The sequence below is a fragment of the Martes martes genome (assembly GCF_963455335.1).
Source record: "Martes martes genome assembly, chromosome: 2".
NCBI lineage: Eukaryota > Metazoa > Chordata > Mammalia > Carnivora > Mustelidae > Martes > Martes martes.
Window position 1 is genome coordinate 114997868 of NC_137889.1, and position 288358 is coordinate 115286225.

The following is a 288358-nucleotide window of genomic DNA, read 5'->3' on the forward strand; positions in this document are numbered from 1 at the left end:
TGTTCTTTGGGTATTGAGTTTGATAAGCTCTTTATAGATTTTGGACACTAGCCCTTTATCTGATATGTCGTTTGCAAATATCTTCTCCCATTCTGTCAGTTGTCTTTTGGTTTTGTTCACTGTTTCCTTTGCTGTGCAAAAGCTTTTGATCTTGATTAAATCCCAATAGTTCATTTTTGCCCTTGCTTCTGTTGCCTTTGGCGATGTTCCTAGGAAGAAGTTGCTGCAGTTGAGGTCAAAGAGGTTGCTGCCTGCATTCTCCTCAAGGATTTTGATAGATTCCTTTCTCACATTGAGGTCCTTCATCCATTTTGAGTCTATTTTCATGTGTGGTGTAAGGAAATAATCCAATTTCATTTTTATGCATGTGGCTGTCCAATTTTCCCAGCACCATTTGTTGAAGAGGCTGTCTTTTTTCCATTGGATATTCTTTCCTGCTTTGTCTAAGATTAGTTGACCATAGCGTTGAGGGTCTATTTCTGGGCTCTCTATTCTGTTCCATTAGTCTATATGTCTGTTTTTGTGCCAGTACCATACTGTCATGATGATGATAGCTTTGTAATAGAGCTTGAAGTCTGGAATTGTGATGCCACCGACTTTGGCTTTCTTTTTCAATATTCCTTTGGCTATTTGAGGTCTTTTCTGGTTCCATATAAATTTAAGGATTATTTGTTCTATTTCTTAAAAAAAAAAATGGATGGGATTTTGATAGGGATTGCATTAAATGTGTAGATTGCTTTAGGTAGAATAGACATTTTCACAATATTTGTTCTTTCAATCCATGAGCATGGAACATTTTTCCATTTCTTTGTGTCTTCCTCAATTTCTTTCATGAGTACTTTATAGTTTTCTGAGTATAGATTCTTTGCCTCTTTGGTTAGATTTATTCTTAGGTATCTTACGGTTTTCGGTGCGATTGTAAATGGGACTGACTCCTCAATTTCTCTTTCTTCTGTCTTGTTGTTAGTGTAAAGAAATGTGACTGATTTCTGTGCATTGACTTTATATCCTGACACTTTTCTGAATTCCTGTATAAGTTCTAGCAGTTTTGGAGTGGAACTTTTTGGGTTTTCCACATATAGTATCATATCATCTCCAAAGAGTGATAGTTTGACTTCTTCTTTGCCGATTTGGATGCCTTTAATTTCTTTTTGTTGTCTGATTGCTGAGGCTAGGACTTCTAGTACTATGTTGAACAGCAGTGGTGATAACGGACATCCCTGCCGTGTTCCTGACCTTAGCGGAAAAGCTTTCAGTTTTTCTCCATTGAGAATGATATTTGCAGTGGGTTTTTCATAGATGGCTTTGATAATATTGAGGCATGTGCCTTCTATCCCTACACTTTGAAGAGTTTTAATCAGGAAGGGATGCTGCACTTTGTCAAACGCTTTTTCAGCATCTATTGAGAGTATCATATGGTTCTTACTCTTTCTTTTATTAATGTATTGTATCACATTGATGGATTTGCGGATGTTGAACCAACCTTGCAGCCCTGGAATAAATCCCACTTGGTCGTGGTGAATAATCCTTTTAATGTACTGTTGGATCCTATTGGCCAGTATTTTGGTGAGAATTTTCGCATCTGTGTTCATCAAAGATATTGGTCTGTAATTCTCTTTTTTGGTGGGATCCTTGTCTGGTTTGGGGATCAAGGTGATGCTGGCCTCATAGAATGAGTTTGGAAGTTTTCCTTCCCTTTCTATTTTTTGGAACAGTTTCAGGAGAATAGGAATTAATTCTTCTTTAAATGTTTGGTAGAATTCCCCTGGGAAGCCGTCTGGTCCTGGTCTTTTGTTTGTTTGGAGATTTTTGATGACTGTTTCAATCTCCTTACTGGTTATGGGTCTGTTCAAGTTATCTATTTCTTCCTGGTTCAGTTGTGGTGGTTTATACGTCTCTAGAAATGTATCCATTTCTTCCAGATTGTCAAATTTGTTGGCATAGAGTTGCTCGTAGTATGTTCTTATAATTGTTTGTATTTCTTTGGTGTTGGTTGTGATCTCTCCTCTTTCATTCATGATTTTATTTATTTGGGTCCTTTCTCTTTTCTTTTTGATAAGTCTGGCCAGGGGCTTATCAATCTTATTAATTCTTCCAAAGAACCAGCTCCTAGTTTTGTTGATTTGTTCTATTGTTTTTTTAGTTTCTATTTCATTGATTTCTGCTCTGATCTTTATGATTTCTCTTCTCCTGCTGGGTTTAGGTTTTCTTTGTTGTTCTCTCTCTAGCTCTTTTAGGTGTAGGGTTAGGTTGTGTATTTGAGATCTTTCTTGTTTCTTGAGAAAGGCTTCCACCACGATATATTTTCCTCTCAGGACTGCCTTTGTTGTGTCGCACAGATTTTGAACCGTTGTGTTTTCATTATCATTTGTTTCCATGAATTTTTTCAATTCTTTAATTTCCTGGTTGACCCATTCATTTTTTAGAAGGATGCTGTTTAGTCTCCATGTATTTGCGTTCTTTCCAAATTTCCTCTTGTGATTGAGTTCTAGTTTCTGAGCATTGTGGTCTGAAAATATGCAGGGAATGATCTCAATCTTTTGGTACCGATTGAGACCTGATTTATGACCCAGGATGTGGTCTATTCTGGAGAATGTTCCATGTGCACTAGAGAAGAATGTATATTCAGTTGCTTTGGGATGGAATGTTCTGAATACATCTGTGATGTCCATCTGGTCCACTGTGTCATTTAAGGCCTTTATTTCCTTATTGATCTTTTGCTTAGATGATCTGTCCATTTCAGTGAGGGGAGTGTTAAAGTCCCCTGCTATTATTGTATTACTGTCGATGTATTTCTTTGATTTTGTTATTAATTGGTTTATATAGTTGGCTGCTCCCATGTTCGGGGCATAGATATTTAAGATTGTTAGATCTTCTTGTTGGACAGACCCTTTGAGTATGATAGAGTGTCCTTCCTCATCTCTTATTATAGTCTTTGGCATAAAATCTAATTGATCTGATATAAGGATTGCCACCCCACCTTTCTTCTGGTGTCTATTAGCATGGTACATTGTTTTCCATCCCCTCAATTTAAATCTGGAGGTGTCTTCGGGTCTAAAATGAGTTTCTTGTAGGCAGCATATTGATGGGTTTTGTTTCTTTATCCATTCTGATACCCTGTGTCTTTTGATTGGGGCATTTAGCCCATTAACATTCAGGGTAACTGTTGAGAGATATGAATTTATTGCCATTGTATTGCCTGTAAGGTGACTGTTACTGTATATTGTCTCTGTTTCTTTCTGATCTACTACTTGTAGGCTCTCTGTTTGCTTAGAGGACCCCTTTCAATATTTCCTGTAGAGCTGGTTTGGTGTTTGCCAATTATTTCAGCTTTTGTTTGTCCTGGAATCTCTTTATCTCTCCTTCTATTTTCAATGATAGCCTAGCCGGATATAGTATTCTTGGCTGCATGTTTTTCTCATTTAGTGGTCTGAATATATCATGCCAGTTCTTTCTGGCCTGCCAGGTCTCTGTGGATAGGTCTGCTGCCAATCTAATGTTTTCACCCTTGTATGTAACAGACTTCTTTTCCCGGGCTGCTTTCAGGATTTTCTCTTTGTTGCTAAGACTTGTAAATTTTACTATCAGGTGACGAGGTGTGGACCTATTTTTATTGATTTTGAGGGGCGTTCTTAGCATCTCCTGGATTTTGATATTTGTTCCCTTTACCATATTAGGGAAATTCTCTCCAATAATTGTTTCCAATATACCTTCTGCTCCCCTCTTTCTTCTTCTTCTGGAATCCCAATTATTCTAATGTTGTTTCATCTTATGGTGTCGCTTATCTCTCGAATTCTCTCCTCGTGGTCCAGTATTTGTTTGTCTCTCTTTTGCTCAGCTTCTTTATTCTCTGTCATTTGGTCTTCTATGTCACTAATTCTTTGCTCTGCCTCATTTATCCTAGCAGTGAGAGCTTCCATTTTTTATTGCACCTCATTAAGAGCTTTTTTGATTTCAACTTGGTTAGATTTTAGTTCTTTTATTTCTCCAGAAAGGGCTTTTATCTCTCCGGAGAGGGTTTCTCTAATATCTTCTATGCCTTCTTCGAGCCCGGCTAGAACCTTGAGAATCGTCATTCTGAACTCTAGATCTGTCATGTTACCAATGTCCGTATTGATTAGGTCTCCAGCCTTTGGTACGGCCTCTTGTTCTTTTTTTTGAGGTTAGTTTTTCTGCCTTGTCATTTTGTCCAGGTAGGATTTGCTTTCTCCTGCTGTGGAATTCTGCTGTTCTTGGTGACTGAAGTTGGTTTTGGATGGGTTTCTTGTTGATCTTCTGGGGGAGGGGCCTGTTGTAGTGATTCTCAAGTGTCTTTGCCGCAGGCGGAATTGCACCGCCCTTGCCAGGGGCCGGGCTAAGTAATCCACTCGGGTTTGCTTTCAGGAGCTTTTGTTCCCTGAGTGCTTTCCGTAGAGTTCCGGAGGACGGGAATGAAGATGGCAGCCTCCCAATCTCTCGGCTCGGAGGAGCTGAGAGCTTGGGGTTCCACTCCTCAGTGCGCCCTCAGAGCAAAGCGCCCAACCGCCCCGCCTCTCTGGCCTGCGGTCGCACCTTGAGGAAAGCAGTCAATTGCTGGAGTTGGAGAAAAGCGCCCGGTCGCTTCCGTCTCTGCAGCCTCCAGCCGCACTCCGAGCCCACCCAGCCTGTGACCCACACAAGATAACCCCGGGCTTAGAGCTCGCTCCTCGGCTTTGTCGCTGTAGCCGGCTTCCCCGCTCTAATACCTGCGAGCTCTGCGGCACTCAGACACCCCTAGTCCTTCTGTGACCCCGCGGGACCTGGGGTTACTCTGACCCCGCCTGGGTTTCCCCCCAGTTTAGCCTCTGGAGCGATGTTTCCCAGTGGAGCCCACTTTTAAAAGTCCCGATTTTGTGCTCCGTTGCTCCGCTGCTTGCCAGGAGCTGGCCCCTCCCCCCGGGGTCTATCTTCCCATCGCTTTGGATTCACTTCTCCGCAGGTCCTACCTTTCAGAAAGTGATCAATTTTCTGTTTCTAGAATTGTTGCTCTTCTTCTCTTCGATTTCCCATTGGATTTGTAGGTGTTCACAATGGTTAGATAAGCTGTCTAGCTGATCTCCCGCTACCCGATGTCGTCTCAACCTGCTACTTCTCCGCCATCTTGACTCTTCCCCATATGATCAATTTTAAATATGTCTAAATCTTCAATGGATTTGATTGAAGGATTCTGGAATAATTTATATCTTTATTTTCTAAAAAAAGAAAAAAGAAAAGAAAAATAACCTCTGCTATTATCTACATCACAAACACACAAAATTAATAATAAACTATTGACCTACATGTAAAGGCTAAAATTATAAAACTTCTAGAAAATGCACAGATAAAAAACTACCTGTGATTTTTAGATATGTAAAGATTTCTTAGATGCAACAAAATTACATGAACCATGAAAAAAGTTGATGACTTGAAGCTTTCAAAAATAAGAACTTCTGTTCTTTAAAAGACTAATATAAAAATAAATGGCAAGCCAGACTAAGGACAAATATTCTCAAATCTATTATCTGACAAAGTACTTTTATCTGGAATATTTAAAAACTATTACAAACCAAAAATAAGAAAATGATCCAGTGAAAATGGTTTAAGAAAGATATTCAGATGGTTGATATGGACATGAAAAGGTCACCAGAACCATTAATTACCTGAGATTGTAAGTTAGAATCAGAGATACCACTACACTCCTGATAGAATGAAAATATCAATGTTAATGAACAAGTAGAGTAATTTTTTTTTTTTTTTGGTACACTAAGGAGAATTTAAATAATATGAGAAGTTTAGAAAAACTTTGATATTCTCTTATAAAATTAGACATACATTTATTATTTTGAGAAACCCTGCTTTGAGGTATTTAATTTATAAAAATTAAAGCACATGACCCCAAAAGAGCTCTTACACAAATACATATTCATAGCATATTTTTTAGAATAATCCTAAACTGGAACAAATTGTGGTATATCCAAACACTGAAGCACTACTTAGCAACTAAAAGGGAAACACCCAATTATATGAATTTCATTCATTTGTCATTGTATGATTTATAAGATTCCCTGTATGTGTAATCCTAGAAAATATAAATCTAATATACAGTGATAAGAACCAAATCAGTGGCTCTCTGTGGTGGGGAGCATGACAGGAAACTGCAGAAGGGAACATTTTTTGTTGATGGATAAGTCTTGTGTCTTGATTGGATTGGTGATTATTAAATGTATATATTTTGAAAGTGCTTCCACTGTAGACTAATTTTTTTGCAATTTCTTTGTAAATCATATTTAAATAAATTTGATTTTAAATATGAAATAAAAGAAAAATCTAAGATGTTATCGTGGTTCTGGAATTAACTGAATGGCCTTGGATAAATTACCTTATTTCTCTGAGTTAATCATAAGCTATTAAAGGAGATTTGGTTAATTATTGATAAGGCTGGTGCAGCATCAATTTAAAAATTATCATATGTATTATATGTAATACAATGCCAGACAAGGTAAGATATATAATACTAGACAAAGTAAGATAGTAATAAAGACCTTATTCTTTAGAAAAGAAAAACAGTAACAGAAGAGAAATGATTTAAAAAGCATAAAGTAGAATGTTATTACTGAGAGCTGGGGGCAAGGGAAAATCAGAAGACATTGTTCAATGGGTATAAAGTTTTAGTAAGTGAATGAATACATTTTAGAGGTCTGTCATATAATATAGTACCCATAGTTAATAATACTCCACTGAGTACTTAAAACATTTGTTAAGAGTGTGGATCTCACGTTAAGTGTTCTTACCAGAGTCACACACAAAACACACAAATAAACACAAAGGGGCACTAGGAAACTCTTGGAGGTGATAGATATATTTATTACCTATATTGCAGTGATAGTTTCATGGGTGTATGTATATGACCAAACTCATCAAACTGTATACATTAAATAGGTGCAGATTTTTGTAAATCAATCATGCTTCAATAAAGCTGTCCTTTAAAAAGGGAAAAGAGAGATTATTTGTCTGAGTTATATGCTTAAAATTGAAAAAAAAAATCGTGAGAAATTAAGGTAATAAATTCACAGAGATAAATTTCCAAATCTTTGGATTAAAGGTTGTGGCTCCAACTTGAAATCTATACATGAATAGTATTTCTGGAAAAAGAGGAAGAAAAAAACATGTTTTGTTGACTCGAGGTCATTTGATGGCTACAGTAATTAAGCCACCTTCATGAAAATTACTGTAGACATATGCTCTGGAATGTAGATTTTACCTAATAATAGTATTTTTGTCACTACAAAAATATAAACATAAACTCTAAACATAAACATAGGTATGATTATAGAATTACAATTAATGTAACTTATCATATTACTTTATATTCAAATTTCATAATTTGCTGAGCAATTGTCCCAATAATGGTGAACTATTTTTCAATCAAAATGTTTACTTAAAAAATCAAAAGGAAAATATCTGATGACTTCACATAGTTATGCATGTTATTTGCTTCTCTGCCTACCTTTAAATATACACAAGTACCAGAAATTAGATGATTGCAATGTATCTTTAGTTTAAATCTTTCAAATCTTTGAGTATTAATAAATTAAACTGGTAAGAACATATTTTCTAAGTTACTGTCTTTTCCATTTTGGACTGTCTTTGATGCACACTGATTTTCTGAAGAAAACTATTGCCACATGTTTAATGAACTTCCTTCTGGTAATCTTACACTTTCTTTTCTTACAACTTCTTTCCTGCTTTCATTTGTCACTAACTGTTAATCATAACTTTTGAGCCACAACAAGACCTGTGTACTACCTCTCTATTTTTCTCTGTTATTTTGACATGGGTTATTAGGTCTGTCACTTAGACAATGAGAAAAATAATAGCTGTTAAATTTATTGTACTTGGAAGTCATTTTTTATACTACTTTCAGCAATGTCTATTAAAAGTTTGACCAATGTCTGTTGGGTAGAAATAATAAATTCTTCATGGGAAAATAATTGAACCTTTACAGAGAGAACACAAATATGAAATACATTATCATTAATCTCTTTCTCATTTCCAAAGTTCACAATCATTTGGGAGATATTTGTTAGAATGATGTATGTGTTTAATTTCATCCAAATTAGCCTAAAGAAGTTTGAAATCCTTACAATACTCAGAGAATTTAATCCTGCAAAGGAGTTGTGATATCAAATAGCCTTGTGCTTTATAGAATGAAAATATTTTAATTATTTGATTTATATTATTGATGTAGAGCTACCTAATTCCCTTCTGGCTGTGTATATCTTCATTATGTCATTGGAAACACTGAGCACCTTGCTTCTCCATCACTTTGGCAGTTCCATCAGCTTCCTGTAATATATATTTCCAGTCAGGCAGCCACTGGAGATCAATGAGTGAAATAACAAGGACTTCTTAGGATTGTAAACCTGTTCTCTTGAGGATCATTACTACATTTCTTTCCTGTAACAAAAAAATTATAACTACCACGGCTGTGACTGAATAAGTCAGGCAAATCCCATACTTCAAGTCTTGAACTAAACAGTTTACACAACTTTTACATGACCAAATTCTATGTCCTACCAAAGCTTTGCCTCTTAAACAAAAGCCTATGTCAAAACAAATTTGTACATTTTAATTATAAGCATTTTCATCTCACTTTCTTTGATTACTCACTTACTTAAGAAAGTCCAGGTGTAGGGGGGTGCCTCTGTGGCTCAGTAGGTTAAATATCTGACTCTTGATTGTGGCTCAAGTCATGATCTCAGGGTCCTGAGATTGAGCCTCATGTAGGAATCCACAGTCAGGGGGAATCTGGTTAAGGTCTTCTCTCTCCCTCTGCCTCTCTCTCTCTCTCTCTCTCTTTCTTAAATAAATAAGTAAATAAATAGATTATTTAATAAAGCATATACATTCTTAAGTCTCAGAGTTCTCCTTGTGGCAGAGGAAACTAGCTGTTGAGTAAAGATATATGCCCCCTTCCCTAGTAAAGAGTTTTGTCTCAAACTGTTGAACCAATCAAGTACTATATGTCCTACTCCTTGTTTCTAAGTACGATATCTTTGCAATTGAAAAAGTAATGTCAGAAATGTCAATTTTCTATCTTAAGATGGTAAGATGTGCATTTATCTTCTTCACGCTATTTCCTTTGTGCCCACTACTGTTGGTGAAAAATATGGAAGCAACAGGTTAAATATATTTTAAATTCTGAAAAAGTCCATGCCCAAATAATCATGAAATACAGTCCATAAGACTTCCCATTCCTGCTACAAATAAGGAACAACTGTTTTTAATTTTAGTTAAAGGAGAAATAAATTTAATAAATATATTAAGATACAAAAAGTTGGGGATTTTCCTTTATTTTTCTTCTTAATTCTGTGTAAACTTTCTTTTATTTTTTAAAGTTTTTAAATTACACTTAGTTAACATACAGTGTGATATTAGTTTCAGGTGTAAAAATCGCCTGACTCAACACTTATATACAATAACTGGTGCATATCACAAATGCCCTTCTTAGTCCTCATCACTTATTTAACTCATCCTTCCACCCACCTCCTTTCTAGTAACAATCAGTTCATTGTCTATATTTCAAAGTCTGTTTCTTGGTTTGCCTCTCTCTGTTTTTGCCTGTGATCATTTGTTTCTTAAATTCCATATGAGTGAAATCATATGGTATTTGTAAACAGTTGAGAATTTTCAATGTCTCATTTTAACTTAACAAATACACTACCAAACTATTTATTGCAAGTGCATTACTATTGTTCTTTTTGTTTTATTAAATAGAGAGTAAGTTAAGGTAACAGTCATATCTTTGATGACCCAAGTAGAAGACCTGCATTAATTCTTTCCTCTATTTGCTAAACTCAATAGAGAACATCTCATTAAATCAGATTCCATTAATACATAAATCTAATTATTTGGAAAGTTTGGGTTGACAATTAATTTTTGAAAATTTGCAAAATTTCATTTTTCAAAGGAATTGTTTGCTAGGTGAACAAATATTGTAAAATAGCATAGGTGGATGTTAACCTAGCCAAAAAAGCAAGATATTTGGAGAACTTTAACAAAATATATCATAGAGAATATGGAGAAGTTAAATTTCAATGTAGCAGAGTTTAGTTTTGAGTTTAAACTTCTATTATTGGCTATATAACAAGAGCCAGTCACTTTATTTCTGTCTTTTGTTATTTGAAAAAGAAATTCATTAACTCTGTCTTCCTATGACATAGTGTTATGAAAATTAATAGGATAATTTATTTAAAGTGCTTAGTAAAGTGACTGGTATATATTAATAGTCCATAAATAATATTGTCACATTTTATTATTAACAATAATAATTTATATGCAAATAAATAATATAATTTAAAAATTATGTATCCACCTAAAGTGGTCAACTTACTTTTTGGAAATAATTCATAAGTAGTTCAAATTTTTAAGTATTTGGAAGTAGCAAACTTTATCTCTTTAAATTTGCCAAAGCCAACTTTCCTGAAATAGTTTTCCTCATTATCATTTTACTAAAATTCAACATGTTTGTGAATTTACATTTATCTGTATGGTAAATGTATGAATGCACATGCATGTATTTTTTTTATATTTACTTCCATTTAAAATAAATTCTTTGGAGGAGTTAGCAAACAATAGAGAGAATATACTAAAGTTGATAAAATATAATATTTGTATAATATTTCTTGTTATCTGCAAGGAGATATACTGATGTTAATGTTAATTATCATTTTAGGTAATTGATTAATCTTGAAGGATGGGTGAGGAAGTTATATTAGAGGTAGAAGTTCCTTTGGGAAATAGTCATCTGTAGTAAACATTGAGGTAAATAATTCGAGATGTAGACATGTGTATGTAAGTTTAGATTTATCATATTTAATACAATACTAAAGAAATAACATAGAAATAACCTAAGCAAAATATATATTGCATTCAGAAATTTAATCAAATATATAGGCATTATAAATATATCTGCAGCATTTTCATGAAAAAAACTGCTTTGAAGATGTTGTCTCTTTGGAAGTACTAATGATATCTCCTTGTTGTTCTTTAATTTCCACATGATTCTATGAGTAAGGAAAAAACAATGATTCATAATTTGAAGGTAACTTTTTCTTCCTACCCTTCATTTATAATGGAAGTTCTCCTTGTGCTTCAAGAGTGAATATTAGAAAATGGAGAACAAAAAGTAATTTGTTAACCCAGACATATTTAATATAATGAATAAATTAATACTGATCAATGTATTTCTTCTTATAGGCATTCATTTAGAATATTTCTAGTGCTATTTATTAAAATGAATTTCTTTTCCCCAATAAATTTGCCTTAGAATTTCTGTTTAAATACATCGGCCATATATGTGTTGTTCTAGTTTCTCCTCTTCATTCTTCCATTTAATCTATACTGAATGTTTTATATAGCTCAAATTTTTCTCTCGATTGGTGGGTTGGTTATATACTTTTTATTACTTTTAAATTTATGTTAACAATGAAAATCAGTATTCTTGAATTACTGGTAAAGATACAAGGACTTTCTAACATTTTAACTATTTTCTTTTTGTTTTTAATTAATTTATTTTAATAAACATATAATGTATTTTTATCCCCAGGGGTACATGTCTGTGAATCGCCAGATTTACACATTTCACAGCACTCATCATAGCACATACCCTCCCCAATGTCCATATCCCCACCACCCTCTCCCATTCCCCCTCCCCCCAGCAACCCTCAGTCTGTTTTTTGAGATTGAGTCTTTTATGGTTTGTCTCCTCCCAATCCCATCTTCTTACATTTATTCTTTTCCTACCTCCCCCCAACCCCCCCCACACTGCATCTCCACTTCCTCATATCAAAGAGATCATATGACAGTTGTCTTTCTCCGACTGACTTATTTCACTAAGCATAATACCCTCTTGTTCCATCCATGTCATCGCAAATGGCAAGCTTTATTTCTTTTTATGGCTGCATAGTATTCCATTGTGTATATATAACACTTCTTCTTTATCCATTCATCTGTTGATGGACATCTAGGTTCTTTCCATAGTTTGGCTATTGTAGACATTGCTGCTATAAACATTTAGGTGCATGTGCCCCTTCAGAGCACCACGTTTGTATCTTTAGGATAGATACCCAGTAGTGCAATTGCTGGGTCGTAGGGTAGCTCTATTTTCATTTTTGAGGAACATCCACACTGTTTTCCAGAGTGGTTGCACCAGCTTGCATTCCCACCAACCGTGTAGGAGAGTTCCCCTCTCTCCGCATTGTCGCCAGCATCTGTCATTTCCTGACCTGTTAATTTTAGCCATTCTGACTGGTGTGAAGTGATATCTCATTGTGGTTTTGATTTGTATTTCCCTGAGGCTAAGTGATGTGGAGCACTTTTTCATGTGTCTGTTGGCCATCTGGAAGTCTTCTATGCAGAAATGTCTGTTCAAGTCGTCTGCCCATTTCTTGATTGGATTATTTGTTCCTTGGGTGTTGAGTTTGCTAAGTTCTTCATAGATTTTGGACACTAGCCCTTTATCTAGTATGTCGTTTGCAAATATCTTCTCCCATTCTGTCAGTTGTCTTTTGGTTTTGTTAACTGTTTCCTTTGCTTTGCAAAAGCTTTTGATCTTGATGAAACCCCCAAAGTTCATTTTTGCCCTTGCTTCTGTTGCCTTTGGCGATGTTCCTAGGAAGAAGTTGCTGTGGTTGAGGTAAAAGAGGTTGCTGCCTGCGTTCTCCTCAAGGATTTTGATGGATTCCTTTCTCACATTGAGGTCCTTCATCCATTTTGAGTCTATTTTCATGTGTGGTGTAAGGAAATAGTCCAATTTCATTTTTATGCATGTGGCTGTCCAATTTTCCCAGCACCATTTGTTAAAGAGGCTGCCTTTTTTTCCATTGGACATTCCTTCCTGCTTTGTCTAAGATTAGTTGACCATAGAGTTGAGGGTCTATTTCTGGGCTATCTATTCCATTCCATTGATCTATGTGTCTGTTTTTGTGCTAGTACCATACTGTCTTGATGATGACAGCTTTGTAATAGAGCTTGAAGTCTGGAATTGTGATGCCACCAACTTTGGCTTTCTTTTTCAATATTCCTTTGGCTATTCGAGGTCTTTTCTGGTTCCATATAAATTTTAGATTATTTGTTCTATTTCTTTAAAAAAAATGGATGGGATTTTGATAGGGATTGCATTAAATGTGTAGATTGCGTTAGGAAGAATAGACATTTTCACAATATTTGTTCTTCCAATCCATGAGCATGGAATATTTTTCCATTTCTTTGTGTCTTCCTCAATTTCTTTCATGAGTACTTTATAGTTTTCTGATTATAGATTCTTTGCCTCTTTGGTTAGATTTATTCCTACGTATCTTATGGTTTTGGGTGCAATTGTGAATGGGACTGAGTCCTCAATTTCTCTTTCTTCTGTCTTGTTGTTAGTGTAAAGAAATGCGACTGATTTCTGTGCATTGACTTTATATCCTGACACTTTACTGAATTCCTGTATAAGTTCTAGCAGTTTTGGAGTGGAGCCTTTTGGGTTTTCCACATATAGTATCATATCATCTCCAAAGAGTGATAGTTTGACTTCTTCTTTGCCGATTTGGATGCATTTAATTTCTTTTTGTTGTCTGATTGCTGAGGCTAGGACTTCTAGTACTATGTTGAACAGCAGTCGTGATAACGGACATCCCTGCCATGTTCCTGACCTTAACAGAAAAGCTTTCAGTTTTTCTCCATTGAGAATGATATTTGCGGTGGGTTTTTCATAGATGGCTTTGATAATATTGAGGTATGTGCCCTCTATCCCTACACTTTGAAGAGTTTTAATCAGGAAGGGATGCTGCACTTTGTCAAACGCTTTTTCAGCATCTATTGAGAGTATCATATGGTTCTTATTCTTTTTTTTTTTTTTTATTAATGTATTGTATCACATTGATGGATTTGCGGATGTTGAACCAACCTTGCAGCCCTGGAATAAATCCCACTTGGTCGTGGTGAATAATCCTTTTAATGTACTGTTGGATCCTATTGGCCTGTATTTTGGTAAGAATTTTTGCATCTGTGTTCATCAAGGATATCGGTCTGTAATTCTCTTTTTTGATGGGATCCTTGTCTGGTTTTGGGATCAAGGTGATGCTGGCCTCATAAAATGAGTTTGGAAGTTTTCCTTTCATTTCTATTTTCTGGAATAGTTTCAGGAGAATAGGAATTAATTCTTCTTTAAATGTTTGATAGAATTCCCCTGGGAAGTCGTCTGGTCCTCGACTTTTGTTTGTTTGGAGATTTTTGATGACTGTTTCAATCTCCTTACTGGTTATAGGTCTGTTCAGGTTTTCTATTTCTTCCTGGTTCAGTTGTGGTAGTTTATATGTCTCTAGAAATGCATCCATTTCTTCCAGATTGTCAAATTTGTTGGCATAGAGTTGCTCATAGTATGTTCTTATAATTGTTTATATTTCTTTGGTGTTGGTTGTGATCTCACCTCTTTCATTCATGATTTTTTTTTTTTATTTGGGTCCTTTCTCTCTCTCTCTCTCTTTTTTTTTTTTTGATAAGTCTGGCCAGGGGTTTGTCAATCATATTAATTTTTTCAAAGAACCAGCTCCTAGTTTCGTTGATTTGTTTTATTGTTTTTTTAGTTTCTATTTCATTGATTTCTGCTCTGATCTTTATGATTTCTCTTCTCCTGCTGGGTTTAGGTTTTCTTTGTTGTTCTCTCTCTAGCTCTTTTAGGTGTAGGGTTAGGTTGTGTATTTGAGATCTTTCTTGTTTCTTGAGAAAGGCTTCCACCACGATATATTTTCCTCTCAGGACTGCCTTTGTTGTGTCGCACAGATTTTGAACCGTTGTGTTTTCATTATCATTTGTTTCCATGAATTTTTTCAATTCTTCTTTAATTTCCTGGTTGACCCATTCATTTTTTAGAAGGATGCTGTTTAGTCTCCATGTATTTGCGTTCTTTCCAAATTTCCTCTTGTGATTGAGTTCTAGCTTCAGAGCATTGTGGTCTGAAATTATGCAGGGAATGATCTCAATCTTTTGGTACCAGTTGAGATCTGATTTATGACCCAGGATGTGGTCTATTCTGGAGAATGTTCCATGTGCACTAGAGAAGAATGTATATTCTGTTGCTTTGGGATGAAAAGTTCTGAGTATATCTGTGATGTCCATCTGGTCCACTGTGTCATTTAAAGCCTTTATTTCCTTGTTGATCTTTTGCTTAGATGATCTGTCCATTTCAGTGAGGGGAGTGTTAAAGTCCCCTGCTATTATTGTATTACTGTCGATGTATTTCTTTGATTTTGTTATTAATTGGTTTATATAGTTGGCTGCTCCCATGTTCGGGGCATAGATATTTAAGATTGTTAGATCTTCTTGTTGGACAGACCCTTTGAGTATGATATAGTGTCCTTCCTCATCTCTTATTATAGTCTTTGGCATAAAATCTAATTGATCTAAGGATTGGCACCCCAGCTTTCTTCTGATGTCCGTTAGCATGGTACATTGTTTTCCATCCCCTCAATTTAAATCTGGAGGTGTCTTCGGGTCTAAAATGAGTTTCTTGTAGGCAGCATATTGAAGAGTTTTTTTTTTTTTTTATCCATTCTGATACCTTGTGTCTTTTGATTGGGGCATTTAGCCCATTAACATTCAGGGTAACTATCGAGAGATATGAATTTATCGCCATTGTATTGCCTGTAAGGTGACTGTTACTGTATATTGTCTCTGTTTCTTTCTGATCTACTACTTGTAGGATCTCTCTTTGCTTAGAGGACCCCTCTCAATATTTCCTGTAGAGCTGGTTTGGTGTAAGCAAATTCTTTCAGATTTTGTTTGTCCTGGAAGCTCTTTATCTCTCCTTCTAATTTCAATGATAGCCTAGCTGGGTATAGTATTCTTGGCTGCATGTTTTTCTCATTTAGTGCTCTGAATATATCATGCCAGTTCTTTCTGGCCTGCCAGGTCTCTATGGATAGGTCCACTGCCAATCTAATATTTTTAGCATAGTCTGTTACAGATTTCTTTTCCTGGGCTGCTTTCAGGATTTTCTCTTTGTCGCTAAGACTTGTAAATTTTACTATCAGGTGACAAGGTGTGGAATCTATTTTCATTGATTTTGAGGGGCGTTCTTATCATCTCCTGGATTTTGATGTTTGTTCCCTTTACCATATTAGGGAAATTCTCTCCAATAATTGTCTCCAATATACCTTCTGCTCCCCTCTTTCTTCTTCTTCTGGAATCCCAATTATTCTAATATTGTGTCGTCTTATGGTGTCAATTATTTCTCGAATTCTCTCCTCGTGGTTCAGTATTTGTTTGTCTCTCTTTTGCTCAACTTCTTTATTCTCTGTCATCTGGTCTTCTATGTCACTAATTCTTTCTTCTGCCTCATTTATCCTAGCAGTGAGAGCTTCCATTTTTTATTGCACCTCATTAAGAGCTTTTTTGATTTCAACTTGGTTAGATTTTAGTTCTTTTATTTCTCCAGAAAGGGCTTTTATCTCTCCAGAGAGGGTTTCTCTAATATCTTCTATGCCTTTTTTGAGTCTGGCTAGAACCTTGAGAATCGTCATTCTGAACTCTAGATCTGTCATATTACCAATGTCCATATTGATTAGGTCCCAAGCCTTCGGTACTGCCTCTTGTTCTTTTTTTTTGTGGTGAGTTTTTCTGCCTTGTCATTTTGTCCAGATAAGATTTGCTTTCTCCTCCTATAGAATTCCACTGTTCTTGATGAGTGAAATTGGTCTTGGCTGGGTTTCTTGTTGATCTTCTGGGGGAGGGGCCTGTTGTAGTGATTCTCAAGTTTCTTTGCTGCAGGCAGAATTGCACCGCCCTTGCCAGGGGCTGGGCTAAGTAATCCACTCGGGTTTGCTTTCGGGATCTTTTGTTCTCTGAGCACTTTCCATAGAGTTCCGGAGGATGGGAATGAAGATGGCAGCCTCCCAATCTCCGGCTCAGTGGAGCCAAGAGCTTGGGTCCCCCTCCTCAGTGCACCCTCAGAGAAAAGTGCCCTACTGCCCCGCCTCCCTGGCCTACGGTTGCACCAGGAGGAAAGCAGTCAATTGCTGGCACTTGGAGAAAAGCGCCTGATCGCTTCCATCTCCGTCGCCTCCGGCCACGCTCCGAGCCCACCCAGACTGTGACCAGCAGAAGGTAACCCCGGGCTAGAGCTCACTCCTCGGCTTTGTCGCTGTAGCCAGCTTCCCCGCTCTAATACCTGCGAGCTCTGTGGCACTCAGACACCCCCGGTCCTTTTGTGACCCCACGGGACCTGGGGTTACCCTGACCCCGCCTGGGCTTCCCCCGGTTTAGCCTCTGGAGCGATGTCCCTGCATGGAGCAGACTTTTAAAAGTCTTGATTTTGTGCTCCGTTGCTCTGCCTCTTGCCGGGAGCCGGCCCCTCCCCCCGCAGTCTATCTTCCCGTCGCTTTGGATTCACTTCTCCGCAGGTCTTACCTTTCAGAAAGTGGTTGATTTTCTGTTTCTAGAATTGTTGCTCTTCTTCTCTTCGATTTCCCATTGGATTTGTAGGTGTTCACAATGGTTAGATAAGCTATCTAGCTGATCTCCTGCTACCCAATGTCATCTCAGCCTGCTACTTCTCTGCCATCTTGACTCCTCTCTCCCATTTTAACTATTTTCTGCTCATCTGACTAGCATGCTATTGTTGCTGAGTATTTGAAATCTGTATATTTTAAAACCCATAAGATATTGTTTTATATATCAGTATTAATATAGACGTACCTTCATAGTTAGTCTTTCTGTTTATTTTAATCCCTTCATCCAAGATGAGTTTACTTTTGAGTTTATTTTCCATTTTTCTGAAGAATTCTTTGATATTTTGCAGTTCTAACACTGTTCTTCTGGTAAAATTCTTTCAGTATTGTTTCATTCTTAAAGATGCTATCTAGGGACACAAAATTACAATTCAGCATGAACTTTCTTTCAGTTCTTTAAAAATAATATCCTATTGCCTTTTGTTCTGCATTTTTTTTTAAGATTTTATTTATTTATTTGACAGAGAGAGAGAGATCACAAGTAGGCAGAGAGGCAAACAGAGAGGGAGGGAAGCAGGCTCCCTGCTGAGCAGAGAGCCCGATGTGGGGCTCGATCCCAGGACCCTGAGATCATGACCTGAGCTGAAGGCAGAGGCCTTAACTCACTGAGCCACCCAGGCGCTCCTGTTCTGCATTTTTTTAGATATATTTTTTTCATCTGTTGTCTTTTTGAAGGTAACCTGCCTTTTTTCCTTGGATGTCTGGAGATTTTAGTCTTTACTTTGATTTTTTAAAGTTTTACTATGATGTTCCTTGCTCTTAATTTATTTATATTCTCATGGTTCATGGGTTTCCTCTTTTTAGCTTTATCATTAACATCAAAAAATTCTCAAATATTTTTCTACAGCAGTAATTCCTTCATCTCTTTCTTAAATGTTTAAAAAATATTCTAGGTTGTCATTTTATCATCTCTGTCTTTTAATAGGAACACATGTTGCATTTAGTTGATACATCTTGATATTCACTTTTATTCTATAAACTTGACCTCTCTAGCACTGAGGAGCTCCTGGAATCTTTTCTCAGTTTTAAATATCACATTTCTTGCTTTCCTCTGTGTTCCTTGGATTGTCTGCTTACTCACAAGCAAGTATTGGAGTCAGTTATCATTTTAAGAATTTATACTGGGATTTCAGGATTCATCTCTCCTATCCCAATTCCTGCCATTCTGATAATTCAAACACCAATATATCTCATTAGTTTATTATCTTTACTGTGTCAATGTCAATATCCTGGCTGTGATATTGAACTATAGTTTGCAAGGTGCTATCATTCCAGGAAACAAGGTAAAGAGTACATAAGCTCTCTCTGTATCACATCTTGCAACTGTAAGTGGATTTATAAATATTACAGATAAAAACAAACAAAATTAATTAAAACTATTTAGAGGAGGGGCACATCAGTGGTTCAGTTGGTTAAACATCTGCCTTCAATTCAGGTCATGATCTCAGGGGCCTGGGATCCGCCCTCCACATTGGACTCTCTGCTTAGCCAGTATCCTCCTTCTCCCTTTTCCTCTGTCTACTGCTCTGCCTACTTTTGGTCTCTCTGTCTCTGTCAAATAAGTAAAATCTTAAATATATATATATATATATAGAGAGAGAGAGAGAGAGAGGAAAGAGTCCATGCCAGAACTAAAAATCCAAAATATACTCAGACTAGGTTCAATCATTTTCATTAAAAAGAGAAAGCCCTAGATTATTCTGACATGTAATAAATTGATGAACCACTGAACAATATTGATGAAAAAATATTTATTTTGAACTTACCAGTTTTCACAAGTATATAAGCATAATATGTAAGTAAAGAACTCCTTACATAGTTTTTATTTTTCTCTATTCAGAACCCATATATATGCAGACCCAGTGATCACAATGATCCCTATAGGATTTGCATATGGCCCGGAGTATTCTTGGCAGATACTGTTCAAAATGAAGCCAATGTGAATAAAGACTTCAGAGAAGTAGATAGAGGGGAGGAAATCCTAGACCCATGTATTATCATGTGAACTCTGCATAGATCCTCTCCTAAACACTGAAGGCACCAGTGAAGGGTAGAGATACATTAGGGTGTGTTATTTAACTTAATAATAGGAAAAGAAGAAGAGTAAGAGTAAGAAGAAGAAGAAGAACAACAACAACAACAAAAAGAAGAAGGAAGAGGAGGAAAAAAGGGAGGGGGAGGAGGAGGAAGAGGAGGAGACTGAGGAGGAGAAGGAAAAGAAGGAGGAGGAAAAGGAGGAGGGGAAGAAGGAAAGGAAGAAAAGAAAAAGAAAGGAAGAGAAGGGACAGGAAAATAAAAAGGGAAAGAAGCTGGATTTCATACCAGTTGTCTATGAAGGATTTCCTATTTCTTTTATTAGTTTTTGACAAGAGAAGAGTTTTGTCCTATTATGTTGGAGTAAATAATACTCATCTACTCAAAGTTGTATGTAAGAGAGACATTGAGGACATAATCTTCCTCCACAGGACAGCTGAATAAAATTCAATTAGAATGAAAATTAACTGGAAGGTAATAAGAGCAGTATGTAAAATCCAAGCATGCATTAAAATATATGAGAGTGGGATTCTAACAGAATTCACCTATAGAAGTTAAACATGGCTAACAGGAATGAAAAAAAAAAAAAGAGGGGTACAGAACAAAAAAAAAATTCAAGAACACAACACAAAATAATCAGGTTTTACATTTTAAATAACAGACAAAAAGTTTTTTTGGAGAATAATCACATAATAAAGATATTTCTATATAGGAGACAATTTTGTATGTATCTGCATTAATCAATAAAATTTGTACATAATAAACTTCAAAACAGAAAAAAAGCTGTTAGAAATTTGGTATTTGTCAAATAAATTAGGTATAAAAGAAAAAAAGGATACAAAAAAAGAAAAAAGATTATATTATTTATAAGAAAAATCTCAAATAATAAGTCACATAATTAGATAATATACCTTTAAATCAATTTGGAACCTGTGAAAGGACTGCTTCATATTAGATAATATTGAAAGTAACAATTAATTGCTAAGTATAAAACTTGCCGGGGTGCCTGGGTGCCTCAGTGGGTTAAAACCTCTGTCTTCAGCTCAGGTCGTGATCCCAAGGTCCTGGGTTCGAGCCCCACATCAGGCTCTCTGCTCAGCGGGGAGCCTGCTTCCCCCTCTCTCTCTGCCTGCCTCTCTGCCTACTTGTGATCTCTGTCTGTCAAATAAATAAATAAAATCTTAAAAAAAAAAAACTTGCCAAGTTTTCTCATAACATAATAGGCATAACTAAACAACAGAAATATTAAAATAAACTTTATTTTTAAATAACCCAAAGTTTTAAAAACAAGCAAGTTTATGATATAGCCAGTAACTGAAAATCCTTAAACTCAAAGAAAAGCCAAGTTTGTGATAAACAGTATTATGAAAATAATTACAGTATGAAAATACTTATCAGAACTAAGATAATTTAGGTTTTTTTCCCCCTTTTATGAGGCTAAATTCACAGGCTTAAGCACTTTTGTTATTAAAAATAAATGGAATACTGATGGAAATCTTTAGGTAGTTATGCTTTCCAAATATACTGTTGCATTTTTTTAAAAGATTTTATTTATTTATATGACAGACAGAGATCACAAGTAGGCAGAGAGGCAGGCAAAGAGAGAGGAGGAAGCAGGCTCAAAGCAGGCTGCTGAGCAGAGAGCCTGATGCAGGGCTCGATCCCAGGACCCTGAGATCATTACCTGAGCCGAAGACAGAAGCTTTAACCCACTGAGCCACCCAGGCACCCCTATACTATTGCATTTTTGGGTGCCTGTTAGCATAGGGAAAGAAAATTTTATGTTTATTCACCTCATGCTAGACTTGACCCCATGCTAGACTGTGGGTTGGGGTATTAAGACAAATGGACTAATTCTCCCCATCACATTTTTTAGGGTCACTCCTGGATTCTACATAAGAAGTATGACTATTTAGTTATTCTGAGTCTTTTGGATATGATGAAGAAGAAATTGAACAGGCTGATTCTCCCAGTCAGGTCACCATGCACAACTTATTCTCAGAAGATGCTTTTAGAATTGTCTAGACTGCAAACAAACATTTCTGCAACTTTACTCTGAGTGTATTACTTTTCCACACAGACTCTGCCAGATCTCATAAAATGTCAATGGCCTCCTTAAGCTGAAAATCAGATCAAATTATTTTCACAGTTGGTAAACTGTGAATATTATACAAACAAATCACCCTCCCACCCCCAACACACATGACACCAAATCTTCAGACTTGTCATGGCTTAAGACTCAGCAGTCTTCAGAATTTTTCTCATGTGCAACATTCAGATAACTTGCCATATATATATATATATACACACACACACACACACACACACCCTCTGTACTATATATATATACACACCCTATATACCGTATATACATATCCTATATACCTATATATATATATACACACACATATATATATACCCTATATACTATATATACACACACACTCCCTGTATACCGTGTATCTATATACCCTATATACTCTCTCTCTCTATATATATATATATATCCTATATACTACATATATTTTTATATATATGCACTGGTATGTGCATATATATATATATATATGCACTGGTAAGTGTACAAATATGGCAAGTTATCTGAATGTTGCACATGAGAAAAATGCTGTATATAAATAAATATGTATAATATATATACATATATTATATATGTATATATTATCATATTATATATATATAATCATATACCATATATATTTTTTTTTTCCTGGTGGTCAAAGGAACATGTGATAGTAAATTTATTTTACTTCTTTTTTTGTTGTTGTTTAACAAATTTTATTTAAATTCTAGTTAGTTAAACAGTACGTTTATCTTTGTTTTTAGATTATTTATTTATTTACTTGAGACAGAGAGAGAGACAAAGAGAGCACACAAGGAGGAGCAGAGGGAGAGGGACAAGCAGGACCACAAAGCCTGTTGCAGGGCTCGATCCCAGGACCCTGAGATCATGACCTGAACCAAAACCAAGAGTTGGACATTGAACCAAATGAGCCACCCCGGTGCCCCAGATAGTAAGTTTAGATGGTTAATATTTCACCAATATCATAAGCCAACCAGTTAAACTGAATTTTCCAGCCTCCTGGCAATTTATACATAGCCATGTGACTGTGTTTTCTGTTCAATGTGATATAAAACTTATTAAAACACGTGACATGTAAATTTCTATTCTCTTTTATTTTCATCCAGGAGCAGATGAGAAAAGCTATCTTGAGTTGACCAAGCCACACACTAGAAGGATCTAGTACTTCATGAATTATGATTCATAATGGATGAATTTATTATTCTTTATGAATTAGTAATTAGAAGAATGCTGCCTTTTGATCAGAAACACTGTTTTAGAGTTTACAAAAGACAATAATAAAATTCTAGCATTCTGTTTAGTTGGAACAAGCATAACTTTCTATTTGTAAGTTACATTTAGCATCACCATGACTATCACACTGGACCCAATCTAATTACAATTATGAAGCCATTATTTTGACATATATAATTATAGATCACACAAATAAATGTTGATGGCTAATTGTTGATGGCTGATGCAAATTAAAATGAAGAACTAGTTAGACATAGGAGAAGAAATTTTTGCACATACTTAACCTAAAAATACAAAAATATTGAGAAAATAGTCTTTATAATAGGCTAATAAATAAGCTGTTAGAAAATTCCAGTTGAATCTAGAAATGATTTTAAATAAGTTAAAGGAGGAACTATTTTCCCAAACATACAGTTTTACAGCAAAATTTCAGCTTTGTATCTGCCAAATGTTAAAAAAAAAAAAAAAAACAGAAAACAGAAAAGAAAGCACAAAAGAAAGCAATCTAAAATTAATAAAAACATAATGGCGTAGTTTCACTAATTTTTTGGTCATTTTTCTAAATTGTTCCTCTTTCAATTCATTTAACAGTTTTATCTATTGTCATTTTATTAGGAATGTGTGTATAAGTACGTGTGCATATTTTCTTCTCTGTAACATCTTCAAAAAACAGGGAGCATAGCTAGATGTATTTATATACAGCTTGACAAATACTTCTCTAAGGATCATTCACATCGATTTGTGGACCTTTCTCACCCATAACAAAATGAATAGTTGTTTCTGATTTCCCTAGTTCTGAAGAGAATAAGAATGACATTGCCTGAAAATTATCAAGTACATTTCATGGAAACTGGAAGAAATAGCAAGACCTTAAAAAGTAAAACTGAAAACATCTAGAATTGATATGTTCAAAATCCAAAAAATCACTAGTTTGATACTTGAGCCTCTTCAAATATTGAAACAGAGCAATACATTGAAGCCAGGCAATTGCTAGCAAAAATAATATACATGTTGGCATTTTACAGTATTTATGGTAACCCATGTTATTTTCTCTTTCAGTGGAGTTATATGATGGCAGAAGCAGTCATCGTCATCATCATCATCATCAACATCAAAAAAATAAAAAATAAAAGAATCTGAAATGATAGCAGGAGGCAGAAACTTAACTGAGTTACCCAGGTGCCCCCAGCCAAGGTATATTTTTAAATAACTGCAATGGGGGCATCTGGGTGGCTCAGTCAGTTAAGTATCTGCCTTTAGTTCAGGTCATGATCTCAGGGTCTTGGGATCCAGCTAGGTGATGGGGTTCCTTGCTCAGTAGGGAGTCTGATTCTTCCTCTCCCTCTCTGCCTCTCCACCCCCCCCACCTCCTGCTTGTGCTCTCTTTATCACTCTCTCTCTCTTTCCCACAAATAAATAAGTAAAATTAAAACAAACAAACAAACAAAAACCCTGCAATTGTTTCACTGCACACTTTGTGGCATATTTCAGTTCGGCTAGTATTCAATAAATTAGGCTTCTCTACAAACAGCAAGACCTGACAAAAGGATACCTAATCTAGGAATAACATATGGCAGGGTTCACCAAGTTTCTGTAAAATTTAGATATAGCCAGAATGAAATGTAAAAGTAATAATTAGCATCTTGCTATCTTTATGAATCAAAACGTAACTGAATGTACAAGTACATAATTAAGGTGGCATAGTATTTTTTTCTTTCATAAGCATTTATCTGTAAGCTTACTTACAGTATGTAAGGGAAGAGATGACCTTAATGAAACGGGCTTAAAAACACTTCAAATTTGAGTAGAGAAAAGCTTTTGCTGATTGCTCCCTTTTTAAATTCTTTCTTGGAATTTTTAATTCTCTTTGCGAACACCAAATTTATAAAGATATATTACTCACTTTTAAATTCTGACTCAGGGAGGAATGAAAATTCTTTAGAATGACTAAAACTGACTGGTTCAGATATACATACACATGCATGCAGAAATTAGGGTAGAATAATGGAAATCAATATGAATATTTAAAATTAAAAGGCATAGGGGCGCCTGGGTGGCTCAGTGGGTTAAGCCTCTGCCTTCGGCTCAGGTCATGATCACAGGGTCCTGGGATCGAGCCCCACATCGGGCTCTCTGCTCAGTGGGGAGCCTGCTTCCCCCTCTTTCTCTGCCTGCCTCTCTGCCTACTTGTGATCTCTCTCTCTCTGTGTCAAATAAATAAATAAAATCTTAAAAAAAATTTTTTTAAATTAAAAGGCATAAAATATGCTCTGGTATTTAAGACTTACCACAGCATATTTGGAAACTTGGTAGGTCCACCAGTTAAATGCAATCCTACATACCTATTATCTTTGTTTCCATCTCCAAAAGCATGTTGTTTGGGGCTGTATTTTTTCCGGTTTTGTTCTTTCTCACACTGCTCTATAATGTTGAACCCTAAATGCATCATTCAACTGCTAACAACCCCAGAACCCACAACATGGAAAATGGGGCCACCATTCAATCATAAATAAATATGCCTGCACTCATAGTCTCTTCATAAATTTTCTTCTAACCATCTTGGGTTTCACTAAAACTTGGATTTCCTTCAAAGACTGCTTCTTTCTTAGCCTTCACTGTGCCTTAAAACATCCTTAAACAATATTGGCATTTTTCTCTTAAGTTTGAGAACACCTCCTCTGAGGTGTTCAGGGACATAAACATCTTTACTGTAATACAAAATACGTGTGTGATATTTCAATACCATGTAATCATCATTTTATTCCATGTTATTAATCCCCTCACATTCCCATCTTAGATCTGTAGTTAATCACTTGATCTACTTTTTGGAAATTTGCATTTACTTCTCCTTTCTGTGTTTCTATGTAACATTTGCAATTTGGATCACCTCTACAATTGCAATTACCCAGGCACCTGAGAAGCATTAGAAAGAAAGCGTACACGTTGATGATTTTCAGCCACTAACACGTCATTGATCACTGGATATTTTGAGGCCAGCTTTTTCTCTCATTTCTCACTTGATGAACATTCAAACTTTAGATTTCTCCCTGAACTTCTTTCCCAAACTTAACTCTCTTTCTTACCAGCACTGGTAATTTCCTTATTTCTAAAATAGTAAAAATTTCTCAGACATTGTCTTCCCTAGTTTTTGTGCACTGGTAACTGTTCCTTCATGAACTATTCTTGGCATGGGTCTCTTAGTTCACTTTTTTTTTCTTTCTCCTTCTAATTTTTTACTTTCTTTCTTTCTTCTTTTCTTCCTTTGCCAAACCTCTTTGTCTGTCTTTTTTTTTTCTTTTTATACTTTGAGCGAACTACTTCACAACCTCACTCTAAATACTTCTAGTGCAAAATGTTGGAAGTGCTTAAAAAGTAAAAAAGAGGAGGATAAAGTGTACTTCAGGCTAGTAACAAAAGCAGCTATCATGCTAAAAAACAAAGGAAAAAAAGGGAAATAGTTTTGTTACCAGAGTCCAGGATACTATTTTCTAATGCAAACTAAAAATATGTGGAGATAGTATGTCAATCAGAAGGTGGAGCCATCAGTGAAATAATCTATGATCTGAGATGGATAAAATGGAAGAAATATTCTGGCTTCTCCATCTGCTGATCTTGATCTAGTGCTTTCCCCTGGCTGAATGTAACCAGAGCCAGTGAGCAAGTGCACCTGGAAATATGGAAGACGTAAGCCTTCTGTGATACAAACTAGAGTAAGGAAAGGCAAAAGATGGATGAGAGAAAAATCACACAAGTGACTGTGACATGGCTCTTCCTGGTTTCAGGGTATTCTCACAGGCTGCTGTCTTCATCTTGGAATGTTCTTTCCATGTATGTTGTGACTGTGTCTATGTAGACTTCCCTGGTGCCACCAGAGAGTCAGTCTTTCCTCTCTCCTCTATATTTCTAATATTTTGGTGTTTAATATGGCATTGCAACACAAATGTATATTTTATTTAATAACTTGAGTTATTGTTTACTTTTTTTTACTTTTTTTTTTTATATTTCTTACTATCTAAGTTCTGGATTTTTTATTCAAGGTACATTTGCTGAATGACTAAAAATCTCTATTTCCAACTATCAGTTTCTGGAATTATAAATTCTAGTAAAACCAGCAATAAATAAATAAAAATTAAATGTGCTGGGTATTATATGCAACTGTCAAATTGTTAAACACTACATATGAGATTAATGATGCACTATATGTTGGTCAATTGAATTGAAATTTAAATTCAATCGAAATTTTTTTTTTAAAAATACCCCCAAAAAGAGTCAAAATGTAAAAAAAAAAAAAAAAAAAAAAAAAACCCACACACACAAAAAAACCATATTGATCTTTATAACTACACTCAGGTACAGGATATGTAAATATAACTTTATCAACCTCTCAACACATAGATTCTCATGCTGCAAGAGAATCTCCTCATTTTCCATTCCACAGTTATCAATTTTACTCCTTCTATTTAAAATAACTTTCAGGGGCGCCTGGGTGGCTCAGTGGGTTAAAGCCTCTGCCTTCAGCTCAGGTCATGATTCCAGGGTCCTGGAATCGAGCCCCGCATTGGGCTCTCTGCTCAGCAGGGAACCTTCTTCCTCCTGTCTCTCTGCCTGCCTCTCTGCCTACTTGTGATCTTTGTCTGTCAAATAAATAAACAAAATATTTAAATAAAAACATTAAAAAAATAAAAAAAATCACTTTCAAACTTTTAAAATGCAATATTTCATTCTTTAAATGCTCCTGTTCAGCCTTGATATATTGTCCTAGAAACACATTTCACAACCTAAGAGAGACAGTGAATGGGTTAAAAGGCTAGATACTGGGGGCTAGTAGAGTAAATTCATATTCTGACTTCAACTCTTACTTACTGAGTAACTGTGAGGACATTATTAGTCTCCCATGTTTCCGTTTTCTCATTTTAAAAGTGAGGAGGTTAATATTAACATATGATTCTTATGAAAACTAACAGAATTAAGATAGGTTAAATATTTTTTTTAAAATCTTGGCTAAATATTTTAATATTCTTAACTAGTAATCAGATGAGTACTCATAAATTTTAATGACTTAATTCAAATAATTTTCTTCCCACAACTAAAAAGAAAATATTTTTTTAGAGGAAAAATTCTTTTTTTTTTTTTTTTTTTTTTTTTTTTTTTAAAGATTTTATTTATTTATTTGTCAGAGAGAGAGAGAGAGTGAGCACAGGCAGACAGAGTGGCAGAGGGAGAAGCAGGCTCCCTGCAGAGCAAGGAGCCCGATGTGGGACTCGATCCCAGGACGCTGGGATCATGACCTGAGCCGAAGGCAGCCGCTTAACCAACTGAGCCACCCAGGCGTCCCTAGAGGAAAAATTCTTTTAAAGCCCATTATATGAGTGCATAATACAAAAGATTATAAATAGAAATAACAATACACATTCAATGGACAAACGCAATCAGTGTAGTTAATGTTATTAAAAACTGAATTTATAGGAATAAGTGAGGCTTCATTTCACCCTCTTTCATTTAACTGTGTAGTTAGATACCTAAAAACATACCAGAGACTGTTGTCTGTTAGAGAAGAGAGAAGAGTGAAGTGAAGTTCACGTAAATATTATTTGATCATAAAAATGCAGTCCTTCTGAATTTGTAAGACACCACTGTCATTTTAAATGATTAGTATTCTTATTTTTTAGAAACAGACTAATTATTTAGTTTGTGTATAATTATTGATTATTGAATTTTAAGAATTTCAATAGAAAAACAATATGAAAGTAAGGTAGTCTATCAAAATTTTAGCACTTAAGACCTACTGATCAAGTCAGATATAATAATAAATAAGTAATAATGCTAGAAAATATGCTGATCTTTTTTTAAAGATTTTATTTATTTGACAGACAGAGATCAGAAGTAGGCAGAGAAGCAAGCAGAGAGAGGGGAGAAGCAGGGTCTCTGCTGAGCAGAGAGCCCAATGCGGGGCTCGATCCCAGGACCCTGAGATCATGACCTGAGCCGAAGGCAGAGGCTTTAACCCACTGAGCCACCCAGGCACCCCTGATGTGTGTTTCTTAATACCTGATTCCTAATTTGTAGTTCTCTTCTCCCCTCCAGAAATTCTACCTGATTCCCTAACTTCAGATTCACACTTCATCTAGTGTCTTGTCTACCCAAATATGCAGAAGAAATTCCATTCTTAACTTATGTTCTCTAGCCAGCTCCATAATTAATTCTAGCAGCCTAATCCTGGAGTTTTGGATCTTAACTAGAAAGCAGATTCCTTTTTTTTTTTTAAATTCATGTACAAGAGCCCATGTTCATGAGCCCCTTTAAGATTGGGACTATCTTGTCTTTCTCCTTCATGAGGTTGGAAATCATTATTTATGACCCTAGGATGAGTTGGCAGAAAATTCTACCTACTAACAGACAGCTCTGATCAGATTGCCACATTTTGTGTAACCTAAAAGGCTATCATCAAACAACATCTGCCTATCATATTTATTGCTGGGGTTGAATTGTGTCCCCAAAAAGACATTTTGAGGTCATAGTCCCCAGTACCTGTGAATTTGAACTTGTTTGGAAATAAGGTCCTCTATATATAAAATCATGTGAAGATGAGGTCATTAGGATGGGTTTTGAAACCCAGTGTGACTTCTGTCCTTATAAATCAAGGGAATTTTAGACACAGAGACACATAGAATACCACAAAAAGCTCTGAATAACCAAAACAATCTTCTTCTGGGGAAGAAGAACAAATCTGGAGGTTTCATGCTCCCTAATTTCAAACTATATTGCAAAGCTATAGTAATTAAAGCAGTATGATATAAAATAAGAAATAAACACACAGATTACTAGAACAGAAGAGACAGCCTAGAAATAAATCCATATTTAAAGGATTATTTATGACAAAGGAGAAAACAATATACAATAGTGAAAAGACACTCTCTTCAATAAATGGTGTTGGGAAAACTGGACAACTACACAAAATTAATGAAACTGTATAGCTACCTGTAACAAATACAAAAATTAACTTTAAATGAATTAAAGATTTGAATGCAAGAGCTGAAACTATAACAACCCTAAGAGAAAACATAGGTGGTAAGCTCTGTGACATAGGTTTTGGTGATAAATTTTTGAATCAGATATTAAAAGCAAAAGCAACAAAAGGAAAAACAAATAAATGAGACTACATCAAACTACAAAGCTTCTGTATACCAAAGGAAGCAATCAACAAAATGAAAAGGTAACTTACTAATGTGAGAAAATATTTGCAAATTATTTATCTAATAAGGGGTTAATACCCAAATATGTAAAGAACGCATATAACCCAATTCAAAAAAAAAAAAGAGAATCCAAACAATCTGATTTAAAAATGGGTGAGGATCTGAATAGACATTTTTTTCAAAAGAAGATGTATAGATGGTCAACAGGTATATGAAAAAATGCTCAATATCATTAATCAGCAGGGAAGTGCAAATCAAAATCACAAGGAGATACTACCTTACACCCATTAGAATGACGATTATAAAAAAAGACAAGAAATAAGTGTTGGTGAGGATGTGGAAGAAAGGGAATACTTATGCACTGCTGGTGTGAATGTAAATTTGTGCATCTACTATGAAAAATAGTATAGCCTCAAAAAAATTTAAATAGAAAGGCAGTATGATCCATCAATTTCACTTATGAGTATTTATCCAAAGAAAACAACAGTAAAAAAATTACTCAAAAACTTATACATACCTCCATTTTTACTGCAGCATTATTTATTATAGCCAAGAAATGGAAACAACCTAAGTGTCAGTCAATGGATTAGTGGATAAGGAAGATGTGGCATGTACACACACACACACACACACACACACAAATACTATTCAGTCATTAAAAAATTAATGAAATTTTGTCATTTGTGACATGAATGGCTGGACCTCAAGGGCTTATTATGCTACATGAAATAAGTCAGGAAAAGACAAACAGTGTATGAATGTGGAAACTAAAAAAAAAAAAAAAAGTTAAAATAAAATAAATATAAATTTAAAAATTTACTTAAAATTTATTTAAAATAAAAACAAAGGAAACAAGCAAAATCCCAAACTTACTGACAAAGAGACTAGATTGGGGGTTGGGAAAAATGGATAAAAGGAGCCAAAGAGTAAAAAGAAAAAAAAAATAAGAAAAAAGAGTGATGCTTACATGTATCTTGTTTTGTAAGAGAAAATATTAAATAGACTCATTATTCCATAAAATTGTACAATAAGATAGTGAGTTGTGAGAAAGAATTTATTTGGGAAAGTGACAAACTGACTTTTAAAAATAATTTCAGTTGCATAACCAGAAAATATTTTATCTGTACTCATTTAAAAAATGGTGAATTATGTTCAAGATAAAATCTATAAACTTATACAGCAGAAACTTAAACTTTCTTTTTTTCATTTTCACTAATTGAAGAATTATGTCTCTCCTTTGGAGGAGAATATACCATAGTATAACAAATTTTTTGTTGGCATTTTTTTCAAAGGTGTAATCCTAAATTCTTCCTTGAAAAAGAGTGCAGTTCCTACGGGTCCATTTTATAACATTGGCAAGAATTATTTGGTGGTAAATACTCAAAAAACAGTAATACTATTATGTACTTTTTTTTTTAAGGAAAAAAAAGAGTAAAGATTTCACTTCTCTATAACAGAACCTACTTTAGTGTCTATATAGTAATAGAGCTACCAGAAGGAATGCCAATGATACCTGTGACAAAAGTGACATTCATGGATTGATGCATTCTGTATAAAGGGATTTGTGAGAAAGGTATGTTAGGAATATTAAACCATTTTTCTTGTCAGAAATAAATGCAGCAGTTTTCTCTGCCCTTGCCAACATTTTGTACCCTTTAGTTCTCAAGACATAAATCTTTTATTGTCATACATCAAAAAAAAATTAAAAATCTTGAAAAATATTTCAATCAATGTATACATTACACAGGGTAAAATAGAGATTGGTAATTGATTTTCCATGAAACCACATAACCCACTCCACCCAATTAAGCTCTAAACTCTACTTTTAGATGCACCCTATAAGAACTACCTTCCACTTCAGATTTGACCAAAAGCTGGGCTGGCTCCATATCACTTACTTTCAGAATGACTTGCTAAAATGAAACTAATTTGAACATCAGAGAGTGGTTTGCATAATTTGCAAACGGAATATTAACATTACAGAAACAAATGTTATCCAGTATATGAATAAATAAGAACATATCTCTATTTCCATTTTAGTATTATAGAGAAATCAAATGAGCTGCCCACGGTCAATGTTAATGATGATTTCAAATACATTGATTTTATAGACAGAGTCATAATTTTTATTATAAAAGGTAAATAGAAACAGAGCATTTATGACTGTTTCCCCTAACAGTATGCTAGTATATGCTATTTCTTTTTAGATGACCCACCACTCTACAAATGCATTAATCACTTTTCTTTTTGCTTAAGTTTTTATTTTAATTCCAGTTAAGGTACAGTGTTAAATTAGGTTCAGGTGTACAATGTAGAGATTCTACAATTCCACACATCACCTGAGGCTCTGTCATAAGTGAACTCCTTAATCCCATCATATATTTAACCCATCTCTTCACCCATATCCCTCTGGTAACCACTGGTTTGTTCTCTAAAATTAAGAGTGTGTTTCTTGATTTACCTCTCTCTTTTACCCCCTCTGCTCATTTTTCATTCTTAAATTCCACATAGAGTGAAATTATACTGTATTTATCTTTCTCTGACTGATTTATTTTGCTTAGCATAATACATTCTACCTCTGTCTATGCAGTTGCAAATGACAAGATTTCACTCTTTTTAATGGCTGAGTAATATTCCAATACACACACACACACACGCACACACACACACACCATCTTCCTTTATCCATTCATCAACTGATGGACATTTGGGCTCTTTCCATAATTTGACTGTTGTTAATAATGTTGCTATAAACATTGAGATTCATGTGCACATTCAAGTCAGTATTTTTGTATCCTTTTGAAAGGCCAATATTTAGTAATGCAATTGCCAGGTTATAGGGTAGTTCTATTTTTAACTTTTTGAGGAGTTTCTATACTGTTTTCCAGGGTGACTGTACCAATTTGCACTAACACCAACAGTGTAAATGAGTTCCCCATTCTCTGCATCCTTACCAACACCTGTTATTTCCTGTGTTGTTAATTTTAGTTTTTCTGAAAGGTGTACAGTGGTACCTTCTTGTGGTTTTGATTTATATTTCCCTGAGGATGAGTGATGTTGGACATCTTTTCATGTCTCTGTTAACCACCTGTATGTTTTCTTTGGAAAAAATGTGTATTCATGTCTTTTGCACATTTCTTAATTGGATCGTTTGTTTCTGGGTGTTGAGTTTGCTAAGTTCTTTATAAATTTTCAGTACTAATCCTTTATCAGATATGTCATTTACAAGTATCTTCTCCCATTCCAAAGGCAGCACTTTAGTTTTGTATTTCCTTCACTGTGTAGAAGCTTTTTTTGTTTGTTTGTTTGTTTGTTTTTGATATAGCCCCAGTAGTTTATTTCTGCTTTTATTTCCCTTCCCTCAGGAGACAACCCTTAGAAAGGAGTTGCTATGTTTGATATCAAAGGGGTTATAGCTTGTGTTCTTTTCTAGGATTTTTATAGCTTCAGATCTTTCATTTAGGTCCTTACTCCATTTTGAATTTGTGTTTGTGTATGGTGTAAGAAAGTGGTCTAATTTCATTATTTGGCATGCTGCTGTCCAATTTTCCCAATACCATTTGTTGAAGAGACTGTCTTTTCCCCTTAAATATTCTTTCCCGCTTTCTAGAAGATTAATTGACCATTTAGTTGTGAGTTTATTTCTGGATTTTCTATTTTGTTTCATTGATGGATGTGTAAATTTTTGTGCCAGTACCATCTGTTTTGATGACTACAACTTTGTAATATAACTTGAAGTCCAGAATTGTGTGATGTCTCCAGCTTGGTTCTTCCTTTTCAACATTGCATTAGCTATTTGAGGTCTTTTGTGGTTCCATACAAATTTTAGAATTATTTGTTCTAGTTCTATGAAAAAGGTTATTGGTACTTTGAAAGGGATTGCACTAAATGTGTAGATTGCTTTGGGCATTGTACACTTTTTAACAAGATTTGCTCTTCAAATCTATGAGCATGGAATGTCTTTCTATTTCTTTGTGTCATTTTCAATTTCTTTCATCAGTGTTTTATGGTTTTCAGAGGACTTCTTTGGTTAGGTTTATTCTAGGTATCTTATTATTTTTGGTGCTCTTGTAACATCACTCACTTTTCATTCAAAAATGGAAAATTGGATTTTACACTCGCCACCAAATAAAGCTGCCATAATCTAGCTTCAGTTGTGTGTATTACTGGATATCTGGAATTATTTTGAGGTGAAAGTATAGTACCTAGGTTTTGCAGACAGACAAGCTCAGTAACAATGAAATTAGGTGCATACTCTGGAATGATCTTTTTGCTTGAGTTCTGATTTAAGCAGGTGATATGGGCAAGGAGCAAGGACACACAGTTAATTAGATGAATGTGGGAAATAATGTAAGACCCATGCACTATAGGTGTTGAAATTAAATGTCAAAACCATAATTTTAATTTCAGTTTTGGTAAGTGGTATCAAGCATAATATTAAGTTGCACCTTCTACCTTCTTGTGAGTTTTATAAACCTTATGAGATGTCCATTCAGAATAGGATATTTTTCTTCCTCCCCAGATTTATGCTATAGTCTTTTCATTAATTTGTGATGTGTGTTTATGTGTTCATGTTTGGGTATTATGTATCTCATGTTGGTAACAAAAACAAAACAAACAAATAAACGAACAAAAGGAAACATGTTAATAATTAATTTCATCCAGTTATGGGGAGGGACAAGATGACGGAGAAGTAGGAGACTCTGTTTCAACCAGTCCCTTAAAGTGAGCTAAATATCTACCAGAACACTCTGAACACCCATGAAATCAGTCTGAGATGTAAGATTATATACTTCTAGATCTCTATGGGGACAGAAGAACAATACTGGAGGGGTAAAACGGAGTGGGAATGTTCAGACTGATATCAGAGGATAAACAGAAGGGGGAGGGAGCCACCAGAAGCAACCCACTGGAAAGTAATATCCCAATATGAAAATGCCCTGTGATTGGGGACTACCATTAACTTGGAGTCTGGTTAAAAGAACTCAAAAAGAGCAAAAGATCTTAAAGGGCAACTGGTGGAACCAGGTGGTCATGGGCACGGGCCTAAGCCCATGGTAGCAGGATGGTCACCATTGGTGACAACCCATGCCAGAGAGAGTCCAGTGGGGTCTCCAGTCCGTGGTCCCTGAGCCTACCACTTTCTGCTGCTTGCACCAGTGCTCGGGCTGTGTGCACTCCCACCTGCACCTGAGAGAGCACTCAGCCTGCTCTCAGACCCTGACCTGTGCAGCTGTGGGGTCTGAGTGCAACCAGCCCATGCCTGAGAGAACCTGGCTGAGACTCCAGTCACGATCCCTACCCCCTGCAGCTTTTTGTGACCTGCCCTGCCGCCAGGTGTCAGTGCACCAGGTGTGGGCCTGGACTCCAGATAGCAATCCCAGCAACAGCAGCCACTGGAATCGGACTCCCCAGACTAATATCACTCACAGTTTTAGTGGCACGGGGTTGCAGAGACAAGCGGGGGCCTCGGGTGGCCACTGGGATGGTGGCTGGGGGTGCACACTGCCCGTGGGAGGTTGCAGTGTTCAGCAGAGTTTGCAGGGCAGAGTCTGTGTGTTCTGGACCACCCAGAGGGGAGCAGACTGAGGCTTCTCTCTGAGGCAGAGGTCTGGGTGCAGACAGTTTACTTTCCACTAAACCTCCAAAAAGACACAAAAAGCCACCAAAGAACAAAAACATCCAGGGAGCGAAAGCCTGAAAAACTGGTTTCCACATAGCCCAGCCCCTTGATAACCTGCAGAGCTACTCAACCCAAGCAAGACTGACTGAAAAAGAGCACTGTCAGGCCCCTCCCCCAGATAACAAGACAAAAGAACAAGAGGACAACCACCACAGAGTCCCCATAAACCTGTAAAACCCCATCAGGGGAGAACAGTATATTAAGCTCCCAGTATTGTCCCAAAACCTGTATATTTCATAGCTACAACTTTTATTTTTTTCTTTCTTTGTTTCTTTGTTTGTTTCTTTCTCTTTCTTCCTTCCTTCCTTTCTTTCTTTTTTAAGATTTTTATTTATTTATTTGAGAGAGACACAGTGAGAGAGAGCATGAGAGGGGAGAAGCTCAGAGGGAGAAGCGGACTCCCCATGAAGCTGGGAACCTGATCTGGGACTCCATCCCAGGACTGCAGGATCATGACCTGAGCTGAAGGCAGTTGCTTAACCAAGAAAGCCACCCAGGTGCCTTTTTTTTTTTTTTTTAATTCATTCTCACTATTCTATTTACCATTACAATGAGAGTTTTAATGCAACATCTTCCATAATAACCTTTTAACTTGAAAGTTGTTCATACATATACATGCCTCTCTCTTTCTCTCTCTTTTTATATACATACAGGTAAACACTTCAAGATAATCCTTTTTCCTTATTCAATGCTACCCCTATAGATAAACCAGTTTTAATTTCCCTGTATCTCTGGAAAGTCGACTCCTTTAACAAAGATAACAAGATATACCCAGGAAGAACTGAAATAACTTTCCTCACCCACATTGAGTGTTTATAACCACCTTGCTTAAGAATGTTTGGATCAATCAGGAAATCAAAGAAGAATTTAAACAATTCATGGAGACCAGTAAGAATGAAGGAATGAGAATTGCACTACTGGGTATTTGCCTCAAAGATACAGATGTAGTGAAAAGTAGGGTCATCTGTACCCCAATGTTCATAGCAGCAATGGCCATAATCATCAAACTGTAGAAAGAACCAAGATGCCCTTCAACAGACGAATGGATAAGAAAGATGTGGTCCATATATACAATGGAGTATTATGACTCCATCAGAAAGGATGAATACCCAACTTTTGTATTAACATGGATGGGACTGGAAGAGATTATGCTGAGTGAAATAAGTCAAGCAGAGAAACTCAATTATTATATGGTTTCACTTACTTGTGGAGCATAAGGAATAACATGGAGGACATTAGGAGAAGGAAAGGAAAAATGAATTGGGGGAAATCAGAGAGGGAGACAAACCATGAGAGACTGTGGACTCTGAGAAACAAACTGAGGGTTTTGGAATGGAGGGCCTGGGCGGATGGGTGAGCCTGCTGATGAGTATTAAGGAGGGCATGTATTGCATGGAGCACTGGGTGTGGTGCATAAACAATGAATCCTGGAACACTGAAAAATAAAATATAATAAAAAAAAAGATTTAAAAAATTCATCCAGTTAATCAATAAATAAAAATGATTTAATGATTTAAACCTATGTTAATAATTTATAATGTTTTTACTTCTTCAATCTCAACTTTTAAAGCAGTCAGCCAAATAAATAGAAATTTCTGCTACTCACTTGTGAGGATTTTTTTTTCTATTTATTTAATTGGAAAATTTTCAAATATTTAATAATACTTTGTGATGAATTGGGCTTAATGGGTGGGTAATTTCTACACTCTGTCACCTGTTATGTCCATCTATAATTAGCCAATGTAAAATCTTTCTAACATATAAATAAAATACAATATTAATCCTGTTTAACTCCACATTTACTTCCAAACACTGCCCATCTCTCCTTCGTTTCATTATAGTATAATGTAGAAACTATAATTTTCCTATAAGACATCCTTTCTTTTTCCTTTTTTTAAAGATTTTATTTACTTATTTGAGAGAGATGGGAGAGAGAGCACAGAGAGATTATGAGAGGGAGCATACTTATCACTGAGCAGAGAACCCCATGCAGTGTTTGATCCCAGGACACTGAGATCATGGTCGAGCTGAAGGCAGAGCTTAAGCAACTGAGCCACTCAGGCACCCTAAGACATTTCTATTTATGTATCTATTAACAATCAACAAAACACAGTCTGCTTTTATCACCAACTTTAATTAATAAATACATATACATAATAAAAATATAATACATATTAGATATATATTTCTATTAAGCTATTTCTTTTTTACTAATGTAGATTAATGAAGATTTACTCACTCACATATTCATTAGACTTTGCAATAGCTACTTGCGCTTGTACTGTATGAAACATTTTTCTCTCCCTTACTGATGTCAATTACTGAAGGCAAAGTTCAATTTTTTGGTATCCTACGGTATTTTAAAGGTCCTGCAAATAATGAAAAACCAAGCAACTCTTGTAGTACCTGGGGGCTCAATGGTTTAAGCCTCTGCCTTCTGCTCAGGTCATGGTCTGAGGGTCTTAGACTCAAGCCCTGCATCAGGCTCTCTGCTCAGCAGGGAGCCTGCTTCCCCATCTCTCTCTGCCTGCCTCCCCCTCTCTCTCTGCCTGCCTCTCTGCCTAATTGTGATTCTCTCTCTTTGTGTCAAATAAAAAAATAATTAAAAAAAAAAAGCAAGCAACATTCATTATTTTAACTTAATTATAGTCATAATAACCAAATTTCATAAATTCATGGCTTATTCTGAGAATATAACCTTACTTTGGATATAATTTCTGCATTTTATTTGCACTAAAGTTGGATAGTACTCTAAATTAGTTTGTAGGTTCGCTTAATCACGTGAATAAAAATTATGAGCCTCTGAAATATTTTGTCAGATTGTTTTCATGTTCATTTAAAAATTTATTGCTTGAACTTTAAAAAAATAATCATTAGACTGGTTTATCACCAAGTTAAAAAAAAAATGTAAGCAGGCTTGTTATATTCAGAATGCAATCCTAATGAGGCAAACTAAGCATGTTCTTCATCTGAGAGTACAAGTAGAGTTCACTAACCACCCACCTCATTAAGTTTGATATGTCATCAATATGGGAAGTTGAATGCTGGTTGTAAAACAAACATAAAGTGAAAATTGCCGAGTGAAGTCAATCTCATGTTTAACTCAAGGCTGTATTTCTTACTTTGCTTATATTTTATGATAAAGTGTTTGCACAATGTTATGTTTCAGTAAGAGTTAATTGAATCTACTGATTACAGCTTTTTGCACATTTCAAGCTAATTTAATTCTAAATAAAAATTATTAGTGCTCTTGCAAACACATACACAAATAATCAAAATATTTTTCAAAATAATAAAAAATGAACATACCATTTACCATTTGAAATGAAAATCTAATTTGTCAATTCCAAATAGAAATGAGCTGTGGATGACATTAACTATGTCAATCTTATTAATAATAACACCAAAAATATAAGAACTATTATACATAAATAATGAGGAATTGCTAGAAATAGTTACATTTTAATCTTCCGTTTCTTCATAGCAATCATTCCAAAATGAAAAAGGAATCAAGAGTTAACTGGTTAAATAATTAAGAAAAAAACAAAACAAACAAACAAACAAAAAACCCCAGAAGTTTAGGGAACTACTATGTTCAAATATGTCATTTAATTATTTATATTTTCTCACTTATTATTTGGAAATTTCTCACACTTTATATGTGATGAAACTAGCTCAAATAGATCAAATCTCTTTATCAAAATTAAAATAGGTAGAATTATTTCTTATCTTTAGTCTACTATAGCCTTAAAGATTATATATAATACTAAAAAATTAGCAAGATATAACATTATTATGATAAAAGCAATTGATTTTCATATGCTACCATATTTAATACTCAAAATATACTGTTATACCTTTTTACAAATGAGAAATCTATAAATTAGAGTTTTAAGAAAGTTTTTATGTTCCTTCTTAATGAAGCTGAAACTCTGATCCTCTGATCTTTTTATTTCAAATCTCCTATTCTTTCCTCTGCTTCTCAACTAGAATAGTTTACTAAATGACAAAGTTCAATGTCAAGTAAATAAAGTCTAAAATAAGACTCCTTAAGCTACTTTCACTAAATGATACATTAAAGTGAGATATTTACTATGATGCTGGTGATGGCCAGGTTTGAGCTTAGAAAACACTAATAGAATAAGTGAAAAATATCTACGTCTATACTTCATAAAAAGATAATGAAGGATTGTCCCAGAATTACTTCAAAATATTAGAATAATAGCATCAGTAAATAGTGTCAATAATAGTGTCAGTGCTGGGTCACTCAGTAGGAACAATATTCTCTGTACTTTATATAAACTTGACATTCCTACAAATCTACAGATATAAAGGGGGGACAGACCTACCAGTCTTTTAATTGGGCAGATCTTTCACTCTGGGAAAGCTGCAAAAAACCCTCAAATATCACATGCATCCCTGTGAGATATCTGAAGGCCAACATGACACCATATCCATATTCTCACATTCTCCTATCTTTATCTGGTTTATAACTTAGCATATTTTGCAACTGTTTGAAGAGTGAGCCCAAGGAAAGCAACATCAAACAAAGAGACAAATCATTATTCTCATCAATCTTTCAATCGTAGAACAGATTTTATCCTAGTGCTGTGATCTACCCAAAACTATTGGGTACAGCTAAAGTATGTTTAGAGAAACATTTAGACATTTAAACATTTAGAGAAATATTCAGAAACTTAACTAAGTATATTAAAAAGATGGTGAAAATAAACTGAATAATTACACAGTTCAGAAAGTTAGAAAGTTAGATAGGAATTAGGACATTGATTTAGGAGGTAACAGAAGAATGTGTATGTATATATATGTGTATATATACATGTATATATATAACTTTTATATAATATATATATATATTTACAAAAATGAAGTAGAAAACAAAATGAAACTACAGAATGAATGGAAGAGCTGATTTTCTTTCATATAAAATAGAAAAAAAATCAACATTTAGCTAATGTAGTTAAGAAAAAAAATGCAGTAGGGGCATCTGGGTGGCTCAGTGGATTAAAGCTTCTGCCTTTGGCTCACGTCATGATCCCGGGGTCCTGGGATCAAGCCCTGCATCTGGCTCTTTGCTCAGCGGGGAGCCTGCTTCCTCCCTTCTCTCTGCCTGCCTCTCAGCCTACTTGTGATCTCTGTCTGTCAAATAAATGAATAAAATCTTAAAAAAAAAAAAAAAGAAAAGAAAAAAATGCAGTAGTTTAAAAGGAAATTAGAATGAAATAATATTCATAAACCCTAATAAAATAAAAAATATTACAAAAGAATATTATTAATTCTCCTGAGGCTTCTCTAAATTACAATCTTTTTTTTATATTTTTTTATTTTTTTTATTTATTTGACAGACAGAGATCACAAGTAGGTAGAGAGGCAGGCAGAGAGGGAGAGAGGAGGAAGCAGGCTCCCCGCCAAGCAGGGAGCCCGATGCGGGGCTCAATCCCAGGACCCTGAGATCATGACCTGAGCCGAAGGCAGAGGCTTTAAACCACTGAGCCACCCAGGCGCCCCTCCAACTTACAATCTTAATTTCTTAAAGAAAGCACACCCTATGAAGTATTCAAATAGAGAAGAATGAAACAAAATTTTCACAGGCAAGTTGTTTTTGAAATGTAAACTAAACAGTGTCAAATACCCAAAATATTTTTAAAATTTGGGGTACACAATTACCAGGCTTTTTCTTGGAAAATCTTTAAGAGTACTGTGTCAGTTCAGATTCTGCCTACTCTATGTCATTTTTCTTGAACAATAAGGATATTTATCATCTCAAGTCAGATTTCACAATGTTTTCTACTCTGTCATCCTCTCAATGTCAGCTATGTCCTTTTATAAATACCTTCAGTATCTCCAGATACTCCATCAAGACAAGACAATGCTGAGATTCAGAAAAGGATCACTCTCATTCCTATTATTCACTAAGATGGAAGAGTTTCTTAGTGGCCTCACAACACAAGATCTCTCATTACTCCTTGGCTAGAATTAGGTGATAGTCACACATGTAAAATATCAGTTGCCAAAAACTTGGTATCAAACAATGAAATAAGACAAAGAATAAAAATATAAAATGTTAAAGACAAAAACAAAAAAAAAATCAAAATATTTCACTACAGCTATACTAAAAAAAAAAAAAAAAGCCAGTCCTAATTCATAAATGCTCACATGAAGCTCCAAAAAATATGAATAAATAAATCTAATTAAAAATAAATTAGGATTAATTTCAATTACACATGTACTTCAACTCTTTACCATAATCTCTTTACAGAGATCCTGCCATCAAGAGTCTATGGAATAATCACAAAAATTGTTCCTACATTAGGAAATAAAGAAAAAAAATCAAAAAGTAGAAATGATAAGTTTATCTGATCTGGCTGTAATGAAACTATATATCTATTAAAAAGATAGAAAAATACTAGTATTAGGAATATTTCAAAAACACTGTTAACTCTTGGATCAAAAGAGAAATGAAATTCAACAACTAAATTAATTTATTCTATCTACAGTAGTTAATATATGCAAGGCACATATATTGTATGTGCAAGGCACTGAGCATACAATGATGACCACACAGATAATGTTTGTCAGCTGCTCAATTAAACCTGCACTCCAATGGAATAGATCCACAATGGGGAGAGGGAATAACAGAGGGTGATGTTTTATTTATTTTTTTCTTTTTATTTTGAGATTTTATTTAAATTCAAGTTGGTTCACACATAGTATAGCATTAGTTTTAGTGGTAGAATTTACTGACTCAAGAGGGTGATGTTTAGATAAGGTGGTAACATAAGCCTTTTTTGGAAAGAAAATTTTTAAGCACTACATAAAATGTGAGAGTAAATCATGTGGATATCAGGGAAAAAGTATTCCAGATAAGGGAATAGTAAGTGTAAAACCCTCAAATGGTTATGGAATTAGTAAGTTTGAGGAATTGCAAAAAAGATAGTTCTATGATGGATACAGAATAATAAGGAGCAGAATTGTAGGGATAGAGGTGTAAAAAAGCACCCAGGTGGCATATATATGGCTTTATGAATTTCTGTGTATATATAATAAATGTAATATATTATACATAATATAATTTTATTATAAATATAATATGATATAATTTTATTACAGATTTTATTATAGAAAGTATCATTTGTATGCATAACTAGAAAGAATAGTATATTGAATCCACATGTACTCAGCACTTACTTTAAAAAATTAACAACACTTTGCTTAGCTTCATTCATATATTTATCTCTAACCACCATTTTTTGAGAAAGAGTCACAAGACAATTTCAGTTATGCTGTGCAGTTTTTAGTGCACTATCTCTTTAAGCACATGATGAATATGTGGTTATTCCACATTATGTCATGTTTAGATTGACTAGAGAGTCTTTATTGAATTAATCTAGTCCCTCAATTATAACATTTCCAGTTGGGACATAATTTCTGGAAATAGAAACAGCATTGCCTCATGCATTAGATTGGGATCAGAATAAAGAAGCCATGAAGACAACAAGAACTTGGAATTAAATGCTATTGATTAAATGGTTGTACCTTTTACTGTAATAGGCAGCACAGGAGAGAAATAGACATTGAGATAAATCACGATTTTATTCATAAATGTAGGTCATTTTTGATGTCTCTTAACATCTAAGCCATGATATGAATCTAAAATTCAGAGGAAAGGTTAGGAATGGTGATATAAATTTTAGGGACCATTATATTGGAGATAGATTATTAAGCCAAGTGACTAAAGAAAACAACCTTAGTAGTATTTTAAAAAGAAAAGGAAAGAAAAAAGAAAAACCTGTAACACTTAATCATTTCTTGGTAGGAAAATTAGAAATATATAAGACTTGCAAGAAATAGTCCTTGAGGTGAGAGGAAATCCAGGAGGGTGTGATGCATCAAAAAACAAGAAAGTAAATATAGGAAGGAGAGAGCAATCAGCTGAGTCAAACATTGCCTTAATCATGTTAGATTAGGAAGAAGGCTTGATATTTGGATTTGGTAATGTAGAGTTCATTACTGACCTTAACAACAGGAATTCTCTTTGGAGAGAGAGGAACTTTTTTGGAATGTTTTTCCACAGAGCACTTGGAGAAAAGAAAGTAAAGGTGGAAGATATAGGCAACAATATTGAGATTTCCATAGTGAAAAAAAAAAAAAAAGTCAGAACTTGAAGATTCTTGTGCCGTCAAGGGAAATTTTTAAATTTATTTGTTTTGTTTAAGATGACATTTATTTTGTTGTATTTTTTGTATTTTTATGTTAATTAAGTGGGTCTGGGAAACAGGAGAAAACAGACAACGTAGAAGATAGAAAAAATGGTTACAAGAAAAATGGTCTAATTTGGTTCAGAGTTTGCAACTCTGGTAAATAGAAAGAATGATAGACTTTACATAAGCTCAGGAAATATTCACCCTTTTTAGCAGAGGCAGATGAAAAGTAAATTTTGTGATCAATAAATATGGGACTTCACTTTATAGTTCCTTAATTAGCTCATAAAAATATAAGTAGTGGGTGAGAATGGGAAGAAAATAAGAGGTATTATATCATCATTTTTGAGAATAGTAAAATGAATTGATGAATGAATATATTGGAAATAACAAGAAAGATATAGTGTCCACTAAGGTTAGAATAACGTATTTAAAAAAAGACTATACAGTGTGACTCTGTGATTGGGTACATCCATATTCACCTGCTCAGTTCCACATATGGAGAGACAGCTAAATATAAATAGACTGGAGTTTTGAAAGAAATAAATTATAGTGGGAGAAGGAGAAGATATAGGTAGGTATGCAATTAGAGGTTAGTTTTGAATCATTGTGGAGGAAAGTAGTACATAAGAGAAAAAATAATGAAAAAAGTTATAAATTGAATTAATTAAAAATCCTTACAATCAGCTTGCTTACAAATAAAATATTTCATATATTTTGAAATATTACCTATCATTCTTCTGACCCTATTTCACACACACATTCACACACACACACAGAGATCTTTGCCCTGAATTTGATGATTATGGTTCCAGAGCATATCTTTTTATGTTAAGTACACACACTCATGCATAAACGTGTATGTGTATAAATATATATATACATATATATGTATACATATTTTTAAACATTTACAAAAATTATTGTATAAGTTTTTTTGTATCCTTCTGTAACTGCTTAATTTCGAGTTCATATATGTGATAATTTGGGTTTTTGTTACTTTAGTTAGCATTTGTAACTTTGATATTGTGATGAATTATTTTTTATTCAGCCTATCATATTAGCCATAATTATATTGACCAAAATATTATTTTTGAAATTCATACTTATGTATCCAGTCCTAATTTAAATGATATCTCCTTCTTAGAAGTCTTCCCAGATTGTTCAATCAAGACTTTTGGTTACTATGTGCCCCTATTGTGGGTAGTTATTGTCTCTCTTTTCCAGAATTTATGGTATCCTTTGTGTGGTAATATCTATGTATATGTTGCATACAGAGTGTGTGTGTGTGTGTGTGTATTCATAAAAAAAAATTTAAAGTTTATATTTCATCTTATTATTTAAACATTTTTATTCAAATACAATTGACACACAAAGTTACATTAGTTTTATGTGTACAACATGGTGATTCAACTTCTCTATGTGATATGCTGAATGCGCACCACAATGCAGCTACCACCTGTCACCATACACCACTATTACAGTATCATTGATTCTATTCCCTGTACTGTGCTTTTTATTCTCATAGCTTACTCATTCACTGAAAGCCTGTATTTCCCTTTCCCCTCCACCCATTTTTTTTCCATCTGCCAGCCACCTTCCCTCTGGAAACCATGTTTCCAATTTGTTCTCTATATTTATAGGCCTGATTCTGGGTTTTGTCTCTTCATTCGTTTGGCTTTTAAGGTTCTATATATGAATGGAATCATATGGTATTTCTTCCTCAGTCTGACTTATTTCACTTTAGCATAATACCCTTTAGGTCCACCCATGTTTTCACAAATGGTAAAATTTCTGTCTTTTTACAGCTAAATAATATTCCACTGTACGTATATGTCACATTTTTGTCATCCATTTTTTAAAAGATTTTATTTATTTATCTGAGAGAAAGATGAGAAGGTATAAGCAGGGGGAGTGGCAGAGAGAGAGGGAGAAGCAGATTCTCCATTAAGCAGGGAACCCAACGGGGGACTCAGTCCAAGGCCCCTGGCATCATGAGCACATCTTGGCTATTGTGAATAATGCTTCAGAGAATATGGAAGTGTAGCTATCTCTCCAAAGTTACTACTTTTTGTTTCTTCAGCTAAATACCCATGAGTGGGATTGCTGAATGATATGATAGTTCTATTTTAATTCTAATTTTCTTCACATCCTTATCAGCACGTGTTTCTTGTCTTTTTGAGACTAGTCATCCTAATAAGTATGAGACAATTTCTCACTGTTTTGGCTTACATTTCTCTAATGATTAGTGATGTGGAGCATCTTTCATATAGCTGTTTGCTATTTGTTCTCTTCTTTGGAAAAAATGTCTATTCAACCTCTTTGTTCATCTTTAAAATTGGATAATTTTTGTGTTTTTTTTCCTATTGTGAGTTATGAGTTCATATATACTTTCTTTTCTTTTTAATTTTTTATGAGTTCCAGATTTATTTTAGATATTAACTTCTTGTTAAAGGGTTTTCAAATATTTTCTGTCATTCCATAGGTTGCCTTTTCATTTTGTTAATTGTTCTATTCTCCAATTCTCCATTACAGAATATTTGATGTAGTTCCACTTATTTTTGCTTGTGATTTTGGTGTCATTTCCACAATGTCTTTGTCCAATCAATGTCAAGGAAGTTTTCCCCTATATTTGTTTTTGTTGTTGTTGTTGTTGTTTTCTTTCTAGGACTTTTACAGTTTCAGAGTTTACATTTAAGTCTTTTTAACCATTCTTTATTTAATTTTTGTAAAAAAATCTTATTACTCCAATATCGACTTTTAATATGCTGTCCACTAAACTGTATTTAGCTTCTTAACTATAAAAGTTAAAAGAAGAGCTAGATTAAATGGAACCAGAATTGTATGAGAAACTAAAAACTGAGATGTTTAGTTAATAAGTAAAGAGAAGGAAAGTATGCAAGGAAGTACTTACTAGTGGAAAAAGATTTTAAAAATCAAGAGAAGCTGCCTAGAGTACATAAACTTTAGAGAAAAAAAAATTCCTAATTTGTTTGCACTGCTATAACAAAATACCCACAGATTGGGTGGCTTGCAAACGACAAATATTTATTTCTTACAGATCTGGGAAATGGAAGTCTGAGGTCAGGGTACCAGATGTTTCTAATGAAAACTCTCTTCCCTGTTTTAGACTGCTGAGCTGTATCCTGGCATGGCAGAAGGGCTGAGTGAGCTCTCTATATCCTCATTTATGAGAGCACTAATTTCACTCAAGAGAGTTCCATTCTCATGACCTAGCCACCTCTCCGAAAGCTCACCTCTTAAGTTCACATTGGACATTAGGCTTAAGATATGAATTTTGCGTAATATCAAAATTCATTCTACAACAGAAATGAAGGAGACTTTTTAAAATTTTTTTTTTCCCTCAGTCATGTTCTTTTTGAACACCTTAAATTTATGTTGTGTTCATATGCTAAGATAATTCCTGGGAAGTTAAGAGCACTAAGACTGATTTTATTTACATAGAGTTTCTTTCCCTTGGGTTCACACACAATCTGAGAAAAAGAAGGGACTCCAGTCATTCATACATTTACCTATTCATTTATTCTTTCATTACTCCAATACTTACTGAGCACTTAATTTGTGCATGGGTATTTAATTAACAAAACAGTAAAAGATGCCTATCCTCAAAAAACTTACATTCTATTAGGAGATAGAAAAGCATGATGAAAATGTCAGTTATGTAGTAAGTTAGAAATTTTTCCCAATGTTGTCACCTTCCCTCTTCAACAGATGGTTGCTCCTGAGTGTGAATTCCTTCTGTTTAAAATTTCCAAAGCATATTTAACACAGATTAACACACTTTCTAAAACAGTATGCAAACTCTGTTAATTCTTCAATTCTATTATTGCCTTCCACATATACAAACCTGAAAAATTTGAGAAAATATTTTACAAAAGTTTCTATTAATATTCTGGAAATAAAGTAAATTTAGATTTTATTTTATCCTCCTCCAAATTTTGGTTATATGTAAAAGTAACTCAGTTGTACCTTACAGAAATTTGACCTTTGGCATGTATGGGAGCTTGTTAAGCAGTTTCTGGAAACCTGTTGGCATATCTGATGTTGGAGCTTGAAGCCAAAGAACAGAAGGCAGTCAGGAAAGGAAGATGGATGGAAGGTGAAAAGAGGAAAAATAAACTGACACCCACAAACATGAGCTGCAGCCCAAGACTACAGACAGAAATCTGTGTCAGCTTTTAATTGTTTCTGACCTTGATAGAAGGCAAGGGGCCCTTCATTATGAAGGGCAATACATATACATGACACCGGATTCAGAAAAGCTGAAGGAGGATGCAAGGGAATATGGAACAGTTGTATGCTCAAGTGCCATTTCAGAAAACAATTTTTAGGAAGTATACAATGGCTGCTCTTTTACTTTTGCCCTTTAAATTTCCAGCAGAATCTCTCAAGGCCCAGGCTAACTGGAAGTAAATTGTTAAACATCCTGGGAAATGTAGTTTGGCTTCTCCAAGTTGACACATTGCAAAGCCATCACAAATACCATTGATGATTTTCTCTATTTTTACAGAGAAACTGGTTTTTGTACCAATATCCCAGGCTATGTCTATAAATTGATATTAAAAAAAGTAGACAATAATTTTTTTTAATTTGTTTTTGCCATACAGATAATTCACATGCATCAATGACTACTTCAGTTTTAAATGCATTGTTTGATTATTATAGATGCAATATTTCTTGAATTGTGTCAATCAAAAACTCATATTCTAATTTTTTTTAAAGATTTTATTTATTTATTTGACAGACAGAGAGATCACAAGTAGGCAGAGAGGCAGGCAGAGAAAGGGGGGGAAGCAGGATCCCCACTGAGCAGAGAACCCGATGCGGGGCTCGATCCCAGGACCCTGAGATCATGACCTGAGCCGAAGGCAGAGGCTTAACCTCCTGAGCCACCCAGACGCCCCTAAAATTTTAATTATAATTACAGAAACATGAAATTATAATTTCCTGAAATAAAGCTTATGTTTTTATATACCCTAATGCTAGCTCCACAGTGCTAAATGTACTCCAGCTTTTCTATTTTCTGTCTCACTTGGTTAACAATCCACAGAGTGAGACTCCTAAGGGACCCTTCTTGGAATTCTTGTTTCCTAGCTCACTGGACCTGATATCTAAGATATTAAGGACCGGATAGCCAATGCTTGTAAATTACAGAGTTGAGTTGTCTGTTTAATAACTCAAGCCAAAGCCAAATATTTTCCTTTTTCTGACAGTGCCACCATTTCCTAGAGATCTGTGCTTTCTCCTTTGGATAAAATTTATCAGGCCAGTCATGTAGTTCAAACTAGGCCAATCCTAGTGATATAATAATTTAAAAAATAATGATGAAGACAACAATTGCATTATTTTTAATTAATAGTAGTCAATATGAGATCAATAATATTACTTAATATGTACATAATGCTTCATAAAGACGAGGCCTGCATATTCCCCAAGCATATGTATTAACTAATGCTCTGTAAATAGTTTATTTTCACCCATCAGTATTAGAATTGTATCTGACAATGAGGGGTCAGTGCTGTAACAAAATCAGAGATGGCACAATAAATGAGCCTGAAAGAATAAATCCAAAGTAGCATAAAATGTTGCTTTTGACATAAACAGAAAACAATCAATATCAGTCCAATCTGGCCAAGAAGTTGAAAACTAATGTTCTTTCACAAATTTAAGCTTTTGCCATATGCTATTTTTTTGTAGTCATAGAATTTGACAGTTGTTTATAGTTACAAACATTAACAATAGAATGTAGAAAAAATACACCCAGAAACTATTTTTTATTGGACCATATTTAGAGAAAAAGAAATTGAATGCAATGACCTTGTAGAAAAGCAGTTTGCAAAGCACGATTCATACACTCTTGTGGGGATCCCACAATGCTTTCAGGAGTTCCCTGACATCGAAACTAACTTCATAATAATACTAGAATGTTATTTGCTTTTTTTCCCACTGTGTTTATGTGTACACTGAAGTTGCAAACTCAATGATGAGTAGAACTCGTGGTGCCTTAGCATGAATGAAGACAGTGACACCAACCACTTCTAGTAATCAATGTGTTTTTCATCAGCAAGTGCTCACTGTAAACAAACAAGCAAACAAACAAAAAAGAGTTATCATGTTCAATGAAGATATAAAAATATTAAATATTATCAATAGTAAGTGTGCATTTTTAATATTATGGGTGAAAATACCTGCAGTGAAAATAGGCAAAAACTGTGTAATATATCTAAGGACAATTGTTGCCTTCAGTGAAAGTATCTGTGTGATTGTTGATTTGAGAACTGAACTAATCAATTTTTTCAAACAAACCACAATTATGTTGAAAGAATGACCAAAAGAGACGGTGGCTATACATCTGTAGGTATCTAGCAGATGTTTTCTCAAAAACAAACTAATTTAGCCTGACACTTAAGAAAGATACTTGAAATTTGTGCTTAAGAGCAAATATTAGAATTTGTAAAAACTTGTTTCTACCACCCTGAGCTTGACAATTTCTAGTGCTTAAATACCTTTCTCATAAGAATATTAGTAAATACAATTATTTTTATGCTTTCTAATAAAATGTGTCAACATTCAGAAATGTTTTTCATAATCCAAAGAATCAATACTTTTCAAATGATCAATATATTACGTTAACAAATCATGCATGGTTAAAATGTCCACTCAAAAATGCATGTATGTCCAGTGGATTTTAACGTCACACACTCCAAAACTCCTGATGTTTCAGAGTCTACACTGAAACTGACTTTTAAGAACTAGCTACATGCTATGTTTTGTTGTAGCATCAAAGAAAAATACTTACAATTACCTGGAAAATATATACATTAAAAATATTGATTCAATTTCCTCACTCAATTCTTGCATTGAAAAATATTTTTTCAGGTGCCTGGGTGGATCAATGGGTTAAGCCTCTGCCTTGGGCTCAGGTCATGATCTCAGGGTCCTGGGATCGAGCCCCATATCAGACTCTCTGCTCAGCGAGGAGCCTGCTTCCCCCTCTCTGTCTCTGCCTGCCTCTCTGCCTACTTGTGATCTCTCTGTCAAATAAATAAATAAAATCTTTTTAAAAAAATTTTTTACAAAAATATGTCAATAGTAACAGGTGCATTATTATTTTTAGAATATTTAATTTTGATTTATATATAATTCTTTATAAGACAGTATTTAACCTCATACTGCATACACATAGAAGCTCTTTTCAGTCCTCAACATTTTTTAAAGATTTATTTACTTATTTTAGAGAGAGAGTGTGCAGGGAGAAGGGCAGAAGGAAAAGGAGAAAGAGTATTAAGCAGACTCCATAGTAGCTCAGAGCATAGCTCAGAGCTTTATCTCACAACCCTGAGATCATGACCTGAGCAGAAAATCAAGGGTTGGGTGCTTAACCAACTGCACCACCCAGGCATCCCTGTTCTCAACATTTTTCTTTTAAGTTTAAAATGTTTTGAAGCCTAAAAACTTTGAAAACCACAGTTCTAGAGAGTAGAAATATATGATATATACACTTTCTATGTTAGTAAGCTTTTATTGGATCATCCATTAATTTTCTAAAACAAATATTTATTGAACAACTAAAGTGCAATAGACATTTTGGTAGGTGCTGGAGTTATGGAAGTAAAACAAATAGACCACTTTGTTGCTTTTATGGGTCATCTATGGTGTTGCTCTTTTGTCCCCCCTCTAAGTGACAGTAACCCTTACCTTATCTTCCGCTAATGTCTTATTTACTCTATTCTCTTACCTTAGTGTTTTGGAAATGTAAATAAAGAGCCTTGAAAACATTTTGAATTAAAAAAAAAAATAAAGAAATCCTGAAATAGAAATTAGTTTTATCCCATAGCCATAATAGTTAAACAAAGACAGTTCAATCCTGACAAACTTTTTTTTATTAATTCAACTCTGATTTAATCACATTTTCAACAGTGTTTTTGCAAATGTTCCCAGGTTTCTCTAGTTTCTATCCACACATACCTTTCCAAAAGATCTACTCTAATCAGAGTAAAACCTGACTTGTGAGGAAATAGTCTGTCTTGGAAATAAATATTAGAGAATTGGTCCATGAGAAAAATGCATTTTTAAAGAAGTGAATGCATTCTGAAAAGCAAATCTAGAACCCTTCAATGGGAGACTAAAAATATAAAATAGAGAAACTGGAAAAAAAGAATCAGAAGACTGGAGAATACCTAAGACCTAGAAAACTGAGAACACAGTATAGAACCCATTAAAGAATAAAGAGTTACAGTTGTTTCGTTTGTTTGTTTTGTTTTGTTTTCTTCAGAGCCATGAAGTTGTTCAGGCAGCAGTACTGAAGTAAAAACTGATTGGTGTTTATAGACCATTTCATAGTCTGGTGTGGTTTAGCTAAGTGTTTTAGCTTAGTTTCAATAGTGGAGGAAAAAAAAAAGAATAATCAAAACTGTGGTTTTAGTTTCGTTTCAATAGTGGAGAAAGAAAATACAAAAGAAGAATCAAAACAGTGTGGTTTAACTATTCAAAACCATTTGAGATATCCTAAAGGAAAAGAGGAAAATGTAACTCCCAAGTACTCTATATTAACTTTTTTCTGGCAGTTACATTAGTATTGCCCTGCTGAAATGATGGTCCACTATTTCACTGGCCACCACAGTTCCAGAGCTCCACTTGCTTAACAGAAGTCATGTATCCCGTATTAGTCTTCTCTTTCTTTCCAAAGTCTATTTCTTTCAACCTACATTTGTAGGTATGGGAGAAGGCAAAGAGTTTTATTACTTAGCACACAATAGACAGCATAAACTTCATGTTCAATCAGTTCCCTTTGCCTCCAAGTCCCAGAAGGGTAACATAGCCATGCCCAATTGCATGCTATGCTAACAGTGGGTTTGTGGCACAGATAAGGAAATTCAAACTTGGGAAACTCCAAGTTTTAAAAGTGGGCTGCTAGCGAATCTTTCCAACTCCTGCTCAGAGGGAGACATTACCTTTATTTCCTTCCCCTACAGCAACAAACCTGTCTTCTGCTCCAGAATGGAGCACATGCTCTGTAATTTCACATTGTCTGCTACAGAAACATCCTTGAGAAGGTAGAGGGGAAGAAAATTAAAGACAAGACTTGCAGAACCCTGAGAAACCCATTAAAAATTGTACCCCAACAGTCTCAGGAGGTAACACTTAGCCAAACTCCTGAATGGCAAGAAGGATCCAGCCACTGGATTAATTAATTAGGGGAAAGCATCATGAGACAATGAGTGCAACCACTACAAAGATTCAAAGTAGAAAAAAAGAATGTGGAGTTTTAAGGGAAAGAAAGGGCATCATAAGCCATGGGTGAGGTCTAATAAATGAGTCCAGAGAAAGGCAGGAGTTAGATTACATAGATCAGGGGTTCTCAGACTTTAATGTACACAAAAATTGCATGGAGGATGGATGCTGTTAAAAATCAGATTCCAATTAAGCAGATCTGAGACAGGGTCTGAAATTCTGCATTTTTATCTTTTTCTTTCTCTCTCTCTCTCTCTTTTTTTTTTTTTTTTAAGATTTATTTATTTAGTTTGGAGAGAGAGAGAGAAAGCACAACCAAAAGGTACAGAGGGAGAGAGACTCTCAAGCAGACTCTGCTGAGCCCAGAGTCTGACAACATGGGGCTGGCTGGATCTCAAGACCCTGAGAAAAGATTGGAACTGCATCAGATGCTTAAACGACTGCACCATCCAGTTATCCCTGAAATTCTGCATTTCTGAAATGCTCCCAGAAGATGCCTGCCAATGTTGTAGATCTGAATAGCAAAAATGTAGAACATTTTGCAATGTTCAGATGAAAAATAATGGTGTTTGAATACATTACGGTATTAACAGAGGTAGCGACAATTGGGTTGAATCAGCATGCATCAGAAAATAGTGATGCTGACTGAATGGATACAGAGAGCAAAATAAAAAAAGAAGGTTCTGAGCACCCCATGCTGGTGTATGTGTCAAGGGACGCCATAGCACCAAAGGAATGCTTTGACACCAGCTGGTTGTCATACGATTCAACTGAATTATGATACTCTCCACCCTGAGATGGCACTGGATCTTACAGGTTAAGGTCTTGGTCCTACTAGATGGCTTCCTCCCTACTTTTGGATGCCAATTGCAAGGCCATGTTTTCATCTGCACTGCTGAAAACCCTCTCCCTGGGTTTGATTAATTTTCTAGAGTGGCTCACAGAACTCACAGAAATATTTATTTATTGGACTATTGGTTTATTATACAAGGATATAACCCAGAAACAATTGAAGAAATGAATAGGGGAGGGCCTTGGGAAAGGGCAAGGAGTTTCCTGGCCCCTTGCAGTATACCATTTTCCCCACATCTTCATATATCACCAAACTGAAAGCTCTCTGAATCTTGACTTTTTGAGTTTGTATGGAGACTTCATCACCCAGGTGAGACTGATTAAATTATTAGCTGAATTAGACTGATTAAATTATTAGCTGAACTCAATCTCCAGCCCCTCTTCTCTGCCTGGAGATATGTGTTGGGAGAGAGGAAGACTCAAAGTTCCACCTCTGAGCATGTGGTTGGCTTCTCTGGCAACCAGACCCCATCCTTAGGTGTGAACCAAAAGTTGCCTCAGTAAGAGAAAAGATAATTGTATTGCTCTTATCATTTAGGACATTTCAATGGTTTTAGGAGCTCTGTGTCAGAGATGGAGACAAAGACCTAATATATATTTCTTATCATAAATTATAATATTACAAAATGCATAACAAAAATTCCTAATTTTTTTGTTGTTGTTCACAAACTAGATTACAACATAGTTCTTCAGAAACAGGAAAGATAGGGGGAAAAAGCAGCTTCTGTATATGCACGTGGCGGTGGGAAATAAGTACCCTATTTTAAGAATAAGTTTGAACTGACAAGATATGCAAGTGCATATCTCAAGTAATTAATAAGATAGCATAGAACTCTGAAGTGATAGGGAGAGGTTATTAACATAAAGCTGTTATATAAAACAGAGCATTAGTGAAATTACCTAGGGAATTGAGGAATAAAGGGAGACTAATATCAAATTTAGGAGTGGCAGAAGTGTAGATAACAGTTGAGAGGGTTTTTTCTTTAACTTTTGTTCGGAAAGATACCTATTAGAAAGAGGTAGTTTAAAGAAGATATTGGGCAAAGGAAAACTTTCTTTTGTTGCATGATAGAAAACCATAGAGTATGTTGACATATGAGGGGATGAATTAAGTAGCATGAGTGAAATTGATACCCTACAGGCTATTGCAGAAGAAAGTACAGAATTAGCAGAAAGGAATGGGCACAAGAACTTGAAAGCAGAAGCAAACTGTCCATTGTAACAAGAGGGAGGACAAAATTTGTTTGCTGTCAGTGAGATGAAACATTGGCTTCTTATAATTTTTCTTCTCTTATTGAAGCATAAGATAATACCATTGTTTGAGGAGAAGAGTAGGGGATGTGTGTAGAATAGTTGGGGAAAGAGGAAATGTGAACCAGTAGCTTTGGAGAGTGAGGAAGCAAACCCATAAGGGAAATGTGGAGCATAAATGGACAATGATGTTTGCTGATTTGACATTTCTGGTCATTAAGCTAAAGTAAGCTTAGGGGCACCTGGGTGACTTAGTTAAGTTTCTAATTCTTGATTTTTGGCTTAAGTCACAATCTCAGGGTCTTGAGATGGAGCCTGTGTCAGGCTGTGTGCTGGGCATGGAGCCTACCTAAGATTCTCTCTCCCTCTTCTTCTGCCCCTCCCCCACTTGTACTTATTCTCTCTCTCTTTCTTTCTCTCTTAAAAATAAATAAATAAATAAATAAATAATAAAAAATAAACAAAGTAAGCTTGGTTAACATTCCATGCTGTTGTGTTTCCCTAGGTGTTTTCTACTTACAAGTATACCAGGAGGAGAAAGTCAGCTGGGTTTTCTCCAGGGATAAGACTGTTAGAGAAAAAAGCAAAGGAATTAAAACGCTCACAAGATTTACTTTCGGTAATGGGTCAATGGATTGTGGATTCTAAAATGGTAAAGATGGAAGTTAGAATTTAGAGGGATTGGATTTACTGAGGATAAGAATTAAAGAAGTTCAAATCAATGGAAACTTAAGTAGCTTATACATATATACATATTTTTTGACAGCCTGGCCATAATAAATAACACTTGTTCTTTACCAGGAAAAGCTAATGGTACTTCTTACCTATTTCTGCCAAGGTTTATTTTACAGTAAGGGTTTATTTTTTCTTGTATAAGTTAGAACTCATTAAAGTCATGAAGTTATAATGAAAAATTAGCATTTAATCCAAAGAGTATGTGAAACCTATGGATTGGATTGATATTGCTTTCACATCCCAGCAAGAGAGGACCAGCATTTGGAGGGCACTTTTCACAAGCACAAATAGTAAGATACATTTTTGAAAGAATACACAGGAGCTGCATTCAGAGTCTCGCACTCAGCACTTCACAGAGCACCATTTGTAAAATCTAAACACCCACCTTAGTAATAACACATTTCAGGTCATAAGGAAACAGTCCTCCATATAGGACAAGAGCCATATGACCTCAAGATAAAATACAACTGCCATCGGGGTGCCGTGAAATTTGCATATTGTATTCCTGCCAATGTTCAAGATAGATATTGATACAGAATGAATGTTGGATTTGAGTGATGGATGCGCTTAGATAAGAGGAAAGACAAATTAATTAACCTGTCAAATCCTTCTTCTCAGACAGCAAAAATGCAATAGATTCTTTCATAATTAGGTATTGATTCTCGGTAGTTCTAAACATCTGTTTTCTTGCTTATCTTGATGTTTCCATTTATGAGTTGTGATAGAGAAACTCATGAATTAGAAATGATTTTCACAACAGTGACAAATAGTTGATATACATTTATAATATGAAACAATTCAACTTCCTCTTGAAATTGTATATGTGCTGTAAACATAACATTCATGAAGTGTATCCCTATTGTTTATAATGTAACCAGATAAATTTACAGCATAGAATTAGAAGTAGTTTTTCTTTCTAACATCTTTAATTGCATTTAATTGATTTTATAAGATAAAATAGCTTTATGGAAAATTTTTCCATTTTAATTTTGTTATCCTGTTTTTTTTATTTTTAACTGATAGTTTTAATAATTTAACAGGTAGATGGCAAGAAAAACTACAAATAAAATATATTTCATTGTATATATTTCATTTACTTTAATTTACATTTTATAAATATGTATTTAAAGTTGAAATAATGAACACATGTTATTTTTTAAAAGATTTTTATTTATTTATCTGACAGAGAGAGAGCAGGAGAGTACAGGCAGGGCAAGCGGCAGAGGGAGAGAGAGAGAAGCAGGTCCCCCACTGAGCAGGGAGCCGATGCAGGGCTGTGTCTTAGGACCCTGAGATCATGACCTGAGCTGAAGGCAGTCGCTTAACTGACTGAGCCATGCAGGTGCCCCCACACATGTTATTTTTAAAACTACCTGTCATTATAACTAAGTCATGAAAGAATTATTATTCTTTTTTTTTTTTTAAGAATTATTCTTCTGATAGTAAGAAAATATGAAAGTGCAACTCAAGGGGTGGGGGGAAGCCTCAATGAAGATATGAGACAATCTTTAAAGAGCAAGAGACCCATGGGGCACCTGAGTGGCTCAGTGGGTTAAAAGCCTCTGCCTTCGGCTCAGGTCACCATCTCAGGGTCCTGGGATGGATCCCCACTCGGGGCTCTCTGCTTGGCGGGGAGCCTGCTTCCCTTCCTCTCTCTCTGCCTGCCTCTCTGCCTACTTGTGATCTCTTTTCTGTCAAATAAATAAATAAAAACTTAAAAAAAAAAAAGAGCAAGAGACCCACATAAAATTTGTGATCCAAATTAATAATCAAGGGCACAAGAATATATGTGAGCTTCAATGTGGACTTGTGCTCTAGGTCCTGAAAATGTTAGGGGGCAGCCTGAGGAAAATGAGTTCAATTTTCCTCAGAATGTTGATGGGGTCAGTTCTCCACAGGAAGACCACCTGTTTCCTATGGCCCCAGAGCTGCCTGCTCAACCAATTAGGATTCCAGAGCTGAATGCATAAGATGATCAAAGGGTTTTTAATATTAAAAATATAAACCCAGAAAATAGCATTTCTAAATTTTTGCCAAAGTCAGTGACTGTTATATATATATTGAATGACAGATATTAAAATTTCATGGAGAAAACTGTGGTTTGGGAAGAGAAAGAGCAGAAAATAAATTTAACAGAGAAGACTGGGTCCCTAACACAGAAACCTCCAAATGATAAGCTGATGCAATGCACTTGGAGAATCCTAATTTTTTTTTTTTTTTTTTTTTTTTTTTTTGACAGAGAGAGATCACAAGCAAACAGAGAGGCAGGCAGAGAGAGAGAGGAGGAAGCAGGCTCCCTGCTGAGCAGAGAGCCCAATGCAGGACTTGATCCCAGGACCCTGAGATCACATCCTGAGCCAAAGGCAGAGGCTTAACCCACTGAGCCACCCAGGCGCCCGAGAATCCTAATCTTAACCCTAATCCAAACCAACCTTAACATTTTTTTTTTCATAATTTTTTTTTTTTTAAAGATTTATTTATTTATCAGAGAGAGAGAGAGAGGAGCGAGAGTGAGCACAAGCAGACAGAGTGGCAGGCAGAGGGAGAAGCAGGCTCCCTGCTGAGCAGAGAGCCCAATGCAGGACTTGATCCCAGGACCCTGAGATCACATCCTGAGCCAAAGGCAGAGGCTTAACCCACTGAGCCACCCAGGCGCCCGAGAATCCTAATCTTAACCCTAATCCAAACCAACCTTAACATTTTAAGATTTTTGTTGAGATCACCAAACATCAAAAAGACAAACCACACACACACACACACACACACACACACACACACACACACAGATGCTCCTCTACAGCCAATTAATTGCATTTGAAAGTAGAATCTGGGAGGTTCTTGAGGTTTGAGGTTGGCAACTGCTGTCATAAGCATGGTACATTGAGGGTTAGAGTTAGGGAATAAAATAATTTTGAAGGTTTATGAACAAGAGAAGGAAATGATCAAATGTGTCCTTTAGGAGCATTATTCTGGCAAATGTATGTAGGACAAATCAGAACTAGAGCAGTTGTGAATAAGAAAGAGTTTTCAAGTAACTATGAGAGTCCTCAAGGTAATTACAAGCTGCACAAGAATTGAGGCAGGGATGTGGGCAGATGAGATCACATTTAGCAGAAGGGACAGGATACGCTAGGTTATTTATGGAGCTGAGAGTGAAAAGGTGAATTACCACTCCAGGTTGTGAACAAGAATAATTAAAAATGATGATCTGATTAAGTCAAGTGTCAAAAATAGCGCAAACAACATTGACAGTAAACAATGATTTTATTTCTCCAACATGTTTTTTTTTATTTTTTAATTTCTTTTCAGCGTAACAGTATTCATTGTTTTCGCACCACACCCAGTGCTCCATACAATACGTGCCCTCCCTAATACCCACCACCTGGTTCCCCCAACCTCCCACCCCCCGCCCCTTCAAAACCCTCAGGTTGTTTTTCAGAGTCCATAGTCTCTCATGGTTCACCTCCCCTTCCAATTTCCCTCAACTCCCTTCTCCTCTCCATCTCCCCTTGTCCTCCATGTTATTTGTTATGCTCCACAAATAAGTGAAACCATATGATAATTGACTCTCTCTGCTTGACTTATTTCACTCAGCATAATCTCTTCCAGTCCTGTCCATGTTGCTACAAAAGTTGGGTATCCATCCTTTCTGATGGAGGCATAATACTACATAGTGTATATGGACCACATCTTCCTTATCCACTCGTCTGTTGAAGGGCATCTTGGTTCTTTCCACAGTTTGGCGACTGTGGCCATGGCTGCTATAAACATTGGGGTACAGATGGCCCTTCTTTTCACTACATCTGTATCTTTGGGGTAAATACCCAGCAGTGCAATTGCAGGGTCATAGGGAAGCTCTATTTTTAATTTCCTGAGGAATCTCCACACTGTTCTCCAAAGTGGCTGCACCAGTTTGCATTCCCACCAACAGTGTAAGAGGGTTCCCCTTTCTCCACATCCTCTCCAACACACGTTGTTTCCTGTCTTGCTAATTTTGGCCATTCTAACTGGTGTAAGGTGGTATCTCAATGTGGTTTTGATTTGAATCTCCCTGATGGCTAGTGATGATGAACATTTTTTCATGTGTCTGATAGCCATTTGTATGTCTTCATTGGAGAAGTGTCTGTTCATGTCTTCTGCCCATTTTTTAATATGACTGTCTGTGTGTGTTGAGTTTGAGGAGCTAGGAACTACAGAACACTCATGAAAGAAATTGAAGAAGACACAAAAAGATGGAAGACCATTCCATACTCTTGAATCGGAAGAATAAACATTGTTAAAATGTCTATACTGCCTAGAGCAATCTATACTTTTAATGCCATTCCGATCAAAATTCCACCAGTATTTTTCAAAGAGCTGGAGCAAATAATCCTAAAATTTGTATGGAATCAAAAGAGACCCCGAATCGCTAAGGAAATGTTGAAAAACAAAAATAAAACTGGCAACATCACATTATCTGATTTCAAGCTTTACTACAAAGCTGTGATCACCAAGACAGCATGGAACTGGCATAAAAACAGACACATAGACCAGTGGAACAGAGTAGAGAGCCCAGATATGGACCCTCAACTCTATGGTCAAATAATCTTCGACAAAACAGGAAAAAATATCCAGTGGAAAAAAGACAGTCTCTTCAATAAATGGTGCTGGGAAAACTGGACAGCTATATGTAGAAGAATGAAACTCGACCATTCTCTTACACCGTACACAAAGATAAACTTGAAATGGATAAAAGACCTCAATGTGAGACAGGAATCCATCAGAATCCTGGAGGAGAACATAGGCAGTAACCTCTTCGATATCAGCCACAGCAACTTCTTTCAAGATATGTCTCCAAAGGCAAAGGAAACAAAGGCAAAGATGAACTTTTGGGACTTCATCAAGATCAAAAGCTTCTGCACAGCAAAGGAACAGTCAACAAAAGAAGGAGGCAACCCACAGAATGGGAGAAGATATTTGCAAATGACAGTACAGACAAAAGGTTGATATCTAGGATCTATAAAGAACTCTCCAACATGTTTTGTTTGAGATGTCATGGATCCCGTTGAGGAATGACACCAAGCTAACTGTTACAAATGTAACTCTTAACCTGGTAAGAAAGATAGACTCAATATAGAGTTTGACAATGCTGAGTATGAAGAAGGTAATTTGCATCCAAAATAGAAAACAGAAATGAGGGGCACGTGGGTGGCTCAGTTGGTTAAGGTCAGGATCCCAGAGTCCTAGGATCAAGCCCCACATTGGGTTCCCTGCTCAGCTGGGAACCTGCTTCTCCCTCTCTCTGCTGCTCCCCAAGCTTGTGCATGCTCTCTCTCCATGTCAAATATAAATGAAATCTTAAAAAAAAACAGAAATTAATAACAAACAGAAAATAATATACTCTTGTAATAACTGAAATGGTTATTAAGGTAATTGGATAATTTATTTTTACTTTCAGACAAAAATCTGTGTGTGTGAGTGTGTGCCTCCATGAGCACTTGTTATTCTGTTTTGTTTTTCTGGAAGAATTTAGTACTAGTAAAAACACCGTGAAAGGGGCTTATAATAAGGATGATTTATTTTTCAAAAAGGCATTCCAAAAATTTGCATCCTGACCAACTCCTTGTTGGGATTATTTTATAAATGTATTTCTAACCTGTTTATTTGTTGATGTCCATGACCAAACCATCTCCTGACATTTAGTGTCTTCCTTAAGTTATTGAACTTTTATCCAGTTTTAATTTTAATTATGAATATATATGCATATATTATACATACTTACATATACACACATATTTGGTACATATTTCTTATAATCAAATCTATCAGTATTTTCTTTTATGCTGTTTTAAGTTTATTTATAACATTTATATTTCAAGTGTCTACACTTGCCTTCTTGAATAAAAAAAATAATTACCCTTAGCTGAATTTTAATGACATTTCTCTATTTTTTTTATTCTTTTTCTATATGAACTGGGTAGTTCACCTAGAGTTAAATTTGGTGTTTGGCATGAGATAAGGACCAAAATTTCTTCCTTGCATCTACCTTCATTATATTATTATTTCAGAGTGTAAACTGCTCTATTAAACTTCCTCTAATATATCAAATTTCAAAAACATACTTAAATGCCTACCATCATGCCTATTTAATTGTGTAGTATAGAAATGGGCAAGAAAAAGGAGAACGGAGAAGGAAAAGAAATTTAAAATTTTAGTCTAGGGGCATCTGGGTGACTCAATTGGTTAAACATCTGCCTTGGTCATGATTCCAGGGTCTTGGGATCAAGCCCCACATGGAGCCCCGTGGCAGGCACCTGGCTCAGCAGAGCATTTATTTCTCCCTCTCCCTCAGCCCCTCCATCCCCTTATGCATGTGCCCTCGCTCCCTAAAATAAATAAATCTTTTTAAAAAAATACTGGGTGGATTTTATTATTTCTTCTTAGAAAACTCTCTTAAAATACTGCAGTAAGTTATTGTATTTCTGGACAAGCAAAATAACATTTATTATAATTTATGTCATGATTTGCCCTCTTTTCTAAGTCTTGGAAACCTTTAACACTTAACTTTGTTCCATTTAAAATTAACAATCTCATGAGCCAATGTTCTACTGATGATACCCCAAACCTAAACAAGCTCCATATATGAAGACAAATCTTTTTTTATTTTTCCTTCCTTTTGATTATAATTTGTCACGTCTGCCGAAATAAGTGTTTGAGATGCTATAGACTGTATCTGGAAAGATATGAAATGATGCCACTTCTAACAATGCTACTCTTCAGTTAAAACACCTCCTCAGCACGCAAAGGAATCAATTCCCAAGTGACAACACTACCTCTTGAGGCTCCGTCCCTCTTTTGTTATCGATTGTATTGACAGTTGGTAATTTCTACTTTGAGACAATCTCTCTTCCTATTTAGTCAATCATATCTTGTATTGACCTTACACTGTGAGGATGCAGTGAATAACAAACTCCCCTGGGGTCTGACAGATGGTTTTGTATTTGGCTTTGCTGTCAGCAGGGAACCTCAGCAGGCGCAAAACTAAGGACCAAAGTGAAGAGGAAATGTTACCTGGATTAAGAGGCTAGTGACCATTTGCAGACAATAAGAATGCTAAATCCTGGATTTAAACAGGAATGCATTCTCAGCTGAAAGCTAGATTTTCAAGACTAAGCATGAAAAGAAAGGTTAAATACGTGTATTGCTGATTTTAGCTGCCAGGCTGACCCATGTGTAATTCAAAAAGACAACCTTAATTCTAAATGCGATTTTTAATGTGGAAGATCTTACAAATAAACCGTAAGATCTTATTTTAATATATAAAACAACCTGTTACTGTCCGTATATTTTTGAAGTATATATCACCAATACTATTATCCATTATCACATATTCAACACTGAATAAAGCAATGTATTGTTAATATGCAGTCAAGTGGTTATAGATTATAAACATTGAAATTAGATTCTAAAGTAATATTTAACAATAAAGGATACATTTATAAGCAACAAATATATGTCTTCATATTGATGTGGCTATTTCAGCCACAAATGTGAATTAAATTTTCAGACAAATGGCATTAAGTCTTTTTGGTTTAATATTCCATTCTGACTTCAACTACTTCTCAGTCATTTCGTTCTATGTGAATTATGACAAAAATAATTTAATTTATTCCCAGGTTCCTCATTCTTTTCTCTCCAATTCATCCTTTATGTCTCCATCATGTTTCCTCCATAATACAGATCTGATTTTGCCAGTTACCTTCTTAAATGACCACATGGTCCCAACTGCCTAGAAAACAGAGATCAAGTTCCTCAGCAAATAATTTAAGACCCTCCAAAGTTTGATTCTAATTAATTTGTTTCTAGTAGTATGGTCAATCCTTACCTCAAACATTACACTTAAAGTGCTCCTAGACCCCCTGAAAATCCTATGCGTTTTCACATCTCTGGTTATTGCTCATGCTGTTGCTGGATCCTTCTCACCTTGCTCAACCTGAAGATGTTCTATTTCTGAATCAAGTGTCCATTCAAACATTACACCCAACATGAAGACTTCTCTAGTCCTAGCATTTAGAATCAAACTTCCTCTGCTGCACTTTGAAATGATGCATTTTTAGTCTCTGTATTTCTGCTCGTTTTGTTTTGTTTTTGTTGTCCCCCTCACTCGTAGGGATGCAGGTTTCCATACACAAAGGATTTCACAGACAAATGAAAACACTATATTATGATATTCTTTAGGAGAACATTTTAGTCTTATTTCCTGTTCTCTCCCCAGAAAAAAAGCATAGTTCTCAACCATGTTTCTTGAGGTGTATTTGTTTACTTTACTGGTTTTTTAACACTTTCATTGAAATACAGTCAACATACAATGTTATATTAGTTTCAGGTGTACAACATGTTGATTCAAAATTTCTATACATTACTCAGTTCTCACAGATGTAGTCACTATCTAACATAGAACAAACTGATTCTTGTCAGAGGGGAGATGAGTGGGGGGACAGGCGAAATAGGTGAAGGGGATTAAGATGCATAAACTTAAGTTATAAATTAAGTTATAAATTAAGTAAGTCGAGGAGATGAAAAGTACAGCATAAAGAACATAGTAAATAATATTTTAATAATATTACATGGTAACTGAGGTATATATTTTTGAATTATTTGAATAGAGAAGAGAAGATGGAGGATAGACACGCAGACACAATAGTCACAGAGCTACAGAAGCCATTTTATACTTCAGTTTCTTTCCTATTCACTTGTGATATGCTTATCATGAAAGTAGTATGAAATTTTAAAAGTAGGACTCATTACAATACAAGAATTTTAAATTAACTATATCAATGACTTTGGTGTTTGATTTAATAAAACCACATAACTTTAGATAAAAAATGAATCTTTTCCACACTCAGAAATATAAACTTCACTTTGTGATATGAAAAAGAAGGTATTTATTTCTGCATCTTTATTTGTCTCTAGCATCTTTAAAAAAATAACTCCACAATATTTTGGAAAGTATTATCTATACTATGTGGTCAGCCAAATGGCATCATTGCTATTTGAACGATAGACCCATAAAAAGTCAAGCACAGGGGCTCCTGGGTGGTTCAGTGGGTTAAAGCCTCTGCCTTCAGCTCAGATCATGATCTCAGGGTCCAGGGACTAAGCCCCACATCGGGCGCTCTGCTCAGCAGGAAGCCTGCTCCCCCCCTCTCTCTGTCTGTCTGCCTCTCTGCCTACTTGTGATCTCTGTCTGTCAAATAAATAAATAAAATCTTTAAAAAAAAAAAAAGTTAAGCACATCTCAGTCCAGTGAGACAAGGCAGCATTCTAATCTTAATAAAGATTTACATTGTCAGATATTTTAAAATTTAAAGGAGGAATGGAAGCAAGCAACAGCTTTTTCAATTTAAATGCCATTGCAGACATATCGCAATTCAATTTTTTTGGAGTAATTCATTGGGCAACTGTATTTTTCCATTAATTAATTAATTAAATAATTAATTAATTATTTGGGGGACAGTATAGTTGACATACAATGTTACATTCGTTTCACGTGTGCAACATTGTGATTCAACTTCTCCACACATTATGCTCTGCTCACCACGGATGTAACTACTCTCTGTCACCATACAAAGCTATTACAATATCATTGACTGTATTTCTTATGATATTCCTTCTATACCTCTGATTGATTCACTTCCTAACTGGAAGCCTGTATCTCCTCTTCTTCCCTTGGTTTGTTTTTTGTTTGTTTTTAACAAAGTGATGTAAAAAATGTGTTATAAATTCAATTTGAAGTCATGCTTACTAATTCTATAATTTCTGGAATTTCTGCCTCCATTTCCATTGCCCAATTTTCCTCCAGTTATCATTCATATTTTTCCCTTTTTTCCATTTCTTGTAGTTTTTGATTGGATGCTGGACAGTGTGAATGTCATCTGATTGAGTGGTAGGTTTTGTTGTCTTCCTTTAAAGAGATTGGACTTGTTTTGGGTAGACATTTAAGTTCCTCATGAATTAGTCAGGTTTTAGAGGTTTACAAGCACTATTAATGTAGATCTCATCGAACTTTCACCATAGAGCCAGATTAACCCTACTGTTAAGGTGGTGGCCCTGCTTGAGTCTCTCTTAAATGTCACAATATTTCAGTGAGAACTCTCTATGCTTGATAGAATTTGACAGTCTGCTAGCCATCTAGGAGCCCTTGGAAACTTGCTGCTTCATCACCTTTCATTCTTTGCTTGCCCTCTGCAATTTCACCCCATGCTTGTGTGACGTATCATATTCCAGAGGACACTACAGGTTTCTTGGAGACTTTCTTGGCCTAATTTCCTCCACTCCAGTGCTCCTTCCCAGATTTCCCCTAACTCAGCATCCCTGAACTCCTAACTCATCCCTTCAATCTGCAAAATCATTCTGCTCTGCTTGGCTTCATCTTTGTGCACCATGATTTAGAAAGGACAGTCATAGGGCTGATTCTATTTTTTTACTGTTTATGTTGGGATCACAGTCCAGCTCTGCCTTTTGTCCTTTTCCTGAATAGTGTGGTTTTATATATCTCATCCATCTTTCTGTGTGTTTACTGTGGGAGTGTGTAGTACAGTTTTAGTCAGTCACTCACCACTGAAAGAAGAATTTCCCCTCTTGAATTAAAATAATCATCAATTTCACAAGCATAGAACTGGATGTGTAATAGGAATGTATAAAATAAATCTGTTAAATCGTATTTATTAAATGCAAATTGGTTAAAATAAATAATAATTTTCCTTAAAAATATTGTCATATACATGTTATTCTTTGTCAAATAAGGGTAGATAAAATTGATAATGAGTAAACCTTGTATTAGAGAACATTACAATGCCCAGCAGATGTCAATAATTGCAGAGATTTGGCATTTTCATTTATTTTATGGGACTGATAAAGTTAATGTAAAATCTAAATCTAGCATTTCAATTTGAGAATACATTTAAAAGGAAATCTAAATTTAAAAATAAAAAATGTTTATGCTATAGAGCAGCACTGATTGTGCAGGATCAGAAAGGAAAAGACGATATGGTAAAGATTTTCTACTTGAAAAACCATATTGAGTAAATGGTGCTTTTTGAAAAGTCTAGATAATTTTAAAGCACTTCTAAACATTTTGTCTTCCTTTATGAATAAAATAACACTGCACTGTATGAATAAATCTTTGTGCTTTTCATTTTGATGTGTGACTTTCAGAAGAAAATTGTATTATGCTTGCACATGTGGCATCCTCAGACTTGTCAAAAATAATGCCAAAAACATACAAACAAAAGTTCAGAAATTACATTAGTATTTTATAAATACTTTGTGTGGTCCAAATGGTTACAATAACCCAGTATCGTGTTTTCTGTGATGGTAAGCAGAGTGACAAATTCTCTATTTTTTTTTAAAGATTTTATTTATTTATTTGAGAGAGAGAGAGAGAGAGAGAGCATGAGAAGGGAGAAGGTCAGAGGGAGAAGCAGACTCCCCGTGGAGCTGGGAGCCCGATGCGGGACTCGATCCCAGGATTCCAGGATCATGACCTGAGCTGAAGGCAGTTGCTTAACCAACTGAGCCATGCAGGCACCCATAGATTCTCTATTTAAGGTAGACAATCTAGTTCTAGAACATTGTCTAGTTCCAATAAACTGGACAGTTTCAAAAGGCACGCTCTTTTCTCTAACTAAGGCATCATACTTGAGTTCCCCTAGACAACTCTCAGTAAATTTGACTTTTTCCTAAGTCTTGCTGCCCTAATTTTGTACCTCTATTTAAAATTCATCACTGATTTAATTAACCTCAAATACCACTCATAATCCAGCTGTCAGAGCCAAGAACTGAAAAGCAGCTGGGAATAGAAAATAAAGCAGAGCAGACAGTGCAGCAGAGCATTCAAAGGAGTGGAATGATGAATGGGGAATACCTCCAGGAATAGAGATTTATTGTAAGAGAACAATGGTTTGGTCTTTTACCTAACTCAGAAGCACTTTGCATGATCAAATTCCACATGTAATTGTTTGGATGCTCTGGGAAGTGCAGGCACACTGTCCGCTGTTCACAGCAAGTTGTTCAGTGTCTCATAGATAATTAGGCAAGTTGGACAGCATTGTGGTTCAGCACATATTATGCAGACACATGATGATAATAAGGCAATTTGTATGTAAGCTTCATCTTTTAAATCATGTACAATTTATTTTTTTCCTGAAAGAATACCCCAACCTTTAAATCATAACTTAATCACTAATTATTATGGTTTCATGAAGCACAGAAGAATGAAAAAATTGCCCCAGGTTCAAAGACAAATTTAAAGATGGACTGAATTTTGATTAGTAAGACCATTAGCATTTTCAAAAAAAAAATCTTTGTAATATTTGGATTCAGGAAATGATATGTAAAGCCATATTAATTAACCATAAGCATGAGATTCTTAGTGGTGAGAACAGCAACAAAAAAGTCAATTCTGCACCCCACAGCAAAATGGTTTATCAAACAACTAATCCTAGAAAATAAAGATACTAAGGGGTACCTGGGTGGTTCAGTCACTTAAGTGTCTGCCTTCAGCTCAGGTCATGATCCCAGGGTTTTGGGATCCAGTCAGGAATGGAACTCCCTGCTCAGCTGGGAGTCTCCTTTTCTCTCTCTTTGCCCCTCTCTCCTCATTCCTTCATGCCTGTGTGCTGGTGTCCATGGTCTCTCTCTCTCTCTCTCAAATAAATAAATAAATAAATACAAATTTCAAAAAATATATTGACTACACAACAGTATTTTGTTGGGTAATTATTTTCTAATAGGAGAATTTTTTTTCCTAAAATGTTATGTTGCTGTTCTCATGACACATTTTTAGATATGGTTGACTTCCAGAAGCAACAATGTAACACAATAGTTCAGAGCACCTATTCTATCATTTACTTGCTGACCTCCAAGAAATTACCTACATATGTGCTTCTGTTTCCTGTTCTGAAAAATATGTAAATTATAATAGTACTAATGCATAGGGTTTTCTGGAAAAGTTAGTTAACATATATAAAATGTTTAGAAAAGGTGAAGAGTAAGCATTATTGAGTGTGCACTGTAATTATTATTGTTGTTATTAGCTATGCCTTTGTTTTTGTTACTGTTGTTCTCATTCCAGTGGAGAGTAAACAGGGCTAGATCCTGCTTTATCTGACTTATTAATGGAAATAATGAATTACAAAACTTTTATTACTATTACTAATTTATTAATTATAAATTTGTAGTAGGAACAGTATTTTCACAGATGTTACTTTATTTACACCTTCCAGATTCCCTCTAAAATAGCCACAATAGTACAATGGTACAAACAAATTTGTACTAAGTATTTTACAGACCTTAGAAAACTTTGCTTACTCAAATTCTCCCAATAACCTGTGATATGTGTAACATATTCTTCTTAATTTTCAAGTGTGGTGTCTGGGTTTAATAAAATTAAGTAAACTGAATAAAATCATATAGAATCATGACTCCAAACCACCATCGTCTTCAGTTAGTGAACAGTAAATCTTTAGACTACACTGAGGTCCTGCTCTTCAGCAGATGAAAACACTGGGTTGGTCTTTCTTGACCATAGAAAAGATAATGAAAAAGAAAATAATGAAAAATTAGCAATTTAAAAACTGGAATATATAATCCAATGTATCTTTCTTAGTTTGATTTAATTATCTTTGTTAAAGTGCCATATATATTTTTTAAAACTTTTTTTTCCTAGATTATGGAAAGGTTAAAAGATTGCATGAAAAACTCCTAGTTGAAGTTGGAATTGTTACCAGTTATGGCCATTGCTCATTTAGTAAAAATTACTTGGCCCCACATTTCACAGAAGTCACACAAGAACTAAAGGTGACTTTTCATGACAAATCACTCTTGGATTTATAGTGGAGAAAATGAATAGTGTTTCCCATGTTAGCATTCTCTATGATATGTTCCCAGATGTTGTGTATATGAATACTGAATAAAAAAGTCCCTCCTCTGAGTGTTTTATTTTGGAAGATTTCTTTCCAGTATTACACAAGGTTCTTATGTAAACACCACGTAGCTAAGTATTAGCGTCTTAGCTTTTGCCGGTTCTTAGTGTGTTCAGCATTCCATGAAGCAGCCAGACACAGACTGAGTTTTGAAAACAGAGGGAACTTTGGGCTCTAGTAATGACCATTGAACATGCAAAACAAAGTAAGTATGGGATCCCAAGATTCATTTAAAGAAGAGGTTTTCATTCACAGGAGAAAATATTAAATGTACTTGCATAAAGTGAAACAGAAAAATTAAGTAAGAGGCTGGTTAGAAAGCATCCAATCAGCACTGGGCATTTATGATACATCAAAGATCATTATTAAAAAGACTTCAAGTCATTCAATATGAATTTCAAATTCCTCTTGCATTCAACAAGTTTCTGTGTTCAGGGACCAAGCCTTCTCCTATGCTTTTAGAAAGCCAAGTTTATCCTTATTAACTCAATACATAACAAAGAAAAAATTTGCTATTGGGAGGATATTAAAGGATATTTATAACTTTTATACATACAATTCTTACATTAAGCTATTATTTTTAAGACCAGCAGACTACTACTAAAACACTACGGTAAGAAATCTACACAATTTTTTTTTTTTTCAAAAATATACTCTAATGACTTAGAACCATATTATGTTAATGATTTCTCCTGGGCATAGACTGGAAGTCACATGAAATAAGGATGCTTGAGAATAAGGAAATTAAAATAGACAAAAGTTATTTATAGCTACCAATTTGAATATTCATGTTCACTTAGTTTATGAAATATTAAGTACATCTTACTTTATTAATATCTACATTATTTAAACAGTTTTAAAATGGTATTATCTGAGTAACTAGCTGTTATAAACCATATTTGGAAACACTTGCAAGAACTAAAGAGATTGGATGTAAGTATACTACAAAGAATGCATGATGACTACCAAGGCTTGCCCAAATTGATGGACAAGAGCCCAGAGGTTAGAGAAAAGCACAGAAATAAACTGCCATTTTCAGCACATAATATGCTAGAAGCATACATTTCTTCAATGTAAAGTTTCTTCCCCCTCCTACCACATCCATTTAACTCTTAGGAAAGAAAGCATTCTGCACAGCCCATACTTCAAAGAGTAGGAAATTAATACCACTGCCTCTTTCCATTACCCTGAGAACAGCATACCTGCCGAAGCTGTTTGGAATTCTTCCACATGAGATATTTGTGTCTTTTCCACTATTTATATATTCAAACATTTAATTATATCAGTATGGTCTGATAAGTATGGACTCATAAGTATTATTATTATTATTTTTTTTTTATACCTTGGGTTATAATCCTCTACTACTTTGTTTCTTGCTCAAATTGTTCCAGGATTGGCCACCGGGGGCTCTTTCAGTTGGTTCCCATCTCCCCTTGACACACAGTCATCATTGTGAATTGGGATGTTCTTTTTATTTTTTAGGGCTTCCTTGCTTTTCTGGTGCTATAGGATGCTTCAGATTTATCTTGTATATTTCCTGCACCAGTATATGTTAATCCTTTCATAATAATTTATTCCCTTCCATAAAACTAACTTAATATCTACTGCAATACAAAAACTAACCCATTTACTTTGATGGAAGTTGTATGACCTGGTGATAGACTGTCCCTGTATAAAGTTAGAGGTCTGTCCTCCTAACCCTTTTGGGCCCTAATACTTTGACTCTAATATCTTTATTAAACAGTATCCAAAAAAAGATCAGAAAATTATTTCCCCACTTTCAGAAGAACAGTAAGTCTTTGCAGATGAAGTTCAATTCAATTCCTGAAATATTTATGGGAAGACTAGTATACTCCTGACATGGAGATACAGTGATAAATAATATGCCTAGTGGCAGTTTGTAGTCAAGTGACATCTTCCACTTAAGAATCAGCCATATTGCAATATTCAGAACCTACCTAGAAAAGCCCAGTCAAGTGATGTCAGAAAGCCAAATACAGAGTGTGCATTTACTTCTGTAAGTGCTCCTATGGGAATGTAGGGGTGAGTGGCTCTGGAACAAATATCGTATAACCTGATTTAGGCAGAGCCTTGACTAGTTGTTTAGAAGAATGAAGTTAATGTGCTGGGCAATGCTGCCGTGGGAGTCCACAGCTGCAGTGTGGCCCAGAGAGGCAGTTTTAAGGGCAGTGGGATAGCCAGAGCTCCCCAGCCATGCAGAGCAATCAGTAGAGTGAATGAAAGGGTAGGGGTAGAAACGGCACAAACCCTTGCTCCAGGGGAACATTATGTACAGACCTATATAGCCAAGTGGAAATGGCAGAAGAAAGAAATTCTCAGATTTCTTCAGGAGTACATATAAGATACTAGAGGGAGAAAGGAAACAAACAAACAAACAAAAAAAATGACAATTCTTAAAGTCGCACGGTGGAGAGTCAAAACATTAATAAATTTTCTGTGGGAATGATATAGCTTCAAGTTGATGAGGCCTGAGGAGAACAACAAAGGCAACTGATGCACTCAGGTTTGTCACATGGAAACCATTTTGAAAAATACAGAAAAGGCATATAATTAACCTAAATGATTCAATGTATAATTGCTTTAAAACAATTGTTGACATGAAAGTACTGCAAAATATACATGGAGTTACAGATATCCATACACTTTTTATATGAAATATCAAGAAAGCTGTCTGAATTAATCCTGGTGTTCCTTGATGGGAACATCTTTTTATTATATTACTTTATTAACTTGCTACCAGATGATTCTTATGGGAGTAACTAAACCTTTCAATAGTTCCCTCATTGGAGTCACTCTTTGGAATTTAATATTATGAAAGCAGTGTAGTTGATCCCAGTTTTTAATCTTTGGAGAGAAGAAACTGTCCCTGGGTCAAGGGAGGTGTTAAACAGTAATTGGTTTTGGCAGGAAAATCTATATCAGTATGCCATAGCCTTCTCCACTGGGGTGCTGATATCAGGATGACCTCCAGCTAATTCAGCAGCATTTCAAATGTGCAGGGCTGCTGGCCAGCAAAGTGCATCTTGTGAAGTTCCTACAGATTGGTTTTGCTTCCTGGGGAAATACTACTTATTCACATCTGTTTTCAAGGTTGTTAAGAAAGAAAACACTTTCCCCATGCCTACATGAGCCACTGTGAGATATGGCTTTCTTTAGCAGATGATATTACTTCATTTTTTTTTAATATTGACATTAACTGTTGAATAAGGTTTTTTTCTTAATTATGCCCCAAAGGGGGATAATTGGCACAAATCTGGAATTGTTTTACACAAAATGGCAACTTCAATATTGACTGAAACCTAACTTAAACTAATTGCTCTAAGTTCAAAGCACTAAAACAGCAAGGGGGGGGGAAAGTTGCCTCTTTAGTTGGCTTTATGTATTTGTGCTTTTAAAAGTGATTTTACAGTATTGGAAAATTCATAAGCTGTGTCTCTATAATCACATAAATTTCATTATTAAAAGCTTTTCTTTCACTGTGTTTATGAACTAAAAATATCACCATCTCAGCATAGTTATTAAGAGAGTTTTAAATCACTAAAATTATTAGTTTTCCCATTTGATCTTTAATTTATAGTCAATATATGTTCACTTCATAGCCTAAAATGATTGGAAAAAAAAAAAAAGAAAGAAAAAAGAAATTCACATGCAATGTAAAGCTTTGCTGAAGGAATAATCCACACCATAAAGATTTATGAGATGGAATTATTCACAAACAATTAAAAAACAATTCCTTTATTTTCACAGCAACTTTCATTATAACTATGCTTTATCAAAAATAAAATTATAGGGCGCCTGGGTGGGTCAGTTGGCTAAGCAACTGCCTTCAGCTCAGGTCATGATCCTGGAGCCCCAGGATGGAGTCCCGCATCAGGCTCCTATCTCCACGGGGAGTCTGCTTCTCCCTCTGACCTTCTCGCCTCTCATGCTCTCTTTCACTGTCTCTCTCTCTCTCAAATAAATAAATAAATAAATAAAGTTATATTTTTTTGATTAGAAATTTTTTATGCTTGGGGATAACAGAAAATACCCGTTAAATTTAAGTGGTATTATTATAATGGTAAAACCTGGGCATTTTATTCAGTTTCCCTAAGTCATCATAATACCACTCATTCCCCCAATATATCAGAGATTCATGCATATTCAAGCTACTTTTGATACCTACTCTTACCCTCTGCATATAGCTATCATTAAAATCACCATATTGTTTTAAACTATACATTTATCTGTCTCATTGCCTCATTACATTGTAAACTATTCAACACTAGAGGCTTTATGTTTCCAACATTCAGTAAGAGTGCAGAACACATGAGGGAAATTCAGAATGCATTGAATAACCAAAGTAAATGAACATCTTTATTCCTAAAATGCCTGCTTGTTTTTCAAATTGGATATCTGATTCTCATTTATTGTGAAAAGGCCAAAAAAGTCCAAACCAAGAAAGGGGTCTTAATTGAAGGCCTTTTTTTTTTTTTTAAAGAAACATATAATTATTAGAATCTGTGCTCCAATGACTTCTTACAAAAATTATTCCCAGTATTACGTATTTGGTATTAAGCAAATGACTTATTGTTCATTATTTTTCATGATTTTATATCTTCCAGAGCCAATATTAGACCATAAACTGCCTGAGGGCAGCAATTTAACACCTCATTAAATATCCAACATTTGTATAGCATGTAGTGTGTTGCTTGATTAAAAATAGGACTCAAGGGGCACCTGGGTGGCTCAGTGGGTTAAGGCCTCTGCCTTCCGCTCAGGTCATGATCACAGAGTCCTGGGATCAAGCCCCACATCGGGCTCTCTGCTTAGCAGGGAGCCTGCTTCCTCCTCTCTCTCTCTCTCTCTGCCTACTTGTGATCTCTGTCTGTCAAATAAATACATAAAATCTTAAAAAAAAATAGGACTCAAATCATATATTCTTATTAACTATGCCTGCTATAAGAGAGTAAATTCAACTCAGTGAATATTGAGTATTTGTTGAAGGCAACACTATGCTCAGCCTTGCCTATAAAGGTTAAAAAGACAGTTTCTTTCTTCACTGTTTATAATCTGCTGGAGAAATACAATAGTTATCACATGGTGATAAGCAATGTGATTGGGGAAATTAAACCATGGTGTGAACTAAAGAATAATGTTAAATTGCATACTTTAAACAGTTGATAAGAGTTTTCTAGACAAAGAAATGCATGGAAAACTTTTTGGCAAAAGAATGACATGATCAAATTTATATTAAGTAGAAAATCACTGGCAGTATTTAGAGAATGGTTCCATGAGAGTCAGACAGAATTTAGTCAAATATAAGGCTGTTTCATAGAACTTCACTAAAGAATTATGGTTGTTGGTAGTTAAGTAGTATCACTAAGAATGGAGAAAGCAGGACAGATTCAGCCACTATTAACAAGAAAGTTTTAATTGGACTTGGTCTTTCTATATATATATATATGGCTAGAGAGAAATTATATACATATACATTCTTAGAGATTTCTTACCATTGTGTCTTCAATTATCATCTACGTCTGTATTGTGATGACTTCCCCAAAAGAAGAATCTGCATCTAAGATCTTCTTCCCCATCTCAAAACATACATACCAAGAGTTCCTGCATTTTACTTATTTTCCTTTCTTTTTTTTTTCTCCCTTTCTTCACAGCTTTAACAGATTTCTAGCTACCTGCATTTTAATAACTTAAGGGCAACTCAAATTTAATATATCCAAAACTCAAAACAAATTTATCCCATGAATTTCTTCTGTTTTGATCTCAGAAAATATCACTGTCTCCAAAGTTGCTAAAGCAGAAAGCTGAATGGTGATAGATCCTCAACATATTTTTTCCTAACTATGCATATGTAGAAGGACCAAAGCTTATTAAATAAGACTATCTTGTTACTATTGCCTGAAACTGTCATGTTATCTCCATTCTTGGTGATATTACTTTACTACAAATAACCATAATTATTTTGTAAAGTTCTATGAAATAGTCGTGTATTTGATCAATTTTTGTCTGACCCTTACCAAACCATCCCTAGGTAAAAGCCTAAGGAAAAAAAAAAACAGAAAAACCAACCAGTTCTTGCCAAAGAAACTTATTTTCCCTGTGTATAAGAAATACCATTCCAAGGTAAGAATGGGAAACATTAAGTACCTTTCACTAAAAAAAATATCTTTCACCAAAATCTCTACAAAACTTTATAAATCATGTGCTCAAAATAGCTAAAGCAAAATTGTGTGGTCTACAGTATTTAGACCTCTAAAACATTCAAATAATTTAAAAGAAATTTAAGAGATTAGCACCAATTCCATTGAAGATGATAAAGTTTATATATGCAGCCTTGCAAGGTAACAGAGCTGATTCTATACAGCTTCTATATGAATTACATTGGATACAGAAATTACCTTATTAAACATAATTTCAAAACATATTCTAAATGTTTATCCAATTTAAAATACTTATTTTAAAAATATAGCTCCAAAATGTATATTTACTTGTGTTAACTACATTTTTTTAATATATTTCATATGGTAAGAAGCAGTAGATTTTATGGAATGAGATAGCTATATTTAAAGCTATTGCAAATAAGTGTAGAACAAATGGCTAGAAAAATTTAAAGTGTTTTATATGTATTTAGTAAAATAATTAGCTTTTGTGAGCAAATTCAATTTACATAATTAAATGTATATATTCATGTCTCATAGAAAAATGTATAGCAACCATTAAGAAACTTTGTCTTAAGTAGACCTTTATTGAAAATGAAAATACTTGTTGTTTTCTCTTAAGTCTGTGAGAGCTGCAATTTGCCAATCTTGGATTGAGAAAAGAAATGCATATACTTGTTCTACATGGGCCCAATCAACCTTTTTTTTTTTTTTTTTGTTTCCTCTTTTGGTTTCACTTATTATTATTTTTTTTTTAATTTAGTTTAATTTTTTTCAGTGTTCCAAGGTTCATTGTGTATGCACCACACCCAGTGCTCCATGCAATATGTGCCCTCCTTAATACTCACCACCCGCTCTCCTTCCTTCCAAAACCCTCAGTTTGTTTCTCAGAGTCCACAGTCTCTCATGGTTTGTCTCCCCCTCCTATTTACTTCAACTGACTTTTCTTTTCTTCTCCTAACATCCTCCATGTTATTCCTTATGCTCCACAAGTAAGTGAAACCATGTGATAATTGACTTTCTCCGATTAACCTTAATCTCTGTTAAAATACCAGATCACATCAGGACTGTTGTCTCATGAGTTCCTCTGCCTGGAATTCCAAATAAACAGACATTTCTCCCTTACCTCTTCCTGTTGATTTTCAAATATTGCCTTCTCTATGAAACTTTCCCTGATCACCTCAACTTAAAATTTCAGCTCCACTTTCATTTCTTAGTTCTGTCTACACTGCTCTCTTCTCTTATTTTTCTATATACTAGTAACCAACTGGTAATGATATATATTTTCTTCTTTATTTGATCACTATCTATCCTAGTATCTACCACATACTCTAGTATGTGATCCCCCTAGATTACAGATTTTATTGACTGGTTTGCTCACTGTTAAATCCTTAGAGTTCAGACAATGTTTTGTTGAGTGGGAAATACCCAATACATGCATATTTGTTGAAAAAAATTATTATTTTTATTTCTAGGACTCAAGTTTACCGATTGCAAAAGAGAGTTAAATTATTGTGTGTATATATATATATAATATATATATATATATATAGTGTGCATTGAAATGAGAAATGCTAGTAAACATATTTATATTTCATATTTATTGTGTTATCTTTAGTCTTTTAAACATAGTTATATACCAATAAGTCAGTCTTTGTTTCATGAGGAACTTTTTGAGAACAAATATTGTTCCCTGCAATCATTAATAGATTTTCTGAAATAAATAATATCTCCTCAAAATACTTTCTATTCAAAATGCCCTATGAGATAAAAATCATTTAGGGTGGTGATCAAGGATATAGACTTTGAAACAGAAAGCTTCAGGTTAAAACCTTATCTATAAAGCCTTGGGAAATATACTTTATCTCCCTCTACCTCAGTGCCCACATCTGCAAAATAAGAATAATATAAATCACTAGTTCATATGACTGCTATGGGATTTTAATGCATCAATGCCCGTAAAAGCTATAGAACAAAGCCTGGCAATGAGTCTATAAATACATACACACATGTGCATGCATACACACACACACACACACACACACACACACTTTAGGGTAAACAACACTGTGGTTTTTCTTTTGAAGGATATTTTTTAAATGTCCCCTCTATCTTCCCTCCTCCCAAAATTTTATACATTTGCTTTCTAGGACAAATGTGTTAATTTGAATCATGTATCAAATCACATATGAACATAGAAGTGTGAAAAAGTAAGTGGATGGATCCAAAAGAGACTGTATGATGCTGGACATTTAATTTAATCTAAATGTATATGTGGAAATGGTATAATGCTTAAAAAAAACCAAAATATATTGTAAAAGCAGAAGCTATTGGTTTCAAATCCCTGTTTTCCTTCCTGTGTCTCCTTGAGAAACTTACTTACCTGTACTCAACAATAAAAGGCAGACAATTATGCCTGTCTGAAATAACTAAGAAAGGTTGCTGCAGGGATCACATGCATTGCTAAGAATGAAAAGCAGTTTATGATGGTGGCAGCTGACATGATTTTCGCTCCAGGGCTTGCTATTGGATTTCAAATATGAAGAGGGTCATGATGTATAGCACTGCCCCATGTACTGGGAATGATTTTGGATCTAAGGTGAGGGTGCCATCTACATTCACTGACAACTGTATGTGGTTTACAAGACACACATCTAAAACAGAAGGACACAGATATGAAGAAAGTCAAGAATGGAAAAAGTTATACCATAAAAATTCTTAACAAACACAACAAAAAAATGACTGGAGCTATGTGAATATCTAACAAAATACATTTTAGGGGAAAAATGATACTAAAATTGTACTTATTTTACGATGACCATAATTATTTTAGAAGAAAAATTTTATGATTTTAAGTTAGCTTGCACCTAAAACCATAGCTGCAAAGTTTCTTCAAAAGTATGGTTCTGTTATTCCAAGCAAGAGAGATAAGCTCTAACTCAAGTAGGAGGAAAATGTTGGAAAACTGATTAGCTCATAAAGATGACAGAGTTTGGGAAATTAGGAAAACAGAAACAAAGTGAAATTAAGCTCTAAATACCATAATCAATATTATAATTCAAGGAACAGTCAGGTTGCAGTGTTATAGAGGACAAACCTGGAGCAGATGGACCAACAGTGCTGCTGGATACAACTGCTGGCACCACTGGATGCCCTCAACATTCCTGTAGGATCTGCTCTGGTCAGTGAATCATATATCCTCCTTCCCTGTCATCTGAAAATGGAGTCCATGAATCTTAGTTACCAATTCCTTTCTGGCTAGAAATAGTTCGTAGATAGATACCAAATAGATAAATAGACAATAGGTTATAGATAAAATTTATCACAATGGGTATTCAATGAGAACATTTCCAAACAAAAAGAAATATAAAAATAAAAATTTTCACTTGCAAATAACAGAACAAAAACTTCCAGTATAACTACATCATAAGGCTAAAACATACAATTTTTCATTGCAATTACTTCTCTGATATATTTCAGCTTCTCTTTTAATGCCTGCCTCTGGAAAGGATTTCTGACTTATTGATTCATCCACAGAGAAAGTGACTAAAATATCCTTAAATAATTAAAAGCTGAAATCCAATTCCCGAAAATTAATAGGTTGACTCGTATTTCTCCCACTTTTATTGAACCACATTTGATACGGAGTTCTGTGATCCTTTGGCCTAAAGGAATCATAACACGGTAGCTGGCAATTTGACAGGACAGAATACTAGCTGACAACCACTCCTCAAACAAGCATAGACTGTGTTTCCAGTGCTAAGTAGAACTTGACATTTAATTTAAAAGATATTTTAACATAGATTCATAAACACACACACACACACACACACACACACACACACACAGAGGCTATAGTTATATAATCAATGTTATTTTACCTGAACCCAAAACTCCTGATGTCCAGAAGGCAGACTTTTTAAAGAAACATATTATGGCTTTACATCCTTGAATCCTAACAGGCTTAGAAATAACATACTGAGACTAATTTAGTATTCGCTTGTCTCGTTGGTACAGAAAATTATGACAATTAATTAAAATAAAAGAGGAAATTGCTATAAATACAGAATTCCTACTGCTATATTTATTTGCCAAGTTGGATAAAAGTATGCATGAATGTATGCATGTGTGCATGACTGTATAATAACACACACTTATATACAAAATCATAAGTATATCACAAAAGCATTACATTATTTAATTAGTAAGAAGGAAGATGTTGATTTGCTCATGAGCATTATTTAGAGAAATAGAACTAGCATTATGCTTGATTTTACAGAATGAGAAACACATACATAAATTCTTAATGAAACATATTTAATGACAAGCACCTGGGTGGCTCAGTTGGTAAAGCGACTGCTTTCGGCTCAGGTCGTGATCCTGAAGTCCTGGTATCAAGCCCCCCATCAGGCTACCTGCTCGGCGGGGAGTCTGCTTCTCCCTCTGACTTCTCTCCTCTCATGCTCTCTCTCTCTCATTCTCTCCCTCTCTCCCAAATAAATAAATAAAATATTTTTTTAAAAAAGAAACATATTTAATGACAAATAAAATCAGATACAGTATCACTGTTATGAATCAGATAAAATATTGACACAACTTAATAGTGTCAACTTGATTAAAATAGCAATTTTCAGTGTATTTTTAGTGTATTGTTTTTCAGTATTATATCTTCTTAGGAAATTATGAAGAAAAATACGCTTTTTAATTATCTCTTCAAATCCATCGCTTCTCGGCCTTTTTTCTAAGATCAGGTGTAATTATCTCTTCAAATTCAAATTAATTAATAGTAGAAACTATCCTAAAGTTAGAGTCATTAACTGAAACCTTTATTACACCTCTACAATGTGAGAACAGCTCACAAAGACTCCTCTGTGTAAGAAGGAACCTAAACATTTTATAGGATAAATTGAAGAAGGTCAATAAAGTTTGGCTTTGTTCTATTCCAAAAATTGTTCACTACTGGAAATTTGCAGGGTATGGAAAAACTGAGATTGTGTTAATCACAAAATTGGATGCAAGATAATTAAGACTGGGGCTGTAATTTAGCCTATAATGCGTAATGAATATTTGTTGAAAAAGTGAATGAATAACCACTGGTTAGCCATTTGGGTTTATCAAGAGGATAGGGAGAAAAAGGTAAAAGCTGAGGCCTCAGTAGAGTCACTGGAAATTTTTCATCATTTTGAAAAATCAAAATTTCTTACCAAACGCAGCTCAAATATTTCTTTCCTTCCATATTTTTAATTTCAGTAAACCTTCATGATGCACTCAACATTCAAGTATTGGTTAAATTTCTATACACTAACAATGAACATTCTGAAAAGGAAATAAAAAAATCATTTTTTATATCATCAAAAATATATAACAGTTAAGAATAAATGTAACCAAGGAGGTGAAATATCTCAACACTGGAAAGTGTAAAGCATTAATTAAAAAAAAAAAAATTGAACAAAACACTAGTGAGAGGAAAAATATTTTCTGTTCATAGATTGAAAGCATTAGTAGTATCAAAACATCCATTCTACCCAGAGCAATCTACAGAGTCAGTGCAATCCCTATCAAAATTCCAATGACATTTTTCACAAAGGTAGCCAAACCATCCTAAAATTTATATGGAACCACAAAAGACTCTGAACAGCCAAAACAATCTTATGCAAGAATAAAAAAATCTGGAGCTTCATGTTTTCTGGTTTCAAGTTGTATTACAAAGTTAGAGTAATCAAAAAAGTATAGTACTGACATAGAAATGAACACACACACACACACAAAAAAGAAAGAAATGAACATGTAAACAAATGGGACAAAATAATGAGCCCCAACATAAACCCACACATATGTGGCCAAATAATATTTGAAAAAAGTGCCAAGAATACAAAATGGGGAAAGGATAGACTCCTAATAAATATATTAGGAAAACTGGAAAACCACTTGCAAAAGACTGAAATCTAGCCCTTATCTTATACCTTATATAAAAATCAACTTAAAATAGATTAAATATTTAAATGTAAAACTTTAAATCATAAAACTCCTAGATGAAAAAATAAAGAAAAGCTTCTTGACATTGGTCTTGGCAATGAACTTCATGACACCAAAAGCACAAAAATAAACAACTAGGACAGCTCCAAACTAAAAAGCCTGTATAGCAAAAGAAACAATCAACAAAATGAGGAAACAGCCTATAAAATAGGAGAAAATATTTATAAATTATATATCTGATAAAGGGCCAATATTGAAAATAAATAAGGAATTCCTGCAATTCAATAATAAAAAATAAAATAATAATAAAAATGGACATTTGGATATCTTCAAAGAAGGCATACAAATGACCAATAGCTATATGAAAATATGCTCATAATTACTAATAACTAGAGCAATGCAAATCAAAACCACAATGAGGTATCACCTCAGACTTGCTAGAAGGCTATTACTAAAAAGCCAAAAGTTAAGAAGTGTTGGAGAGGATGTAGAGCAAAAGCAACTTGAGTATACTATTAGTGGAAATGTAAATTGGTGCAGCCATCTTGGAAAATAGTACAGAAGGTCCTTAAAAAATAACAAATAGAACTATCATATTTTCCAGCAATCCCACTTCTGAGTATTTATTCAAAAGAATTGTAACCAGATTTCAAAAAGATACTCACACTCTCATGCTCACTGCAGCATGATTCACAATAGCCAGGATACAGAAAATAAACAAACAAATAAATAAATATCCATTGACAGATAAATAGATAAAGAATATTTGGTAGATATGTACAGTGGAATAGTATTCAACCTTACAAAAGAAGGAACATCATTATAGTAGGTGAAATATCTAGACACAGAAAGACAAATACTGCATAACTTTACTTGTATGTGAAATCTAAAACAGTCAAACTCACAGAAGCAAAATAAAGTGTTGGTTTCCAGGGGGCTCCAGCAAGGGGGAATCAGGAGATGATGGTCAAAGACTACAAAGTTTTAGTTAAACAAGACAAATAAGTTCTTGAGATCTACCATAGGACACAGTACCTATAGCTAACAATACTTTGTCGTATACTTAACATTTGCTAAGCAGGTTTTAAATGTCTTTTTTCTAGAAAAAGATGGTTAAATGTCTTACCACACACGCAAAAAAAATGATGATAATAATAAAAAGGGGGCAGGAGGAAACTATTCGATGTGATGAATATGTTTACGGACTTGATGGTGGCAAAGGATAGCAGAATATGCCACCCTGAACGACGACTGTATGAGTTCAGAACATGCCACACCAGAACACGACACTTTAGTATACTGACTCTTTTGAGCTGTGGCACTTGAAAAACAGCAAAGGCAGGAAAACATGTTCTCTGAACCCTGCTTATCTGCCTAATGACAGGTTTTCCAAAAGAAACCCAATTCTTATAAATCCCTTCCTTGGGAATTCCATCAACCAGGGAAAATTAGCCCTTATCACATGAGAGGAGACTAAACATTGACAGCACCTCTCAGACAAACTACCACAAACCATCTTACCTCCCATCTGTCCCTCTCAGGGTTCATTCATCTTCCCTAGAAACCATTTACTCTTCCCTAAGACATCAACCCAACTTCCTTTCCCTATTAAAATGGTATTGAATCCTGATTTTTATGCCCCTTCATGGAAGTTACTAATTTTTCTCTGAGTATTTCCCAATATACATGAGTCATACATGATAATAAACTGCTGTTTGTTTTTCTCTTGTTAATCTTTTACTTCATAAGTTTCCACTAAAAACTCAGAAGGGTAGAGGGAGAATTATTTTTCCTCCTCTAGAGTAGTGATGATTTCACTGTTCCTTATTTATTCTCAAACTCATTGATTTTTACACATGAAATTTGTGTAGCTTTTCACATATCAATCATACCTCAATAAAATATTTAAGAGATTATAACATTGTAATGGGTTTTAAGGGCTTTTACATTGTGTGAACTTAAATATGCATTCCAGATAGAATAAAAAAATTACTTTTTGACCAAGATATGACTTTAAAATTTTGTATTTGTGTTTAAAAGAAAAAAATAAGGAGCTATAAACACTTATGCTCCATTTCTGGAAACTGAGGCTGATCCTTATCACACTCAGTAAACAGTCTAAGGGCCAAGAGCAAACCTGAATCATTAATATAATCCCCTTCAGCCCTCCCAACCATAATTTATAACATAGCATTTTGCACATAAGTGATTGTTCTGTAAATATTTATAAGTAAATTATTAAAATGTAAAGAAGAGTAAGTATGTGAGATCTTGGGCAGAAGGTCAAAATGGGTATATAGCAAATTTGAAGAAGAGATAGCCACTCACAGATTACTAGGAAAGTCCATGGCATTGTAGTAAGAACAGATGGACACATATTTTTTCCCCCAGTAGAAAGGAGACCAAGAATAAGTTTTCTTATTGTGGTATCACAGAAACTCACATATACATATTCATATGTTAAAACTATGCATTTATTATTTCACACATGATAAAATAATTCTACATGTATTATTAATTTTGATGACTATAATAATCTTATGTAGCAGGACAGGTAGCCACTCCTTATATATTCAAATCCTGTTAATATCATTTCTTCAAAGAAGCCTTTTCTTTTTTGGCTTTACATTACAAATAAGATTTTTCCCTCCCTTTGTGTAACTTTATAATATACTACAAAGACTTTTATTATAGTAATTTTAACATTTTATTTAAATTAGTTTATTATTACATGCTCTAACACTGTATATCTCTTGGATATAGAAGATCGGCCTTAAAGTATTTTTTAACATGACTGGTTCACTTCATGTTGAATAAATGATGCAATGTTTGCTAAATAAATGAATGAAGACGGAAATTAGTTTTTCTGCTGTGAAGTTAAAGCAATAATTTCAGCTTATAGGGGCGCCTGGGTGGCTCCGTGGGTTAAAGCCTCTGCCTTCGGCTCAGGTTATGATCTCAGGGTCCTTGGATCAAGCCCCACATCAGGCTCTCTGCTCAGCAGGAAGCCTGCTTCCCCCTCTCTTTCTGCCTCCCTCTCTGCCTACTTGTGATCTCTGTCTGTCAAATAAATAAATAAAAATCTTTTAAAAAATAATAATTTCAGCTTATAGTTAGCAGAATAGGTATGGTCATCCAAAAAAATTGGAAGGTTTAAATAGAATGCTCTACATTTATAAAAATAAATTAAGGGAAAGCAAAAGAGACAAGTATAACAAAGAACATGTGCAATTTCTGCTAGTGTGGATTAGATAGTATGTCTCTATTAATACTTCTTTACACAGGCTATATATGGTTTGCCTTCAGTAAAACACAAGAAATTTTGTTTTAGACCTAGTGATAGAGAAGAGATTTGGGTTAAAGACAGACTTTGACCAAAAGGGTGATAAAAGTGGTAATGTGTATGTTTCCTTTGACTCACCATAAATAACATTTGAGCAGCTTAGAATGAGGAATGAGGGCTCCACACTCTCTGAGCTTCATAAGGAAGACAAGATGAGCCTTAATGCAGGGTGTTCAGCTAACCGTCTCTGACAACAGCTTGTCAAGAAGCCCTTCTCCAGTGACAACTCCGTATCATTCTGACCCTCCAAGGATGGAAAGTCTCCAGAACTTTGAGAAGTGGCTTTCCTGATGACATTTCAGAATGGCAAGTAGCTGCAGTAAAATGTCTATAAGCACCCAGGGAAGCAGGTGTGGGAAAGTAGAAGAAGCTGAAGTAAGACAGCAATACCAGAGTAACACAGCTTGAGGACTGCAGTTCATAAATTCACAAATAGGTGTGTGTGTGAAGAGCTCCTCTGAGACACCAGAAATAAGTACAGGACACTAAAGGGGAGAGCTTGCTCACACCATTACACAGGTCAGGGCCATCAAACCAACAGTCATTTGAGTGAACAAGTAATGGAATTGCCAGGCAATTTTGAAGACCCAACTGAAATTGGAAACCATAAATCTGCCCCACCTGGCAGAGTTATGTAGTTCTCTCCAGCAAAGCTTAGGAGAGGGAAAAAGCTTTTGATAAGAGAGATCCAGTTTGGGAGTATGTTTAAATGAAAGCATCAGAGAGCAGAACAAAAAGAGAATTGAAGATACATGTGACCCAAATGGCCAGTAATGATATGAATTTAGCTAGAAAAATAAAGTCGAGAAGCAAATGATAATCTAAAAATATATTGAGGAACTTAAAGACTGACATGAATGAAAAAAAAAAAAGTATTTAGTGGAGGTAAGTGTTTGTTATCAGATAGAGCAATTTTAAATAAATAGTTTAGAATGCAGTTCAGCTTGGGGAGATAAATCATGACTGTGGCCTGAGGCATGGTTTACTGAAGAAAAATACAGTGAAAATTACTGCCTCAGAACAGATTAAGATTAAGTGAGGAAACTAAAGTTACTCGGGATAAACTGAGAATGGAAATAGAATAAAACAATGTGCCAATGTTACTTTGCCCTCGGAAGACCAGGTTCTATCTGCATGTGGAAGAGTTATTGACTAAGAGAAACTACCCCTGACTATTCTAAAACAATTCCAAAATCGCCTTCATTAAATCAGTAAATTTTTTTATGCACTACAGTGTGGTATAATTGTGTATGTCATGGGCTACCTTCAGGGCAGTACAGATACCTGGGATCCCTTCAGGCCTTGGGTTATTGGCAGGATATGCTGCTTTCACTGGGAGGCAAGGGAATGCAGAGAATGGGGAGGATCAGTGAGATGGAAGAGCTACCTTTGATCTGTTCACTTCACTAGTTGGAAATCAGCTGGTCCACATTACTGCCAGCTGGGACACATGACATAGTCATGTCCTATAAGAAAAACACTCTTGTGTGTCTGCTTTACTATCAATACTTCACTTCTGGTCACAAGTATGTCTGCTTTCCCCCACACAAAGCAAATCTGTGACACCAGGTCACAGTTCTACTACAATCTACTTCAGTTCTGGCACTCTACCTTGAGTTAGCCTCAGAATCCATAAATTATGGGCTCAGTCCCATGAGACTGTTCTCTTCTCCAGGTTCATACACCAATCCCAAGTCCAAGTTGTTACCTATGCTTCTGACTGCTGGCTATAAATCAAAGGTTCCCACAGCCCTCCCTCCAGGTACCATTAATTTGCTAGAGCAGCCCAGAGAGCTCAGAAAAATAATTTACTTACTAGATTACTAGTTCATTATAAATGGATAAAATTCAGGAACAGCCTGATATAAAATATGCATAGAGTAAGGTATGTGGAGAGGAGCACAGAGCACCTCCACATGTTCATCAAACCCAAGAGCTCTCTGAGCTGTCCTTCTGGGTTTTTATGAAGACTTCATCATGTAGGCATGATTGATTAACTCACTGACATTTTTTTTTAATTTTTAAATTAACATATATTGTATTATTTGTTTCAGGGGTACAGGTCTGTGAATTATCAGTCTTAACACAATTCACAGCACTCACCATAGCACATACCTGTGGAGGCCAAGAAAAACAAGGCTGGGGTGCCTGGGTGGCTCAGTGGGTTAAAGCCGCTGCCTTCGGCTCAGGTCATGATCCCAGCGTCCTGGGATCGAGCCCCGCATCGGGCTCTCTGCTCAGCAGGGAGCCTGCTTCCTCACTTCTCTCTCTGCCTGCCTCTCTGCCTACTTGTGATGTGTCAAATAAGTAAATAAAATCTTTAAAAAAAAAAAAAAAACAAAAAAAAAACAAGGCTGTACCCACCTCAAGTCTAGCCCTAACATCACCCTCCCCTCCATAAAACTGAAGGAGGCTGAGGCTGAGGCGGAAGAAAATGGAAACAAAGTGAAACCTAAATCTCACTAACAAGAATGCTTGATAGGAGAAATGTGACATTCCACCAGGAAACTCCCAATTGTCGTCATGTTAGTGCCTCATCAGAGGGAGAAACAGCCTTGACTTGATAATAACCAGGCCTCCAATATCCTGACAGTCTTCTTTACCCTGATAGCCCTTCTGAACATCCCCTTTGTCCTCACTTACTGCTGAGCCAGCAGTCGTGGCCCAATTATCTACTGCCAAGTCCATCCCCACTCTGCCTTTAAAAACTCTGACTGTAATCCGGTTCAGAGTCCAAGTCCCTACTCCGCTGTGTCGGGTATACTTGGGCCCAAGCTTAAGCTTGTCAAATAAGCTCTCATGTGATTGCATTGGTGTTGGCTCCTTGGTGGTCTCTCAGACAAGAAAACTTGGGCATAACAATACCCTCCCCATGTCCAACACCCCGCCACCCCATCACTACCCACTACCTCCCACGCCCTCCCTCCAGCAACCCTCAGTTTGTTTCCTGAGATTGAGTCTCTTATGATTTTTCTCCCTCCCAGGTCCCATCTTGTTTCATTTTTTCCTTCCCTTCACAATCCCCTCCCCAGCCCTGCCTCTCAGATTCCTCATATCACTCACTGGCATTTGTGATAGAAGTCAATCTCCAGTCCCTTTTCTCTTCCCAGGGGTGAGGGGAGTAGGTGGGACTAAAAGTTCCACCTCTCTAATCTCTGGTTGTTGCCCTTAAAACCAGCACCCATCCTTAGGAGCTTTCTAAGAGTCACTTCATTAACATTAACTCATAAAAAGGACTTGTTATGAATAACAAAAGATTCTTATTTTAATTACCAACAATGATTTAAGCCCATTAAATACAATAAATTCATTTGAAATTATGGCCCTGCTGATTTTATTTTAATATGCATATACCAGACACAATTATTATTTCTGCCTTCTAAGTCAACAGATCATTAGGAATTCCCCATGAGTCCAAGATATTCATGGTTAAGCATTCAATTTCTACCATGGCCTAAGAGCAGGTCAGAGGTTGTTGCTAAAAATCAAACAATTAATTAAAGAAGAGCGCATGTTTTTTTTTCTTCTAAACCTTAGAGGTCGACAGTATAATATTTGTATTAAGATTTTCCAGAGGCTCCATAGAAAATTCCTATTTCACACAGACAATTTGAATAAATCTGGTTGAATGTGGACATACGGCCCATGTGTCATAGTTCCTTAAGGCATTATGGGATTCCTGTAGACCTTATCTTGTTGCAGGGTGTATTCACAAATGGAAGTACTGTGGCCTATTTGGTAAATGGGTCAGAATAGTACACTCAAATGGGCCATATTTTTGCCTTCAATATCCAAAAAATTTTACCGAGTTTATGCAGTAGCTTGTCTTGTCTCATCATGTTCTAGACCACCAGATTCCCGGAGGTTTCACTAAGGTAACTGTCTTCTGAATTTTCCAGCATTTATCTTCTACTTTCTGGTTCATATGTATCTTGACAAGGCATCTACTTGCAAGGTTTTACTCATCAGGATCAATTAGCTTAATGTCATGAGTATTATAGACAAGACTAGTTTTACGTGAAATGCCAGTGTGATGTTCTGTGAAATGTTCAGATGATGGGAATCTGAAAATCTTTGTAAGGGAGAGATCAGGAGAACTGACTGTGAAGACATACTGCTATTTGCCAGGTAAAAGTAAATGGCTTTCAGTACACTTCATATAGAGAGAAATCACTTACTAGTCCCATAGTTGAATGATATAGCTGTGAGGGTCCATGCTATATTTATATCTGGAACTGTAGCTTTAACTAGAGTCACAATATAAGTAGATTACAGTAATTCATAGCCATTTTTCAAGATCAGTCCTTTTCCTATACCAGCCAAAGAGGCAAGTTAAATAGGAATATGATAATCATGACCACCTCTTAAATCTTTCAGATCATTAAAGGTGGCATTCATCTCTGCAATACCCTGAGGAATGACATATTGTTCTAATAGATTGAGGGAATCAAAACAAAGCTCCATTTAATCTCTTTGCCACTATATGCTCTTATTATGACTGGTTAACTATCATGGCATTTTGATTATCTAGAATTAGTGTCATTTCAGAGCTACTGCCAATCTACAATGTCTGCCCTTTTGGGCTATTTTGCCTTATTGATTTCTAACATACCTTGATAAGTGACTTTAAGTCCCTTTAGAAAACACTAAGAGAAAGAAAGTTTTTGGCTAAATAACAGAATATTTTCAGAGGGAAAAAGGGGGCCCCTATTTTATTCATAAGCCTCTGAATTTGTGAACTGTCTCATATCTAGGAATACTTTGAAGAGCAACTCTATTATCATTAAAAACTAAAAATTCTGTTCAAAAGTTAAAAAGCTTTTCTGCTTATGAAAATCAAGTAAGATTTTAGTAGAAGGCCCATACATTTCATTTCTATAGCTAATATGATATAAAGGTCAATGACAAAGGTCTCTGATGGTAAAAACATTCTCATCATGACTGAATATTTGTCAATTATGTAACTAGGCTCACTTTGTCACTGGCATACATCCCAGGATCCTGCTCCCATTGAATTCAGAAACACTAGTTTAATGACACAATTACCACAATCATTTTGTCATGAAGACAATCTCACAGAGCTCTCAAGGATGTTAGAGCTCCTTTTACTAAGGTATTTTTCACACATTACTGGTTTGGGAGTACCCATAGTAAAAGTATATGTGAGCAGCTCTTACATAAGAAATCCACACTGATCCTCCTCCTCCTCCTCCTCCTCCTCCTCCTCCTCCTCCTCCTCCTCCTCCTCCTCCTCCTCCTTCTTCTTCTTCTTCTTCTTCTTCTTCTTCTTCTTCTTCTTCTTCTTTTAATTTAATTTTATTTTTTCAGTATTCCAAAATTCATTGTTTATGTACCACACCCAGTGCTCCATGTGATACATGCCCTCCTTAATACTCACCACCAGGCTCTCCCAACCTCCCACTCTCAGTTTGTTTCTCAGGGCCCACAGTCTGTCATAGTTCATCTCCCCTTCCAATCTCCCCAAACTCACTTCTCCACTGTGTCTCCCAATGTCCTCCATGTCATTCCTTATGCTCCACAAGTAAATGAAACCATATGACAGTTGATTCTCTCTGCTTGACTTATTTCACTCAGCATAATCTCCTCCAGTCTCCTCTATGTTGATACAAAAGTTGGATATTCATCCTTTCTGATGGAGACATAATATTCCATTGTATATATGGATGCTTTCTTCTTTATCCATTCATCTGTTGAAGGGCATCTTGGCTCTTTCCACGTTTGGCTATTGTGGTTAATGAACATTGGGGTACAGATGGCCCTTCTGTTCACTACATCTGTATCTTCAGGGTAAATACCCAGTAGTGTAAATGCAGGGTCATAGGGAAGCTTTTTTTAAAATTTCTTAAGGAATATCCATGCTGTTTTCCAAAGTGGCAGCACCAACTTGCATTCCCGCCAACAATGTAAGAGGGTTCCCCTTCCTCCACATCCTCTGCAACACATGTTGTTTACTGTCTTGTTAATGTTGGCCATTCTAACTGGCATAAGGTGGTATCTCAATATGGTTTTGATTTGAATCTCCCTGATGGCTAATGATGTTGAACATTTTTTCATATGTCTGTTAGCCATTTGTATGTCTTCTTTGGAGAAGTGTCTATTCATGTCTTTTGCCTTTTTTTTTTTTTTCTTTTTGACATGATTATCTATTTTGTGTGTGTTGAGTCTTGGATATCAGCCCTTTGTCTGTAGTGTCATTCACAAATATCTTCTCCCATTCCGTGGGTTTCCTCTTTGTTTTGTTGACCATTTCCTTTGCTGTGCAGAAACTTCTGATCTTGATGAAGGCCCAAAAGTTCATTTTCACTTTTGTTTCCTTTGCCTTTGGAGATGTGTCTTGAAAGAAGTTTCTGTGGCAGATGTCAAAGAGGTTATTGCCTATGTTCTCCTCTAGAACTTTGATAGATTCCTGCCTCACACTGATCCTTCTATCTATATCTGTAGCTATCTATCTTTGCAACATTTAAAAAAAAAAAAAAGAAGATTTTTGAAATTTAGTGTTTAATTTTCATCTGGTGGCATCTATCTTTGTGTCCGCTTTCAGACACAAAACCAAGGAAACCAAAAGGGACACTATCAACTTGCTTAAGTTGATACATTAAATATGGAATTTCTGTTACTGTACCATAGACACATAGCAAATAAGCTATGTAAATTACCACTATCTTGAAATTATTTTAGTGTGTATGCAACTTTCTACAGGCCAAATTTTGCATTTGACTCCTTGGGGGATGCAGGACTCTGTCTACTTTAGAAGCAATGAAAAGTGGTGGGAGTAGCTTCTGAAGAGCAATCCCATGCATAGCATGGGAGGAAATTTAGGAAATGAAAACAAGCAGTTTAGATGGAGGGTGAAGTACTCTTTTTACTGACAAAGAAGCTCATAGATTTTAAACATTCAAGATCCTAAGCTTCATTTGCATATTTTGAATAAATGTATCATAGTGAAGTGCCTTGGAGGCTATATGTACAGATTAAGAAGTGATTGATTGTGTAGCAGGAATAAACTGGGGGGTTACAACATCTGCTCATGCAACTTGCTTGTGCTTCTAGTACTTGCTTAACTTCAAAATTATAGGAACGTTTCCCGTAGTGATTGAATATTTTTTAAATTCAAGTATACTTAATCTATAGCATTGTATTAACTTCAGGTGTACAATACAGTGATTTAATAATCTATATATAACTCAGTGCTCACCATGATAAGTATACTCTTAATCTCCTTCACCGATTCCACCACCCACCTCCCTTTTGGCAACCACTAATTTGTTCTCTGTATTTAAGATTCTGTTTTTGTTTGTTTGTTTGTTTGTTTTCAGTTTGTCTCTTTTTTCTTCATTCATTTGTTTTGTTTTGTTGAATTCCACATATGAAATCTTGGTGAAATTTGATTCAAATTGAATAAAGTCACATGGCATTTTCTTTTTTGTCTATTTTATTTCACTTAGAGTTATGCCCTCTATGTCTATCTATGCTGTTGCAAATGGCAAGATTTCATTCTTATTTATGCTAAGCAGTATTCCATTATATATATACATATATATATATATATAATGGAATATATATAGCACAACCATAAATACACACCATGTTGTCTTTGATAAAAATAAGCTTATAGCAGCCATCAGCTCAAGGTTGTAATTATGTGTATATATATGAGTATTCTTTATCAGAATACCCAAATTTTGTTATACAATATCAGAAGAAAGGAAAGAGTTTTCTTATCTCCAGAATTATCATGAGCAAAATTTGAAGGGAAAGGGGAAGGTAGCTGGACTCCTAGGAAGTAAAAACATTCTCTATTTATCAAGTGGGAAGATGATGCCAAGACTCACTGATTAAGTACATTCTTATATCCTTTAAGCTTTCTTAGACTAGTTATTATTGTTATTTTGGCTTAGCAGAGTAAATAAAAAGGGAGAAACACACACAAGTACACACACACACAAGAACTCAGCCTTTCTGTATGTCATGTACCCTGAGTGGACAAATTGGAATGAATTTGAGGAGTGGTACAAAATTGGATTTTTGTTACATAATATGGGAAGTTCATACCTGTATTTCAATTTTTTTTTTTCTGAAGAGTATGTCTTATTGATAAACTGCTATTATTTGAGTTTCATTTAAATAGCGATATTGTAAAATAGTTTTAATATTCAAAAGAAAACCATTTTCCCCCTAAAATTGTCTAATATGAACAAATTATGTCAGTTTCTATAAAATAGAATAATTTATAACTTTTTTATAAATAAGGATACTTTGAAAGTGTGTCATTTGTTTATTTTGAACAGGTTCTATTATGTGCTGTCAGCAACTCAAAACTCTAAGAATAAAATACACAGATATATAATGGGAACATCTGCTAATACACCAGCTAGCAGACAAAATAATTGCAAAATCAATGTGAGATGGGCTCAATCACTGAGATCAGAAGATATGATGTGTTTTTAAGGAATTAATTTTATTTGATTAGTTTTATCAGATCAAGATGTCTTTAAATGTATAATATAACTCCTAAATAAGGGAGCAAGGGAGCTTTTTGTTTGTTTGTTTTATGTTCACAATACAAGTTGACAAGTTATCTTATGAACATTTAACTGTATCCCATTTATGAGTGTGTGTGTGTGTGTGTGTGTGTGTGTGTGTGTGTGTATCTCCCTGATATTTCCAGAGAAGTAGCAAAGATAGTTATGCTCATTTGGGTCTAGTTGATACAAGGTCAGAAAATGTTGATTTAGGGATGCCTTGGTAGCTCAGTCATTAAGCGTCTGCCTTTGCCTCAAGTCTCCGTCCCAGGGTCCTGGCACTGAGTGGGCATCAGGCTCCTTGCTCAGCAGGAAGCCTGCTTCTACTTCTGCCTGCTGTTCCCCCAGCTTGTGCGCTCTCCCTCTCTCTCTGACAAGTAAAAAAATTGATTTAAATTATAAATGTATTTTTAATTACTAATGGTTTTCACACATTATTTATTTTATCTCCATCAGGGATGATTTTTCAGTGGTTAAGCATTTTATCTCCTTTCTGAATGACTCTATTTAATTTTTGTGAATTATATTTCCTCTACTATTTCAAGTATATTTTTATATTTTGTTTTTGTCTCAGAGAATTGTCTAAAACTAAACTAATTGACAAAAAATGTTAGGAACTTGTTCTTCTTAACATTTATATTTATATTAATATATTTATATTAATGTTTCCAGTATCATTTAAGATATTTTGGAACTATTTAAGAAACAATTTACATTTTCTTATGTATTTTTATTTTAAGATAAAATTTACATTCCATTAATTATTTTTACATTATGTATTTAAACATGTTTTTAGCATTTTCTATGCATTTTTTATCCTACAATTATGGGGCTTTTTTGAGTACTGTTTTATGTATAATTTCTAACACTCCATTTCACTAGTGCTACAATTTAAAACAATTTTTGCCTTTTAAGAATTGAAGCTATAGAGAGAAATATATGTTATCTCAGCAACATGTTTAGTTGCAGATAATTGAACCTATTCCTAAGAAAGAACATGTATAAACTTTGAAAGCACCTCTATCCCCAGAGTTTACCAAAAAAAAGGCTTATAAAAGGATGAGAAATACTTAAGATTGCATGAAATTTGCAAAATCATCTCTCAAGGTAAAAATTATAAAAAACTTGAAACCTGTGTTTTTGAAGTGTCACTTTTGATCAAATTACTATTTTGAACAATTTATCTTTATGATCAATGTAGCAAATCAACTAGTGTTTTCACAATTATTTTACCTATATTTAAATACAGTAGTTCTGTATTTGCTAATGGCAGTTCTGAATTACAGTCACCAGGAAATAAAATGCTGTGCATGGTGACTACTCATAAAATTACTTTTTTTCTTATACATTAGGTATGTGGTGCAGCAGTACCTCAGAATACATATCAATATAATTTATACAATATACACTTTTATCAAATTCAAAAGTTTAATTTCCCGTGAACAGGAAAGATAGAAAAAACTAATATTCATTTCCCTGTTTTAGCAAAAGAAATAATTATATCCATGTTTACTGAATTTTTTATTTATCTTAAAACCTCTTCTTTCTTTTTAAATACTGAAGTTTTAAAAAAATACCCCCAAATTATGAATTAACTTTCTGGTAATTATTTGCTCACCTCATCATATAAAGCACAACTTACTATAATATTTACAAAAATAGTATGCCAAGTAGTAACTTTAAAAAGACAGTATTTCTAGTACAACTGTTTGATAAATTTTCTTGCTCACTTATCCCACATGGATATGCAGAGCCTTAAGGGGGCTTTGCAATACAATAATACTGAATAAAGACCATTTTTCCTCCTATCAGCAAACTCTCTTTCTCCTCTTTCTTCCTCATTTCTTCTTCCCCCTTCTTTCCCTCCTACTCCCCATAAGCTGAGTTTTAGTACTTCAATGATAAAAACATATTTAGAAATACTTTATGTCTTAAGAATATACTTGCATAACAAAGCAAAATCTTAGTATAAATAGTTTCAAATTCTAAGAGCTTACATTGTCATTTCCATTGTTTAAATAGTATCAACTTCAAAGGAAGTTCCTTTATAATCATTCTATTAATATCATTTGGTAATAAATGCTACCATTAAGTGGTAATATGAAAATTATTAAAATGAATTCTTGAAACCATATTTAGAAAGTAAAAGAAACAGGGGCACTTGGGTAGCTCAGTGGTTAAGCATCTGCCTTAGGCTCAGGTCATGATCTCAGTGTTCTGGGATCCAGCTCTGGATCAGGGTCCCTGGTCATCAGGGGTTCTGCTCATCCTTGTCCCTCTGCCTCTCCCCCTGTTCATGTTCTTTCTCTTTGTCTCAAATAAATAAATAAAACATTTTAGAAAAGAAAGTAAAAGAAACAAAAATTAGAACAGACTAAAAACTCTTTGAAGAAATGATACTTCTTTTATTTATTTATTTATTTGACAGAGAGAGAGTGAGAGATCACAAGCAGGCAGGCGGAGAGAGAGGGGGAAGCAGGCTCCCCACTGAGCAGGAAGCCTGATGCAGGGCTTGATCCCAGGACCCTGAGATCATGACCTGAGCAGAAGGGAGAGGCTTAACCCTCTGAGCCACCCAGGCACCCCAGAAACAATACTTCTAAGTAAAGAATGCAAGACAAATTATAAAGACAACTAAAACTTGTGAATACCAAATCAGACTAATTTAGCACTTGACTCATTCACTGTGATTAATGCTTTGGTTGAATGGTCAGTGACTTGAAAGGAACATGGTTGGACAATTGGTGATAAGGAAATTTGGAGAATAAATATGTATATATTCCTCTCTGGATGGGCAAAAATGAACACATTTGGGTCTGAGGTGAACGTTTATCAAAGATTCACCTCAGCAGAGGAGCAGATAAAAATTAAATGGATCCAACTGTTAGATGGATACTGGTCAGCTTCTTTACCCCAATATCATTCAAGGGCTCATAAACAAAGTGGCTATAGCGGCAAGGGTGAAGGTTATACGCAGGTTCCACAATATGGACTTCCATTCACCAAGGCTGATCTAGCTACAGTCAAAGCTGAATGCTCAATCGGCCAGAAGCAAACAGCAACACATATGGCACCATTGCCTAAGATAATCAGCCTGGAGGCAGGTTGATTAAATTAGACCACTCCAAGCCTGGAAGGGGTAGCATTCCCCCCCCCCCCCCCGGAATAGACACTTGTCTAGATGTGAATTTGGCTTCCCTACATGGAATGCTTCCACCAAAACTGCCATGTGGATTTAACAGAATGCCTTTTCCATTATCATGGTATTCCACACAGCATTGAATCTGATCAAAGAATTTACTTCACAGAAAGAACTACAACAATGGACCCATGCTCATGGAATTCACTGGCTTACCATGTCCTCCACCATTCTGAAATTGCTGTTTTGTTTGTTTGTTTTTGTTTTTGTTTTTTAATATTTTATTTACTCATTTGAGAGAGAGATACAGAGAGAGAGAGAGAGAATGAGCAGGGGGAGAGGCAGCGGGAGAGGGAAAAGCAGCCTCTTCACTGAGCCAGAAGCCCAATGTGGGGCTCGATCCCAGGATCCCCAGATCATGACCTGAGCCAAAGATGATGTTTAACTATCTGAGCCACCCAGGCACTCAGGTTAGATAGAAATGGCTGGTTAGATAGAACAGTGGAATGGCTTTTGAAGACTCAATTACAGCCTCAGCTTGGTGCCAATAGCTTGCAGAGCTAGAGCAAAGTTCTTGAGAAGGTCATATGTGTTCTGAATTAGTATCCAATATACCAAACTCTTTCTCCCATAGCCAAGATTCAAGAGTCCAGGAATCAAAGAGTAGAAGTTGGAGTGGGACCATTCACTATTACTATTAATTCCCCACTAGCAAGATTTTTTTTTTTTTGCTTTCTATCCTCATGACTTTATGCTCTGCTGGACTAATGATCTTATTTCCAGAGAAAGGAATACTTTTGTCAGAAGACCAATGAGTACTTCCTTGAACCCATAGTTAAAACTGACCCCCATTCACTTTGGGCTCCTCATGCTTCTGAATGAACAGGCAAAGAAAGGAATTACTATGCTGGTTGGGATGATTGATACTGTCTATCCAGGGGACATTAGACTACTAATGCACAATGGAAGGAAGGAATAGTAGTCTGGAATATAAGAGATTCCTTAGGCCACCTTTTAGTATCACCAAGCCTTGTGATTACGGTTAATGGAGAACTACAATAATTCAATCTGGGAAAGACTATTAATGATATAGACCCTTCAGGAATAAAGGTTTGGTTTACCCTGTCAGGTAAAGAACCATAACCAGCTGAGGCACTTGCTGAAGGCAAAGGGAATAAAGAATGAGTAGTGAAATGAGGTAGTTATAAATACCCACCACAACTATGTGACCAGTGACATGAGGACTAAAATTGTCATGAATATTTCCTCCTTATTCTGCTATAAATACATATGTGAGAGAAAATATTTTTGTTTTATTTCCTCTGTTATTCTCTTATCATGCAACATAACATGTATTGAGTTTATATTATGGTATTCAATATTGTTAATTTTACCTCATAATATACTCAAACATTTTACCTCCCAAGGAAGACTTTAGTGCATTGTCAATTTTACACAGGATAGTGGTATCACATGGGACAGAATTATGACTGCATTACTGTCTTTCGAGATTACATATGTCTTAAAGACATTTTTATGGGTACCAATTGACATGGGGTGGACTTGTACTGGCAGTTTTATGTGTCAACTTGATCGGGACACTGGGTGCCCAAATATTTTCTTAAAGATTTTTTCTAGGTGTGTCTGTGAGGGGATGTTTCTGGATGAGGTTAGCATTTGATTCAGTAGATTGAGTAATGTGAATTGCCCTCTTCAGTGTGGGTTGGCATTGACCAGTACCTTGAGGGACTGAATATATCATACTGGTTCTGTTTCTCTGGAGAGTTCTGACTAGTACATTGGCCTAAATTTATATTTAAACCTTCCCAACAGATCTAAAATGGAACTATGTTGAAATTATATAAATACAGCAAAGTAAAAGTAACAGCTAGATAAAAGGAAGTGACCAAAGTTAAGTAAGGGATGAATTCTGGTTCTTTTGTCAACTGTCTTCTACAGTATATAATCTATACTCTCTTTTTTTAGTATTTCAAACACAATTTTTATACTCTTCTAAATGTTCACTTTTCCAAAACGGAAAATTTAATGTAGCATTACATTCTGTTTCTAAACTATTTCAAACTGTGTTTTCTGTCACTACTAAATTATATACATACATTATATATATATATATATATATATATACACACACATACACATATATATATGTTGTTCTTGTCTATTTCTAATAATTTGAATAATAACTGTAGTTTAACTACAGATTAGTCAAAGAATATCAATCTATTTTCAATTTAAGCAAGTCAGTTCTTACTTTAGACTTCAATTTCCTTACCTCTGAAATGGATAAATTTACCTTTGCTGTCTCTGAACTCTGAAATTTGATGAATCTGTAAAGGGATGAATAAAATACTTCTTTAAAGGTATATTACTTAAAGGGGAGTTGTGCATACAGAATATATGGCCCTTTTTGTAATATACTACCTGTGACTATTTTTAGCAGTTTTTTTAAAGTATATTTTAATAAGCATATAAACAATAGCAGTTTGAATAAGATGTGTGTGTGTGTGTGTGTATTCTAGTCTGTGAACTTCTTGGGTCTGTGGTTTGTTGTCTATTACTAATTTTAAAAATTATTGGTTATTTTTCATTAAAATTTTCTCCTCCCCAGTTATTTTTCTCTACCTGTTTGAGATTTCAATTACACATGTTTTACACAATTTGATATTTTCCCCCAGCTCTTAGATTCTATGATTTATATGGATTTTGCTTTTTTCACCATTTTTTTTTCTCATCTAACTTTCTTTTCTATGATTTTATTGACCTGTCTTCAAGTTCACTGGTTATTTCCTTGGCTATGTCAAGTCTTTTGATGAGGTCTTAAAAAGTAATTTTTTCTTTTCTGTTACTATACTTTTAATTTCTTTCATTTCCATTTGATTCTTTCTTATAGTTTCCATATTTTACTAGATTTACTGATCTGATGATGCATTTCTGTCTACCTGATTAGAGATTTTAGTAAGTTAATTGCATTATTTTAAATTCACTTTCTGATAGCCTCAGTATATATACTTTATCTGAATCTGGTTCTGTTCTTCTATGTCTTTTGACAGAGTTTTGATGCTTTTCTTGATATTTTTCATGCTTCATAATTATTTTTGTTGAAAATCAGACATCTCATGTAGCATAGTAAAAACTGACACAAGTTGTGTCTATGTCCTGAAATAGGCAAACCTTTCCTTCTGCTAGACGTTAAAAGTGGGAGTTGAGTTGATCCTGTGAACAGGTAAGTTTGGTTTGGATTTGTTTTTGTTTGTTCACAGCATTTCATAGGGTTCAAATTCCTATAAGGTGAAGTGAGCTAAAAGTGGAAACCAGTTTACCACTGTTTTCTCACTCTTTGCCCTACGCTCTGCTTTTATGACACCCTTTGTGCAGTGTCTCAAAAAAGGTCTCTCATATGCCTCTCAGCATTATCTCAATGTTACTTTTTACTTTATGAGCTTTGTGAGCTTTGTGATGACTGTAGGAAGTGCTCTGGTATTCTGATTCAACACCTATCTGAAGCAGTAACTGTGTTCTTGAAGGGAATTCTTAGAAATTTTGCTCTTTCTCCAATGCTAGTTATGATCCAAGCACATATACTTGCTCTGTCCTAGTGGAGACTTTTTTTTTTTTCTCTTTCCTTTCCTCATTACAATAGGTTTTCATCAGTGTGTTAAAGGCAACAATGTTTGCTGCCCTCTCCTAGACATGTAAGGGTTTTGTTTGCTTGTTTAGTATAAGAGGTTGGGGGAATGGATCTGGGCAGATTCTCTGCCTTTACTAAAGCCACTGCTACTTCCATTCCATGCCTTCAACACAAGGTAATCTTTCTGAGGTTTCACAGTGATGTTTTTTAATATTATTACTGAAATATTATTGACATACAATGTCATATTAGTTTCAGGTGTACAGCATGATTCAAGAATTCTATACATTACTCACTGCTCATCACAAGTGTAGTAACCACCTGTAAACATACACTACTGTTACTGACTACATTCCCTATGCTATACTTTTCATTTCTGTGACTTATTTATTTTACAGCTGTAAGTTTGTACTTCTTCATCCCCTTTGCCTATTTCACCCATCCAAGCCCTCCCCTCCAGCAAAAACCAGTTTCTTCTCCATATTTGTGAGTTTATTTCTGTTTTCATTTGTTTGTTTATTTGTTCTGTTTTTAGATTCCACATAGATGTGAATTCAAAAGTTTTTTTTTGTTGTTGTTTTTTGTTTTTTGTTTTTTTCTCTCTGTCTTATTTTACTTAGCACTCTATACTCTAGGTGCATCCAAGTTGTCACAAATGACAAGCTTTCATACTTTTTAGGGCTGAGTAATATTTCATTTTATGTATTTATAAGTATATATGTATTATATATATCACATGTTTTTAATTTATGCATCTATCAATCAAACTTGGGCTACTTCCACATTTTGGTTATTGTGAATAATACTGTAGTAAATCTAGGGGTGCATATATCTTTTTTTGGGGGGTGCATATATCTTTTTGACTTAGGGTTTTTGGGTTTTTTGGAGTGGGTAAACACAACTTGGTGAAATTATTGGATCATGTATATTATTTCTATTTTTAAGTTTTTGAAGAAACTCCATTATTTTTTCCACAATTGATTGCACTATTTTATATCCATACCAACAGTGCACAAGAAGACTTCCCTTTTATTTCTTGTTATTTCTTATCTTTTTGATACTAGACATTACAACAGGTATGAGGTGATATCACATGCTGATTTTGATTTGTATTTCTTTGATGATGAGTGATGCTGAGCATCTTTTCATATATATGTCTGTTGGCCATCCAGATGTCTTTGGAAAAATGTCTATTAATGTCCTCTACCCATTTTTAATTGGATTTTTTTGTGCTGAGTTGTATGTTTCTTTATACATTGTGCATGTTAACCCCTTATGGATATATCATTTACAAATATCTTCTCCCAACTGGTAGGTTGCCTTTTTGTTTTAATGGTGCTTTTCTTTGCTGTGCACACAGTGATTTTTCTTTAAGGACCTTGTGTAATCTAGAGAGAGATGCCTGCATAATATATGAACATTCCCCTTGTATTTAGTACCCCAGTATTTCTATAATTTCTCATTAGCCCATATTCACTTTTTACCAATTTATTAACAATTTCTGCTCAATTACTCCTACTGGTCTCCAGACCCATCTGACCCAGATAAGAAAGCATTTATATTCTGTCTTGATTCCTAAGCACTCATTATTTATTTATTTATTTTAATGATGTTTCAGGTTAGTTGGTTGCTCTCTGTCATTAGCTTTCTGATGGGTTTAAAGTTCATTTGAAGTTTGGAGATGGTCTGAGTTTTCTATTGCTATCATTATAACAATGGGAACAATGCTTTTTTTTTTTTTTTTTTTTCCAAATTTTACATTCTAAGTAGAAAACAGAATTCTTGCCAGAATATTTTGTACTTTTCAATTTGATAAAACTGGACTTGGGCTGACAAGTTTTGGAAAGTGTTATCTTCAACCCTCCACTTAATTCAGAAATACCTTTTACATAATTATCCAATTCACTAAGTCCTATATTTTCAGCAATTGAAGAGAGGATGACATAGGATTTTAGAGAGATAATCTTAAATTTTAATTGCCAATATTTCTATTACAGAAGCCCTTAACATCATCAAGAATTTGAAAGTAGTTTTTGTGTATAGAATCTGAAGTTTCCTAAAGAGAATTGTCCTTCCAAACTAGGTAACAAAGACAAACTAAGAGAAGTTATTTCTGAATGTTCAGTTCAAATATTTAGGAAAAGAATAACATTTTAGCTCGGAGAAACTGAAGATGACTGCCAGTTCTATAAGATTAAAATGAAAATACTTCCTTTTATACTTTTGCTTTCAAAAGATTATATCCACAAATTTGATATGTATTTATTTTGTTGTAACATCCTTTATATTATAGTATTTTAAGCCTGAATTATCCTTCTCAAAATTATAGCTTAGAAACATGGACTATATTAGGTCTTATAATCATTTGTGATTCTCCTCATTTATATTATATAAGTACAAATTATATTTGAATAATTCCTTCCACTGGAGAGCTAAAAATTCTATTTGGTGTTATTAAGATTAGATATCACTTAGTACTTAGTAACTTTTGCTATTTGGATTACTCTACATTTCCAAAGCCAGGGAAAACTTCAAAGAATTTTCCCATGTATCATTTTATTCCATGCATTAAAATATGCATTATAAATTTTAGTCCATAATATTTGCATTGAGTGAGTTATCTATACACAGTCAACATGCTAAGTCAATCGTTGCATTTACCTAAATAGATTTTTTTTCTCCCTAAACACACTACTGACCAAAACTGCCTTAGTGGTCCCTTCAGCCTAAATGTTAGACTTCTTCCCAACTCTAGGACCCTAGTCTTCCTTATCTTAGAGAATTTACTTTAGAAAACTTATAATCATAAATTCCTTCCCTAATCCCTTGAGATATAGGTCTTTTAAAGTTTTAAAAATAGTTTTGTATATAATCTCATGAGTAGAGCTTTCGCAAAGAACTGGAAGCCTTCCCATTGAAATATAATCATCAAAGAAAATAGTAATCCTCTCTAACCCAGTTTCTGTGGGAGAGTAGGAGCTACCTTCTGGGGGCACCTCACTCCAAATTGTGAAACTACCTCTTGTCATGTAGGTTCTAGAAAGTTTTCCCCCTTTGGGATAAAGCCAATGAACAACCACAAATGGCTGAAGATCTCCCCCTCACCCCAGCACTCTAAAACCTATGTCTTTTGTTTCAGTGAAATTGAGCTCAGACTGAATTCTGACATCTCTCCCTTATAGCAATAGCTTTGAAAAAAGTGTTTCTTGCTGGTTTAACTTTGTCTAGTGCAATTTTGCTTTGACACTCCAAAATAAATAATTACTATATAAGTAATCCCAGACTTGTGAAAGGCAATAATATTAAGTTCATAAATCCAGTTTCTGAATCCAACAACCCAGCAGATAGCATTTTATATCTTTTTTTTATTAACAGCAATATTACAATATCTATAGCATTTTGTTTTTCAGGTACTAACTTCCTTGAATACACATATTCAAATCTATATATTTTCAAATCTATTATGGATATATATATATATTAATTTACCATTCCCTGATAAGTGTCAACATGCTTCTCTTCCCATTTAATTTTTAGCTTATATAAAGGAAACATTTTTGTCAATCATCTTACTTTATATTTTAGGGGGATCTTTATAAAATGTCCTTTAATTTTATTTCATCTTGTCCCTGAAGGGTCTGTGATCAAAGGAGCGAGACTGATACAAAGCGAAGGTCAAGCAAAGCTTTATTTCATGCCAAGCATCGAGAATCAAACTGAATGTTCGGGACTGCCGCTTACAGAGAGGGCGTCCCCTCCTTGCCTTACAGACTAACTTTTAAAGGGCAAAGGCCATGTGGTTGAGCCTGGCCACACACAGGTGACCAATGAGATTGTAACACACAGAGAAAGCTGCACAGTCATGCTAGGTCACACACAGATGGCCAATTGAATTACAATTCACCCTATAGTAGATATTTGAACTAGCCTAACACCTTGGTCAGAATTGGCACCCAAAAGGCAGGGCCCACACTCCTTGGTAGCTAGGGAGACAGTATAAACACTTCACTGATTGGATGTCTCCATCTGGCCTGACCCACCCTTGTATCTGGGCTCTGTTACCTAGGACTGGTTTCCCGGACTTGCTTTTAAGTAAGTCCCCTGGGAATGGTGGGGAAAGGTCAGTTTAAGTTTTACTGCATAAACAACTAAATGGCTGTTCAACCAAAATGGAGCCGCTCTGGCTAAATAGGCCCTTACAGTCACCATGAACAGGGTACACATCACAACACATTTCTTGCTATTTACTCCCCCAAGATAACAAATTTTATTCCTTTCAATCTTTCTATATTTGGAGTGGCAAGTTAAATGTTGAAACGTCCATCCATATTCCATGATTTATTTTTGATAGTCTTTGATGTTTTGAACAAAATACCCTATAAAATGATCCCATGACCTATGTAACTTTTTGCTGAGATTAGTAGGTTACCCAATACTAAAAACTAGAACCCATGAAGAGAGATCCAGAAATGTGGCTGAAATGAGCAAACACACTAAAAATATATATTCTACTTTATAGGTGGCTTGCCTCAAATTCAATCCCCTGGAATCATTAAAAATAAAATACAAAAAGGAGGGGTTTTGTTATCTCTGCTTTGATTTCCATTCCAAATTGTTGCATTTGGAATTTTTTGTTTGTTTGTTTTTAGTCAGATACATAATTAAAAATAAGCTTTCTGACAACACTGATATATAATGAAAGATAAAGAAAGAGGGGGGGAGGGAAAAAGGAAATGAAGAGGGTGGGAAAGAGAAGGAAAAGAGGGGAGAAAAGGGAAGAAAACTTAGCTTGTCACCTATTTAGTTAGGTATTATTTAATTAGGCCTGCCTTCCACCAAAAAGAAAATCTTTCTGGATACTTATGCTATAAATTTCTTATTCCAGGGCTGTGGTATTGTTAATGGACAGTGAAGATAGAATAAATATGAACTTAAACAGTTGGTTTACTTGTGATGAATTTCTATGTAGTGGGCAGGTTCTTTATTTTTCTTATGATTGTCATTTATTGTCACACAAGCTTCAAATTCACTTTTTCATATTACATATTAAAATTAAACAATGTGTCTTTGTAAGAATGAGTTAGCATAAGTACAGCCACCTTAGCTTGGGCAGCCATCTCAGGCCCAAGGGCTGAACTTCCCCCTCCCTGCTTTAGTTCCAGGGACCCCCTCCCTGCTTTAGTTCCAAGAAAGTATCCCACCCTGCAACACCCAGGCTGCAGTTAATCAGCTTAAACCACCAGGATGGCTAGGCAGTTGCGGCACAGGGACCAGATGTTGAAGAGAGCTTATCTTGCTAAACCACCAGGGGGGGGCGCAAGCCAAAAGTATATATGGTCCCTGAAGTGATGGAAAATTACTGTGAGTTGGATGTTTAAAAAAAAAAAATGCTATATAAACCCTTGGCTTTGAGTGCTCAGGGTCCTTGTTGAAACCCGCTGTGCCAGGCAGATACTTGTACCCCAGCTAGCTGGAAATAAACCTTGCTGTGTGACTTGCGTTATCGAGAGTATTCTCTGTCTGATTGAGGGGTGGTCGACTCTGTACCCTAACATTTGGAGGTCCCACCAAGATCTTAAGACCCTCCTCAGAGAGACAGACAACCCCCAGTACTGAGGTTTAACTAAAGAAAACGCGGAAGGAGGATTGGCCACCTCCGAGAGGGGAGGACTGAAACAGGTCCTCGACCAGAGAGGCTGAAACAAGCCTCTGAAGAGGGGAGGACTGAAACAGGTTCTCGACCCGAGAGACTGATACAGGTCTCTGCCCGGTCCCAACTGAGAATTCTCATGGGAAAGAAGGAGCCGGTTGTGACCCTGGAGGCTCCATTTCTGGAAGTCGAGGGAGACGTCCTCGATGAACCAGAACGACGTCCACAGTGGACGCCATTTGGATGGCCAGGTAAGGATCCTGAATGCTGTGTGAGTGAGACAGCGCCTGTGGATGTGGTGTGGCTGACCGGCTGGTGGGTGTTAGAAAACTTGGTTCGGATTTGTGTGTTTGTTGGCTTGGGATAGAGTCCCCTGACATTTCAGGGGGAGTGAGAGTCCCCCTAGGTGGTCATCAGGGGGTTCGTGGTCCCCCAAGGCAGCCAGGGGGTTCGAGTCCCCCAGGCGGTCAGGCATCTTGTTTTTATTGTCAGTTGTGCTATTTGTTAAATGCATGGGAATTTTGTCTGTTGCGCTGTTTGTTAAGTGTATGGGGCTTTGTCTTAGTGTGGACTGAGGCTGTGTGAGTGTGTTCTTGTTAATTGTCATTGGTTGTCTTTGTCTTGCCTTTTTTTGCCTGTTGTGTTGCTTGTCCCTAGGGGACCGAGAAAATCCCCACTGACAAGTGTCTCTAGGGGGCCGAGAATGGTAATAAGACCCAGAAACTTGATGCCCTCTCTGTGTTCCCGTTCTTATATAAAGCTGTCTCTCTTGGGCACGGGACGGCCACCTAAGTCACCAGGACGGCTGCCAATCTTAAGACTCCTGTGTGGTTTCCTCCTGACTGATCTAATGTGATTCCCTCCACATCCCTGGTCTAACCACTTCTGGCCACGGGACCTCCATTGGGAGCTGGCTGAAACCAGTACCCAATTGAACTAAAATGCAACTGGGGACCATTTCCTAGGGAAGTTAGCTGTAAGGACCACATGTGTTGGAATGTCACATGGACCATGATGGATTTCAGTCTTTACTGTTTCTTGTCAGTGTCTTCTACCAACTACTTAAAGCTATACCTCATTGCTCATACCTAGGCCTTCACTGCTCTACACCAGGACCCTGATTTAAGGGCCTTTTGCAGAATAAGCCTTCTAGTAAACCCAGGTTGCTGGGTCATCCCTAGCAAAGGGAACTCTGACTTTATCTTTCTATATTCCTCCTAATAGATGTGGGGACTTCTCCCTCATTCATTCCCTGTATTAATGGCTAACCAACTGGGGTTGATCTAACTCAAGACAGAGACTTTAAGGAATATTTCCAAGCAGCTGCCGAAACTCCCTTTGTTTTGGGGAAGTTCCTTGCCTTCTCTGGCCCAACATGGACTGCCTACCCCTCCCCCTTGCTGGTGGGAAAGCATGGTGTCTGCTCCTCTGTTAGGGCTGATGAGCTCTAAAACCAGAAACCCTTTCTCTGCCTTCTGGCAGCACTTTGTTTCTTCTGTCTCCCCCTTCTCATGTTTCTGCACCAACGTGCGTGCAGCCTGCATGACTAGCCTCTAGATCATCCACCATGGCTCCTTCTCTCTTCACTGTCAAGGAGCAAGAAGAGCACTCCCTGGACCTAACACCCCCCACTCCAGATCCTCCTACCTGTGTCTCAGGTAAACATTCAAAGTGGAGTGGGCCCAGGTGGAATGTAAATCAGTATTTGAACTAAGTTAAGTTTGTTGGTTTAATTAAGATATACATGTCTTTTAAGTTATCAGCAGTAAACAGGAAACTTCAAAGTTTACCGAAGGTCAAATAAGCTCATGTTGCTTGTTAAAATCTGTTAGCAAAGAGATGACTAAACTGATGGGTAATTGTCTGTCTCAGAGTTTTACTGGATGATTGTTAAAGTAGCTTTCAAAGTCTTTGCTAACTTGAAACTTTAAACCAAATGGGATAAAATGCTAGAGCGCTAGTTGCTAAAACTAGGTTTATGCTTTCGAAATCTGTTAGTAAACATGTTTTGTGCTTAACTGATTGATAAATTTGCCATCTAAAGAATTCTGTTGTAACAGTTCACAATTGGTTTATATTTAATCTTCAGTAGAGGTTAAGGTATTTCTAAGAGTGCAAAAATTCTGCTAAGTGTAATTAAGACTGATGGAAATAAGGGAAACAACTCTGTAAAAAAAGTAGAAGATATGTAAAAAGGAGAAAAAAATACCAGATGCCTGATCCCATTTGAATAAGAAAGAAAAACAGGCTTGGGGCCACTGTCTGAGCTAGATCCATTCCTAAAGAATAGAAGGGGAGACCCGATGGGAGGAAATGTCCAACCTGTTTGAATCTGAAGAGTGCCTGACTGTGTGAATGTATCTGTATGGCTCCACCGCTTCGGCTACGGAGTCTGAGTGGGCTGCACCCTGAGTCTCGCGGGGTGTCATATGGCATAACGGTCATCTACTCCACAGAGTAGCCTGGTCCGGGATTTATACGGACAGACCTTAGCTAAGACACTCCTAAGTTCCCTCGAGGGACACGAGCAGGACAGCATCGAAAGATCCCCCTCCCTTTGTCTGCGACATCATTCATGATGGGAGGGAAACCCAGAAAACTCATATCTTAAGATTGCACACTTAGAAATAAAAAAGGAAAGACACTGGTATAGAAAAGCTGGTTTTTCTCTCTGTTTAAAAGGGCAAAGTTTTCTTCGGTTAATTGAAATGTAAATGGTTTTCTCTTTGCCTGTCCAGAGTTGTAAATGAGATCTCTTCAGCTCCTAAGGCTCCCTTGATATGCTAAGTTACTCAGGGAGTACTGCTAATGATAGGCCTTGGGTTAGATTTGGGTAAATGCTATAGCTACTCTAGAGGTTCTATACATTTACTAGAGTTTAATGTTTTGATAAGGGTCATCACTTGATATTTAACCATATCTATTCAGAGTTTTTGTCATTTGTAATTGTTTTAATTCTCTTGTAAGATGAATTCCACCTTAAAGGAAATTCATATGGGAAGAATTTCAGGACAAATACAGGTCTTTGACATGTTAAAATCCTGAGAACTGAAATGGGTAAAAATTTACAGAAGTAAGGGCTACATTCGGACTAAACCAGAATTAGTAACATGGGACTAGATGAACTGAAAGGCTGCAATGTTATGTCTCTTAATGTTTTAAACATGACTGGTTCTGTAATGTTTACTCTTCTAGACTAGGGAAACTTTTTCTTAAGTTATCTGTAACTTACAGAGATGTAAAAGTACTCATTTGTAAACGAATCAAGGTATTCAACTTTTCTCTCTATCTGAACCCTCTGAAACCAAAAGGTCTTAGTAAATATTCTTTCTTCCATGGCAATCAGTCATTTGCATAAGTTCAATAGGAATCTGTTCTCCTTGTAACAGGACACCATTGGAAACTGGTTATTTTACCAAGGCTTTGACTGGAATGTCATATTTGAAAATACTCAGATATGACCAGACAGCTTAAAGGAACTGAGGTTGGCTTTATAAAACCTGGAGCCGTAAAGCCCCTTGGAACTGTTGGCCTGATACCTTGCTTACAGAGTTCCCAGCAGCCTCACCAGGTGAGTAAAGAATGTCACTCCTTGGTAGGTGCAGAGGCTCAGGAAGAGGAATTTGCCCAAATCTGACAGGTATTGCAGGCATGTCTGATGGCAACTACGTGGCTTGGCTTCTGGCCTGGAGAGGCTACTAAAAGTTCAACCTAGAGATTCCTTATAAGAAGTTCCAGCAAAGCAGATTCTAAAAGATCTATATGATCACACTCACTGTTCTTGCTGAGCTTGTGTAAATAATTAGGCCAAGTTTGTTAAAACTGGACTGGTTTTTCAAATGAATGGGTCCTGACTTGGCTATCTCTGGAAATGAGGGTTATTTTAGAGAGAAAAAATATGTTTTAATAAAACGCCTTTATGGATGTTAAATTCTAGATTTGATTGTCTTTAAATGTTTGTTTGCCTAAGCTAGACAACTTGAGGTAAACTTCAGAGAAGTTGCACGATGGCTCATTTAGACAATCTTGCTTTTGCCAGTCAGTCAGCCCCAGATATAAGGAGGAAACCTCAGAAAATTAAAAGATTTAAAGGGAAAAATCTGACTGAGTTAGTAAAAATAGCAAAAAATGTTTAACAATGGGGAAAATATGAACACAGATATATGTTAGTTTTTGCGGATACCTTTTCAAGCTGGGTAGAAGCTTTTTCCACCAAACATGAGATGGCAGGAGTAGTAGCCAAAAACTACTAAAAAAATAATAATAAAGTAATAATAATAATAATAATAATAATTCCTAGGTTTGGGTCACCTCTCATGATCGGGTCAGACAATGGCCCTGCATTTGTGAGTTCAGTCTCACAGACATTGGCCAAGGCCATGGGCACTAATTAAAAACTACACTGTGCCTACTGGCCCCAGAACTCCAGATAAATAATAAGAATAAACCAGACTCTTAAAGAAACCTTGACAAAGTTAATTCTGGAGACTGGCGATAAAAGGATAAATCTCCTTCCCTTCGCCCTCCTTAGGACACAGTATTAAATTAAATAATGCATGTGAGACTCCCCTTACCTCTTGACAAGTTTTCTCTCACTTGCCAGTAATCCTCTGTCATCAGAATATTGTTACAGATGATCCTTACCATGCACAGAGACTTCTTCACTGTCTGCGCTGGATGCAGCTGCCTCTGTCTTTTGTAACTCTGCTACATTCCTCAACTGATCAATGTTGACCCGAGTAGGTAGGGACAACTCTACGCCCCTATTCAACAGGAAGAAGTTACAGAAGATGAGACCTTCCACCTTAAACAACCTTAAAAATTTAAGGATCAAAATTGTTCAGGGGGAAATGTGGAGGCCGAGAAAATTAAGGCCATCCCACCTCAAGTTTAGCTGATGTGGGAAACAGAGACAGAAGAAAATCATTAAAATTCCTTACCTACTGACAAGCCCTTGAAACAGACAGAGTGGCTCTCCCCCGGGGACTTAACTGCCCTCACCTTGAGGTTTTGCTAAGGACAATCCTAGCCTGATTTTGACCTCAGGGAACTTTTTGGACTCATGCGGGGGAGGGAACACAATTATAACATCATACAAAAGCGGGCTCTTATTGACACCGCTCAAGGACGAGCACAAGGATTCTGGGCCTGCCCTGGCAGTTTAAGAAATAACTGGAAGACCTGTGGTGGCTTAGAGAGTGTTTACTGTAAGAGCTAGAGTTGTGTGACCTCTAATGATGGGCCCCAGAAGTGGGCTGTCAGGAATCGGGATTTAGTTAATTTCACTTTCAGAGACCCCAACAACAGGGTACCCCAAGTGCGTGTACAATTTAACCAGGAGCGGGCAGAAAGGGAAAAGTCCTGGGTGTCCAGAGTGACTTGGGGTTTTCAGCTTGATATGGGCTGACTCTCCTGGGCCGGCCCTTACCCAAGTGGACTGTTAACCATTAAACTGGTTATCCATGAGACAAAGAAAAAACACGGCTCCTGTGGGTCCAAATCAGGTATTTGCTCCTCCTGCCCCTACCAAGAACACAGGTAGCAGGGACACTTTGAAAGGGACCATGAAACCTCAGAAAGTAATGGATGGTGGGTGTGTTCTAAGACTGGCCTCATCCCATGCCTCTCGACATTGATCCTTAATGCCACTAGGGAGTTCTATGTCCTAATCCATGGCTAAGGTGAGAGAAGGATTAGCCAAGAGGAAGAAGGAGAGGGAGGCACAGGAGAACTGGTTTGAGGCTTGGTTTAATAGGACCCCCTGGTTCACCACCCTAGTTTCTACCTTAGTTGGCCCATTTGTTTTGCTTGTGCTCATTCTAACTTTTGGCCCTTACATTCTGTATAAGCTTATTAATTTTGTAAAGGACCGTATTAATACCATCCAACTCCTCATCTTAAGACAGCAATATGAAAAGTTGCCCACTCCTGAGGGCCCCCACAACTTCCCTATAAATAAGCAAGATTCCTCATTATGAACAACTGAAAGGGGGGAATGTAAGAGTGGGTTAGCATAAGTACAGCCATCTTAGCTTGGGCAGCCATCTCAGGCCCAAGGGCTGAACTTCCCCCTCCCTGCTTTAGTTCCAGGGACCCCCCTCCTTGCTTTAGTTCCAGGGACCCCCCTCCCTGCTTTAGTTCCAGGGACCCCCTCCCTGCTTTAGTTCCAAGAAAGTATCCCACCCTGCAACACTCCAGCTGCAGCTTAAACCACCAGGATGGCTAGGCGGTTGCGGCACAGGGACCAGATGTTGAAGAGAGCTTATCTTGCTAAACCATCAGGGGGGGCACAAGCCAAAAGTATATATGGTCCCTGAAGTGATGGAAAATTACTGAGAGTTGGATGTTTAAAAAAAAAAAATGCTATATAAACCCTTGGCTTTGAGTGCTCAGGGTCCTTGTTGAAACCCTCTGTGCTGGGCAGATACTTGGACCCCAGCTAGCTGGAAATAAACCTTGCTGTGTGACTTGCATTATTGAGAGTGTTCTCTGTCTGATTGAGAGGTGGTTGACTCCATACCCTAACATCTTCTAGTGGCTGATTTTGCCTATTTACCACAACACTATCTTTTGTCACTAATGCTCATTTTTGCATGATGAATTAATCTAGATCTCATGATTTAAACACTGAAAGTAGCAACAGGACAGAAAGTGTTTTGAAGAACACATAATTAGTGAAGAGATTTCAAGACTATTGTCTCCTACATTCTTAAGAGTCATGTTACTAACATCCACTCACATCAGAGGGGAAAATAAAAACCATTAAGCTTTCACATCATATCATGAAGTGAGCACTGCTTTTGTCCACTTACATTAGGCTTTTATTTATTTATTTATTTATTTATTTTTTTAACTTGGAACAAAATATTTTCTTGTTTAATGTGAAGTTTGTTTTTTTTTTTTAAACTGATGAACAACTATGTTTCAGGTTGTAACAATGGTAAATATAAAATTATTTTACTGATAAATTTTTTTAACTGTCACAAACTTACTTTGGAATTCAAGTAGTTTTATTTTCAGTTATGAAAGAAAATTTTCTATCAACAACCATACATTTGTAACAATCTCAATATCTGTAAAATTCATTTAAGGCAACCAACAAACTGCTCTTCAAAGGGAAGTTCATAGCACACTTTTCTAACTGAATTGAAATAATATGTCATAAATATTGATATTTTAAGAAGTGTCACATTATACTAGTGATATATCTTGAACCAGCCAGCACATGCCCATTATTGGACTCAGCTGGAGTCTCAAAGGATACAAGCCTAGAACTGTTTATAATAGTATTTCAAGAGTTGGAACAACAAACTAAAAAACAAAATTTGATCAACAAAAAAACGTTGATTTTTCATTGCACACTAGGTTATAAAATAAAGCTTCTAAAAAATTGTTGATTATTTCTTAATAACCTCTGCAATCTGGAATCCCTATATCTAAATTGAGAGAGAGACTTGGATTTCCCCAGGCAAGTAATACATTGATCTCTGCATCAGGTCCTAAACAAATGGATGAGGGCTATCATATAATATGCCAAAATCAATGCCATTTGGTTCTGTCACTTTCCAGAAAAGAAGCATATACTTCTTTTACAACTGATGGTGCTAATTAAGATTATTTTTAATTATAAATAGAATGCAAGATTTATTAAATACTCAGCATATAACACCTCAATAAGATGATCGAATGCACTAAACCAAACCAAACAACAACAAACACTGATCTGCTAGCACCAATGTATTCACATTAGATTTTTGTTTATTCAGAAATGTAAAAGTTTAAAAATTATTCTCAGTTGCACAGAGAGTTCTATTCATAGACTATTGCAATAAAGACTATAAATTCTCTGGGCAATGACATCAGGATGTGTTCCAGACAACACATTATCTAACAGGCAGTGCATATGGCACTCGCCTGGGAGCAAAACTTCAGGAAAAAAGACAGAATACAGCCCAGGTGCTCTTCCACAGGGCACTCAATGAATCATCTGCAAACTCGATCACTATAGCCCTGCTGGAGGGGCAGTTTTACTCAGCTTGATCCCTAGAAGCATGGGATTCCTTTCTTCTTCTGTTTCTTTTATTAAAATATCTATTTATATAATTTAATCTATAACCTTATATCTTAATCTGCTAAATTTAACCACAATTTCCAGAGAATCTTATAAGACTTCTTTGTAGTAACCACACTAGGGAGAAAAATAATGGATGAATAAGATGCTTGAATCCTGGGTTATTTTTTATTGTTCCCATCTCCTAAAGTCCTGAAGCTTTATATGATTATATGATTATATATATTAGAGCTTTATATGATTTATACGATTATATATATTAGATCATATGTATTAGATCTATTCATGTATTTAATCTAAAAATCACATTTCCTAGATTTTAGTTTACATATTTGTTATCATATGAAATTCATATACTTTGGAAGCTTAGAACTGAAATTTGATAAAATAACTGTGCAAATTCAACCCAAAGAGTAGCATCTTATGATTTTTTGCCAATCAGCAATTTTTAAAAAAATGTTAATTCGTATAAACTATTCCACTATAGTTACCATGGATAACATAATTTGATTTATAATAAAAATAACTCAAATTTATTGAACACATATATAACAGGTACTTTCTAAATTCTTAGTTATAATGGATTATCTCATTCAATTCTGTCCAAATAATTTGAGGCTAATACTGTTATACCTGAACTATAGATAATGAAATTCAAACATTAGCAGTTATAGGATCTATCCAAATTCACCCAAATAATAAGTAGTGAAACTTGGATACAATATAATGCATAGTCTTTCTGATAAGTGAATTAAATAGGCAGGAATTCCATCTTCTATGTTTAAAATGTCCATCTCAAAATTATCCACATTTATTTGAATTTATAAATTAGATCATTACTATTATATTGAAAGAAACGCTATAAAGCATATAGTTCACAATAATGCTATTTGTTTCTACAATACTTTTCATACACGCCTAGTCAACATCTCCATTTATCTTCTTAAACATTTACAAGTGAATTCCATTTTAGCTTGAAACTACTTGATCTTAACTTTCAACTGAGATTTGTTTCAGAGACAGAATTTCAGCCTCTGCTTTGCAGCATCTACTTTTGAAATCACTGGATTTCTATGATGAGAGACAACACTTATGTAGCCAAGAAGAAAGTATCGATATACTTCTCTATTGCCAAAAATGCCCAATGCTGAGATTGATCCTAAAGCTGGATTTCAATATGCTCTGTAAACTATGCCTGTCATATTCCTTGTCTTAAGGCCACACTGTGGGCTTGCTGTACTATCCTGTTCCTTAAATTGACTAAAGAGTCACAGCTACCATTGACACTGTATGTGAGGGCCCCAAGGGCAAGAGAATGGCTGAATGATATGCCAGTTATCTGCATAAGGGGAAAAGTTGGAGAAGCAATAAATAATTTGGCAGAATATAAGATTGTCTATAAGGGTTGATGGACAGTTTTAAAAGCAAAGCAGAAGAAAATTATATTAGTGTTAAAAAGTTTTTCTTACACAATAAAATCCTCCATAGTTTAAAGAAATAAACTTTTTCAACTTAAGATTTTATATTTGAAAGTGTTATGCATGTGTATGCATGTGCATGCACACACACACACAATATCTGTTTGTCACAGAGAAAAAATATAGACCAGATTTCCAAATATAATGCAAACAAACAAACAAAAAGGTGTCTAAGAGAGATACTCTGATGGAAAAAGTCTAAGACTGCTAAGTTTCTGTTCAATAGAAAAAAAAAATTCTATCAAGTTACTTTTTAAGTTGTTCTATTACTGCTCCTTCAATTTGAGGATAATTAATAACTTTACTGTATTGTATCTTCTGCTCCAAGAACATGGTATTTTTTTTTAATTTATTTCAATCTTACTTGGTTTCTTTCATGTGTGTTTTATAGTTTTCTGCATGTAGACCTTATGCATATATGGGGGTTTTCTATTATAAATGGTATTAGAGTTTCAACTTTAAATTTCAAGTGTTCATTTCTAGTATATAAGAAAGCAAATGACCATTGTATAATAACCTTCTATTCTGTGATCTTTCTATAATCACTTATTAGTTCCTGGAGGTCTTTTTGGTTGCTGTTTTGATTCTTTGAAATATTATGCATAGAAACTCGTGCCACCTGATGGTAAAAGCAATTTTATTTCTTCCTTCCTAATCCGTATTGATTTTATTTCCCTTACTTATCACACATTTTTGTTGTTAGAAGGATTTTTTTTTTCACTTTTTTTCTTCATGGTGGATCAGGGCAAATTGGATTAAAATGATTTGTTTTAGAGTTAAACGCTGATCTTTTATAACTTGAGACAAATCTTCAATCAATTTTTAAATTTCCTGGAAAAATATTTCTTAACAGCTTTGTGTGATGGTAGCAGTGGTAGAAACAAAGTGAAATTAAAAGTAGGATTGATTATTCAAATGATTCACCTTTCATAAATTCTATCCTAACTTACTATCCCTGTATCATTTGCTATTATGAATACATAATAGTGTGCCAGATATTTTCTGTCTGCCTTTTCAGAGTCATTCTCTATCTTGCTTTACCTGGTTATTTACTTTGAAAACCAATGTGCTAGACTAAATAAAGTCACTTTTCTTCTGGCTTTAAGCTGGATTCAGACTATATGAATATTTAGATCAAATTAATCAGTGGTTTTAGTACATGACTACATGGTACTGGCACAAAAACATGGTACTGACACAAAAACATAGACCAATGGAACAGAATAAAGAGCCCAGATATGGACTCTCAACTAATCTTTGACAAAGCAGGAAAAAATATCCAATGGAAAAAAAGACAGTCCCTTCAATAAATGATGCTGGAAAAACTGGACAGCTATATACAGAATGAAACTTGACCATTATCTTACACCATACACGAAGATAAACTCAAAATGGATGAAAGACCTCAATGTGAGACAGGAATCCATCAAAATCCTAGAGGAGAACATAGGCAGTGATCTTTTCAACATCAGCCAGCAACTTCTTTCAAGACACGTCTCCAAAAACAAGGGAAACAAAAGTAAAAATGAACTTTTGGGACTTCATTGAGATAAAAAACAAAACAAAACAAAACAAAACAACCTTCTGCATAGCAAAGGAAACAGTCAACAAAACAAAGAGGCAACCCACAAAATGGGAGAAGATATTTGCAAATGATACTACAGACAAAGGGCTGATATCTAAGATCTATAAAGAACTTCTCAAACTCACCCAAAAAGCAAATAATAAAGACAAAAGATGGGCCAAAGACATGAGCAGACACTTCTCCAAAGATGACATACAAAATTGGCTAACAGACACATCAAAAATGTTCATCATCATCAGGGAAATTCAAATCAAAACCACATTGAGATATCACCTTACACCAGTTTTAATGGCAAAAATTGACAAAGTAAGAAACAACAACTGTTGGAGAAGTTGTGGAGAGAAGGGAACCCTCTTACACTGTTGGTGGGAATGCAAGTTGGTGCAGCCACTTTCAAAAACAGTATGGCAGTTCCTCAAAAAATTAAAAATAGATATACCATATGACCCAGCAATTGCACTACTGGGAATTTACCCCAAAGATGCAGATGTAGTGAGAAGAAGGGCCATATGCACCCCAATGTTGATAGCAACAATGGCCACAATAGCCAAATTAAGGAAAGAGCCAAGGTGCCCTTCAACAGAAGGGCAAAGATGGAAAAGAACAGATGGAAAAGAAGATGTGGTCCATATACACAACAGAATATTACTCAGCCATCAGAAAGGATGAATACCCAACTTTTGCATTAATGGGACTAGAGGAGATTATGCTAAGTTAAATAAATCAGAGAAAATCAATTATCATATGGTTTCACTTATTTGTGGAGCATAAGGAATAGCATGAAAGACATTAGGAGAAGGAAGGGAAAAATGAAGGGGGAGAAGTCAGAGTGGGTGATGAACCAAGAGAGACTATGGACTCCAGAATCAAACTGAGGATTTTAGAGGTGGGGGGGGGGCTTAGGGGATGGGTGAGACTGGTGATGGGTATTAAGAAGGATATATATTGCATGGAGCTGTGGGTGGTATACACAAACAATGAATCATGGAACACTACATCAAAAACTAATGACGTACTCTGTGATGACTAACATAACGTAATAAAAAAAAAAAAAAAGAAAAAAGAAAAAAAAAGAAAAAAAAACTGCCCAGGAAGATCTAGTGAATACGTTTAAAATTCTATCTACCAGATTGACTAAGCAGATTAAATCTCCATCCTGAGACAGGGAAAATAGTCCTAGAGGCTTTGGGAACTCGTCCAGTCATCTGTAAGGGGGGAAAAAAAAAATCGCCAAAGAAGCAAGATTAGAGAGGGAATTTAGCAAATAATAGTATGAAGTAATCGAAGATCATTTTAGGCCTTCTCAGAATTTGGTCTAACATAGGTTTTTAGCTTTCCATTGCAAAATTGTTTAATGGAATAATATGAAATTACATTGCTATTGACTGAATTGTGTCTCCCTATTTTTATCAGAAACCTTAATCACCATTGTGGGTGTATTTTAGATGAAGGGATTAAGGGTAAATGAGGTTAGAAGAGTGGTGCCTTGTTAGGATAGAATTAATATTAACATTGGAAATATCCCACAACAGATTCAGGTCAATTGTAGTATTTAGAGGTCATGCATTCACCTGAAGATAAGGACACCTTAATGTCCCCCCCCCCTTTTTTTTCCCTTAGAGAGAGAGGAGAGAGTGCATGAACAGGGACAAGTAAGGCGGACAGAGGAAGAGAGAGAGAGAAAATCCTTTATTTTTTAAGATTTTATTTAACAGAGAGAGAGAGAGAGACAGCGAGAGAGGGAATATAAGCAAGGGGAGTGGAAGAAGGAGAAACAGGCCTCCTGCAGAGCAGGGAGCCCAATGTAGAACTCTATCCAAAGACCCTGGGATCATGACCTGAGCTGAAGACAGATGCTTAATGACTGAGCCACCTGGGTGCCCCAAGGAGAGAGAATCCTAAGCAGACTCTATACCCAGTGCAGGTCTCTATGCGGGGCTCAATCTCATGACCCTGAGATTGTGAGCTGAGCCTAAATTCCGAGTGAGATGTTTAACTGACTGAGACACCCAGGTACTCTCCCCTTTTAAAATAATTATTTCTTACATATGTCTTTAACAAGGGCAAATCAAATGGTGCATTTTCAAAGCCTAAAAAGAATGACAATTTAGTTTTTGCTCAAGTTACTAAAACTATGTTTTACCATTAAAGCAGAAATTAAGCAGTTAAAATGTTAAGATATATAGTCTTATAATTGGCCATAGCACCAGAGTGCCTCACTTGTTTCTCAGTCGAGCCAAATCAATATTCAGTGGTGTTATTCCTTCAGTGAAGTGAAAAATCAAACTAGGAACTCATGATAGCACATACATCATTTGATACCATTATAGTGTGGCCAAGAGAAAATGAGTGAGGGCAAAAGAATGGGAGGAAGAGGAATTAATGATTCCATTTCATTACAAAAGGAAATTTCTCATTGGCCATAATTAGACTATACTCACATTTTTATTTTGTATGTATACATATATTATACCATACATTTTTTTAATGAAAGTCCTCACAAAATGCTAAGTAAAGAAATTGTATTCTTAGTGTTCACAATGCTAAATCCCAACATGTGAGATATTCATGATTGGACATTATATCGGTGACACCATATGATTCATAATAAACTTTCTAATTGTACTTCAGAAGGATAGATTTCTACACATACTGATTTATATTTATTAGTGATTTTCAATATCAATTCATTTGGAATATGAGTAGGTTATAGAATATCAGGCATAAATTTAAAAATGTTAGTGATAATATATTACACTAAGTATGCCAACTATCCACTGACCATATATATTAACAATATCTGATTTATTCTTGGTTTCCTGAGACACATGATTTTTTTTTTATTGTGACTCAACTTAATCTGTCATTTAACAATAGTAATATCACCTGAATATTTTTCTACTGGGTTGAATGAGATTGGAAAGGAAATTAAAATTGGAGAGCATACATTTATTTTGTTATGCAACCTGTGCTAGTTAATAAAGCCAAATATTTAAGAAGATATTCACTCAGATTATTCAAGCAGTGACAGTAGTTAATTTGAATAGAATTTTATTTTGATAATACCACTTCTAACATATATTTAAAACTTAATCCAACTAAGAGGCTTACCTATAAATTATCCACTTTGTGGTTTGGAGATACAAGGTAGAGAACAAAATAAATACTACATGATTTATTTTATATGTCTTATGTATGTCCATGGAGAAAGTTTTTTTTTTTTTTTCTCTGCTAGTATGAACTCTGGACCATGGTTTATCATTTGGAATCTTCAGAAGTTCATTAAGGAGGGAAAAAAAAAAAAAGTCTTGGAATTTTAAACGATAAAATGATTTAATATTGAGGATTAATTGTTGAAGGAAGAATTGGCTCTAGGTTTGATTTTTAAGAATGATTTCAAAAATGCCAGGACAGTGTCCTGCTGGGAGAGCTGCTGCTTCTGACTTTGCCATGGTGAGTGGACTATAGAAACTTACAGGCCAAGTACTTCTTGGTGCCTCCCCCTCCTGCTGGGATCTAGCCTCTGGGATGTTACTCAGTAAGATCCTAGATCATTGCAACATCTCCATAACTGTATCTGTTGGCAACAAACAACTAAGAAGGATAGTCTATCATCAAAATCCCATGTAAATGCATCTCACTGATAGGAAACAGTTTTCCAATAATAATTTCAATATAAGTATTTTTTAATTTTGTAGTTTCTTCAACACAAATTTCTCACACTGGGAGAAACGATGGGACATAAGAGCACTAATCCCACTATTTACCATAATTTAAAACTACTTTTTTTTTTTTTTAATTTCAAATTCATTACTGGTGTCCTTGTTTTTTCTGTTTTTTCTGTTTTTTTTTGTTGTTGTTGTTTTGTTTTGTTTGTTTTTATAAAAGAACAAACTGAAAATAAAAAAAAATAGGCTAGTGTCCTAATGAGTAATAAGGTGTTCCTTATGTATTTTATGCATAAAGTCAGATCAATAATTTTACTTAACTTAAAATTCAACTTTTGGCTTTATGCTTAGAAGATCACATCTAAACCTAATTTGCAAAATATTATACTTTATATATCATAACCAATTTAATTTAAGTGGTGGGCCTTATCTTTAGTAACTGAAAAACTATAAAGGCAAATTGCATGTACTTCACTTTTATTTTATTAAACTGTAATCATATCTAAACTGAGAAGATTTCCAGCAACTATTGAGTTTTGATAACTATAGAAAGTGGGAGGATTTTTAGGGACAAAAAAAGTAGAAAGTCCCAGAAGTGGTTTTATACCTACAGTCCCACAAGCCAGCTAGTATTATGAGGTTTCACCTAACTGTTCAGTTCACCTTGCTGGCAACAAAAAACTCAAGACTTCCCAATATACATATTCATGGCTTCTGTGGTTTTCAGGATATAGTGAAGTGATTTAGTATGTCACGAGGCAGACTATCATGAGACAAATCACAAACACTGGGGTCCAAATTGTCAGGTTTGCATCTTGGATTTAATTACTTACTAGCTGTTCTTCTTTGGGCAAATTGCTTATAATCCTCTGTGCCTCAGTTTCTTCATCTGTAAAATAAGGATAATAAACCTAGCACAGAATTGCTATGAATGTTACATTTTATAATCCATAGGAAGTTCTTAGAATAGTGGGTATTCAGTAAATCATTTTAGTTTATCATGTACATAGGAATGCTAAGGTGTTCTGTAGAGTAATAGTAATTCCATGAGACATATTTGTCTTTACCTCTGTTTAAGAATTATAAACAAATTCTGTGATAGACCTCACGTGGAAACAAAACAGGTGGTCATATGTTTATTCAGTTAGTATGCAACTGGATTCAGAAAAAATTAGAATTTACATCAACGTCTAATAAGTACACATTCATACCCATGTATATACATATACAATATAAAATAATTATAATAATCATTTAACACTAGTTTGGACTAAATATTTGTATACCCCGAAAATCATATATTGAAAGTCTAATCTCCAATGTGATGGCATTTGGAGGGGGAACCTTTGAAAGATAATTAGGATTAGAATAGGTCAAGAAGATAGAACCCCATGATGGGAATAATGTCTTGATAAAAGAGGACAAGACATGAGATATCTCTCTCTCTCTCTTTTTTTTCCTGTTTATATATATATATATTTTTTTTCTTTTTTATTAACATATAATGTATTATTAGTCCTAGGGGTACAGGTCTGTGAATCTCCAGGTTTACACATTTCATAGCACTCACCATAGCACATACCTACCCCAATGTCCATAACCCCACCACCCTATCCCTACCCCTCTACACCTGGCAACCCTCAGTTTGTTTCATGAGATTAAGAGTCTCTTACAGTTTGTCTCCCTCCTGATCCTATCTTGTTTCATTTATTCTTTTCCTACCACCTAAACCCCCCATGTTGCCTCTCTACATCCTCATATCAGGGAGATCATGTCATAATCGTTGTTCTCTGATTGACTTATTTTGCTCAACATAAAACACTTTAGTTTGATCTACGTCATGGTAAATGGCAAGATTGCACTTCTTTTGATGGCTGCATAGTATTCCATTGTGTATATATACCACCTCTTCTTTATCCATTCATCTGTTGATGGACAACTAGGTTCTTTCCATAGTTTGGCTACTGTGGACATTGCTGCTATAAACATTCAGGTGCACTGGCCTCTTCAGATCACTACAATTGTATCTTTAGGGTAAATATCCAGTAGTGCAATTGCTGGGTTGTAGAGTACCTCTATTTTCAACTTTTTTGAGGAACTTCCATGCTGTTCTCCAGAGTGGTTGCACCAGCTTGCACTCCCATCAACAGTGTAAGAGGGTTCCCCTTTCTCATCCTCACCAGCATCTGTCATTCCCTGATCTGTTAATTTTAGCCATTCTGACTGGTGTGAGGTGGTCTCATTGTGGTTTTGATTTGTATTTCCCTGATGCCGAGTGATGCGGAGCACTTTTTCATGTGTCCATTGGCCATCTGGATGTCTTCTTTGCAGAAATGTCTGTTCATGTCCTCTGCCCATTTCTTGATTGGATTACATGTTCTTTGGGTGTTGAGTTTGCTAAGTTCTTTATAGATTTTGGATACTAGCCGTTTATCTGATATGTCGTTTGCAAATATCTTCTCCCATTCTGTCAGTTGTCTTTTGGTTTTGATGACTGTTTCCTTGGCTGTGCAGAAGTTTTTGATCTTGATGAAGTCCCAATAGTTCATTTTTGTCCTTGCTTCCCTTGCCTTTGGTGATGTTCCCAGGAAGAAGTTGCTGAGGCTGAGGTCAAAGACGTTGCTGCCTGTATTCTCCTCAAGGATTTTGATGGATTCCTTTCTCATATTGAGGTCCTTCATCCATTTTGAGTCTATTTTCATGTGTGGTATAAGGAAATGGTCCAGTTTCATTCTTCTGCATGTGGCTGTTCAATCTTCCCAACACCATCTGTTGAACAGACTGTCATTTTTCCATTGGACATTCTTTTCTGCTTGGTCGAAGATTAGTTGACCATAGAGTTGAAGGTGTGTTTCTGGGCTCTCTATTCTGTTCCATTGATCTATGTGTCTGTTTTTGTGCCAGTACCATACTGTCTTGATGATGATAGCTTTGTAATAGAGCTTGAAGTCTGGAATTGTGATGCCACCAACTTTGGCTTTCTTTTTCAACATTTCTTTGGCTATTTGAGGTCTTTTCTGGTTCCATATAAATTTTAGGATTATTTGTTCCATTTCTTTTAAAAAAATGGATGGAATTTTGGTAGGGATTGCATTAAATGTGTAGATTACTTTAGGTAGCATAGACGTTTTCACAATATTTGTTCTTCCAATCCATGAGCATGGAACATTTTTCCATTCATGATTTTATATATTTGGGTCCTTTCTCTTTTCTTTTTGGAAAGTCTGGCCAGGGGTTTATCAATCTTATTAATTCTTTCAAAGAACCAGCTCCTAGTTTCATTGATTTGTTCTATTGTGTTTTTTTGGTTTCTATTTCATTGATTTCTGCTCTGATCTTTATGATTTCTCTTCTCCTGCTGGGTTTAGGCTTTCTTTGTTGTTCTTTCTCCAGCTCCGTTAGGTGTAGGGTTAGGTTGTGTATTTGAGACCTTTCTTGTTTCTTGAGAAAGGCTTATATCACTATATATTTTCCTCACAGGACTGCCTTTGCTGTGTCTCACAGATTTTGAACTGTTGTGTTTTCATTATCATTTGTAAATGATTTTTTTTTCAGTTCTTCATTAATTTCCTGGTTTACCTATTCATTCTTTAGAAGGATGTTGTTTAGTCTCCATGTATTTGTGTTCTTTCCAAATTTCCTCTTGTGATTGAGTTCTAGCTTCAGAGCATTATAGTTTGAAAATATGCAGGGAATGATCCCAATCTTTTGATACCAGTTGAGACCTAATCTATGACCCAAGATGTGATCTATACTGGAGAATGTTCCATGTGCACTAGAGAAGAATGTGTATTCTGTTACTTTGGGATGGAATGTTCTGAGTGTATCTATGATGTCCATCTGGTCCAGTGTGTCATTGAAGGCCTTCATTTCCTTCTTGATCTTTTGTTTGGATAATCTGTCCATTTCAGTGAGGGGAGTGTTAAAGTCCCCTACTATTATTGTATTATTGTCAATGTGTTTCTTTGATTTTGTTATGAATTGGTTTATATAGTTGGTTGCTCCCACGTTAGGGGCATATATATTTAAAATTGTTAGATCTTCTTGTTGGACAGATCCTTTGAGTATGATATAGTGTCCTTCCTCATCTCTTATTATAGTCTTTGGCTTAAAATCTAATTGATCTGAACTAAGGACTGCCACCCCAGCTTTCTTCTGATATCCATTAGCATGGTACATTGTTTTCCACCCCCTCACTTTAAATCTGGAGGTGTCTTTGGGTCTAAAATGAGTTTCTTGTAGGCAGCATATTGATGGGTTTGTTTCTTTATCCATTCTGATACCCTGTGTCTTTTGATTGGGGCGTTTAGCCCATTAACATTCAGGGTAACTATTGAGAGATATGAATTTAATGCCATTGTATTGCCTGTGAGGTGACTGTTACTGTATATTGTCTCTGTTCCTTTTGGTCTACTACTTTTAGGGTCTCTCTTTGCTTAGAGGACCCCTTTCAATATTTCCTGTAGAGCTGGTTTTGTGTTTGCAAATTCTTTCAGTTTTTGTTTGTCCTGGAAGCTTTTTATCTCTCCTTCTGTTTTCAATGATAGTCTAGCTGGATATAGTATTCTTGGCTACATGTTTTTCTCATTTAGTGCTCTGAATATCTCATGCCAGTTCTTTCTGGCCTGCCAGGTCTCTGTGGGTAAGTCTGCTGCCAATCTAATATTTTTACCATAGTATGTTACAGACTTCTTTTCCCGGGCTGCTTTCAGGATTTTCTCTTTGTCACTAAAACTTGTAAATTTTACTATCAGATGACAGGGTGTGGACCTATTCTTGTTGATTTTGAGGGGGGTTCTCTGCACCTCCTGGACTTTGATGCTTGTTCCCTTTGCTATATTAGGGAAATTGTCTACAAGAATTCTCTCCAATATACCTTCTGCTCCCCTCTCTCTTTCTTCTTCTGGAATCCCCAATTATTCTAATCTTGTTTTATCTTATGTCTTATGGTTTCACTTATCTCTCAAATTCTCCCCTCATGGTCCAGTAGTTGTTTGTCTCTCTTTTGCTCAGCTTCTTCATTCTTTGTCATTTGTTCTTCTATATCACTAATTCTTTCTTCTGCCTCATTTATCCTAGCAGTAAAAGCCTCCATTTTTTATTGCACCTCATTAATAGCTTTTTTGATTTCAACTTGGTTAGATTTTAGTTCTTTTATTTCTCCAGACAGTGTTTCTCTAATATCTTCCATGCCTTTTTTGAGCCCAGCTAACAGCTTGAGAATTGTCATTCTGAACTCTAGATCTGACATATTACCAATGCACATATTGATTAGGTCCCTAGCCTTCAGTACTCTTTCTTGTTTCTTGTTTTTTTTTTTTTTGTTTGTTTGTTTGTTTTGTTTTGTTTTGATTTTAATGGTGAGTTTTCCACCTTGTCATTTTATCCAGATAAGAATATATGAAGGAGAGAATAAAATACTAAAAGGGTGGCAAAGATCCCTGGAAAATGTGCTTTAACTAAATCAGAAGAGACCCCAAATTGTGGGGGGTCAGAAAGGGGGTAAAAAGAAGTTCAGAAAAAAAAAAAAAAGAAAGAAAGAAAAAGAAAAAGAAAAGATAAATGAAAAATATATGTAAAATAAAGTATATATATTAAACTGGTGAATATAACAGAGTCACCCACTTAATTTGGGGAGTATTCTGGACTCTTAGAAGATACTACCTCCCAAAATTTTAAAGAATGAAAAACATACATATACATACATATGTATGTATTTATATAGAAGAGTAACACAATGAAGGAATGGAATATGACTATAAAAATGAAAATTTTTCAAAAAATTTATAAAAAAGGAGCTGATAAGCTAAGTTTGTTGGGAGAATAAAGAAAAAGAATGTGGAGAGAATTTGCTCAAGCTGGAGACTAGAACAAAGCCCTGTGCTAGGTTTAGGGTATATTTTGATCTATTAGAAGAAGTTGTATCCCAAATTTTTTTAGAAGAAAACACCCTATGTGTATACAAAAAATAAAGTTAGATACAATGAAGGATAAAATATGACTATAATAATGAAGTTAAATATTTTTTTAATGAAGGGTATTGTGAAGATAAAGTAGTTAAAAATGTTAAAGGAGGAAAGAGTTAATAAAATTGGCATAAGAAAAAAATAAAATTAAAAAAATTAACTTTGGATGCCTGGGTGGCTCAGTTGGTTAAGCCGCTGCCTTAGGCTCAGGTCATGATCCCAGGGTCCTGGGATCGAGTCCCGCATCGGGTTCCTTGCTCGGCGGGGAGCCTGCTTCTCTCGCTGCCTCTGTCTGCCTCTCTGCCTGTTTGTGTGTACTCTCTCTCTGGCAAATAAATAAAAATCTTTAAAAAAATTAACTTTGCAAGACTAAAGAATCATGGAAAGAAAGCCATGAATCCCATGCTTTGCTTTCTCCTCCTCTGGAAATCTACTGTTCTCCTTGGTAAGTGAACTTGGTTTTGGCTGGATTTCTTGCTGATCTTCTGGGGGAAGGGCCTATCATAGTGATTCTCAAGTGTCTTTGCCCAAGGCCGAATTGCACCACCTTACTGGGGTCCAGGCTACCTACTCTGCTTAGGCTCGATTTTGGGGGAGCTTTTGTTCCCTGAATGCTTTCCGTAGAGTTCTGGAAGACAGGAATGAAAATGGTGGCCTCCCAATCCCTGGCCTGGAGGATCTGAGAGCTTGGGGTCCCACTCTTCAATGTGCCCTTGGAGAAAAGTGCTCAATCACTCCCATCTCCCTGGCCTCCAGCTGCGCTCCAAGCTCACCCACCTTGTGACCAAGCATCTCTGTCTCTGGCACACAGCCCTGCCTGGAGTCTCCAAAACCAGCAGATCCCTATGCTCTTCCAGAGGGATCTCCCTGAATCCTGTGGGGTCCCTGCTCAAAAAGCAGTGATCTGACTGTGCTACAGATCACAGTTTAAGGTAACCCTGAGTTGAGAGCTCACTCCTCGGCTCTGTCTCTGTAGCCAGCTTCCCTGCTTTAATACCTGCAAGCTCTGCAACACTCAGATACCCACGATCTTTCTGTGACCCTGTGGGACCTGAGACCATGATGTCCCCACTGGGCCTTCACCCTGCTAGCCTCTGGAGTGATGTCCCCCAGTGGAGCAGACTTTTAAAAGTTCTGATTTTGTACTCTGTTGCTCCTCCAGTTGCCAGGAGCAGGCCTCTCCCCCATAGTCTATCTTCCCATCACATTGGATTCACTTCTCCACATATCCTACTTTTCAGAAAGTGGTTGATATTCTGCATCTAGAATTGCTGCTCTTCTTCTCTTTGATCTCCTGTGGTTTGATAAACTATCTAGCTAATCTCCTGTTACCTGATGTCATCTCAGCCTGCTACTCCTCTGCCATCTTGACTCTCTCTCTCTCTCTTTTTAGAGGCTAAGTGAGGACATACCCAGGAAGAGGGCTATCACCAGAATACGGCCATGCTGGCACCCTGACTGGGAACTTCCAATCTCCAGTACTCTGGAAATAAATTTCTACTATTCAAACTTACCCAGTCTCTGGTAATTTATTATAAAAGACCAAGATGACTAAGACAAATATTAAGTTAATCTGAGTAATTATAATTATAGTCAAGAGAAATAGTTAAGTGATGAGTCCTAAATGTTTACAAAGATGATAAATTAATTTAAATATTTATTTACATGAAATACAATTAGTGTTAAAATTACCATATTTCTAAATTAAACAATTTTCCTTTTTCTTTAGGTTCACTAAAAATGGAAATTTACCAAAATGTAGTCATTTCATGAAAGTTATATATGGACAAAAGTTGAGCTCCATGTTCTTTGCTGTGAAAATCATAGTGAGAATACAGTGAGAAAGTTTTCATGCTATAAAAAAGTTATATATAGCCTTGTATCACTGCAGAACAAATAATGGCACCACCTTTTTTTTACACTGGTAGAAGAAGATTAAATTCTTTAAAAGCTTAAATTAATAAGAAATTTCCATGATATCATTTGTAAATATGTAATGACAGAGTCCTAAAACTCTAATGGGAATTAAAATTTATTTCCAAAGTCAGAATTTTGTCCACCCTTCCATTTCAAAAGTCTAGATATCATATTTCATAATGCAGGATTAAAGTCTTAAGAAATACAAAAGAATAATAGTCCTTATTAGCTATATTTTATTTTTCAATTTTATAACTGAGTCAACTTCCTCTTTAATATCTAGCACTGTAGAATGTTGTGGTTGTTATCTTAAATTTACGTACATGTGTGTTTTCTAATATTTCTTAATACCTCAGTCTGATATATTTCTGTTAAGGTTTAGATGCATTTTTGGTCTAACTACATATTAGAAAAAATGAGCTTTCAATTTGACTACTTAGCTGACTTCAATTCTAAGACAGGGATGAGATATCTAATGAACTTTGTGTATGAAAATAACATTAGATGGTTTACTTGGAATTCCATAGACACAGCACTGACAAGTCCACTGAAGAGTCTTTGGGACCTTACTAATTTTAGAGAGGTTCTATTGATTACACAGAGACAGGGCACGTATTAATCATTTTCACACTATTATATTGCCTGAGGTACTGAAATCCATTAAACAAGGATTATGAACTTTGTTTTAAACAGCATCCTAGATTGTTTCTTGATGTATAGTAAACAGAAGCTCTATAAGATCAATCACGATTACTAAGGTATAATAAAATCATCTTCTTTCATTTTAATTGCTCATATGCCTGACTTTCTGAAGTACAGCTGTTCACAAAGCTAAATGGCTTTTTTCCAGATAGGAGTTGTATTTTAGTATTAGTCCTTGCCCCCTTTTCCCCATTTTATTACTTATTGATTTTAATTTTAATGTCTCTTTCTGGAAAAAAAAAAGCTAATTTACTGAAACTTAGTAATGTTTATTCTATGTTTTCTGTAATTTCACAAGGGGATGAGAGTTTTCTGGAAAAATTATTTGAAGTGTCAAAATAATTTTGTGAGTATACATGTGCATGTGCATACACACACACACACACACACACACGTGCGTGTCTCACAAGGATGTCTCCTTGCAGAATTCTGATTGGTTTAAGTATGCTGTTGGTTAATATGCCCTTGGGGGAAAATAATATTTAGGCTTTACAAGAGAACATGTATTTTCTTCTTATAAATGATAACTGATTTTGTTCCATGAAAAACTGACTAATGTCTTTAATTTTAATGTAATATTTAATATGTCTAATATAATGAAACAATTTAATTAATATCCTCAGTTTTGGAAATGAATCAGAAGAACAAAGAAAAATTTTAGGGCAGTGAAAATACACTGTGTAATATCATAATGGTGAATGAATGCCATAGGTTCGTCCAAATCCATAAAATGTACAATACCAAGAGTGAAACTTCATGTAAACTGTAGACTTTAGATGATTATGATGTGTCAATGTTGATTCATCAATTATTACACATGTACCACTCTGGTTGGAGATGTAGATAATGGGGAGGCTATGCATGTGTGGGGGTAAATGGTGTATGAGAAATCTCTGTACCTTCTTAATTTTGCTATGAACCTAAAACAACTCTAAAAACAGAAAGACTTAATTTTTAAAAATGGAAAGAAAAAGGCAACTACTATAAAGCAATGAAAACTTTGAAGGTGGTCATAACATAAAGATTATGATTAGTTTGAGAAAAATGATTATAGGAGGATTAACTGAACCATAAGAACAAATCCAAGGAAAACAAAACAAATAGCATGAACCTGGAGAAGTAAACCTTGTTCATCTCAAGTGAGTCTTGGTTTCAGTTCAGGTCATGATATCAGGGTCCTGGGACAGAGCCCTATGTGAGGCTCCATGCTCCGTGGGGAGACTGAGGATTCCTCTCTCCTTCTACCCCTCCTCCCACTCATGCTCTCTCTCTGAAATTAATAAATAAATCTTTAAAAAAATGGACATTTAAAAATTGTTACAGGAAAAAGACTTGAGTGTGACTGGAGTAGAAAAAAAGTGGGCTAATGAATTTATTATTGCTTTGATTTCATAAAATTGGTGACACAAACTTTTTTTTTGTTTACTTGTAAGCTCAGAAAGAACTCACAATTTTTAATGATCAGGAAAATGCTGAACTGTTTAGACAGATAATCCAAATAAGCTTATTTACCAAATACTGGAAGTTGTTTAAACAGTATATTGAGATATATATGAAAAGGAATAGATTAAATCAGTTTGGAAAGGAAGAAAAAATGTTCAGTTTGATTATGAGGTAATCTTGACTACAAGATGCATTTAAATAAAAATATTCATGAGATATTGATCAGTGTTGAGATGGGAGAACATAGCTAAAGCAAAGATGTCAGTATGAGTGTGACTTTAAAAATCATCAGTACATTTTGAAGTCTCTGAACTTGCTGAATTCCAAAGAAAAAATAAATACATAAATAAATAAATAAATGACCAAGCAGAGGACAAAATTGTGCAAAAGATAAGATATAGAAAGGCAACAGATTTCAATTCTATATTTAAAACTTTAAAATGATGGACTATTACTTCATTAATATCACAAACTATTCTACTGATTACAATACTTCAAAATCTATTTAATAGCAAGTTGAATACAGAATGGTTCTGTTTTATTTTTTTAAAAAAAAGGCTATTGAGGCTTTAAAGATAAATTTTAAAATATTATTTCCTGGGATGCCTGGGTGGCTCAGTTGGTTAAGCGGCTGCCTTCGGCTCAGGTCATGATCCCAGTGTCCTGGGATCAAGTCCCACATCCGGCTCCTTGCTCGGCGGGAAGCCTGCTTCTCTCTCTGCCTCTGCCTGCCACTCTGTCTGCCTGTGCTCTCTCTCTCTCTCTCTAACAAATAAATAAATAAAATCTTAAAAAAAATCCTTCTTAAAATATTATTTCCTATTTCCTTAGCTACCAAAAATCTGTAAACAAAATTTTTGAAAACAAGAGGACAAAACAAACATTATCTATCAGACGCGTGCAATTGTAGTACTCTTCTGCAGAAAGTTGGGCTTAAAAAATAAGAACATATTCAGAAATGAAGATACCTACTCTAGTTGTGAAAATTATTTGGATGTATTTATTCTGGAAAATTAAGAGAAAATTTGAGAAGAAAACCCATGAAAAGGGAAATAAAAATGCAGCTGACCCATGAACAATGTGGGGACTAGGGGTGCCAACACCTGCCCCCCCAAATAGTTGAAAATCCACATATAATTTTGAACTTCCCCAACACTAACTACTAATAGACCAGAAGCCTTACTGATAACATAGTCAGTAACACATATTGTGTATATTATATACATTTTATATACTGTACGCTTACAATAAAATAAGCTAGAAGAAAGAAAATGTTAACAAAATTTTGAGGAAGAGAGAATACATTTGCAGTGCTGTTACTGTAAAAATGCATGTATAAGTGGATCCATACAGTTCACACTCATGTAGTTCAAGTGTCACCTGTATAAAGAATTAGAAATGTAAAAGCAAAAGATAAAAAAACAAAGATGAAGCAGAGTTAATTATAAATAAATGTATTTTATGGGATAATAAAATGTGGCAAAAAAAAACAAAATAAAAGATAATATGAAAACATATATTAAACTTCATTGTATGAATCTACATCCTGATACCATACTTAAAATTGAGAAACAGAGAGAAAATTAAAGGTAAATGTAGAAAAGAAGCAAACATCTCACCTTACATAAAGATTTGCAATGTTATATTTATTTTTTCTAATCAATCATTACAGACAATTCAAAATATTTTAATTTATTATACTTGTTAATAATTATTAATTTATTCCAAAAGAATAAAATATAAAAATGTATATAGCTAGTGTCCAAAAAATTATAAGTAAAAATAGAAACCAAGAAACTAGATAATAGACATAAGATTAATATGACTGCTGAAATGACAAAATCTCACATGGTGGACATATGCACATTCAGAGATTTGTATCCTAAAAAGGAAAACAGAACACATGGTCATATCAAATATTCATGGAATATTCATGGAAGCTCAGAATGTTAATCTCAAAACAATTAAAAAGTGATCCACAGAGAAATATAATTAAGAAATAAGTAATTAAAGTTAAAAAAGACAGATCTTTGAAAATTCAAAATTATTCTCTAAAATAGACCAAACTGTCATAATCCTTGATTTGTTAACATTTGTTTACAAGTGTATCATGTGTAATACAACCATGAATGGTAGGAAAAGAAAAAGTCCATCATTAAAACAGAGAGGAGGGGCACCTGGTGGCTCAGTGGGTTAAGCCTCTGCCTTCAGCTCGGGTCATGGTCTCAGGGTCCTGGGATCAAGCCCCACATTGGGCTCTCTGTTCAGCAGGGAGCCTGCTTCCTCTCTCTCTGCCTGCCTCTGCCTGTCTCTGCCTACTTGTGATTTCTGTCTGTCAAATAAAAAAAAAATAAAAAATAAAAATCTAAAACAAGGAGGAGAAAGTTTAACCCATAGCATAATTCTTACTTTCTTCTTCTTCCTACAGGTCTCAAAGTAAAGTAAAACAAATACTTATTATTATGGAAAAAATAAATATTTTAAAGTTTGATTAAATCCAAAGCATATGTGGAAATGAAAATGAATTTGGAAATAAATATCCAAATTAATTTCAGAATTTCTTAATAAGTATTCAAAATAAATATTTTAAAGTAGCAGATTGCTTTTTTCAAAAAAGTGAAAACTTAAGACAATCACTAGAAATTTTTGGTATTAGCATTTCTGAGCAAATTTTGGTATTAACAATTGCTAATATTATTTTTGATCTTCATTTAACAATCTCTATACTGTGATGTCTTCTGAATAATAGTTTGTTAGTTGGATGAACTACTGTTTTTCACCTGCTAGGCATATCATATTTTTCTCTTTCTTCTGAAGATAATTTCATTGAAGATATTTTGTGTCAATGTTAAAAATGTGGTCTACCGTACCCTCCCAAATTAAATTATATTCATTTTAAATCTTAAGCATTGATGAAAACTTCAAGGGCAAAACTAAGAGCTGAAGTTAAATGGCCTGGAGTTTTATTTTCTCTGCATCACTTACTAGCTATATAACTTTGGTTAGTTAATTTATCTCTTGAGACACTATTCTCTTACATGTAAAAAGGGTTAATAATATCTAACTCTTTTTAGGGCCAAAACCCATTTGGGTTTTAAAGGACCAGCAAAGTACAAATTGTTGGCTCTTTCTTCTCATTCATTTATGTATGCATTCATTTATTTTAAAAGTATTTCTGAAAACTAACTACTATTAAAACTATTTGATACAGTTTGAAAATATTAGTGAAAAAACAAAAATCTTTGTCCCTTATAAGTTTATATTCTATTGATTGCCAGAAAAAACTGTAAAAGCAGCTAAATATGTTAAGAAATTCAGAAAAAGCACAAAGAACACACATTTATACACTTTAAGTGTTTGATTTGATTATGCAGAATTATGACATTTCTTTAATAATTAAATTGGGAATTCAACCTAGTAGATTTTCACATAATGAGGTTTGAATGCAATTGTTTATTTTTAATAATTAAAATGAAACACTTTTCATTATAAGATTTTAATTTTTAAATTTAAATTAAATTATTAATTTAGATTATGAATCTGTATTACTTCTTACACTTTCTTCTCCTTCTTCTTCTGCTTCTTCTGCTTCTTCTTTTTTATTCTTAGCCTTACAACTCTCTGTGTACTAGGTAAATTATCAAAAATTTGAGTATTTCATTGGACAGCTATTGGTTAAAGATTAGATTTTTGACAGTAAATATTGACTGACAACTACTTTTTCCTAACCACTGGTATTTTTCATTATCAACAGCTGAAAGAAAAGGAGAGGGGGAAAAATTAAACATTTCTAAACCCCTTCTATTTGTCTCATGATATAATGCTTTGAAATGCCTATAGCAGCATTGTAGCTCAGCTCCCATATTAGCATTACTAAAAATAAAAAAAGAGTCTGGAGTCAAGATGGTGGAGAAGTAGCAGGCTGAGACTACACCAGGTAGCAGGAGATCAGCTAGATAACATACCAAACCATTGCAAACACTTACAAATCCAATAGGAGATTGAAGTGAAGAAGAACAGCAATTCTAGATACAGAAAATTGACCACTTTCTGAAAGGCAGGACCGGCAGAGAAGTGAATCCAAAGCGACGGGAAGATAGACAGTGGGAGGAGGCGCCAGCTCTTGCCAAGCAGCAGAGCAACGGAGCAACAGAGCACTAAATCAGGACTTTTAAAAGTCTGCTCCACTGAGGGACATTGCTCCAGAGGCTAAACTGCGGTGAAGCCCACATGGGGTCAGCGTGGCCCCAGGTCCCGCAGGGTCACAGAAGGATTGGGGGTGTCTGAGTGTCACAGAGCTCGCAGGTATTAGACAGGGGAAGCTGGCTACAGAGACGGAGCCAAGGAGTGAGCTCTCAGCTTGGGGTTACCTTGAACCGGTTGCAGGATGGGTGAGCTCAGATCATGGCCAGAGGCCAGGGAGATGGGAGTGATTGGGCTCTTTTCTCTGAGGGCGCACAGAGGAGTGGAGCCCCAAGCTCCGGCTCCTCCCAGCCGGAGACTGGGAGGCCACCATTTTCATTGCCATTCTCCAGAACTCTACAGAAAGCATTCAGGGGACAAAAGCTCCCGAAAACAAACCCAAGCAGATTACTTAGCCTGGCCCCTGGTAAGGGCGGTGCAATTCTACCGCAGGCAAGGACACTTGAGAATCACTACAACAGGCCCCTCCTCCAGAAGATCAACAAGAAATACAGCCAAGACCAAGTTCACCTACCAAGGACAGCAGCAGAATTATAGAGGAGGAGAAAGCAAAGCACGGAACTCATGGCTTTCTCCCCTTGATACTTTAGTCTTGCAGTTTAATTTTTTTTTAATTTCATTTTTTTCTCCACTAATTTTTTTTTAACTTTTACTCTTTTCTTTTTTATTGTTTTTTAACTAGTTTATTTAGTATATTTTTTTCTTTTTTACATTTTTTTCTTTATTTGTTTTCTTTTTTTAATTTTTTTTTTTTTCTGAACTTCTTTTTACTCCCTTTCTACCCCCCATGATTTGGGGTCTCTCCTGGTTTGGTTAAAGTACATTTTCCTGGGGTCTTTGCCATGCTTTTAGTATTTTATTTGCTCCTTCATATACTCTTATAGGGACAAAATGACAAGGAGGAAAAACTCACCACAAAAAGAACAAGAGGCAGTACTGAAGGCTAGGGACATAATCAATAGAGACATTGGTAATATGTCAGATCTAGAGTTCAGAATGATGATTCTCAAGGTTCTAGCCAGGCTCGAAAAAGGCATGGAAGGTATTAGAGAAACCCTCTCTGGAGAGATAAAAGCCCTTTCTGGAGAAATAAAAGAACTAAAATCTAACCAAGTTGAAATAAAAAAAGCTACTAATGAGGTGCAATAAAAAATGGAGGCTCTTACTGCTAGGATAAATGAGGAAGAAGAAAGAATTAGTGATATAGAAGACCAAATGACAGAGAATAAAGAAGCTGAGCAAAAGAGGGACAAACAGCTACTGGACCACGAGGGGAGAATTCGAGAGATAAGCGACACCATAAGATGAAACAACATTAGAATAATTGAGATTCCAGAAGAAGAAGAAAGAGAGGGGAGCAGAAGGTATATTGGAGAGAATTCTTGTAGACAATTTCCCTAATATGGCAAAGGGAACAAGCATCAAAATCCAGGAGGTGCAGAGAACCCCCCTCAAAATCAACAAGAATAGGTCCACACCCTGTCATCTGATAGTAAAATTTACAAGTTTTAGTGACAAAGAGAAAATCCTGAAAGCAGCCCGGGAAAAGAAGTCTGTAACATACTATGGTAAAAATATTAGATTGGCAGCAGACTTACCCACAGAGACCTGGCAGGCCAGAAAGAACTGGCATGAGATATTCAGAGCACTAAATGAGAAAAACATGTAGCCAAGAATACTATATCCAGCTAGACTATCATTGAAAATAGAAGGAGAGATAAAAAGCTTCCAGGACAAACAAAAACTGAAAGAATTTGCAAACACAAAACCAGCTCTACAGGAAATATTGAAAGGGGTCCTCTAAGCAAAGAGAGACCCTAAAAGTAGTAGACCAAAAGGAACAGAGACAATATACAGTAACAGTCACCTTACAGGCAATACAATGGCATTAAATTCATATCTCTCAATAGTTACCCTGAATGTTAATGGGCTAAATGCCCCAATCAAAAGACACAGGGTATCAGAATGGATAAAGAAACAAACCCATCAATATGTTGCCTACAAGAAACTCATTTTAGACCCAAAGACACCTCCAGATTTAAAGTGAGGGGGTGGAAAACAATGTACCATGCTAATGGACATCAGAAGAAAGCTGGGGTGGCAGTCCTTAGTTCAGATCAATTAGATTTTAAGCCAAAGACTATAACAAGAGATGAGAAAGGACACTATATCATACTCAAAGGGTCTGTCCAACAAGAAGATATAACAATTTTAAATATCTATGCCCCTAACGTGGGAGCAGCCAACTATATAAACCAATTCATAACAAAATCAAAGAAACACATCAACAATAATAGTAGGGGACTTTAACACTCCCCTCATTGAAATGGACAGATTCATCCAAGCAAAAGTTCAACAAGGAAATAAAGGCCTTAAATGACACACTGGACCAGATGGACATCAGAGATATATTCAGAACATTCCATCCCAAAGCAACAGAATATACATTCTTCTCTAGTGCACAGGGAACATTCTCCAGAATAGATCACATCCTGGGTCATAAATCAGGTCTCAATCAGTACCAAATGATTGAGATCATTTCCTGCATATTTTCAGACCACAATGCTCTGAAGCTAGAACTCAATCACACGAGGAAATTTAGAAAGAACGCAAATACATGGAGACTAAACAGCATCCTTCTAAAGAATGAATGGGCCAACCAGGAAATTAAAGAAGAATTGAAAAAGTTCATGGAAACAAATGATAATGAAAACACAACAGTTCAAAATCTGTGGGACACAGCAAAGGCAGTCCTGAGAGGAAAATATATAGCAATATAAGCCTTTCTCAGGAAACAAGAAAGGTCTCAAATACACAACCTAACCCTACACCTAAAGGAGCTGGAGAAAGAAAAACAAAGCCTAAACCCAGCAGGAGAAGAGAAATCATAAAGATCAGAGCAGAAATCAATGAAATAAAAACCAAAAAAACAATAGAACAAATCAACGAAACTAGGAGCTGGTTATTTGAAAGAATTAATAAGATTGATAAACCCCTGGCCAGAATTATCAAAAAGAAAAGAGAAAGGATGCAAATAAATAAAATCATGAATGAAAGAGGAGAGCTCACAACCAACACCAAAGAAATACAATTATAAGAACATACTATGAGCACTTCTACGCCAACAAATTTGACAATCTGGAAGAAATGGATGCATTCCTAGAGACATATAAACTACCACAACTGAACCAGGAAGAAATAGAAAGCCTGAACAGACCCATAACCAGTAAGGAGATTGAAACAGTCATCAAAAATCTCCAAACAAATAAAAGCCCAGGGCCAGACGGCTTCCCAGGGAAATTCTACCAAACATTTAAAGAAGAACTAATTCCTATTCTCCTGAAACTGTTCCAAAAAATAGAAATGGAAGGAAAATTTCCAAACTCATTTTATGAGACCAGCATCACCTTGATCCCATAACCAGACAAGGATCCCATCAAAAAAGAGAATTACAGACCAATATCCTTGATGAACACAGATCCGAAAATTCTCACCAAAATACTAGCCAATAGAATTCAACAGTACATTAAAAGGATTATTCACCACGACCAAGTGGGATTTATTCCAGGGCTGCAAGGTTGGTTCAACATCTGCAAATCCTTCAATGTGATATAGCACATTAATAAAAGAAAGAACAAGAACAATATGATACTCTCTATAGATGCTGAAAAAGCATTTGACAAAGTGCAGCATCCCTTCCTGATTAAAACTCTTCCAAGTGTAGGGATAGAGGGTACATTCCTCAATATTATCAAAGCCATCTATGAAAAACCCACTGCAAATATCATTCTCAATGGAGAAAAACTGAAAGCTTTTCCGCTAAGGTCAGGAAGATGGCAGGGATGTCCATTATCACCACTGCTATTCAACATAGTACTAGAAGTCCTAGCCTCAGCAATCAGACAACAAAAAGAAATTAAAGGCATCCAAATTGGCAAAGAAGAAGTCAAACTATCACTCTTCGATACTATATGTGGAAAACCCAAAAGACTCCACTCCAAAACTGCTAGAACTTGTACAGGAATTTAGTAAAGTGTCAGGATATAAAATCAATGCACAGAAATCAGTTGCATTTCTCTACACCAACAATAAGACAGAAGAAAGAGAAATTAAGGAGTCAGTCCCATTTATAATTGCACCCAAAACTATAGGACACCTAGGAATAAACCTAACCAAAGCGGCAAAGAATCTATAATCAGAAAACTATAAAGTACTCATGAAGAAATTGAGGAAGACACAAAGAAATGGAAAAATTTTCCATGCTCCTGGATTGGAAGAATAAATATTGTGAAAATGTCTATGCTACCTAAAGCAACCTACAAATTTAATGCAATCCCTATCAAAATACCATCCATTTTTTCAAAGAAATGGAAAAAAATTATCCTAAAATTTATATGGAACCAGAAAAGACCTCGAATATCCAAACGAATATTGAAAAAGAAAGCCAAAGTTGGTGGCATCACAATTCCGGACTTCAAACTCTATTACAAAGCTGTCATCATCAAGACATGGTACTGGCACAAAAACAGACACATAGATCAATGGAACAGAATAGAGAGCCCAGAAATAGATCCTCAACCCTATGGTCAACTAATCTTCAACAAAGCAGGAAAGAATGTCCAATGGAAAAAAGACAGTCTGTTCAATGGGAGAATGGGAGAAGATATTTGCAAACGACATATCAGATAAAGGGCTATTGTCCAAAATCTATAAGGATCTTAGCAAACTCAACACCCAAAGAACAAATAATCCAATCGAGAAATGGGCAGAGGACATGAACAGACATTTCTGCAAAGAAGACATCCAGATGGCCAACAGACACATGAAAAAGTGCTCCACATCACTCAGCATCAGGGAAATACAAATCAAAACCACAATGAGATACCACCTCACACCAGTCAGAATGGCTAAAATTAACAGGTCAGGGAATGACAGATGCTGGTGAGGATCCGGAGAAAGGGGAACCCTCCTACACTGTTGGTGGGAATGCAAGCTGGTGCAACCACTCTGGAGAACAGCATGGAGGTTCCTCAAAAAGTTGAAAATAGAAATACCCTCTGACCCATCAATTGCACTACTGGGTATTTACCTTAAAGATACAAACATAGTGATCTGAAGGGGCACGTGCACCCGAATGTTTATAGCAGCAATGTCCACAGTAGCCAAACTATGGAAAGAACCTAGATGTCCATCAGCAGATGAATGGATAAAGAAGAGGTGGTATATATACACAATGGAATACTATGCAGCCATCAAAAGAAGTGAAATCTTGCCATTTGTGATGACATGTATGGATCTAGAAGGTATCATGCTTAGTGAAATAATTCAATCGCAGAAAGACAACTATCACATGATCTCCCTGATATGAGGAAGTGGAGATGCAACATAGGGGGTTGGGGGGTAGGAGAAGAATAAATGAAAGAAGATGGGATCAGGAGGGAGACAAACCATAAGTGACTCTTAATCTCACAAAACAAACTGAGGGTTGCTGGGGGGAGGGTGGTCGGGAGAGGGGTGTGGGGTTATGGACATTGGGAAGGGTATGTGCTATGGCGATTGCTGTGATGTGTGTAAACCTGGCAATTCACAGACCTGTACCCCTGGGGATAAAAATACATTCTATATTTATAAAAAGAATAATAATAATAATAACAAGACAAATTTAGTAAATGGCAGTAAACAATAGGTCCCTGGTCTGCTATCATAGTTTATCAACTTTATTACACAAAGTTGAATATGGACAAGTGATTAGAAAAGCAGCATCTTTTTTGCATACATAAGCCAAACAAAAAAAGAAAGTGGATGCAAAAAGATAACTGATACATTTCTTTTTTTTTTTAATTTAATTTAATGTGTGTGTTCCAAAATTCATTGTTTATGCACCACACCCAGTGCTCCATGCAATACATGCCCTCCTTAATACTCATCACGATGTTCACCCAGCCCCCCACCCCCTTCCTCTCCAAAACCCTCAATTTGTTTCTCAGAGTTCACAGTCTCTCATGGTTTGTCTCCCCCTCCAATTTCCCCCAACTCACTTCTCCTCTCCATCTTCCAATGTCCTCCATGTTATTCCTTATGCTCCACAAGTAAGTGATACCATTTCTAAGAGTAACTGAAATTGATATGATTTTAAAACAGCCTTTACAGTCAGATATGGAGCACAAAGATGGTAGAGTTAAGCATTAGTACTGGTAAGCACTTTGACTGTGTGATCTTTAGATGACTGTAGACTGAGTGTGAAAAAGTGATTCAAATAAAACCATGAAACAGCAAGATATCACTAATTCAAAAGTGAATGTTTTCTGCTAAAAATGACTTATTTTCTAATATATGCCTCTTCACCCAACAGGGTATTGACCAATTAACTTTCACAAAACTTTTCATTGCTCTTTTGTTCAAATACTGAGGGACCCAAACTTTTAAATACTTCTAAACATCAGCCTCATCAATCTTCTTGACAGCTACTGTGCTGGATCAGAGACCCATAAAAAGTCACATTATGGATGAAAAAACAACTCAGTAGAAAACTGTTGAAAATGAAAACTTTCCATCATTCTTATATAGTCTACATACATGAATTTTCATGCTTCAACAGAAAAGAGAGAAATCAGCAAGTTCAATGACAAGTAAGAAGTGAAAATTTAACTTTGAAAACTGATTTGTGTATCCTTTCTCAAACATGTTTTGAGAATATTTAATTTATTTTTCAATGCTTATATAATACACATTTTAATTTCTTACTTGAGTTCTTCTAAAATGGTGACTGATAATTTATTCAAACACTTTTTTTTAAAGGTTGTATTTATTTATTTGAGAGAGAGCAGGAGAGATGTAGCAAGAGAGAGCAGAAATGGGGTTGGGGGGGAGGGAAAAGCAGACTCCCTGCTGAGCAGGGAGCATGACACGGGGCTGGATTCCAGGACTCCAGGATCATGACCTGAGATAAAAGCAGACACTTAGCCACCTGAGCCTCCCAGGTGCCCCTATTCAAGCCACTTTTAATTCTAATGAAACGTCTCACTGAAGTTTATAAGCTTCATAGCCATGTTTTTAAAAAGAAATTCTAATGGTGCCTGGATGGCTCAGTCAGTTAAGCTCAGTCAGTCAGCATTTTAGACCTGACCTGTGGCTCAGGTCATGATCTGGGTGTTCTGGGATTCTGGGATCTATTCCGACACAGGGCTCCCTGCTTGGCAGGAAGTCTGCTTCTTCCTCTCCTTCTGCCCTGTCTCCCCACTTATGTTATCTCATTCTCTCTCTCTCAAATAAATAGAATCTTTTAAAAAATTAAATTAAGTTAAATTAAAAAAAATTAACTCATACAAATTTGTAGGAAAACTGGAGATTTTTTTTTGTTAGTTTGTTTAGAAAAACACTTTTTTCTTAAATAAATACATGGAATTTGAGTGATTATAAATATGAAAACTTTGACTTTTCTTTTCCTTGTTCTTTTTTTAAAGATTTTATTTATTTATTTATTTGACAGAGAGATAGAGATCACAAGTAGGCAGAGAGACAGAGAGAGAGAGAGAGAGAGGAGGAAGCAGGCTCCCTGCTAAGCAGAGAGCCTGATGCGGGGCTCAATCCCAGGACCCTGGGATCCTGACCTGAGCTTAAGGCAGAGGCTTTAACCCACTGAGCCACCCAGGTGCCCGAAAACTTTGACTTTTCTAACTGAATTATGATCTAGGCCATCTATAAAATAACATTGCAAAATATCACCTTAATTAAAAATTAACTAATAACCTGAAACTATTTTCAATTCAGTTATGCAGAAGAGCATACATTTGGGGGCTCCTGGATGGCTGAGTGGTTTAAAGCCTCTGCCTTCAGCTCAGGTCATGATCCAGGGTCCTGGTCCAGCCGTGGATTGGGCTCTCTGCTCGGTGGGGAGCCTGCTTCCCCCTCTCTGTTTCTGCCTACTTCTGATCTCTGTCAAATAAATAAAATCTAAAAAAAAAAAAAAAGAACATACATTTGTCTGTGCCAGTAATAGAAGAATAAAAAGTATTATTTTTTCCAGAAGATGTTTAATTTTCTTTTAAATTTAAATAATTTGATTAATATTCCAAATGAAGGAAATTTTAATCCACCACTTTCTCAACTGTTATACTTAAATACTCTGTGACAAAACAATCTTTTTTTTTTAAGATTTTATGTATTATTTATTTGAGAGAGAGAGCATGAGCAGAGGGAGGGAGAGGGAGAAGAAGACTCCCCACTGAGCAGAGAGCCCCAACTCAGGGCTCCATCCAAGGACCCTGAGATCATGACCTGAGCTGAAGGCAAACACTTAACTGACTTAGTCACCCAGGTGCCTCTGTGACAAAACAATCTTTAAATTACTTATTTCATTTTATTATATTTCAAATTGTCTGAATTTTCCTATTTTAAGTAGCACCATTAGTTTTGAAAGTTTTCCTAGAAACAAATCTATCTAAACTGTCTGCAATCTTAAACTGTTATTTAGAAATTACTTTAAGATGATGAAATTTAGCAATTGCTCAAGATATTGAATTTGTATACATAATTTCCAATGAGACTTGATTATTTTAGACCAAGATCTAGCCTGAAGCAATGAAAGTTAATATGAACAAATGTTGGAAGGGGCAAAGGCAATCCCTTCTGTATGTTTCTGCTATATAACTTTGATTGGATTTTCAAAGTGTTGCTTTAAAAAGGCTGTGAAAGATTTTATAACAATATATTTTAACAATGAGAATTTTTATTGAACATTTTGATGGAGTGAGGCAAGAGGTTATTTTTTTAAAATGTTCTCAATACATACTACTTTTAATAATTATCAAATTAGAGAAAGTAAGACAAAAATTATTTAATAGTTGTAAGTGAAGAACAAAATTTATTTATTTATTTATTTATTTATTTATTTATTTATTTTTTAAAGATTTATTTGACAGAGATCACAAGTAGGCAGAGAGGCAGGCAGAGAGAGATGGGGAAGCAGGCTCCCTGCTGAGCAGAGATCCTGATGCGGGGCTTGATCCCAGGACCCTGAGATCATGACCTGAGCTGAAGGCAGAGGCTTAACCCACTGAGCCACCCACGTGCCCCACAAAATTTATTTTTTAGGGCTGATTTTAATTAAGGCTTCCTTGACAGTTTCCTAAAATGAAGCAATTGATACTTGTTTGTGGAAGAATCACTATCTTTTGAGTTTCCCTGTTCACAGTTACTGCTTGTGGGCTTTATCTATTAATAAGTCACTGTGGTTATTCTCATTATGTCTTCCTGATCTTTGACTCTACTGCAAATATCGATCTGAAAGTGAACTGCCCAAGGACAATGACACCATAAATTACTAAGTGTTCTTCAAACAATTAGAGGCTATTTTACTCTGGCACAAATGGATACTTGAATCTGTCAGACAGATTAAATATGATTGTATCACCCATAGAACAAATAGACTCCTCAGAAATGTCCTTCACATCTATTTCATTCTCACAATAAGCACACATAATGTATTTTATTTCTACATATTTTTTTTCTAAGAAATCTTCATTTGTTGGACTATGTGAGCAAGAATAATATCGAATCATAACACTACTTTTGGTGAGTGCTCAATGAGAACTCAGGTTCCTAGCCAAAAAATCTAAAATTCAGGAGTATATAAAAAGATCCAATTCATAAATAAGTTGAAAGGTACACTGCAGTTATAAAAGATAAGAAAATATTTATAAGTTGTACTTGAATATAATTTGTATATCTAATTTGTGATAAAAATGGACTGAAAGATGATAAAATTCTACCTAAACATAGCTTCCTAGTTTTGTACAAAATAACATCAATGTATATGTGATTCTCAAATTAAAAACACATACCTGAGAGATGCCTGGGTGGCTCAGTTGGTTAAGAAGGCTCAGTCAGTTGGCTGCCTTCATCTTAGATCATGATCCCATGGTCCTGGGGTGGAGCCCCACATTGGTCTCAGCTCAGCAGGGAGCCTGCTTCTCCCTCTCCCTCTCCCTCTGCCTGCCACTCTCCCTGCCTGTACTCTCTCTTTTTCTGGCAAATGAATAAATAAAATCTATAAATTAAAAAAAAAAAAAACTTAAGTAAAGATTATGTAATTGTAAAGCACTTTATATACCTCATTGCTTAAGTAGAGGTATATAACACATGTATCACATAAATTCATTTAATTGATTTTATAAATGCCAGTCTTTATAATCATGTCCTACTTATCTATGACATAATTAACATACTTGACAATACAAATACCAAAACGATCTCCTTCATGTATATGATTTAAGTTTTAAGTAGACATGAGATTTTCAAAATATCATTAATCTAGGGGTGTCTCCTTGAAGTTAACTAGCTCACATTTTAACAAAATATTAGAAATTGAATTATCACTACTCTTTTGGGGTGTAGGGATTTAAGAGTTGCTCATAATAGAGGACTTTTAAAAAATCTTATTAGACTTTTCATTTCAATTTCAGTAGGGTTAACATGCAATATTTTATTAGTTTCAGGTGTACAATATAGTGATTCAACAATTCTGTGCATTACTGAGTGCTCATCAATGACAAGTGTACTCTTTAATCCTGATAACTTATTTCACCCATTCCCCTGCCCACCTGTCCTCTGGTAATTATCACTTTATTCTCTATAGTTGAGAGTCTGTTCCTCAGTTTGTCTGTCTCTCACTGTTTCTCTCTCTCTCTCTCTTTTTTCTTTCTTTGTTCTTTTATTTTATATCTTAAATTCCACACATAAGAGAAATCATTTGATATTTATCTTTCTCTGGTTGATTTATTTCAGCTGGCATTATACCTTCTAACACTATCATCTCATTGCAATTAGCAAGACATCATTCTATTTTATGGCTGAATAATGTTCCTCTGTGTGTGTGTGTGTGTGTGTGTGTGTGTGCATCTTCCTTGTCCATTGATCTATTGATGGACACTTGGGCTGCTTCGTAATTAGACCACTTTAAATAATGCTGCAATAAACATAGTAATGCATATATCCTTTCAAATTCATATATCCTTTCAAATGCATATAATGGATATATATCATATATCCTTTCAAAAAATGTTTTCATATACTTTGGGTAAATACCCAGTAGTATGGTTACTGGATCTTAGTGTAGTTCTATTTTTCTTTTTTTTTTTTTTTTTTTTTTTTTTTTTTTGAGGAACCTCCATCCTCATTTCCACAGTGGCTGCACCAATTTGCATTCCCACCAATAGTACAAAAGAGTTCCTTTTTCTCATGTCCTTGCCAACACTTGTTTCTTGTATATTGATTTTAGCTGCATTGACAGGTGTGACGTGATATCTCATTTGTAGCTTTGATCCATATTTCCCTGATGATGAGTGATGTTGAGCATTTTTTCATGTGTCTGTTGGCCATCTGCATGTCTTTGGAGAAATGACTGTTCATGTCTTCTGACCATTTTTAATTGGATTATTTGTTTTTCTGACATTGAGTTGTATGAGTTCTTTATATATTTTGCATACTAAGACTTTTTGAATATATTATGTGCAAATATCTTCTCCTATTCAGTAGGATTACTTTTAATTCTGTTGATTTTTTCCTTCTTTGTGCAGAAGCTTTTTATTTTGATACAATCCCAATAGTTTATTTTTGCTTTTATTTCCCTTGCCTCAGGAGACATATCTAGAAAAAAAGTTGCTACAGTGGAAAGAGAAATTACTGCCTGTGCCTCTCTTCCAGAATTCTTATGGTTTCAGGTCTCACATTTAGGTCTTTAATCCCTATTGAGTTTATTTTTGTGAAAGGAGTAAGAAAGTAGTCCAGTTTATTTCTTTTCAATGTAGCTGTCCAGTTTCCCCAAACCATTTACTGAAGAGACGTTTTCCTATTGTATATTCTTTTCTGCTTTGTCAAAGATTAATTAACCATATAAACATGAATCTGTACCTACTTGTGCTCTCTTTTGCTCTCTGTCAAATAAATAAAATCTTAAGAAAAAATTGGAGTCATTTGCAGTTCCATACCAATTTTAGGATTATTTATTCTAGTTCTGTGAAAAGTGTTATTGGTATTAGGGGTTGCTTTACATCTGTAGATTGCTTTGAGTGGTATGGACATTTTAACAATATTTTTTCTTCTAATTTATGGAGCATGGAGTATCTTTTTTTTTTTTAATTTTTTTTTAAGATTTTATTTATTTGCCAGAGAGAGAGAAAGAGTACACACAAGCAGGCAGAGAGGCAGGCAGAGGCAGAGAGAGAAGCAGGCTCCCTGCCGAGCAAGGAGCCCGATGCGGGGCTCTATCCCAGGACCCTGGGATCATGACCTGAGCCGAAGGCAGCGGCTTAACCAACTGAGCCACCCAGGCGTCCCTAAGCATGGAGTATCTTGACATTTGTTCATGTCATCTTCAATTTCTTTCATTAATGTTTTATAATTTTCAGATTACAGTTCTTTCAGCTTCTTGGTTAAGTTTTTATTTCTAGGTATTTTATTATTTTTGGTGTAATTGTAAATGGACTTGCTCTTTTAATTTCTCTTTCTGTTGGTTCATTATTATTGTACAAAATGCAATGGATTTCTGTACATTAATTGTGTATCTTGAAACATTCTTGAATTAATGAATCAATCCTTGTGGTTTTTGGTGGAGTATTTAGGGTTTTCTTTATATAGTACTATGTCATCTGCAAATAGGTAAAGTTTTGCTTCTTTCTTATCAATTTGGGTACTGTTTATTCATCTTTCTTGTTCAATTACTGAGGGTAAAAATTCCAGTGTTATGATGAATAAAAGTGGTGAGATGGATATCTTTGTCTTGTCCTGACCTTAGCAGGGAAGGTTTCAGTTTTTCACCATTGATTATGATTTTGGCTGTGGATTTTTCGTATATGACTTTTATTAGGTTGAGTTATGTTTCCTCTCAACCTACTTTGCTGAGGGTTTTTAATCACAAATAGGTGTTGTACTTAGTCAAACCTTTTTCTACATCTGTTGAAATGATCGTATGGCTTTCATCCTTTCTTTTATTGATAGGATGTATCACATTGATTGATTTGTGAATATTGAACTACTCTTGTATCATTGAAATAAATCTTTCTTATCATTGTGGATATTTTTTTAATGTATAGTTGGATTTGGTTTACCAACAATTTGTTGAGGATTTTTACATCTATGTCCATCAGAGATATTGGCCAGTTGTTCTTTTTTTGTGGTGTCTTTATCTGGTTTTGATATTGGGTTATAGTTGTCTCAAGAATGAATTTAGTTTTCCTTCCCTTTCTATTTTTTGGAATATTTTGATGGGGATAAGCATTAATTCTTCTTTAAATATTTTGTAGAATTCACCCAGGAAGCCATCTTGTCCTGGACTTTGTTTGTTGGGAGTTTTTTTATTATTGTTTCATTTTCATTGCTGGTATTCAGTCTGTGTAAGTTTTCTATTTCCTCTTGCTTCAATTTTGGTAGATTATATATTTCTAGGAATTTTACCATTTTTTCTAGGTTGTCTAATCTGTGGCATATATTTTTTTTTCATATTTTCTTATAATTATATTTCTCCTCTCTCATTTCTGATTTTGTTTGAATCCCTTCTCCTTTTTTTTTTTTTTTTTTGAATATTTTTTTGATGAATCTGGCTAAAGGTTTGTAATTCTATAGATCTTTTCAAGGAACCAACTCCTGGTTTCATTGATCTGTTCTTTTTTTTTTTTTTTTTCTTCTTTTCCTATTTCATTTATTTCTGCTCTAATTTTTATTATTTCCTTCCTTCAACTGTTTGGGGGTTTTGTTTGTTCTTTTTCTAGCTCCTTTATGTGTAAGTTTAGGTTGTTGGAGAGTTTTCTTGCTTCTTGAGGCAGGCCAATATTGCTATAAACTTCCCTCTTAGAACCACTTTTGCTGAATTCCAAAGATTTTGGGCCATTGTGTTTTCATTTTCATTTGTACACATTATATACAGTAACTTTACAAGTATCTACATCATAATCATTTGTTTTACCTCTACTTTCAAAATTTTGTCTAAAATAGATTTGGATTAAGTTAAACCACAAACAACTACATTTCCCCTGTGAAAAACTCTACTACTAATTTTTGGGAAAAAATACTGTCTCTTGAGACTACTGTATTCTAAGATGAAAGAATTTGAAGCAGAAGAACTTTCCTCTAAAACAACTGGAAGAGTGTGTGTGTGTGTAGTTTAGCTAAACTACCCCATGGTATGGCTGCCTTGGCATGCATTTTGTTTGGCCACAACCCCTCATGCAAGCACATGTGCTGGATAACAGTCTGCAGAATCATAAGCAACTGAGAGTTTCTTTATGACTTCTCCTGTAGCCTTTGTGATCATCAGTCTCTCCTTCCTCCTAGGACCTTCCCTTAAGGTCCCTTAGATAAGAAGATACACAACAAGGAAATAAGCAAATGTGGCAAGACTCACACTAAAATTTTTTTCATACAAGAAAAAAAAAAATAGTGCAAGAACTGAGAAATGCAGGAGGAAATGAAGAGTAGAAAAAAAAAATACATTGTTTTCTCTCCCAACCCACTATTTCTCCTGTCCTCTTGTATATAGTGATCTTATGGTTTATATAACTTTGATCTTATGGTTTATATAACTTCATGTATTAAGTGAAATTATACTGGGACTCAGAGATCTTTTCCCAACTACCATTGATGTATTTCCACCTGAACATCCTGGGCAGTTCAGAGTCATCCTGCCCAAAATTAGATTCATAATATTTCTTCTGCAATCTTCTCCTTCATCTAAGTCTCCATATAACTTAAAGGCAGCATCATTCACAAAGTCACCTCCAGATTTAGTTTTTATTCTTCCTAACCCTTATAATAAATAAGACTCGTGGGTTTTACTTTCTAATTATTTTTGAAACAATCTCATCCTCTGCATTTCTACTCTCCCAGGATAATGATTATTTATCACCATGGAAATTTCGATACTCTGCTGCTCCCCTTGGTCCGGTTTCTTTCCTAGTAATGATAGTAGTCACATTGCTGCCAATTACTTTCCCAGCACTGATCTGATTATTCCTCTTTTATAATTAAAGCTTAGTTTTCCCAACTCCCATATTATAATGTAATTTTAGAATTAAGACCACTGCAGTGTGGACCACCAAGCTTCTCCAACTTCCTTAGCAGCCATGTCCTTAACTGATCCTATATTCTAGCCATGTCAGATGACAGTTCTTAAACATACCAAGTGGCTACCATCTCCACACCTGAGGGTAAACAATTTGTTTGCTTTATGGTATCTCTTTATTAGGCTCTGCTTCTGAAATTGTATTCATTCTTTATCCAACACTCAGGAAAAAAATATTTTTTTTTTCTAAAATTTTTTTTCCTAAATGCTGCCCATTTCCTATTTCTGTTAAATCTTCTCATCTTAAATCTTACTGGGTTATTTCCAAAACCTGCAAAGTATACTGAAAAATCAAAGGATATTTGGCTTTTCCCAAGAGAACTTTCTTTCAATCCCTCTCTTTCACTTTATAATCATATGGCCTTGGTGAAGGCATTAATCCCTGTGGGAAATTGGTATCTTCCTCTATATACAAGAAAATTATATCTTTCAGGGGTAGTTAGATTAAATCTAGCATAGAACATAAACCATAAGTTGGGGCGCCTGGGAGGCTCAGTGAGTTAAAGCCTCTGCCTTCGGCTCAGGTCATGATCTCAGGGTCCTGGGATCGACCCCCTCATCAGGCTCTCTGCTCCTCAGGGAGCCTGCTTCCTCCTCTATTTCTGCCTGCCTCTCTGCCTATTTGTGATCTCTGTCTCTGTCAAATAAATAAATAAAATATTTTTTTAAAAAAGAACATAAACCATAAGTTTATGTTATAAGAACATAAGCCATAAGTATCATTACATTATTTAATAAGAAAAATAATCATAATAAAAACTAAAATAAATAACTGATAAATGTATCAGATCTTGTCAAAAAGTGTTGAAACTTATGTGTATGTGTCATGCATGATTCTAAGATTTATCATTAATAACATTTTTAATCCTTACAACAGCCTTATAAAATTGGCAGTATTGTGGCCCTCATTTTACATATGAGAAATTATAGATTTGTAAGGGTTAACTTGCCTGATATCAAAAAGCTTCTAAATGGTCCAGCCAGGATTTGAATACAGGCACTCCGACTACAGGACTCTATCTGGCCATTACATATAAAGTTAAAATATCTTTGGTATCTGTGCTATTGTTTCCCTAAAATTTTCCCTCTTTTTTATAATCTTCTCATTTTTTGACTTTTATGTCAGATGCTTTTTTTTTTTCTGCTATGACTACAGCTTTTGAAATTTAGATTTGATCTAAACCCCTTGCCCTTCCCAACACTAAAACCACTACAAATAGCGTAAAGTGTTACCACTACCATGATTCATTCATACAACTCCATTGATTCTATATGCCATTTCTACTGATTCCAACTTTCACTTAACAGTTGTGTGACAAGGAACTTCCACAAGAAGAGTCATTATTCTAATTTTTCAAAGGAACAAGACAGACTATACTATTCTCATTTTTTAAGTAAGTCAACCGTAAGAAATATGCATTTAGTTTAATTCAGATTTTTAAATTACTATCAAATTCCATAAGGAACATGATTAATGCTTTGTGTAAGGCAAAGAGTTTCATTATTGGCTGCCTATGAAAACAGCTCACATATATGCAATCATCCCTAATTAAGTTTTCCCTCATTTCTAAATTCTACTCTCCTACCTACCATACCCATGAAATTTATACTTGCATCTTCATACACTTTCTTCCAGGGGGAAAAAAAAAATCCAGAAAACTTGAAGAGACAACTCTAGTTCTGTAATAATGATTTGGCACTTTTTTTTTCCATTTCCGATAGTTTGATATGATAAATCTAAATGCAAGATTTAATTTTAGTTCTAATTTTCAGTGTCAATTTTTTTCTGATTTTGAGAACTTTTCTTTGTATCAAGGTTCTTAATAATTCATTGAGAATACAAAAAAATAAAATAATATATATGAATGAGGAAGAAAATATTATTTTTTTGTGTTTTTCGGATGAGGATAAATTCGTAGTAGAAATAATAACTGGCAATTCAAATAAGAATGTAAGAGGTTATAAGGAAACCTATTAAGCCTTATTAAGGACAAAAAAAGCAATGTCTTAATGTTGTACAAAGGAAGAACTATTGATAGGCACAAAAAGAATGTAAAGGTAGAAATTCAAACATTTCTTTCCAGGTTTTCCTTTGGTACCTACATACTCAGCTGTAATACTTGAAAGATTAAACCCCCTCAGGCAAACCAAACCAAGAAGGATAATATAATCCCTTGGAGAGCAGAGGTATCTGTATCACCTGATATTCTACTTTAGTCTTCTAATAACAAAGAAAAGGTAAGGCATTTGTGACTCCAATTTAAAATTGATTCTGGATGTAAAATGATCCTAGAGTCCAAGGACAGACAGAGCAATGAATGTAGCCCAGTGTGCTGGGTGTCAGCATTTCATGCTTTGTGGGAACTGATTGTAGGGAGAAAGAAGTTAAAGTTGTTCTATTCATCTATGTCATAGGATAAAATAATCTTTCAGTAATATCCTATCAATCCTGAAAAGATTCTTCCAAAAATAAGTTTTAGAGAACTTAACAGAATTTAATATGGTCTTCTAGTGAGCACAAAACTAGTAAACCCAAAGCATTAACTGTTGATAGTAGCATAGCTTCTATCATCTATTCTTGAAATCTGTGCAACAATAAGGCTGTCAGCCTATAGAGAAAATTGATAGCTTCTTCTTTGCTGGTGAGAAAATAGATGCTCATAACTAAACCAAAATAGTCACATAAACTATCTTGTTCTAAATTTAACCACTTGCTGGCATAATGAAATCATTATCCTTATTTACAGTTACTACCCTAGTGAGCAGAATATGCATGATCTGTTCTACTTGGACAGAATTCAAAATGCATTTTTTAGACAATGAGGTTTCAACATTTTTCCTATAACAAGAAAGACTCTTTCTCTAGTATTGAATCTATATGTTATCTAGTAGAAAATCTGTATGTCTCCTCTATTCTTCATCCATTAGTGGACGAAACAGATTCTTTATTAGATTAGATAATTGCTGCTCCAAAAAGCATGAGTGTGGCTCCGGGGAAATAAGAACAGGTGATTATAATTTCAGAGTGAAGATGAGGGTGAAGGGAGTAAGTGCAGGTTCAGGACATCAGAGTGAGCTTAGGGGACGTTGTTGGTCCTCAATTCTTAGTAATATAGCAATTTTATAATACTTTGCAATTTGTATCCTCAAAATAATGTTAGTTATTCAATTGCCTCAATTATTAAACAGATTTTATAGAGAAAGTTAGGCTTAAATGAGGAATTCCTTTTCTTATTATAAGGTACAAAGATTTATATAGGGGTGAGGTGTTAAAGGATACAAAGTTTCAGTTATTCAAGATAAATTGATCCTAGATATGTGCTACACAGCATAATACCTAAAGTTAGTAATACTGTATTGATGCTTAAAAATGTGTTAAGAGGTAGATTATAAGTATCCTATCACAAAAATGATAACAATAAAATAGGTGAAGGAAACTTTTGACAGTGATGACTATATTTATGGCACAGATTGTGGTGATATTTCCATGGCTTATCTCCAGATTCACCAACTTGTATACAGTAAATTTGTACAGATTTTTGTATGTCAATTACACCACAATAAAGGTTTTTGTTGTTGTTGTTGTCATTGTTTTTTGTTCGTTTGTTTGTTTGTCTTTGTTTTTACAGAGATAAGTCTTCAAAAGTTGTGTTCAAAGTAATTGTTGATTCTTTGGGATAAATACCCAGTAGTGTAATTCCTGGGTCATAGGGCAGCTCTATTTTCAGAAATAGTGAAAAGAAGGGCCATATTCACCCCAATGTTCATAATAGCAATCTCCACAATAGCCAAAATGTGGAAAGAACCAAGATGCACTTCAACAAACAAAGGCATAAATAAGATGTGATACATATATGCAATGAAATATTACTCAGCCATTAGAAAGGATGAATACCCAACTTTTGCATCAATTTGGATGGGACTGGAGGAGATTATGCTAAGCAAAATAAGTCAAACAGAGAAAGTCAATTATCATATGGTTTCATTTATTTGTGGAACATAAGAAATAGCAAGGAGGACATTAGGAGAAGGGAAAAATGAAGGGGAAGAAATCAGAGTGGGAGATGAACCATGATGGGCTATGGACTCCAGGAAACGAAGAGTTTTAGAAGGAAGGAGAGTTAAGGAGATGGTTGAACCTGGTGATGGTTAATAAGGAGAGCACGGATTGCATGGAGCACTGGGTGTTATATGCAAACAATGAATCGTGGAACACTACATCAAAAAGTAATGATGTACTGTATGGTGACTAACAACATCATAAAAAATTACTGGGAAAAAATGAAGTAATTGTTGATTATAAATTAATTTTGATTTTTTAAAGATATTCTTCTTCTTCTTCTTTTTTTTTTTTTGAATTGGAGAATTCCTCCCTTACATGTCTACACTAATTTATGTTTTATTTTTAAATGATCAGTGTTCTAAGTTGTCAAGAATGGAGGTTCTTAGTGAGAAATTGGAATAAACTTGAATTTATATATAGTCATTACAAACAAGATGGGACATAAAATGGAGTCAGTTTTATAATAGCTAATTCAGGAATGGTAATACTCTCAGCTCTGAGGAAGTTCGGAACATGCCACCTGAAAATATGCCCCTCTGGCATATTTACTGTTTTGAGTAATGGGTGCTTAAAAACAGCAAATATAAGAAAAACATTCCTTCTTTTCTTCTTTCTTTTTTTCCTAAAGTCAGGACATGCTCTTCTCATGTGAAAAATGTCCTCCCTATACCAGAACTTAAAATAAAAGCAAGTAGGTTTCCCAATTTGGGGGGAGTTTTCATTTATTATGAAGGCATCTGTGTCATATAAAGCTTTTTATCAAATATATGTGTATGTTTTTCTCCCTTTATCTGTCTTGTATCAATTTAATTCTCAGGCCCAGCCAATAAAGTAATAATAATATAAAGATAAAATTCTGCCTCCTCAGCAACTCCAATCTAAGCCAATTTCTAAAATAGGTCAAGAAAAATATATAGGCTTTTAAGTATATAAACAAAATAATAAAATTTTAAATGAAGATAATTAAAACCAAGTATGCGGATCAAATGACTGAACACAAGTAAACACAGGTATTAAGCAAGAACTCCATTTTTTACAGATTGTGATTTACATTCAGTAAAGGGAAATACCAATAGGATCATTGGGGAACATTTCAAGTGTGATTAGAGACCCGGTTACGTTTTTTTTCATATTCCAAAGTATGATAGTAAGTTCCTTAAAGGGGCATAAAGGACCTAATAATTAAAAGCAAAGTAAAATGAGACAACAACAACAACAGCAAAACAACAACAAAAACAAACTACAGAAAATTTGTTCCCCAATCCATACTTGTTCTTTAGAAAAACACAGAGTAGCTGATATAATTAGATTATAAATGGAGCAATATCTCCTAGGGCTCTGATGTCATAATGAAGTGGGTCTGACCACTCCCAAGCTCTCAGAAACTCTCCCCTTGTCTCTTTGACCCCCACTCCTTTCACTCACCAGACTATTCAAACACAAGAATTTTATGTTGCATAAATTGATTTTACATTCTCTCTTTTTTTTTTAAAGATTTTTATTTATTTATTTGACAAAGAGATAGAGATTACAAGTAAGCAAATGGAGAGAGAAGGAAAAGCAGGCTCCCCGCCGAGAAAGGAGTCCAATGTAGGGCTCAAACCCAGGACCCCAAGCCCATGACCTAAGCCAAAGGCAGAGACTTAACCCACTGAGCCACCCAGGTGCCCCTACATTCTCTTTTATAAAACATTTTGTACTATATTCTGTCATGTTAGTAAAAGTGAAGGGACATTCAAATAGGTATAAATAGTACAAAAACCCATTTAATTGATAACAATACTCCCAGATGCAGTATCTTTAAGATCCTTAAAATGTTTTTCAGAAGTCCAAAGTCCTCTAAAATAATTTTAAATGCCAGAGAGTCTATAAATACTTATGTATCAGTATAAATGGAAAATGTATTCATTTCCCCCGCACACACAGAGGGCTTGTTATTTAGTGCAAATTTTCATGCCTACTCTCAGAGGTTTTAATTTCATAGTTCTAGGTGAGAAATCAGCATCTTTATTTTCAATCTTTGACGTTGTAATTATTCCATGCCTTAGTGTGGCCCTCCTTGCATTCATCTTGTCTGGAACTCTATGTGCCTCCTGAGCCTGGGTGTCTCTTTCCCTAGCTTAGGGAAGTATTGAACTTTTTATTTTATTTTATTTATTTATTTATTTTTTAGCTATTATTCCTTCAAATATGTTTTCTGCCACTTTTTCTCTGTCTTCTTCTCCTTCGGGGACATGTTTGTTCACTTAATGTTGACCAAAAGATTCTTTAACCTATCCTCATATCTTTTTATTCTTTTTTTTTTTTTTTCCATTTTTCTGTTCAGCTTGGGTGCTTTCCATTACCCCATCTTCCAGATCACTGATCCATTCTTCTGCATCCTCTAAGCTGCTGTTGATTCCTTCTTGTGTATGTTTCACTTCTTTTGCTATATACTTCCACTCTGATTAGTTCTTTTATATATATATATATATATATATATATATATATATATTTTTTTTTTTTTTTTTTTTTTTTTTTTTTTTTTGTTAAAGTTCTCACTGAGTCTATTCACTCTTCTCTCCAGTCTGGTGAGCATTTTTATGACCATGACTTTGAACTCTTTTTCAGATAAATTGGTTATCTTTTCATTGAGTTCTTTTTCTGTTATTTTGTCTTGTTCTTTTGTTTAGATCATTCCTCTGTCTCTTCATTTTACTTGACTTTCTGTGTTTTTGTGAATTAGGCAGAATGGCTACTTAAAAACTTGAAGCAATAGTCTTGTGTATGGTTGTCCCCTATATAGACCGCATGTGCCTGGTGACTATGGCTGACCTTGCTGGAATTGTGGCTGGTATGAACTGCAGGTCCTGTGGCACTATGTGCTGGGGCCTCCCTGTTAGGATAGGCAGAGCTGAAGTGGGTATAGGCCTGGGTGATCCTGGGGCTCTCTGTGTGGAGGGTGCCCTGGTAGGACAGATAAAAATGAAGTGGGTACAAGCCGGGGGGGGGGTGTCCCTTGGCTCTTTGTATTAAGGATACCCTGGGGAGATAGTTGAACTAAAGTTGGTGCAAGCTGGGGTATCCTGGGGTGCTCCTTGCAGATGATGCCCTGGTGGGGCAGGAGTTGAGGCTGTCATGGGCTGAAGGGGGAGGTCCCCAGAGTGCAATGGGAAAATATTTTTGATAGGAAAATAATCATGATGCTAATGATGATGGCTGAAGATGTGGTCAGGATAGTTTTGATGATAATATTAAGAAAGGTCCTACTCTACAGAATGGGAAGCTCAGGCAGGCTGGCATTTTATGTCAGGATAAAGGCAACATCATATAAAGATCTAAACTCCTGGCAGATGTGTCACTTCAAGCTGCCAATTTTGGAGCAGGTGCACATAAATAAGGGACAATATAGAAATGGCTTCCAATCAAGTTCCTGAAGCACTTTTGTTGCAGCCATTTAACTTTCCCATAGTTTTATCTCAGAGGTTGTCAGGAGAAATAGATTGCTTTCTGTCCCCTGTAACTGAAGAGAAGCATCTATAGTGAAGCATCCCAAAGGTGAAGCCTTCACATTCAGTTTCAATTTGGAGAGGAAATCCAAGTGAGGCCAATATATGATCATTATGAGAGAAAAAGAGAGAATAATAACAATTTTTATTCACCATGTGTTTACTATCTGCTGGCCTACAGCACTGAGCTAGGTATTTTGTATATTACCTCAGTGAAACTTCAGAAAAATGATTTGAAGTGGATAATCATCATCATCCCCATTTTTAGAATAATAATCCAAAGCGCAAGCAACTTAATAGCTTGCCCAAGGTCACACAGCTGGTGAGTGACAGAGCCAGATAATGACAAAAGAGGCCATCTGACTCCAGATGTCATGCTCTTAGCAGCCAGACTATATTGCATGTGTTTAATGACATTTATTCACACAATCACTTCTCATTTTTCCCCCTCTTATTAGCTTCAGGAGAAAAAGAGAAAACTCATTTTCTGCATTCTCTTTTTCTTTTTCTTTTTTCTTTTTTTTCAGAAGTTTTTAGGCTCCCCCTTCAAAGAATCTGGGTTAAATAAAACTCTAATCTTTAAATTTTATTATTTTCATATGTAGCTAATATATAATACAAACTACTTAGAGCTTATAGAGACAGCTCCTCTCTCCTGACCAAAGTAAAAACTTAATAAAAGAAATATAATCTTTACTGGAAAATTTTCTCAATACTTAAAAGTAATGTTTAAAAGACTGTGGCAAATTGACATAGAAGAAAAGACACATAGAATATATTATATTTAATTGATGATTGGATTCAATGTAGGAGAGGAATGAATCTCATATATCTCCTATTTGTGAAAGGGCCTGGGGCAGAGATCAAATTAACAAGTGACAGGGTTTTATCTGCTACCCAAACACTTAATTATAACAATTTAATGATATAGTTGCATTCATAAACTCTCTGTTAGGAGCTTTTAAATTTCTGAATTTAATTTAATTCATGAAGAAGATATTCCCCAAGCACATGGTAATGTGAAAAATCATGCCCTTAATTGTAGGAAAAAAGAAAGATAAGCCCTTAAAGAGATTGCAGTTTGCAAGAGAGAATGAGGAATATTTAGTGAATCAATAAGTGGGCATGAAGGAAGTTTTAGCAGAATGGTACCATGTTTGCTCTGAAGATAGCTTGCATGCCAAACATAGATTTCCATAGTCGGTACTTCACAAATTTCAAATACTTTTAATCCTCATTTCCATGGAGACAGATTTCCAGGTTCTTAAAATTTCAAACACACTTTTGTAAGATGTTGGAAAGTTCAAAGAAAAATGAGAGACTCTAATGCATGTTAATACAATTCTATCTTTTAAAATATCTTCACCATAAAGTATGAATTGCAAGTCAGGTTCCCCAGGAAGTGGCCCCTAAAGTAAAGGTTAGTGAGACAGATATTAATTATTGAATAGTCTCAGGATTCACACCTGTGGTTAATTTCAAAATAAGCAAAATGAATATATATTGATTTTTATGGTAACATTCTTATGCAATATGAACTGGGGCTTGTCTTGGAATTTATTACTTAATACATCTATATAATTTTTAATAAGTCATTTGTGATCTCGATGAATTATTTTTCCATCTAAGTTCTGTGTTAAAGAACTGAATGACCGCCTCGCTTCAAATGCTGGGAAGAACAACTCTGGGAAGGAACTGCCACGTCATTTTCTCTGCAGCCAAGGGTTGTGTAGGCTTCTGCCTTCCTGGGAGGCAGGACCAGCCTGGTAGGTGAGGCTGTCTTGTCTGGCCCAAGACAAGCAGGACCAGTGGGTTTGATTTCCTGATGGCACAAAGGTTTCCAAATGTTTATTTATAATAAACCTTCCTAATCTTCGTTAATTAAAATGAAAATAAAAAGGGGTGCCCAGGTGGCTCAGTCAGGTGAGCGTCTGCCTTCGCTCACATCATGATCCTGGGGTCCTGGGATCTTGCAAGCCATCTGGTTCCCTGCTCAGTTGGGAGTCTGCTTGTCCTTCTCCCTCTGACCACACCACCCACTTGTGTTCTCTCACCCACACTCTCTCTCGAAAATAAATATTTTTTTAAAAATAAAATTACATTAAATTAAAATAAAAAGTTCTCCATTAAGATTCCTTCCAAAAGGAATTTAAGCAAAAATGTTAACAAATTAAAGTAGTTTCAGGGTGTCTGGGTGGCTCAGTCCTTAAGTGTCTGCCTTCAGCTCAGGTCATGATCCCAGGGTCCTGGATCAAGCCCCACACTGGGCTCCCTGCTCAGTGGGAAGCCTACTTCTCCCTCTCCGGCTTCCCCTGTTTGTGTTCCTACTCTCATTATCTCTCTCTCTGTTGAATAAGTAAATAAAATCTTAAAATATATATACATAAAGTAGTATCTATAAAACTTCATTAGAATAGTATGAGTATTATGAAACATATAAACTTCAAAAGAAACATAACATTTTAACTGAAAATAATTTTAAAGAATCCTAAAATTTAAAAATGCAGAAAGTTGCCATAAGTATCACCATATTATCTGAGCACCTCTCATTCCAAGGGAAAAGAGTGATCAGATTTGGGCAGCATATACATTCATTGTCTGGTCTACACTTGCCATAGCTGTCAAATGGGAGAAGCAGAGAAAATGTCTATCAGAAGCCAACAATTATTTTCTTCTCCACTTGACACAGTATCTGGGTCATTTATTTAGAAAGCACACTATTGCTTTTGACACCTTGTGCTCTGTAGGCATCCTGTGTCCCTTTATTTCTCAGAGGGAAACTCAGAGGACAGTTAGCACCATTCAGCCAATTATTTCAGAAAAAAAGTGGAAACAGGGATGGGTCATTTATGATTCCTATTTCCCTATCATTTCAAAATGAATATTTTTAATGAAATTTATTTTATCTTCTGATTCATCATTTGTGATTGGCATATATGCATCTTTTATAAAATGAATAGTTGTTAAGATATTGAACTAGTACTGCAATAATGATAATTATCTTCACTATTTTCATGACTCAGCAAATTATTTTGACTTAAGATATTACATATCTGTTACACTTGCAGTAGTCCTTTCTTAGAATGTCTTATTCCTGTAGGATAATTACTAAAGAATTCTTTTTTATTAATATATTGATTCTAATCTTACAGGAATCTTAGAAACTCAGTCTTATGGTAATACATTTTTTAGCACTCCTTTCCTGTTAACTCTCATCTCATTGAAAGCCATTCTCTTTCCTTTGAGTTATATTATACATGTTCTTAAATATTTATATAAAATTTATCTTAGGTGTGTAAGCACAAAAAATGAAAAAACAAAAGAAAAAATCACCCAAAAAGTGAATCTTTAACAAATCTCTATCTCTGAAAATCCAAGGCCAATTAATTATGCTATATTAATATTGATGTTGCAGTAAAAGGTATCTATGATATTTTACTTCTATGAAAATGACATAAACTTTTATTTTATAGTACACTACCTTTATTCTCTTGTAAAATTCTCAAATTCTATTTTTTTTCTTTCTTTTTGATATTTTTGTTACTGGTGAGAGAGCCTGTGTTGTGTGAATGGAGGTCTCAGTCAGGGATCCCTGCTCCAATAAAGACAGCCAGAAGGAAAATAGCAAGCAGGAAGCAGTTGATTAAAGTGAAAAGTACACTCTCAAGGTGGACAAGCAGGCAGCTTCTGGGAAATGACTCCTGGGTTTCAGGATTGGGTATTACTGGATCTCTTTGGTCTGGGAGTAATGAAGTTTTAGTTTTATAAGTGAGGTTCAGTGGGGTGGAGTCCAGAGCCAATGACCAAGAAAGAATTCTTTGTTGTACCCGAGTTTTCCTGTCTGAGAGACCACCAAGGACCCAACACTGATGCAATCACACGAGGGTTTATTTAATAAGCTTAAGCTTGGGCCCAAGTATACCTGACACAGCTGAGTAGGGACTTGGACCCAGAACCAGATTACAGTGATGGTTTTTAAAGGCAGAGTAGGGGTGGACTCGGTGGTAGATGAGGACAAAGGGGATTAAGGATGATATAAGTCTCTAAGGAATTTTGGAAGCAAGGTCTCCAGGACCTTGAGGGGCTAACTATTGTTGGGAGAAAGGTTATTTATTACCAGTAATAAAAATCTTCTTGTGAGACCCTTTAGATGTGTATCAGTGGGCCATATGTTTGGGAATGATTCTTTTTTTTTTTTTTTTTAATATTTTTATTTATTTATTTGACAGACAGAGATCACTAGTAGGCAGAGAGGCAGGCAGAGAGAGAGAGGAGGAAGAAGGCTCCCCGCTGAGCAGAGAGCCCGATGTGGGGCTCGATCCCAGGACCCCGAGATCATGACCTGAGCCGAAGGCAGAGGCTTTAACCCGCTGAGCCACCCAGGTGCCCCTTGGGAATGATTCTTGACACTATCTTGGAGGTTTAGAGATAAAGTTTCCTAAAGAAATTGTTCAAGTAGACTTACAGGATCCTGATTGGACCTGTCAGGGGGTAGGTCAGGCTAGGATTGTCCTTAGCAAAACCTCAAGGTGAGGGCAGTTAAGTCCCCAAGGGAAAGCCACTCTGTCTGTTTCAAGGGCTTGTACGTAGGTAAGGAATTTTAATGATTTTCTTCTGCCTCTGTTTCCCACATCATTCTTGAGACATCTTTGGTGCAAAGTGGTGGTTTATTAAAGCACAGGGATAGGACCCATCAGCAGAAAGAGCTGCTGGCCAGGGTTGTGAGGGGTGGTAGGTTCTGTAAGATGGGGTTGGCAGAGGTAAGGAAAAAGGGAGGTTTCAATAGAACTTTCATATGCTAAAGAGGACCTACAAGATACCTGATACCAGAGGCCTTGCCATTTTCAAGGTCATTTTCCCCTTCTTAGCAAGATATTAACATTATAGTAGTTGGGAGATTCCTAAAGAATGTCACCTATGTCCCACCCAGGAGTGGGGGAAGGTTGCAGGGTGTCAACTTCTGCTTTGTCCTCAGCCAGCTTTCTATTCCCTCATCAGGAGGAGTTAAGGGGTACAGTGGGGTTGTCTCTAATGGAGGTTTCCAATCATTTGGGGGACTCCTTCCACAGGCCCCGGGGGGAGCCTGTATTTTTAAACACACAAGGCTTGTACCAGATGGCTTGTGGCAGTCTTTCTCTGTGGGAGGTGTGGGGTTGGTGGTAGCTATACCCTCAATGCATATCTGAAAAATGAGTCTAGGGTTTACCCTGGGGCAGAGGTGGAAGTGGAGATGCAGGCTTGGCATCTGAGGCTTTTGATCTGTACCTGCCCCCCCACAAAGGCCTTGAAAGCCACAAGTTCAGGAAGTTGTACTCTAGGGATTTTAATGCACAGCTTATTTATCAGGGGCCTTGCCTCCAGCTCTTGTCTGTATCATTTCCTTTCAAGGACTTAGGACTCTGCCCTGGGTATTCCTTCCACTGCTCAGGTCTAGCTTCTCCCTAACACTTTTAGGGGCACCAAGAGAAGAAACACCTCTAACAGTTTGTGGAATTAGGCAACACACCAATATAGTTCTTCCCTATTCTCTAAGAATTTTGGAGAAAAGTTTCTTGCAAGTTACAGACAGTCTGGGAGCACTTAAAATATTACTCTGTACCTTTCCTTTTACTTGCATAGTTAACGTTAAACAAAACAAAAAGCAATTTTCTTTAAGTAAAAAATAAGTTTATTCGAGAATAGTGGAGCAGTTGCAATTCAGGACAAACAAGCTATGGTGAACCACAGGTAAATCTGAAGAGACAAAGGGAAGTTCAGCTTGTACTGGGTTTTAGGAGGAAATTGGCAAGGGTTTTTTTGAACAAAAATTTATTGGAGAACAAGTGTTTGAGGTTGTAGCAGTTTCTCATTGGCTGGATGGGTTGGGTGCTGCTGTAGAGAGGGAGCAAATGTCTTTATTTTCCTTATAAGAGAAAATAAAATTCCTATGTGAAAAATATGATCCCTTTGTTGAAATAACTCTTAGCTTCTAACTACTGTTTATCCTAACTGGAAGAAGTGGTACGCCGATGAAAGAGCTCCCCCTTCAGGGCTTCCTGACTCAACTTTAAATTAAGTTTCCATTTATTATTTATTTATTTATTTATTTATTTATTTTCATGGTAGGTTTTAGAAACTCTGTGGGGAGAAAAATTGAAATTAGACTCTGTATTAGCTTCCTCATGATACAATAACAAATGGCCAGAAATTCGGAGACTTAAACTAACACGAGTTTATTATTGTATAGTTCTGACTTAATAGATCAGAAGTTTGGTGTGGGACTCACTGGACTAAAATCAAGTTATCTAGAGGGCTGATTTCCTTTCTGGAGGCTCTAGTGTTGGGTCCCCAATGTTGGGTCCCCCAGTAATGGGTCCGTGGTTAAAGGAGCGAGACTGATACAAAGCAAAGGTCAAGCAAAGCTTTATTTCATGCCAAGCATTGAGAATCAAACCTACTGGCTGGGGCCACGCCTCTTACAGAGAGTGTGACCCCTTCCTGCCTTTTAAAGAGCAAAGGCCATATGGTTGGGCCTGGCCACACACAGGTGTTGAATGAGATTGTAACACACAGAGAAAGCTGCACAGTCATGCTAGGTCACACATAAGTGACCAATTGAATTACAATTTACCCTATAGTAGACATTTGAACTAGCCTATCACCTTGGTGAGAATTGGCACCCAAAAGGCGGGGCCCACACTCCTTAGTAACTAGGGAGTCAGTTTGCGAACTTTACTGATTGGATGTCTCCACCTGACCTGACTCATCCCGGCATGGCATTCAGGCTGTTATCTCTACCTGACCTGACCCACCCTTGTATTTGGGCTTTGTTACCTGGGACTGGTTTCCCCGGACTTGCTTTTAAATAAGTTCCCTTGGGGCGGGAGCTGGGGGGGGAGGGGTAGGATCAATTTAAGTTTTACTGCATAAACAACAAAATGGCTGTTCAGCCGAGGTGGGGCCACTCTGGCTAAATAGGCCCTGACGTTAGGGGAGAACTTACCTTTCTTGTCTGGCTTCCAGAGGCCATATGCATTCCTCTGCTCAGGTGTGCATTTGCAAAGCCAGCATCACATCACAACACTCTCCTCTGCATTCCTCTTCCACTTTGAAGATTCCTGTGAGGAATCTTGTGATTTCATTGGGCCCACATGGATAATCAAGGATAACGTCCCTATTTTAAGATCACCTCTTTAGCAACTTTAATTCTATCTGTAATCTTAATTCCTCTTTTGTCATGTAAGGTAAAATGTTTACAGATTCCAGAAACTTAGACACGGACATCTTGGGAGGAAGGTGGGGAGGGGCATTATTTGTCTACTGCCATTTTTAAAAAGATTTTATTGATTTATTTGAGAGAGACCCAGAAAGAACACAAGCTGTGGGGTGGGAGGGTAAGGAGGGGCAAGAGAGAGAAGCAGATTCCCCACTGAGCAGGGAGCTGGACATGAGGCTCCATCCCAAGACCCCAGGATCATGACCTGAGCAGAAGGCAGACGCTTAACTGACTGAGCCACCCAGGCACCCATGTCTACTACCATCATAATTAAGTTTTGTAATGCCTTTGAAAGACTGAGGAACTGTAAGGAAATCTGTATCAGAATGAAAAATACTAAGTTACTGGGAAACCACCATACTATGAGTGGGGAAATTGTTTTATGGAAAGGCTGAATGATGTTCAGTCTCCTGTGGCAGAGAAAAAAGTCTACATTTAAAAGAAAGAATCATATCAGTAATATTTTAGGCCTCAGAGATCCTTTGTATCACACTACACATGTACATTTCTTTACAAATAAATATATCATAAACCTTGCATATTACACCTCTGTCACTCAGCGTCTGGCCCTCAGTGCTTGCACATTCTGAGGGTGTAGCTTGAAAACCGTGCCATTTGGGATTCGGGACGCATCTCTTGTAGGATACAACTTAAATAAAAGTTAGCCATGTTGAGATATTAAGTCAGTTTTGGTTTGTGTCACAGTCAATATTCAAAAATGGATACTTTTCTGGAATGTAGGAAGGACTTGGAAACAGATTCTTAAGATTCTTAAGGGAATAAAAAGGCAAATTACTAGCATGTGAATTTTCTCCTCCTAGCACAAAAGCAAAAGACACTGTCCTGCTGAAACCTAGTATCTGAGTAGTGCTGAGGATCTATTCCCTGTTTCATTTTGTGTTCAGATGCAGCTTTCATTCTGTTTCATACTTCCAGAGATACTCACAAATTAGCAAGCTTTTTGTAACAGTTTCACAGGTGGTTAAGGGTCACAGCCTATTATTATTTACAGAAGCATACCTCTCAAGACAGTAAGACTGAAAATTTCATTTAAGTTTGCTAGCTGGGTCATAACTGTTAAATATTTAGGCATACCGTATCTAGGGTCCATTTGTACAGATGACCCTGCAAATATCAGGGGCCCAAATACTGGTCTGAAAGATGAGCTTTTGAAAAACCTTCTTATAAGAAATGGAGTGAGTTTTCCTAGGAATAGAAGGAACAGAAACTAAGATCAGAAATCAGAGGAAACAAAAGAGCAAAGAGGTCAAAATACACAGAAGTTGAGGGCTTTCAAAGCTTTGTGCAGTGACATTAATTTTATATGAGAAAATCTTATCCACCTAAAATTGTTAAAAAGAAAGTGACTTTGCTGAATCAGGACTGCAGCATTTTTAAGTGGTGAAAAAAAAAGAATTTACATAAGTAACTCAAAAATAATATTTTGACTTTCTGATACATGACTATCAGACTGTCATATTGACTACCTGATGCTTAAGAGCTAGCACCAATCGGATTTACCACAAACCTAAATTTTTATGCTATTTTTAATCACATTTATTTATCTGACACACATTTATTATTTATATTAAGGCAGGGGAAAAAAAAGCCGGCATATGCCAAACACTTGTTTTGGGTTAGGTGTTGTGCAAAGGACTAGAAGCTTTGTAACATTACTCTGAAAAATCTGTTAGTATTCCAGATCTTATCGGTGGGGAAACTGAGGCTGGTAAATAAAGAATCCAGATTACCTGAATCCAGAGTGTGTGCACTTAAGCACTCCTTGGCCTCCCTCCCAATCCTCATTAGCTACATACTCTGACAAGCCGCGTCTGCACTATTCAGTCAGGGCACTCTCCTTGGCTAGGGTGATTATATGTCTCTGTGAAAACAGTTCCATTGCACACTTGTCTGCTCTAGTGCTTAATTTTCAATATTGCCTCTACCTTTCCTCTCAACAAGGATTTGGATGACAAATCATATGGCGACTCTAAATTCTTCATCAACATCTATTTCTTTTACACCTTGATATTGTGGGGTGCCTTGCCCATCCAACATCAGTTAGAAGTCCTCCTTTTCTTCATGAAGTTAGTGTCTCCATCTTTTTCAGTAGAGAGCTTGGCCAAAAATTTTCATAGATCATCCTTGATTTATAAGAATAAGAATAAGAAATAACATAATAAAAATTTTCTCCAAAGTTTTATTTAAATTCTTGCTAGTATAATATTGCTTTCAGGAGTAGAATTTAGTGATTCATCACTTGCATTTAACAGCCAGTGCTCATCATAACCAAGTGCCCTTCTTAATACCCATCCCCCATTTAGCCCACCCTCCCCAATTTATATCATAATAAATTTAAAAGTAATCTTTTGGCAGTGTAAAATAAGAGAGCTTCATTAAACAGTATTTTAAAAATAATTTCTTAATTCCATGTTTTTCTATAGTTCATCTTAACTGTAATCATAATAAGGATTTTTACCCCAAACACATCCACATATAAAAATTTAAGATTTCTACATGGCACTATTTTTTGTTCACTTACTTACTCACATATTATCTTCTTCCAAAAAGATTTTTAAGTAAGTTAAAACAAGTGATAGCCACAATTAGATGATTAAAACCAAATTAGAGAAATAAAAGGAATGCCCAAAATGAACAAAAATGAGATTATAGTAAGAATTGGGGTCAAAATGTTTACTGTGTTTGATCTTTAAACTTAATTCTTAACTTTTTACCAATTACAATTTAAAAAAAAAGGAGGGAGGTAGTAGCGGAGAGCAAGATGAATTAGAGATCTTGTGAGAAATGAAGAAATGTAACAGTTCTGTTTGAGAAAAAAAGGTTTTCTTAATACTTTATTTATAAATAGTTTATTATAAGACATAGAATGGTATAATAGAAAATACTTTCAAAAGCAAATACAAAAGGCTATTTCACATGATTCATACTTGGAGGTTGAATTTGATTGATTCATGTCATTAAACACTATTTAGGATTTTATTTATATTTTTGATTCTTCATCAAAACTAGCGGTGGGCTGAGTATATTCTACCTCACTCAAAAATGCTTGTTGGAATGATTTGAACTCTAGAGATAGGCATCTGCAGCTAATCAGTGGAAAGGATCACTGATAAAAGATGCTTCATTAGCAGAAAATATAAGTAGATCCAGTGGTTCCTGAAGAACCCTTGTTGATCTTTCTCTTTATTTGCCTTCTGAGCATGTTGGGGATCATCTACCACCCAAATCTGATATAAGAAATATCAATTCTTTCTCCTGCTCAGAGAAAAGAATTCACAGTGTGGAAACAGCTGAAAATGCACATTTAGAATATTGCTGCAATGCAAATATTCCATGAAATGATCTTTTTTTTTTAATCCTATGAGGAGATGTAGAAAACAAAAGCAAAAGAAATAGAAAAAACAAACAAACAAGCAAGCAAATAAATAAGTAAATTTCTTTACAATGTACAGCCCATTGACAAGTGCTTGGGACAGGGAGAGTGATCTTCCTTATGGAGTTCAACTGCCTCAATGTTAATACTGTGCTAAAGGCAAAAAGGCAACCTTAGCTTGACATTAGCCAGAGCTTCAGGCTCCTGTAAGTGCTCTTCAACATATACAAATCTCTTTGGAAACTTCCTTTGTCTCTACACTCCCCACCCCAAGGTTATATGTTATATGTTCCAAATACATGGCAAACTGATATACATCTGAAGGGTCTCATCACTAAGGTTTACTAGACAGTAATAAAGGATCTTATCCAAACAACAGCTGTTCTGTCAAGAACTTGCTTCCAAGTTCTTCAGAGACTTTTGCTATCCCCAATCCCTTCCCAACTTAAAAGTGTATAACCAGTCATTCCTCACAACCCCAGTGTAGCTCTTTCTGCCCACTATTCTGTCCCCATCGGTCCCCATGCTTTAATAAAACCACCTTTTTGGCACCAAAGACATCTCAAGAATTCTTTCTTCGTTGTTTGCTCCCAGACATCAACATTTCACATCATGAGGGGCTGATCAATACTATATAAGATTAAATTATCTTGAATATGCATAGTTCACTTTTTTAAAGATTTTATTTATTTATCTCACAGACAGAGATCACAGAGAGGCAGAGAGGCAGGCAGAGAGAGAGGAGTAAGCAGGCTCCCCGCTGAGCAGAGAGCCTGATTTGGAGCTTGAACCCAGAACCCTGGGATCATGACCTGAGCTGAAGGCAGAGGCTTTAACACACTGAGTCACCCAGGCACCCCTATAGTTTACTTTTTAGTATGATAACCTATTGTTTCACTTCTGAGCTACTAAGTAATACTAAAAAAAAAAAAAAAAAAACAGTAAATCATATAAAAGGAGTAGGTCAATGTGGAGACTAGGTGCTATATATACAAAGCTCCTAGGGAATATAAATAAGAGGTATTAAACAACTGAATATGATTATTTGAATCAATTAGATTACCTTTTAAAAACTGCTTTCATGGGGCACCTGGGTGGCTCAGTGGTTTAATCCTCTGTCTTCATCTCAGGCCATGATCCCAGGGTCCTGAGATCCAGTCCCATATTGGGCTCTCTGCTCAGCAGGGAGCCTGCTTCCCCTCTCTCTCTCTCTGCCTGCCTCTCTGCCTATTTGTGATCTCTGTCTGTCAAATAAATAAATAAAATAAAAATAAATAAAATTTAAAAATAAATAAACAAAATTTAAATAAATAAAATTTTTAAAAAATGCTTTCACTGTATCTGGAAAAAATTTGCTTTGCCATTTAATCTCTGGTAGACTGTAAAAGTGACATTTTCCTCCCAGAATAAGAAAATAAAGAAAACACAAAACTTCCAAATTGAAAATGTTATCTCATGACCAACATTTTATTACATAATTATTACAACATTTATTACATGATTTTTAAAAATATATCTCTAAGAAATTATTTCTTTTTTTTAAAGATTTTATTTCTTTATTTGACAGACAGAGATCACAAGTAGGCTGAGAGGCAGGCAGAGAGAGAGAGAGGAGGAAGAAGGCTCCCTGCTAAGCAGAGAGCCCGATGTGGGGCTCGATCCCAGGACCCTGGGATCATGACCAGAGCCGAAGGCAGAGGCTTTAACCCACTGAGCGACCCAGGCGCCCCAAGAAATTGTTTCTGAACTTAAATCTATTATTACAGATATTTCACTCTGGGAAATAAGTAAATTATTACCTAATGTATTTTTCTTAAATGAAATATTTTTCAATTTATAGGTTTTAGTGCTCACTATGAATATAATCAATATGCCCATTTAAATATGACTCCAATACATTTCAATTATATTTAAAAATAATTTAATTAAATATAATTTGTTTATTTAAAATATACCACATTTTTTTTTTAAGATTTTATTTATTTATTTGACAGACAGAGATCACAAGTAGGCAGAGAGGCAGGCAGAGAGAGAGGAAGGCAGAGAGAGAGGGAAGCAGGCTCCCTGCTGAGCAGAGAGCCCGATGCGGGGCTCGATCCCAGGACTCTGGGATCATGACCTGAGCTGAAGGCAGAGGCTTTAACCCACTGAGCCACCCAGGCGCCCCGTACCACATTTTATTTGTAATAGAATTCAATACCCAGCAACATCCATTCTTTTTTTTTTTTTTTCCATTTTATTCTTCTCTTTGCAATGTTCCAGGATTCATTGTTTATGCACCACACCCAGTGCTTCATGAAATACATGCCCTCCATAATACACACCACCAGGCTCACCCAATCCCCCACCCCCTCCTCTCCAAACCCTCAGTTTGTTTCTCAGAGACCAGAGTCTCTCATGGTTTGTCTCCCTCTCCAATTTCCCCCAACTCACTTCCCTGCTGCATCTCCCAGTGTCCTCCATGTTATTCCTTATGCACCACAAGTAAGTGAAACCATATGATAATTGACTCTCTCTGCTTGACTTATTTCACTCAGCATAACTCTTCCAGTCCCATCCATGTTGATACAAAAGTTAGGTATTCATCCTTTCTAATGGAGGCATAATACTCCACTGTGTATATGGACCATATCTTCCTTATCCTTTCATCGTTGAAGGGCATCTTGGTTCTTTCCACATTTGGTGACTGTGGCCATTGCTGCTGTGAACATTGTGGCACAGATGGCCTTTCTTTTCACTACATCTGTATTTTTGTGGTAAATACCCTGTACTGGAATTGCAGGGTAATAAGGTAGCTCTATTTTTAATTTCTTAAGGAATCTCCACACTGTTTTTCCAAAGTGGCTGCACCAACTTGCATTCCCACCAACAGCACAAGAGGGTTACCCTTTCTTCACATCTTCTCCAACACTAGTTGTTTCCTATCTTGCTAATTTTGGCCATTCTAACTGGTGCAAGTTGATATTTCATTGTGGCTTTGATTTGAATCTTCCTGATGGCTAATGATGATGAATATTTTTTCATGTGCTTCTTAGTCATTTGTATGTCTTCTTTGGAGAAGTGTCTGTTCATGTCTTCTGCCCTTTTTTTTGACGTGATTATCTGCTTTGTGTGTGTTGAGTTAGAGGAGTTTTTTATAGCTCTTGGATATCAGCCCATCGTCTGTAGTGTCATTTGCGAATATCTTCTCCCATTCCGTGGGTTGCCTCTTTGTTTTGTTGACTGTTTCTGTTGCTGTGCAGAAGCTTTTGATCTTGATGAAGTCCCAAAAGTTTATTTTCACTTTTGTTTCCTTTGCCTTTGGAGACGTGTCTGGAAAGAAGTTGCTGTGGTTGATGTTGAAGAGGTTACTGCCAATGTTCTCCTCTATGATTCTGATGGATTCCTGCCTCACGTTGAAATCTTTTATCCACATCAATTTATCTTTGTGTATGGTGTAAGAGAATGGTTGAGTTTCATTCTTCTAAACATAACTGTCCAATTTTCCCTGCACCATTTATTGAAGAGACTGTCTTTTTTCCACTGTATATTTTTTCCTGCTTTGTTGAAGATTAGTTGACCATAGAGTTGAGGGTCCATATCTGGACTCTCTACTCTGTTCCACTGGTCTATGTGTCTGTTTTTGTGCCAGTACCATGCTGTCTTGGTGATCACAGCTTTGTAGTAAAGCTTGGAATTAGGCAACGTGATGCCCCCAGTTTTGTTTTTCTTTTTCAACATTTCCTTAACAATGCAGGGTCTCTTTGGGTTCCATACAAATTTCAGGATTGTTTGTTCCAGCTCTTTGAAAAATGCCGGTGGAATTTTGTTCGGGATGACATTGAAAATATAGATGACTCTAGGCAGTATAGTCATTTTAACAATGTTTATTTTTCCAATCCATGAGCATAAAATGCTTTTCCATCTTTTTGTGTCTTTTTCGATTTCTTTCTTGAGTGTTCTGTAGTTCCTCAAGTACAGATCCTTTCCCACTTTAGTTAGGTTTATTCCCAGGTATCTCATGGTTCTTGGTGCTATAGTAAATGGAATCAATTCTCTAATTTCCGTTTCTATGTTTTCATTGTTAGTGTGTAAGAAAGCAACTGATTTCTGTACATTGATTTTGTATCCTGCCACATTATTGAATTGCTGTGTGAGTTCTAGTAGTTTGGGGGTGGTTTCTTTTGGGTTTTCCATATAAAGTATCATGACATCTACGAAGAGAGAGAGAGTTTGACTTCTTCTTCGCCTATTTGAATACCTTTTAATTTATTTTTGTTGTCTGACTGCTGCTGCTAGGACTTCTAGTACTATGTTGAACAAGAGTGGAGAGAGTGAGCATCCTTGTCATGTTTCTGATCTCAAAGGGAAGGCTGTCAGCTTTTCCCAATTGAGGATGACATTCGTTGTGGGTTTTTCATAGAAAGATTTTATAAAGTTGAGGAATGTTCCCTCTATCCCTAAACTTTGAATCGTTTTAATCAGGAACAGATGCTGTAACTTGTCAAATGCTTTTTCTGCATCAATTGAGAGGACCAGGTGGTTCTTCTCTCTTCTCTTACTGATTCATTCTATCACATTGCTTGGTTTGTGAATGTTGAACCACCCTTGCATCCCATGGATAAATCCCACCTGGTCATGGTGAATAATCTTTTTAATGTACTATTGAATCCTATTAGCTATGATCTTATTGAGAATCTTAGCATCCATATTCATCACAGATATTGGTCTGAAATTCTCCTTTTTGGTGGGGTCTTTGCCTGGTTCGGGGATCAGGGTAATGCTGGCTTGATAAAAAGAGTCTGGAAGTTTTCCTTCTGCTTCAATTTTTTGAAACAGCTTCAGGAGAATAGGTATTATTCCTTGATCATGAGTGCATATATGTGAATGACAGGCAAAAGCAAATAGACTATAGATTAAATCAAACATGTTCATTCTTACATACAGATCAAATTTATACGACTCTATAAGATGCTAAGTATTTATAGTTAATATAGTAATTATAGTTGTAGTTTCAAAAATAATTGTAATACACAGTAAAAAAATTATCAACTAATCAAAAACTTTTCAAATTTCCCATACACTTAACTAAGCATGCAATAGGGTATAATAGTATGCAAGTTATTAAAGTCTATTAGCAAGGTATAGCACATATACTTCTACTTAGTAAGGTTTCTATAATCATGGTTTTTTCAAGCCCCATTATGTTCTGGGCATCATATACTATAGAAAAACATGTTTATAAATCAGCTGTTTGGTCATATCCATATCTGGTCTCTTACTGACACAATATTTTTAAGAGTTGTTCTATTCTTGGGAACTAAAGGGAAGAAAACATATTCTCACAACCATAGAAAGTCACTAATTAGAGCTGGCAGGCTACAGGACAATAAGTTCATCCCAATTCTGTAAGCACCTTTTATTTCACAAAATTTTTGCTTACAATTAAATGGTATGGAGCAAGAATACAGATGATGGTCAGTATGTCAATCAGTGTTTAAATGTTGACTCTTATGACACAATTAACATATTCAATTCTTGGTTCCAAAAGAAGAGATCTACGTGGATCAGAAGAAAGACAAATCATGGTTGAAAAGAATCGGCACTCCCCTCCTCTCAAAAATCTAGTTAATAAGGTATAGATGATACAGCAGCAAAACAATAGGTGACTCATAATTTGGGAGGCCAATGAAACCATAGGTTTAGGAACTTCAGCTCTTTTGCTTTGATTCTATAGAAACATTTCATCTGAATTCTTTAGAAATGCTCACTTCTAAATTTTCAACTGTCATAGAAGTGTCAAAAGTAACCACAGAAACATCAGAAGTTAAAATCCCTAAAACCTAAGGAAAATTCTATAGACTGTCCCAGATTTACAGTGCTCAACTATTTTTTTTTTAACTTACCATGGTGTGAAAGTGATAAGCATTCAGTAAAAACTGTAGTTTGAATTTTGGATTTTGATCTTTTCCCAGGCTAGTGATGTGTGGTGGGATACCATCCAGTGATTCTGGGGAGCAGCACTGAGCCATACCTCCCAGTCGGTCATATGATCACAAAGGTGAACAAACTTAACACCATTCTGTGCCCATACAACTATTCTGTTTTTTACTTCCAGTACAGTATTCAATAAAATATGTAAGATATTCAACACTATATTATAAACTACTCTTTGTATTAGGTAATTTTGTCTAGCTGTAGGCTTATGTAAGGGTTCTGGGCATGCTTAAGGTAGTTTAGGCTTAGCTATGATGTTCAGTAGATTAGGTGTCATAAATTCATTTCAACATATGATATTTTCAATGGCAGCTTGTTGGGTTTACCGAGATGTAAACCCATCAAAACTCAAGGAAGATCTGTAGTCCCATAGAGGCTGTCTTTGACACTCATGACATCACATCATGGAAATATTTGAAAATGCTTTCAGACATTGCTTAGCAGTTGTCCTCCTCACCTGATGGATGCCAGAAACATAAGTGAAGTAAATTCACCCAAATTTGTTCAAAATCTATTCCAGGGCTATCTGTAGTGTACATCAGGCTGTGCCAGATCTCTACACCCCCACACACTTATCAGGGGCATTTCACATAGACCATGATGTGAGTGGTTCTTCCCCAAATTGTTTAGTGGGATGCCTTGGTCAGTACTGAGAAAAACAAAAGCAAAATAGATAGACTGCAATGAATGGCAACAACCACAAAAACTGCACACCCCCTGAAGAAACGAAATGCAAATGAGAGAACGGGAAAATAGTCAAGTCATTTAGTTACACCAAGTGGGATGGATTTAATTATGAAGGTTAAAGCATTATATCACACATGTAACAAAAGTTCCATTCTTTCAAGCCAACTTAACATACATAGAAATTAAAAAACAGGTCATTTGATCCACCAATGGGGAAGGAGTTTCTGATACTACCAGACATTGTCTCATTGCTTAAGCCACAATGTAGCACTGAGACCAGGGAAGCCAGAAACTACTGCAGGCTCTGGCTGTGATAGGCTGACACTAGCAGTCAATGAATCAATGTAAACCTGAGTATACATTGGGGCCTTTTGGGGGATGGGGGAAAGCTATGTGATTGGCAGCTAGAATAGTTGAGAAGAGAAATGGCCCATAACTCAGTCCTTATCTTCTACAACATGAAGGAGCAGAACTTAGATCAGAAACAAAAATATTATCGGACTTTAAAAAATTGCTAATCTGATACTGGAGGCATAGGGAAGGAAATAATAAATTTTACCTATTTTAGGAACAAATGGAGCTCTCAAATTTTTTATATGCCCTATGAAAAATGGGAAGAGTTTGTGAATCAAGTACAGTACAGTGGTTTGGGGATCACTCAGGAGTAGACTCCCTAAGGTCAGATGAAGGCTTTGTCACTCACTGGTTATGCGACTTCCACAGTTTTATTAAGGGTTTTATTTCTTAGTTTCTTCCTTACCTATGGGCATAATGGTGGAATTTGTTTCTCAGGGTTACTATGAAGGTGCAGTAATTTAATATAAATAAAAACTTGCAAGAGTCCTCAACTCAGAGCATCATATTTAAGTGTTACAGTTACCATCAACCAAGATGGGCAAGCCTGCTGGTGGAAAAGGTTTGCAGGATGAAAACAAGGGTTTAGTTTTGCACATGTAGAGTAAATGATTTCTATTATATACTTAAGTTTAGAAGTAAAGAGTAGGATATATTATTAAATCCAGAAAAGCACCTGGGGTGGTAAAAAAGAGAGGAATCCTGAGTCCAGCACCTTCCAATATTAGGAAATCAAGGAAAAAAGGAGGAACCAGCACAAGACACTGAGAAGGAATACTCGATGAGATTGGGAGAATGGAAATTAAAAATATATGTATATTGAAATATTTTAGAAAATAAATGAAAAAAAAATATCTAGGAGAATGGAAGAATCACAGTGAAAAATATTGCCAATGCTGAAGAGGGATGAGAATTGACAACTGATTTTTGCAACGTCATCCGTAACCTTGGCATGAGCAGCTTTATTAGTTGGCATGAGCAAAAGCCCAACTGGAGTAATTTCAAGAGAAAAACTTAGAGTTACAATAGATAAACCTTTTGATGATTTTGCTGGAAGGAAAAGCAAACAAACAAAAAATGGGTTAATAATTGGTAAGAAAAAGAAGACGAATTTTTATTTTCTTTTTCTTTTTTTTGTTTTTATATCTTTTATTTTAAAAATAAGAAGTGGCACCTGGGTGGTTTTGATTTTGGCTCAGGTCATTATCTCAAGGTTGTGGGATCCAGCTCCAAGTGGGGCTCCACACTCAGCAGCATGGAGTTTAGTTGAGATTCTCTCTCTTCCTCTGCACCCCCAACCAAAATAAATAATACATGTCAAAAAATAAAAAATAAAATATAAATAAGAAAACTAGACATGTGGTTGCATGTTGATGAAATTCTATTGGTAGGGAGAAGTAAATTAGTGTGAAGGTAAAAAGGCTGGAGGGACATTCTATACTAGATGAGAGGGAATGCGAACTTGTGCTCACATGAAACTATTGATGTTAGAGAAAAACATTGATAGTTTATATATAAACATGGGATAGTTTAAGTATAAGTACAAGAAAATATTGCGGCAAATTTTATGATTGCTCACCTATTTTGCCTCAACTTTTTATTCATTAAATATTCCAGGCTCCTGAAATACTGGAATTGATATATAATTGAAACTTCAAATACATATATAGGCATAATATTTAGTTCACAGGCTTTGTGCTCATAAAGTTGAACATGGGGAAATCCGAACATATAACTTACTTACAAATGCATTCACAGGGTTACATCTACCACAATTCACCAAACCATAATTCTTTTTTTTTTTATGCATATGCTTTTATTTTTTATTTTTTTTACCCCAAACATTTTTTAATTAATTTATTTATTTTAATAAACATATAATGTATTTTTATCCCCAGGGGTACAGGTCTGTGAATCTCCAGGTTTACACATTTCACAGCACTCATCATAACACAAACCCTCCCCAATGTCCATTTCCCCACCACCCTCTCCCGTCCTCCCTCCCCCCAGCAACCCTCAGTCTGTTTTTTGAGATTGAGTCTTTTACAGTTTGTCTCCCTCCCAATCCCATCTTCTTTCATTTTTTCTTTTCCTACCTCCCCCCAACCCCCCCCGCCTTGCATCTCCACTTCCTCATATCAAAGAGATCATATGATAGTTATATTTCTCTGATTGACTTATTTCGCTAAGCATGATACCCTCTAGTTCCATCCACATCATCGCAAATGGCAAAATTTCATTTCTTTTGATGGCTGCATAGTATTCCATTGTGTATATATCCCACCTCTTCTTTATCCATTCATCTGTTGATGGACATCTAGGTTCTTTCCACAGTTTGGCTACTGTGGACATTGCTGCTATAAACATTCAGGTGCACGTGCCCCTTCGGAGCACCACGTTTGTATCTTTAGGATATATACCCAGTAGTGCAATTGCTGGGTCATAGGGTAGCTCTATTTTCAGTTTTTTGAGGAACCTCCACACTGTTTTCCAGAGTGGTTGCACCAGCTTGCATTCCCACCAGCAGTGTAGGAGGGTTCCCCTCTCTCCACATCCTCGCCAGCATCAGTCATTTCTTGACTTGTTAATTTTAGCCATTCTGACTGGTGTGAGGTGGTATCTCATTGTGGTTTTGATTTGTATTTCCCTGATGCCGAGCGATGTGGAGCATTTTTTCATGTGTCTGTCGGCCATCTGGTTGTCTTCTTTGCAGAAATGTCTGTTCATGTCCTCTGCCCATTTCTTGATTGGATTATTTGTTCTTTGGGTATTGAGTTTGATAAGCTCTTTATAGATTTTGGATACTAGCCCTTTATCTGATATGTCCTTTGCAAATATCTTCTCCCATTCTGTCAGCTGTCTTTTGGTTTTGTTCACTGTTTCCTTTGCTGTGCAAAAGCTTTTGATCTTGATGAAATCTCAATAGTTCATTTTTGCCCTTGCTTCCCTTGCCTTTCGCGATGTTCCTAGGAAGATGTTGCTGCGGTTGAGGTCAAAGAGGTTGCTGCCTGCATTCTCCTCAAGGATTTTGATGGATTCCTTTCTCACATTGAGGTCCTTCATCCATTTTGAGTCTATTTTCGTGTGTGGTGTAAGGAAATAGTCCAAATTCATTTTTTCTGCATGTGGCTGTCCAATTTTTCCAGCACCATTTGTTGAACAGGCTGTCTTTTTTCCATTGGACATTCCTTCCTGCTTTGTCAAAGATTAGTTGACCGTAGAGTTGAGGGTCTATTTCTGGGCTCTCTACTCTGTTCCATTGATCTATATGTCTGTTTTTGTGCCAGTACCATACTGTCTTGATGATGACAGCTTTGTAATAGAGCTTGAAGTCTGGAATTGAGATGCCACCAACTTTGGCTTTCTTTTTCAATATTCCTTTGACTATTCGAGGTCTTTTCTGGTTCCATACAAATTTTAGGATTATTTGTTCTATTTCTTTGGAAAAAATGGATGGCATTTTGATAGGGATTGCATTAAATGTGTAGATTGCTTTAGGTAGAATAGACATTTTCACAATATTTGTTCTTCCAATCCATGAGCATGGAATATTTTTCCATTTCCTTGTGTCTTCCTCAATTTCTTTCACAAGTACTTTATAGTTTTCTGAGTATAGATTCTTTGCCTCTTTGGTTAGATTTATTCCTAGGTATCTTATGGTTTTGGGTGCAATTGTAAATGGGACTGACTCCTCAATTTCTCTTTCTTCTGTCTTGTTGTTAGTTTAAAGAAATGCGACTGACTGATTTCTGTGCATTGACTTTATATCCTGACACTTTACTGAACTCCTGTATAAGTTCTAGCAGTTTTGGAGTGGAGTCTTTTGGACTTTCCATATATAGTTTCATATCATCTGCAAAGAGTGATAGTTTGACTTCTTCTTTGCCAATTTGGATGCTGTTAATTTCTTTTTGTTGTCTGATTGCTGAGGCTAGGACTTCTACTAGTTGAACAGCAGTGGTGATAACGGACATCCCTGCCATCTTCCTGACCTTAGCAGAAAAGTTTTCAGTTTTTCTCCATTGAGAATGATATTTGCGGTGGGTTTTTCATAGATGGCTTTGATAATATTGAGGTATGTGCCCTCTATCCCTACACTTGGAAGAGTTTTAATCAGGAAGAGATGCTGCACTTTGTCAAACGCTTTTTCAGCATCTATTGAGAGTATCATATGGTTCTTACTCTTTCTTTTATTAATGTATTGTATCACTTTGATGGATTTGCGGATGTTGAACCAACCTTGCAGCCCTGGAATAAATCCCACTTGGTCGTGGTGAATAATCCTTTTAATGTACTGTTGGATCCTATTGGCCAGTATTTTGGTGAGAATTTTCGCATCTGTGTTCATCAAAGATATTGGTCTGTAATTCTCTTTTTTGGTGGGATTCTTGTTTGGTTTTGGGATCAAGGTGATGCTGGCCTCATAAAATGAGTTTGGAAATTTTCCTTCCATTTCTATTTTTTGGAACAGTTTCAGGAGAATAGGAATTAATTCTTCTTTAAATGTTTGCTAGTAACAGACTGAGGGTTGCTGGGGGTAGGGGGGATGGGAGAGGGTGGTGGGGAAATGGACATTGGGGAGGGTATGTGCTATGATGAGTGCTGTGAAATGTGTAAACCTGGCAATTCACAGACCTGTACCCCTGGGGATAAAAATACATTATATGTTTATTAAAATTAAAAAATAATAATAAAATAAATAAATATTTGGTAGAATTCCCCTGGGAAGCCGTCTGGTCCTGGACTTTTGATTGTTTGGAGATTTTTGATGACTGTTTCAATCTCCTTTCTGGTTATGGGTCTGTTCAGGTTTTCTATTTCTTCCTGGTTCAGTTGTGGTAGTTTATATGTCTCTAGAAATGTATCCATTTCTTCCAGATTGTCAAATTTGTTGGCGTAGAGTTGCTCATAGTATGTTCTTATAATTGTTTGTATTTCTTTGGTGTTGGTTGTGATCTCTCCTCTTTCATTCATGATTTTATTTATTTGGGTCCTTTCTCTTTTCTTTTTGATAAGTCTGGCCAGGGGCTTGTCAATCTTATTAATCCTTTCAAAGAACCAGCTCCTAGTTTCATTGATTTGTTCTATTGTTTTTTTAGTTTCTATTTCATTGATTTCTGCTCTGATCTTTATGATTTCTCTTCTCCTGCTGGGTTTAGGCTTTCTTTGTTGTTCTCTCTCCAGCTCCTTTAGGTGTAGGGTTAGGTTGTGTATTTGAGACCTTTCTTGTTTCTTGAGAAAGGCTTGTACCACTATATATTTTCCTCTCAGGACTGCCTTTGTTGTGTCCCAGATTTTGGACCATTGTGTTTTCATTATCATTTGTTTCCATGAATTTTTTCAATTCTTCTTTAATTTCCTGGTTGACCCATTCATTCTTTAGAAGGATGCTGTTTAGTCTCCATGTATTTGTGTTCTTTCCAAATTTCCTCTTGTGATTGAGTTCTAGCTTCAGAGCATTGTGGTATGTAAATATGCAGGGAATGATCCCAATCTTTTCATACCAGTTGAGACCTGATTTATGACCCAGGATGTGGTCTATTCTGGAGAATGTTCCATGTGCACTAGAGAAGAATGTATATTCTGTTGCTTTGAGATAGAATGTTCTGAATATATCTGTGATGTCCATCTGGTCCAGTGTGTCATTTAAGACCTTGATTTCCTTGTTGATCTTTGCTTGGATGATCTGTCCATTTCAGTGTGGGGAGTGTTAAAGTACCCTACTATTATTGTATTACTGTCAATGTATTTCTTTGATTTTGTTATTAATTCATTTATATAGTTGGCTGCTCCCATGTTAGGGGCATAGATATTTAAGATTGTTAGGTCTTCTTGTTGGACAGACTCTTTGAGTATGATATAGTGTCCTTCCTCATCTCTTATTGTAGTCTTTGGCATAAAATCTAATTGATCTGAACTAAGGATTGCCACCCCAGCTTTCTTCTGATGTCCATTAGCATGGTACATTGTTTTCCACCCCCTCACTTTAAATCTGGAGGTGTCTTTGGGTCTAAAATGAGTTTCTTGTAGGCAGCATATTGATGGGTTTTGGTTTTTTATCCATTCTGATACCCTGTGTCCTTTGATTGGGGCATCTAGCCCATTAACATTCAGGGTAACTATTGAGAGATATGAGTTTAGTGACATTGTATTGCCTGTAAGGTGACTGTTACTCTATATTGTCTCTGTTTCTTTCTGATCTACTACTTTTAGGGTCTCTCTTTGCTTAGAGGACCCCTTTCAATATTTCCTGTAGAGCTGGTTTGGTGTTTGCAAATTCTTTCAGCTTTTGTTTGTCCTGGAAGCTCTTTATCTCTCCTTCTATTTTCAATGATAGCCTAACCGGATATAGTATTCTTGGCTGCATGTGTTTCTCGTTTAGTGCTCTGAATATATCATGCCAGTTCTTTCTGGCCTGCCAGGTCTCTGTGGATAGGTCTGCTGCCAATCTAATGCTTTTACCCTTGTATGTTACAGACTTCTTTTCCCGGGCTGCTTTCAGGATTTTCTCTTTGTCGCTAAGACTTGTAAATTTTACTATCTGGTGACGAGGTGTGGACCTATTTTTATTGATTTTGAGGGGCGTTCTTAGCATCTCCTGGATTTTGATGTTTGTTCCCTTTGCCATATTAGGGAAATTCTCTCCAATAATTGTCTCCAATATACCTTCTGCTCCCCTCTCTCTTTCTTCTTCTTCTGGAATCCCAATTATTCTAATGTTGTGTCATCTTATGGTGTCGCTTATCTCTCGAATTCTCTCCTCGTGGTCCAGTATTTGTCTCTCTTTTGCTCAGCTTCTTTATTCTCTGTCATCTGGTCTTCTATGTCACAAATTCTTTCTTCTGCCTCATTTATCCTAGCAGCGAGAGCTTCCATTTTTTATTGCACCTCATTAATAGCTTTTTTGATTTCAACTTGGTTAGATTTCAGTTCTTTTATTTCTCCAGAAAGGGCTTTTATCTCTCCTGAGAGGGTTTCTCTACTATCTTCTATGCCTTTTTCGAGCCTGGCTAGAACCTTGAGAATCGCCATTCTGAACTCTAGATCTGTCATGTTACATATGTCCATATTGATTAGGTCCCCAGCCTTCGGTACTGCCTCTTGTTCTTTTTTTTGTGGTGAGTTTTTCCGCCTTGTCATTTTGTCCAGATAAGATTTGCTTTCTCCTCCTCTAGAATTCTGCTGTTCCTGGTGAGCGAAGTTGGTCATGGCTGGGTTTCTTGTTGATCTTCTGGGGGAGGGGCCTGTTGTAGTGATTCTCAGGTGTCTTTGCTGCAGGCAGAATTGCACTGCCCTTGCCAGGGGCCAGGCTAAGTAATCTGCTTGGGTTTGCTTTCGGGAGCTTTTGTTCCCTGAGTGCTTTCTATAGAGTTCCAGAGGACGGGAATGTAATGGCAACCTCCCAAACTCTCGGCCTGGAGGAGCCGACAGCTTGCAGTTCCACTTCTCAGTGCACCCTCAGAGAAAAGCACCCAACCGCCCCACCTCCCTGTCCTGCATTCGCGCCGGTAGGAAAGCAGTCAGTTGCTGGCACTTGGAAAGAAGCGTCCAGGCGCTTCCGTCTCCGTGGCCTCCGGCCACGCTCCGAGCCCATCCAGCCTGTGACTGGCACAAGGTAACCCAGGGCTGAGAGCTCTCTCCTTGGCTTTGTCACTGTAGCCAGCTTCCCTGCTCTAATATATGCGAGCTCTGTGGCACTCAGACACCCCCGGTCCTTCTGTGACCCCGCGGGACCTGGGGTTACACTCACTCTGCCTGGGCTTCCCCCCGGTTTAGCCTCTGGAACAATGTCCCTCTGTGGAGCAGACTTTTAAAAGTCCCAATTTTGTGCCCTGTTGCTCCGCCACTTGCCGGGAGCCGGCCCCTCCCCCCGCGGTCTGTCTTCCCGTCACTTTGGATTCGCTTCTCCGCAGGTCCTACCTTTCAGAAAGTGGTTGATTTTCTGTTTCTAGAATTGTTGCTCTTCTTCTCTTTGATTTCCCATTGGATTTTTAGGTGTTCACAATGGTTAGATAAGCTATCTAGCTGATCTCCTGCTACCTGATGTCGTCTCAGTCTGCTACTTCTCCGCCATCTTGACTCCCTCTCACCAAACTATAATTCTTGAGTGTCCTGTACTTTCACATGCCTCAAGCCAAATATTTCTGACAAGTACTTTGGAAAACATCCAGGAAACAGAATCCATAACCGTGAGGGCAGATGCAGAAGCCATAGCACATTGAATTGCAAACAGTGGCACTCATTAAATACTTGTCAAACTGGGGTGGCTTCTGATTTGCTCAGTTGGTTAAGCGTTTGCCTTCAGTCCTGGTCATAATCCCAGAGTCCTGGCACGGAACCTGCCTCAGGCTCCCTGCTCAGTGGGGAACCAGTTCCTCCCCCTCCCTCTGCCCCACACCCCACTCAGGCTCCTTCTCTCTCTTTCTTTTAAGTAAAAAAATAAAATCTTAAAAAAAGAAAAAAAAATACTTATCAAACAGAATTTGATTTCAGGATTCTGCTTTGGTGTTCCAGGATATAGTGTCTGGTTCATAATGTCAGCATATATAAAACTAGGTACTTCAGTCTACTCATGAGATTTACATCTACAACTCTACATCAACCAAGGACTCCTTGATTTGCTCTAGCTATTATAGTGACTAGAAATATGACCCCTGCAGGTATCTAAGTCATCATCCCAGAACCTGTGAATATCTTACCTTAAATGGCTAAAGGGATTCTGCTGGTGTAATTAAGGTTAAGGACTGTGAGGTGGGTGTCATCCTGGATTGTCCATATGGGGCTGATGTAATGGCATTGAGAGAGACAGGAGGATTAGTCAGAGGAAATGTGATGACACAGGCAGAGGTAGCAGTGATATAGCCACAAGCCAAGAAATGCAGGCAATACAGCTGGAAAAGGCAAGGAGTAGATTCCCAGGGCCTCTTCTGACATTGGATTTTAGCCCCTTATGAGTCATTTAAGACTTTTGACTCTGGAATCATAAGATAATAAATCAGAGCTGTTTAAGTCACAATTTTTATAGTAATTTGTTCTAGCAGAAACATTAAGGAATGTTAGGAACATTAGGAAGGAACATGGCTATGAACCAGAATGTGTATAGTGAGCACTTTATATAAAGGCAGATGTACAAATACTCTGCTCATGATATGTAAGTTTCCTAGTAATACATACCTGAAAATTAAAGCATGTTGGAAAATTAAAATAAACAAAATACCTGGAAAGGAGAAATACATAACAAGTCAATATTAACAAAACCTTAACTGTTGAGGTAAGTGTTTTAAAGAAATTGTTTGAATAGAATTTGACCAGAAGGATCATATATAAAAACTTATTAGTACATAAATGTTTAAGTCAAAAATATTTCTAAAAATATCCAGTTGGATCTCTCAGCTGCTGATCCCTGTAGCCAAAACAAACAAACAAACAAACAAGCATACATACATACAAGCTTGGGAACCAATCCTATACCACTTTCTCAGTAACATTAAAGTGGCAGTCTGTTAATTTTCTCTCTTTGCCACCCTCTGTGCCCAACCCTCTACCCTCTCTCTCTCATTTTTTGTTCTTCCAAATTTAATAGCAGATGCCAAGGAAAATATGCATATTACTTCAGATGTTTTCGTAGTAAACCCCACATGTAAAATAAATGCCTTGATCAAAGTGTATGCGCATGTGTGTGTTTGTGTGTGTAAATGAGTGAACTGATAAAGATAAAACCCTATGCAAATTATGTTCATATTTGGCAATCAAAGATGATGTGGCAAAGACTGTGACAAGAGAAGTAGTAGACTAAGCTCTGAGGTCATGAAGTAGTGATGGATGTACCCTCCTTCAAAGAAGAATCTATCCCAATATATATGAATTCTTCTCTGCCCATTTGAGTTGAATCAGCATAATCTTGGTCCACCACAAACTGCAGAGAATTCCTTGACCCAAGTCAAAGTAACAAGAGTCATTCAGACCCTGAATAGGGAATTTAGTTTCTTGTTTGATACATGATTAAAGGCAGCAATTCAAGTTCTTCCCTGGAAATTTTGGGAAAGCTACTGAAAAAGACAATCTTTCTTTCCCTGGAATACTAATCACCTTGCCAACACACAGATAGGTCTATCTCAGCATACAATTAGATGTAGATAAGTAAGTGAATAAATGGAGAGAAAGAGGAAAGAGGGCATGAAGGATCAAGACAGAGCATGGCAGTGCACAAAAGCTGATGTCATCATTGGAACTTTTCCACCTAGATGTGTTCAACTTCCTTCAATGCACTTTATGAATGTGAGACAACAGCTTAGGCTGAGTATGTTTTATTTGTACAATAATAGTCCCGAACAAGGTGGAGATGTTTTATTTTATGTTATGACTCAACTGTTTTAAAGAATGTAGAATAGGAAAAAAATATAGTTCTGTTGTGATAAAATGAAATCACTGATGGAATTCAATGCTGAACATTTGGTGGAAATAGAAAGTTTGAAACTAAAACTCAGGAGCATAGAACTATATCTAATGTGGTGAAAAATCACTGGAGAATAACAATTTCACATGAAAAGCAATAAAAAAATAATAACTAAAAGTATTTCTGGGAAATTCAGTCTGGAGATAGGAAAATCAAGAGTCACTGCTAAATATATCATTATATAATTAAAGTTACTTAAAAATTACAGTAAAATGTCTTGATGTGTTTTTGGATTATTTTTAATGTAATTTTATAGACTCTAAATTACTGGAAATGTGTAGAGAAGGAGGATTTTCATATAGGACCAAATTGACAGTATTTGAATAGTGCTCAGTATGGATAATCAGTTAGTAGAATAAAATTTTCTAGTTCTAAACATTGTGCATATCATGAATATCCTTTTCCCATACATATACACAGAGAAAAGGAAACTTTCCCTTATTGAGGCAAATTGAGTTTTCAAAGTGACTTCCATTTCTGCCTTTTCATAGAAGAAACAATGGTGGCTCATTAACTACCATTTTAAAATTTATCCCCTAAACATATTTGCCTGTCAGTGCCTCAGAAGCATCACTGCATTCAGCTTTCACTGGCCCTTCTAAGGCTGTAAGAATGTAAACAATGCCTAAAATGAGAGTTACAGTTTCTACATAATTAATCCATTTTCAGCTTCCTATTACTCTTCACATAAGAAATATAATTGCTTAGGGGAAGCAGCACATAGATTTACTTAGATTTTAGTTTAAACCAAAAACAGAGTTATGCTTTAACAGCAGTAACATTATTAAATAGAACCAAAAAGTGACAGTGTTTTCTAAAGATTTCTAGTGTCATGAAGTAGTTGAAATCCCATTATCAACAACTACATGAGGAGAATGACATTTAAATACCATTCATAATAGAGGGAAACTTCCTTGGCTTGATAAGTAATATCTTCAAAAAAACTATAATTAATATCATATATAATGGCAAGAAACTCAAAACTTATCCCCTAAGCCTAAGAATAAGGCAAGGATGTCATTGCTCCCTGTCCCTATTCAATATGATATTCTAAGTCCTAGCTAATGCCGTAACAGAGGGAAAGGAAGTAAAAGGTGTGCAGATTGGGATGGGAGAAATAAAACTATCTTTGTTTACAGATGACATCACTGTCTGTGTAAGAAATCTCAAGAGCACATTGCAACCCAAAGCAATCCTGATTCAAAAGTTGGTTTGGTGTTCCAACATTATTTTAGCATTGTTATATGCTCACTCGCCACAGATTTCTCAATTTGCTGACTATGAAAAGTACTTAGAGGATGAATTTTTAAGGCAAATGCCACCAAATATTTTTCAATGAAGCACTAGGTGGAGTTGTTTAGGTATTCAAATTCTTTATTACCTCTTGATGCATTTTTTCCAGTTCTTGTACTCTTCTTGTTATATTTTAATGGCTTTGATTTTTTTCTTTCTAGGTCACAGCAGCTTTAAAATTTTGCTCTCATGAAGGAAAATGGAAAGACTATTTGTCATTTGTCCCCCCTCCCCCAAGTTTGGATCATACTGAAATGAAAATTTCCTCACCATCAGCAACATTACAAATGAGATACAGCTATTTTGGAAACAAAGAAATGAGAAAAATACAGAAAAAAATATAAAAGTTTTCTTTCTTTATTAATTTTTTTTTTTTTTTCAGAATCTAGGCAACATTGCATGTGAAACAAGAATTCTCTTCCCTTGGAGGACTGGGCTGCCATGGAAGGTTAGCAATGCAAATACACATGGAGTTTTACAGAAGTAACACAACAGAGCAACACTGGGTTACAAATATATGTTGAAGTCTCCCCATCCTTGCCCTGTCAAATTTAAGATGTAATCAGAGAAAGAGAGGGATGAACGAGCCTAAAATATTACACAGAGGTTTAAGGGAAACTTAGAGAAGAGGGTCATAGAAAGCAAGGGTATAAATAATTTCGGTAAAGGAATGAGAGTTTTGTAAATGAAATTAAGTCAAGAAGAAATAAGCTGAAAGGGGATTGTTAGACTTGGTTGTTGACTCTAGTTGCGTGACAGAATGAATGGCGGGTTTTACCAAGGCAAGGGTCAAAAATTGGAGAGTGTCATTAGCATGAAGATTTGAACATATGTGTTTTTCTCTGGTTCCTCCTAAAATTTGAAAGGCATTAAAGCAAGTAAAAAGATTGTTAAAACCCATTAACTATATGGAGTACTAGAGAGGAGCTGACAGCAAGTAAGGGGTGTCGACACTTTCTCTGGAGGTGTGAAGCAGAAAGATAAGTAGGACATAAGTGACTTACAGCTGAAAGCTAATATCCTGCAGGGTAGGATGACCATGAAGAAACACGTTGTGGTACAGAATCTACCACTGAAAGTTTCCTGTAATTGAGGTACAAGGTATCTCAATGTGGTAGGTATAACAGTTTCTAACAGTCTACCAAGGGAGTTAGACTGTTCAAGACCTTCCCCAAACCAGTACTGGCATCTGAATAGCCCTTCCTGACAAAATAGCAGATACATGCTATTCTCAGGGGGAAAAAAATGTGTCAAAGTGATGCCTGTGTTGGGAAATCCACAGGTAGCTGATGGTGAGTATGAGGGTGAAACAGTGTTCTGACAATCAGGGAAATAAATGAAATTGCTAATTAAGCTTTAGAGTTCCCATCCTGTTTCTTGAATCAGTCACTAGTATCAAAGCAGTCAGGTGTGGAGCACCAGGCAAGACATCTGAAAATGCATATATGAAGAAAGTGACCTAGAAAGATTCAAAAAAGCAAGCAATCAAACAAAACACAAAAAGTAATCAAACAAAACACAAAAAGTAATCAAACAAAAACTACAGACAAAAGCAATTTGAGATTTTATGGTAGAACTTTATTATGAAGAAGTTCATCATTCAACAAGTGCCCTCCTCTACACATCTACACAAACACATGTAGAGTCTCACAATAAGTTTTTTAGTGTCTCACTTTAAATCATGATTCAATAGCCAAAGATCACTAGACATTTTATGAAAGCTTATAATAATGTTGAGATTATCTCCCAGAAAGTAGGAAAAAAGGCACAGATAGAAAATAGAAAAGAAAATGGGATATTATAGCAGGGTGTTCAGTTTTCTAGTAATGTGTACTTTAGAAAAAGTGAACAGAAAAAATAAGTGGAAGAAGATTATAAAGAAAAGGTATTTCCAAAATAATACGTGTGTCCAGACAAAGATCCTAACAACCTCCCATCATCACAAATGAAGATAAAATGAAGGTCCCCTTGCTGGCTCAGTCAGTTGAGCATCTGACTCTTGGTACCCACTAAGGTCATGATCATGGGGTCATAAGATGAAGTCCCGAGTCTGGCTCTGCACTCAGTATGGAGTTGGCTTAAGATTCTGTGTCTCTACTTCTCCAACTGTTGCTCCTCACTCATGCTATCTCTCTCTCCCCCTCTTTCTCAATAAATAAATAAAATACTTTTTTTTTAGAAAAATTGAAGATAAAATGATTCTATCACAAGTTATTCTAAAATTTCAGAACAGAAGGAATTTTAAAATCCTAAAAGTAATAAAGAAGAAAAACAAAACAAAGCAAAAGAAAATAAGCAGATCACATATCACAGCCAGAAATAAGATTGCCGTTAGATTACTCAAGAGTATTACTGAGACACAGAATACTGTAGTTAATACCTTCAGAGGCTGAGAATAATTGATTATTAATCTGAAACTCTATATTCAAGTGTCCACCAAGGTCAAGATGAAAATTAAAACATATTTATTGCATGCAAGGGTGCACGAACATCTCATTTTCCTTGGAGACTTCTTAAAAAAACTACTGCAAGATAAGCAATCAGAAAAAGAAAAAAATAAATTATAAATCCTCAAAACATAAGACTCTGGAAAGCAGATGGGGTGGGGGACAGAAGATAGATGGGGTTAAGGGATATTCTGGGTCTATGGCTATGCATCTGGCTAGCAGTCATCCAGTACAGACTGGAGCAGCTTTAAAAGAAGGATTAGGAGGGGCGCCTGGGTGGCTCAGTGGGTTAAAGCCTCTGCCTTCAGCTCAGGTCATGATCCCAGGGTCCTGGGATCGAGCCCCGCATCGGGCTCTCTGCTCAGCAGGGAACCTGCTTCCCCCTCTATCTCTGCCTGCCTCTCTGCTTACTTGTGATCTCTCTCTGTGTCAAATAAATAAATAAAATCTTTAAAAAAAAAAAAAAAAAGAAGGATTAGGAGACAGATAGTTTACTTAATTTCTCCAACTGTAGTGAGAAGGAGTTTGCAGTTCTTTTTCAAATATTTTAAAATAAAGGAAAGTAAACAGCTTTGGGTTGGGCAGGACTAGATAGCTGTATCCTCATAACACAATAGTAAATAAATAGATAATTTATGAGAGATATACCAATAATAGTAGTATAAGCATATTATTGAGCAAAATGGTGGTAAATGCCAGAATAAATCAATAAATAATTTAAATGAGTTCACTTCTGTGGCTGTTGGCCTCATTAGTTTGGAACTTAGTGTAGGCTGGCCAGTGATTTTTGCTATTAGTATTATTATTATTTTTATTGTTATTATTTATTAAGATCTTAGTATCATTTGGTTTTAGGACATGTAATACTTAGATAAAATCATAATTTATATTTAGGTTAAGTTGGTAGTGAGAAAATAATATCTATTATGATAAATTACTTTTATAAGATACATTAATAACTTAGCATTTTAGAAAGAGCAAAGTAACTTGAGGTATGGAGCAATGTTCAGGGTTGACTTGAAAATACAGATAGTTTTGGCTTTAGGATGGAGAAGATTAAAATACATCTGTATCCTGAAAGTAAAGATGAGCAGATGAATTTGAATTTGAATTGCTGATTTGAATGAAAGGAGACATAAATGATGGAGCTAGGTTCTGGGAGAAATGGAAAAAAATGGGCAGAAAAGTCATGGGTAGAGGAGATATACCCCATAACAGTAAACATATTTCATTAAATCCTTATCTTTTACTAGTCACAAAATATATTACCATATTATTGCGATAACTATTATCCAGTCATTATGATTCCCATTTAACACAAAACCCGAGTTTCAGAAGTTAAGAGACAGAATCAGGAATTTAACTGTCTTAATTCTAAATCTGTGAAACTAAACTTTCTAGGCTTCAGTTTCATCTGTAAAAATGTTGAGGGGGGTACCTGGGTGGCTCAGTCAGTTAAACCTCTGACTTTTCATGTTGACTCAGGTCATGATCTCAGGGTTGTAAGACTGAGCCCTGCATCTGACTCCATACTGGGTATAGAGCTTGCTTGGGATTCTCTCTCTCTCCCACTCCCTCTGCCCCTTCCCCCTCCACTGCTAGTGCTCTCTCTCTCTCTCGAAGGAAAAAAAAAAAAAACAAAAAAAGGAAAAGAAAAGAAAAAAACCTTATTAAATGTGGGAATACTAATGCCTCCTTCATTGGGTTATTTTAAAAATAATGTAAAATATGATAAAAGTATAGCACCACAGCTGAACTGTTACTATTAGTTAGCTCTTACCATTATTTCTATGATTGCCATCAATCTCCCAACTTATTTGCAAATAGACGATTACAAAGAGAAGTTAAATCTGGCAAAGTAGAAGCAAATTTGTAGCTATATTCACATTATATTACATGGTTAAATTATAATTTCCTGGACAGGAAACTACTTTTAAAGTATACCAGAAATACAAGTCAAGTAATCTATTATTCAGTACAGATACAAAAATGAAAAACGTACATGCAAACTTTTATGAATTAAAGTTTGAGATTGAAACAATCACAACTAATTTGATGCATCTGTCACAGAACACTGTAAATTTTGTATGACACCCATTAACAGGTGAGAAAACAGATTTCCAAATATTGAAGTTACAATTGAAAAGTAATACATTTAGCATTTGAACTTAAAGTGATGTGGGTATGTGTGTGTGCATTAAAGTATACAACACATGAAAGGATAGAAAACTATGTGGTGAGGCATATCAATTTTATTTCTCTATGCTAATGGGCCTGTGAGGAGATGACAGTGAAGCAGGGAGACAAGGAAGAACACTAGGCTGATATTATACAAAACACAAAAGTGCACTGGGTGAAGTCAATTTTTACTAATGAGTTCTTGACTATTTTTCAATTTCCCATTTCTGAAAGTCAATTTTCAGAAACAAAAGAAGTCTTCAATATTTGAGACTTCTTTCTTCTTTCACCTGAATCTTAAGTTACAGAAACCAAGTACAATAGTATAATTCATTCATTTAAATGAAGAAATAAAAATTGTATTGAAAAACCCCCAAATGTGTGACAGCTTAGCTCTGCATTAATGATAACAACCAGATGATACGTGCATATATTTCAGCCTCCTGACATCAAGTTGGCATAGCTGCTTCAATACCTCTGAAATCATACTGTTGCTACTCTTTCTAATTCCGTAAAAAAGTTGAATTTCCCTTCACTTCTTAATTTCTCTTAAGTGTCAATAAAATAAAGAACGAACCCACACAATCATTACCAAATAATGAATTAAACATAACTACATATGTTAAACATCACTATTAATAAGTTACATGATGTGTTCAATCAGTTGGTTATTTGTCCCTAATTCATTCATTATGTAAATGGTGTCTACCTTCTATTGATGAATGGAAGGAAGCCTTTATAAGTGTACAGGTAGAAAAGACATGCTAAATCAGAAATACTTGGCAGTAAAAACATAAAACTGTCAAGGTCAAAATTATTTTGTATAGTAATTTATATTTGTTCTAATTGCAAATAAATTCAATTAGTTACAATAATATAATATGTATTACTGGCTTGCCAATCAATATCAGTATTTAAAAGGGTTTTTTTTTTTTGTTTTGTTTTGTTTTCCTAAAACCCCTCTCTCTCTTAGACAATATGCTGCATTAGCTATTCAATTAAAGGATGAATGTGCTGTCGGTTTCACTTTTAATAAGTGGTTTTAGTTTCTTGGATTCACATTAACCTGTGCCACTGTTACGTATATTAATACCATTTGGAATCCACATCTAGGCATCTTTCAGGCAATGACTTTTGGCTTAAGATTTACATTCTCCAAAGAACACCGAAAACATATGTATAAGGTACTTGTTTTAAAAGTAGCTGGACTTGGAAATTAGAAGTCTTCATTCTATCTGTGCAGGAAGAACCTGCCTTCCTAAGCTGAACTCATTTGTCTGGCAACATAAAGACAGTAACCTCGTGGGGAGGTTAGAACCAACCCAACATCGTGCTTCCTATGGAAAAGAGGCTGAGCTGAAACATCTTACAACTAGCTCTATTTCAGCTTGCTGCATTAGAAATAGACATATTTTTCCCTCTCCCTTCTCATTCTGAAGGAAATGAGAGCTATGGAACCGCCAGACATGTAAGACAGCCATTAAATAGACGAGAAGTGTTCTATCAATTCAAAGATTTCGCTCTCTTGAAATGACCTACAGCCTGAGCCATCGGGAAGGAGGGTGCCTTCTATTCTTTCCCTACTCTGTTTAACCTGAAGATCCGGTTTCATTGTTGTGTCTAACATGTGCACACATATGCACTCAGGACTTACCCCTCTGAGGGTACATGCTCGTCGGTATGTGTGTGTTCAGTTTTAGAAATTGTAAATTTTAGTAGAGGTGTTCCAGTGGTAACTGAAAAAAAAAAAAAAAAGTAGTTTTAGAGCACAGAGAAGTGATTAGATCTGAAAATCCAGATTTTGTGTTTTCTTAACCCTTCCGCTGACATAACTCTCCCTGTTCACTCTTATAACGAGTGAAACCTGTCAAGGAAAGATGTAGAATTGTTCGTATGGAGCAACAGAGCGTTGAAAGGGCTTAGGTTTTACCTTAATTTTTGAAACTCAGATTAAAGTACTTAGCCCATATCCTTTTCCCATTAGAAATAAAAGCAAGTTGAAAAAGAAGTAAAAAGGGAAACAGGAAGAAAGAGAAAGGATGTAAGGCTGCACATATTCTCTGCTTATCTAGGTCAGGGTGGATCTTTTAATTTGAATTGTATGAATTCTCTGAACATTAAAAATATGATATATATGATATGATATATGATATATATGATATGATATAAGCACATAGTTATGTTCTGCTTTCAATGATGTTCTTTTTTATACCACTCTTATTCTTGACTGTTATACATAAAAACAGAAGTTGATTATATTCTTTATAAGGATAATATTTTAATTATCATCACTTATATATATAAATATTTTTTAAATTAATTCTAAAAACATCTATCAAAAAATCATACGTTTAATACCATACTCTAGACAAGGCCCCAAAACTGAATCACAAGAAGAAATCAATTACTTTCAGCAAAACTCTTGCTTGAGAAGATAGCATTATACTACCCATGAAGAGGTAAGTCTTGGAGGTAAGTTTTCTTTACTACACCTCTCCCAAAGGAAAAGCTACAAAGAAAGTACAGAAAGAAAAACAAAAAGTAAAATATCTGACAGTAGCATATATTGTGTCATGACAATGAATAAATAAGCCAGGAAGTTAACTATGACAAAGTTATGAAATCTGGAGCTAAAAAGAGACCTTTTATTGCATAAATCAAATGTGCTTATATGGAAAGGTGCTAGAGTTGTCAAAATCTAGACATTATGACTTGGAGTAATCTAGAAGTAAGTCACTGTGATCAAACCTGTCCTCAGGATTTATTAAGATTTCTGTAGCATTAAAAAAAAAAACTATTTAAATATTTTTAAACCATGAGTGGTGGGTATTTAAAAGGAATATTTATCCCTATGTAAGTTGTTATAATAATTAATACTTCAAAGAAAGAAGAAAAATATACTGTTGGTCAGATGGTTTATAGCAACAGGAGTTTAGAAGAAAAGATATAATGATGCTTTGTAAGAAGTTCATAAGTGAATATAAATTGGTAAATGAGTTTTCAATTTAATCAGATATATGAGATTACTCAGGAAAGGAAATGATAGAAAAGTATTTTTAAAAAGTCCTCGTCCTAATAGTAGCAAAAGAAGGGAAAAATCAAATTAGTTGTTATTCTTCACAACATTTTAAAAAATTAAAATAGCATCAAACTCCCTAAATTTTTATTGTTTCCAAGTCTAAACTTATTTTCCTTGCGGTAAAGTAGATGAAATCCTAGAAATCCTTCTAGGAGTGTTGACATTTTCCATTACCATAGTTGTCAAATTTTCTGTATAAACACTTGAATAGTTTCCCAAAATTGGTATTCTAGAATACCAAGGAAGCAATGTTCTTGAGATTGTTTTAGGAGTAATGTAAGATGGCATTTAAAATAGAAATTCAATGGACATCAATTTATGACTTAGAGCTGAAATTAAGATTTATTATCTGTGGATGGGTAATATGAAAATAACTAAGTTCCAACCTGAGGAGCACGTCATGTTTAAACAAAATAAAGTGTATGGATGGAACTTGTCATTCCAATGGATGGACTCAGTGAAAACTGTTCATAAAGTAAATTGAAATCTAAATATGTAGTCTAAGCACAGATCATTTATTATTGAGGAAATGACTGTCAATTACTATGCAAGGCAGACAGAGGCTTCACCCATTTGCAGTGATATTGTACTGAAAGCAAAATAAGAGTTGCACTTGCTCCCTTAGTTATAAAGTATCACAAAAAAATTATAGCAGAAATGTGGGCTGGATGTGAATTAAAGAGACCCTACTCAAAAACTCTCCACCATTCCTCAAAAGTCTTCTGGTGCCTAGCAAAATGAACAATGACATCTATACTTATAGGAAAATTCTTGAAATTCTATCCAGTCAATTGTTCTTCCTTGAAACTTCGTATGACTACACAAGAGAATGTGATTTTTCTCCTCTTCATGCTATTTTCCACTTAAATGTGTTTGTCTCTTTCACTCCTGGGGATAGATTTTGGAAGAAAGTGCAGAAGACACATTGATGAAATTACTTTGGCACATACAACATCATCTAAAAGGCAATGTTGCTCATTCTATAAAGAGCACTTGCCTTTCTTTTTTGTTTTTTTTTTAAGATTTTTATTTATTTATTTGACAGACAGAGATCACAAGTAGGCAGAGAGGCAGGCAGAGAGAGAAAGGGAAGCAGGCTCCCCGCTGAGCAGAGACCCCGATGCGGGGCTGGATCCCAGGACCCTGGGACCATGACCTGAGCCAAAGGCAGAGGCTTTAACCCACTGAGCCACCCAGGCAATCCTAAAGAGAACTTGTCTTTTAAAATAGATACCACAACAATATAACATCCCAAATAACAGATGAAAAACTTAGTAGAGCTTAGAGGCTTTTAATTTGAACAAAAACACATGATGTCTTCTAAAAACCTATGTTAAAAGTTATTCTCATAGTACATCCTACTGCCTCACTGTGTAATTTAGATCAGGTCTTCCTAATCACTCCTTAGTTCTCAAATTGAGAACTTTATTTAATAAACAAAGATGTTAAAATTCCTTTGATACAAAATGATACTCGTTGAAGTAATAACTTGCTGAAATCATGTATATTTTTAAGGGATCTCTGTAAAGTTGTAGAGAGCACTGAAGTCTTTGAGAGAATGACAGGTTGTTCAAAAATTTTGGAGTATTTTATTTATTTAAGAGAGATGGAGAGAGCACAAGTGGGGGGGCAGGCAGAGGGAAAGGGAAAAGCATGTTCCCCACTGAGCAGGGAGCCAGACTCAGGTCTTGATCCCAGGACCCTGGGATCATGATCTGAACTGAAGGCTGACACTTAACAGTGGAGCCACCAGGTACCCCTAGAATATTCAAGTTTTTAAGGTATGGTGACTTTGTTTAAAACTGTAATCCTTTAGTTTATGTTGCAAGTTAACAGTAAAATATTAATTTGAATAAACTTCATTCTGTAAAAGTGGGTAAAAATCATCCCCACTTGTTAAATAAAGATACATCCATCTTCTTATATATCCTATGATTAAGTGAGACAAGCAATAATGAGGTAAAAATTATAAAATATATTTAATACGGACCTTACACTATTCACAAAAACAAACAAAAAACGAAAACAAAACAAAACAAAAATCTCAAAATGGATCATAGAACTAAATGTAAAACTCAGAACTGTAAAACTCTTAGAAAATAACAGGAAAAAAATAGATAACCTTGGATATTGTGGTAACTCCAGACACTAAACCAAAGACACAACCCACAAAAGAAAGAATTGGCAGGTTGGAATCATTGAAATTATTATTATTATTATTGTTGTTATTATTGTTATTATTATTATTTCACAAAAGCACATGGTCAAGAGAAGGAAAAGACAAGTCATAGACTGAAAGAAAGTATTTGCAAAAGTACATCTGATATAGTTAGTAAAATATACAAAGAATTCTTAAAACTCAACAATAAGAAAACAAACACCTGATTTTAAAAGGAGTCAAAGATCTTCATATATACCTCACCAAAGAAGGTGAACAGATTAAATAATTACATAAAAGTTGCCCCACATCATATGTTATCAGTGAAATGAAAATTAAAACCACTTATTTGAATGGCCAAAATGCAGAACATTGACAATGTCAAATGCTAGTGAGGATGTGGAGCAACAGAAATTGGTTTATTGCTGGTCAAAATGCAAAATGGTATAGCTACCTTGGAATATGTTTTTGGATTTCTCAGCAAACTAATCCCATACTCTTACAATACAATCCAGCAACCATGCTTCTTGATATGAACTCAAAAGAGTTGATTATTTCATGTTCACACAAAAACCTGCACATGGATGTTTATAGCAGCCGTATTCATAGTTGCCAGAACTTGGAAGCAAGGAATAAACTTCGGTAAGTGAATGGATAAGCTGTTATGCATCCAAGCAATGGAATAATATTCAGCACCAAAAATAAGCTCTCAAGGCATGAAAAGACATAGAGAAATCTTGAGTGCATATTATTAAGTGAAAGATAGAAAATAAAAACCTATATACTCTGTGATTTCATCATTCTAGAAATTTTATTATCTCCATGGAGATAATAAAAAGATCTGTGGTTACCAGGAGCTGGTGGAGGGGTAGTGAATAGGCAGAGCACAGAGGATTTTTAGGGTGGTGGAACCTACTCTGGATGATACTGTTATAGTAGATGCATGTCATTATACATTTATCCAAACCTGCAGTACGTACAAAACCAAGAGTGATCCCTAATGTAAATTATCAACTTCAAGTGATAATGATGTATATACATGGATACATATATATTTTAACAAATGTACAGAGGTAGTGTGAGATGTTGAAAATGAGGGAATTCATGCATATACAGAAGCATGGAACAGATGGGAAGTTGTCATCCTTACCAATTATTTTGTGAACCCTAAATTTCCCTAAAAAATAGTCTATTTAAAAAAGACTGATATACTTCTAGAATCTTTTCTTCAGACTGCCAATATTTCGGTAAGAAATCTTTAATCTGTTGATTTTTTAAATTCGATTTTATTATTTGTCAGATAGAGAAAGAGAGAGTGAGCACAAACAGGGGGAGCAGGAGACAGAGCACGCAGAGGGAGAAGTAGGCTCCCCCCTGAACAAGGAGCCCCATATGGGACTCCATCCCAAGACCCTGGGATCATGACCTGAACCATAATCAGCCACTCAACTGACTGAGCCACTTGTGCATTCCTAACCTGTTGATTTTTATTGATAGAATATATTTTCACTGGAATATACTGATACAGATGATACCACCTAAGTATCCAGGAGAGCAAAAGAAAAGGCCTTAAAAATTACATCATAACTGTTACTACACAAATATATGCTTCTGAGAACCAAAATTATTGTTTATATAAAAATCAAACAGTAGAAGAGGAAGCACTAACATAAAGCGATTTTCCAAATTTTTTTTTTTAATTCTAGAGGTTGAGTAAGAAACAATACAACTCAAGTAAATTAACATGTTTTCCTTTTTCAGTACTCTTTAGAGATAGTGAATTGTCTGCCCAATATCAAAAAATCACTCTACAATCAAGGAAGAATAATTGGTAAGTTTTATGACTTTTAGTGCTTTTAAGGATGCTAGTTGACTGAAAATTTCCACTCATTCTGATGGTTATATACAGATGCTTAAATCCATACTGGAAATTAATATAAGAGAAGAATGATAATGTCGATGGTTTTATTTTCCTGTCATTTCTTTTCTAAACTGTTTTTTCTCCTCGTTAGAGATAAGATGCTTTGTATTTCAAACTAGAAATATTGACTTCAGCCTTGTAGAACAAACAGATTTTTTTTTTTTTTTGAAGGAGATAGTGGTAGTTCACAGAAAACAAGAAACCATTGAACCACAAAGATTTGAAAATTCAGCATCATAAAATCTCCAGGAACCTTAGTAGTAAGAGTTTGTTTGCCCTCTATCTCTAGTACACTGTCATTTACTCACTTTGATGCAAATTCTGAGAGAGTAAAACTGATTGGCCTTACATGGACAGGCAAACCACACATATGGACAGCATGTCTTTGAATAAATATAGCCTCGTGTACTCATACCTATATATTGATTGATAGGATCATTATAAGATCATTATAACATAATTATGGTCAATCCAGTAGTGAGCCTAATCCATGCATAAATTGTATGGCACCTTTTGCACACTTACTTTATTACAATTACAGTCTATCTGCAAAAATAAATAGTAAGAAATAAAAATAATTTAAATGAGCAGAGAATTTCAACCTTCATCCCATCATTTACAGATCTGGAGTGAGAATTTTTTTTTTTTTAATTTAGTTTTTTTTTTTTTTAAGACTTTCTTTATTCATGAAAGACAGAGCGGGGAGGGGAGTCAGAGGGAGAAGTAGGTTCTCCATGGATCAGGGACCCCAACATGGGACTCAACCCCAGGATCCCAGGATCATGACCCAAGCAGAAGGCAGATGCCCGACCAACTGAGCTACCCAGGGACCCCTTTTATTTAGTTTTTACTATTTTTTAAATCTTTATTTTTAAGATTTTATTTATTTATTTGACACAGAGAGAGAGAGATCATAGGTAGGCAGAGAGGCAGGCAGGGAGATGGGGAAGCAGGTTCCCTACTCAGCATGGGGCCTGATGTGGGACTTGATCCCAGGACCCTGAGATCATGACCTGAGCCAAAAGCAGATGCTTAACAACTGAGCCATGCAGGCACCCAGAGAATTTTTTTTTTTTTTTTCAATCAATGATGCAGACATTTTAATGCTATATTGCCAAACAAAAACAAAAACTGCCAAAACAAACAAATCCAATATATTTTATGTCAAAATATGTACATACTTGGCTTTATTCCTTGCCTAAAAAGCATCCATTCTTCCTCCTTCCTATTTTATTCTGTGTTCACATTTTCCTTCATTTAAACTATATGCACCAGGAGAAGATGACAAGATCCCCCAACACTGGCAATACTGGGTAACGAGCTTCAGGATACCCCCCACTTTTTTTTTTTTTTTAAACCAGTGATGAGTTTAGAATGGGCATATGTTAAAATTCAAATTACTGGGAAATCTTCAGGGAAGGTTTCCTCAGCTTTCCTGGGAGTGACATGAATATGTTAAACTTGAGTTACACTGCCATCTTGCTACATGGAAAGAAAAGACAAGAAGACTAAAGAGAAATGGATCAAGGCTTATACCCTTTTGGAAGTCCCACCTCAGATGATCATGTGTGTAAGCCAACATATTTCCTTTTACTTAATTTTGTTTGACTTAGGCATTTGATTATTTGGTGAGGACAGAATTCTTTTTTTTTTTTTCTCTTTATACATTTTTTGGGATGATACTTCTACATAAGAACATGAAGAGAATGCAAGGTTATTATCTTAGTAACAAGTATAAATATTCCTTTTTAGGGAGAGATCTATTTTTGTTGAAACCAACTTTTGGCTTCATGTGGAAAAATGAGGTCACTCTAACTATCAAGGACTAAAAAGAAAGAGTAGGATGGAGTGCCACATGGGACTACAGTTAAGAGTTCAGTCTAGCAGTTTTGGGTCTGAAGGAGCAGCTTGTTGAGAGATATTCCCATGATCATTTTCCCAGGTCACTGTGTGCACTAAGTGTTGTGACACCTCTTATGATTCCACAAGTCTCTGGCAATAAACAAACAAAAGAAGAGAAGAGAAGAGGGGAGGGGAGGGGAAGAGAGGGGAGGGGAGAAGAAAAGGAAAAAAAAGAAAAAAGAAGAAGAATAAATAGGTTCGGTTATATCAAAAACCTGTGAAAACTAAAGCAAAAATGAACTACTGAAACATCACCCAATTAAAAAGCTTCTGCACGCAAAGGAAACAGTCAACAAAACTAAAAAGAACCTAAGGAATGGGGGAAGATATTTGCAAGTATCTTATCAGGTAAAGGGCTAGTATCCAAAATCTATAAAGAACTTATCAAACTCAACACCCAGAGAACAAAAAATCCAGTCAAGAAGTAGGCAGAAGACATGAACAGACATATCTCCAAAGAAGACATATACATAAAAAAATGCTCAGTATCACTCAGCATCAGGAAAATACAAATTAAAACTACAATGAGATATCACCTCATACAAAACAGAATGGCTAAAATGAACAACTCAGGAAAAAGACAGATGCTGATGAGGATGCTGAGAAAGGGGAACCCTCCTACACTGTTGGTGGGAATGCGAACTGGTACAGCCACTCTGAAACACAGTATGGAGGTTCCTCAAAAATTTGAAAATAGAGCTACCCTATGACCCAGCAATCGCAGTACTAGGGATTTACCCAAAGGATACAAACAGTGATTCAAAGGGGCACATGCCTCTTAATGCTTATAGCAGCAAAGTCCTTAATAGCCAAAATATGAAAGGAGCTTATAGTTCACTCTTGGTGTTGTGCATTCCATGAATTTGGAAAAATGTATCATGACTTGTATCCTTGATCTTTTTTTTTTACGTTTTTCTCCCTTTTATACATGCAATTAGAAGATTTTTTTATAAAGAAATCTTTGACCTACTAATCTAATGACCTAAGTATAAACCTAAGTATATGCTTTTTTTTTTTTTTCTTTGCAAGACCACTGAATTAATTAAATCTGCTTCTTTAGGAAAAAAAAAATCTATTTTACTAGGTAAGTTACAGAGTTTTATTTTTTCACTCTCCCACCAAGTTGTACATCCTATTTATATCTATAATGTGATTAATGGCAAGAATACATGAAATTATCTCAATTTAGTGATAATTCAGCTGCAAAAAAAGATAGGTTTAGTAAATATCTTTCTTGAGTATCTGATATTTAGTACAATATTCTAGATGTGAATAAAACAATCTTATACATTTGTAAGTTTCCAGACTTACAGCATTTTATTTTAAATGCTACCATAACTAAATGAAAAAAAAAAAAAAAAAAAAAAAACAGTCAAGGCACCATTAACTCTTTTGCACACCAAATTATACACTTTGTAATTATTCTTTGTGATCATGATGCATACCAAGAAAAAATAAATCCTTCTCCATAATACATTTATATTTGGGAAGAAGCTTTGATTTGTTTAGCATTTAGCATTATTAGGGTTATTTTATTAAGTCTATTTTTGTTCTTGGAAAAGTATTTAGGGAAGTAATATGGCTTAAGTTTTTAATTGGGAAACTGAGGTATAGCTCAACTGTAGTTTTCTAAATATTATCTTTCTGAGTTTCTTATCGTGTTGTTAGCTACTAATCAATCATGAAACACTTGTGAAACACCCTTCATGCTGGGTGTAAAAGACAAAATAAGAACTACTGTAAAGTATTTCAGTAGTTAACAAGTCTGAGATGTCAGAGACAAGAAGAGAGCTTGCAGATGAATTTTAGGTAAGTGCTTTAAAAGTGGAAAAAGTTCTTAAAGTCTATGAAGATAATTAATTTTTTATAAAGATAAAAAGTCAAGTGTTTTTCTTTACTCTTTTCCATTTAGATTCAACTTTATGTTTAAAATTTCCAAAAACTACTAATTTCTTCTTGTAGACATATTGTTATAGACATAAATATTGTACTACAAAGACATTAAAATATTGTACTGGAACTTCATGTTATTGCTGTAATGGGCAGAATAATAGGCCTACACACATACCCTTGGAACTTGTGAATATTTTACATGGCATTTTCTGTGTCAAAGGGAATTAAGATTATAAATGAAAATAAGTTTGCTAATCAAATGATGTTAAAATAGGGAGATTATTTTAGATTATCTGGCTTGTATTTATCACAAGAGGGCTTAAAATAGGAAGAGGGAGGCAGGAAAAGGAAGCAAGAGTGATGTGTTATGGGAAAGACAGTTCTGTTTTTGCTGGTTTGGAAGATAGAATAAGTGGACCACAAACCAAGGAATGTGGGGCCTCTAGAAGCTGGAAAAGGTAAGGCAGTGGATGTTCCCCTAGAGCCTTCAGAAGGGGACACGGCTCCTTGATTTTAGCCCAGTAGACCCATGCTACAGAACTGTAGGATAATACATTTGCATCACTGTAAGCTGCTGTTTGTGGTAATGTTACAGCAGAAAAAGAAAAGTAATCGACTTTAATGCTGGAAGTGGGGAACTGCTATAATAAATACTTAAAAATGTGGAACTATCTTTAGAAGTGGGCAGTGTGGAGAGGTAGAAAAAGTCTTGAGATGCATGACAGAAAAAGGCTAGATTGCTTTGAACAGATTGTTAGGATAAATATGGATGTTAACATTTCTGCAATCGAGGATTCAGATGGAAGTGAGGAGCATGGTAGAAAAATCTAAATTTTATCTCAGAAAATACCTATATTACTGTGAACTGACTGCTAGTAGAAAGATGTGTGTTCAAAGTGCTACTTCTAATACTAAGGGCTCAGAAAGAAACAAAAGGTATGTTGTTGGAAGCCAGAGGAAGGCAAGCCTTGTCATATAAGCAGAAAGGTTGGCAGTTCTGTTCTCCTCTCGTTATGTGGAAAGCAGAATTTATAAGAGAATCTGGATGACATTAAGGCTGCTAATCAGTGGACGTTGACATGGAAAGTTTATCCTGGACTGTTCAAGCAAACACAATGCAATCACAGGAGCTTTTATAAGAGGGAGAGGGAAGCAGGTAGAGGTCAAAATTACTTGATGTGAGGAGGTTGCAACTCACTATTGCTGGCTTTGAAGGTAGAGGCAGGGGGCCATGCGCCAGGGAGTACAGGTGATCTCCAAAAGCAGTAAACAGTGGAATTTTCTCCAGGTCTTCCAAAAAGCAGCACAGTCCCACTGACACTTTGATTTTAACTCAGCAAATTGTTGGATTTATGACCCACAGAAATTTATGACCCACAGAATTATAAGACCATAAATGTGTGTTTTGTTTTTTTTTTTTAAGATTTTATTTATTTATTTGAGGGAGAATGAGTGAGAGAGAGCATGAGAGAGGAGAAGGTCAGAGGGAGAAGCAGACTCCCAAGGAGTTGGGAACCCAATGCGGACTGCATCCTGGAAGTCGGGGATCATGACCTGAGCCGAAGGCAGTCGCTCAACCAACTGAGCCACCCAGGCACCCTAAATGTGTGTTTTTTAAGCCATTAAGTTTGTGGCAATTTGTTGCAGAAGTGATAGAACTTAAATACAATTGTGGGGCCTGGGTGACTCAGTTGGATAAGCATTTGACTCTTGATTTTGGCTGAGGTCATGATCTCAGGGTTGTGGGATCAAGCCTTGTGTTGAGGTCCTGCTCAGTGGGGCATCTGCTTCTCTCACTCCTCTCCCTTCCTTTGCCCCTTCCCCAGCTTGTGCTCTTTCTTTCTCTAAAATAAACAACATAAATACAATTATTAAAAGTGTAGGTCTCAAGATTTCTTTCTTTCTTTCTTTCTTTTTTTTGCAACTAATATACCTGAGATAATTTCAAAGTTATGGAAAATTTGTAAGAATCAAACACAGAAATCCATTTTCCCGAATTCAGTAATGTTTAACATTTATACATTTGCTTTTGTTTTACCATTCATCTCACCCCCATCTCTCTCTGCAACCCCCATAAATTTAAATATACATTGTATACAATATATATCACCATTGCTTTGTTTTTAGTATGTATTCCCAAGGAAATAATACTTTTTTTTTTCTTACATAACCACAGTAAAATTACAAAATGTAAGAAATGTTACATGGTCAGGGGGAGAGGGATTTGCTTCAAAAATTAACCAAGATCAGTCACAGAAATGTCAGCACTTTCACTGTAGTTGAAAATAACTTGTGAGAGAAAGCATGAGCCCTGAGTGGTGGGTTTTAAAGTATGGACTCTGGAACAGCAGTATCAACATCACCTATGTACTTACTAATAAAGTGCATTCTTATCCTATCCCACCACCAAACACGTTTTCCATTCAGAAACTCTATTACTTGGGCCCAGAAATCTGTTTGATTATCAAACCCTCAAAGTGATTTTGATACATGATAAAATTTGAATATCACTGGTCTGCAAGCTACAAGCTACTAAATTATTTATGTAAGGGAATGAGTGCATTAAACAGAAAAAAAAAATATTGACCTGTCTGTCCATCCTGTCAACTTAAAACAGCCAGGAAACCCAAAAGTTGCTTATATTAAAATCATAACTAAGTCTTCAATTGCAGGCAATAAGTCCACTTTGCTGCTTGGGCTGGGAGGAATGCTTAGAGGTGACAGCATTTTAATACCAATTGTGGGAGCTTGGTTTGTGTAATAATTCAAGTAGAAATACAGTGTAGAGTAGGGTCTTTGTTTTATGAAGTCCTCAAGGTCCTTGGTAATTAGTGTATATGTTGGTATATGATGCTTTCAAAAACCCTTTCAAAGGTTTATGTCACAAAGAGGAGAAACAAAGAAAGAAGACACACGCTGTATAGCTCCTATGACTCCCTATGATTCCCACTATAGGACTTGAAAATGCCTGGGGTTTTTACCAGGTAAGATGCAGAGTGCATTGGAGGTGAAGAGAAAACTCAAGTATGGAGTGATTATATCTCAAAATATTAATCTGCTGTTAAATTTATGTTTTGTGCATTCAGTTCCCATTCAGGCATCCTGATGGCAACTATAGGTAGTAACAATGCAAAAATAAGTATATCAAAAAATATTTGTATTTCCCATAAGAAAGATATCATCTGAAGCTGCTTAAGAACCACTGTTTAACTGCCCAAAGAAGAGCTAATGCTGGATGTGGAGGAGGGGCAGGAGAATGTGGAAGAGCATCTGAAATGAGAGTGGAGGATGTACAGGGAAGTAGTCTTCAAAGCGGAGGGAAAGGCAGACAATGACAGTAACAAGATGTTCTTAACGATGAAAGTATCTTTCAGCCTATCACTAGACAGCATACTTCTAGAAGATTGTAAACCGCTACAGAGAGAGGACTTGGAGTCCTTAGTAGGGTTTGGAGTCAAAAAAGGAAAACCTCAGCTTCTGAACATGATGTCACTTAACAGGCATTTTCAGTCCAGGATCTACAATCAGATATCATTGTTAAATATGTAATTGTTCCAAATTAACATCAGCTATCTCAGATCTCTGAAAACAGACTTCTGTGTGTTTAATGTTTACACCTAAAGGAATGTAAAAAATACATTTAACATGTAATTAAGTGTAATTGGCAATATGTAAATTTGTAATTTGTTAACCTTTTTGTATATATATGCATTACAATCTAAAATCCAAAAGTAACATATTAATAAACGTTTTAAGTATGCACCTATGCAACAGCCAAAGTTATCAAGATATAAAACATTTTTACCATGTCAGAGGCTTTCTTCATGTACCTATGTTTGTCTGTCTCCTTTGGTCTGACTTCTATCACCTTATATATTAGGGACTTATTGTCAAAATTTATTTAAATTTGAATAACACAAGATAGACTTATTTTATATAATTCCTTTTGCTCAGCATACTGTTTCTGAGATTCAGCAGGTTATTGTGTATGTAAGTACATTTTTTATAAGATAGCATTTTATGCATATATCAGACTTTACTGATACATTCTTCTTTTCACAGGCATTTAGATTTGTTCCAATTTCCGTTTTCCTTTTGACAGCAATTATTTGTTTTCAGTTTGGTGCTATCCGGAGGACAAAAGCTGCAGTGAACTGTATTTTATGTGTCTTTGATAGCCAAATGCTAGAATTTCTTTTTGGACATACAGATAGCAGTGAAATTCCTGCTCATGGAATAGAAAAATGCTTCATCTAAGAGATTTCCAAAGTTGTTTTTTCTTTTTAAGTCAATTTGCACTTCCAGAAATTAGAAGATTGCAAGTGGCTCTACATCTTTCCCAATACTTAAAACTGTCAACTTTTAAAATTTTATCCATTCTGACATTTGTAGTACTATTTCACTGTGGTTGTCATTTTCATTTCCCCAATAATTAATGGTATCCATCATGATTTTTTAGGCTTATTGGCTATTTGGATATTGTCTTCACCTAAGTGTATTTTCCAGACTTGTGCCCCATATATAAATTAGATATTTTCTTCCCTGCTTGTGTTGGTTATTTATACATTCTGAATGCTAATCTTTTCTTATATATAAATTTGGAATATCTTCTTTCAGTCTGTGACTTGCCTCTTGCTTCTGAGAACTGTATTTTGATGAATTGAAATTCTTAAATTCAATGAAGTCCTGTTCATCAGTTTTTGTCTAGTACTCTTTGTGACTTATATAACGTGTTTTGGACTATGCAATATAATAAAGATATCTCCTATGTTTACTTCTATAATCTTTATAATCTTAAACTCCTATATCTATAATCTATATTCTTTATTGTTTTAGCCTTCATGTCTGTGTCTTTGATCCATATAAAATTAATATTTTCATTTTATATGATGTAGGAGTCAATATTACTTCTGCCAAACTTACTGAACTGATTCTTTCTCCAAATGAACTGCAGTGTCTCTTTTGCCATAAATTAAGTGAACATATTTGAGTATTTCTTTTATTTGTTCCATTTGTCAATTTGTCTTACCTTGCACTAATAATGCACTGTCTTACCAGAGCTTAAAAAGCATAATATAATTTTTCCAATATTGTTCTGCTTTTCTAATTTGCATTACCTGTTCTAAATCTGTTGCTTTCTATATAAGTTCTAAACTTCCACATTCCTTAATTTTTTATTGAAATACCAATGAGATTATTGGGCCTTAAAAATTTTACTTTCGGTGAGGGAGGATAATTACATGATTAATATCTTAATACATAGAGGAATATCCAATTTTCTGTCTTCTCAGATTAGAATGGTAATTTTATGTGTTAATTTCCACTTAAATAATGCTTAAAATATTTGTTGGATTATATTCAATCTATATATTAATTTGAGGATAATATTAGCAACATAGAATATGGATCTTGATAATATGGAATCAGTCAATTAACAAAGTATATGTTTCCAATTTTAGGATTACTTTTTCTCAGAAATATTTTATAGTTTAAGTTTTAGAGATCTCTGATGCTTTTCTCGAGATATGTTTTTGTATTCAATAGTTTTGAACTATTATATGCAAATATAAATGCAATTTTTATATTTTATTTCATGCTTTTGTTGATGGAATATAATTTTATATATTTAAACTTTTAAAAATTCTCCTATATAATTTTATATTTTTGCTGAGGCAGTCTAATTGATTTTGTTGTTGTCATTGAGTCTGAGAATCTTATAAAACTTTTACTTAAAATCTGATATATTTTAATATAGAAACAACAAATAATTTGTGTGTAAAAACAGGTCTTACTATTCCTTTCCCTTGTTTATTCCACTTCTCCCTTGTGTTATTTCATTAGCAGTGATTTCCAGTATATTTTTAAAATTTAAATTCAATTTAGGTAACATATATTGAATTATTAGTTTCAGAAGTAGAATTTAGTGATTCATCAGTTGAATATAACACCCAGTGCTCTCTACATCAAGTGGCTTCCTTAATCCCCATGACCAAATTATCCCATTCCCCCACCCACCTCTGCTCCTGCAACCCACAATATTTCTTTCTACCATCTAAAGATACACATTAGAATTTTGCCGTTGACTTTAATGTTGTCTGCAGTTTTTTCTTTCTTTCTTTCTTTTTTTAGATTTTTTATTTATTTGACAGAGAGAGAGATCACAAGCAGGCAGAGAGGCAGACAGAGAGAGAGGGGGAAGCAGGCTCTCCACTGAGCAGAGAGCCCGACATGGGGCTCGATCCCAGGACCCCGAGACCATGACCCGAGCGGAAGACAGAGGTCCAACCCACTGAGCCACCCAGGTGCCCCTGTTGTCTGTAGTTTTAAAAAGATTGATAGGTAGCAAGATGTAGGAATAGATGATAAGTAAATATAGATGTAGTTACCCCCTGTCTGATTAGTCTATTACAAGTTAACTGAGAATAGTAATCATATATGGGCTCTGAACTTGATAAAATATACTTCCAGCATCTATAAGACAATTATGTTTCTCTCCCTTTATCCTACAAATGCAGTGCATTATACTGATTGATCTTCCAGTGGTAAAGCCCACTCACACTCCTAGAAATATCCTGGACATAATTAATCATCCTTCTTATATATTGTTAAATCCTATTTGTTCTATTTAAGGTTTTTACATCTATGTCTATGAGAGTTAGCTTGTGCTTAATATATCATTTCTTATAACATATTTTTGAGTTACGGTCAGTCTCATGAAATAAATTTGTAAACTAACTTTTTCTGTTCTCAGAAATAATTTGTATAAGATCAGCAATATTTCTTCCTTAAATGTTTGAAAAGATTTATCAGTGAAGCTGACCATCTTGCCTTTGATGTGTTTGTTTTGTTTGTTTTATTTTGGGGTGAGGGAGTAATTCTCCAGTACAGAGTCAATGTCCTTAAGAGATATAAGGATGCTACACATTTTAAATTCTTATAGTAGTTTTAGTAAATTGTGTAGAAAAGTATCCATTGGCTATATAGGCATATTTATTGTCATAAACATTTTTGCAATATAATACTATTAACTTTAATATTTTATAATGTTACAGCCTTGCACAATTCTTCTTGTTCTTCAGGAAAGAATAGAGATATAATAGGAGCATGTCCTGAAACATTCATATAATTCATCATTCAAATCTAAGTAAACAAAATGCCTTTTTAAACTTATAGGACATCCAAATGAGAAGTGGTTCTTCTTAGTTTACAAAAATTGTTTATGTTTATGTGTTTAATGCTGGAAGAACCTCAGATAGCATCTCATAGTCTGCCCTGTTTTCAGGAAGAACCAGTTATAGCACTTTTCAGAAAAAAAAAAAATATCTGCTATTATTTATGCAAATGGTTTGCAGTTACTTATATCACAATATACTCATATGTTTTTTAAAAAAATATGTTTAAATATCTACAATTTTTGAATTTTTGTTTTTAAACTAATAGTAAACATACACACTGTAGAAAAAATCCAGGGCAGAGTTAAAGTCCAGAAAATTATTGCATCGTAATACTTTAACACCTTAGATTCAAAAGATTTTTATTAAATTCAGGGTGTAGGGACACCTGGGTGGCTCAGTTGGTTAAGCATCTGCCTTTGGCTCACGGAATGATCTCAGGGTCCAGGGACTGAGTCCTGCATTGGGCTCCTTGCTCAGCAGGGAGCCTACTTTTCCCTATGCCTGTGGCCCCCTCACTCTTGTGAGTGCTTGCTTGCTCATGAACCCATGCTCTCTGACAAATAAATAAATAAAATCTTAAATTAAAAAAAAAAAATCAGGGTGTATCCCGGAGGGTTCTTTGGAGGAGAATCCTTGGAACTTGATATAAAAATAACAAAATATAGCCAATAATAAACCAACAGTATTATCTAACACTTATTAAACACTTTCAATGTGCCAAATATTTGTTAAACATTTTACATAAATCATCACATTTAATAATTTCAGACTAGTTAAGGGTAAATGATATTAATATTTAATTTCTGTGCATGAGGAAACATGTATAGTCAAGTTCCTTAGCTTATTTAAAGTCTCAAAGCTATAAGTGCTGGACTTGTTTAACAAAACAAACATCATTCCCTAGTATCTCCCAACAGTGGTGATAACCCTTATAAACAAACAACAGTAGAACTGGACAGGCATGCTTTCTAGACTGATATATTGTTTAGTCAATTAATTCTTCATGGTGAAAAATTTATGACCTTGCTAGATCAGTTCCTTAGGAAACAGAGACTAAGTGAAAAATCATTTAGCTGTAAAAGAATAGTAGTATTCTCTAACTGATGAGAGTGCAAAAGGACCATTAATTTAAAAATATCCTCTAAACAGAATTTAGCAAAAGCATTATTTTAAGCATAAGAGAGCATTAAGTTTGTTAATTGAATTAGATAGACATAATTCCCAATAGAAAAAGCACCCATTGACAGTTTGAGAGAAAGGGAAATTAATTCAGAATCTCAAATATATTTTTTTTAAATATCCTAGGATGTTCAAGTTGATGCTAGAGCCAAAGATGGCTTGTAATTTGATTTTAGAAATAGCTTTTTTTGTTGTTGTTTTTTAATGAACCTGATGATTAAGGCAAGGATGAGAAACAGTTATACTATTTCCAGTCATAAGCATAGAAGATGGAATTAAACACAGTAGAATTAAGGCAAATTAACAGTGTCTTAATAGGCAGCTCCACTTTTAAGCTAAATATGTGGCCTTCCAACTCAACTGTGTTGAAAAACAAAACCCACCCTTCCATATATACCTTTTTATATTACTAATAAAATCAGTTATATATGATCATAGTAATATCTAAATTTTCATGTATTCCATTTCTATTGTGTGATTATTTTTGGAAATGTTACTTGCCATACACAAATCTCCAAAAGCTCAAAAGAAATCAATAGTATCCATGGTTGCACTGTATTAGTTACAAAAAAAAACCTGTTCTCTTACAGGCCACAACACGCAAGGCATGTCACTCACCTAACAGACATGATGATACCAACTCATCCTCTTCCTTAAAAGAAAGAATCTAGAAAATTTCCAGCTCTGCCAAGGGATGTCAGATAGGTTGGATTGTTAATGAAGGTGAAAGAAAAAAATATATATGTCATTGGCATTTTCACAAAGAAATCTGCCAATTACATATCTGCCCTTCAGAGTGGAAATTCGAGGCAACTACTTAGAAATCTAGGATCAGCCTCTTCTCTTAGTTTCTTCCATTTCACTCTTCAACAGAAATAACAACATAAGCTTATAAAATAGAGGAGAAGAATGTTAGAAACAACCACTTTTTCAAAATTTGGTTGGTATTCTGCTTTAACTCAATCTGTCAAAAGAGAGATATTGGGCTTAATATGGGATCAAATACAAACTCATGAAAGGAGCATTTGGCTTTGAATTTAAACAGGCTTGAGTTTGAATTCCAACTTACCAACTTTTGAATTATAAGAATTAGGACCAATTACATGTTTTCAACAATGATTTTTATCCCCTGCAAAACCAATATTAAAAACATTACTATAGATTCACTTTGTAAGATTAAGAAGTAACTATGTTAAGGGGTGCCTGAGTGGCTCAGTTGGTTAAAGGGCTGCCTTCAGCTCAGGTCATGGTCCTGGAGTCCCAGGATGGAGTCCCTCAGCAGGGAATCTGCTTCTTCCTCTGACCCTCCCCAATCTCATGCTCTCTCTCTCTCTCTCTTCCAAATAAATAAATAAAATCTTAAAAAAAAAAAAAGAAGTAACTACGATAAGTAACTCTTAAACAAAGATGACCTTAAAAATTGTGATTACCATTATTATACTTAAAAGTTATTTAACTGATTTTTTTTTAAGTATATAATTGGGAGTTTATTTTTGATACTGATTTTTCTTTTTTTCTGTTTCAATTTTTTACTTAAATTCTAGTTAACATATAATATGATATTGGTCTCATGAGTATAGTTTAGTGATTCATCACTTACATATAACACCCATTGCTCATCATAACAAGTGCCTTCCTTAATACCCATCTCACACTTAGTCCATCCCCCCACTACGTCCCTTCATCAACCCTCAGTTTGTTCTCTATAGTTAAGTGTCTCTTCTAGTTTGCTTCCCTCTCTCTTTTTTTTTTTTTTTTTTCCTTCCCATATGGTCATCTTTTTTGTTTCTGGAATGCCACCCATTGGTATTTTTCTTTCTCTGACTTATTTCACTTAGCATAGTACATTCTAGTTCCATCCACATCATTGCAAATGGCAAGAGTTTATTCTTTTTAGGGAGGGGTTATATATATTCTCCATTCATCAGTTGATGGACACTTGGGCTCTTTCCATAATTTGGATATTGTTCATTATGCTGCTAGAAACATCAGGTGGCATGTGCTGCTTCAATCAGTATTTTTGTATCCTTTGGGTAAACACTTAGTATTGCAATTTCTGGGTCATAAGATATTTCTATTTTTAACTTTTTGAGGAGCCTCCATACTGGTTTTCAGAGTGGCTGTACCAGTTTGCATTCCCACCAACAGTGTAAGAAAGTTTTCCCTTTCTCTGCATCTTTGCCAACACCTGTTGTTTCCTGTGTTGTTCATTTCAGCCATTCTGACAGGTTTGAGATGGTATCTCATTGTAGTTCTGATTTGTATTTCCCTGATGATGAGTGATGTTGGCCATTTTTCATGTATCTTTGCCATCTGGACATTTAAAAATGTTTCTTCATGTCTCCTGCCCATTTCTTAACTGGGTTATTTGTTTTTTGGGTGTTGGGTTGATACATTTTTTTTAATTAAATTTTTTATTTATTTTCAGCGTAACAGTATTCATTGTTTTTTCACCACACCCAGTGCTCCATGCAATCTGTGCCCTCCCCAATACCCACCACCTGGTTCCCCCACCCTCCCACCCCCCGCCCCTTCAAAACCCTCAGGTTGTTTCTCAGAGTCCATAGTATCTCATGGTTCACCTCCCCTTCCAATTTCCCTCAACTCCCTTCTCCTCTCCATCTACCCTTGTCCTCTATATTATTTGTTATGCTCCACAAATAAGTGAAACCATATGATAACTGACTCTCTCTGTTTGACTTATTTCACTCAGCATAATCTCTTCCAGTCCTGTCCATGTTGCTACAAAAGTTGGGTATTCGTTCTTTCTGATGGAGGCATAATACTCCATAGTGTATATGGACCACATCTTCCTTATCCATTCATCTGTTGAAGGGCATCTTGGTTCTTTCCACAGTTTGGCAACCGTGGCCATTGCTGCTATAAACATTGGGGTACAGATGGCCCTTCTTTTCACTACATCTGTATCTTTGGGGTAAATACCCAGCAGTGCAATTGCAGGGTCATAGGGAAGCTCTATTTTTAATTTCCTGAGGAATCTCCACACTGTTCTCCAAAGTGGCTGCACCAGTTTGCATTCCCACCAACAGTGTAAGAGGGTCCCCTTTTCTCCACATCCTCTCCAACACACGTTGTTTCCTGTCTTGCTAATTTTGGCCATTCTAACTGGTGTAAGGTGGTATCTCAATGTGGTTTTGATTTGAATCTCCCTGATGGCTAGTGATGATGAACATTTTTTCATGTGTCTGGTAGCCATTTGTATGTCTTCATTGGAGAAGTGTCTGTTCATATCTTCTGCCCATTTTTTAATATGATTATCTGTTTTGTGTGTGTTGAGTTTGTGGAGTTCTTTATAGATCCTGGATATCAACCTTTTGTCTGTACTGTCATTTGCAAATATCTTCTCCCCTTCTGTGGGTTGCCTCTTTGTTTTGTTGACTGTTTCCTTTGCTGTGCAGAAGCTTTTGATCTCGATGAAGTCCCAAAAGTTCATCTTTGCCTTTGTTTCCTTTGCTTTTGGAGACATATCTTGAAAGAAGTTGCTGTGGCTGATATCAAAGAGGTTACTGCCTATGTTCTCCTCAAGGATTCTGATGGATTCGTGTCTCACGTTGAGGTCTTTTATCCATTTTGAGTTTACCTTTGTGTACGGTGTAAGAGAATGGTCAAGTTTCATTCTTCTACATATAGCTGTCCAGTTTTCCCAGCACCATTTATTGAAGAGACTGTCTTTTTTCCACTGGATATTTTTTCCTGCCTTGTCGAAGACTATTTGACCATAGAGTTGAGGGTCCATATATGGGTTCTCTACTCTGTTCCACTGGTCTATGTGTCTGTTTTTATGCCAGTACCACGCTGTCTTGGTGATCACAGCTTTGTAATAAAGCTTGAAATCAGGTAACGTGATGCCACCAGTTTTATTTTTGTTTTTCAACATTTCCTTAGCAATTCGTGGTCTCTTCTGATTCCATACAAATTTTAGTATTATTTGCTCCAGCTCTTTGAAAAATACTGGTGGAATTTTGATCGGAATGGCATTAAAAGTATAGATTGCTCTGGACAGTATAGACATTTTAACGATGTTTATTCTTCCGATCCAAGAGCATGGAATGGTCTTCCATCTTTTTGTATCTTCTTCAATTTCTTTTAGGAGTGTTCTGTAGTTCCTCGAGTACAGATCTTTAACCTCTTTGGTTAGGTTTATTCCGAAGTATCTTATGGTTCTTGGTGCTATAGTAAATGGAATCGATTCTCTAATTTGTGTTTCTGTATTTTCATTGTTAGTGTATAAGAAAGCCACTGATTTCTGGACATTGACTTTGTATCCTGCTACATTACTGAATTGCTGTATGAGTTCTAGTAGTTTGGGGGTGGAGTCTTTCGGCTTTTCCATATAAAGAATCATGTCATCTGCGAAGAGAGAGAGTTTGACTTCTTCCTCGCCAATTTGGATACCTTTTATTTTTCTTTGTTGTCTGATTGCTGTTGCTAGGACTTCTAATACTATGTTGAACAAGAGTGGTGAGAGTGGGCATCCTTGTCATGTTCCTGATCTCAACGGGAAGGCTGCGAGCTTTTTCCCATTGAGGATGATATTTGCTGTGTGTCTTTCATAGATAGATTTGATGAAGTTCAGGAATGTTCCCTCTATCCCTATACTTTGAAGTGTTTTAATCAGGAACGGATGCTGGATTTTGTCAAAAGCTTTTTCTGTATCAATTGAGAGGATCATGTGGTTCTTCTCTCTTCTCTTATTGATTTGTTCTATCACATTGATTGATTTGCGAATGTTGAACCATCCTTGTAACCCAGGGATGAATCCTACCTGGTCATGGTGGATAATCTTTTTAATGTGCTGTTGGATCCTGTTTGCTAGGATCTTGTTGAGAATCTTAGCATCCATATTCATCAGTGATATTGGTCTGAAATTCTCCTTTTTGGTAGGGTCTTTGCCTGGTTTGGGGATCAGGGTAATGCTGACTTCATAAAAAGAGTCTGGAAGTTTTCCTTCTGCTTCAATTTTTTGAAACAGCTTCAGGAGAATAGGTATTATTTCTTCTTTGAAAGTTTGATAGAATTCCCCAGGGAATCCATCAGGTCCTGGGCTCTTGTTTTTTGGGAGGTTTTTGATCACTGCTTCAATCTCGTTACTAGATATCGGTGTATTCGGGTTGTCAATTTCTTCCTGGTTCAATTTTGGGAGTTTATAGTTTTCCAGGAATGCATCCATTTCATCTAGGTTGCTTACCTTATTGGAATATAACTGTTGATAATAACTTCTGGTGATTGTTTCTACTTCCTTGGTGTTAGTTGTGATCTTTCCCTTTTCATTCATAATTTTATTAATTTGGGCTTTCTCTCTTTTCTTTTGGATTAGTATGGCCAATGGTTTATCAATCTTATTGATTCTTTCAAAAAAACAGCTTCTAGTTTCATTGATACGTTCTACTGTATCTCTGGTTTTTACCTCATTGATCTCTGTTCTAATCTTGATTATTTCCCTTCTTATGTGTGGAGTTGGTTTGATTTGTTGTTGATTCTCTAGTTCTTTAAGGTGTAGAGACAGCTGGTGTATTCTGGATTTTTCAATTTTTTTGAGGGAGGCTTGGATGGTTATGTATTTCCCCCTTAGGACCGCCTTTGCTGTATCCCATAGGTTTTGGAGTGAAGTGTCTTCATTCTCATTGGTTTCCATGAATTATTTGCGTTCTTCTTTGATCTCCTGGTTGATCCAAGCATTCTTAAGCAAGGTGGTCTTTAGCTTCCAGGTGTTTGAGTTCCTTCTGAACTTTTCTTTGTGATTGAGCTCCAGTTTCAAAGCACTGTGATCTGAGAATATGCAGGGAATAATCTCAGTCTTTTGGTATCGGTTGAGCCCTGATTTGTGACCCAGTATGTGGTCTATTCTGGAGAAGGTTCCATGTGCACTTGAGAAGAATGAGTATTCTGTTGTTTTAGGGTGGAATGTTCTGTATATATCTATAAGGTCCATCCGGTCCAATGTGTCATTCAATGCTCTTATTTCTTTATTGATTTTCTGCTTCGATGATCTGTCTATTTCTGAGAGAGGCATGTTAAGATCTCCTACTATTAATGTATTCATATCAATATCACTCTTTATCTTGATTAATAGTTTTCTTATGTAATTGGCTGCTCCCCTATTGGGGGCATAGATATTTACAATTGTTAGATCATCTTGGTGGACAGTCCCTTTAAGAATTATGTAGTGTCCTTCTGTATCTCTGACTACTGTCTTTAGTTTAAAATCTAATTTATCTGATATGAGAATCGCTACCCCGGCCTTCTTTTGAGGCCCATTGGGATGAAAGATGCTTCTCCATCCCTTCACTTTCAGTCCGGGTGTATCTTTAGGTTCAAAATGGGTCTCTTGTAGACAACATATGGATGGGTCCTGTCATTTTATCCAGTCTGCAACCCTGTGTCGTTTTATGAGCGCATTTAGGCCATTCACATTGAGAGTGATTATTGAGAGATACGTTTTTATTGACATTGTGTTATCTTTGAAGTCTTTCTTTCTGTCGATTGTCTCTATATTTCTGTTCAATGCTATTCTTAGGATTTTTCCTCTTTTATAGAACCCCCTTTAATATTTCCTGCAGTGTCGGCTTGGTGGTTGCATAGTCTTTTAAGCCTTGCCGGTCTTGGAAACTCTTTATCTCTCCATCCATTTTGAATGTCAGTCTTGCTGGATAAAGTATTCTTGGCTGCATGTTCTTCTCATTTAGTGCCCTGAATATATCTTGCCAGCCCTTTCTAGCTTGCCAGGTCTCTGTGGACAGGTCTGACGTTATTCTGATGGGCTTTCCTCTGTATGTAAGGAGCTTCTTTGTCCTAGCGGCTTTCAAGAGATTGTATCTACAATTATGATTCTTCAATTTTACTATGAGGTGCCTGGATGTTCTTTTTTGGAATTTATAATCTTGGGGGGAGACCGTTCTGCCTCTAGTACATGAACACTTGTTCCATTCGCAAGATTGGGAAAATTTTCATGAAGAACTTATTCCACTATATCTTCTAGACTTCTTTCTTTCTCCTCCCCTTCAGGGATTCCAATAATTCTGACGTTGGAACGTTTCATGGCATCATTTATTTCCCTGATTCTGTTTTCGTGGCTTCTAAGCTGTTTGTTCCAGGCTTCCTCCTGATCCTTTCTCTCTATCTGTTTGTCCTCCAGATCACTAATTCTATCTTCTGTCTCAGTTACCCTAGCTTTTAGAGAATTTAGATTAGATTGGAACTCATTGAGAGCGTTGTGAACCTCATCCCTGGTGGCCTTCAGCTCTGCCCTAACATTATGAACATCATCCCTGGTCGCTTTCAATTCTGCCCTAATCAATTCCATTTGGTCATCCATGGCTTTCTCCAACCTAGCTATTGCCTGGATAATTGTTAGCCTGAATTCTCTTTCTGACATATTGTCTATGTTGATAGCCGTTAGCTCTGTTGCAGAAGGCCCATCCTCTGTATTTTTCTTCTGTTGGGGATTCTCCTCCTAGTCATTTTGGTGAGAGATGACTGGACAGATGTAGCTGGATGTATCAACCGTGGTGCCATCAAGGTGCACCCTGGAACGCTTCTGAGCACTCAGGATTCCCCACCCAAACGAGAGAAAAAAAGAAAAGAAAAGAAAAAAGAGAGAGAGAGAGAGACAGGGAAAAAAGGGAAGATAAAAGAGAAGGTTCAGCCCAAATGGGCCCCAGGGTAAGATTTATGACGTATACAAACAAAAACAGACAAACAAAAAGACTGATAAAAGTATATGATGAGAGAAAAAAAAAAATATATATATATATATAAGCAAAAAAAGGAGGAGCCTCGTCAAGAAGAACCCCAAGTATAAGATTTATATACTATCAGGACAAACATAAATACACAGAGACACTGGCAGAAGAAAAAGATGGGAGCATGGTTATAGATTCTCGGTGTGGGCGAGGAAGGTTATTTTGATTCTTCCTGGATGTATCTTGATATCTTTGTTAAAGGACTCAACTTTCCTAAGAAAAAGGGGGATTAAAAATTGGTTTACCTATAGGGGTAGCATTGATTGGAGAAAGGGGGGTACCTTGAAGTTTAACTCTATATGAATATTAGAAAATAAAAATAAAAAAGGAATAAACTGGATTAAACTAAACTAAATTTTTTTTAAAAATTAAAAAATAGAAAAGCAAAAGAAAAACACATGTGTATGTATCAAAAAATTCAGGTTAGAAGTTTATTATGGAATTTGATGTACTGGAGATCTCACTGTGATGGTAAATAGGTTAAAAAATTATCTATATAAAAAAAGAAAAAAAAATGAACCAGAATAGTGGGAATGAATTAAAAATAAAAGTTGTATGTATGAAGTAGTAGTGGTTGTTCTCTTGTAGTCTTTTTTTTTTTTTTTCTTTCCTGATTTGTTTTCTGGGGGAGGGGGCTGCCACGTGGGTTTTCAGTCAATGATGTTCCCTGAGTTAAGTCCTCCCGACCCCCTCAAGGGGGTGGGCTCTGAGAAAAACAGTTTTTTCAGGTTTTTGTTCTCTGGAGGTTTTTATGTTTGTTCACTTCTTTTCTCTCGCCTTGACAGCTTTTGATGGTTTTTGGAGGTTTAGAGGAAAGAAAACTGCACCCCGACCTCCCTCTCAGAGAGAAGCCTCAGTCTGCTCCCCTGCAGGTGCTGCAGCCGCTGGGCCACTGGCAGAGCAGGTTCTGAGTCAAGGTCCCTGGGGACACAGGATCTCCTGCTTGTACACAAAACCAAGGCAGCGGTGGCTGTCTGGGCAGCCCCAGACCACCAGAGAGGTTCCAAGCAGCGATCGCACACTGAGATTTTCCCACTGGCCGGGGCTAAGAGCGCCGGGCTTGCACGCACCTCTCCCAGGGGAGGGTTTGGGGCGCGGGTGTCTCTGGCTCTATCGGCTCTATCGGCTCTATCGTGGCGTGGGTCCCAGAACACCAGGCTGGGTGTTCGTGCACCTCTCCCAGGGGAGGGTGAGGCACGAGCGCATCTCCAGCAAGGTGCGCATTCTGCCGTCTGGTGTGGTTCCCAGCCCCTCACGGAGCCAGACTCCACTCGTTCTCGGGCACACTGGCGGCTCAGGGACAAAGACCAGGTTTCTCCGCCCACACTCTCTCTGGCTCAGCGCCAGGGGAGGCTGTCCTGGGTCTGGGGACTTAAGCCCCTGTCCCTAGCCGCCCCGATTCCCACAATTTCCCCCCGTGATCCTTTGCTCTTTTGAGTGCTTTCAACCAGACTCCAAGTTAATGCTGGTCCCCAGATGCAGGGCACTCTCGTATTGGGGTATTATTTTCCAATCGGTCACCTCTGGTGGCTCCCTCCCCCTTTTGTTTATCTTCCGATATCAGTCCAACATTCCCACTCCACTTTACCTGCCCACTGGCGTCTCCTGCCCCCCGTAGAGATCCAGACGTGTATAATTCTGATCTCAAGCTGATTTCATGGGTGATTGCAATTCTTTGGTAGGTAATCAGCTCACTTTAGGGTACAGGTTGAAAAGGCGCCTCCTCCTACTTCCCCGCCATCTTGTCTCCCCTCTATTTCACTGATTCTTAAAAATAATTGATCTTTTGAAAATAATTCTCCTAAATTAGGATAATTGAGATCAGTAAGATTAGTTCCTAGACAGTAAACTCTTCTGGAGATGTTTTCCAAAATGTAAAAAAGGCAATCTTCATTCTTTTTTTTTTTTTTTTTTTAAAGATTTTATTTATTTATTTGTCAGAGAGAGAGAGAGAGTGAGCACAGGCAGACAGAGTGGCAGAGGGAGAAGCAGGCTCCCTGCAGAGCAAGGAGCCCGATGTGGGACTCGATCCCAGGACGCTGGGATCATGACCTGAGCCGAAGGCAGCCGCTTAACCAACTGAGCCACCCAGGCGTCCCAAGGCAATCTTCATTCTTATTTTAGGTTACTTTTAAAGCAAGCAAATGAGGAAAATAAAATAAATTTGTGTTCCTGACATTCAAAAATCATAAGAAACTAAAAAACTGGCAAAGCCAAAAGCTCCAAATCTACAAAGTCTTCCTAGGTCTCTCCTTTGAACAATAAAAAAGTTTTGAGAAAGTATGTAATGGACAATAATAAACACTGTATTTCCACAACCACTTGTTGGCACCCTGTAAAGCTTGGATAAAAAATATCTGCTTTGAAATTAGACAAAATCACATCCTGTTCTTGTGAGAAAAACTCTTAGGTAATGAGTTTCAACTTCAAAATTACATTTGAATGAGAAGGTGAACTTTTAATGGAACTTTTATAACTTGCTTGCATATATTGTGTTTATCTGTAACTTGTGTGAAAATTTAATCAGAGATGTCTGAATAAAAGAACAGATGGGAGCTTTATTTAAATTTAGAGAGAATGAATACCACATGCTGAGCTCAATAAAGCAATTTAAATAAGTTTTCCATCTTATATAAATTTTATTTAATGATGTATTCAACTTAGGAATTCTAAAATAGGAAAAACACTAACTATAAAACAACTAAACCTACCTATGTCTCTCACATGTGATAAGCATAAAAATATATTTTGAGAATATGGGAAATGTCATGGTGTTATCCAAAGAATATTAAACTTCCATTATTGATTGATTAGGTCTGCCATTTTTTTTTTAATTCCACCCTGTCCCACGAAAGAAAAAATAAAAAGAAAAATTTCCAGATAGATAAACAAGGTTTATGGTTTAATGCAAAGATGGCAATGCATTTTAAGCAGATTCCTAGTGGAGTTGTCATAGGCTCTAGTAGGCTCAGAAGATTAAATGCCAGATTTTCTTCAATAGCCATCCTTCTTTGCATTTTTGGTTATGGTTGTTATGTAGCCCCCACCCTGGTTCAATTTCATGATTTAAATAAAAATCATTTTTGCTCTGTCTCTCTTTTCTTTAAAGATGAATAATATAAAATGACTTTTTCTCTTTTAACTGCTTTTCTTTATTACAATGCATACCCCCATGAATCATAACAGAGATAAAAGAATATAAAATATTTACAGAACTAAATAAATATAAAATGGTAGTATTAGTCACCATCATTATTAATGTTAATTGTTTGACGGTTGATAAATAACATAGAAATTAGTCAAGTCAGAAAACAATAGGTAAGGAAAAGGATTTTGATAATACTAGAAGGTTAGTATTAGACCAACTGTTGCAGAGGAAAACATTACTTACTCTGCACAATATTAAAAAGAAATATTAACAGCACTAGAAAGTGACAAAAAAAACAGGCAGAAACCTGAGGATATTTGACCCTTGGCAAAGGGAAATACACTGAGTGAGACTTACTAATATATAACATTCCTGAGAGCATGTCCAGTTGCCCTCACAATCAAAGTTGCTCAGTGCACCTTAGAACCTAAGCAGAAAGCCTCAGAATTTGACTTTAGGTGTAAAAGAAGGACCTAGGAGGTGACCAGAATGGCAGGGAGTTGAGAGGGGAATTCATAAAGGAATGATTTGTAGCAGAAAGTGCCACAAATATACATATATATATATACACACACACACACACACACACACACACACACAGGGACCAAAGGGAAATATCATAATAATTGACTCAATGGGAATCTATACAAATAACAAAACAAAACAAAACAAAAATCAAAACTCTAGAACCAAAATGTAAAATAATCAAAATGAAAAATTACCTTATAGGTTTATCAGAAATCAGAGAGAGCAAAAGAAACTGAAATTAGAGAGAGATCTATTGAAATGATCCAACCTGAGGGATATAAAGAAAATAAAATAGTTTATGAAAAATGCAGAACACTGACTTTTGCATAATACCAAGGCTTCTAACTTAAATATAATTGGATTCTTCATAAATGAAAAGTGAAAGAGAGAGAGAAAGAATAGTGCAGGAAAACTGAGGGAAGAATTGATGGCAAAATGTTTCCCCAATTTTGGTTTTCAAGTATTTTTTATAGCCATATACCAGAGAGCCTGACTCTGAGAAGCAAGCATAGACAATTTTGCTGCTAGTCTTTTTTTTTTATTTTATTTTTTTTTAATTCATTTGATAGAGATCACAAGTAGACAGAGAAGCGGGGTGGGGGTGGGGGGAAGCAGGCTCCCTGCTGAACAGAGAGCCTGATGCAGGGCTTCATCCCAGGACCTTGAGATCATGACCTGAGCTGAAGGTAGAGGCTTTAACCCACTGAGCCCCAGGAACCCCGAAGCTTATCCTTTCTTAATTGTTCCATGTATCTAGGATTTTCATACTGTTTTTTGGCTATCCGAAACTTCTTAAAATGGTTTATTTCAGTATGTATCAAGCACAATTAAAATTTGCTTTTAAGGGGTACCTGGGTGGCTCAGTTGTTAAGCCTCTGCCTTCGGCTCAGGTCATGATCCCAGGGTCCTGGGATCGAGCCCTCCATCGGGCTCCTGCTCAGCGGGAGGCCTGCTTCTCCCTCTCCTACTGCCTCTGCTTATGTTCCCTCTCCCACCATCTCCCTCTCTGTCAAATAAATAAATAAAATCTTTAAAAAAAAATTGCTTTTAATATACCAATAAAGTTCATTTCCCTCAACTTCTCTACTTCTTAAGAAAATAGCAACCTGTTAATCAGTGCTAAGGTGTGAGTAATTGAAATGCCCCCAAGGTATCAGAATTATAAATGATAAATGATAAATTTATTTGCTCATAAGAATTAGTATGGAATGGGAAGATTTTTCATATTTGAAGAAAGATGGCCCTTCCTAGTCAGTTTGTCAATTAGTAGCCACAATTCCTCTAGGATCAGTACTGGGTGTGTAAGTGTGAGCATACAAATTCTTTTCTTTAATAGATTCTAGTTGGGTGGATGCATGTCATTTTCCAGAGTAGTTTCAGAAGTGTCTCTATAAACATTCTTGAGGTAATTCATTTGAGAAGCAGCATTCTCCATTTATCAATGGAAATAGGACTGGATAGGGACAAAGTGAGAAAAAAAATCAGTGGGCGAAGCATGTTGAAATTTATGTGACCTAGTGCTTCTTTAAATTAATGTACCCAGTTCTACCTTATCTATTTCTTAATCTAGAATCATGATGCTTCAGGGCTGGAAAAGCTTCCCCCTGGAACGAACATGTCTGAATATTATTCAGTCTTCACATCTTTTCTAACATTCCATCTTCATCCAGACAACCTGCACTTATTATCCAAATAAATACATTCAGATTTTTACAACAATTTTTTTTCGCCTATGCATATGTAAATTCTATTTCAGCTTTAAGAATTTCTACACACTTTGATGCACACCCCACAGCAATACACATGCTAAGATACTATTCGAAACAAATTGTTTAAAAAAAATCACTGAAAACAGAGCAATGCAATTTAGAGATACTCAAGAATGTATAGTTGCATTCCAAGGCATGTGCAATCATCAACCTTTTCAGAAATATATTTGCTCTATTTTCTGCTTCTCTGTTAATGAGTATATCAACATTTTTTAACTAAATATAAAGGTAAGGACCTTGAATAACAGAACATGCCATGTGAGCATTTTTTTTTTTCTTTGCCATGCCAGAGTCGAATCTAGAGAGAAGAAAGGAGGCTTGTAATGAGACATAAGTAGTTGTGAGAAAAGACATCACAGGCAGTTTCCTGACGGAAAGACTGAGATTTAATCATGGGAAGCTGCTTTGCAGCCACTGCCAAAGCTCACTGGCTTCACCCGCCTAGAGCAGGATGCCTGCAAAGCCTGAACTAAAGCAAACCAAACTGCTGCCAACGCACCGCCTCCGGGCAATAGATAATCTTCATCGACCATTTATTTTACTTTTGCACATTTTGATCTTTTGCTTTGTTATCTATAAAAGAAATACTGCACCTTTATATCACTGGAAAAGGACATCTAGGGAGAAAAGACTGCTATTAAATCTATGAAAAGGAGGAAGGTGCTTCTTCAGGGTTTAAGCTACTAGTCAGAATCTTGCTATGAGTAAAGCAAAGACCTCTATTGTGCATATATCCAAAACTTTTAAGCTTTAGAGGAACCCAATTAAAACATATTCATTTGAAAAGAGTGGCAATAATAAGAAGTATATAGTCCATGTAATATTTAACACTTCCAAATATAAGCAAGCCCCTTAAACTAGTTAAGTCACACCGGTTGTGTGACCTGGAATGAGTCACTTAACCTCTTAGCTGGTTTCCTGATCTAGGAAGTGGGAAAACTACGTATCTCTCACTGCTTAATAGAGAAGTGAGTTAGATAATCTATGTAAAAGTCCTAGCTGTAGAATTAGAGTAAAATCCTAGATATATCTTCTTATACAAGGCATTGATATCTGTTTATTATAATTTTCATAGATGTTCACTAAATATTTGCAGAATTAACATATGAACAATACATATTCTGATGCTCACTTCTGCTGGGACAATGTTGACTCCTGAGTCAGGACAAAAGAGGACAGCAGCAGGAGACTGTCCACAGCACTGGAAAGAAGGCCAGGTAGATTTGGGGTTTCACTATTATCTCAATTCATCTTTTCTTTTTTCTTTAAAAATTTTATTTATTTGTCAGAGAGAGAGAGAGTGTGTGCCATCAGCGGGAGGTGCAGGCAGAGGGGGAAGCAGGCTCCCCTCTGATCAGGGAGCCTGATGCAGGACTCAATCCCAGCACCCTGGGATCATGACCTGAGTCCAAGGCAGCTGCTTAACTGACTGAGCCACCCAGGCACCGCTATCTCAATTCATCTTAATAGATACAGTATGAGCTGTTAGAAGTGAATTTATGTGGAATTTTGAGTTTCGAGAATCACCAAAAATGTTCTGTTTTAAGCTTTATAAACTCATAAAATTAAATAATACTCATATTATCTATCAGGTATAAGAATTACAATGTGCTCACTATAGTGAGTACCTTAATATAATATACTTTATTATACTATCTTCTTTATTTTTCATAATAGGTACAACTCTCTGAATATGTGTGTGTGCACATGTGTGTGTGTGTGTACACATGTATGCATTCTAGCTCACTTGTGAGCTGTGTTACTGAGCTAAGAATTAAACTCAAGTATGTTTCTCTTAAATATCCATGCTATTTCTTTTACACTGTAGTGGAAACAACATTATAAATGTGAATGGGGTTGGTGATTAAAAGCAGCATAAATGCATTAGGGATGTCTGTGCAGAATTTGATATAATAAAAATTAATTGAACCCTTATCCTAGTTTAGTGTGAAAATTGTCACTATATATGTCCTAGCATATTTACAAGCACAAGAAAAAAAATCTTTTATTTTTTCTAAACACTCTGATCCCTGAAAAAAGATATTCATTTTCATTTAAACATACAAAATAGGGCCATGAAAAACACCAGCTCAAGATAGGTAGATGTGATACCTACAGAAATATTCTGTAACTTTCCCAAGAAAGTGAAAAGATAATTGTAATACAGAAAAAAGAAAACTTTTGTACCCTTAGTTCACTGATTTAGACTTTATGTGGCCTGGGAAAAAAAAGAAAGTGGAAAGAGACAAAGATTTTCCATAGATTTTAACTGTTTCTCTACTAAACACACCATGAACAGGAACTATAAATACGTATCATTTACTGAATTTTTCCATTTCACTGAAGTATATTTCCAGATTTACAACTCATTATATTCTAACCTGCTGGCTCAAAACTGTCATAGGTAAGAAAGTACACTCAGAGGCACAACACTTTGCATATGGTGAAACTTCTGCAGTGCAGTAGCTCTACACTTACCAAAAGCCAGCCTCAAGCAAGGAGCAATGCTTAATTAAGTACTAACTGAAAACATCTGTAACTCCCTTCCTAATGCTTCCTATGACAGAATCCAAGAAAGTCCCAGCTTCAAGTAGAGGGTCTACAGAAATGAAAGCTGGCATTCATAAGTCAAGGACGGGCAAGTTTAAGTTTAATTAAAATGACACGAGTTAGGAGTGCTTCTGCGTCTACCAAGAAAAATTAACTGCAGAGAATTACCTTCCCATGGAAAAAAAGAATAGAAAAACTAGCAAATACATGAAAAGGAGATTTCATATTTTGTCAACAGGCAAGGGAGGACTATAGGATAAGTGAGAGAAGAAAAGCAAAGAATCAAGGCTGCCTTTCCCCAAACTTAGAGCCCAAAGGAAGTTTCTGAGCTTTGGGGTAGGAAGCAGAAGCTAAACCCAGTGCGGAGTTCTCACTCTGTTAAGGAGACAGGGATTGGAGTTTCAGAAGCCCTTTCCTTCCTCATGTTTACACCCCTATAAAACATAACTGCTCTTCTGGTTCTGAACAAGATGGGAGTCTACACATTTGACCTTATCCTTCCTACCATTTACAGCTAAAGCCCTGCACAGGATTTATAAAGCAACTGACAGAAGACTCCAAAAGGTAGAGAAAAAAGGCAACTAGCTGAAGAACTTGGGGCATGAGACACAACAGTCATGAGGACCCTGCTTTGTTTTGGTTTGTTTCTGTTTGCCTCCAGTGGAAATAGAATTTCAATAGCCCATACCTTCAACTTTTAGCTTTATCCATTGATCATATTATTTTTCTGTGATTTTTGCACAAAGAACCATTCCTCCCTAAATAAGGGAGAGAAAGGAGATCTCTTGTGCAGGATGTCAAACTAGAAATTTATTTCAAAGGACCCAAGTCAGTGAACACAGAATGCCCTGTAGGATTCAAAGTTCATCCCTTCCTTTTATACAAAACATGTTTTCCAATTCAACAAAATGTAACAGTCTTCTCCCCCCCTACTCTCAGACTTTTGCACTAATACCACCCACCCTTGAAATAGCCATTTCCTATACTTGATACTGTTGCATACTGTACTTTAGCTTATTTAACTCAAAACCAAGATGCATGACCAAGGAAGATATAAAGCTTGTTAAATCCCATGACTCAAATGGGCAGTTAACTTGGCAGTTCACTGCGGATGGGAGACACCTGGCCAGGGGATAAAACTCTCCCGCTGAAGAAGTAACAATGATGAGGATGCGGACTTGGACTCTTGGCGATAACACACTGTCCAAAGAAGATGGCTGGCTTTGCTGGCAGCCTCAATAAATCACGAGGGCATTTTGCACATGATAGATATCTCCTGGAGTTTTTATTTTGGGTTTCTGAACTGATTCCACATATGGCCTAATCTCAGTTGTATACTTTAGCCATAATGTGTAGTATTATGAGGGAAATCAAAAAAAGAAACTAAAGGACCAGGAAGTTATGAAGGCAGAAAACACTTACTAAGACCATGGCACTCAGAGACAAAACCGTTCTTAGTAACAAGACAAACACCTACTTACCTGCTGTGGGACACCTGAATACTGAACTAAGTATCTTATTTATTGCACAGCCTAGGGAAATGTCCACTCAAACAACAGAGGTTTGAAGGACCCAGCTGTAAACTGGACATCCAGAGAAGGGATTAAAGGAAGGCATAATATCACAAAAATCAACTGAACATAGAAAAATCAGTTTGTATTTGTAATGGGGTTGCATATTAGGATTTTGAAAAAAAAAATACTTTTTGTAATATTAAATATAAATAGTAAGAGTATGTGTTTATTTTTTCTTTAGGACTATGATTTAAGACATTTTCAAAGTGGCTATTTTATATTAGAATAGTTAGAAAATAATTTAGTATTTGATTCTACTTCCTTACTTTCACTGGTTTAAATAAGAAATATCTACCTCAAGTGTAAGATCATATCATATCTGAAATCTATCTATCTTTCCATAAAACAAAGTGTGAGACTTCCTGCGAGCTATTAAACACTACTCTGAGAACAGCATGATGTGGAGTTGAGAAAAAGTTTCACTGACTTAGGAGTTTCATTTTTGCTGGAGTCTGTCCATCTTTCTGTTCAGACAGAAGAAAATGATACCCTACTCAGTCCCAAAATGAAAGAAACAAATTGTGTTTGCTGTGAAAAAGTGACAGCAACATTTTATTTTAATTTTTCCTAAATTTATAATTACTTCCAGTTCCAACAAAACAAAATTTTGGATACCAAGGAAACTGAACCAAGTGGAACAGAGTATATGTGTAAGAACATCGATTGAGTCCCAGATGACTTATTTGCATATCAGATTGTGACATATCTCACACTTAGACCTACCTTTCTTTCTTTCTTTCTTTCTTCCTTCCTTCCTTCCTTCCTTTTTTAATTTTTTTTAATATTTTTTTAAAGAAAGGGAGAGAACATGAGGAGAGGCAGAGGGATAGGGAGAGAGAAAATCTCATTCAGGATCCATTCCCAGTGCTGAGCCCAGCCAAGGGCTCCATCATGCAGGTCTTGATCTCACGATGCTGAGGATCATGACCTCAGCCAAAATCAAGAGTCTGATGCTTAACCAACTGAACCACCAATGCACCCAGAGCTCACTTCTGATAAAGCAAACAAAATTGTGAAAGTCGGAAATTGCCAAGGTTCGCTTGTGACATTGCTCAAGATAAGAGGAAGCAATCTTGGTGCACTTCAGATGAGATATTAGAAAACAAAACCTACTCTTCTTGCTTGTCATTTATCTCAGAAGATTGAAATAATTGGGGTGGTTGAAGTCATAGTTACTATTGGAAGTATAAACACTCTCATAAAACTAAAGTTAAAAATTTTATTGCATTGGAAAGGTACTAGACAAAATATTTTCTAAAATATATATGTGTTCTAAATGTCAGAGAAGAAATGGGGAAAATAGGAACCACTGGACAAAAGCTATATAGGAATAAATTAAATCAATATTAATTGTGTGTTTTCTAGGGGTCCCTCAGTTGGTTGAGCTTCTGACTCTTAATTGCACCTCAGGTCATTACTTTGAGATCCTGGGATCAAGTCACTCATTGGACTTGGTGCTCAGCGTGGAGTCTACTTGAGATTTTCTCTTTCCTCGTCCTCTGCCCCTCCTGCACCAAGGTAAATAAATAAAATCTTTAAAAAGTATATTAATTATCTGTTTTCTAGATGTAACACATAATATGAATATTGGAAGCAGCTAGCAGATATAAAACATACTCCCTGCTTTAAAAGCAGCTTATATTTTAATCAAGTCTTAACAAGGTAGAAATAATAAATAATTTGTGTAAAAAAGGAGGTAAGATGGGCAGTTCATGATAAATTATAAATGAAAAAGACAATCAATACAGATTCAAAATGGGGATTTCAGAAAAACAATTTTACAACAATGTGGAATTTAAAGTCTTAGAAGGTGATTTAGGGATATACCTTAGTTTATACCAAGATATGCAAAAATGTATAATTAGTTTATAAAAGTCAAACATGATCTATTGACTAAAGATGACTACTTCTTCTATGTCAAATTTGCATACAAGACTCTTTGCTCTTTGGAGGAACCCTGTACCTCAGGTTTCTCTACTTTGAGGGTACCAGAAATCAAGTCAGTACCCACTGTTGCATGGCCTCCTGTTCTGGGCAGTCCTAGGGAGTAAGCAGTGTTTTCTTACACTCTTGTTACCTGCTAATAGACATCCCGTCTCACTTCAGGGTTTCCTTTATATATTCTTTTCTCTCCCTATAAACTGTGTCCTCTCTGCACTCTCCTTAAATATTCCTCAAGATGTTTGGCCTTCTGGGAAAAACAAAACAAAATCCCCACAAAGCCAGGGAAACATGTTCTATGACAAGTTTATTCTTTCTTTCTGGAAAAGTAAATTTGCTTTTACTCAAGAATCTGTATGCTGGGAAACCAATTTGGAATAGTGAGGTGAAAGTAAACACATAGCATAATGTAAGTTAATGTCCTAACAAATTATCCTGCCATATGTGAAAAAGGGTGTGTTGGGAAGTCCAGGTTGGGGAACAAATAGGCAAAGGAGTAGGTTAGGCAAGTGGTTGAAGAGATAATGAATAAACTAGTATAATATCTGGAGATAATCCTAATTCTCTAAAAGGGAATCCAAATGGGAAAATAGTATTGTAGATATTCTAAATTAACTTTAAAGTTGCATTTGGGAAATATTTAAGGAACACTGAATATAAAAATAAAGGATTTACAGATTCACTCTAATGAGGATTATTGACATATTTTTGGGCAGAATAATGACTTAATCAAACAATAACTTAAAAATTCCTGGAAGAGGGGCACCTGGGTGGCTCAGTGGGTTAAAGCCTCTGCCTTCGGCTCAGGTCATGATCTCAGGGTCCTGAGATCGAGCCCCGCATTGGGCTCTCTACTCAGCAGGGAGTCTGCTTCCTCCCTCTCTCTCTGCCTGCCTCTCTGCCTACTTGTGTCTGTCAAATAAATAAATTTAAAAAAAAATTCCTGGAAGATTAAAAAAATAATAAATAAAAACCCAACAAAAAGAGACTGAGAAAGGAAAAGGCTAAAAGCAGGAAGAGTGAGTAGATAATCCAGTTGAGGCAAATTAAGGATTTACCTTGCTAGAATATTTTGTTTATGGTGGTGCATCATTAATGGAATTTTGACAAATTAAAGCACCATTGAGTTGACTGGGAAAATTAAGGGCAGTAAGTTAATAAGAAAAGAGAGTAAGTAATTTAAAAAAAGGATGACGTTGAAAAGGGATTTAGAATGTTAGTGGAGTTTTAGCGTTGGTATAGAGAATGTAACCAATTCTCCATATGAAAATTTTCACTATAAATGATATTGCAAATCATTTTTTATTCTGGGAATGGCAAGAGACACAGAGGTCGGCATTTTGAAATCCCATTGCTTGGAGGAGACATTTGAAAAATGAGCAAAGTAGAATAAAAAGCTTTCTTTAAATCAATGTTTCAAATGCCAATGCCATTGGGGTGTTGAATGATGGCAAAGTTTCTACATTTGCATGCAAAATGCAAATCAAGTGGGCAAAATTAATTTCCATTTTAATTAATTTTAATTAAAAAAAACAGTCATTGCTTTAATGTTGGCAGAATGTCTCACACTTTTTTTGTCATTGTTGAATTTTTAAAGGAAATTGGGGTTTAGGAGGTTACATTAAAAGTTTTAGAAGCCTAGTAGTAGAATTTACTCAGAGCAATCTCTATATTCTATATGTCTAAATGCTAATCCATCTTAAAAGATTTTCTTTAATTCTAATATAAACATAGAAATTAAAATTTCATTTGCTTTTTAAACTTGGCATGATAAAGAATTTTTAATTAGACAAATATATTGTGTGGAAATGACAATCCTGGATCCTTGCGTACCATCACTGCTCTGTGACCAATTAATTAACTCTGTGATCTCAGCTCTTAGATCTTAGCTTCTTAGATCCTAGCCTCACTTCATAAGTTTTATACATTAATTTCCAAAATAAAAGACTTTGAGCTAGAACCAGAGCTCACAAACCACATGGGATGAAGTCTTAATCCATTCAGGCTTCTGTAACGAAATAACAGACTGGGTACCTTATAAACAACAGATTATCTATTTCTTACAGTTCTGGAAGCTGAAGGTCCTAAGGCAGGGTGACGGCATGGTCACGTGACTAACCTCTCCTGGACTGCAGACATCTTTAATTCACATGTGGTGGGAGGGATGAGAGATCTCTGTGGGGTCTTTTTTATAAGAACATTAATCCCATTCATGAGGGTTTCATCCTCATGACCCAATCACCTTCCAAAGCCTACACTTCCTTATGCCATTACCTTTGGAGGGTTAAGTTTCAACACATGAATTTGGGGCTGGGGAAACATTTTTATCACATGAGATAGCAAAAGTTATTTGCTTGACCCATGGCATTAATTTTTTTAAACATTCCAATGTCAAACAAAGAAAATTTTATATCAAAATCTACATGTAGTTATCCAAAAGTGCATATGCACCTGAATGTTTACAGCAGCAATGTCCACAATGTCCACATAGCCAAACTATGGAAAGGACCTAGATGTCCAACAGGTAAATGGATAAAGAAGATGTGGTACACACACACACACACACACACACACACACACTGGAATACTATGCAACCATCAAAAACCCCACAAAATCTTGCCATTTGCAATGACGTGGTTGCAACTAGATAGAGGGTATAATGCTAAGTGAAATAAGTCAGAGAATGACAATCATTATATGATCTCTCCGATATAAAGAATTTGAGAAGCAGGGCAGAGGTCGCGAGGGGAAGAAAGGGAAAAATGAAACAAGATGGGACCAGGGAGGGAGACAAACCATAAGAGACTCTTATTCTCAGGAAACAAACTGAGGGTTACTGGAGGGGAGGAAGGTGGGAGGAGCAGGGTGGCTGGGTGATGGCCATTGGGGAGGATATATGCTATGGTGAGTGCTGTGAGTTGTATAAGTCTGATGATTCACAGACCTGCACCCCTGGGACAAATAATACATTATATGTTAATAAAAAAATAAAAAAAAAAATCTACATGTATAACTTCTTTTGTATGCTGGGTCTATTTTCTCACTCAGTTGCTGTTGTCCTAATTGGACTTGTCACAATTATCATCAGCTTCTTCTATGTTATTGGCCTCATCCTTGTATATACTGAAGTTAAAAAAATCCCTTATCTAGATGATGATTAAGTTCCCCTAAATATCTAAGGCTGTTGGGCCATGTCAAAGAATAGAATGTGTTTAGAGATATTTATCTAGGTGTCTGTCTTTAACTTAGTTTTATAAATAATTTATTTTATTATTTTCATTGTCTGCATTCTCCTTCCTCAAACAATATACTGTTACTCTATGAAGTAATTTTTTTAAGATTTTAAGTAACTTTATTATTGTGTATATTATTCCTTGGTAGGAGCCACAGATATTTTTGGAAATATGAATGAATTTTATCTCTATCACTACCAAAGACATACCTACATAAATACACCCTAAACACATGTAATATCAATATACATATACATTAAATACATATATGTGGGGGATATAGAGAGAGAGATAGAAAGAGTATATATGTATATGCTTGTGTGTGTGTGAGTGTGTGTGTGTATATATAGCCAGAAAGAGAAAGAGAAAACCAGAGAGAATGTATTTGATCATCTAACTTTGTGACATGACAGATTATACATATCTATAGTGTAGATACACAAAAACTATCCATCCTGCATATGCTATATACAGCATTGAATGGTGCTATAGCATTATATCAGCAAATATGAAGTTAGCAAGACATAAAACTGTGAGCAGGGGCGCCTGGGTGGCTCAGTGGGTTAAAACCTCTGCCTTTGGCTCAGGTCATGATCTCAGGGTCCTGGAATCGAGCCCCACATTGGGCTCTCTGCTCTGCAGGGAGTCTGCTTTCTCCCTCTCTCTCTGCCTGCTTCTCTGCCTACTTGTGATCTCAGTCTGTCAAATAAATAAATAAAATCTTAAAAAAAAAAAAAAAAACTGTGAGCAACCTAAAGGAATTTTTTTTAAATATTTTAATAATCAGTAAACAAAACTAACCATTTAATCTCTAAAATGTAATATAAGCATTAAGACACTAACATATTTTTTAAAAGAAAATTTATTTCATTTTTTCTTCTAGGATATATTCATATTGTACTTGGTCTTGTAAATACTTGAGAACATAGTCTACATAGTTTCACTTTCCATGTTTTTACTATCTAACATTACAGGGTACAATTTTCAATGTTGAAATCATATTTCTAATTATTTTAATGGCAGCATAAGACAACTTCAAATAGAAGTATTTTCATTTAACTGTTTCAATATATTTATACAATTATATATATAATTGTTCTTTGTTATACTTATTGCTGCCATATGCCTCCCTGCAGTTAGCTTTTTTCTTCTTTTTCTTTCTATCATATGCTTTCTCTGCACTTAGCTTTTTTCTTCTTTTTCTTCTTTTTGTCTTTCTCCTCTTCTTCCTCTTTCCCTTACTTCTTCATCTAATCTATTTCTTTTGAAGTGTTCCCATAAACTACTTTTTCAAGAGTAAAATTATTGTATCAAAGGTCAAAGATATTTTTTATAGTCTATAATATGCATTGTCACATTATTTTCTAAATGGAACTATGAATTTGTACTACCACAACAAATGAAACAGTTTTGTTAAAAACTTTTTAACTCTTGGCTATTATTATTTTAATGCCATGCTAATTAAAATACCTCATACTTATTTAAAATTTTTCATGTTAATAATGAATATTTTAATTATTTATTTATTTATTTATTTTTTTATTTGACAGAGAGAGAAATCACAAGTAGGCAGAGAGGCAGGCAGATAGGAAGGGAGAAGCAGGCTCCCCGCTGAGCAGAGAGCCCGATGTGGGGCTCGATCCCAGGACCCTGGGATCATGACCTGAGCCGAAGGCAGAGGCTTAATCCACTGAGCCACCCAGGCGCCCCAATAATGAATATTTTAATATGAAACTTGTGATTATGCAAAAAAATTCAATATCTAGGGTGCTAAACTTTCAAGACATCACCTTGTGTAGACATTTATTTTTTAAGAGATTTTTCTTTCCACTTTTATTCCACTTTTCTTTCTTTCTTTCTTTTTTTAGATTTATTTATTTATTTAAGAGGCGAGGGGTAGAGGGAGAGGAGGAGAGACAATCCCAAGAAGACTCTCTGCTGAATGTGGAGCCCAATGTGGGACTTGATCCCAGGACCCTGAGATCATGACCTAAGTCAAAATCAAGAGTTGGACGCTTAACTAAACAAGCCTCCCAAGAGACCCTCTATTTTTATATTTTCAACAAGATTGAGACAGCATATTGCAGGAACTTAAGTTTCTATTTGAAGTACATGTTGTTAAGAAATGAGACTGCAGATGCTATGGGGTACCTGGGTAGCTCAGTTAAACAACCCACTCTTGGTTTGGACTCAGGTCATGATCTCGGGGCTCACAGGTTCCAGTTGGTGTAGGGCTTTGTGCTCAGTGGGGAGTTTGCTGGAGATTTTTCTCTCCCTCCCCGCTCTCTTTCCTCACACTCTCTCTCAAATAAATAAATCTTAAAAAAAAAAAAAAAAAAGAAAGAAAGAAAGAAGACTACAGATGCTAAATGACATGAATTGGTTATATTTTTTCAAGAAAATTTGTGTGTTCTCTCAGAAGTTAAATCTTAAAACCAAAATTCATTTTTATAGTTTTGGCAAAATTAGGAATTCTTCCTACTTTTGAAATTGTGACAGCCATGGATGATTTTCAAGTGACGTCATTCTTATAAATATATTTTTATCTAGTAGTTTCATTCAACCAGAGCCCAAGTGTTTGTAACGTAAGAAGTCCAGCTAAGTGATGATAATAATCTTTTCATTCATGAGCCAATTATACAAATAAGACAAACTACAGGGAGCTGTTCAGTTAATGGTACTTTTTTGTATCTAACTGAGTCAGAGGCCATGGTTTAGAAGAATGCCATGTTCCTTCACACCCCCGATATGTCCCATCTCTTCAATTTCATGCCCTCAAGTCTGTGGGGGAATTCAAGTACCTGGATCTGAATACCATAAGAGAACTGTAACAGCATTTCTGAGTTTTTGGCTTACTAGGAAATGAATTGCTTGGAACATGCCTTTTTATTTTGGTGACTTAGTTCAGTCTCCTGCTTTTCCAGTATTGCCTTCTTCTGGTTGTGGTTGTTACCTAACACCCATGATGACTGTTGGTCTTTTCTCTTCTTAGCACAATGGTCTATTCACAATCTCTATTCCCTGTGTGTCAAAACTTCTTGACTGCCCTCTGACCTTGTGGGTCTTTATGATGATGGAAGCTTTCTGTCTTCTGGTGATTGTTACCTTCTGGCTTTGTGGCCAAGTCATTATCTTCATGAATGTCAATGAATCCAGCTCTGTGAACATCTCTCCTGCTATTAACTTATGTTCACAGAGGAGAATCTCCACTAAGCATCTTAGCAATGCTGGTTCCCCCTAACCAGTACATTCCTGATGACCTTCTTTGAGCAGTGTTTCCTCTGGCCCTCCAGTGAAATATAATCCACTAGTGGGTATTTTGGCCTCAAATAATATATTCTCTCTTCCTTCAGCCTTTAGTCCCTTCTCTGCTGTCTGCCATAGCAGCTAACACTTATCTGACTTAGGCTTAGCCATCACTTTTTCACAGTCACACTAGAAGTGAGTTCACCTATTCCCTTCGGCTCCTCTCTAGGGTAGTCGATCTCATGTCCCACGAAATTAGCCCCAAGTAAATGAGCTCTTGCTTATTCAGTGTTAAATGTTTTGGTCACCTTGATTAAGCACCTGCAAAATGTCATCCCAAGAGTACTCACCTCGCTCCTGACTATAGATCTCAATTCTTCCAACTCCTCTTTTCACTCATATCAACCTCAGCATATCCCCAGTCAGGTCATGTTGGGATTTATCCCTAGAGAAGAGACAACCAAAAGAGTAGGTGGGTGAAACTTTTGAAGGGGTACATGTCCACTTGTGGAGGAGAAATCTCTGTAGCAGCACAGGAAAAGCACTATCTCTTATTTTGAAAGTTGGGTGGGGTGGAGGGGGCACACACGCCTCTACAAAGGGTGAGGATCCAGGTGGTTTACAAAGCCAATATCCTCAGAAGCATCCATCTACATATCGGCATTTTGGCATCTCATTTTTCTTTCCTTACAGGGGGTCTAACTTTAGCATAACAGACCTGCAGTGGTTGAGCATTTAAAAATCTCTGAAGCTAGGTGACACTAATTTGCAAGATCACAGAGTTCCAGAACTATGTCTTTTTGTCTCCGATTGGCCTGCTTTGGAGCACAGTACATATTTCTGATGTAATCCCTGTTACCAGGGGAATAAGTAACTTAAATTAAGCAGGTTAGGGTTATGTGCCCTGAATCATGGCAGCAGTTAACATCACTGGAAGTGAACGGACTGAAAATAAGGAATGAGTCAATATTTATAAGCAAAATTCAGGTACTGTTTCCACAAAAGGGAGGGAATGTCAGGCAACAAATCTGCATATCTGTTTAATCTTTTAAAAAAGGAGCCTGATGTGGGGCTCAATCCCAGGATCCTGGGACTATTACCTGAGCCAAAATCAGAAGCTTAACAGACTGAGCCACCCAGGCAACCCTGCAAATATCTGGAATCTTTTTGTTTGTTTGTTTGTTTGTTTTGTTTTGTTTTTTAAAAGTACTCTGGGGTCCCTGGGTAGCTTACATAGTTAAGCTTCTGCCTGCCTTAGGCTCTAGTCATGATGTCCAAGTCCTGGAATAGAGCCCAGCTGAGGGCTCCTGGCTCAACAGAGAGTCTGCTTCTCCCTCTCCCTTTGCCTTTTCCCCCTATTTGTGCTCTCTCTGTCTCTCTCCCTCTCTCAAACGAATAAATAAAATCTTTTTTTTAATTCCAAAGATTGATTCCTATTTAATATATACATTATATAAATTACTTATATGTTCTGAGCTACTTTGAACCAAAATGGGAATTCATAAATAAATAAATAAATAAATAAATAAATAAAAACCTCTAATAAAAGACAAATTTTAGACCGCAAAACCTCACATCTTAGATCCAAAACCACTCACCACACATCTGTTCGTTTATTTATTCATTCAAGAAAACCATCGGCTTTAAGCCTACTATGTGATAGGGACGTGGAGCTGAATCTGTAGTTCAAGATTCAAAATCTCAATTCTAGTCTCAGCAGAGTTCTAGATCTGTCCAGTGGGTGTGGATCAGAAAAATAAAAGAAACTCCAGAAGGACAGTGAAAGTGGGTGGGAAGCAGGAATTATGAATAACTCACACTGAGGCCAAATGGCAGAGTAGCTATGCTCTGCTAATAATTATTACATTATATGAAGTGTAGTAATAATTGCCTTTTCCCATACACTGCCCTAGGAGTGGAAAGTGAATGTCCTTGGGTAGGACTTAGCTAGACTTTGCGGTGCTCCGGACACCCATCTCGCGCCACCTTAGAGACACACACTCTCTTAGGAACCAGTCTCACCCTTGGCGGCCCCCACCTCTGCCAGCAGAGGCCATGGGATCGCGCCGGCAGGGCGAAACACCCGGGGTCACCACGTCAAGGCCCCGGCTGGCGGATCCTCAGGGCAGACCCCGGCGCGAGGCGCTCCAGCCATCTGCTCCCGCCCCGGTCCCCACTCCTGCTCCGCAAGGGTTGGCGCGCGGGCCGGGAGACGGGAGGCGGACGGGCGGGTCCCGGGGACGCGGTGCGCGTCGGAGTGAGCGTACCAGTGTCCGGCGCGCCCGCCGCGCTCGCTCCGCAGCTGCTTCCAGCCCCGCGCCAGCCGCGCTGCGGATCAACCCAAGCCGCTCACCCGCTGCGTCCGGGAGGCCCCCGGGCGGGCGAAGGGAAAGCCGTCCGCCTCGTCCCCGCCCGCCTCCTGGCACGGAGTCCCTGCCATACGCCACCCGGACCGCGGGGCTGCCCCCGGGAGTCGCTGAGGCCGAGCGCCCGGGGAAGGAGGATCCCATGGACGCCTGAAGCCCGAGGTAATCGCGGTGGAAGACGGACGGGGCCGGTCCTCGCCCAGAAGCCCGACCCGTGGGACTCGGGATGCGGACTCCAGAGGTGACTCCCCTGATCAGGACAAGTTTCTCGCGGCTTTGAAATGATGTGGTTGAAACTGACACTCACTTTAATAGCCAGCTTTTCTCTCCTGTTTTAAATAACTTTATTTAGTTAGGAGGTGATACTTCCCCTGGGGCATTTGGGTTGAAAACATTATTCTAAAAGTTTTTGTATGTGGTTATTTTCATATCTATATTTGTTAACTTTCTAGCTAATTAGAAACTTTAAAATTAAAATATTATTTAAGCCATATTACAGAATTGCTGTGGCTCTTAAGCATCATCTTTTATCACTTTAGAATTAGCATCTGTCTTCTAGGAATGGTACCATAGCCAGTCCCGTGGTGGTGGGTTTTGCTTCTTACACGTTGTGGCACTCTGAGTCTTACCAGGTTCATAGACATTGTATGGCTAATTTTAGTTACGTATTACATAACACAAAGTTTTGGGGCCACTACCAATTCCTCTGTTTCTTGTGAAGTCTCTTTCCGAAAAGCCTAAACAGATGGGAGTGAATATTGCAATTTTCTTCTTTTTTATGCCTGTCTTAAAATTTTCTGAAGTGTTGACTTCAGCACAAATTTAACTTTAGGTAATGTGTACCATTATTTGGCCTATCCAATAATAATAACCCACTTGTAAATATATTAACTTTTAAATAAATTAAGCAGCTTTCTGTTAAATTTAATTGCTGAGATAATTTCAGACTTGACCAAGAGACTTAATTTTGATCTCTTGAAATCATTTCAATTAAATTACATCTATAAAAACAGAACTTAAACAAAAAAGAAATATTTTCTAAGTTATTTGTGATTTTCTCTTTTGAAACCTTCCAACATTGAAAAGAGTCCCCACCCTCCCCCTTGCTAATTGTCTAAGATCTCTGTAAAAAATTTGTGATTGTCTATTTGGTGAGTGTGTTAAACAAACTAGGGCCCTCTGTTGTTCCAGACTGGAATTGTGTAACAAATATTAGGGATTCCTACTTGATACAATGCATGCTATTTTCTTCAATTAGTTGCTCTGAGAATCATTTGAATTTCCAATTTATTTAGGACTGAAGTTTTACTTCTCTTTTTATGAACAATTATAATATAGCAACAATGTAAACAATGTAAGGAGAAAGATTGTGAGAACAAAACTTTAAAACAGCAGAAATGCCTTAATTAAATTCTAGTACTTAAGTATTGAGACACAAGTAAAACCTCTCTCAAACAATTAGGCATTCACACTTTGTCCTTAAAAAGACATAGACCTGAGGGTTGCTATAGGGGAGGGGGGTGGGAGAGATAGGGTGGCTGAGTGATGGACAATGGGGAGGGTATGTGCTATCGTGAGTGTTGTGAATTGTTTAAGACTGATGATTCACAGACCTGTACCCCTGAAAAAAATAATACATTATATGTTAATTTAAAAAACTGTAAAAAGTTAAAAAAAAAAAGGACATAGATCAAAATGTTAAGAAAATTTTTCAAAAGTTTACATAGAACGCACATTTTTTTTTTCTTACCAGGATTTCACTACTAAAATAGACACTTGTAAAAACAGGACAATAAATATCAAGAGGCTTCCTCTAATAGAGTTTTTCTTTTTTTCTCCTGTCCTCCCAGTACCTTACCTATGATATGCTAATTGTTTTTATTTAAATTCATTTAATGGAAAAAATAGAAGATTATCTTCTCAAGTATGTAAAATATTTATTCTAAATGGTTCTCACCATTAAAATTTTTCTTTGACATTTTTAAAATGAAGAGATTTCAAAATATCAAAATATCTTAGAAGAACACTTGCAGTTTTGTGATATTGGTTACTAATTTGTTGATTTATAATATGGTCAATTTTGGGGGGAGTATATTTCTGAAAATTATAGCCAAATATATGAGTAATTTTGGTAAGATTCAAAATTAGTTTTAATGATAGTAGAGATACTATTTTAATTTTTTCCCTAGACCATATATCATGCAGATAAAGTACATTATGAGCAAAAATTGACATATACAATTGTTGATGTCAGTTTGGAGAAATTATAACTATACACACACACACACAGTAAAGGGAATGTTTGGCTATGTAACTTTCTTGCAGTCCAGCTGTGCTTAAGCTGTTGCTGCTCTTTAGTGCTCAAGGCCAACTTGTAATAACTCACAGCTACAACTCTTCTGACACCCACTCCATGAGTAAACTTCAGGTCTTTATCAAAGTAAAGTGCCATATTTACCATAATATTCATGCATTTTTCAATTATTTAACATGTGCAGGACCGTGTTGACACATTAACTAGGTTCCTAGTTTTATTTTTTTATGTGTAACTAACAAAGTTTCTGAGTTTTATACACCTAACACTATTTTGCATAGGCTTTGTGGTTTATATAGCAAGATTTTGCATAATTTGGTGCTTTTTCTAGTACTGCTTATGTGAGATTATAGCAAAACCGACTATATATGTATGTATACTTAGGTACTTTATTCTGTATATATATACTGAATAGTGTGAAATATATATTTTATAGGATAAATAATGTAATTATACTTGCTGTAATGCAAAGATAGAATATCTGTTTCAGTTATATGTTGCTATATAACAAATGATCCTGGAACTTAGTATCTTAAATTAAAAATAAAAGTTTAAGGGGCGTGAGTATGGCTCAGTCAGTTACGTGCCTGCCTTTGGTTCAGGTCATGATCCCGGGATCCTAGGATCAAGCCCTACATCGGGCTCCTTGCTCAACAGGGAGACTGTTTCTCCCTCTCCCTCTGCCGGCCACTCCTCCTGCTTGTGCTCTCTCCCTCACTTTCTGCATCAAATAAGTAAATAAAATATTTTTAAAAAATAAATTAAATCAAAAGCTTAAAAGCTATTAGCTTTTGATATCTCTCATTGTTCTGTGGCTTGAATGAGCTCAGTTGGTCAGTTCTCCTGATTTCATTTGGGTTCTTACAGCATTATAATCAGAAGGCAATGTGGCAGGAAACATCTGAGGTTAACTGCCAGGTTATGATGGCCCTGCTTCCTTCTCTCTCTTAGTAACTCAAAGCCTCTTCTCTCCACTTGGTGTCTTTATGTGCCATTCTTTTTTTTTTTTTAATTATTTTTATTAACATATAATGTATTATTTGGCCCAGGGGTACAGGTCTGTGAATCATCAAGCTCACACACTTCACAGCACTCACCATAGCACATACCCTCCCCAATGTCGATAACCCAACCACCCTCTCCATACCCCCCCACCACCCAGCAAACCTCAGTTTATGTGCCATTCTTAACTGGGTAGCCATATTTCTTACATGGAAACTTAGAGTAACCGCAAGCACAAAAGTAGAAACTGCCAGAAGATTTTAAGCCTTAGACTGGAACTGGCAAAGGTTCCCTTTCCCCAACTCCAATAGGCTAAGCAGTTACAGGGCCAACCCTGACTCAAGGAGAGGGGAAATCAACACTACATCTTGATGGGGGAAGTAATGTAGTAAAGAATCTGTGGCTGCCTTTAATCCACTGCAGTATTCTTCACTAATAATTTTGTAGATGACAAACGCAAGATTTTGGACCTAGAATGTTCTTAGAAATCATTTAATTTAAGATCACTAGTTTACTTGAAAAGAATACTGGAACATAATATCACATTAATGGGAAGACCTAGAGCTATGACTCCTTCCCCCACCACAGCCTTTTTTTAAATTTCTCATAACACATGGAAAAGTGCCTGGAATATGGTGGGCAGTTAATATGTACTATTGACATGGGACTTTATTAATAAGTAAAACCTGAGATTCTAATAGTCCACTCTAAGAAGCACCCACATTTCTAACTTGTTAGAAGTATACCTGAAGGGGCGCCTGGGTGGCTCAGTGGGTTAAGCCTCTGCCTTCGGCTCAGGTCATGATCCCAGGGTCCTGGGATCAAGCCCCACGTTGGGCTCTCTGCTCAGCGGGAAGCCTGCTTCCCCCTCTCTCTCTGCCTGCCTCTCTGCCTACTTGTGATCTCTGTCTGTTAAATAAATAAAATCTTAAAAAAAAAAAAAAGAAAAGAAATATGCCTGAATTTTTCAGAGGGCCTGAAGATTTAAGAGATTTTAAATGATAGCAGAACAAGATATTTCAAAAACTTTTAACTATTTTCACATGATTATTATTCTTCCCTTAAACACACATAAACACAGGGAAATGAAATGTTATGAGACAGTGACCCTAAGATAAATCATAAGACATATATGACACCATTGTGGTCTACTACCAAATTTATTGCGCCTTAGGAAATGTTTGACTCCTCACATTTGTCGTAAGAGAAATCTGTGTAAACATGCAATTCTCAAATAATAAATTAGGATGGGGAACTTTATTTTTATTACCAAAAGTTTACCTCCTAATAAAAAACAATAAAAATGATTTTGATTTGAGCCTAAATTTAAAAATACACACACCTGCAAAATTCATTGTATATACAACAAAATAATGGTGAAAAAAGTTTATTCTTTCTTTTTTGATGTATAATTGACATACAGTATTGTCTTAGTTTCAAGTATATATCATAGTGATTTGATATTTTTATAAGTTATGAAATGACCCCCATGATAAGTCTAGGTACCATCTATCGCCATACAAAGTTATTCAAATGTTATTGACTCTATATCTTGTGCTGTAAATTATATTCCCATGATTCATTTTTTAAAAAAATACTTTATTTACTCATTTATTTGAGAGAGAGAGAGCACAAGAGGTGAGAGGGTCAGAGGGAGAAGCAGACTCCCTACTGAGCAGGGATCCCAATGTGGGACGCGATCCTGGGACTCTGGGATCATGACTTGAGCCTAAGGCAGTCGCTCAACCAACTCAACCAACTGAGCCACCCATGTGTCCATGATTTGTTTTATTATGGGAAGTTTGTACCTCTTAATGCCTCTCACCTAATTCACCTACCCCTCAACCTCCTCCCTCTTCTGGTAACCCACAGCTTATTTCCTGTATCTATGAGGCTGTCTCTATTTTTCTTTGTTTTATTTTTTTTAATTCTACATATTAATGAAATAATATAGTATTTGTCTTTCTGACTTATTTCACTTAGCAAAATATGTTCTAGGTCTATCCATGTTGTCAAAATTATAAGATTTCATTCGTTTTATAGCTAAACAATATTCTATTGTGTATATAGGTGTGTGTGTGTATTATATTATATATCATTCTTTATCCATTCATCTGTTGATGGGCACTTATGTTGCTTCCGTATCTTGCTATTGTAAATAATGTTGTGATGACATAATGGTGCATATATGTTTTTGAATTAATGCTTTTGTTTTCTTTGCATCAATCAGTAATCAGAAATGGAATCCCTGGATCATAGGGAAGTTCTATTTTTAATTTTTTGAGGAACCTCCATACTGTTTTCCATAGGGGCAGCCCCAATTTATATTCCCACCAACAGTGTATGAGAATTCCTTTTTCTCTACATTGTCTCCAACACGTGTTATTTTTTGTCTTTTGTTAATATCTAATTTGGCCAGTACAAGGCAGTATTTAATTAGGTTTTGGTTTGCATTTTGTTGATTTCTGAAGATGAATGTCTTTCATGGGTCTGTTGGCCATCTGTCATCTTAGGAAATAAATCTATTCAAGTCTTATGCCCTGTTTTTTAATTGGGTTGTTCGTTTTTTTGGTGTTGACTTTTATGAGTTCAGTACATAGTTTGGCTATTAACCCCTTATTGGATATATCATTTGCAAGTATCATCCCTCATTCTGTAGGTTGCCTTTTCATTTTGTTGATGGTTTCTTTTGCTGTTCAAAAGCTTTTCTGTTTCATGTAATCCCATTTATTTTAACTTTTGTTGCCCTTACTTAAGGAGACTGGTTCAAAGGTTCAGAAAAAAATATTGCTAAGACCAGTGTCAGAGAATATACGGCCTATGTTTGTTTCTAGGAATTTTGTGATTTTAGGTATTACATTCATGTATTTAAATCATTTTGAATTTATTTTTGTTTATGTTATAAGATAGGGGTCCAGTTTATTCTTTTGCAGGTAGCTGTCGAGGTTCCCCAATACCATTTATTTAAGAAGCTGTTTTTTTCCCCATTGTATATTCTTGCTTCCTTTGTAATAGTTTAATTGACCACGTATGCTTTGGTTTAATTCCGGAGTCTCTATTTTGTTTCATTGATCCATGTGTCTGCTTTTGTGCCACTGCCATACTCTTGTGATTACCATAGCTTTGTAGTATAGTTTAAAATCAGGACATGTGATACTTCCAGGTTTGTTCTTCTTTCTCAAGATTTCTTTGACTATTTGGGGTCTTGTGTGGTTCCATATAAATTTTAGAATTCTTTAGAATTCTAGTTCTGTGGAAAATGCCATTGGTATCTTGATAAGGATTACTTTGAATCAATAGATTGCTTTAGGGAGTATGGACATTTTAACTATATTAATCTATACAATTCATGAGCATGATATATCTTTCCATTTATTTGTGTCATTTTCAGTTGCTTCCATCAGTATCTTATCATATTCAGAGTACAGATCTTTCACCTTCTTGGTTAAATTTATTCTTAGGTAGTTTAGTCTTTTTGATGAAAATGTAAATGTGATTATTGCCTTAATTTCTCTTCCTGATAGTTTGTGATTACTGTATAGAAACACATCTGATTTCTTTATGTTAATTTTGTATCCTGTGACTTTACTATCTCCATTTACTAGTTCTAATAGGTCTTTGGTGGAGTCCTTAGGGTTTTCCATATATAGTATCTTGTCACCAGCAATTAGTGACAATTTTACTACTTCCTTTTTAATTCAGATGATTTTTATTTAAATTTCTTGTTTGATTGTTGTAAGATTTTCTATACTATGTTAAATAAAAGTAGCAACAGTGGGCCTCTTTGTCTTGTTCTTGATATTTAGAGGAGACACTTTCAGATTTTCACCATTAAGTATGATGTTTGCTCTGGGTTTGTTGTATATGGCCTTTATTATGCTGAGCTTCGTTTTATTAATGTGGCCTGCCCTGTCCATTGATTTGCAGATGTTGCATCATGCTTCCATCCATGGAATAGTTCCCCCTTGATCACAGTATGATACTTTTAGGGTATTGTTGAATTCGATTTGATTTGCTGTTTTGTTGAGGATGTTTACATCTATGTTCATTAGGGATAATGACCTGTTTTTGTTTTTGTTTTTGTTTTTGTTTTTCTGGTGCCTTTGTCTGGTTTTTGTATCAAGATAATGCCAGGCTTCTAAAATGAGTTTCAAAACATTCCTTCCTCTTCAGTTTTTTGAAATAATTTGAGAAGGATGGATACCAATTCTTTAAATATTCAGTAAAATTTACCAGTGAAGCTATCAGGTCCTATATTTTGGTATATTGCGAATTTTTAAATTACTGATTCTTTTTTTTTTTTTTTTTGTAATTTGTCTATTACATTTTCTATTCTTCATGATTCAATCCTGGATCGTGTATGTTTCTAAGAATTTATCTATTCTTGTTTTTCCAATTTGTTGGTGTATTATTGTTTGTAGTAATTTCTTATGGTCCTTTGTATTTCGATGATGTCAGTTGCAACTTCTTTGTCATTGCTGATTTTATTTATTTTATTAATTATTATTATTTTATTATTTATTTATTTATTTATTGCTCTTTTTTTTTTTTTTTTAAATGAGACTGGCTAGAGGTTTCTATGAACCAGCTCTTAGTGCCTTTGATCTTTTCTTTTCTTTCTTTTTATTTTTTTGTTTCAATTTCATTTATTTCCACTCTGATATTATTTTCTTTCTTCTACTAACTTTGTGCTTTGTTTGCTCTTCTTTTATGGGGGTTGGTGGTCCTTCAGGTGAAAAGTTAGACTGTTTACTTGGGATTTTTCTTGTTTCTTGAGGTAGGCTATATTGATATGAACTCCCCTCTTAGAACTGGTTTTACTGTATCCCATTGATTTTGGAAAATTTTGTTTTCATTTTCCTGTGTCTCAAGGTATTTAGGCATTTTAAAAATTTCCTCCCATTGATGGTTTAGTGGTGTGTTGTTTAATCTCCACATATTTGTGTTTTTCTCATTTTTCTTCTTATAATTAATTTCTAGTCAAAAAAACATTGAGATACTACCTTACACCAGTTAGAATGGCAAAAATTGATAAGGCAAGAAACAACAAATGTTGGAGGGGCTGTGGAGAAAAGGGAACCCTCTTACACTGTTGAAGGGAATACAAGTTTGTACAGCCACTTTGGAAAACAGTGTGGATGTTCCTCAAAAAATTAAAAATGGAGCTCCCCTATGACCCAGTAATTACACTACTGAGTATTTACCCCAAAGATACTGATGTAGTGAAAAGGAGGGCCATATGCATCCCAAAGTTCATAGCAGCAATGTCAACAAGAGCCAAACTGTGGGAAGAGCCAAGAAGCACTTCAACAGATGAATGGATAGAAAAAGATGTGGTCCATATATATGATGAAATATTACTTAGCCATCAGAAAGGATGAATACCCAGTTTTTGCATCAACATGGATGGGACTGGAGATTATGCTAAATGGAATAAGTCAAGCAGAGAAAGTAAATTATTATATGGTTTCACTTATTTGTGAATCATAAGTAATAGCATTGAAGATATTAGGAGAAGGAAGGGAAAAATGAAGGGGGAGAATCAGAGGCAGAGATGAACCCTGAGCAACTATGAACTCCAGAAACAAACAGGGTTTTAGAGGGGAGGGGGCTGAGGGGATGGGTGAGCCTGGTGATGGGTATTAAGGAGGGCACATATTGCATGGATCTCTGGGTGGTATACGCAAACAATGAATCATGGAACACTACATCAAAAACTAATGATGTACTGTATGGTGACTAACATAATAAAAAAATTAAAAAAAAACCAGTTTGCAGAGTGAGAAAGCAGTGAGTGTTCATTCTTCACAGTGATTGGTTATATATTGGAATTTCTTAAATGATAGGGTATTGGTCAATGGTTATGTTGTATCAACCTTAGGAAATGATTCAAGTTTTGCTTGTGATTTGCAGAGGCGTAAACAAGAAATGACCCAGGTTAAATTTAGGCTTGCCAAATATGGTAAATAAGTTTTCTTCAGAGAATTTTTAAGATTGGTCCCTGTTTCTTTTTGATTTTAACACTTTCACATGTTTCTGACCTTTTAGGATGTCTGTCCATTTCAGTTTAGCTCTCTCTTGTCCTATCTTTTTTAATTTTTTTTTTCTTTTTAGCGGGTGTTTTCATCTTGTAATCTCTACTGTCAGTTATTCCAATTTGAAAACACTTGTGAAATTCTACTCCTCATTAGCAATCTTCTTTCACTCCTAAGTGTTTTAATTCTAAGAGTTGTTCTTTCCTCTCTACTTAGGCTGATCTTCCTTATTTATAAATCTGTTTGTGTCCCATTTCTACCTGAACTTAACTTTATATTGTCTTATTTTAGTTTTAGAACTGCTAATTTCTATTTTTCTGTTGGGCTTTTTCTTATTTACTTAATAACATTGCTTCACAAAGAAAAAAGTACGTATAAATGGGAATGATAGTATTTGCTAGTTTTTCCTAGAATTTTTTTTTTTATTCTTATAACTAAAGGAAGGAATTAATTTTCTTTTAAATTCATGTCTCTGTTGCCAGTATTTCTTTTATTTGTATACCATAAATAGAATGGTATGTTTCCTCGTTAGTAAATGAAGCTCTAGTATCTATGCTTCCAGAGAAATTTATAAAGCTTCTTACACATTAGATTTAAGAAAATCTCTCTGATACTATAGAGAAAGGCTTACACAAGCTCTTTAAGAAATAGCTAGCCTCAGCATTTCATGTTTCTCCTGTTTTTCTTCCTGTACTGCAGGAGTCCTGTTGATAGTTGATAGCAGGTTAGTGTTCATGTGACTTTTCCTCTTCCAGTCACCATCCTAGGCCTAAATCTCTGTAAAAATGGGAATGAAAATAGCCATGACTCTTATTTCAAATGACTATTAATATAATGTAATAAGCACATGAACATGAACACCCTTTACACATTATACATTTTTATTTATCTGTTGGAAGATAGAAGATTTAAAAATTAGATTTAGTCATTTCTGAAATCTCTACTTGTTCTAACTATGTGAGATTCTCTAAATTTTCAAATCTAGCACCTACTGACTTGAACATAGTAATTATGTGGCAAGATTGAGTAAGCAATATGCCCTTTCTTGAGAGTTAAACTCCCTGTCATACATCCACATGGTAAGCTTCGTCCATCAGCTCTGCCAAAGGGCTTGTATGTGAAGGTATGGTTGGCCTCCCTGACTTAGTTTCTTCAGGTGAGGGATATAATTTTAAGACATCCTAGTTTCCTTGAATAATTTATTATCCATCTCTAATATAACTTATTTAAAATATTTGAAGATATTTATATAATTATGCTCTAACATCTGTTAGATGTTAGAGATTTCCAAGAGCTTACTTTTTTATGAAATTAATTTACCAGCCCCTCACCTTAACCAAATAATTCATTATTCTGCTCCTACAATTATAGAACTGAACCATTTCCCTCTTGTTTTTTTACGTTTATATTTTAGATTTTTTACCAGTTTCTCTCTTTTTTTTTAAATTTATCATTTATTTACCCTTATTAGATACTTAACTGGATACATTTGAAAGAGCTTGGCATTTAGAATGAGATAAACCTTTATTTAAATCCCAGCCTAGTCAATTTATATCTGTGGTTCTGGGCACGTTCTTTAACTTTTTTTTTGTTAACCTCAGTTTCCTTTCTGTGAAATGAAAACATGGACCTCATAGGTTATATGCATTATCCATGAGAATTGAAAGACATATAAATTGTTTAGCACAGTAATTCCTTAATAAGTATATACTATTTATCATAATAATTAGACAATGAGTAAGGATAGTATAATTGAAAAACATGTAGGTGAAATTTTAAAATGAGTAAAATGGTTTCCTTAAAAATAGTAGAGGTATAAACTCAGAGAATGGGATCATTTTTGGCATTCATTTATTCAAAAAGTATCTGAATGCTTACTGTGTTCCAAACACACTTCCAGAAGTTGACTGTAAAATGATGGACAAAGCAGGCAAGTCTCTGCCCTCAAGTAGCCATCCTTCTAGTTAGGAGAGACTGAAAATTAATTCACAAATAAATGTATGTGGTGATTTCAAGTGTGATAGGAACTATGCAAAAACAAAACAGGTTATGGGATAAAGCATGTCAAGTGTGTCCAAGAGTGAGTTGTTGATGGTGACCAAGGCAAGACCTTGCTGTAACAGGAGCTAGGACCTGTAAGACTGACAGAGCCTACAATCTAGATATCCAGGCTAAGAGACGCTCAAATGAAATGAGCCTTGTGTCATCCAGGGAGGGAAGGAAAATCAGCATGACTAGAACATAGCAGATGCAAGGGAGCCTGGAATGAGATTCTGTGGGAGATGGTTGGCCCTGGAGAGGAGTTTGAATTTTATTTGATTCCAGGAGCCCTGTAGTGACATGGCCTTATTTGGTTTTAAAATGACCACACTGGCTGATATAAAGAGGGTGGACTTTAGGAAATATGGAATGTGCTATTGATGTACTTCAGGAACTTAAAAATGCTGGAATGTGGGAGGATAATCACAGTGAAGATGGACAGAAGTAATCAGGTGTGAGGTATACAGTGAAGGTAGTGCTGAAAGAATGTGCTTAATAATTGCATGTTGGGAATAATTGAAGTAGCAAAAGGGTAGAAGTCAGGGATAAGGCCCAGGAATTTGGCCTGCCTGTCACATGGTTAGAAGTGCATTCCTGTAGCAGGGTAGACTAGGAGAAGGGGAAGTGTGTAGTGCAGTGACTGTGAAAATGTGGATGCTGTAGATAAATGCTTCCATCTTTGTCACTTATCAGCCATTGGCAAGTTTTTAAAAATTCTCTGTGCCTTATTTTCCCCATTTATAAAGTCAAAATTTTAATACCTGCCTCATTACTTGCTCTAGAAAGAGATATGAAGAATATTATGCATTAAAATTATTTATAACAGTGTTTGACATATGGTAAGTTTTAACACTGAAAGAAGATCAAGAGAGAAAATTAGTATGTAGGGTTTGAATATCTCTTGGACATCTGAGTTAGCAGTACCCAGAATTGGGTAATAGCTTGAAGATGCAGAAAAATGATCCTTTTTTTTTTTTTTTTTTTAAGATTTTATTTCTTTATTTGACAGAGAGAGACACAGCTTGAGAGGGAACAGAAGCAGAGGGAGTGGGAGAGGGAGAAGCAGGCTTCCTGCCGAGCAGGGAGCCCAATGCAGGGCTTGATCCCAGAATCCTAGGATCATGACCTGAGCTGAAGGCAACTGGTCAATGCTGAGCCACCCAGGTGCCCCAAAAGTGATCTAGTTTGAGATTGTTGCTGAGGTAGATCTGAAGAGATTTGGTGATAGTGTCATGGTTGATCAGATGGACTCTGGAACAAGATGAGTTTGCAAACCTTCTTCACCACTTTCTAGTTATGGGTGTTTTATAGCCTGAGTGCCTCAGCTTCCTCAGCTTGAAATGAGAAGCCTAATAGAAACTATCTCATAGTTTTTTTCGAAGGATTAATCATCTAATTTATGGTGTGTGCCAGTTAGTAAGGAAGGATGATCACAAGTCATATTTGGACAAGGTAAAATCTCATGGGTTTACTTTAAGGATTAAAAAGCCAATACATGTTACCTCCTAGATATTGTCAGGGGGGAAATGAACAAGTGAAGTAGAAAAGAGGACAAAATGGGGCACCTGGGTGGCTCAGTGGGTTAAGCCTTTGCCTTCAGCTCAGTTCATGGTCTCAGGGTCCTGGGATCAAGCCCTGCGTCAGGCTCTCTGCTCAGCAGGGAGCCTGCTTCCCCCCTCTCACTCTGCCTGCCTCTCTGCTTACTTGTGATGACGGTCTCCATCAAATAAATAAATAAAATCTTAAAAAAAAAAAAAGGAAGAAAGAAAGAAAAAAAAAGAGGACAAGGTTGGGAGCATTTCACAATTAAAATCATAGCTCAGGTATACTCAGGATAGAAGTAGCAGGGAGTCAGAAATAATCCGATGTCTCACTAACTCTTAGGGAAAATCTTATTCCTAAATTTACTCATGAAATAGTCTCATTTGAAGTTCTATATCACAAACTCTCCTTCATTTAACATTTCACTTAATGCCTTCAAATTAGAATGTAGGCTTCTGGCGGATCACATAATGTGGTGTATTTCTTTTGGTTTGTTCCTGCCCCATCACGGTGTAATGCAAATAGTGTTCATTTTAAATCATTTGGTGTGGTGACTGAATATTTTTTTCCTTAGAACCACATGGTAGACTAGCTGCAGGGGCCCTGAATCATTTTATTCTAAGGAAGACATTTAAGTGAATAGTTCGTTTTATTGCTACACCCCACCTCTCCACCCCCAATGACTTATGTTGGAAAACTAAATGAAACTAATGGTTATGGCTCAAAATACATCTTAATTTATACAAGTTGAATCCAAGAATTGTCTTTCTCCTACTATAAAAGCCTATATGGAAAGCAAAAAGTTAATGTGTTTTGGACCTGAGCAAGACAATGTAGAAATTTCAGGTATACACTGGGGCAAGACCTTGCCAATTTATTAATCTTCTTTTTTTTTTAATTTTTTTGAGATTTTTATTATTTTTTTTTATTTGACAGACAGAGATCACAAGTAGGCAGAAAGGCAGGCAGAGAGAGAGAGAGGAGGAAGCAGGCTCCCTGCTGAGCAGAGAGCCCGATGTGGGACTCGATCCCAGGATCCCGGGATCGTGACCTGAGCCGAAGGCAGAGGCTTTAACCCACTGAGCCACCCAGGCACCCTTATTAATCTTCTGAACCGTCGTCATCTCATATATAAAATGGAAATAATACCTGTTTCATAATGTTTGAAGTGACTGAACAAGGATGTGTCCTCAAATAATTATCTATCTATACTACAAAGCATGCATAATCTCAGGAAATGTTTTGAGTGCTCAGAAAGTACCATTTTACCGTGCACACCAACTACAAATACACTATCAATTCATTGTATGCTTAAAAAACTCAACCTATTTTGGACAGGTTGTATATAGCCTAAGTATAAGTGTATTTGTGTTTATAAATTTGTGGTTTTAAAATTACAGAGTTGTGGAAATATAATAGGAGAGCTTTCTTACAGTTGTAGTAGTTTTGTTTATTTTTGTTTGCTTGTTTTTAAACAGATTTAGCAGCCTTCACAATCAAGGACTGTCATGGTCTCATTATTTCCTGGCCCCTAGAGGAGAGCTGTGCTAATTAAGTACATTTAGTGAGGAAAATTAATGCTTCTTTGCCTGTATTCTCCTTGAGCAACTGTTTTTTACTTACTTGTGCTTGTTACAACTTACTAACCATGAAGTATACATCCAAGTAAATGAAGCCTGCCTTCGTCTCTGCTCCCTGCCTCCCCATACTGAATTTACCAGGTAGAAAATTTGCATAAAGTTACAACCAGTCAGCTTCTTGAGAAAAGTTGTTACTGAACAATTTCTTGTAGTGTTAAACCTGAGAAGAATTCAACAGCTTTTGTAGCTCCACTGCTGGTTTTCATTTTCAAGCCAGGAGCTAAATATATAAATCATGTTTAACACAGTGTACCTGTCTTTAGAAAGCTGTTTATAGTCATGTTTTATATATTTGGTTTTCTCAGTTGAGAGCTGCATGTTTTCTTTGCCGTCCTGTTCTTTTTATCAAGTGAACAACACACACACACACACACACACACACACACACACACTACCCTATTACAAGTATGGTGCATTTATGACATTTTATTGCATAATTCGTTTCTCTACCTGCATCTTCATACCACTGCATCGTTGGTACTTTAAATAAACTGGGCTTTTTGTGATTCGTGGCTCCTTTACAAGTTCTCATTTTGTCACTAAAGTTTTTTTTTTTTCTTTTAATATATTGTGTAACAAATTAATACTGTTATCAATACATGTGTTTTGAAATCTGCTTTGATTTATTCTATGTATATAGAATCTTTACATCACATATTTCTATTCTAAAGAGATACCGCTTAATTCCTTGGGTTTTTTGGTTTGTTTGTTTTTTGATGAGTTAGTTTCTTAAGGCTTGCCTAATCTACTTAACCTCTGTGTACCTTGAATTTCTCATCAGTTAAATGCATTGTGTGAGTGAATTGAAGGAGATAATCTGTGTGTAGTACTTGGTCCAGAACTCTGTTTACCACTTACAACTGGCTGTGTCAGTTATCTCATGAAAAGATGAGATTGTTGTCCTGTCTCTTTCAATCTTGAGGGGCTCTGAAATGGCTTTTGCTAATAGAAATGATTCCGTAGCATTTTCCCAGCTCAGGCAATTTTCACCTGTTATCTCTTGACACATTACATTTGGGAGTTCTGAGTTGTCATGCAGATTTTCTGATTGCTCTTATGATTGTCATGTTGGAGAAGCTATATGTAGGATATCTAGTCCATAGTTTTAGCCGACCCCAGGATTATAGCCATTTCCATCAAGACTTCAGATGTGTAAATAAATTGTTCTTGAATGTTCCAGATTAGCCCATCTACTAGCAGAACACCACAGAGACCTTTCTTGATGTTCCATACAATAGGATAATTTTCCAGCCAACCTGAATCCCTGACCCACAGAATCTTGAGATTGAAGAAAAGAGTTGTTTGCCATAGAAGCCAGTAAGTTTTAGGTGGCAATAAACAACTGGAACACTGATATATGGAAATAAAATGTCTTTTGTATCCTATGATATTAGTAATTGCACTTATTAGTTTCTAATATTTATCTGTATATATGCCTTATGTATATTCCATATCTATATCTGTACATTCATAATGAACATATTTTTAAAATATATAATCATTTGGTTGAGAATCATTACTTTCATTCCTAAGTTCCAGTGTTAATTCCTATATTGTTTTAACTTCTTCCAATGACTAGGGTCTTTGGTACATTGTGGAATAAAAGTGATGAGAGCACAGGAGCAATACTCTGCTTTACTTCAGGGGTAAATCTATTAAGGATACTTCATTCAGTATGATATTTGCTTTAGGTTTTCTGTAGATCCTTCTATCAGATTAAGAAAGCTCCTGGTCATTTCTCTTTTCTTGAGAGTTATTTTTTTTAAGCAAGAAATGTTCTTGAAACTATTTTCTTAAAGCATTTGTCCTTTTTTCCTCCTCTCTTTAATACGAAAGCTCCGAGAGGTTATTCATGTTATGTATGTTTCTTACTACAACTTCAGCGACTAGAATAGTCATTGTTGAATAAATCTTACTAGTACACAAACAAATAACAGAAAAGGTATTTGATCATGTGAAAGTTGAACCTACAGAAAAACTACTCAATTAAATTTGAAGATGTGAAAAATTATAGAGGGAAAGCTATTGTAAAATCTCTTCTATTTTAAAGAGTTAATATTATCAAACATTAGAAGTCTGAGGATGATACAATTTCATAATTGAGTTGATTAACATATATTATTTCCCCCCGGTTTTGCTGAGATATAATTGACATACAATACTGTATAAATTTAAGGTGTAGAGCCTAATGACTTGACATATGTATCGCATATATATTCATATATATGTGTATATGATAACTTATCATACAAGCATACAGTGGGCTAATGGATAATTGTCAAAAATACAGGGGAATTAATACATAGTTGATAAGAAATAAGCTCAAACAGCTTGAAAAAGAAAAACAAAACAAGGTACAGTATAAGAATTAGAACGTAATGTAATTTATATAGAAAAAGAATGTTTACCTAATTCAAGATTCTTCCACCTATTTTGTAGCTTAGGAAACTGAGTTAGGGGCTGATTATATAACTTGTCCATGGTCACATAGCTAGGTAAGTCTGTTTATTTGAAAATATTTGTAGGGGCGCCTGGGTGGCTCAGTGGGTTAAAGCCTCTGCCTTCGGCTCAGGTCATGATCCCAGGGTCCTGGGATCGAGCCCCGCATTGGGCTCTCTGCTCCGTGGAGAGCCTGCTTTCTCCTCTCTCTCTGCCTGCCTCTCTGCCTACTTGTGATCTCTGTCTATCAAATAAATAAATAAAATCTTAAAAAAAAAAAACCATACTTATAAAAAAAAAATATTTGTAATAAATTAGTGAGACTAAACATCTCTGGAGAAAGAAATTGGAAAGTGGAAGGTGAAGGACAGTAATGAAAGAGACTTCTTATTCTATTGTTTCTTATACTTTCAAATTTATATTGTATACATGTATTATCTATATATGTATGTTGCATTATCTTTTCTATTAAATAAACACATAAGCAAATTTTAAAACTGCTGCTATATCTACATAGGTATTGTGATAATTTTCTACAATTGCACATACTTTTAAAATTTTTCATTTCTAATATTATCAAGTTATTCTGTTTGTATTTTTTGAGACTCCTCAAGGGTTTAATAAGCATAAAGATTAATTAAGTGCTGTTTATATACTAATAAGTTTATTAAAACTTCCATGTGCTTATGAAAAATGCAAATAAGTTTTTAGAAAAAGTGAGGTCACATTTGTTTTCACGAAATCCAGTGAAACATAGGCCTTGATTCTAATACAGTTGACATTACATTTTAATGAAAGTTTGTGTTCTCAATTTGAGATTTTTGAAGGTTGTAATTGTAATTTTAAGAGTTCCTAAAGCCCAGGGTGCCTGGGTGGCTCAGTCATCAACCGTCTGCCTTCAGCTTAGGTCATGATCCCAGAGTCCTGGGATAGAGCCCCTGCATTAGGCTCCCTGCTCAGGGGAAGCCTGCTTCTCCCTCTCCCACTCCCCCTCCTTGTGTTCCTGCTCTTGCTGTCTCTCTCTCTGTCAAATAAATAAATAAAATATTTAAAATGAAAGAGATCCTAAAGGACTTATTCATGTAAGTACCTTAAAGTGAATAAAATAATATCCAGAAGCGTCACACAAAATTATATCATAATTCATTGTGTCCTTTACCTCCTAATAATGAAAATAACAATGAATATACAATCCATAGAATGATGAGTGATATTGTTTAAAGAATACCTCATACAACATTTTGATAGGAGTGAGTAAAAATTTGATTGCTATGCTTGAATATGCTTTCCCAACAAAAATGTTCCTTTGCTTATAAAAATATTTTCCTCAAAAGTAGTTAAATTTGGAAACATATTTACCCCCTTCTGCCTACACATATGGTTACCTACTCAGAAGAGATAAATACCTGCTGTACTCCAAAATTACAAACATATTTTGAAAAGTACTGAAAAGTTCTTGCATGCATTAATAAGGAGAGGGATTACTTGTAGGTAAATTATAATCAACTACGTAAGGTTTTATATTACTTTAGATATAATTGGTATTCAAGAAAAATATTGTTCTGACACTAGTTAAAATGATAAGACTTTATTCAGGACTATTATGATAGGCGTCAAGACTATCATAATAGAGGAGAGAGAGACCAGGCTGAACTCTGAATATAGTAAACACAGTTGGGGATTTATAGCCTAAGAGTAGAGGGGGTGGCAGTTGGAAGTTGGTGGATGGAAATACCTAGGTTGATGGAGAAGATTTCAAGGGTGGGGGCATTCTTGCTAAACCAACACAACAGGATTCATGCTGAAGCATATCTGGGTGATCAGATATTGAGAGAGAGGAATAAGGAATTTGATTGGATATCAAGGGTGACGAGATATCAAGGGTGAGGGGACTCTCATTTAACTGACTTAGTAGGATTCTTGCTACAACTAACTGAGGCCAAAGGATGAGGTCTAGACAGAAAAAGCTTCAGAGGAACCTTTTTGGAGTTTGGCCATTGAAAGAGTATTTGTCACCAGTCAGAATATGGCAGATGCAGCTACGAGTCAAGAGAGTCTGAGGCATATGCACAGCACCATTACCACAGAGGACTGTCTGGCTTGCCAGACATGAGGAGCATTAACATTGACTTCCTGCATCTTTCTTGAGCATGTTGAGCTGCTTTTGGTATGCCACATGCTGACCATGAAGGGACACCTGACTTCCAGAAAATAGAAGAGAGATCTGTCAGAAGAGATCACCAGGCATGCCAGCCAAGAGTAAGCAGTGTCCAGGGCAATGAGAGAGACTGGTCATTTCCTCTATGGGTAGCACACATCATCTACTCCATTGCTTCCTCCTTGCTTACGGTTGCTATTTAGATCATTGAAGCAAATAAATAAATGGAAGATCTTTAAGCCAAATCATGTTGGTGTGCAGTTCTCTTGATATTATCTGCTCATTTTCTCCACCTTGGTCCTTGTTTTGACTTTGAAGCATAGTTATTCAGAATAAAAGAAACATGACCCCTTAATTGTCTTTCTTAAAATTCCTTGGTTTAGGATTGTTTTGCCATCTTTGCAGATATTCATGGGGTAAGAGCTTTCCATTTGTGCATAATAGTTTTTTAATGGCCCTAACAAAATTATAAACATTGGACTACTGAAGTCATAGTATAAGGAACACCATGCCCTTAAAGGCTAGAGGATTGTCCATGACACTTTAGCCCTGGCCTAATCATAGGATATTTCTATTGGATGCCTTGGCATTCTTTATATGTGTGGAGTGGGGAAGAGGTGATAGATGATTTACTAAATATGTAAGGGTCCTGGAGTGCTTGAGGAATGACCTAAACATGTGTTCTGGACACTTGGATCTTGTTGGATCTGTGTGGCAGTGACAAAGAAGGAAAATTATAAGAAGAACCATATAAACAAACTCTTGACTAAGTGCATTCAGTAAACATTATATAGTAACTGAAGTTTCCTGTTCAATTCTAAGTCTTAGAAAATAAAGCCCTCTTCATTTCTTGTTTTCTCATCACAAACTTTAGTCTCTCTTTTTCCTTCTTGTCTTCCAAGATATCCTTTTCTGTCTTTCCTTGGGAGACTCCCAGAGCTCACGTGATAATATTCTTGAGCTGCACAGGGGAACAAGGAGCACTGGGCATGCTGCAACCAAGGCTAGGAGTGTCTTGCTTTAACAGTTATCTATATAAGATATGTGGCTGCCTCAGTACCACAACCAGCATAGTCTAGGAAGAGAAAAATAGTGCTGTGAGAATTGTTAATAAATTGTAATAGTGACTCTGAAATCTTTAAAACTGGGAAATTGCCAACTTTGAAAGTAAAAGAAAGGCTTTCCTTTTCCTTTTGAAAATGTCATCCATTTAACCAGCTTGGAGTGGAGGGAGAAAGATAGCTTTGTCAAGCAGTGCATTTGACTTTATTTTTTGAGTTTGGAGTGTGCTACACTATTTTTTTTTCTATTGAATTATGAAAGGTTTGTGTATTTTGTGAGAAAAATAAAGATGAAATGATGAAAAATAATGCTTGCCCTTTGTTAGGTACTCACCATGTTCCAGGCATGGTCCTAAGTGATTTCCTTGCAGTGTTTCATTGAATTCTAGGAGGCAGAAGCAATGTTCAGAGACCCTGTGTTTAGATAACTAGCTTAAAGATGCTCAAGGTTATACTGTTGAAGAACAGTCTTTACTCCTATTTCATTTTGAGCCTGACTGGTGAGTTAGGAAATTGATTTTTTTTTTTTTTTTTTTTTTTTTTTTTTTTTTTTTTTACTGTTTGGAAGGCAGTCTATGGCTAAAGAAGCTGAAATACAAGAGGTTGATACCCCCTTTGTTTATGTGTTTGTCTGTCTAAGGGTAGCATTGCCTGGGGCATTCACTTGGGTCCCTCTGACTTGAGGTGAGCTCTCCTGGGTATTTCCCCCTTTCAGAGCCATTATTGTGACTAGACTGGCCCTTGTAGTTCTTATGATTGCAAGATGCACCTCAGCAACAACCAGCAAGGCACACTGAGAAAGCAAGGTTTGTTACTCACAAGTCCTAGGGGGCATACCTGACATATCAAGGGCCCCATAGAAAGGTTGCTTGTAGGGAAAGAAGGAAGAGAGAGATGGAAAGAGGGAACCTGGAATTCTGCCTTTATTGGGGCTTAGAGGAGGGTATGTAGAATGTCATGAGTTTACTCTTTACTGGGGAAAACATAACAGCAAGATTTAGGGTCCAGGAAGGGAATAGGTCACCCAGGGTTTTCTACAAGGGGAAGTGGAATAGATGGAATGACCTGGTTTCTTATCTAGTTTAGTTGTTTTACTACTTAGCTCTGTCATGTAGTTGGCAATGTTTATTGCAGATGGATGTCTTTGAAGTGGATGTGTGGCACCCTCACCTATCGTTTCTTTTAGTTGTATGAGCTCCTGAGTCACTAAGTTCAATAACATTTGCAAATTCCAAATTGAGTCAGAGAATTAATTGCAAATTTTAGTAAAATTATAATTAATTATAAAAAGCAAACATATTTCCAAACTGTATGTCATATAAAGCACACAAGTTTAGAGTTGTTCAAATTAGATTTGAATTCAGATACTTCCCCATAAACTCTGTTGACCTGCAGCAAATTACCTCTGCTTTCTGAGTTTCATTAGTCTCATTTGTAAATTAGGTCTAAAAGTGATTTCTGCCTGGGGTTATTTATGAGAATCGAATGAGATAATCTTATAAAGCCTTTAGCAAGATATTTGACATTGGCAAATTCACAATCAGGGGTAGTTTTTATATGTGTATAGGAAATTCTGTGGGTGAATACTAGACAGTTCTAAATCATAAAAAATAGTTATATATAATTAATAAGGGATAATTTATAATAACACAAAGAACATAAGAATATAATCTTGTAGTAACTCTAGGTGAGAGCACTTAAATTGAGGAATTTAAGCTCTAACCCTTCTTTCTGTACTTCTGACAAACGTGGGAAAATTGGGAAATTGAAGGGACCAGAAAAGACCAAGGTATTTCATTCATGAACAACTAAATTCCAGCTTCTTTTTTTTTCTTTATTTATGGATGAAGTAATAAGCAACAAACACTTATAGATAATAGAATCAATTCTAATGTAAACAAAAATTCTAATGTAAAAAAATTCTAATGTATAAAAAAAAAATCCCTAACTTGAGGTTTAAGGAAATCAAGTAAGGCAGATCCATGGAGAATAAAGGAGAGCACATCATTTGTTTAACTCCTACATGATTCAAATGAATAGATATTTTACCTCAGATTTAACTGTGATATTTAGGACCGGGCAACAGGTGCTTGGGTCATTTTTTTTTTTTTTCTAAAAACAAACACACACAATCTGTTTCTCTGCCTTAATAAATGAAGTTTGGGCCGAAGACAACTAGAAAAATGAGTGAAGGAGAGATGGAGGAAAGATGTAGGAAAAGATGGGAGTTGTGTCGACAGAACCTAGAACATTAGGGTGGGTGCCTGTTCACCAATCTCAGCTCTCATTAATCACACTAATATTGGAGGGAGGGGCAGAATCACAAAGAAGTGATTAGACTGTCTGGTTATTGCTTGAACTCCAGCCCAAGACTTCTGCCAGTTCTTAGTTTGGGAAGGAAAAAGAGCAGGAAGTAACTCAAGTAGATACTCAATTATGAGAAAAATAATGTGGCCCTGTCTCTAAACCACTAACCACATCTACAAAACACATATGTACAAGGCCCTCTTCCTTTTACCCTGCAAAGGTTGCAAAGTCCAAAGCATGCCTGGATTGAGTTTTCTACAGATATTGCAAACCTACTTTTGCATCTTCCATTTCCTTGGCATTCCTCACTGTGTGGCTTTCCTGAGCTGTAAAATAAACACTCCAAAGTCCTAGGAATGTGAGAATGGGTTACTCATTCATCAAGGCATTGGAGTCACCATGATGGTTTGGTCAGTCAGTGACCCCATTGTCTCCTCTGCCACACAACACTCAGATGATAGCCTCTCACCCCCATGGTGTAGGGTATAGTGACAAAAACCTAGGGAGGAGCCACTGGGTGGCTGAGTCCAATAAGTTCAGGTCATGATCTCAGGGTAGTGAGATTGAGCCCACATCCTGCTTAGAGTTCTGCATTGAATGTGGAGTCTGCTTAAAATTCTCTCTCCTCTCCCTCTTCAATAACCCCTCCCTGACCTCCCCACAACTCACATATGTGCTTTCTCTCTCTTTAAGGAAAAAGCAAAACTAAACAGGGAAATTTGGAACATGAGGAAAACAAAGAGTGGTGGAACCCACATGGCATTAGGAACACTTTAGTTCTTTCTTGAATAAGTGTAAGTTCTAAAAAATAAGTGATGGGGTCCATGATCAAAGGAGTGAGACTGATACAAAGCAAAGGTCAAGCAAAGCCAGCACCGAGAATCAAACCGACCGGCCGGGGCCCGTCTCTTACAGAGAGATCGACACCCCTCCCCCGCCCAGCCTCACAGACTAGCTTTTATAGATCAAAGGCCATGTGGTTGAGCCTGGCCAATGAGATTGTAACACACAGAGAAAGTTGCATAGTCATGCTAGGTCACACACGGGTGGCCAATTGAATTACAATTTACCCTATAGTAGCTGTTTGAACTAGCCTATCATTTTGGTCAGAATTGACACCCAAGTTTGGTGCCCAAAAGGCGGGGTTTACATTCTTTGGTGGTTAGGGAGTTAGTATGTGTGCTTTACTGATTGGATGTCTCCACCTGGCCTGACTTATCCTTGCATTCTGGGCTCTGTTATCTCCACCTGACCTGACCCGTCCTTATATTTGGGCTCTGTTATCAGGGACTGGTCGGCCATATTTTACTGGTTTCCCAGATTTGTTTCTAAGTAAGTTCCTCGGGGGGGGGGGGGGCAAGATCAATTTGAGTTTACTGCACAAACAACAAAATGGCTGTTTTACAGAGATGGAGTCACTCTGGCTAAGTAGGCCCTTACAATAAGTATTATTCTTTGTTAAAGAAAAAGTGGCAGAGCTACATTTGAGCTACAATTTTCCAATTCCAATAGCTGTACATTTCTGCTACATTACAGTGTCAAATAATGTACATTATGGTATATCATATGATAGATGATGAAGTGGAAAAACATCAGATTTGAAGATGCCCCTTATAATGTTTCTTATTTTTTTTAAGTCTTTTTTTTTTTTTTTTTAAGGTTTTATTTATTTATTTGACAGAGAGAGATCACAAGTAGGCAGAGAGGTAGGCAGAGAGAGAGGAGGAAGCAGGCTCCCTGCCTAGCAGAAAGCCTGATGTGAGACCTGGTCCCAGGACCCTGAGATCATGACCTGAGCTGAAGGCAGAGGCTTAACACACTGAGCCACCCAGGCGACCAATGTTTCTTACTTTGTAGTTTTTTCATTTATTGAGACATAAGTGACATATACATTAAATTAATTTCAGGTGTACCTCATTTAGTCCATGGCTGCCTGGCTGCCTCACCAATGTTTTGGGTTTTGTTTGTTGTTTTTGGCTAATTGGGGTTTTAAAGGGTAGTGATGCTCACTTAAGTGTAATGACATTCTGCCTGACACTGCCAGACATGGCCTGTTTGGGCAGCTGATCCACATGGTCCCTTACTCAAAATTGTAATAAACATAGTTTGAATTTATAAAGCCTATTTTTTTTTTCTTGTAGAAACAGAAAACTGTTACTTTATGGGTCAAGAGACCCAGCTTCACTTTATCTTCAAGTATAGAGATAAAGTTTCATGTGCACCTTTGCCAAACATTGGCAAATCCTCTGAGACGAAGGACAACTTTTTTTTTTTTAAATAATAAGTTTAATCCATAAATATCAGTTCTCTAGATTGTAAATTTGGGCAGCATTGACAGAGATTGCAATATGGAGCATTAAAAGTCCTTCCTACATCCAGAAAGTTTCATACTCCTCCTTTTGAAGTTTCAGATTGGTGCATCTGTGGGCTCTGGCAACAATCTAGGGTGCAGAGAAAATGATTTTGTGTTTTATTCTCAAATCTGTGAAAGAAAAAAAGAATTTATGAGAGAAGAAACTATGTAAATAAATATAGTAGAAGTCAAAATGAAAAGTAAGGGAGGAATTAATGCTACTGATTTGGGTTTTTTAGCCACTAACAGTATATTGTATAAAGGCTGATAGGATGAAATAAATGATTTTTATTGCTCTGCTACCACAGAGTAGAGCTGTGTGCTATTTACTTGCCAAATAAATTAATAATGAATGAGAAAAAAGGAATAAAGAGCCCTTTTTATATTTAGAAAAATTATTATTTTAAAACACATACTGAAAAGAACTTAATGTTCAGCTATAACAATTTGAAAAAAATATATAACCTGTTTTATGACTTTAAATGAGGGAGAATATCACTAGGAAAACAAAATAACATTAGAGTTAAGCATCAATCAGTATCATCTGTAAAATACTCAATTGAAAAAAAATGTGCTTGCATTTTGGCAAAAGAAATTTGAGTTTTTTAAAATTATGAAATAACTTTGCAAATATCAACTGATAAACTTTAGCAACAACACTATTACATTATTAGTAGAAATAAAACAATGTTTCTCAAAATATTAATTCTTACTAAAGGCCACTCTCTTTGCTTTGTCATCATTCTTTTAAATACTGTAATGTCCTTTTCTGCTCTTTTCCATGTTTGGCAGAACATGGTAATATGCATTAGCTGGAATGTCCATTCTCAGTTTCCAATTTTTTAGATACTAAACATAGTTAATTTTTAATATTAAAAAAGATTTTAGTATCAAAATGTGATTTGAATACATTGTGGACATAAGGAATGTCTGATAATGTTTTAATTAGTTTGGTTGCCTGCTATATTTTTAGCTAAATGAATCCTATCATTCTCAATTAAGTAAAGCTCTTTTCATAAAAGCATGCTAGGTTTACTTGCAATTAATAACCAAGCTATTCAGGATACAATGAAAATTGGGCATGCTCTTCCCTAAACAAATTTTCCTTAGAGGATATAAGTTAAAATAACAGCTAAAAGATAGTATCTGAGAGTCTTTACTAGTTTGTAGATGTTCTGTAATATTTCCAAATAAGAATTAAAGGAGTGTTCCATGAAATATATTACTGTATATATATTATTGTAGTTAAATAAATACATAGCCAAATAAATACATAAATATATAAAAATATAATTAACCTAGTGACTTTAAAATTTTATGACTGTGTACCAATTTTAAAAAGATAGTATTACATGCATTAGATTCAACCATTAAGCCAAGAGAAGAACATATTTTTCAATTTGTGGCCATACCAAGACCTCAGTCACTCAGTTCTTTCTACCTTACCCAGTCTTCAGGTTGTATTTCATGACCCCGTCTAAACTTCACACTCATCCACTCAGTGTTTTTTTTGTTGTTGTTGTTGTTTTTTGTTTTGTTTTGTTTTTTTTCATCAGCCTAGATTTCCAAGCCCTTTTCCACCCCCATGTGTCCCTACTGCTCTTCATCTCTACACCAGTCCCACGAGGAAGACATGCAGTAATAACTGGAGAAGCAAACAGAGGTCTCACCTCTTTTTAAGGCACCTGGTCCAGACAACTGAGGCCACTTGGCTGCATATTAAGTCTCTGCCATCTCAGGCTTTTGGGGCAGGCAGTGCTAAAGGAACCTTAATTCCCTATGTGTAAAGCCCAGAATCAGGTCAGTCTTGCTTTGTGACCCATTTGGACTCTATACTCTACATCTAGTATTTAAGTTTCAGTACAGTTCCTTTTTTCCTGAACTGTTTAGGCACCATTAAAGGTTCGGTCCTCAAGTTTCTGCAGTGTTCTTTTTGTCTTCCCTGGCTTTGTCTTATGCCGTACTGCAGTCCTGCCTGGTGTCCTGCTACATGCTGAAACAATTATATACTATTTCCTCTCTCAATCTTTGAGTACTTCCATATTTCTTAGTACCACCCATACAAAAAAATCACAGAGAGAAATTCAGTTTAAGATCAATCTATATAAGATTTATATTTAAACATATTAAATGACACAAATTTTATCCATTTTATATGCAGATAAAATATATTTTACTTAAAATCTTTCAGAGATTTTTAAAAATTTAATACATAATTTAATTTGGTTTTTGATACATATAATGCCTTCATTTTATATTTAAATTATTTAAATGTCGTACCATATTAAAATAATTTTTAAATACAATTTTAATCTGCCACTATTTATACATCCCCTAACATCTATTTCAGTACCAGTGGCATATTTTTAACTAATCTTACAGTTATTGTATTCCTAAAGAATTTGTGCTATAGGATCTTTTACATTTTATTTAAATAATTCAGTTAATATATCTTGCCTTCTGAAGTAAGTTTTATCGCATTTATGTAATAAAAAAGAACAATTTTGGGGCGCCTGGGTGGCTCAGTGGGTTAAGCAGCCTCTGCCTTCCGCTCAGGTCACGATCCCAGGGTCCTGAGATCAAGCCCTGCATCAGGCTCTCTGCTCAGCAGGGAGCCTGCTTCCTCCTCTCTGTCTACTTGTGATCTCTGTCTGTCAAATAAATAAAATCTTAAAAAAAAAAAAGAACAATTTTGTTAATCAAATTTCTGTTACCTTTATAATTTATGAACTCATTTTTCTGTTTTGTTCTAGATAAAGATCAGTTTCTTTTATATAATGACGTGTATCTGGCCACCTTGCCAGGCGTTGCCACCATTTCTTGCCTCCTCCCAATAAGAGCAGCTGTTCCAGGACTTTTCAGTTCCCATACTCTCCTACAAAATGAAATATGTGTGTAATCAACCCGAATTTCACCTTAGGAAACACCCTTAGGAAACATATTGCCCTAAAATAAATATGATTTCATGAATTGATTTTTCCCCTGTAGACTGTTTGCATTTACACACAAACATACACACACACACAAACACAGAGTCATCCTCTGAAGAGATGTATTTTCTTACATATGTGGTTGTTAAATATGAAATAATGATTCAAATGTCATGGCTTTTGGAGAAATTCAGTTGAAAATCAAAGGAAAACTACTTTTATCTAGTTATAACTCCAAAATGTATCATAATATGCAAACATTTAGAAAATTTGTTTTACATTCATGTAATTGTAAAGGTAAATTCTCCATATGGTAAGATTGTTAACCAAGGTGTGGATTTCAGTTTCTCCTATTTTTAGAAACCAGGGCATTCTAGCAAAAGTGATTTGTTTCCCTTTTATAGTTCAGTGAATCTGTTTAACTTCTTATCATTATTGTGATTTTTAAATTACATTTGTTTGCAGAATTTCCTGTATATAAAATATTGAAATATTTAATAGGTTTTTTTCATCAATAGAAATTTAAGAGGTTTTTTCTTTCTCAAAAAATATGAAATTAAAAAAATATGTTAAAGTAAAATAGTGTTTTTAATTACTAGGGTAAATTTAACCTCCTCCTCCAAATTAATAGGGATAGTGACAAAATGATTTACTTAGTAATGAAGTTTAACATGCCACTCTAAACAGATGAACATTATTTTTTTTCTTTCATAGAATATTAATAAAATATTTTTAAGGAAAAAAGCACCATTTTTTGAGATTGTATTGGTCATATAGTCTCTCTTTAGAAAATATTTGATGTATAGCTAGAAAAACAATGCAGTGTTTAATTTTATAAAGTAATTTAAATATTAAATGCCTAAAAATTAATTATCATTTTATGTGGTAAAATGAAATGAAAAAAATTCAACTATAGTGTCAAAGGCATTGTCTACATATCCATTATATAAGTATTAAAGTTTCTTTAAGTTATCCAGTATCTATTCTGCATATAAATTGGCTGGTTAATTTTACCAACATAATTGAATAAATGAAGAACAGAGCAGAAGATATAGGCTATGAAATCAGTTTTTGTTCAGACATATTTAATGGTTGCAATTGACCAAGAACTGAGGTTATAACAACAAACAAAACAAATGCACTATCCATTTATAGACTATAATGTATACTTGAAAGACAAGAATGACATGAGAAGTTGAATGACAGCAGAGAGCTAATTTAGAATGGAGTTGGATTTTATGTAGAGATGCAGTAAGATTAGAAACTCTACCAGCACTACTACTTTCATAAAAGTCTTATAGGATTAACTCTTTAATAATGCGTATTTTCTATTTTGTATTTCTCCTATTACAAAATAAGCATTTATTGTCAAATTCAAAAACTCAGAAATAAACTAAGAATATATGAATACACACACACACACACACACACACCCCTTATAAAACGTCGTAATCAGTCTTATAGAACAATCAACCTTCAGTTTAGTTTAACTTTTTCTAATTAGTTGATATTTCAGGTAATTATCTTTGTTACTGGATTACTGGATGCAAATCTTGGACTAATTTCTGCAGTCATTAACCAAAACTCATGTTGAGAGTGGCTTCCTATTAACATTCTATTTTGATAGCCTGAGCCCTGATGTTACCAGTGGAGGGGATTGGGGCCAGAGGCAGGTGTAGCAAACCAAGGAAATGGCTCAGGAAACAGGGAAAGACACATCTTGTCAAGAGTGAATCAGTAATGATGTTAAATCTTCCTCATAGTGGAGAGGAAGATATTAGTGAAAAAAACAATGGAACAAACAATAATGACCATAATGGGCAGTATTTCTTGATATTAATCATGTGTCATGAATTATACCTACTGCTTTATATTCTTTATTTTATTAGTCATCACTGTAAGGTAAATACTTTCATTTTTGGCACAGTGTTGAGAAAGACACTAAGACTTAGAGTTTGAGTAACTTCTCAAAGGTGACAGGTGGTTAGTGGATGTAGTAGGCCAAAAAATGCTCCCCACCCCAAAGATCTCTACCTCCCAATCCCTGGACTCTGTGAATGCTACTTTAAATCGCAAAAAGAAAGGTCTTTGGAGATGTAGTGAAGTAAAGGGTGTTGATGTGGAGATTATCCTTGATTATCCGAGTGCAATCACATGTATGCTTATACGAGGAAGGCAGAGGGATAGTTTACACCCCAACACAAAGAAGCAGAGATTGGAGCAATGTGGCTACAGGTCAAGGAATGCTGGCAGCCCCTGGCAGCTGGAAATGCAAGGAACAAATTCTCCCCTGGAATCTTCCCAGGGAGCACAGCCCATCAACACATTGATTTCAGTCCAGTGATACCAATATTGGACTTCTGGTCTTTAGAACTGTGAAAGAAAAAAAAAATCTGCTGTTTTAAGGTCCAAATGTTGTGGTAATTTGTTATAGTTGTAAGAACCTGGTAAGATATAGCTGTGAAATAAACCAGATAATGCCTCCAGAAATACAGCTTTCAACCACTTGCCAGATCATACATACATGTCCCATATAAGCATAGACATGATCAGTTTTTCCTTAGCGCTGAAAGCCAGATGGAACATAATAAAGTAAAAGAGGTGTGTGTGTATATGTGTGCCCCGTATATGTGTGCATATGTGTGTATAATATGATGATATTATTTTTTTAAGATTTTATTTATTTATTTGACAGACAGAGATCACAAGTAGGCAGAGAGGCAGGCAGAGAGAGAGGAGAAAGCAGGCTCTCCACGGAGCAGAGAGCCCGATGCGGGGCTCGATCCCAGGACCCTGGGATCATGACCTGAGCCGAAAGTAGAAGCTTTAACCCACTGAGCCACCCAGGCGCCCCTAATATGATGATATTATATTATATGCTTGATGCTTTATGAAGTTTCAGGCTCTTAAAAGTAACATCTTAATTTTATAATTTATATATGCATATCTGTTCCCAGATATAATTTGAATAAATTCAAAGTAATGGAAATTTGTATACAATGCTGTACCATACATTTATTATACTATATTCTTGAAGATACAGTTAACTTTTATAGATAATTAAAACTAGTTTGAATGTTAATCATTCCCTGAAGAGAAATACTTTCCTCCAAATTTGGATTGGTACTTGTAAGAATTTTAAAATTTATCTTTACTTAGTCTTATCAGTTAAAATCTTTCATAGCCCTTTAAAAGATTAGTTAACCTGATAACTTGATTTTTTCATTCATTTTTCCATGGCTTAAGTCTACTTCCTTTCATCTACTTCGTTATCATTGCACCCCATACTGTACCCTTTGTAGACAAATCCTGCACCAATCTATCCCTGAAACACATACTGTATTTGTGTAATTCTAAGTTTGGTTCTTGGATAATTCAGTTAACCTTGCACTTTCTTTTCTCACCCATCAGAAGACATGGGGGGGGTTTCCCCTCCCTTCTAATACTACCCAACCCCTTTATTCTAGGAGCACCATTGTGGTTGGTTTTTCCAGGATTATCAGGTATGACTGACTAGATGAATAGAGTTAAATAAATAAGAGGGAAAGAATATTTCAAATAAAGGGAATAATAGATGCAGAGACAGCAAGACAATAGTTAGAAGCTGACGGTGTGGTGTTTGTTGATGAGACATGGCATGTAGGTAGGTTGAGATCATATTTTTTATGTGAAAATGTCTGGATTATAAGGATCATCCAGTTTTCCATTTTCCTGTATGTCTGAGTTCTTCATACACTATGTCCCCTTCCTGGTATCAGTTAGTTTCTATAATAAACTGAGCCATATTTTGCCAATATTCTACCTCAGTTTGTGCAGTTTCTATGATTCAGTGATTTCAACAGCAAGACACCTCAGTGGTCTGTATATGAGATTGCTCTCTCGATGCAATAAAAACCAATATGAGTTGGACTTTGATGACAATAAAACAATATAAAAGTAAAGGCTGAAAAATAAAAGTGATCAAGTATTCATACAACACTGAAACCATGGGAGTACTTCTTATGGAAAACAGGGTCCTTATCTTTTGCCTGTGTAATTTTTTGTTGCACCAAAGAGGATATATGATGGTGCATTTTTAGTGAAGAAAATCAATCCAAAATTATATGAAACTGATTCACCACCACTATCACAACAACAACAATAGGAACAACAAATCATTTTTAATACTTTTAGATATCATCCAAATTTGTTATTTGGAATGACAGGACCTGATGGGAGTCATATGAATAGACGTGTCATGACATCTGATAATTAATGAACTTAGTGTATGTATAGTTTTGAATTCTTATCATCTGTAATAATTTTATGCTCATTTTTTTTCAAATTAACCAAATTCACAGATTATTTGGCACTTTCAGAAACTCCTGCTTTCATTAAGAGAAGTGCTTTTCATTCAAAGAAAATTATTCTATAGAATCTGACCACACTATCCAATTTAAAATTTGTGTTTCTCCTGTGTGAGGCAACATTGTTTATTAATGGTCCATATGCTTTGTGATTAACAGAAATGTGACAAACTTGGTGGCAAATGGGAGATGGGCAAAATAAAATCCCATCAAAGCATAGCAGTGTACTTGGAGTGTATTCTGTTTCTCTGGTAGATACTTGTTTAATTTTGTGAGAAATCCGTAGGTTTCTTGAAGCAGATGTTTGTGATTTATTCCACTGAAATTACGAGCAGTGGAAGGAATGTGGGTGTTAAAACTAGGATGTGCTGAATGGGAGATATATCATTCTCTGAAATTACTGGTCTTGTCTCCAAATCTCAAACACAAAGTTTCCAACATCGACTGTGTTGGAATATCTGATAATTCATGAAGTCTATAGTCTTAAAGGTAACACCTTAAATATGCCATGTAACTAAGTAAGAATGAATTTCACTAGATGTATTTACAGTACATTTGAAAATCCTGGGGTAAAAATAGAATTATGCTTTGGCTAACGCTCCTGGATGTTCTGGGGGCCTCCCTTGCCTGTGACAAGGGAGGGGAGGGGATTTCGCTAGTGTCATAAAGTGGGGAAGATGTGCCTGATGGGGAAGTACCAGATACCTGGTACAACCTGTTGCAAACATTTGCAATGTTTAAAAAATAGGCTGAGGCACATTAAAAATTTTGATTGTATATTTGAACATACATCAGTTGGAATGGAGTAGTGGTTAGGAGTGTTGTGTGGACAGAAATTAGACTGAGGGTTTTATAAAGAAGAAGCAGAAGCAAAACAATGACATTATTTCATTGGGTATTATTTCATTGGGTTTTACACAGAAGCAGCAGAAGCAAAGCAAGGTCATTATTTCATTGCCTTATTCTGGAAAGCCTAGTTGGCTCTTGGTGGGGGGTTGTTCCTAAGTTTCACTTTCTTAAATTCAAGTGCCTTGACTCTGAATTAGGTTTTGGTTTGCTTGCAAATGATACCAAGGTGTTACACCTACCCGGTCTAATGGCCTCACTGTTTAATTACTTCAGCAGTAATTTCCTATCTTGAATGGAAGCCCACATGGTAATCATATTTGCATTTGAGTATATTTGCTGCTGAGGGTTCAGTCTTAGTTCTCAGCAGAATTACAATCCTTCCTGATCACATGATCATTGTCGTTGGGGGTGGTAAAGAGACAGATAAATGGATAATTAGGGTTTCCAGTTTCCAGAGTTGGCCACATCTTTCCTTTCAAACCAGTGAACTCTGTTTTAGGGAGGGCTTACTGGTAATTTTCAGTGTGTCAGGAGCTCACAGCCAGATATGGGAGCAGTGAGCCATGTACATACATTCTGGGAGGGCAGAGGAAGGACATGATCACTCTTCTTTCTCTCGTATGCTGCTCTTCCTGGGCGTTGTCTATAAAATATCGAGGATAATGATAATGCAGAACACTCTTATTAGGAATTAGATAGTTAACAGAATTCAAGCTTTCACAAAGTATTATCAGTATGATATTGTAGTAAATTTTTGCAAGATGTTACACCTTGGGAATATTAGTTTAAGAGTGTAGGAAATCTTTCTGTTTTATTTTCTTTCAACTGCATGTTAATTGACAATAATCTCAGTAATATTTTCGGGTAAAAAAGTATTCTCAGACCATCTGAATGCTCCTTACAGGTTGGTATCAATAAAGGGAGCAGACTCCAGCTGAGATTACTCTATCAGTGGTGAATCTGAAGAGCAGTCAGCTCAATCATGGTTCTGAGCTTGTGTCTTTCCAACTTGGTGGAGCCTAAACAAGGCTTATATCCTATGTCATGATTCAGTTAAATAATTTACCCTAAGGAGAAAATAGACAGAATATAGGGGCACAGGGAACCTGTATAACATAAATACTAAATGTTAATTATAACAGTAAATTGTAATTAAAATTAAGAAAGAAAATGGAACATCCACCTGTAGATAACTGTTTGGCTATGTTGTGTTTGTGAAAGGTGGACTAAATGGACGTAGGAGGCCATTAAGGATAAGGGCATTATGCACATTTTCAGCAGATGGAACCATGAACTTCTGAACTAGGCCAAATCACAAAAATTCCAAGGATTCTGCAAGAAAACCTGCCACTTGCTATGGTAAGAGACTTTTGCTTAATGTGAGCTTTAACAACCAATTATGTTCAGTTAAGTTTGGCTTTAAGACAACATCACCAATCAAAATTCTTTATAAACAATGGATACAAATGTTCACTTTTTGCTTGAAAAACCTCTGTCTGACTTTTGCTTCCTAGTGGCACATTGTTTGGGTTGTTGCCCAAATCTTCTCGAAACTGCAATTCTTTGAGCTCAACCACTTTTGCTTAATTATTGCCCCTTCACAATTTTGGGTTGACATCTAGAGATGAGGAATGGAAATTCTTCAGATTTTTTTTATGTCAATAACATACATCTACTTAGAAAAACTTGCACTGATATTTGCAAATCCTTTCTACCATATTTACAAGGATAATTTGGCTTGATTCATTATATATCCTAATACAGTATTTTTGTTAATTCTGACTTAATGAGGTTTATGTTCCTGATTCTATATCTTGCTGGTTTCTGGTCTTTCTTTGTAAGCCTGAATTTTCTTTGTAAAGTAATCTCAAAGCCTGAATTTTTATAGAATAATGTTTTCAAAATCAAGAATGTGTTTTATTGTCTGATAAGTTAGGTCTTTTTTAAGTAAATCTTGATAAACCTTTTACAGCTTTTCTCATATAGGACATTGCACAAACTTTGCTAGATTTATTCACATTACCTCACATTTTTATATTAATGTATATGGTAGCTTATGTTGTTCATTTTTAAAATTGTATGTTCCTCGTAAAAATAATATAGTTACTTGATACATATCAATTTTGTATCCAGATACCTTGCTAAACTATTATTAAATGTAATGATTTCTTTACAAATTCCTTTGATCCCAGATGATTTTACTGTTATATTTTTGTACAGGTTATATCACTTATATTTATACAACAATTCCTTGGTTGGCTTTAATGTGTTTATATCAACATATCTGAATAAAAAAATCATTTTCCTTCTACAAAAGAATGCTCTTTTTCTATAAGATGAATCTGATGGTGACAAATTCCATAAGTCTATGTATTTGTGGGAATGCTTTTATTTCTTCTTCATTTTAGGAACTTTTTTTCTGTGTAAAGAATTCTAGGTTGGTTTATATTTTCTTCAGTATTCTTTATATATAATTCCATTTTCTTTTGAATTTCTTTATTTAGATTCATTATAATTTATAATAATTTTTAAAGCTTTTATTTAAATTCCAGTTAGTTAACATACAGTGTAATATTAGTTTCAGGTGTACTATATAGTGATTCAACACACGCAATGCTCAGGTAAGGCTGTGTGTGTGTGTGTGTGAGAGAGAGAGAGAGAGAGAGGAAGAGAGAGAAGGAGATTGATTCTGTGCTCAAGGAGATCATGGCTCTTCTTGTTAACTGTGGTTTTCATCAGATTTTGAAATTTCTCATCTATTTTCTTTCCAAATTTACACTTTAAAGTACTCTTTTTTGAGAGTCAATGAGAAGTCAGTAATTATAGTAAAATCCAAGCCAAAATATATAAACACATATTTTCTCAGTAAGAAATGTTGAGGTGCATTTCAACATATACAAAAAATGCATACACTATAAATGTTCAGTTTAGTGGAATGCTATCAAAATCATCTGTATCATTTTAATTGAAAATATAAATGCTTTATGAACAGGCTGACAGCACTTTTGAGATTACTTTACAAAGTAAAGTAAAATTGGGGGTGCCTGGGTGGCTCAGTGGGTTAAAGCCTCTGCCTTCAGCTCAGGTCATGATCCCAGGGTCCTGGGATCGGTCCTGGGATCGGTACTGGGATAGGTCCTTTATGGGTCCTCGGATCAAGCCCCACATCGGGATCTCTGCTCAGCAAGGCAGGCTGTTCCCTTCCTGTCTCTCTGCCTGCCTCTCTGCCTACCTGTGATCTCTGTCTGTCAAATAAATAAATAAAATCTTTAAAAAGAAAAAAAAAAGCCTACCAAAATAGTAAAATTAAAAAATTTATCATTGTTAAGAGTTGTTGAGGAATATAATGTTTTTAAAAATCTCCTTCCAACCCAGAATACCTCTTCACAAATGTAAAGGAGAAAGAACATAATTTTAGAATTGCATAAGCAGTGGCCAGAATGTCAGGCACATCACTGGTAATCTCCAAAGTATTGCAAAAACAGAGAAATCTCACTCTTGAATATAACCAAGTAGATTCAACCATCACATATATATTCTCAAGATAAACAGTAATGAGTTATCAACTGAGAGGATTTGATAGCACCATTTGTCACACATAGTTCATCCTAAATTAACTTGGTAATTGGGGTGAACATCTATTAGCTGACTGGCTTTATCTAAAAGAACAATAAACTTCTCATTTTTGTATGACAGGAGGTAATTTTGCAGTTTAGAGTGAGGTGCCCACTGCCGTTAGGTCCCCACCTTCCCACAGAAGCTGGGAGAGAGGGACACTATTTTCTTTGATGTTTGCACTATGAAGAAATGATTCCCAGTCCTAGAGAAAGTTATTCTGGGGTCTGAAAGCTGGTAACAGGCTTATTTAACTTTTAAAAAGACGTACGTATCTGAAAATTTTCAATTATAAATCTTCTAAAGTAAATAAGAAAAGGGAGGAAAGGAAAGTCTCTTATTTTCAACAGAGATAATTAAGCTTATTTTCAATTCATATTTGCTGTTACAGAATCTACATTGAATAGACAGAAAATTCAAAGTTTTTTTGAAAATTATATTATACATTTAAACTTCATATAGATGAAATCTCACTACATCTTTCTATATATATAAATATTTTCTGATGAAAATGTGGTATAATCAAGTGATATTATAGAAAACCATGAAGAATAAATTATTTAAAAATTTAGTCAAATTCATTTATAGCACCCTTGTATTTATATAAGGCTACATAAATTTATTATGTACATTACTTGTAAGTATGTACAAATATATATTTATGATAAAATACTAAAGGTCATATTCTCTTTTTCAGAAAGAATACCATCATAATTCACATTTTTTTGGAAATTCGTATGCTTCAGGAAATCATTGTGCTTCAAAAATCAGAACTAGTGTTTCTAATTCAGAAAATTTAATTAAGACTAACATGAACTTATTATAATAGAATTAGGACTAAAATACACTTATAATCTTCTTTCCTTTCTGCTCAGAGAAAATTTTCAAGTTAAAATTGTACACTTACTACTGGTTGCTTAAAATTTTCAACTCATTTTTCACTCTAGCACTGTGCCAGTATTAGCACCATTAAAAAATAGTCTTGGATTCTGATGTCTATAGAATGATAAGTACCAGAGCACAGACTATGAAACTTCTCCTATTGCTGATTTTGTTAATAGAGAGGGACAGTTATTGTTCATCAAGTCCGAAGATTTTTTAAGTTGTACAATTGAAAATACTCTGACTTTTTACTAAGACAGTTTTGCAAATGACCTTTTCTCTGGGATCATGAATAATGATACCCAAATTGTGACATAGACTTATGAATATGTTTTACTTTTTGTTTTCTCAATAATGAAACAAACTTTCATTCATTTATTTATATACAATAAGATTGACCCATTGTAGGTCCACAGTTTGATGGCTTTGGGAAACTGTCTAGAAACATGTACCCAGTAACATCATAATTAAGATGTAGACAGATTCCATTTCCCCAAAAAGCTTTCTCCTTCTTTGCAGTGGATACTTCCTTGCACCCTTAGTGCCAGGGAAGATGGCTCTGCTCTCTATCACTACAGTTTCCCTTTTATAGAATTTTGTATAAATCGACTTAAATTGTCTTTTACAGTTTACTACTTTCAGTGAGGGTAACGTCTAAGTTTTATCCAGGTTGTTGTGTGTATTATTTTTTCTTTCCTTTTCATCACCATGTAATAACCCACAGCATGTTGAGCCACAATTTGTTTTTCCATGCACTGGTAGATGGACATGTAGGTTGCTTGCAGCTTTGAGTTATTCTGAATAAAGCAGCTATAAATATTCATGTGTAGACCTATGTAAACAAATATTTTCATCTCTATTTGATAAGTACCAAAGCGTAGAATTCCTGGTTTGCCCAGTGTGTGTTTGTTTTACTCTATTTGATATAGCAATAGTGTTTTCAAAAGTGGTTAACAGTCTGGACACCCATCAGCATTGTGTGAAAATTTCCCTTACTCCCTGTCTTCACCATACCTGAGGATTTTAACTATAGCCATTTTAGTTGATGCATGTTTAGTTGTGGTATCCTAATTTCTGTTTTTTTTCTGAGGACTAGTAATGTTTAGCATCTTTTCACATAAAAAATTGTCATTGTTTATTTTCCCTTGTGAAGTGCTTGTATGTATCTTATTGATTTTTTAATTAGGCCATACATTATTGTGAGTTGTATAGGATCTGCAAAAAATTTCTCTAAGTCTGTACTTTGCTTTCTCTTTCCTTAGCTATGCCTTTCAAAAATAAAACTTTTTAATATTGATAAAGTTTATTTTATCACTTTTGGTGCATTTTATTTCTTCTGTTGTTTAAAAAAATCTTAGCCTAATCTAATTCTCAAGAATTTTCTCTTTTTTTTTCTTACCTTCCACATTGATGTCTGTATATGACAATAAAGATACACATTCCTTTTTATGTTTTTTAAAAGATTTTATTTATTTATTTGAGAGAGAATGAGTGAGAGAGAGAGAGAGAGTGCGTGCACAAGGAAGCACGAGTTGGGGGAGGGGCAAAGGGAGAAGGAAAAGTAGACTCCCCATTTAGCAGGGAGCCTGATGCAGGGCTTGAGCTCAGGACCCTGAGTTCATGACGTGAGCCAAAGGCAGAAGCTTAACTGACTGAGCCACCCAGGCACCCCAAGATATGTTTTATTTTAGAAATTTTTAGGTGAAATGAAAGGAATTTAAGCAGTATTATTTTAGGAAAAAGCAGTGTATTGAATTAAATATATTGCCAATAAGTCTAATCAAGAGTGCTGTTTTGCCTGTTATTTTTCTTAAAGTAAGTTTTGACTATTTATGTTCTCATAATTGTAAAAAATATGTATATTCCAGTATAGTTCCCTTTGGGGACTGTGCTAACCAAAGTACGCTGATGAGAACCATAATAAGGTAGAGAGATTGATAATAACATAAAATCACTGAGAATTAATTTACTTAGAAAAATGGCCTTAATAAAACTGTAGGAATTGATAAGTACTACCTATAGATTACCTCTTCCAAATTCTTTTTCCAAAATTTTCTATAGTGTTATCGTATTTTAAATAAACTCTAATTTAAAGAAATGTCAATGATACTGTGCCTCAACTATGATATTATGTAAGGTTGTTATTACTGAGAATTTATTTGGTAGTTTCTTTTTTTCTACATTAATTGGACTTTAGATCTTTCAAGAAATGGTGCCTTCATTTGCTTCCAAATGCATTTATGATCCCTAAGTAGGTATAACAATACATCTCACAACAAGATAAGTTACAGAAGTGTTAAATAGTATGATTTGCACATCAATACAAACTGAATATTTTGAAATTAAGTATTTATTCATAAAATATGGAGATTTTATTATTATTGAATTTTATAATACCTACATATTTCTTGTAGTTAGGGAAGTGATTTAGTATATAAGGAATTTCTTAATTAATTGTGAATATCTAATAATAAATATTTAATATTTAATAATATTTAATAATAAAGGATGAAGAAAAGAGAAGTCCTCCTTTTCTCTGGTGAATGGTAAATTCATAACCATATTTGTAGTGTATTGTATTTTCCAGAGATGGCTACATATCCCTTCTCACTTGCTGTTTTTACAATATGACTTGTACTCTTGAACCTAAGAGGTGGGATCTATGTTCCCTCCTTTTGAATCTGGTTTAGAATAATAATGTTTGTCTCCATAGAAAATGGTGGAAGCAAATTCTATGCAATTTCAGTGCTAGATCTTAAAAATGTTAACGGTTTCTATCTGGCTTTCTCTCTGTCAGGACACATGGAGATGGAGCCCAATCACTTTGCTTCAGGAAGCCTGAGCCACCCTATCAGGAGAGACCACATAGATAGGAAGTAAAGTTCTTAGGTGACTGCCACTAGCAACCATTAGATTTGTGAGTAAATTATCCTTCAAAAGATTTTAGGTCTCAGTATTTGGGTTTCATGCATGAAGCTACAGACATTCTAGAACAAAGACAAGTTATCTCTGGTATGCCTGTGTGAAGTTCTGACCACAAAATCAGAGGTTGCTTTATGCAATTAAGTTTTATAAGTTATAAAAGTTATAAAGTTAATTTATGTCTATGCATAAGTATGTTTCACCTCACTAATAATCCATTTAGGTCAATTTCATTAGTTTTAAAATTTTTTGAAAATGGTCTTAGTAATGGAATTAACAATATGAAATAAGCTCCTATACCTTATAGAAGAGAATTGGGCATTAGAAACACCAAAAGTTTTACCCATCTCTGACTTCATGATTTGACAGATGGGACCACAACTAAAGATCCTAGCCCTTGCCATAGATTATAGTTGTTCTGGTTGGCCCATGTTTCCTATTTCTGTGTTTTGCTACTATCACCAACCTCTTTGAATTCTGATTAGTAGGAATCAAATGGCAAATTTGTAACTGCATCTCAGAATTACCAGACAAAAATAAGAGTGTGTTGGAAACAAAGATGATTTATCCTTGCTAAGTAGGTAAAAGAGTGAAGAGAAAGAGAAACTTGTACACAAAATATGATAGAAGAATTCATTGTCCTTTCCTAAATAAATCAGGCCTAGGAAAGACAAAATACTGGACAAGAAAGAGTATTTTAAGTTATGGAACAGGAATTTCAAAAGGCATGCTCAATGGGGTTTGTTGAAAAAGAGAAGCGTGTTATTAGGGAGGGAGAGAAACCAAAGCACTGTGAATATGAGAATGCAAGAGGGAAAATTCTTGGCAAAGGAAAATGATGCTGAAGTAAAATAGGGCCGTGGAGCTTGGTGGATTTTGTACTGTTCATCACCTGGAGACTGATGAGCATTCCTGGTTCACAGTGCTCAGCTAAGGCCAGTGGGCATTGGATGATTCTCTAGTCTGACCTTGGTGTTACTTTCCACTTTGCTCGCAGTGATGGGTACTTACAACGGCAGGCAGAAGCCAGAGAGTATGGCCATAAGAATTTTGTGACTTGGGAACCTGGGTGGCTCAGTGGGTTAAAGCCTCTGCTTTTAGCTCAGGTCATGATCCCAGGGTCCTGGGATCGAGCCCTGCATCGGGCTCTCTGCTCGGCAGGGAGCCTGCTTTCTCCTCTCTCTCTGCCTGCCTGCCTACTTGTGATCTCTGTCTGTCAAATAAATAAAATCTTAAAAAAAAAAAAAGAAAAGAAAAGAAATGTTATTTAAAAAAAAAAAAAATTTTGTGACTTGGCACAGAGTTTAGGTGCCAGCATGAAGAAGCTGGGTTGTGTGTCACATGCCTCAAGTGACAGAGCAGAGTGGTCTGACTTGAGGAGAATACATAGGTTATGACAATTTAGTACAGTATTTATCTTGAATGTATAGTTGGTTTTGCAGAAAGAATAAACACAGTTGTTCTCTATGGCTTGATTTCTGGGTAAAACAGGTGTGATTGCTGTCAACAGTGGAAGATGGCAGAATTTGACAGCAGAGTCATTAACATAAGTGAGCTCAGCATCCTATTTTAGAGGGTTAATGGAGAAGAGGGAACAAATGACAGCTGTGGTTTGAAAACTGAGTAGATTATATAGTTGGTCATACCTAATAACAGTTGATGATGAGGGAAGGAAAAGAGGTATACAGGAGACACTGAAGTTGAGTTTTAGATCTTTCATGAGAGAATGAAGCAAGACCTTTAAAAACTACCATCATTTTTTTTTTCTTCTAATCTTAGGCTTATGTGGAGTCAGAAATATGGGTAATATAGGGCGCCTGGGTGGCTCAGTGGGTTAAAGCCTCTGTCTTCGGCTCAGGTCATGATCTCAGGGTCCTGGGATCAAGCCCCGCATCGGGCTCTCTGCTCAGCTGGGAGCCCGCTTCCCCCTCTCTCTCTGCCTCTCTGCCTACTTGTGATCTCTGTCTGTCAAATAAATAAATAAAAATAAAATCTTTTAAAAAATTAAAAAAAAAGAAATATGGGTAATATCAATAACTACTTGAGTATCCAGTTTATTCTTAACAATACTTACAATCCATTGTATAGTTTCTGTATGTTTTTTTTTTCGTTCTTGTTTCTTCCCTTTGTGTAATCGTTCTTTTCCTAATAATCTTTGTCTATAATAGAAGATAAAACACATTCCTTTTGTGGTGAATGTTAGTTTTCTTTTTATTCAAAGCTTTCTTGAAATTCTCCCATTTTAACATGTACCCAATTTGTATTTTAATTTACTTCCTTTTATTTTTTCACAGCTAATATTTTGGGTTATTTAAAGCTATTTTCAAAATAATTCCTACACTGGATTTTTTTTTTTTCTGTAGAGCATTAATTTCTCAACTCTGACTGTATGCTGCAATTCCTGGGAGAGAATATCTATGAGTGGCCCACAACTAAGTGGTTTTAATGTATAAATAAGAATGAGAATCATTGCTTTTCATATTTTCATATCTTAGAGTTTTTCATAGACTTCCTGAGTGATTTTAATATGGCTTTAATGAATAGATAAGAATAAGATCTTAGAATATTTTAATGGGAATACTCAATTAGAAATTAATTAGGAATCAATTAGAAATTAAAAATTACCATGATTTGTTATTTACTTTCACTATACTTTTTATATGAATGAAAAATCCTACAGTGGAATTTGGTCAGCACTATTGCAGGTTTCACTGAAGAAGGACTCATGAGGAGGCCATCATAAATAGTAATACTTGTCTGTAACACAGAATTTCATACCTGAAATCAAGAGTCCATTGACCTGAAATCAAGAGTCCAACTGAGTGAGCCACACAGGTGTCCTATGCTCTCTAATATCTTGAAAATTATTTTCTACATTAGTCAATTCATAGGAGTATTTTTAGTGATGAGTCACCAGCAGCTTCTTCGTGATCTTTTCATCACCAAATGAGGGTTCTTTTCTTAATAAAAAGTAAAATCTCATAGACTCAGCCACCAGTAAACCTGATGGAAATCTTTGTTATTTTTGTTTATATTTAGTTATTGAAATAGTCTGTATATAAACAGTCATAGCGGCCACATTTATTCTGTTTTTAAACACTTGGAAAGGTTGCTAGGAAAATTTCATGCATAACTTGATTTTTTTCTGGATTTCCTTTATATGCCATCTACTAATTGATAACATTAATAGAGTTTTCCTTATAATGTTTTGTCTCCGACTAATCTGTTTACTATTCTCAGCAAAAGCAATCCTTAAAAAAATGTGAATTTTGTTGCTTTGGATTCCTTGCTGAAAAATGTTACAAACCTGCTCATTCATTCAAGATTACAATTCCTGTTTGTTTAGTTGTTGCTTCATTTTTCCTTGTAATGATTCCTTGCTTAAATCACTTGTTTATTTTATAACTCAACTGTATAGACAGAGCCATACATGGTGCTCTGAATAATTTCTCTGATAGTTTGAAAATAGGAGATCTATTCTGCCAATACAGTGTTTCAGATTTTACTTCTATTCTGCTAGACTGGCAAACAGGTAGGTGAAGGCAGTTACTATAGAAAGATACCAGTTGTGTTCATGACAGCCTGCTATGATTTGAGTTGATGTCTAGATACTAAATTACTGGCTAGTTATTGAGATATCATGCATACCCAAAGAAAGTTATATGAAGGAAGGTGTATAAATTTTGTAGTCAGATAAATCTGAAGCAAGAATCTGTTGTTAATTTTAATACACTAAACGGCAGTGGATGTGGAATTAATTCTTCCTCAACCTAAATGGTAGAGTTGTTTTTAGAATTAGGTCTGACAAATTACTGAAATTTTCCAACAGTGTTTAAAAACATCAAATGGCATTATTTATTAACTACTGGTGTTATTATTTGTATTAAATATCAAAGGGTAATCTAGATACCTTTTTTTTTTTCCTTTGAATGTTTCTCCTTGTAGTAAATATCCTATCCTCTATTTTGGTCAACTGAAATGGATATCTGTCTTGTTTTCTTTCTCAACCTAGTCTGCACTCCAGTCTCCATCATCTTTTTTCTGGGTTCAGCATTATATCTGCTTGATTTTCAGACTTTGACTCTAGATTTGGGAAAAAGAAGGAAAGGAGAACTTCATATCTACTCCTATTGAACTGTTTTCATTTCAACTGTGTTTAGGCCTTACATACAAATCATGTTTTCTGTGGTTCCAAAATCTATCCTTCAATTTGTTTGTAGCTCACAAACAAAATATAAAAATGACTTATGCCCCACTTCCCCCATCTGACTAAACAGATGCCAGGGACTTCTTTATTTTCATAGCTGCTAGTACTTCTGCAAACCATAAAAACTGAAAAAGTCATAGGAACCACAAAGGAAATTTTCCTTGAAAGGCATCTATAAGAAGGAAAATTAAATAGAAGGAAGTCTAGGAGCTACCCTATGACCCAGCAATTGCACTACTGGGTATTTACCCTAAAGATACAAACATAGTGATCTGAAGGGGCACGTGCACCCGAATGTTTATAGCAGCAATGTCCACAATAGCCAAACTATGGAAAGAACCTAGATGTCCATCAACAGATAAATGGATAAAGAAGATGTGAGGGGTGCCCGGGTGGCTCAGTGGGTTAAAGCCTCTGCCTTCGGCTCAGGTCATGATCCCAGGATCCTGGGATCAAGCCCCACATCAGCTCTCTGCTCAGTGGGGATCCTGCTTCCTCCTCTCTCTCTACCTCTCTCTCTCTCTGTGATGTCTGTCTGTCAAATAAATAAATAAAATGTTGAAAAAAAAAAGAAGATATGGTATATATATACAATGGAATACTATGCAGCCATCAAAAGAAGTGAAATCTTGCCATTTGCGACAACGTGGATGGAACCGGAGGGTGTTATGCTTAGTGAAATAAGTCAATCTGAGAAAGACAACTATCATATGATCCCCCTGATGTGAGGAAGTGGAGATGCAATGTGCAGGGTTTGGGCGGTAGGAAAAGAATAAATGAAACAAGATGGGATCGGGAGGGAGACAAACCATAAGAGACTCTTAATCTCGCAGAACAAACTGAGGGTGCCGGGGGGATAGGGGGTTGGGAGAGGATGGTGGGGTTATGGACATTGGGGGGTGTGTGTGCTGTGGTGAGTGCTGTGAAGTGTGTAAACCTGGCGATTCACAGACCTGTCACCCTGGGGCTAATAATACATTATATGTTTATTTAAAAAAAAAAAAAAGGAAGTCTAGGGATTCATGTCAAAATGAGAACTCTTTCAATGCACATGCATCTCCTATGGGGTTGGCTTATCATATAAGCTACTCAATACTGACCTTTTTACAGGTTTCTATTGTGACTCTACAGTCAAGATTTGGAAGCTGTAGGATCCTTACTAACATCTTATCTCATAATACTCTATCTTTAGAGTAGTAGTCTTGAAATAAAGTCTCTAGTATATGGTTGAACTTTTAACCAAAAAACCTCCACAATAAATGGAAACTATAAGGAAAGAGAAGCTGAGAGGTCCTTGCTTTAGGTTTGAGTTTTGACTATTGCTAGAATAACCAAGATTCTAGAAATGATGTTAGATATCTAAAGATAAAATTAAAAATTTGTGAGTCTTGTTCTCATGAACTTGGTAAACTAACAGGAATAGTTGAACATTAAATATAAATATATAATGTAAATGTAAATGTAAATTTTTAAAAGTCATATTAAACTGGTATTTTAAAAAGCAAGATGTCAAATAATTGCAAAGACTATCCAAGTTAAGCTAGGAAGCTCTTTATGCTTTTCATTGGAAATTTCATTTTTGGCAATTTCTGAAAGTTCTTTAAGTTTAGTAGCTGTGAGAGTCTGAAGCACATTTAAACAAATCTTGATAATCCTTGAGATGAACTTTTTTTTTACTATGAAAAATCATGTTGTAAAATAATGCTTAATACTTTTTTCAGCCTTGTTGATACACAGTTAAAATTAAGAAATAGATCTATTTAAAGGGTAAATCTTGATACTCTGTAATTGTATAGTCATGTAAATGTCCATAATACAATATAGAACAATATCATCCTCCTTAAAAAGATTCCTGATGCCTATTTTCAGGTGATAATGTCTCTTAACTACTGGATCCAGATAATACTGATCTTTCTGTCACTATAGAAAGTCATTTCCTAGACTTTCATATACAGGTAATTAAAAATAACATAGTCTTTCATGGTTACTTTCTTTAACTTAGCATAGGTTTTGAAATTCTTATATGTTGTGTTTGTTATTGTATTTATTTTATTGTTGATTAGCATTTCATAGTTGGATAAAGTCAGATCCATTTACAATATCTGCTGATACCTGTGAGATATTGTTTTATCCATTCACAACACTTGTTAATATCATGTCAAATTTCTTCTAAAAGACCTTTCAGTTTTGGGAAGTGATCAAGCTCATACTTACTATGCTATCTCAGAAAAAAAGTTGTAAAAAAAACTGTATAAAGTCTAGATTTTATCTTTTCTGCAAACTAAAATACAAGGCTGCTATAGTTCAGGGATGATGGAAGACACAAGATTCATGGGTGAGAGACAAGGATATAGCATTTTATTGATAATGATAAGAGTAGCCAGAATTTAAGCATATGTGCACTCTCCCCAGACTCCAATTCCCACAAAGCAAAGTGAAGAGGTACAGGTGATAACAGTGCATGCAGTGGGGTATATTACAGGAAAAGAACACCAAATATAGGGAAACTGAATCTTATAAGATTACTAAATCTCACTGACCTTGCTTCAGTAAGAGACATTATCGTTAGACAGTTCAGTGAGAAAACTTTCTCACTGATTCAGAGAAAGATACAATCTTTACCTTCTAAGGCTATTTGTTCTTGTTTCCTTTTTTAAAAATTTTATTTATTTATTTATTTATTTATTTATTTTAGACAGACAGTGCAAGTGAGGGGAGGGGAAGGGGACGAAGGTAAAGAATCTCCAGCAGACTCTGTACTGAGCATGGAGCCTGATTCAAGGCTTGATCTCTTAACCCTGAGATCATGACCTGAGCCAAAACCAAGAGTGGGATGCTCATCCAAATGATCCATCAGGTGTTCCTCTTCTAAAGCTATTTGTAAGAAAAGGACAATTAATATATCTTATGGCAAGATATCCAGAAATATGAGATACCTTAGAGAATTGTCTCTCAACAGTGTTCACCACTAGTTTCTACATCTTTTTTTGGCTTCTAGTGAATGTTTCCATCAGTACACAACTTGGTTAACCTCTTTGGTAAATCTGATCAACCAAGGATAGGACCAAATTTGTTGGTTTTGTATCACACAATATTTAACAAATACAAATATCATTAAGACTCCAAGAAACATAATAAGACCAATCTGTATAATTAAACCCAACTATAACACCAAGATCCCAGACCCAACCATCTTTAAAAATCTCATAAACTATTGGTGTGTACCTGAGAAATCCAAGCATCTTTCTCTATAATTTCAGTTAGCTTTTTCACTTGGACTAAGGCATTAATTAACACATGGGGAAGCAAGATATATTAGACATTATACAGACTTTACCTTGGCTTTTAAGGAGGACATTTAGGACAATTCCATCATTCATAACAACCCTGGCCATTGAATTAAGGCTCACATGAGTGACTTACAGGCTGAAGTGGTATCATTGATCAGCTAAAGTCAGGAGAAATTTTACACCAGTTCTTTTAAGTGTATGGCTCTCAACATAGGGATTACTATCCATATAATGTTATTCCTCTGGAATACTCCTCAGTTAAGTAAGAGTAGCCTCAGTATGGAGACATTTCTATAATCATGAAGGTACTACACATAGCATCTTGTTCATCTACTGGTGATATCTCATTAAACTCTTTACGGCATTTTGTAACAGCTCTTAAAATGTAAGTCATGATATTTCTACAAGATAGGTCCACTAAAGCTTTGTTTTCATATAAGAAATATGATACCTTGGGGGTTATTAATGATCCTGGAAATAAAATGTTGTCTGCAATTGGTGGGGACCCCAATAAGATTTATATCAATTGAGGGCATAGATTGACAGCACTTCCATCTTCCCTCATGACTAGTTAGTAGATCTTAAGGTCACCAAATAGTTCAAATAATTGAGCACAGTTTTTATTTTTGCAAGGAGTCGTTTGGAGGATAATGACAAACTTTGAGAGTCAGTTAAATTTGAGGTATTGTCAATACTTTTGGAGAGCTCACCAGGAA